General features: G+C 40.8%; 9 protein-coding genes across 13 annotated transcripts; 4 read left to right on the forward strand and 5 right to left on the reverse strand.

Annotated features, from left to right (window-relative positions):
• Positions 1–94,257: 94,257 nt before the first annotated feature.
• hmx2 (H6 family homeobox 2) lies at positions 94,258–96,622 on the reverse strand. Its single transcript, XM_012863969.3, has 2 exons — positions 95,845–96,622; positions 94,258–95,269 (listed from the first exon to the last, which is right to left on the reverse strand). The coding sequence occupies exons 1-2, from the start codon at positions 96,113–96,115 to the stop codon at positions 94,722–94,724; spliced, it is 819 nt and encodes a 272-aa protein (XP_012719423.1). The 5' UTR covers positions 96,116–96,622; the 3' UTR covers positions 94,258–94,721.
• An 11,985-nt stretch (positions 96,623–108,607) lies between these two features.
• On the reverse strand, positions 108,608–111,568 carry hmx3a (H6 family homeobox 3a). The gene is made up of 2 exons (XM_012863966.3): positions 110,804–111,568; positions 108,608–110,116 (listed from the first exon to the last, which is right to left on the reverse strand). The coding sequence occupies exons 1-2, from the start codon at positions 111,093–111,095 to the stop codon at positions 109,485–109,487; spliced, it is 924 nt and encodes a 307-aa protein (XP_012719420.1). The 5' UTR covers positions 111,096–111,568; the 3' UTR covers positions 108,608–109,484.
• A 31,329-nt stretch (positions 111,569–142,897) lies between these two features.
• On the forward strand, positions 142,898–150,565 carry ikzf5 (IKAROS family zinc finger 5). The gene is made up of 4 exons (XM_021317228.2): positions 142,898–143,367; positions 143,547–143,714; positions 145,974–146,147; positions 146,354–150,565. The coding sequence occupies exons 2-4, from the start codon at positions 143,582–143,584 to the stop codon at positions 147,316–147,318; spliced, it is 1,272 nt and encodes a 423-aa protein (XP_021172903.2). The 5' UTR covers positions 142,898–143,367; positions 143,547–143,581; the 3' UTR covers positions 147,319–150,565.
• Positions 150,566–152,066: 1,501 nt separating this feature from the next.
• On the reverse strand, positions 152,067–163,042 carry cuzd1.2 (CUB and zona pellucida-like domains 1, tandem duplicate 2). Of its 5 annotated transcripts, none has more exons than XM_036126812.1 (25): positions 162,936–163,042; positions 162,700–162,741; positions 162,464–162,608; positions 162,196–162,380; positions 162,016–162,114; positions 161,134–161,187; positions 160,628–160,726; positions 160,474–160,509; positions 160,293–160,391; positions 160,144–160,179; positions 159,119–159,217; positions 158,895–158,930; positions 157,840–157,938; positions 157,629–157,664; positions 156,090–156,188; positions 155,883–155,912; positions 155,316–155,414; positions 155,189–155,218; positions 154,971–155,112; positions 154,614–154,819; positions 153,287–153,462; positions 152,932–153,162; positions 152,684–152,844; positions 152,345–152,589; positions 152,067–152,231 (listed from the first exon to the last, which is right to left on the reverse strand). In XM_036126812.1, the coding sequence occupies exons 1-25, from the start codon at positions 162,985–162,987 to the stop codon at positions 152,185–152,187; spliced, it is 2,583 nt and encodes an 860-aa protein (XP_035982705.1). In that variant the 5' UTR covers positions 162,988–163,042; the 3' UTR covers positions 152,067–152,184. The 5 variants fall into 5 exon arrangements, with proteins under 5 accessions (XP_035982705.1, XP_035982704.1, XP_035982707.1 ...); XM_036126811.1 differs by having other exon boundaries at positions 154,971–155,115; XM_036126814.1 differs by lacking the exons at positions 157,840–157,938; positions 158,895–158,930 and having other exon boundaries at positions 154,971–155,115.
• Positions 163,043–175,026: 11,984 nt separating this feature from the next.
• Positions 175,027–180,456, forward strand: agt (angiotensinogen). Its single transcript, XM_012864032.3, has 7 exons — positions 175,027–175,139; positions 176,297–176,736; positions 176,850–177,216; positions 177,306–177,430; positions 177,533–177,681; positions 179,650–179,806; positions 179,881–180,456. Exons 1-7 carry the CDS (start codon positions 175,043–175,045, stop codon positions 180,055–180,057), a joined length of 1,512 nt encoding a protein of 503 aa, XP_012719486.3. The 5' UTR covers positions 175,027–175,042; the 3' UTR covers positions 180,058–180,456.
• Positions 180,457–183,568: 3,112 nt separating this feature from the next.
• Positions 183,569–199,244, reverse strand: cog2 (component of oligomeric golgi complex 2). The gene is made up of 18 exons (XM_012864013.3): positions 199,129–199,244; positions 197,767–197,928; positions 196,117–196,182; positions 195,929–196,009; positions 195,596–195,699; positions 195,246–195,354; positions 194,847–195,026; positions 193,425–193,549; positions 193,084–193,210; positions 192,845–192,984; positions 190,273–190,334; positions 190,030–190,181; positions 189,648–189,833; positions 187,863–187,935; positions 185,428–185,570; positions 184,578–184,717; positions 184,277–184,460; positions 183,569–184,181 (listed from the first exon to the last, which is right to left on the reverse strand). Exons 1-18 carry the CDS (start codon positions 199,183–199,185, stop codon positions 184,083–184,085), a joined length of 2,190 nt encoding a protein of 729 aa, XP_012719467.2. The 5' UTR covers positions 199,186–199,244; the 3' UTR covers positions 183,569–184,082.
• A 315-nt stretch (positions 199,245–199,559) lies between these two features.
• Positions 199,560–204,423, forward strand: LOC105927318 (THAP domain-containing protein 6). Its single transcript, XM_012864014.3, has 5 exons — positions 199,560–199,686; positions 199,880–200,075; positions 200,182–200,289; positions 200,511–200,715; positions 203,970–204,423. Exons 1-5 carry the CDS (start codon positions 199,607–199,609, stop codon positions 203,993–203,995), a joined length of 615 nt encoding a protein of 204 aa, XP_012719468.2. The 5' UTR covers positions 199,560–199,606; the 3' UTR covers positions 203,996–204,423.
• Positions 204,424–206,665: 2,242 nt separating this feature from the next.
• pgbd5 (piggyBac transposable element derived 5) lies at positions 206,666–237,758 on the forward strand. Its single transcript, XM_012864035.3, has 7 exons — positions 206,666–207,416; positions 217,168–217,598; positions 226,086–226,220; positions 230,157–230,337; positions 233,166–233,363; positions 234,473–234,578; positions 236,532–237,758. Exons 1-7 carry the CDS (start codon positions 207,041–207,043, stop codon positions 236,725–236,727), a joined length of 1,623 nt encoding a protein of 540 aa, XP_012719489.3. The 5' UTR covers positions 206,666–207,040; the 3' UTR covers positions 236,728–237,758.
• Positions 237,759–269,741: 31,983 nt separating this feature from the next.
• Positions 269,742–280,874, reverse strand: klf5a (Kruppel-like factor 5a). Its single transcript, XM_036126529.1, has 4 exons — positions 280,376–280,874; positions 278,367–279,462; positions 277,201–277,260; positions 269,742–273,406 (listed from the first exon to the last, which is right to left on the reverse strand). The coding sequence occupies exons 1-4, from the start codon at positions 280,535–280,537 to the stop codon at positions 273,228–273,230; spliced, it is 1,497 nt and encodes a 498-aa protein (XP_035982422.1). The 5' UTR covers positions 280,538–280,874; the 3' UTR covers positions 269,742–273,227.
• Between the last annotated feature and the right edge of the window lie 2,221 nt (positions 280,875–283,095).

Raw genomic sequence — 283,095 nt, forward strand, 5'->3', positions numbered from 1 at the left:
ATGCAGTTTAGTGATAACAATCCCACTTCTTTGCGTAACTAGTGTCCTGATGAAACGTATTTCAAATTTTGTTTTAATATGTTATATGTTAAATTATTAAATACGTTTTTTTAAGGACAGTATTTGTGTTTTTTGGGCTATAATTGACATGCGGTCACAACCACACAGTTACTTAAAAGACTGCAAGAAGCTTTGAACAGTCTTTTATCATCATTATCACAACAGTGCTACAGTATATCGGGATATAATTTAAAGTCCATATCGTCCAACACTATGTTAATTGATTCACATTCCTAAATATATATATAAAAAAAAAAAAAACAGTGACAGTAACGCCACACAGTGAGATGCACTGGCTCACACATTTACAAACTCTTCCTTCTCTGCCTCCCTTTCCTCCCTCCTCCCCTGGAGTCTCTTCCTCCTTTACTTGAATGTCACCACTCTCCAGGAGGATTTAACGTTGCTTTTAACCCTCACCGCCTCATAATTACCTTGACATTTACCCTGCGCTCAATCAAGGTTTTAACAGCAGATTTATTGCAATGACTTTTTTGTATTGCAGCAGGCAGCACTAATTATACAGGTTAGTAGAAGTCTTCATGGTAATGTTGTCTTACATCTGTAATATTTTCTGTACCTGCTTTTCCTGTGTGGATGAGCGCCCCAGCAGCTGCTTTAAGACAGAGTGACACAGGAAAGGACAGAAATACTATTAGATGAAGTATCAGATGTCTCGGGGTGTACGCAGTAGAACAGAGTAGCACTGCCTATCCCTCCTTTATTGCTCAGGTTATTATCACAACTGCTGGGGAATTGTCGAGACGGGGAGATAGGAGTGGCAACGATCCATCCGGGACTCGTTCATCACCTCGCGCCGCAGCCCCCCAACTAGAAATTACATCTGCATCTGAATTAGTAACATTATTCGCCAATTTGGCTCAGAGTGAACATTGTTCCATTGAAGGTGGAATTAAATTAGAAAATGAGTGAGTCTTTAATTTTCAGATTATAAATCAGGGAATATAATTCACCCCCTTGTACCTTAAGGGCAATCACATTATCCTAAGCGACATTTTATCCTCCCGCCCTCCAAGTAATCTCATCACCATATACAGCCTCACACACCAATCACGCTTCCTGGGGAGGCAGGAAATACATCTTCCTCCAGAATTAGACGTAAAATATGAGTGTCTCATCCTGCATGAGAGCTTATTTTACATGAAATTTGATGGTCGCTCTAACTCACAAACAGTAAGGAGAATTACTTATTTAAAGGCATTTTGCTTTTATTTTACCCTCATAAAAAGACAAATCTTGCTGGTTGAACATCGGGTTAACTCCCTGAATGCTCTACCTTCGTGGAGTATATGCTACAGTGAGAGATTTAGAAATGAGAAATGTCTTGCAACTGCTGAGGTCACCAAAAGGTTTTGACTATCGTGGAATACATTTAAAACCACTCAGTCATATAATCGGTGTATATTCTATTTTGGTTTATTATAGGTGCTTTGTTATGAGTGCATTTCTAAACAGCGTTGTAATAATACAGTGATTGCAGTAAACAAGTTACAACTTTAGCATAACCTGGCAGAATCAGAAAGAATGGATTGACCTTTCACTGCAAGTCTTTCTTTAGTCTGTTTCCCAAAAACTCTGCCTGTTCATTTCATTCTGGCCAATGCCCAGACCTCATTAAAAATGAATGCGCTCCTTAAACCCCAACACTAGGCCTTTTCCATTAGGGAGAGAGATATGAGGGTGATAAACATTATTTGTGATCGGATATGAATTGTGCGAGGATTGGCTGCAATATTGGAAGCCACATTGAAAAGTGATTGTGCTTGAATTCCCCCATGCAGTCTTGTGCCATATCAAGGCTCTTGTAATTTGATTCCTATTCATTTTGGCCATTGTTGTGTATTATAATGAAAAGCCATATCAAGCTGATCTAGACCAACCAATTTGGATTTTTCTTTTTTATTTTGTCCCACTTGGTTGATTTTAAGCTGATCAGGATATTTGCTTGGCACAGTCTTGGGCATTCTGAAAGGCCTTATCTTACATTTAATTACCATACAGCCTTTGTTGAAGCAAAATTCATCTATTTTGGTGTGTAGGGGCGGGGTATCCCTCTGCCTGTGTGAATAAAAGACAGCAGGAGTAGGGGAAAAAACCTTGTTTGGTTGTCTTCACTTTGTCCGTCTGCCTATGTGATGTACCATACAGATGTATTTTCATGAAAATGGGGCGTCGGTGCATCCCCCCATAAAAGCCAATAAAAGCCAGGCTATCAGAGATTCACCCTTGAGCGCTTCACTAACAACCTTCAAGACATATACATTTAATATTCCATTGATTTAATGATTTTTAAGAGTCACAGTTAACATTATCATCAATACTGCCCTCAAGACCAAGACATAATGTTGAGGACTAGACTCAAATGCTGAATATGGCAAGAAGGCAATTGTCAGTATTTTGCTCTTTTAAAATGACTGACAATTGCCACTATACCAGAAGCATATACCAACTGCAGTTTTGCAATGATGACTTTGTTTCAAGCAAACCAAAACACCTTCGCCCTTTGTGGAAATGTAGATTCGGGACAGAACTCCTACTGAGATGTTTTCTTTTTTTTTTTTTTTTTTTTGCATGGTCTTAAACAAGCTGTTTATGGTGAAAAACACTCCAGTTGGTCTAAAATAAAAGTATTCTGTAACACAAAGTTGAGCCAAAGCTGGAAGAATGATTGGCAATATTCCCAAAAGCTTAAAAGCAGTATTTGTTGCTGCCAAGGATGGAAAAAAGCAATTATTAGATTTAGAGGACAATTACCTTTTTACAGAGCCAGGTTGATTTGGATAGCTTTTTTAATTTAATAAAAAAAAAAAATCCTTTTTACAGTTAATCAATCTATGTGGTATTTAATAGATATACTATATCCGACACTAAAATTTGTTTATTGATCTGAAACTTTTAAGTGTGACAAAAAAGTGACAACAGAGCAAATCATTAAGGGGCCAGATACTGTATTTTTCCAGCACAGTGTGCAGTCAATTTTTTTTTTATTTCCTCATTTAATGTAAGTGTGTTAATGTGTAGGATTTAGGCCATTAAGGGATGCATTTCATACAGAATTGCACGACAGATAGATGCATGACATCCAAGCGTATTGCTCAATATGAGGTGGTTTGAGCTGTATTAGCCTGACTGTTTGACCCCACCACGCTAGTCAATGTGCCTGTTTTACTTCCCTCCAGGTTCACCGACAGTCAGCACAGGATGATAATGGTGACCCTTGGACACTCTGCTCCAGGGGGCAGGGATGCAGTGGGCTACAGCTCACGCACATATTAATATTAATACGTATAAAAGCCGTCCAACTGGCTCAGAGTCATCAAACACACACACACACACACGCAGACAGAGACATGCAAAAGCGTATGGAGACCGACAGTTTCAAACACACATCTGCGTGGTTCCAGGGACACACATATATATATACAAAAGTAAGTAAAAGGCCCATTATGGATGAAACAGCACAGCATTTGTGGCTGGACCGTTTCCCGAGGTCAGTTTGAAACATTTGCCAGCCGGAAACCTACACAGAGTGCCGGTTGTTCACACCGTTTGGGGAAAACACACATTATGTAAATGATTCTTCTTTTGGAATGAAACACAGACAAACTAGAAGCTGTGTGTTAATGGCTATCATGTCAGCCAAAGCTAATGGTTGTTGTGCGTGTTTGCTCATGCGTATGCTGTGTCGCACGCTTTTCGCCGCTCATTATACATGTATATTTGTGATATCCTGATTTGCTTTCACATAAAACCCCCTCCTTAGATGTTTGCGTATCGGAATTTCAGCCTGGATGTGTCTGTAAAACCAAGCAAGGAGGAAATCTTTTTTTTTTATTTCATTTTTTTTCCCACTTTGCATGTTTTTGGGAATCCACAAAAGCAGTTTGTTAACGCGACCTGCAAAGAGAGCCAGTCCTCTCGCAGAGGAAATAACACAGCTTTCATTCAGGGACTACAGGACAGTGACAAAGGTACACAATGTCACCCCTGTCACTCAACCAACCCAAGGCACTGTAAATATTAAAACTCTATTTGCATACCTTTACACCGGCTGATAGTTCTGTATCAGCACCATCTACAAACAGTCTGGAGTAATGGTGCATACAGGCAGTTCATTTGGCCTGAATCGAATGGAATATATCCTTGTAAACAGTGAGCATTGGGGGGTTCTCTATATTCGTGTGGAGCCCATGACGTTTCCACACAAGGGCGACGAGGAAATAAAAGTTGAATGACTCGGAATTGAAAGTGCTGAGGGGCGTGTGAGTCACTGACTTGGACGGTGATCTAAAGAGCACATCTCAATGTCAATACGCAAATCAAGGAGACAGGGTCTTGTTTTCCCTGTAGATTGCAACAGGAGATGTAACTGGTGAAAAGGAAAATTAAACTGGAGAATATGAAAGCCCATCTGTGGGTTCTCTGGGTTGCCTCTGTACGGTTCATCAGATGTCACCGCTCTGCTGCTTGAGCTCACTGCATTCTCGGCGGCGCACTCTCTGACGTTTAGCGACACGTTGTTGAATCAAGTAATGGTTTATGTTTTAAAACCGATGGATGTTCTTGACAGAAGAAAATAAAAGGAGAATTGGTGTAAAAGTTCAACAACAGAGAGGCTTTTTGAATTTGATCCCACTCGGATCTTCTTATGCCCAAACTGTATTTTCTGTATCAGCATGTGGTAGGACACCATTACAGGACTGTCTCAGAAAAATAGAATATTGTGATAAAGTTCTTTATTTTCTGTAATGCAATTAAAAAACATGAAATGTCATACATTCTGGATTCATTACAAATCAACTGAAATATCGCAAGACTTTTATTGTTTTAATATCGCTGATTATGGCTTACAGCTTAAGAAACCCAAATATCCTATCTCAAAATATTAGAATATCGTGAAAATGTATACTAGTAGGCTATTCAACTAATCACTTGAATCGTCTAATTAACTCGAAACACTGCAGGATTTCCTGAGCCTTGAAAAACACTCAGCTTGGTTCAGTAAACTAAATCACAAGTATGGTAGTGGTTAAGAGACGACATAAGATTCTCACAGTAACTGGTGTACTGACCATGGCATTACTGTCCTTGATTGGCCTGCCAATTCCCCTGACCTGAACCCCATAGAGAATTTGTGGGGTATTGTGAAGAAGAAGCTGAAAGACACCAGAGCCAACAATGCAAATGAGCTAAAGGCCGCTATTGAAGCATTCTGGGCATCCATAACACCTCAGCAATGCCACAGGCTGATTGCCTCCATGCCACGCCGCATTGATGCAGTGATCTGTGCAAAAGGATTCCCAACCAAGTAATGAGTGCATTAATGGACATTTTCAAATGTTTGATTTTGTTTTGCTGTTATAATTTTATTTTTTTTACTTGGTCTGAGGAAATATTCTAATATTTTGAGATAGGATTTTTGAGTTTTCTTCAGCTGTACACCATAATCAGCGATATTAAAACAATAAAAGGCTTGCAATATTTCAGTTGATTTGTAATGAACCCAGAATGTATGACATTTCATGTTTTTTAATTGCATTACAGAAAATAAAGAACTTTATCACAATATTCAAATTTTCTGAGACAGTCCTGTATTTCTAAAATCCTTGTCTAAAAGGAGGCACAATATGGGCACATATAAAGTTTATAAAAATCTCTCAAGTTTTCACAGTAGTCGCTGAACTGTTCAGTCCAGCATCTCAAAATGGAAACCCTAAAGTATATCACAATTGCAAACCTAACAATACAATGTCATCTATCTATACCAACAGGCCGAGCTAGAACAGCATTAATCAGAGAGCCAAGAAGTCCCAGGGAACTCTGGAGGAGCTACAGAGGTATACAGCTCAGGTGAGCAAATCTTTAGTAAAGGATTTCTACAACAAAGCTGGCCTTTATAGAAGAACAGGCAAGAGGAAAGCCATCCTGTCTTTGTCAGAAAATGTTGTGTTACAAAGAAAAAGAAATCCATTGTCAAAAAAAAATTGTCCCCTTTGCAGTTTGCCACAAGCCATATTGGGGACATAGCCAACATGCAGAAAACGGTGCTCTGGTCAGATTTTGGGTTGAGATGCAAAACACTGTGGTGGGAAACTCGCATTGTGCATCTCCTTGAACTCACCATCCCTACAGCCAAACATGGTGGTTGTAGTATCATGCTGTGGGAATGGAGAGCGCTAAGGGCTACAAAAGACTACAGTAGAGACGGCAATATGCTTTTTATATATAAAGGTATCAAATTGCAATTTGATACCCAGTTCAAGGGTTGAGAATATTTTTGTTAGGTACTGTAGATATGATTTGTCAATAGGAAATACCACCAATAAGGGGACAGCTGACATATCATCTTAGTGTAAATAATTTTAAAACTGAATGTTTTAGACCAAACGCAGCATGAATGCGTTCTTCTAAACAAGTGGGACAACAGACGTAAACAGTTGCTTCTAGTTTTACCAAGAAAACTCTAGTACACTCCAAAGCTGGGGGTTGGAAACGGGACAGCTCATATTTCACCGTCAGCCTGACTTGCCCCGACATTGTGACAGCATGTGACAAATAACCTGGCTCATGATTGAAATCTGACAAAATAACGCTGTGTTTTATAATAGCGTCCTCAAGCAGAAATATGGAAGCCGCAAACTAAACAGTGCTTCATCACCTCCATGCCAGTCCCAGCGGTTCTCCATTAAGGGCCAGATCATTGTGTTATGCCTCCCCCCCGTCCCAGCTGACCGCCAAAGTGACAGCCCCGGCTAGCCGCCATGACATTGAAAAATATTTGTACTGACAAGGCCACAAATCACACGCCGACAAGTTTTAAAACTCAATGTTCACTCGATGTGCATCTGCTATATTCTCGTTAAAAGTGTAATATGGTAGTCTCTCCCCTCCACGTTCTTTTATTATTACGGTATTGACAGCGACTATAATAAAGTTGTGCTGTTTTGATGCCAGGGAGGGAAGCTTGGGAGATGGAGAGATTGAAGGAAAAGGGTGTATGTGGGGTGATACGAAGAGAATAGCTGCGATGGTTGAATGCTCGCGCGGCGCCCGTAACAAAAGCGGTCCATTTTCATGACAGAACTTCATCTGACATGTTTAGTTTGATAGTCTACCTGTGGCCTTCCCAATAAGTCCAAATCCCGCATAACGCTGCATGTTGAAACCGATTTTTTTGAGGCATGAAATGTAATCTCTTGCCTGATATTCATATCTAAATTATTTTTAACCCTATATTTTCAACGCCGTTTCCCTGCTCTCTGCACACTGTGGAGGGAGTAGAATCGGTATGCTCCTAGTGCTTTGGAGCCTGCGGTGGCTCCAGCATCCCCCTGTTTAAAACCTCGCCGACCATGTAGGCCCTAATGTGTGCCCAGTGCACACGAGCAAGTGTGCTTTAGGCTCATTGTTAACATAAGGCCAAATCTGTAATATAGCACGGACAATTAAGTGCACAATTTTTGTATAAATGCAAAATCCCTCACTGTGAATTATTTAATCCCCTCTCTACAGTTCATTTAAAAGAGCCCTTTTGGCGGCTGGTTGGAGTCACAGAAAACTAATTTGATTCTGTTCCTTGATTTAATTAGATCTTATGATGTATGGTATTGCTAATTCGGTGGCTCACCATGCGTTGTCGGCGCCTGTCCCTTACACTGGCGGTGAGCTGTCAGAGACCCATTTTTAACAGTATTGAAAAATTCAAGCTTTATTATTGCCCCCTCACTCATTTTCTCCCATCAGAGGAAAGTAATGAGCTTTTAGTCTCTCCTCTCTAGCTCGCCCCTCTCCTCTTGTCTCTCCATTTTCGGCGCTCTGTGGCGCCTTCTCTCCTTTTTTGTGTGTACTTTCTCCTTCCTTTCATTCCCTTTGAAAACAGTAAGAGTGGATAAAGAGTCGGGGAGAGCACAAGGAAGAGAACCATGAAAGCAGAGAGGCGGAAAGTAGAAATGATGGCCCCGATGAGTGCAATGCACTGCGGAGAATGAAAAGAACAGGGAGCGAAATGAACAGGTGAGATAGCAGAGAGCAGGGAAGGATGATCAGCTGAGAGAATGAATTTGTCAGAGAGAAGTGGAAGGTGAGCATAACTGTGTTAGTGAATATGAGTGATAAGTAGGAGTTAGAGGGAAAGAAGAAAGAAAGAAAGAAAGAAAGAACGAAAGAAAGAAAGAAAGAAAGAAAGAAAGAAAGAAAGAAAGAAAGACAGAAAGAAAGAAAGAAAGAAAGAAAGAAAGAAAGAAAGGAAGGATGGGTGGAGAGGTGGAGATTGTGCCGTACGCTTACAGAGCTCCAGGCTTACTGCTCTGGCATTAGCACACTGATTCATGAGTTAAGTTTCCCCAACTGCCCATGGCTATTAGCTTTCAGTTTCTTCGGCTGTCATTTAGACTCTAAAGAGTCTTTTGGTTAATGCACTGTTTTAATGAGAGTGCACCACTCGCTAATATATTTGACTGTATGAAAGGTCACAACAGGAAGCTAAACAGATTGAAAGAGTGGGGGCACAATGGCAGCAGGGCTGTCAAGAGGCAGGACGGCTTTTCGAGCAAACTGATTGGATTGGGAGGTGGAACGTGAGAGCTGGGCGGCGGGGTTAACGTTAACTTGTAAGGCAGGCTGCTATGTGGCGTCGCTGTTCACTGCCAACACCTACTCCCTCTACCCAGCACCCAATGATCCATAACAGGCTGAGAAACTGATGGGTTACCGCTCCCTCTTAGAGATACGCTCCATCTATTAGCTGCTATTGCGGAGGGGGAGAAAAATTAGGGAAAGAGATGAAGAGCGACAAGCAAAAGAAGGACCGTACACAAGGAAGTGGGACATGTTTCATTACTGCCGTTGTAAAGGTGCACCTAGCTCACGAGACAACACAATGTTGGGTTCATAAGAGCACAATTTCATATATATATATATATATATATATATATATATATATATATATATATATATATATATATATCTTTTGGAAAACTAGGGGGTCCCTGTTTTTTGTGTTCACAGACGAAGAAAGGTCTACATAGTAGTGCTTTAAAGAATCTCTGTTCACCGAAGCAACTGTGCAAATTCTCAGTCATCTACGTCATGTCAACAGCTGTAGAAATATGTTAGTTGTCCCTGTCACAACCTGATTTTAACCGGTAGTACGATCCGTACAATTAGCTCTTTTGCGCATGCACAAACCGAATAACTTCACCATTAAATGCGCTTTATTAGTATAAACAGGACCTACAACATGCTATACTTTTCTACAACATGCTATACTTCCCTTGATAACGAATATCATCATTAAAAATATATTGTAGTAGAAAATTGTTTATTAAACCCATTAAGCTGTTATGTGTTTTTACTGTCAATGCGCCCTATGGTGAACCCATCAAAGATGAGAGAAGACCTTGTTGTTATGGTGGCCACGACGTCTTTTTCTCACAAAAACATAACTGTAGGTGACAAAAGATCAATTTCATGATCAACACTGTTGGAGTGCAAAGTTAAGTACAGAGAAAATCAAATATTGAAATGAATTAAAATTGTCGCTGTGACGCATGCATTGCACATGCTCAGAGCAGTCGAAAGTCGAAAGCAGTCGAAATGCGATTTAACCATTTTTTTTCTGTATTTGTGTTATTGCCTTTAAATCATGCAATATTCACACAATATCAACAAAATACTAAAAGAAACACCCCGTCCAAAATAAGATAAAAGAAGAAAAAAGTATGTAAAATAAAAAAAAAATTGCCTTCCCAGAAGTTATTTTAGTTCGCGTATGCGCAAATAAGCCGACAGTATGGATCGGGTAGTGAAGGTCCCATTTTGATTTTTCCACCAAATGGGTAAATATCAAGAAACAAAACCTATTATCAGAGTAATGAATCAATCATGGCTTGATAAAAATGAACCTTTAGAGACTATTCAACACAATAATTATTTCAGAACACTGCTTTAGTGAGCAGTCCTTTTTTTGGGTTTCCTCAATGTTACTCATTCCACTTTCGTTATTTGACTTTTTCGAGTTAAAATAATTTCCAATATTTTTTTTATCAGCACAATTATATTCGACTCAGTTCAATCTATATCAGTTCATTTCCAGAGCAACAATCCAGTTTAAATCAGCTCTATTCAAACCAGTTTGAATCACTTTATTTAAATAGCACCAATTCAATTCAATCCAGTTCAATCCAAAGCAGTTAATGTGTATGGTGCCTGTTCCCTAAACGATGCCATCTTAAGGCACGTCAACAACTTCAGCTGATTATATTGAGTTCAGGTCAGTGAAAATTATATTCAAACAGATTCAGTTCATTCCAGTAGAATGGGATCTATTTCAATTTAATCCAAATTACAGAATGTTTTAACATTAACTTGCCGACCATCGAAAGAGGGCAATACAAAACATTTTCAAGGCATTCAATGTGCTGAGACTTTTTCAGCACACCTGAACATTTATGTCACAGGACACCCATAAGGGACTGTCTCCAAACTGCAGAGCCGTTTTCAGGTTTTGGCCCACAAACCTGATAATCTAGCAGTAATCCATTCAAAACTAATCAAACATTTACAAAGGTGCCATGATGTGGAGAGAGCTCTATTCGTCAAGCGTCCTCCATCACCAACACGCCGGCTGACCTCGTTATGCTCGCGGCATCTCAATCTAACTATGTAAATGAGACAGCGGCACACGGGGGTGTGGGCAGGGAACTGGCAACTAGACTCGTGTATAGAAATTATAAACAAATAGCCATCCATTATGGGTGGAGCCGCATGGGCTGGGCAGTGCCTGGCAGTGAGGCTGAGACAAACTCTTCTCCTGTTGGACAATCTATCACTGAGCAGGAAGTGACAGTGTTGTCAAGGTGAATTAGCAGCATATGCCAAGCTTTTGTTATAAATCCTGGCCTACTGTAACCCTTATTTTCCCCACTGTGCGATGTATGAACTCAGCTGATGATATATCAACAGTGTTTGGAGATTTATTATTCGGGGAGGGGTGATTCCGCAGGGGGAGTTGTGGTACGATATGGGACAGGTCTTGTGGCGAGGGCTGAGGGGGTTTGGGGGGGCATGAAAAGTGGGCTCCCTTTCCCTGTAATCCTCTCCCGCTGCCTGTAGGCCCCACATCCCTTTTTTTTTTTTTTCTTCCACCCTCGCCATTACCCAAACCATTTGTTTATTGTGCAGTAATTACAAACCCTCAAGGCTAGAGGCAAAAAGGGCGATGAGGTACTGTAATGATGCAGACGTTTATGACAATGTATCATAAGACAATGAATTCATGTCATAGGATTTAACGTCCAGGTGGGTCACGGTGAGTCTGTAGGAAATCTGCAGGTAGAGTGTTATCGATTTGTAAGAAACTCCGTCCCTCTACAAGGCTCAAGTTAAGCAGGTTAATATGTTGCATTTCCTTCAGCGTTTCCATGCATGTTTGCTTCACAAGCTTAAAAACCACAATCTGTTCTGAGACAGGGCTGAAAAGGAAGAAAAAAAAAAAGGAGAGAAAATGTTCTCATTTTCAGCACTCCAGAAGCCATTTAGTGCTCCCTGTGTTAGAGTGGCAATCCCTATTACCGCTGGATAAAGTGTACCCTTTTTTATTTGAAATGAAAATGTCAGTAATTTCTTTTGAGATTGATGGCTCCTTACACACAGGCCCAATAAATGAAAAATTGATGAGGCTCAGTTCTCTCTTTTAATATTTAAGGCAATATTAAAGCCTCTCTTACACCTCATGGAAATAGTTTTATTTAAAAGGAATAAGACCATGGGGCATTGTTTACTGAACACCCCATGCATGTTTTATAAAACCGGCGCCTCTTGAAGGAATTCAAAGGCCCTTGAAATCGTTACTGTTTTGCAGTAAGTATAAAACGACTTAAGAGGAAGTCGAATGGCCTCGCCGCTGTTGTGTCGCCGCTCTCCTGTTGTTGGATGTGGGCTGCTTTGATGAGGGTTCTGGTGGTAGATAGCGCTGCCAGGAATGGGGAGTGGAGGGGGGGGGTGGGGGGGTTGCGCAATAAATGGGTGAGATTTTATTTCTTCTATTGGCCGTAATGTGTGCTCGGTGAGAAAATTGATGTTTAACGTGCCTGAGCGGACGAGCGGGATGTATTGCCATTTAAAAACAAAGACCCATGGGTTCGGAGGAGGGAAAGAGGAGAGAAAAGAGGAGAATGCAGAAGTAGGACAAGGAGAGGAAACTACTTGGAGCTGCACAGGCCAGGGGCAAGGAGAGTCCCGTGCAAAGGCTGAAACTAATACCCAGGTATTACCGCCACATTTGTTTGAAGGGTTGAAACCGTGAGCTCACAGTGGACTAAATCTAGCCAAGTAGTTCACACCTCTAAACAAAGCTTGACCTGTGATGAATCCCATGGCTCATTTTTAGACTCAAGGCTAAATGATGCAGAATACGATTGTGGCCTGCAGTCAAACAACTAAGCCCAAAGTATTTTAATGGTAGATAATGGAAACACCAGGATGTTGATGTAGGTCTACACAGTTGGGCAAGTCTCGGTGTGTTACCAACTTAACCAGCCTTTCAAACCAATGGAGGGTCAACCTGATTTGCACACGTCAGTTTGTGGCTTTAACACACGATGGAGAGTTACTGTACTTTGACCGAGACTAGTTTAATCAGAAGTGTTGAGACTTTTGAAAAGAAACAGGAATGTTTGATGTCCTACATTGGATGGGCAGCAGCCAATGATCTATTTCCGCTGCAGATTTTCCTTGAGAGACTAATTTAAACACGTGCCTAATTAGGGGTGGGCAATATGGACTTTAAATTTGATCACAATATATTGTGGTACTATTGTGGTAATGATAGAAGTGATAATATGAGACTTTTACCAGCTTCTTGTAGACTTTTAAGGTGACTGTGTGGCTGTGGCTTAATGTCAATTATAGCCCCATAAATACAAATGCAACCCTTAAAAACACATTTAATAATACAGCATATATTAAAACAACATTTGAAATATTTATCAGGACACAAGTTGCATAAAGAAATGGGATTTTATCACTAAACGGCACACAGTAATGGCATTTGATTGATATATTTGAATTTATTTACATTTAATGATGCTTTGAAGAAACCCACAGTGGAGCAAATAGCTAAGATAATGATCCTGGCAACGCTGGCAATTTAGTTTTTTTTTAGACATCACTAATTGGAATTTATCGTTGTCAAGATAAACCCAAATTCTTATCATGGTTAGAAATGTTTCCGTATAATGATAAAACGATACGAAAAAGGCCCAGCCCTATGCCTAATCTATGATTGCTACTTTCTGGCCTTTTGAACTTCTTGCACCAGAAATAACAGCACAGACCCACGGGGTGTGGGACGTCTATGAGGCATGTTCTCTAACTTCAGCCTTTTGTGCACATTCCCATTTCCCAAAACAAGTGGACATCTGACAACATTCCAGTTAGCAACTGGGAAGCCTATTCAACCTTGACTATGACCTCAGAGGGATTATTTTTTTAATCACTAAATGCTTAAAACAAAAATGCATTTCCTATTTGAAATGAGAACTGCGAGTGTAGGGTACCTGACGCAGCAGTATAGAGGCAACGCCTTTAATACTTATGCTAGAAACTAGCTCCAAAAAGCTCCAAATTGCTGGATTTCACTTGAGAAAACTATTAGCAGAAGCGTTTAACTTGTTATTTTGAAACGCCTCAAAGGTTCTGATAAAACTACCCTTAGCTGAAGTCAAACAATTTGTTCTGTCTCTTTGCACATTAACATGATGCAACTAAATCCAAATCAATTTGTGGCACTCCCAATATGCTTTCCCCTTAACCCCGGGGTTCCACTGAATGTGGAAGTGGGGAATGCAGTGGAAACACTGGGAGTGTTTCAGAGCGGAGCGCTTCTGAGCGGTTGGACCGTCATTGCGTGATCGTAGTGTACTTGTGGGCTTTAAATAAAATTAAAATTGTCGTTCATGGTGTCAAGTATCCAGTGAGATCCTTCGTGTCTTGGTGCCGCAGGTAATGACGTATTGTAGTCTCAATACGTCATTATGTAAAATGCGATCCTAAGACCACATGTGTAGACTTTGGTTACTGCTGAAGCGCTTTGCTCCAGATTGATGTGGAGTCGTCATCCATGTTCAGTGGAACCACGGAGGTAAGGATTGAAAACATCAAGAGTAAAATCCCTCTAAAAAAAACAAAAACATTTAAGACTACTGTCTTTGACTTCATTCTGGTATAACGTTTTATACCAATATTTTACCCTGTCAGACATTGCAGCAGTATTATTGACTGCAGATCTATTATTTTTTGTGTGTCCCCATGCACATTAACTTAGATGTAGGACCAGGAAGGAAAGGCATCATATATAGTGAAAAACCTTCTATACCAGCAGGACTCAATCCAAGTTGAGGAGCCCATTATATTGTAGTGGTGGTTAACAGGGACATTCAAACAGAGAACCAAGATACTCCAGCTCCCATTTAGACAAATTAAATCAAGTCCCATGATGCTTTATGTATCTGTTGCCTGGGTTACACATCCTAGCACACTGGGGCCTTTGATGGAGGGTGGAATGAAGCTCTTTTTATCGGATGCTTCGACAACAGGGGGTGACTACAACCTGCCAACCTATTATCAAAGGCACTGGTTTCATAGCCCTGCCATATTTTTTGATTGATCTAAATTACACGTCAGTGAGTGCTGCAGTAACATGATCTATAAAGAGATAGCGACTACTTGTACATTATTAAACTCCCTGAGCGGCTGCTCTGCTTTTGGATTGCTGTAATTATCTGTGCTGGAGGCACAACAAGTGGCCCAAACACAGCTGTTATCCTGCCTGCGCGCCCGAACGCTGGCTGGCATTAATTGTTTCTGAACAGAAGCTCCATTTGGCTGAGGTTAACATTAAAAGACGGGGAGGGAACATGCCTTTATATCTTTCCATGAAGAGGAAACACATGCGCACAACGTGGAGCTAAATCTTTTAGTCCCAGCCACTGTTGCAGTGTTGACAATGCTGCAACGCAAAAAAAATAATGTAAAGTTTGTCAGTGGGCGCACGATAAGCAAAGCTCTCTTTTTCTCCAATATCCCATAAACAGAGAGCAATCAGCCATTTGTGCTTCTTATGTTATAAAAGTAGAAATTCCTATAAATCTCAGAGCTAACAGTAAATGTCTTTGACATCCTGACACCCCATATATCCCATCCTGTGAGAGAGAGAGAGAGAGAGAGAGAGAGAGCAAGGGGGATGGCTCTCTGGGAGACCTAAGGGACCTCTGTGGGACGTTAGTGTGGGTCATGTGACCCATGGTGTCCGACACTGTGGCACCAGTCGGGTTTTGTGGACAAGCGCTGGTGTTGTGGTGACACAGACGGTAAACAGGACATATCAGTTTTACCACAGTTTCTTTCTTTACCACAGCGCAGATCACTGCACAGTGATTATATTTAATCCATCCATATGTCCGTACAGAGCAAGGAAAGAGTGCCGCAAAGCAAAACCTACTGTTCAATCCATGGGACAGGTGCATCACCATAATTTAGAACGTCATTTCAGGAACCCAATAAGAACATCACTGATCCCTCTGAAAATGTTAATATTACACAGGACAAAAACAAGAGTTTTCAGTACAGAGATGTTATGATAAGGCCCGCACAATCATGGCGAACACTGCTGACTCGACAGTTGTCCAGCTGAACATTGTTACGCCCTCCACAAGATGGCAAAGCCGGAAAAGGTCATTACTAGCTGGCTGTTTACAGCATGCTATATCCAGGCTTATTAATGGAAAGTTAAGGGGAAGGAAAAAGTTTGTTAAAAAGGAAAAGGTCTGTATCCAATACTTGCACCTTATATAACTCAATATATGAGTTTTACTTTTTCAATTGAGTTGCTGTATTACTGTAAATAACCTTTTCAATGATATTGCAATTCATCAAAATGCACCTGCAGTTCCGTATTATACTTTCAAACAGATTTCCCTGTTTCCTGTTTTATTTAAACATATATGAACAAGTATTTCTTGACAAGAAAATCCATACAACAGCCTCCGTAATGTGCTTGTCTTACATCACCACATCATCAGCGTGCTTTCCTGCCAAGCCCTATTTCATACGGTCCACCGTTTTACGAGGACTGCTTAGGAGTGTAACAGCAGATGCAGACATTGAGTTCAAATTCATACACGGCAGACATAATATCAGGCAATATAGAAGCAGACAGAGAGGCTATTGAAATGCAAATAGACTGCTGGGGCCGCAGCGGCAGGGAAAAGAAATTGGCCAGGATGACAATGCAAGTAAACCACTCCAGTTTGTCAAGAAGGCCGCTCTTTGTCACAAAACGGGGAATGGATTTCTGTACAAGTGCTGCTACAGCACTAAAAAATATAATTTTCAAAAATAGGAGGAAAAGGAGACATAAACTAGTTGCGCGATGCAAAACTCTCAGGCTAAGATAGAGAAATGCCTGCAAATTTATCGCTTTCCATTTATTGCTGCGCGTTTTCCAGGGGAACCCTATTCTTGGATCACGAAAGGTGAGCGATGTCAGGTATGAGAGAGGATGCAGAGAGGATGCATGTAGGTGCTGGTGCCATTATGCGCGCACACTTCCTTCATGCCTCATTCTCATCATGAGTGGCCTTTCAGTCCACGGTGTGTTTTGTTAGTCAGGTAGGCACGCTCCATCAGGAGGAGGAACACAGAACTGGGAGGCCTCACCGGACCCTCAGCCATAATAAATTACCTACAAGTGCTGCAGAACAATAACACAAAAAAGTGTGAGCCATCCATTTTGCCACCATTTACAAGAAATCAATATCAATACTTAATGCAGTGGGGATGAAAAATGAGCAGAGATACAGAGGCATAATGCAGGCTCAAATGAAAGAGCTCGGAGTGCTGCTTCCCAAGGGTTAGGGGGATGAGGAGGGAAGCAAGACATGCAAAAAAAAAAAAAGGAACTGTAAGAAAAATGGCATTATAGCTTTGTGCTTTTGTCCCTCATCCATTTGAGTTTCATAATAGTCTTTTCTCAGTTTGGTTCCTTAATTGTTAATCAATGCACAATTTTGGCACGCCAGCAGCCCAGGACAGAGAATTCACAAACATCTATTTAAGGTAAATGATTAGGTAAAAGCTACCACTGGATGCTAAATTTTGCCGTGCTTATCTTATTTTTTTTTTTGCTTAGAACAACAGACGCAGTGATGTAGGCCTACCAAGCATCAGCTAAGTAGATCAGCTAATATTTGCGCTGCAGTCGGTGGAGATCTCTTTGCCATGTCACAAATGAATTGTCTGTTAAAGATAAACATGATCCATATTTGTCCTTGGGGCATGATGTCATGATGTCAGCCTTAATGTCCCATTTCATTGCGGTGAACCCTGATGTATTACAGATCATGAATGCTGTTTATAAAACTCCTGGGACTTTTAAACTGAATTGGGATGAAAGATAATACAGTGAGGTGAAAACCAGAATGTAAAATTACTGGACACAGCTACAAGCCTGTTTGATTTTTCATATTTCATAAATATGTTTTCCGGGGTGCCATGTGATTTAAATCCAGTTCTCTTTTATTGGCAAGTGCATCAATAACCTCATTAGGATGTGCCATCCACCATAAAAAGCCCAGATAAGCACTATCTGAAAAGGATCATTTAAAGTAAGATTCTGTTGAAAGGTCATAAGCAGTGAAAATATCCTCAATAAACAGCTTTCTTGGTGTCTTCATTTTGTATAAATGCAGATTAGTTGGAGCCTTGAGTTAATGGCTAGTCTGGGAGCGGTCGAGACCAAAGTGGACCTCCATCATTTTAAAGCAACTCTAGTCTCAAAAACGGATATTTACTAAGGAATAAAGGGTAAAAGTTGTCCATCAGCAATGAGCTTCCAGTGTGAAACAGGTACTGAGAAACAAATAAGTAATGCTTTTCTAGTGATACATCACTAAAAAGTAAGGCAGTTTAAAGGTCAATGAATTGGTGTGTTTGTGTATAGCCCATAGTCAATAATTTTACTTTTTACATATCTTTACGATATCAGGAAGATAGTTTGATTGGAAAAATGTCTCTTTTTGTTTTCAGAATGTGTTCAACACAGTGGGCTCGTTGGTGGCGCATCGTCTCCTACCACCGTTTTCCATGTAAATAAAAACTGGCTTTGGTCTAAAAGCAGGTGATGAGGGTTCATAAAATTGCCTACGTAGAAAACTGTTGTGAGGTTTTTGAGATGAGAATTGATTTGATCCATCCATCCATCCATCCATCCATCCATCCATCCATCCATCCATCCATCCATCCATCCATCCAACCATTGTCTTCTGCCTATCCGACACTGGGTTGTGGGTGCAAGAGGTCCAGGAAGGAAACCCATCCCTCCTCATCCCTCTCCCCAGAGACATTTAAGACGGCAGAACTCCATTTGGATTTTTACTTCCTCTCAAGCTAGCTGTAGCTTTAGCCTCTGGATCTAACTAATGTGGATTTATTCTAAATTAAGAAACCCAGAAATGTATGCACTGTAGGTAATATACCAACTGCTTAAAACCTATATTTACAGAACCTCACATTAAAAACGTACTAACCATACCTTCAAGTAGTGCTTTTTTTCTTAAGGTTGTGAATTTTTGTGGAGTAAAAGTTTATTTTTTACTTTTTTTCTCCCCTTTGTGGGGTCTAGCCACCAGCAAAGTGTAAGTTTTTCTCTTTTTTTTTTCCTTACCTCTTTAGGCCTTGAAATCATAATGCAGCCCTCATCATCTGAACTATATGTTGGTGTATTATTTTCTAACCTACCTTTTCTAAGCCGGAACATGCAAGTGGGTTGACACATTTGAATACAGAAGGGAAGATTTCAATCATTTTAGCATGAAAGAAAACCTTTCTCGCTAAACCTTGTGTTTCCCTCTACCTCCTGCTTCACATAGACGTGCCTGTCTCAGCCCCAGGGTAAGTCACCAGTAGATGGCACTGCAGCCAAGTTGTCCAGCTATGGAGTCACCACTTTCACCTGCCAGCTCTGGCTGCCAAAGAAAAAAGTGCAAATGTATTTGTTACAGTCCGGCTCCAAGGGCTTTTTTTAGCCCTTGTGTTCGCAGGGCCAGATGTAGTGTGTGACACACAGAGAGAATATCAATAACCAATATGCTCATAGGCCGGTGGTTCCAAGTTCTTTAAGAACACAAAGGTGATTCCCCCTTTTAAGGTCTGTCTTTATTCAAATTATGCTCTCATTGCCCTGAAAACAAATGATAGCAGCTTATGCAACCAGCAACTGGAAACTTTGCAGCTTCGCAATTTTTTGGTTTCTTTGTACTCCTTTTACTCATGTTACATACGTTCAAAACCCAAGCATATATTGTACCCATTACACCTGGCCAACCTCTGACTTATCAAAAGGCAAATAACATCAATTAGTCTTTGGAGGATAGAGCATTTCTGTATTGTTAAAGCTGTGGTGTCAAGTTCTGAAGGGACCCATTGTCCTTTCTTGAGCTTGAGTCCTTTAGAGTAAGTGTTTATTGAACTCAACAGAAAGCACCAGGACAATGGGACCTGATATTCCTTACTTACTGCGTAGTTTGTTTCACAATTTCACCACAAGCTGCTGCGATCAGGTCTTTGTGGGGGATTTTGGCAGCCTTTCAGAGTGGCTCTTTGAACTGGTGTCAGACGGGTTTTTATTAGCAGATTCACCCGGTTACTCTTGAAGACCAAAACTAACCAATTGAGCTGAACTTAAAATTAATTCATCTTTTTGTGACCGTGTCAGGTTCTGAAGAGAAGGCAAGCACAACCGGCAAGCGTGTGAGCTGAGATGACGTGAAGGCTAATTGTACTTGTCGCACGGAGATGCGATTTCAGAACAGCGCCAATGTCAGCATTTCTTTAAAAAAAAATCTTAAATGTGGTATTCATTGGATTGTCTAAAATATCAAGCTAAAGCAGACCAATACGTTTTCCTGTATGCTCTGTTACAGTAAGTGGTTGTTCCCATTAGTAACCAGTAATCTAAAACAAAAATACAACAACTGGTCAATTAATTTACATACAAATACCAGCAATTAGCTTTTTTGTTGTAAAAAATTAATGAAATTTAGATTTTTTTTTTGTTTAAAATAAAAAAAGCACAGGCAAATTAAGGTGCCAAGTTTCACACATTCGTAGGGTTTGACCTTGAGTCCATCGTATAGTTTGACCATGATCTATTTATCGATCTATTGATAGATAGATAGATAGATAGATAGATAAGGCCCGTTTACACTACACCTAAAAACCAAGCCATGCCGAGACCGGTCCGAGCTTGGTCCAGTTAACTGAGATAAAAGCAGCCGTTTACACACAAGAGTTATCTCGGTTATGGTTCCTTGGTTGCTCCTCGCCTCCTAGTGGCGATCTGCGGTACTGCAGCTCTCTGGGATTGAAGGCGGGACGGAGCAAATCAAAATGGCGGCACCCGCAACATTCAGCATGTTATTGTTTGACAGAGTCGGCTTTTGGGACGTGGATAAGACAAATGAACGTCTAATAAGGATTTACAGACGCAGGAAACAACAACAGACGCCGAGGTTCATAAGCAGAGTCATCACTGGAAACCGTGTGGCACGGTAAGGAAGCTAGTATTATTATGAATGTCTGAAATTTGTCTGAATGGAGTGTGAATCGGGACGTGCAGCAGCCAGACACGCCGGGAAACCCGCTGACAGCTGACTGTAAGGGCATGACGCGGTCTGCTCATGCGCTCCTCGTTATCAGGGAACCGGGCCAAAAAAAAACAGTCCGAGACCTGCTCAGGAACTGGTCTGCAGTTAGCGCGGTCCGGTTATCGTTAGCGCGGTCTGGTTCAGTCTGCTGACCGTTTACACACAAGAGTTATCTCGGTTACCGAGCTCGGACTGGTCTTGGCTCGGTTAAAAAAGTGTAGTGTAAACGGGCCTAAAGATAGATAGATAGATAGATAGATAGATAGATAGATAGATAGATAGATAGATAGATAGATAGATGTGATCAAACATTTCTGTCTGAAAATGCCAGACACAAAAGTAATTGATATTGCAAAGCATGCTCTAATAAAGTTCACTTTGTTGTCGCCCTGCTGCCGCAGGCTGCATGAGCTCATGGGTGTGCAGTACAGAATCAAAGGAATGTGCTTTGTTGAGCAGAGGGTGGACCTTGGTGTCATGGTGTCAGTGCTAACACCAGTGGAGCACACTCACTATTGTTTACTGAATGACTGTATCACTGTAACAGGTCATGTAAAACACACCATTTCTCGCACACATGCCACGGACTGCAGTCTGCAGCACAACACGCTTTCACAGCAACTTAGAAAGCTGCTACAAGACTTTTCATAAAGCTACTGATGTGTGTTCTTCTACCGAACTTATTTCTGCTCATCATTGTGTTTTGACTGCAGATGCAACAATAGCTGTTTTTTTGTAAAGCTTTGAGCTAAAACCTATTATTTCCGCTGATTTAAATGTTTCTTATATAACTTCAATGGATTTCTTTAGAAAAATGTATGTTCACAGCTTTAAACTTGTTGGAGTAAAACAATCTCTTTTTAACTGTTGACTGTGGGGATGCAGCCATATCTGAGCTGTTAGACCCTAGTGCTTCCTTTAACATAGTGGAGACGCAACAGCTGGTCTCCACTACAGCTTTTTTGTATATTTAACATAGTTTAGTTTGTCTATCCAGGTAAAAAGATTTTTTTTTTCTGCTGCAGCTCCCCTTGCCTGTGAGATTCCTCAAGGATTTACCCTGGGCTCATCATGTTTTCATGGTGTATGCTTTTGGAACCATCATTAAACACATGTTCTATGTTATTATGTATATGACATAAATCTGGCCTTAAAATCTGAAGGTTCCTTGCAACCTGTTTTGATGACAACAAAGTATGGTTGAACTTAAACTTTCATAATGTAAATAAGAACCAAATTGAAACACTTTTACTGGCCCAACGTAATTACCCAGATCTTTTTCTTAGGCCCTTGGCTCTCTGTAATAAATCATTTGTAAGGAACCCTGCTGTGGCTATTCACTTAAATCTTGAAAGTTCCAGCTGAGATTTTAAAGCTAAGCCTCACATATCACCCAAAGATTTCAAAAACATGTTAACACTTTTATTTCTGCTTGCCCAGATGCTGCAATACCTTGTACGTATCATTTATACAATTCAAAAGAAATCTAACAGTACCATGTTGTAATCTTTTCTATAAAATATCTAAGAACATAAAAGCCTAATTACAGTTCTAAAGGCCCTATTAGTCCAAATATTACATTTGATACATTTTCAAAATAGCATAAATCAGCAGGTAAAGCACAGGTCATGAGTAGGTATGAGGACAGTGGTGCAGGAGCTAGGGAGGTCGTTCTGTAACCGCTGCTGGTTGCTGGTTTGACGCCCTGAGCTGACCGTCTCAATAGTTGTGTACCTGGGCAAGACACTTCAGCCGCTGTTCCTGTTGCCGGTGGTCAGAAGGACTGGTGTCCACGAAAGACTGAATGTAGTGTAAAGCGCTTTGGAGTCCTGAATGTTGATAAAGCGCTGTACAAATACAGGCCATTTACCATTTTACCATCAATAGAAAGCTATACCTTGGGTTTATAAAGTTACGTCCCTTTTATAACATCCTGGGGAAAGTTCCTAGGGATTTTTCTCCCCTGTCTTTATGGACTATAGAGTCAGCCCTTCCCCTTTTCTACCAATGCTACGCACTGCTGGTCAGCAGGCTAAACAAAGGGCTTTGTTTTCTTGTTGACAACAAAGATAAATTTGGCCATTTGGATGCATTTGTGTTGGTAATGGGAACTAAAGAACTATCCCCCAATTCTATATTACATTTATCTTAAAGAGTGTCGCGTAAATACCTTGATTCAGCAAAACCATGATATGCACTCAAGATTACTATTCCATTTAATTCTCTGGCTCATCTATAGTTGTAAGATCATGTTTTTGTTTTGCAATCCAAAACTATTTCTAACATTCTGGAATCTAATTAAGATCCATATTAGTGAGATGCCATATTTTATTTTCCTTTCATCCATCTTTCTTTATGGCAACGCCTACATTGGATATGGACTGTTGGTAGATGTATTAGTTGGTTTATTGCAATGTCAAATTAAATGTTAAGGTTCCGAGTCTGTTCGCTTTAAAGACATTATAGCAGCACATCCTAATGTAATTGCAAAGATTTATTGTGACATTGGGAACAAGGGCAGCAATTCCATTTCATTGTTGCGGGAGATAATAAACAGTAAGATTCCTCGAGAGCAATTTTTGAGGGGGACACACCAAAGAAAAACGGTAATTATTGTCATCTAAATCTGAATTGGTAAATCTCTGATGGAGTAATTCAGGCGTAGTCAAAAATTGCTCCGACATTTTGTGTCACCTACTGCCTTTCTCTATCTCCTGCCGGCTCTGCGCTCTTTTACAATCCTCTCAGTGTCAGCTCTCTCACACACAACACAGGTATACCCCCCCCCCCCCCATTTCAAACTCTTCTCAAAAAGGCCAGAGTTTTTGACAACAAAACAGCCAAGATATGTCAGAATCATCTAGCTAGTCTTGATTTACACGCAGTCTGTTGTGATATTCAACCAAAGTAAATGAGTTAAAAAAAATGCTAATGTGTTTCATTCTATTGAGAAGTGGAAATAATTCAATAAATGCATCGTTTTGCCAAGATGAATGGCAGATTTTCTTTTTTGCACTCTAATATTCTTTAGACAAACAGGTTTCTCCAATAATTGCCCTCTGTGATTTGGAGACAATGATCTCACTGAATGCTAAAAATGTAAAGTTTAAATCCATATTTCCTTATTTTCTGAATTTTGATTCTTTCTTTCTTTATCATTTGCAATAGTTTCCTTATCCGCTTCCATTCCTGCTTCCCAGCCTCCTACATCCATTCTGTGTGATTTTTTTTTTCTCTCCCCCTTCCATTAACACTGGCATGCTGGGCTCTAATTACTCAGTCACTCAACATTCTGGGCTGCCCGCCCCTCATTTGGGTAAGCATTGTCGCCTGTTAGCAAGATGCTTGTTAACTGATTTCATTTAATTATATAAGAAGATAATTGCATGTAAATGTTGCATCTAAAAGCAGTCATCCAGCCACGCTTGCCGATTTAATAGGTGCATGTTTAGGATCCCCCTGTTTTGTTTATTTTAGAGTGAGGTTATTAATTGCTCGCTCTGATGAATCTCCTGGATATTGTCTCCATGGTGGCACAGGCCTTTTGACGGATAAATGGAAAAGAGTGTATTATCTGACTTGATTTCTGCTACATGGATTGTTTCTAAGTGAGATGCTGCTGATTTAAGCACAGAGAACATGTAGCAAAAAAAAAAAAAAAAAAAATCCAGTAAGAAGATGAAGCAAAATGGTATAGTGGTTAACACGATCTGCTCAGAACAACCTGCATGTCCTTCCCTCTGGATGTACAAAAAGAATAGCATGGCTCATTTATCAATATTCTATTGTTCGGGGCAAATGATGCTGCTCTAAGCTAAATTTCATTCAAGCTCCTGTCAAGTGAAGGATTATTTAGTGTGTTTTAAGAAGTGCAGGGTGGAGATAGAGGTCAGAGTTGGAGGGTTCCCTGGGGAGGTCCTCGGGGTCTTTGGGACATCAGTCGTCCATTATGAGCTAATCAGTAGGAGTTAGCAAGCAGCTGTGTGTGTGTGTGTGTGTGTATGTGTGTGTGTGTGTGTGTGTGTGTGTGTGTGTGTGTGTGTGTGTGTGCGCACTGAGAAAGAAAAAAAGGGGCAGAGAATGAGATCCAACACATATTGCATGGGAAATGTGTATGTGCATACTGTGGCAGGTGTCTGTGAGGACGGTGAGGCATTACATGTGTCTTTTAATCTCCCACAGCAGCAAAAAAAAAAGAAAAAAATGGATACCCCTCAGGACTTTATCCAAGGTGGCCTTTTTTCTTCCCAAACATGGACTCGTCCGACCTCCAGATGCTCTCAGTTCGATACAAGCCCCGAGACTGACATCCAGCCATTCTCTCACAGGCCTCTTTGCACGACCCAGGGGACTTGCTGTGTTAAGAACATGATATAGTATTTACAAAAAAATATTTGTAAATGGAAGCCATCGGGCCGTCTGCAGCGGATCCCGGCATGCTTCTGTTTCCCACCCTTCTGTCTTTGGGAAAAGAGATGAATGTCAGGAGATGTATGGTCCAGATGCTCGACCCGGACAGCTTCTGTCTCAACCAACATGTCTAACTTTAAATCATTTTCACCAATAGAAAAAAAAAACTTCACTGGCTCAGAAAAAAACCCACATGACCACACAAAGTCATGTTATTTCAAACCCTGCACACATACGGTGCCTTGCATGCGTAATCATACCATGAAATACTTTTTCACATTTTGCCTCATTCCAATCACAAACTGCAATATTTAAATTGGATTTAGTTTTTAGGTGATACAGAACACATAGTTTTGAAGCAGAAGATACATGATAAATGGTTTAAACAATACTTTAGAAATTAAATTCTGAAAATTGGAAAAACAAATTGCAAAAACTAAAAACCTCCAAGCCTGTTAGGAAGTGAATTCATAAGCCAAATTAGATGTTACAGGCCGGTGTTGACGGCACAGGTTGGAGAGCTTTTGAAGCTTCAGCCATCCCCCTCACTTCCTCCACTCACCATCCTTAACAACACTGTCAGCTGTGGATAACTTTCCTTTTTCAGGATCTGAGCTGGTTCTCACACACAGATGCTGTTCGGACGAAGGTCCAGCAGAGACTGTACTTCCAGGAGCAGCTGCTCATCTTCTATCATTCAGCCTGTCCTGTGTTCGTCCATCTCTGTGCAGTTCGACTCATCCACAAAACAGGACAGGTCCAGACTGCAACAAGCATTTAGGTCTGCAGAGAGGCTTAGCAGGGCTGACCTTGCCTTCATCCAGGTCTAGGGTCAGGAAAACCGCTGCGAGCATCTCTGCAGAAACCCACACATTCAGCACACAAACTGTTCGGACTTTTACCTTCAGGTTGGAGCTGTAGCACCCTATTTGCAAAAAAACAGCCACCGTAGAGACGGTTTCATCCCTCAGGCTGTCTCCCTGAAGAACACAATGGACACTTCAGAGCCAGAGTAGCAAGCTACTCTGCTGGAAAACAAAAATAAGCATATTTAAGCAACCATAACCTCCCTTTCATTCCACTTTCCTTATGTATTCAAAAAGCAAACAAAAAATATACATACTGCTGCTTATATGATATTCTAAATATCTACACACTGTCCTCTCTGCGACCACAGTCAAACGCGTTGAATTTGCACACAACCACAGCCAACAACGCTTGTTCTGTTTATGAGATTTCCAGTAAAAATGCATCCCTCTTTTGTTGAACAAGCACTTTCTGATTATAAATTGACGTTTCAATGAAGTAGGCTTTATCTGTGACCACCGAGGAAACAAATACACCACAAGAAACAAAATATTGAAAGACAAAACTCAACACAAAACCTCAATTGATTATTTTTCTCCCCCCTTAAATGATAGGACAAAAATCCCATAGCTAAGTGTGCTAAAAGCACTATTAGAGCTGTGTACGATAAGCTGATACACCCTGTTTGTGTTACTGTTACAGTGGAGAGTTAAAAGTGTCATAGCTGGTAAACTCGCAAGTCTTCCTGTTTCAGCTGATGGTCATTTTTGCAGCTTTGAAACTTTATATTAGAAAAAAAAACTAAACAGCACAGCTTATTTCAATATGGAAGAAACTCCTAATTATTTAAGCAAGTACAAATAGCTTTGATGACAGTGAAACCTTTTTTTTTTTTAGACTGCTTGATAAGATAACACAGTTCATTCCAAGATCATTTAATTATACTGCTTGTACGCAGTGTTCATTTAGAAGATTCATGGATTGGTAGCCTGTAAGTAGAGGCTGCTCGGGGAGGATTGGGTGTATCAGGGACACCTGATCCATCCCCAGGCGCACTTTTACAGCCTCTGAAACTAGACGCATCTTTGATTTGCTTGCCCTGTAAACAGACAGAGACATGAAGCAGCTCTGGTCTCAGCTCTATACAAAGAGCTGCCAAAGATTCACGGCCTGAAAAATGGAGGCAGTCAGCTTCTGGACTCTGACACATTTTTTTTTTACACCATTCTGACATATTAGATGGCTGTCGCAATAGCTGGGATCCAGCCAGCGCTCATGCCGGGATTTGCAAAAGTATTCGTGCCCGTTGAACCTTTTCACATTTTTCTCACATTTGCGATCACTAGGCTGGATGTATTTTATTGGCATTTTATGTGATAGGCCAGCAAAAAGAATGGCATCAGAGGAAGGAGAAATATGCATCGTTTTAAGGGTCTTTGACTAATAAATCCCTAAACATGTGAAATGCACATGGATCCAAACCTTTTCTGTCTGATACTCTTAAATAAAATCCAGTGACTTTAAGTTAACCTCAACACTGCGAAAATTAAATTAAAAGTAAGTAAAATTTTCTTGAAATTAGTGTATTTGTCCTTGATTTTGGCAGGTAAATAAGATGATCTGCCAATGAAATTAGCATTTTGACCCCTAAAATAAGATTATTAGATATGCTGCACTTGGAATAAGATGGTGGAGATGAGTTGTTCCAGGTGCAAAGATCTTATTTCATTGGCAGATCATTTAAACTTGTCTGTTCAAATCAAGAACAAATATACTAATTTCAAAAAACATTTGCTTGCTTATACTTCTCTTAAATAGAGCAGCTGGCTGAAGGCCTCAGAGGTTTGTTGACGAACATTTTCAAACACACAGCACCATGAAAGTCCAAGGAACATGCCAGAAAGGTGAGTGATAAACTTGGAAATAGCTTTAGAGCAGGTTAGATAGCAAAACAAGATCCCAAGCTTTGAACATCTTACAGAGCACTGCTCAAATCCATCATTTATATAATAAATGGAGTAAAAAATGGAGTTAGTATGGCACAACTACCAAGATATGGCCATCTCCCTAAAGAGACAAGCTGGGCAAAGAGAGCATTAATCAGTGAAGCAGCCAGGAGGACCACAGACTCTGGAGGAGCTGCAGGTATCTATAGCACAGGTGGGAAAATCTTTCGACAGGAAGGTATTTATTCTGGACTCCACCAATCTGGCATTTAAGAAAGAATGGCTTTGTTAAAGAAAACCTTAAGACAGCCTTTTTTCTATTCAAGTCTATTAGCTATTTAGGTAACAAAGCAAATGATTGGAGTTTAGAAGTTGTTCTTGTGAGATGAGACCATGTAAGTCCATGGGTGGACCTCCAGCTGTAATTGGAGTGAAAGGAGGTTCCACAGAGATTTGACTGGGGAGAGTTGAATACAAATGCGCACCACAAACCTGCGATTTTTGTTTGTAAAAACAACAAAGACATGTATGACTACCTACCACTTGACAGCTGTTTATTTTTATCTGATCATGGTCCAACACATGCAATCCCAATAAAATGTTGACAAGTAACATATTAAGACACTGCTGGTGTTAAAAAGATGGGAAACGGTGACCAACGATTGGAGATCCGATCAAATTATTGCTCTGATAGTTTCTCTTTAAAGCTTTTTTATTTTTTTTTATTTTTTTGCACTCATATGACCACTTCTACGCATAAAGACCCGAAAGACGTTACTCGGCGTTGTTTGGGTTAGCTCATGCCTTGGGGCCTCTTCTTATCTCCTCATCCATGACGAACACGACAGCTCCACAAACTCTATGACATCTAATATTGTTCTTAGGACACCAGTAAGATGAGGAAACAATGGGAAAATTATTAGCTTCAGTTGAGACAATCATTTTTCTACAAAACAGGTTTATTGTCGGCGTCTACAACACCTTTTCCCGTTGAGACGCTGAGCAAACTGAACAGGTTTACCCACGGCAGAGACAATGAGGCTTTGTTAGAGCCTTTAAGCGGAAATGTTAGAATTTACATCACAAAGAATCAAACGAAATTCCTCAGCGAAGTCAATTATTAAGATCATTGATTACTCCATTATGTTTCTACATGATTTGTATGTAAATTTATTATTAACCACTAATAACCTAAGGATAATAAATAGCAACATATAAGTAGAGTTTAAATGAGATTAATATTGCAGTTAATTAATAACAAAGAAATAAGCTAGCTGCAGTTAATTAATATTAATTAACCTAATTAATATTAAATTAATGCATTAACTATATTTAAGGACACCTCTTTTGTAAAATGTAGAGACTACTCCTTGGACAAGTACAGTGTAGAACCAAGTTGGAATGTATGAATATCAAATTAACTTGGGAAATAAATGTGTTTATCGCTTCAAAATAATTTGGACTGGATAGAGCAACTTTTGTTGGTTATAAAACTGAATTAAACCTTCCAATAAAAATATTCATAAAGCCCATTTCAAAAAGAGCTGATGGTAGTCAACTGTTTTTCTACTAAGGTTATACAGACTTACTGCTGTCTTCCTGTCTGTGTCAGTTAACATTCATGCATTGTACAGTTTGAAAAGGCTGCTCACCATGTTAATGTCATTTATACAGATGAATCATGACTTAATTGGATGTAATTAGCTCAGTTGTTTTTCAATAAACTATCCCTGGCAAAGTGAAGTAGAGTAGTGGGAGGTTCAGGGCAGAGTAAAAAAAAAATATGTTAATGTTTTAATTAAACACATCTTTTCTCTCTCTGTTTTTTTATTTATTTTTTGTCGATAGAAGCTAGACCTGGAATGTCATTACTGTGTTTGACTGTGTCACCTTCCTGGAGGAAGTCATCGGTTCAGCCGTTTCTGCCAATAATACCACGTTCTCTCTTTTTTGGCCACTGCACCATGGCCTGTCTATCTGTGTTTGACCTTGTCTCTCCCCTGGACAAAGCCACAGAAAGATTTAAGGCTGCCTTTTTTAGTTTTAATTCTGGATTAGAGCTTATTTTTAGTGACTGTCTCTATTAGATGAAGCCACTGCCATTATAGATAACAGGTAAATATTATATATTTGCCTTTTTTCTAACTGTACCTGGGCCGATTTAAATGTCGACTAAAACCAGCACTTGTTATAGCTGCTAACACTGAGTCAGGTTCTACTTGTTGTTTATTTATATTAAAAACTGTGTTGTTGTTTTTTACGCGGCCGCTACATGCACACTTAGGACCAGGGATTGCTGCGAAGTTAACAGATTAAGGCAATCAACAATGTACTGTTGCCACATGCTCTCTCAGAATGAGGGTTTGAAGCAATGCTTAAGACTTCATATGACTAACAAAAAAAAAAAAAAAAACTTCACGGCTGTCTTGTGCAGGTGACAAAGCATAGCTAGAGAAGTTGGCTATCCATCTTTTGACCACTAGGAACAATAAAATAAACTTGACTCCTTTGTATTATAAGGATTAACAACAGTTTGGTCCTGTTGGTTCAGTATGCTTGTATACTGAAGTAATAAAGTGTTATATGTAATTGACTACATGTCTCTTAAATCTAAAGGTTTAGATTTAAAGAGACCGCACCAAAACGAGTTCCTCTAAGACTCACCTCAGATAAGGGGTAAAAAAAAAGGAGAATGAGGGAATAACTTAACAAAGAATCTAAACTTAAGCCTTGCAGTTCCACAACTGAAAGATTTTGATATGAAAAGAAATAACTGAAAAGCATGATATGTACGTTTTAAATTGAAAGTATTGAAAAAAAGTATTGAAAAAAAAATAGTTCACTGCTAATAAAGTAACATCCATTTATTTATTTTTCCTTGACCAAAGCGTGCCGAACCATAACTTTTAATAGGGATATTTACCAAAATGGGATTTTTGTGTATCGCTACACCCCTTACTATAACGCAGGTCAGTATGATTGGATTAATTTGCTTAAGTACTTCTTTATATAAACTTGATCTGTGTCTCTTACAAAGGGCCTTGTGATGACATTTATTTAGAGTTTGCACTTTATAAATAAACAAAACTGAAATTTAAATAAATCTTCTCTGTGGCAGAAGGACAAATGCACAGTTGAAAATAAGTCCAGTAAGATTGTGTATCGTTGCCGGTACAACCAAAGCAGAAACTCCTAAGAGGTATTTTATTCATTTTTTTATTTTTTTGTCTGCTGTGACCTTTCTTGTTGTCCCCTCCGCTGTGGGCTGAGAGTCAGCAGTGATGAGTCAGGAAGGAGGATGGAGGGATGGTGAGTGTTGCTCCTCCTCCAGACAGTCTGCCTCCACTCTGTGAACATGAAGCGGTGCGGTTTGCTAATGTGGCTGGGGAGAGAGCGGCAGGGCTAAGATGTCATGTCTGTCTGTTGGCTAACAATTAAATGTGGCACCTCAAGCAGATCAATTTGACTTTGAGGCTTCAGGTTTTATCTCTTCACTCATATCCCCCCCCCCCCATCACTCCCTAACCCTCTTCCTCAATCCTGCATTTTTCATGCCCTCCTTTTGGTACATTAGCACCTCTAATTTCCTCTACTGTCCAATGAGCTTAAGGACCAAACAGTGACTTATTCTCGTTTCAAGCCAGAAGTCAAAATTAAGCCAAAAGGTCTGAATTTAAGATTAGAATAAAAATAGTACTTAGGAAAAAAAAAAAACAACAGCAACCACGCCAGACAGGCTCCTACTTCAGGACGGAGACGAGCGATGCTGCAGGGAAACACAATACCGCCACAAACCAGCACTTGAAATATCAACGCTCCAGCCTTCTAATTAAAGCCAAGACTAATGGGCCCTAATTGCGCCGCTAAAATGTACCAGTTTTCTTCTCTCTAGTGTAACTTGACTACAGCTCCTCACATACAGTATGGATTAATGGGGACCGGAGCTGCAAACAAAAAAGGCAGTTAATTCATTGGGAGATCTGTGAAGGGAGGATGTAAAGGGGGAAAGGAGGAAGAGGAAAAAAAAACAACAACACTGTACGATGATGGAGAGGAGAGAGATGCATACATACCGTCAGGCTCGGGCTGATGATGCCTTTTTCATCTGTCTCCTGCGGTTGCTCTTATTAGGCTTGTTAGTTTTACTTAGCGTTGGTATTCATCTCGTTGGCCACAGCCCAAATGTGACAACAGGACGACAGTGGTATTAAACTACTTGTGCTTTTAATTATGTAAGTTGAGGGGCTGGGGAAAATGTGGTATTTCAAGCTGGTTGATGGTGTTTCTTTTGTGAATAAATGTTATATACACCTGTTCTTTTGTGTGCTTTCTTTTGTTTAAAAAAAGTCAGAACAAGAGGGATCGGGTCATTTTAACAGACTACATGTTGAGAATAAGGGTAAAATAACAATGGTTAAGATACTCTTTGCAGTAGATGGAAACTCATTAAACTTGGTACCCTCGTTCGGTTTTCTCCTGATCTCTCAAATTATGGGTTGATATGTGGTGTTTATCTGTATTATTCTGACATCAAATTTTAATTTCTCATGGTTAGGTTTCAACGGTCGGGTCAGAAATATGCATATACAGTAACCCTGAAACATGTTTATGTGATAGACAACAGGGCACATAATTGTGAAGTGGAAGGAAAAAAATGATATGGTTACTAATTTAAATGATAAAAGTGTGGCACATGTTTGCATTCAGTACTGTTTGGTCACGTTCGCTGTAATTACAAATCAGGATTTTCAATTGGATTCAGGTTTTTAACCATGAATATGATTCAATTTAAACCATCCCATTGTAGCTCTGGCTGTATTGCTAGGGTTGTTGTTGGAAGTTGAACCTAGGCTACAGCCTTAAGTCTCTTCCAGCCTCTAACAAGTTTTCTTCCAGGGTTGCCCAGTATTTATTTCCATCACTATCTCCATCCACTCTGACAACGTTCCATGTCCCTCTTGAAGAAAAGCATCCCCTCATCATGATGCTGCCACCACCACACTCCCCTACGACCAAGTCGAGCTAAGGGTGATTTGCAGTGTTAGTTTTCCACACAAAATATATGTATATAGGCTAATTTTGGTCTTGCGTTAACAAAAAACCCAAAAAAAAAACAAGATCTACAGGTATGCTGTGTCCCCTGGACTTTGTGTCGAATCTAAATAAAAAATACTTAGAAGTTAGCGACTGTAATTGGGCAAAATCTGAAAAGGTTTAATGGGCATGGATTTTTTTTTTTTTTTACAAAGCGCAGCGTCTTTGTGATCCTTCTACAATAACATGAATTCATAAAACGTTTATGCCGGTGCCATAAAAACATTCAGGACTGGTCTATGAGTCACACAGTCAACTTTCTGTCTCTAAAATATTTGTGGCTTGATGACGACATCATAACACTTCCTCCTTTGCCCTCCAATGACAACAACTGTTGTCATTGTCACATAAATGTTCTAATGCCGTTTTAGGGGCTTTTTCCTTCAACTTTATACTGAGCGTTTTATTGAGTGGAGAACAAGTAAGTCCAGTCCTGTAGCGCTGATCGGTACCGCCCACACTAATTAAATCGACAGCCTACGATACACGGCAATAGCACGCAACCAGAGAAACAGAAAGTTGCAACATGTGGCGCTCATTTGCATGAATATATGAGGAATTTGTGTACCCAAATAGGGACTGCAGGAAGAATTCCTCATTTAGAGCCACACCGGCAATATATACAGTCAAAGCATTCACTGACATGATTTTTCTCTATTAGGTGCTTTGTCCCACTTACTGATAAATTTACGACTGCATCGGCCAGTATGAAAATTAGGCGTATACTGGTTGAAAGTCATGCAAACAAAGTACTATTTTCATATTCACACTTAAAGCAAATGCCTTTTAAAAGAAGTGAAAGCATTTAGAAGTTTAATTTGTGCTGTTTATTACATAATAAAAGGCAGGTGGGTATGTGGTTCAAAGAAGAACATACAACATGTGATAGTATACAGATTGTACATCTACCTGTCATCCAGTTTGGGTGACACAGTGCTCACAACTAATCATAAATAAGGATAATATAAAATCTTAATATAACTTTGGCAGCACAAAGACCATCATGGGGAAATAATTTAATGCACAGAGTAAAGAAAGGGTGTGATATCATGCATATTTGCATGCTAGATTATATTAGGTCTTCCCTGCAAGTGCAAAAAGAGCTTTGCCATAAATTGTTAAACTGTCAGAAGTAAGAAGATTAAAAGCATTCAGACTTTTTTTTCTTTTTGGTTTTGACCTTCTGATTCCGAATGAAGTTACATTTTGAATTGGAGTCCTGTTTGTTTAATTGTTTAGTATCCCGGAAATCGTATCATGTAGATTTTCTTTAATAAAGATTAGATTTTTTATTGTTTTGTGGGGAAAAGGGTTTGAATCAAATGTTTAATTAAACATGAATTTACAGGGATGTTGACCGTCTCATCCATAATTCTTCCATACCTCAGTGTTGCTGCAGGCCTGCATGGGCTGTCGGTTACACAGCGTTGCATCCATCCACATCCTGCAGGAAGAAAACTTTCATGAGAGAAGAGGGAAAAACTTTAGTAAAACAGATATCAAAAACAATTTGACTATATAATATTGCTTCAACAGTGTAAAAAGATCAATATTTAACTTGATTAGGTTGACATTTTTTGGCATGGTTGAAAAAGTAAAGGTTTTTGTTTAAATCCACGGGAGAAGTTTCTTCACATCCTCCTATGAGTTGCTGTTGAGCTCCATTTCTATGGATTCAGTTATGCCGCAATGGGAAATCTGTTTGAGTTGCATTAACGAATGAAAAAAATAAAAAAACTCCAGCTTAAGTTCACTGTGACACTTGTCTTACTGCTGTTTCGAGTCAAGTTGACACCAGTACAAACTACGGCTATCAGCTTTGAGCTGGAACTAAGCCAGTAATGGGAAAATACTTTTTGTCGTTGTTGTTGAAAGGGAAAGAGGAAATGGCAAATCAACAATTATTCTGCAAGAAAACCATTTTATCATTAGATTTTATAGAGAAAATCAACTCTCACCCAAAAGTAGCTTTAATGACTTTTCCTGTTAACCTGTGAAGACATACATTAACTGTAGCCACATAGATGCCTCTTTTATGTTGAAATTATTTATTTACCTTGCACCTATAAAGATTTGAAGAATGTGTGCACATTTTGTCAATATAACTTGCTGTCTTATTTACAGATTTTAAGTTTAGGCAACCAGTCGTATATAAATGACCATGTTCGGCAGAAGTAATATTTGCCCTTGTCAAGTGATATTAGGTGTAGTAGAGTAAGAGAAAGCCAACAGACTCAACAGTCATCCACGAGGGCCAGTGTCCTGTAACTTCACCATACCTGAATCAAATAATTAGGTCATTCATCCATAGTGAAGAGGTTATTTGGTGATTTGATTCAGGGACACATCTCAGGGTTGCAGGACACCGGTCCTGAAGAACTGGAGCTTGAAAGCCTGCGAGAACAAATGTTGTAGTGCGTTATTCCCTGATAATCTCAACAAAGGAGTTGTTTCACACATTGTTTGGAACAGCGTGGTACTTAAAATAGTGATTGGAAACTGGAAAACATATACACACAACAGAACATTTTAGATGACTGAGCTTGCCAGATCTCAACAGAAATGTAAACCAAAACCAGGAAAGAACACGCAAAAGATGTCATCCAAGTCAATAAGAGAATGGGCGAAAATTCAGGCAAGGATCATCCAGGCTGATTAAATAAGTTCTACAGTTACATGTAAATCCTGTGACAAATTAGAAAGCACCTGTGATAAGATCACCTACTTGTCAAAAGTCCCCAAAAAGTCCTAATGTTGAAAAGCAACACGTGCTGAGGAGCCTACAGTTTGCCACAGAGCTCAGTGGCTGGCATACAGACTAATGGCAATAACTTCTATGGACTGGTGTGACCACGGAACATTGCATATAAACCAAAGTACACTGTGAAGCATGTCAGCTCAGGCACGGGGTTTCTCATGCTATTGTTGGGGACCTCCTTATAACATACCATGGATCACTCTGAATGGGTAAAAAAAACTTCAAGAGGTCATATTGTCTCATGGCAAAGAGGAAGCCCCCTTAAAAAATGACTGTTTTAACAAAGCAACAATGAATTCAGAAATGTTTCTCAGACAAAACCACAAAAAGCAGAGAAAGTGGAATGGAAAGGCCGACGGTCTTTCCATTAGTCCATGCAAGAGAGATGTGATGCATTTTGAAGACAGTGGTGATGCCAATTAATATCAGTTCACTGATTCATAAGACAGCTAAATCTTTAGGCAATGTTTTGCTTGTGCGGTAAATGTTTGAGGTTTTAAACAAAAATGCAGAAATTTATATTTCTTAAACAATACTATATCTCAAGATTATTTTCTTCTCACTCTCTGCAGAGAAATAACAAATTTTCCTGATTGTGTCCTCATGTTTTCATTTGAAATGGACTTAGCAGTGTTCCTAGGGTGTATGGAATTAAAAGCCATGTCTTACTCAGTATAAGAGAATAAAAAAATAAAAAAACCTTCTGCTGTTATTTTGAGCAAACCTGCAGTGAAGTGTATTAGAAGTGATGTCCCATTCTGATTTTGGTTGCATTCAATACTTCATTCCCAGCGTGTAATACAGTGATATAGTACTGAGAGCACTGTGCTTATCATTAATCGGCAGTTTAACTCCACCCCAGTGCCTGACCAAACCTTTTATATTTAATTGTGTTCACATTAGACTTCCAATCGGACCAATTTTGCCTTTAGCGATAGCTCAATCTGGCTAATTGGTTTCCTCTCTTTTTTAAATTGTAAAGTATTGATTACTCGAGGTCAGCCCTGTTTCACAAATAAGAGACTGTGCTTTGCTTTTGTTTGGAAACTTTTAAATCTCTCGTCTTTACAGTCTTACGGAGAGGAAACAGTAGCCAACGGACCAGCTGGGTCATAAATTGCCACACACACAAGCAGAGAGAGAGAGAGAGAGAGAGAGAGAGAGAGAGGCATAATGCACACATGCAAAAGAGTTAATGACACAAACTTAGAGTAGCGGTACTATCCCTGTGCATGCTTAGAGCAATCGTTTACTTTAATTAAACAGGCCAGTACAATGCAGGCCCCTGGATGAGAAGACTGCACTTTTTAACTTGCATTTCTTTCAGGCCTGTGGATGTTATAGGGAGACCAATAGCAAATAAAGGCAGAATCAATGGGGCTTCATTAAAAGCAGCAGGCAGTCTTTAGCCCGGACACAGCTTAATTACAGTTTCACTGACGTTTGCTTTAATTGTGGGAAATAAAGGGATTGAAGTGGAGTGAATAGAGGGTATTAGCATATCTATCACTGGAAGAGGCCACTGGGGTCTGCCTGCGGCTGTACACCTCACCTCTAGCCCCTTAGATCCACACAACATTTAGTCTGCTTGTCTTTTTTTTCCCCCCTCTTTCTCTGAAACCTTACGGTAAGTGCACTGAAATGCCCATTTACCTCTTTTTCTGCCTTGTGTCTGGCACGTAGTCTTATTGGAATCAGGTAGTGTTTCAGTAAATAGAACTAAATGCATGACATTTTAAAGGTATTTACAGGCAACCACTGTCTAATATGATGATATGTAGCAGTGCATTTCACTTGACAAATGAGAAAAGAGGCAGCAAGAAGAGTAATGGGAGGCAGTGCAGGGATATCTATGAAAGGGATGAAGCAGCTGATAATAATGGAGCCACAGACCCTGTTTATAAAACTGAGTTTTACTTCTAGAGCTGCCAAATACAGCAGAATCAACATGTAATATTACAACATCTGCATTTCTACATGTCTGGCTTGTGAAACAAGTATATTGATAAATTGCATTGATGGCACTGGAATTTAGCATTTTTGCTCATAGAATATATGTGCATTAGGGATCTCTGTTGTTCAGGAAATGCAGTTTGATACACCATTCAAATGCATTCTATCAATACTATGTATATGCTTAAAATGACCTTTGATTAAAATACCATTCCATATTTCATCATTGTATAGATTGGATATTGACCATTAACTACGTAATTTGGTCACTAAAAGCTTCAGGATATTGCAGTCTTTTGTTTATTTTTCTTGATAGACATTTTGACCATATCTGTATCTTTTTTTTTTCTTTAAATCAGGTTCAATAACAGAGTATAACCTATGGAGATGCACATTGTGTTGAATTACAGTCGTAATGGTAATATCATTGTGTGCCAAAGTTCAGTTGCAAAGGAGTGCTCGGACACAGCATTTGGTTGAATATTATATTTAAAGTTTCAGGCATTCACATCACACTGTCAGTTTGATAATACATTTGGCCAGTTGCATGGCTCCTTGGCGCTTAGTACTTAAGCCTAACAGTATATTTTTAGTGGTTGAGATACTAAAACTCGACATAAAGTCAAATTCCTGGTTTGTACCCTCAGATAAAGCTGATTCTGGTAAGTGGTGGGGACATTTTGTAATGGCAAAAAGAGAGTCAGGACAAATTGTTTAATGAAATCTTCATTATAATTTTAAGCTATAAATTACAAGAAGCTACATATGTTCCTGTTACTCCACAGTCCTAGTTTAAAAGGTAATAAAAAGCTAACATAAAGTCCTAACAGCATGTCTTCAATATAGAAACTATTTTGTTGAAATGCTAGATTAACGTAAGCTGTTTTCTGTTTATTTGTTTTGTTTTTTAAGAGACCTGTGGATATTTAAGTTTTCAGATTCAAATTCTTCAAAAAGGTTGTGCTATTACACATGTTTTTAAATTGTCTAATGTTCATTAAATAACTCTCAGTCTGTTAGGTATTGTCCACTGACTATCAGCCCAAACAGCTGATGTTAAGACAATAGGTGAATGGGTGATTTGAGCAGACTCTGCACACATTAATGTCCCATTGATGTATAAAACATTCATTGATATATAAAAACATCAAGGGGACATTGATGGGAGGGAGCGTGATAGAGGAGCCATAGAGGAACATTATAGATAGAGGAACAATCAAAAGTTAGCACACAGCTTCACTTGCTTCGGCTAGGAACCACCGATCAGGCCCAAAATCTGGGTATAGTGATGGACTCAGACCTGAACCTCCAGCATCCAAACACAAAGTCGGCCTTCTATCACCTGAAGAACATTTCCAGGATTAAAGGACTTTTGTCTCCAGCCTACTCTGCATACCCAGAACCAGAACCAAACACGGAGAAGCAGCATTTAGTTCTTATGCTCGACTCACCTGGAACAAACTTCCAAAAATCTGTAAAAGTGCTGAAAGAATGAGTTATTTTAAATCAAGATTAAAAACACATTTGTTAAGGATTAGCTTTGACTGTTCCAGTTATACTGTTAACTGAAACATCATTAGTTTAGGTTTGTAGTCCAACTGCTTTTAAAATCATATATTTGCTTTTAGTTTCCATTTTCCCATGTTTACTTTTGTTTATATGTTTCTACATTTTATTCCAACTTGCTTTTATTCTGTTTTTTTTTTCTTTTCCTACAGTATAATCATGTAAAGCACTTTGTGTTGACCTTATACTGAAATGTACTACACAAATAAATTTGCCCTGCCTTATACCGTAAAAACACATTGAAAACATATCAGCATAGCATTGTTTCAAAGGTCGCTAACGGGTACCTTGGCCTGTAAGCTTCAGGTCTGTTTATCTCGGTCAAACCTTTAAACAAAACAGTAAAACACATTAAGAGTAAACAATTTTAAGCTTCCCCTTCTTAGTCTCTGCCAAATTTGTGCCTCTGTGTAAGCTTGGTTGACTTTGGGCCATCCGATTGGAAGAAGTTGCTTCAGGGTGAAGCTTATTGCCTGGTTGTGGCAACAGGGCAGCCGGGGTGAAAGCTGTTCTGTGTTTATTCTTGTGTTCTGTTCTTTGTACATTTGGATTTGCTTTTCTTAAATATGTGTAATTTTTCCCTTGTTTTGTAGTTTCTTTACGACTGTTCAGCTCCTTTTCGGTTAATTAGTCTCCTTCTATCAGCTCCCTGCTTTCTGTCTGCCTCAGCTGTCCTACATTTCCCCTGATTACTCTAACCTGCTTTCAATGTCTTCTTCCACCTCTGCCTCTGTTTTTGCCTCACTGCTCATTGCTGGATTCTTGTTTGAATGCCATTCCATGCTGGGTCGATTTCCATTACTTCATTTCTGTTCTCTATGTGCTTAATAAGTGTGTAAGTCTGCTTTTGTTTATTTTTTGCAAATAAAGTACTCAGCTTCACCTCAGTTTATCTCTGGTTTTGAGTCATTCACAAAACTGAAGTATGATGTCATCGGTTTTGAAATATGCTAGTATGCACCATTTTGTAATCACTATTTAATTTGTTAATGTGTCATTATATAATGGATTTCAAAAAGGGAATGTCGCATCATCTCCACTTTAATGCAAATACACTCTCTAACAGCCTTATGTGCCAAATGCCTGAAGTCACACAAACTATAAGTTAAAAAAGCAAAGAAAATAACTAATATAGATGAATGGTGTATTATTAATGCAACACTTTTCTGTGGGTGGTGGTCCCTTTCCTTCCCAGCCCTAAATCTGACAATGACTGATAGCTGGCCAGGATCAAACTGTCCTCAGTGGGACTCTGGTGACAGGTGAGCGGAGATAGTCTAAGTCCCCTTCTATCCCCCAGCGGTTAATAACAATTTGAGAAAGGGTTTGGGGTTAATAACACAATCATTACCTGGATGAGGGCAGGAGACAGCTGTAAGCATCTATGCAGATGGACGGCCATCATTAGTCCTTGTCAAACAAGCCAATCTAAGAGAGCACTTCAACAGCTGAGAAAAGCCAAGCATGAAAGAGTGTTTAGCCCTACAGCTTCATCATACAAGGATTGTAGGTTTATTTTTCACATTTATTTACACAAAGTCAAATAGGGTACAGTTTTCATAGAATATTTTAGTCATATTCGGGTCATTTTAGGGTAAAACATCTCTTCAAAATCTGCACATGTCGTTTTTCTTTATGCCTGAGTAGATGTGACTGAAAAAGCACACAAGAAGGTCCTTCATTATAAAAAAAAAAAAAGATTGATCTGTAATTTGTAGTGTTCCCATCTGTCCTGGTTACGCAAAATTATGGCTAAACCAGTTAGTAAACACTTTGCCCCATTGTCTGTTGTTTTGATAATCACCCATAATAGCATCCAGCGTCAGTATGGTCTTTAAACTTGATTTAGGAGTTAATGGAATAAGAGGGAGAGGCAGTCAGTATATGCACTGGGCCTAATGTCATTAGAAATGTTTGCGGAGGCTAAATTAAATCAGTCGTAAATTGTATTCTCAAGTAAGCCAGAAAAACCCTGCCTCTTTGACAAGAAGAGGGGGCGGCTTTGGTTCATATTTAAACTTTGCGCAGAAAATGCACTTAAACAGATTAAAATAAAATAGGGAATAGCGTGCGGATGGATGGAAATGGTAAATGCATGTGCTTTAATGGTTCCCTGTTAACCAAGCTGGACTAAAGGCAGAGCCATTTTTAAGCTAGAATCTGCAATTGAGGCCGTAACTTTGCAGATCTGGTTATTAAGTCACCCTAACAGCATGCTACACATCTAATGGAGCTTTTGCTGAAAACAGATGTTTGTCGAGAGGATTATTTTTCTCCTTTTTATTGAGCTGCTGCGCAGGTGCTTGTTGGAGTGGATGGCTTTTGACCAAACTATGCAGCAGAATGTGCATCGAGATTGATATAGCTTGCCAAAAGTCTAAAAATCTCAATGTGTGTGCTGGTGTGCAAATCATGTGTGTGCCTCATTCATTTCCCTTATTGCTGTCAGTGCAGGCATACTGTTTGTCTGGTTGCATCAGGTAGCTCATCACACAATGCAGCCCAGACAGTAATGATAGCCATAAATACTCCGGGAATTCCCGAATGTGGATTATATCAAGACGATGTCTTTCCAAAAAACCTCCAAACAAAATGGTTGGAAACAAAGTAGCATCTATTCAATGCACTGTGACACGGACATAAATCACGTATTATAATAACAAAGCACTGTGGGTAACCACTAACTATTAGTAGTTGCTGATGCATGTCATTTCTCTTTTTCCTGTTTATTTCAGGCCTTTATTTTATTTTAGTTTATTTACTGCGGCACTGCAAATCCTGATATTCTACATCACAAATTGGGTCAGATTTATTCTCGTTAGCCGAGGGCTTCCCAAACAACAGCTCTATGTTTTTTCTAACCCTGCTGCTCTGGGTTGTTTGTATCTCGGCAGGTTTTGCTCGGGGTAAAACTGTGGTCCATGTGCATGCTCATGCTCATCTACTGAGTGAATCAACTAGTAAATGGCTCCAGATTGAATGTGAAATATGAAGGTGACACATTGTCAGTAGATAAAAAAGAAGTATACACCTATGCTTACTGAGACCTATGCACACGGCTTGGGTTTCAGGTCTTGACCTCTTATCACCATACATCCAGAGACCATTGTGTAAGCCTTTGGTATAACTGAAACTAAGTTCACAGAAGAAGAAACTGATACCAGTCATTAAAATAGAAAGCATCTCCCCAATAATGATTTTCCCCACAGACGGCACGATTCCCAATGTGATGCAGTAACTATTAATAGTATTTACTCTGATCACGGTCAGTGGAACAATACCTATAGAAGGTTGGGATTATCTCTTAGATACTCACTGTCTCTCTGTAAAGTGAAACCAGGCTGTCAGGATGCCAGAAGTTGATGTCACAAAGTAGCACAGGGTGATTGAGAGTGAGAGTACAAGTGTTGAAAAAAGCAGGACAGGAGCATGTGTAGAATCACCTGCGTTGTACCCTTTGTGTTGCACGCCGCAGGGCACATAGCTCACTGGGTCACAAGTGTGAACTAAAACTCTTTTGTCCGATGTCTGCAGCCGGAGGGTCCAGGTCTGATCGCTTTCGGAATGTGACTTTCTTGCCGCTTTATTTTACCTGAACGACACCTTTGGCTACCTTGCAATAGTAACGTCTTTAAACTATTAACTTATGACATAATGCTGTTCACGTTGAACGTTTGCCTTATTGTTAGCAAGGATTTTTTTTAACATTAACATAAAGCAGCTGTGTTGATAATATTTGGCAAACTTACAGTTTATTGATCATATTTGAGTAACAAAATGGAACTGTGATCCTTTATTAAATGAAGTATTTTATTAAGGACACTTTGGAAGAAACAAAATAAGAAGCGAGATAAAGCACACGTAGCAAAACATGTAACCAAAGATCCTCAAGATGGCCCATCGGTCTGTTGTGCTTGAATTCCAAGTCCAAAAGGGAGTAGGTCAAAGCAAACACACACTGTATGAAATCCCTCCCCCTCACCATTTTACATTCTTGGTCATTCAGTTTCTTTTACTTATCTATTATGCGTCTATTATCAACCTGGGCTTCCATTACACGACAGCAGTACCACAGGCTAATCATCTTCATGCCATGCTGCACTGATGCCGTAATTCATGCACAAAGAAGGTCCAACTGAGTATTCAGTGCATAGAAAGAAACAAGGTTTTTCAGAGGTCTGCAATTTCGGTTCAACATTCTGTTTAAATATATATATATATATATATATATATATATATATATATATATATATATATATATATATAAATGCACTGATTCTGCTAAAAACAAACAAACAAATCAAACAAAAAAACTATCTAGGAAATAGTCAGACACAAACCTAGGTTGATAATGGTTCTTTTGGAAAATGCATGACCTAAGGCAAAAATAACTGGTTTCCCATAATAAATACGACGAGGAAACCAAGGAGTACTGAATTTAGATAATAAAGGGTGGTTATCAAACTCCAGTCCTCAAGGTTTGGCAACTTTAAGATGTCCTACGAATGTACTGTGGATACTGTTCTGTTTCTTTAAGTAAAATATTTTAATATGAGACGCAGGAATGCATTGATGTATAACCTCTTTTCTAAAAACTGAAAGGACAAGCCTAGAAATAAAGTAGGTTGTCAGGGTAATGCATTAAATCCCACTTTAACATAATATTAATCTAATATTAAAGCAACAAACAGTAGGTAATTATACAAAAATAATTTGTCAAATGGAAAGGATAAAAACAAACTGTATTGGATGCATTGCAGAAGAGTTGCACGTACATAAAGATGATTTTTTTTTTTTAGTTAGAGGACAGTATTTCTCCAGACCAGCACAAAATAAACTTGGCTTCACAACATGTACAGCTATATCTGCACAGACAAAGACATCGCTTGCTTGTTTATAAAGATGGCTATGTTGATTTCTAATCACGGCCCATGTCCCAAATCCACCATCTCTGGTGACTGCACTTTCTTCTTTCCCCTTTTCCACATTATACCACTAGATGTTTGCAAGAAATCTGTGCACTGTAACTGCTACAGCTGTGATTGAAGGCATGGGGAAACCCACAGGTAAGACTAGTCATCTCTTGGAACCAACCCAGACATTGTTTAAGCACATTTTCGACAACTCCCACCCTTGCTTATCTTGAGAATGTAAACCTTTATAAGCTATTGCTTCATCTGTAATTCTATTTAGAGTTGGCCAGTTGTCTCAAAGTGTCTGGGTAGTCCAATGTAACATAAAACCGGTTTTGTCTGCGACACCAAATATGCAACTCAGCAGAGGCGTCTCAACTCTTGGCCGGTACTGTATGGTATTCTCTGGCAGACATGATGGCTAGACCACACCAAAACCTGCCAGTTACATTCTTTGCGTGATTCAGACATATCTCTTTCTCCCACTGGGACTGAGTTAAGAGGTCTGATCAAAAGACCCATCATGCCAAGAAGGCTGAGATTGGATGCAAGGTTTTGGGAAGAAAAAAAATGCGGGTAGGGCGAGCCGTTGGTTGTTGTGTTGTTTTGTGTTATTATTTCCATTTACTGGGGAAAAGGAGAGATGAATGGAGGAATAAATGGATGATGGTTGGGTGGTGGGGAGGAGGAAATTCCCTTGTCTGGATGGAATTGGATGGCGAGATTGGGGATGGGGGAGGTATGAGGGCCACCTGATGTAGAGGGTGCTGTCAGCTCCAAGACAGCGGGGTCTTTGTCTTCTCAATAATCACTTGCTGAAACCTCTTCTTTTCGTTTCTTCTCTCTGACCAGCACTCTACTTTTTACTTTTTCAATTCGTATTGCAACATTGGCTCATAGTTCGACCTGCAGGAGCTCTGAAATAGAAAGACAATTTAAATGCAAATCATAAAAGGTTTTCTTAAAAATGCTGTTTATAATCTAATGGCAGTAAAAAAAAAAAAAAACTAACTTTCATATATTTTGAAAGAGCTCTTTATGCTCACATAAATTAACTCCCACCCAATATTTCTGTTTCACCTAATAAATCAACATGGGCACGACTCAATATTATATGCTTACCTGGTCTCAACAGAATTAAATAAACTCTTTCACACGGGATCGTATTAATGTGGTGGCCCCAGACAATTTATTACGCACACTTCTTTAATAGCTTGTTAATATAAACAGCAAATCATCCGGTCGCATGGCTGTAACTCTGCGTTCAGGCATCTAAAGGTGGTGAAGAGGACCTGCTAAAATTCTGAGTTAGCATCAGAATGATGAAGGAATGGAGTTTTAATTACTTTAAACATGCCATGGTATTTCAAAAACTGCTGCTCTGCTTGCTTTTACATGAACAACCATCTCTCAGGGTAACAGCGAATGTTCGAAAAATACAAAATATCCATCTGGTTGTATGGGTGAAGCCAGAGGTCATTAAAGATTGGGCAGACTGGTTCAATGTCTTAGAAAGATGATAGTAGTGCAAACAAACCTTCTTTATAACCAAGGTATGCGGAAAGCCATCTCTGAATCCAAATACCTTTTAAAAAATGAGTAGTTGTTCTTTGTTGAAACGTTTCGTGTGTTCTCCAAGACACTTCACCAGCCTGATGACTTATAGGTGAACTCAGCCTTATAAGCAGTTCCTTTGGCGAATGGATCGACAAGTTTAACTGTGATATCAAAACAGGTTGTTCACATGCAAAAGGGAACCATCAGCCTAACAACAGATCATTAGTGGTCTGATGGCCATTTGTTGCCAGTGCCACTGGCCAAAAGGATGGCAGAGCACATAAAAGCAACATCATCAGGCCAGTGGTCAGTCTTTCAGGAATGAAGATGTTCTCATTCTGGATAGGTAGTAATGTTGGTCTGAAAGTGGAGTAAAGAAAACCATTTTTGTTTAGAGAAATTGCCCGTCGTTAAATAGGGGAGATGACCTCCAGGTCCAATTGTCCCTCTCTTACATTGCTGTTATTGTGAGTATGATTAAGCCTCTCTTTTGTATAGGCAGTTTTGATTGTCACCATTTAACCTATTGATCCACCATGCAAAGGCACTGCTTATAAGTCTGAGTTTACCTACAACTCTTCAGACTTCGCCAACATTTCAACAAAGAAAAACATGTCCAGAGGAACTGCTCATTTATTTTGTTCTACCTGTGTTATTGAGATGCATCAGGACGTCTCTCAATGCATCACACAGGATATCTTGAAGCATGCAGCCTAGAGAGGCAGAAGATTACGCACCAACTCCACTCTTTTCTGCTATGAACAGGAAACTGAGGCAAGGACTGGAAAACGTTGGATCTCAAATTCAGCTCTGATATTTGGACAGTAGTGTAAGAATTTGGTGTAAATAACGTGATAGCGTGAACCCATCCTGCCTTGAATCAATAGTTCAGCTGCTGCGGCTGCTGGTGGTGTCGGGAGATATATTCCTGGCACCGTTTGGGTCTCAGAACATTGTTTGAATGTCTCATCCTAGCTTAATATAGTTGCTAACCATGTATATCTCTTTATCGCAATATCCTCGGATGGGCTTGTTCCAGCAGGATAATGTACAATCATATACAACTGCTTGATTCAAGCATGTCTATATAGTAAATCTCAACCCAACTTGAAACATGCTGCTTTCTTGTTTTTTTGTTTGTTTTTTGTCCTGGTGACTTTGGGAATTATGTGTCATATTCTTGATGTTTCTGTAGTATTGTGATAAAAGATTTGTAAATTAATTATAATCTCGGTGTTTACAGCTTCAAAGGAAGATGTGTGGAGAATTAAAAGCTGTGGCCACCCCACCCTTCAAGGTCTTGTTCTTTTTGGCATATTAGAGCAAAAAGGATACATCCTGTATCAGATCACTTAACCAAGCGAGTTCAGAGCTAGAAGACGGGATTTTCTTATTCAACACGTCTTGCATTACTCCTCAGACATGCTCTGTACTTTTCCATCAGACACAATGTTAGAATATCTGTTTATAGCACTTCTTAGAAGGCATGTACAAGTGGTCCATGTTCTCCCTTTTGATAATAACAATGTTTCTGTCACATGTCATAATGATTCTTTTTAGTGCCTTTTTATTTTGTTCTCATCATTCAGGCCAAAGAACGAATATATAATTTGATCTTGCTGTGATTTTCAAGCCACTCAAAGAAATCTGTTGCATTTTTGCAGGTATGACAGGAATGTGAGCGGGGGTGAGAGGTTTATGGAAAACAGTACTTAAAGTAATCAGGATAACATCGTTGCACAGCCCACAGGAGCCTTAAAGACATGATCCACAACACACAAGCAGTGTGGATGTGCCATCTCTCTGCGTCTGCCTTCTCAGTCTGAAGACTTGTTGGATTCATTTGGGGTGTTGGCAGGCCCAGACAGCGCCTCGTTTCGATATAAATGGAAATGGTGAGCTTTTTCTGCTAAAAATGTAGATTTAGGAGGCTATAGTTCTTTAGTTTCTTTACATTATTTGGACTTTTAATATTAAAACAGCTCATACCACAGTTTAAATTTTTTACTATGGTTTATTGCTCCTAAACGATTTCACTAAAGGTTTTTTTGGCATTTTGATTCTGCTTGTCTCACCTATCCATATCTTAGTTTCACATAAGGGCTGGCTCTGCACTGCTTCCACACCAAGACCAATCAAGCTGACCTAATCAATTCACTCCTAGTCTCCATCTGCGTCAGTCATAAATCATGGAGAAAAAAAATGCTGAAATGACAACAATGACAGTAAATAAATGTTTGTTGTTTCTTTTCCTTCCTTGGTCCTCACTCTGTTTCTTTACTTCGCTGGGGTAATAGATGGGATATTGTTGGCGCTGCCCTCTGGGCAAGGAGAGTTGTTTACTTGGGTGTAAAGCCCCCATCCACCAAAGGTCTCTGTAGGGGATGTTCCCGCAGCAGCCTCCCTCCTTACCTCCCTAAAGCTCCAAAAGGTAATGGCATGGAGAAGACATGATTTATATCCACCCAGGCACCCCCACCGACAGACTGACTCCTTTATGCTCATAGCCTCTGTTCATCAATAAAGATCACATTTAGAATTCAGCCCAAACCCAGTAGATGGTGATTTAACTTCAGCAGAGTTTTTCTAAATAAGTAGTCGCCCATGGTTTGTGGTCAGCTTCCGGCAAAATGACTGAATTTTTCACGGCTCCGGGTGTAAACCCTACACAGGGTTTCAACACAAAGTAGTAAAATATCAGTCTATATCAGTTGAAAGTAGAATGAAAGTATGTAAATCATCCTACAAGGAAATCAAGCATAAACTTTTGAAATTGTGGGAATAAATATATTCTGGGTTGCATCCTGAATAAACGTTAGGTCAGATTTTTGTACGGTTCAAATTACACTCAAACAGTGTAGAGCGAATGTATTCACACCCCATGTGATGTGTCACATTTTAATGACACGCTTCACATTTTAAAGGTATAGTGGAAGATCTTTTTTTCAGCTTTGAGTTCCCGGAGTATCGCCTCATCTATTGGTTGTCCCACATGCCGATCATTATGACAAGCTCACGTAACAGCAGTTACCAAGGAAAAAAAATGGAAATTGTAAAGCTTGGTTTCTGTTTGACGCTCCTTCTTGGTCCACACGGCGCTGTGCAGCCATATTACGTGATTTTACCAACCGTGCCCCTCCACACGGCCACACACCAGATTTTCTGCACCATGCACATGGGAAATTTTCTAACCATGCAGACATTCCTGTGCGGAAAAACATTGTGGACAGCAAACTTTTAGGAGCTACTGGTGGAGATCCTCCATTATGATTTGGCCCATAAAGGTCACCACAATCAACATATTGTGAACAATTTTTGGAAAGAAACTCCTCTCACTCATGGAAGACAAAAGGAGGAATTCAAATTGTTTGAAACAACTGGTTGTGGTGTTGTACTCTTGCTGTAGGACACCTACACTGCCCCCTCAAGTCTAGGAGAATACTGGCCATAGTGGGAAAAAGCCACACAGAGTATAAATGCTGCAAAAAGTTTTGTAGGTTGAGTCAGTGTTTTTCATTTCCACGTGAAATATACATGCATCAAACATAAACCAGCCTACTTATCACAACATCGGCATCGACGTAAACTGAAAGGCGGGGCATCAATTAATCCAAGAAGCTACTTAGAGGCCCAGGGTAACTCTGCGGGAATGAACACATCCAGAGCTCAGGTAGAAAAATCTGTCAATAAGTCAACTCTTAGATGTCAATTCTGAAAATATAGCAGGAAGAAAGCCATTTTACAAAGAAAGCTGTAACATGCCCTATTTATAAGAACTTACCTCAAGTCAAGCAGGGGAAAGAGCAAACATTTAAAGGAAGGAGCCCTGGCCGAATAAGAGCAAACCTTTGCTCTTGGGCTTAAATACAAAAGACTGCTTTTGAAGGAAAATTATGACCACACATCAACCTGATCACAACATCCCGATGGTGAAAAAAATGGCACTGGCAGCGTCTTACTGTGGAGATTCTTATTTTCAATAGGGGCAGGAAAAAAAGAAAATAGTGCATGGGATTTGGGAAAATGCTGGAAGAAAACCTGTAAAGGCTGCAAAGGATTTGAGACAGAGGTAGAAGCTCAACTTCCAGCTGGATAATGATCCTAAACATACAGCCAGATTTGTATTTTGGGTCAAAGCTTATTCACGTGTTAGAATAGTCAAAGCCCAGATCTAAATCCAATAGTCTGTGACAAGACCTGAAAATGGCCAGCCAGAGTGATAATATGTAGTACTCCACCTTCTACTCATGATGAATCTGGGACCGCTCCTATCGAATCCATTTGGGGAAAGGAGCAGAACTCTCCGAGCTGATTGGGTGAAACAACACCTAGCAAAGGTTGAGTTTAGCCAATCACGGTATCAGATTAAAACAATTAATACAGAACCGTCAAGGTAAGCTAGCCAAGGCACTTCTTGCTGTTCATCTTTCAAAGATGAAATCATGGATTCTTACTAAACATGTAATAGCAGCAGATACACATGTATCCTCCTGTGCTTCCATGTTTATATTGGTTCATCTGTCGGCTCGGCAGCTCTTGCTTTTGTCTGACCGGTATGTCCCGCTTTAAACCACAATACTGCGATGTGATTGGCTCGACCCTTGTGGTTCAGACACAAACAGCTGAAGCCGGAGCGGTACAAGATGGATTTTTGTCGGTTTGTAAATGCACAAATGGTACGAGAATTAATCTTGCAGGCAGGGTTATGAAAATGTATGTTTACAACACAATTTCAGTGAGTCTGAGCAATTATTCAAAGAATTGAAAAAAAAAAAAACAAGTCTAAAGATGAGCACAGGAAGATGGTTGTTCCAAGTGTTGACTCGTGACTGAACGCAAACGCAATTGAATTCCGTAAAGAAAGCCTGAAAACCATTTGTCACTTTTCCTCCACAGCATTCATTCACTCTTTCTGTTGTTTTAGCTCCTAAGATATATTGATATGTGTGGGTTTTATGTTGGAAAATGTGAATAAGTTCAGATACGTCGGCATCGCGCTTTACCTATGGTGTATGTTACAGTAGAAAGGTTACATTCTTACTTCAATTTCTTAATATTTTACTCATTGGCCATAGGAATATCTGAACAATGAGATATTTTGTACCATATCGTCTTTCATATCATGGTTACCCCTGAATGGAGTAAACAAATTAGCACATCATATTTCTCACAGGAAAAAAAAAAAGTGTCACTTGCTTATCTATTATGACTGCACTTTACTTGTTCCAACAGGCCTTTTAACTGGATATCTCAAGTTGAGATTACAAGATGTCTTGTTGGGAATGAAAAAAAAAAGGGGGAGTTCATTTTCCGTGGCGGCGAGAGTTTTCATATTAGTTTTTTTTTTTTCTCCCTCCTGAAGAAAGACCTTAACACTGACACTAATCCCTGTTGTGTCAGCCTGTGGTTGCCAAATGATAGAATATCATCTGCCTGTCTGCCAGTGTGTGGATGTGCGTGTGCGCCGGTGTGAATTTTTTCTCATTTTATAATGCTCCAGCCCATTTTGTCACTGTAACATAAGCTTCACCAGCGAGAGCCACGGCGGGCTGCTTCAAGATTCAATTTACCCACAACTGTTTACAGCTGTCAATATAAGGACTCACAGCACAATAAATGCATTAAATTGCATCTGGCCTCCTGTCACTGAATATAAGGTGAGGGGACAGGCTTGCGCGTTGGTGTCGCTGGCTCTCACTGTTATTACGCGGCTGTGTCTTAAGGGTTGTCTGGGCTGCTGTCCATTGGATTTAATCAGCCACTATTACCTGCTACCCTTTTCACGGTTAAAATAATCACCCTCAATTACTGACATAAAGGGGAGAGCTGACAGGGGAGACCGAGCCAGAGAAATCACACAAAGTAATTTCTCCCCACCTTGGTTGCTTACATGGCTTTTGATGTTTTTGAGGCATATAATAAAAGGATTGAGGGGTGTCTGACACAACACTCCTCTAGATATGGAAATGACCTTTAAAACACACACAGATCCACACCCGGGTGAGTTAATGCCCGAGATCGAAGGAGAAAGACATGCATCGTACAGATATACGGTGCACGAATATAGCTAATAACTCGTTTTTTTTGTAGAGTATATAAAACAGGTTGATACGCAGTAAACTGCTTGCGCAAATAGATACACCCGCCGTGCATGCTCACCCGCGTAAGTGCGGCGCGCACACACCAAAACGCACCGCCATTACCTAAAGAGGACGGCACAATTTATTGCACGTTGCAGATGAAAGAAAAAGTGAAAATAATTTTATAATTGGCCACCTCTAAAATGAAGAAAATACAATACTTTAATCCTCGCTGGGCTGCCGAAAAATAAGAGACACCATTAAATGTACCTTTGAAAATAAATGGGCCCAATTTGGCATGGCTGGGACTCTCTAATGAGGCTTTTGTCAAAGCACACAAACATGGTGGATGGTGTTCCAAACGGAGCGAGGAGCAGGAGCCGTTCGGAGCCCTTGCTGTTTTGTGCAGAAGTTAAATTTGTTGTTTTTTTGTTCTTTTTAAATAAAAAAAAATAATAATAAATGGCAGTTGGGATGCAGGGTACAAAAGATAAGAGAACTAGATTGTTTCCATCTAAATAACGAATAATCACAAGCATGGCGAAGAGAGAGAGAGAGAGCTGTGATAACATGAATAAATTAAATAAATATAAATGACCCACACAATTAAACACAACATGCTAAATGCAGACAATATGAACATTAGCAGCAATCATCGTGACAAGGGTTGCTCAGTTACATTAGCCGTTGTGTGTTCGGCAAGTAAGTCCTGTTAAATGGGTTTAAGAGAGTTGTTTTGATAATGGCGTTTTGTGGAATCTCTCCTTTTTTTAATTATCCGGTCAGAGGGTAGCAGCTCAAACTCCCCCTCTTTCATCCCTCTTCACAGCAGTGAGTGCAGCTGACCCTTTCCACAGCACCGGAGAACGCTTGGTGCCTCCGCTGGAAAACGCAGCCTCAATTAGTTTTGACGAAGCCCTTCACTGGGAGCATTTAAAAAAAATAAAAATAAAATGCTAACTGCATGAAACAGAATGTAAACATCATGAAATTGTATATAGTAGTTGCTTTTTGTCTGCTGTGCAAAGAGCCCGCTTATTATTGTCGTTAATGATAAGTTTCTTCAAAGAGCAATGAACTCGTAATAACAACTAAAGCTGGTGGTCATCTGATGATGTCCTTGGCTTGATGCCCCCCCTTTTCTGCTGACCATGAGTCGGATCGATCCAGAATAGAACCAGATCCTAAACAGGGACATTGTGTAGGATTTTAAAGCAACAGCTTGTCGAAGGGTAAAGGTTAAGGCCATGAGTGTCTGCAGAGGGACAGGCAGAGGTCAGAGTGTCTCCGTCAGGGTCAGCCGTCCAGGTGACCCCAAGTCTGTGCTTCCAGTTGCATTCATGTTTCGCTGCATCAGCCACAACTTTCTCTCTCCTTCTCTGTTGCGTGCAGAATAAAAAAAGGTCAGACAGACATCATGCGGTCAACAATAAAGGGTCTTTGACCAACTGTTGCAATGGGACTTGCTTATAAGTATCCTTATAAACTAATTAGGGATTTGAGAAAACTGCTCCAGGAAATGATGCTCCTGGTCTGAAACATACATCTGTAAAACGCAACATGTCTCAGTGTACTTTCTTATGTTTTGTCAAAACGTATGTAAAGCAAATGCTGTCGGTACTACATTTACCCAATTTCCGAAGCCGACATTAAACTCTATACTGATTCAGTTTGTTATGAATTTTGAAAAAAACAACTGAAAGAGACCATTAAAATGCCCACTTTAGCTTTTCTACCCTGGCCTAATCAAATAAAAAAATATATATATATATCAATAGTTTATAAATCTGGACCTTTCTAAAAACTGCTTTAATTGTCACATATTAAAGCAACAGCATCTGCAAAACTTTCAGATATTACAACTCCTTTTAAAATATGAACAATTTCACAATACCGGATCCAAAATTGCTCCATTTTCGCTGCCACCAGAGCAGTCAGTGCCTTCTTACTTTAATTAGAGTTAGGATTAAAGCACAAAGTGTTCTGTGAATATTTTTCCCTGCGGCAAGCAAAAGAAATGTTTATTATATGTTACATTTCAGGTTCTTACTCCTCACAAATAGCACAAAAATAACTTAAGACCAGAGCTGTAAGTGGTGACTTGACATCTGTTTGTATTCTGCGAATGGAGAATTCGGAAATCATCTTAAGTCACTGTCAACAAAGCACTGAAGTTCAAATATTTCCATAAAATCCTTATTTCAAAATGGGAAACACATCAAAGCAAACCGAACTAGAGGAAATGAGACATCAGCCGAGCACTTTGTCCGTAAAGCAGCCATTTCAGACCTAGCTGTTGCGTTAAACACAACAGTCTAATGTGCTCTGCCATCCTAAAGCACAATTCATTTCGTCATTACTATTTTATATATGTGTATGATTAACACTCATTGCACGGCTCGGCTCACAATCTCTCTGTCGGAGGCCCCCACTAAAGACAGCTCGAGCTTGAGAGATATTTTTTCTCAGTCATTTAAATTTTTACACTTCCATTTGCTCGCCTTTTAATTTAGCGTATAATGATGCCATTAGAACAAAAATCCATCTGGAAGTTCTGTTGGGAGCGGTTAATGTTCCATGGCATTTTGCTGCTAATGCCATTGCGCCTGCATTGGCAACAGATGCTCTGAAAGCAACAGATACATTCTTTTCCAACATCATTACAATTATGCCCGTGTCCAGGATAAATGTTGCTGCTTGTTCGGGGCTAAAGATACACAGCAGACTGCATCACCTCCAGTGAATTGGATACTTTTATGCCTTTTTATGCAATAGCTTCTGTAAAAGCTTATCACTCATCACACTCAGAGGAAAGTTAAGAAAAGAGTGAGGAAGAACAGGAAAAAAGAAAAGAAAAGACAAGGCTAAAACATGACGTCTTTGGATCCAGTGCTACACACGTACGTTCCCACCCACTTGAACTTTCCCAAATTTTGACCCTTTATAATCACAAAATTAGATGTCTTTCTGTGGGATTTTATGTAGTAGACCAACACAAAGCAGTGCATAATTGTAGAAGCAAAATAATGACTACATTTAAATGTGTCTTTCAAAGAAGACCAAGTGTTTTGTGGTTGTATTCAACCCTCTAAGTGATTCATTTGTAGACCCCGCAAACACAGTTGGCTGTTCACAAGGTCCAATCTATGCAGAATATCTCAAGCTCAGTCAAATTGGATGAAGAGGATCTTTAAGGAGCAATTTTTAAGTCTTGACACAGATTTTGATTTTGATTTCTTTCCGACCTTTAACGTGGCCATTGAATACCCTTTTTATCCAAATCATTCTATTGGAGCACCCGCTGTATGTATGAGGCTTGTTGTCCTGCTTAAAGTTGCAGCTCTGGACCACTCTCAAGCTCCATCTACGTGCTAAATAAAAACATTCCCACAGCACAATGCTGCCACCAACATGCTCCTTCATGGGGATGGTGTGTTCAGGGTGAAATGTTTTCCACAGCCCGCAGCCGTTTTGCATATAGTTCAGTTTTGGTCTCATCTGAGCAGAACACCTATGTCCACATTTCATTTGCCATGTCACAAATTTCAAACTAGATTTTTTTTACGGTTTCTTTTTAAACAAATAGTTTCGTTCTTGCCACATTTCTGTGAAGGCCAGATTTTCTACCTTTGGATAGACTTCCCCACCGGAGCTGGAAATCTTTTTTGCATCTCCTGCAGGGTTCTTGTGAGCCTCCTATCTGCCCTCTGCTTCATGCTCTCGTTGTCCAGTTGACGTGGGTGACCGTAACTTGGTAGGTTTGCAGTTGAGCCAAATTATTTCTATTCGTAGATGATGGGTTGAAAAGTGTGCAATTGTTGAAACAAAGTTTTCTATCTTACCCTGCTTTTACCTTTGGACAGCTTTATCCCCGACCAGTCTGATGCGTTACGGGCTCTTTAGGATGCTGCGTGTTCACTAATCCTCTCTGCCAAACCTCTTTAGCCTTCAGAGATGAGCTGAATTCACACTCAAATTACACACAGGTGGATTCTGTTTACTGGTTAGGTGTCTACTGGAAAGTTTTTTTCTGGACTTATTTGGGTGTATGATAGTTCAGGGAGTTGAATACAAATGCTTTATTTGCCAAAGAAAAACAAAAAAAAACGCATGAAAAATCGGGGCTGCACAGGAGCACATCATTGTTGCCTTGAAGCAAGAAGACCCTGGGTTCAAACCTGGACTCTTTCTGCGTGGAGTGTGCATGTTCTCCCTGTGGGTGGGTGCATGGGTTCTCTCCAAGTACTCCAGCTTCCTCCCACAGTCCAAAAAAATTAACTGTTAGAGGAATCGGTTACTCTAAATTGGCCTCGGGTGAGAGCGTGTTGCTGTAGATCCCCCCAAAAACACATCCAGTGGGTGAGAGCATTCAGTGGGTATGAATACTTTTGAACAGTAGTGTCTATATGAAGGTTTGTTTGTTTGTTACAGTAAATCTGCACTCGTGCTGCGGCCGTTCTGCTGACCCCCTTTCCCACCCACCAGTGAGCACACTTGGACAGTCCGTCCTCTGTGATATGAAAGCTAAAGCAAAAGGCAAATCATTATTTTCACTCGCAATTTGGGTGATTAAGTATAGTGGATAATTAATTGCAATAACAAACAATTTCCTCGGTGGAAGATTACTGGTGAGTTGTGCTCTGCTTGCGCTGCCATGGCCTTTTTATTCTCTCTGCCTCAATTATGTTAATGTTAACTTTCTCTCCCGCAAATTGTTGTGATTAATTTTGTCTTGTTTTGAATTACAATTGCACTGGCTTCTGGCACTTTAAAGCATTCATTAATTCCCAATTAGATTGGTGGGCTCATTTGCTCCAGTGCTGCTCGGTTCTGTAGCGCTTTGTGTTAATGTGTTAATTGGGCAAGATTAAAAACTGCTAACCTCTTATGAGAGGAGAAAAGTTATTCAACTGCTACATTAGCATAATTTATCGTAGGATGCTTAATTAGGCTAGATATTACCACGATAATCATGACTACTGTCTAACAACTGCTCTTAGAAGTCGAATACTAAAAGTGAAGCAAGTTCAGTTGAAGCACATGTTGCTTTCTCCGGTTCTAAGCATCTTGCTAATGTGCTGCTTGTGCTTATCTCCGATCATCCAGCATGTCTTAGACAGTGTTGTGATTTTTTTTTTTCCTTTTTCTTTTCTTTCGATTTCTGTGTTTTATGTCTCTTCAGTGCTTTGTTACAACCACTCGAGCAGCATTAACAGCTCACTACTCCATTTACCCAAGACTTGGATTGTCTCTAACTCATTTACCACCATCAGAGGATCAACGCTTCAGGCCAACATGAGTGGGGTCGAACACAAGGAAGAAAAAAAAAAGAAAAGAGTGCTTTCATGTCCCGATGTGATCTCTTCAAATGAGACCTGGAACCTGGAAGTGAAATATTGTTTAGCTGTGTGTACAGCACAAGCTTTTTTCATCACAAGATGAGAGATAGTGATGCGTGTCGGCCGGGATTCTGGTTCCTAAAAGGTTTAGTGAAGTACTGGAGTTGGGCAGATAAAAGAAATATAAACCTTGATCATTTCACCTTGATCAGAACTCTATATGTTTGTAAGCTAAAACTTTTTTTTCCCCCTCTGGTCACAGAGAATTATTAATATGAGCATTTGGACCAGCTTTATTATTTAAGGCAAGGCTAGTGCATGAGCATAGTACCATTCATATACATGGGAATTCAAAATGCATTACAGAGAGTTACATTAAAATTACATAATATAAAAAATAATGTAAAAAATTTGTGTATCACATAAGATTTAAATGCAATTTTCTAACAAGTATGCCACTGTTAGAAATAAACTCAGAAAGCAACTGTTGACCTTTCTGGAAAAGCTGCAATAAACAATGTTTTCACTCATGAGACTGAAGACTAAACAGGTTTTGCACATTTCAGTCAGCAAAATATTTACTATTGTTTTGTTTTTGTTTTTTTGTTTTTTTGGGGGGGGGGCTTACGTATTATGTGTTCTAAATATAATTCTCTGTAAATTCTCTGTAAGTTCACATATTGCATATTTGTTGTTTTTGTTGTTGTTTGTCGTCGTTTTGGTATCTTTAAGAGGAAATGATGAATGCAGGTGTCAAGGCAGCTTAAACCATCACCCAGACCATGATTTCTTTGAATTCTGCCTATTTCACAACAAATAAGCTATGTTGAACCACATTGTAGACATATTGCAGCTCAGTTCCTGTGTTAAATACCTGCCCTGGGCCACTCATTTGGCACGCTATGTATGTATGTATGTATGTATGTATGTATGTATGTATGTATGTATGTATGTATGTATGTATGTATGTATGTATGTAATAGGAAGGCAATTAATGATTAAAAAAAAAATCAATTAGTTGTTAGTTCAGAAATGCTTGGTCAGTTGCTAAAAGGAAGAACATAGTTTAAAGAGCCTCTGTCTCAGTTTCTATAAAGTGTTCTTAGCATCTAAGCCAGAAATGTTTGGAAGCAGTTAGAAATAAACCTTTATGATTAGGTGAAATGGATGATTTCACAATGCATTTAAGGCTAATTTAAAAACTTATATAACTTTATATTCCACAAATGTCATATAAACGGAAATCAAACGATGTCTCGTTTGCTTATTTGTGCCTCCAAGAGGGGGGAAAGACAGAAACATAAGACCGACCTGTGTGGCGAGGACATTTATAGAAAAGCTCTCACTGTGTTGTTCTGCAACGAGAGGAGCAGAGAAATGAATAAAACAGATGTCCAGTGTCACAAGCAGCCCAGGTAGATTTGTACTATGATGACCGGGGCATCTTAATAAATCTGAATATAATCAGAATTTCAGTAATTCTAATCAAGATATATATCTTAGATTCATTACAAACAGAGTTATGAATTTAAGCATTTATTCCAGTTAATTCTGATGACGCTTTCAGCTCTCAAAAACCCAACACTCAAAAATAAAAACATTAAATAAGACCAATTAAAAATCTAATACAAGGGGCGCTTGTGGTGCAGCGGGTAGTGCGACCCACATACGGAGGCCTTAGTCCTCGACGCGATCGACCTGGGTTCAGATCTGACCCACGGTCCTCTGCCGGATGTCTCTGCCCCTCTTCCACCCCTCTTCCTGTCAGCCTACTTTCAGAAACAGCAAGTCACTGGAGCTTCAAAAAATCCCAAAAAAATCTAATACAAAAATGTCTTCCAGCTACTTTATGGTACAGCATATGCCCTGAAATCTTAGTCAGGGTTCAGTTTGCATGATTGAATGCATCACTGAGCACCAGCTCAGTCCTTTTTCTCCTTAGCTCAAGCAAGATACTTCTGATGTTGAGTCTGGTTCATGAGTGGCTTAACCCAAGGAATGCAGCAGATGTAGCCCAGGTCAGAAGAGACCATCTGAAGCTGTGACTCCAGCCACAGTCCACATCTTGTGAACCTCTGACAGCCTCTAGAATGGGTTTTGCTTCACTATCCTCTAAGGGCTGGTCCTATCTATGTTGCTTTTGCAGCTTTTTAGCCACGTGTTTTCTTTCCACTTAACTTTCCATTCACGTCCTTGGATACAGCCCTCTGTGAACAGTCAGCCTCTTTTGAGATGACCTTTTGTGGTTTACACTCCGTCATGGACAACTGTCAATCCAGCAGTCTTCTCCATGTTAGAGGACATCAAACATAACATAAGGCGTCTGTTTTAAACATCCCAAACTGAAGTTTGGTTTTCCATTAGCAATAGTGGATCAATGGGAAGCATAGTTGTTTTGCAATCCAAAAGTTGTTGGTTTGTTTCCAGCTTCCTCCTGTCACATGGCACTTAACCACAAGTGGCCCACCGATCTGCGTGCTGCTGTATGAACGTGTGCGCCTTTGAGTGTGATTGGGCTGAATGTGGCTCTGGTGGAAAGAGCTTTGAGTCGTCTGTATGACTGGAAAAGTGCTACACAAATTCAGTGGATGAGGAAGAGTTATGACAGTTTTTAGGTCTTCGTTTATTTCAGTGGAGGGGAAAAACAAACAACTAACGAGGAAACATTGCACCGGTACCGTGACTGTACAAGCAATGTGTCTGCATGGATAGTTGTAGTCTTATTTGAATGAGACTTCAGTGGGGATTTCCAGGAGGCTCGAATTTTCAATGACACACAAATTAGTCACGTCTGATTTGACTCTGGATAACTGATGAACAAGTTTTTATACATTTGCATTTGCATAAGAAGAATTTACGCAACATGACAACATTTTTTTTCATGCCTAGTAATGGAAAATGAAACATTTCTTGTTTTGTTCCCCTCTCTGTCTCCTTCTTTTCCTTCCTCAAATGTAGAACAAAGAGACTCTTGTCTGCAGGTTGTGTTCACTGGCATCGGGAAGTTAAGGCGGAGAGAATTAGGAAGGGGCAGGAACAAGGCTCCGAACTACAAGGTAACAAGGGAAAACCAATCCCACCTGGAATTATCCTGATACTGGAGACACAGGCTTCAACAGGCAGTGGATCAATGGGCCTCTCTCGAAGGATAAAGGGAAGGAGGAGGGGGTCCTGTGCAGGATATGTTGCCCCCAATGAAAGTGTGCCACGGCGTGTCTAAATTACCCTCCAAAGTTGTAGAAGATCCGGTTACCTCTTCAGATGTTTTAGTTTGAATGTTCGCTTGTCTGTTTTGGCTATGCGCCCATGCTACACTGACCAAGGATCTGTCTTTGGGACTAGTATTACTGATTACAATGACACAGAATGGTCCAACAAGCTTCATTCTATTGAGGTCTACCACACAACGGCAGCAAAAGTCAACTGGACATGGTTGCAGGCTGCAGATAAAATACCTGCTGAAATGAATCTTTTAAGCATATATTTTAAACAGCAAATCAAATGGCGTTATGTATTTGCACCGGCGATTTAGTGCAGAAAGCATGCGGGATTTGACAACAGGAATGTGATTAAAAGAACTGAGCAGATTTTCAAAATTTGTCCGACATAAAGCGGTTCAAACTTTAAGTTACAGAGTTGGAGGAAAACATTTAGATTAGTATGATGCCGTGCTCGGATGTCAAAACTGACTTTCTCATTTTTGGACCAATGGAAGAGCGATCAAGAGTTAGCACACAGCTTCAGTAGCTTCAGCTAGTAACCAATGATCAGGCCTTCAATCTGGGAAGAACAGTTCCAATATTAAAGGACTAATGTCTCTGCAGGATCTTGAAAAATGAATCCCTGTGTTTATCTTTAGTAGAACTGAATACAGCAACAGTGTTTTCACGGGTCTGCCAAAAAGTCAACCAGGCAGTTGATCCAGAACGCTACTGGATCAACTCATTAAGACTAAGAAAGCAGAACACATCACTCCAGTTCTAAAGTCCTTACACTGGCTCCCTGTATAGAGAATAGACTTTAAAATACTTATGTCAATCTATAAATCACTGAATGGCTTGGCATCAAAATGCATGAACTTATTACCAGTGTTTCATTCCTATGTTCCACTTATCTGTAACAAAGGGCTGAAACTCTGAGTTCCTTTAAATCAAGGTTAAAAACCTATTTGTGTCGAGTTGCCTTTGAATGGTAATGTTGAAGTTTGTAGTCCAACCTGTCTTATATCTTGAGCTGCTACTATTCCACCGCATTGTACTTTCCTCTGCAAAGTTTTCTTTTCTTAGGTTCTGTTCATGTGCAACACTTTGAGTTGTCTTGTTACTGAAATGTGATGTACAAATTAACCTGCCTTGCCTAACTCACAGATCTGTGTGGTAAATGGCTTATACTTGTATAGACCTTTATCAAGTCCGACGACTCTAAAGCACTTTACACTGCAGTCTGTCACCCATTCACGCACGCATTCACACCCTGACGGTGGTGAGCTAAGTTAGTCGCCACAGCTGCCCTGGGGCAGGCTGACAGGCGAGGCTGCCATACATCTGTGCCCTCTGACCACCGCCAACAGGCAATTTGGGTGAAGGTACAAGAACTGAGACACACAACGACTGAGACGGCTAGAGCAGGAGATTGACTTGGTAACCTGCCGGCTGCAGGACAACTTTCTAACTCCTGCACCACAGGGGCGACAGTGGTGCAGGAGTTACGAACGCAGTTGGATCTGTGTGCAGGTTGGTGTTTGTTTGGTGGCCAATCTCTCTCACTTCCTCCTCTGCAGGATGTGATTGGCAGATGCAGCGGCACAGGGTGATCCTCATTCCCGCCTGATTGGAAGCGCTTCAAATAGGAGCAGGAGCCACAGTGAGGACGTCGGGTCATTCGCTCTTCAAGCGCAGTACTGACCGTGACAATCCTGCCTTGTGAGTTCTTGTGATTAGTTTGATTTACCTTGTTCCACGTATTCTCTTTCCAGGGTTGCTCCACAATCTGTGTTTTTCCAATCCTTAACCCTGCTAACCAGTCTTCTGGTAAACAGCGAATATCCTCCATGCACGCTAAACGTGAGTCTTCTTTCAGCTCTTAGTCCCATCCAGCCGATCCCACTGGGCCCACCTACCATCTGCCACTGCCTTCCACTTACCTACCTGTGCACCCTCAAACGGGAACCTCTCCTTTAACATCCTTCTGCTAGGATACTATCAAGAAGAGATTTAGCTCTTACAAACTAACCTCCTGCAGATGTGAGCTGTTTGTGGGTGGACTTATGGACCGTGGAACGCATTTAAAATTGGTCAAGGCAATGAGGCAAAACTCAAAATACCACCACCCAATACACAGACACATTCATAAAACACCAGCATCACCCTGATCACACAACTGATTTGCGTCACATGATGCAAGCTAAACTATTTTCAGACACTAGAATGTATTGCTTTATCATAGGTCTGTGGTCCCTGAGCATGATAAATGGAATTGCCACAGATATCTTAATTGAAAGTCGGCTACCAAATATTCGGTTGTGCTGAGTTCAAGGCACACACGTCCCGGAATTGTTTCCACTTGCTCTTGTGATGTTACAGCTAACACAATAGGTTATTAACACAACAAAAACAGTTTGAAAAGAAACATCAGACTCACCTCAGCTCTAAATATTCCCGATGAAGTGTCTCTGTTAATGTCAATGTCAAGGTTTTTGTCTGTTTCGTTTTGGACTTTTATTATCAACCTGTCATCTCTCAGCAACCAGTCATCATCCAATCAGCTCAGCCTCCCTCCAGCCACCACGCTACTCTAGATCAGCTCCACCTGTTACCACTAATTAGTCAACTCAGCTCACCTGTGCACCTGTCTACATATACCTGCGTCAGCCAACTCATCCCTACCAGAATGTCTCATCTCATCTTGTCTCGTCTCGTTTGATGTGCCCTGTTCAGCCAGCTGGACTCTTCAGTTAAAGGTTGCCTGCACCTTTAGCCAAAATTCATCTGCCTAGTCTAGTTCTGTTTGCCTGCCTTACCCGCCATTATTCATCATCTTCACAATAAACCTTTTAAACATAAATGTGTCCAGCTGAATATTTGGTTCACCAGCAGTAATCATTACAGTCAATCATTATTCTGGATGAAGACCCTGACTACCCTCAAAGCGTTCATTGTGGTCAAACCATACCTGTGTGCTTTACCATTAAAGTTTTACTGACAATGAAACGCTGTAAAATAATAATTTTTAATTTATTTTTTGGTACAATGCCAGTGAAAGTTAAGGGGACTGCAGCTGTTGTCACTTCACCCGGAAGGTCCTGCTGCTCCAACAAGCTGGTAGGCTGCTGTACCAGACACCAAAAGCCCTGGATGTATGGCTGCTGCCTCAGGTAACGATGCAGTGGTCATTAGCAGCGCCAGGTGGCTAGCATTGTATAAGAATAGTTTTGTTTACAAAACATGACAATCATTCAATACATTTTTAGATTAATAATAAGAATAATTGCTACTGCCATAGACTACTGCACTTATTTTTTTAAACTATTGAAGAATTCAATTTTATTTACATTATTTTTTAAGTTTTACACTTTAAATGTACTCTTTTGACCCCACTAGGCCTTTTTGATCTTGCATGGCCCTTGATGCAGTTTTAATGGTCGTGATCATTGTTGTTAAAAATGACCTTTAACTTCACATGGTGGTCAAATGCATAAACACTCATAATAAATGACAAAAAGCACAAAAAGGCTGTGAACAAACAAAGGAATGAAAAAGACCAATGGTTTTTGAGAATGTATGCTGAATATAGCATTCATTGAGAAGAAATATTCCTGGTTTTCTACTTCCTGTGTCACACACTCCTTTGATAAAGCACTGTCTTTTTTTCGTTTTTGCTTTTTTATTCACACTACAATGTTGCGGATAATCAAAGAAATGTTAATATCAGACAAAAATGTCTTAGAACTGCAAAATTAAGATGTTGAATAATTTCAACTATTGGGGTGAAAAGGCTGCCCAAACTAACCTGTAAAATATCAAAATGTAATCTTTTCTAACCCTAACAAAAGGTTTCACCTCCCTTGGCAGCAACAACTGCTATCAAATCTTTGAGATAACTTGCACCATGAACTGCCTTTAAGGTCATGTCACAGCATTTAAATCAGGCTAAAAGGAGCTTTGCACAAGTCCAAAGGCTTTTATTTTCATTCCCTCACAGTTGTCAATATATAAAATTAGTTTTCCTGTATTTACCACGGTTGTCTCCATAGGCTCCATTAGTCAGTTAATGATTCGGGCCGAATTCTCAGGGCGTGTGACGCGCTGCCCGCTCTCGTTCACCTGGCTCCTTTGTTGAGTTTTTGCTGCCATTGACACATTAGCGAGAGCGAACCTTAATATTTCTAGCTTTCTTTGCTCAGAAGACATTACGCCTCTAAACAAGAGACCTGTGCAGATGCTTCTCGTCTTCTTCCATGCACGTGCACCATACTGGTGTCATTTAAACCTGTCGTCAGAGGAGGCAAACTTCTGTAAAAACTCTTGCAAAAGCAATGCTTCTTCAAATCCAGGCTTCAGCTAGGCTGCTCTAAAACCTTCTGTTTGATGTCTCAACCTTTCAGAGGTTTACTTGCTGCTGTGCTTCAGGTCATTGTTCTCATGGATAACCCTGGTGAGTTTAAAGTCACAAACTGATGGCTGATCCATCTTGTCCAGGTCATCATGTAGCAAAAAGTTTATGAAAGTTTGAAAGGGTGCAAGTTCACTTGCTTGAATCAAGGATGGATTGCCGTTCTGGGTTCCTGAGCTAAGCCCGTGGCCCCAGAATGCTCCCTGGGTGCTGCAGAGTGGAAGCCCACTGTTCCCTAAAAGGGATAGGTTAAATGCAGAGGACAAATTTCATTGGAATGCATGTTGTAATGGCAAAATTATGAAAATGATTATTTACCCCTGTTCCATGTTTTCTTCATTTGCTACTAATGGCTTTTTGAGATATTTTTTAGAAAACTTTACGTTGTCAGAGAGAGTTTTTTTAAAGGTACATAGTGACGTTATATGCTTATAAAAAAGACCAAAAACCATCATGATAATCATGATAAAATTAAGTTATTTACGCCAAACCTCCATCCTGATAATGTTTTAATGGTCCTTTTTGTGGATAAAAATAGCCCCAAAACACAACTGTTAGGTTAATTCTAACCTAACAGTCATGCTTGAATGGTTGTTTGTCCTGTCTGTCTCTGTGTTGCCCTGCGACAGACTGGCGACCTGTCCAGGGTGTACCCCGCATCTCGCTCGGTGAACGCTGGAGATAGGCACCAGCAACCCCATGAGGGATTAAGCAGGTCAGAAAATGGATGGAAATCATGCTTTTTGTATCTCCTCACGTTATCCTACTCTGATAATCAGATTTCTTTGATGTAGGTATGACAAAAAGCAAAGAAAAGATAAATCCTATAGAGCTCTAAATCATGAGAGCTGGCAAGTCCAATTGGAGATCAGAGCTATGAAATGACATGTTTGGTACAAAGGTTCTCGGGGCAGATTTTTTGTTCTTGAATCTACAAAGATAGTGAAGAAATAAAATGACCAGCACCCAGTATTGACATGTGAATAGGGTTACGGACTGACCAACAAGTGCACTGACCCAAACCAGACATAGTTTGATTAATCCCTTATCAAAGCTCTCCTGAGCTATTTCTAAACGTTCTGGTTCTTAAGAAAAAAAATACTTTATTCATCTCCTGCACTTTCAGTCTCTTCACCCTTTTACTACCTGTTTACCTTCCCGTACAACCTGTTTCATTAAGACCGAAGCTCTATTGTCTTCCTTTATCCTTCAGCACACATTGCTCTTCCTTTTGCCTGTTGTCTGCCTTTTTGAAAGCATTAGGTATCCTCTTTAAGCCAATGCACATTAGAAATGAAAGAGCAGAACACTCCTGGTCCTCGCCCTCCCAATCACCACCACCATCCCAGTTGCACAATGGACTCTTGTCTAGTGCCATGTTCCAAGCGAATGTCATCATCCGGCATCTATGAATGACCAAAGCACGGCGCGTCACATATTGATCCACTCTCTTTGTGAGGCCTTCCAAGCTTGCGATAATTAGCATCGTCCATTAGCGACTTTGCCGCGCTAACATGCCCATTAAGAGTCAAAGCTTTGTGAACATTCATTTGGCCCGGATTTTCTTCTTGAAAGAGCATAATAAGGGAATGGTGAAATACCTTGTGGAAAGATGAAAAGTGGATAACATTAAGTGGGTGTTTAAATGCATTAAAAGGCATCTAGATTTAATTAACACCCTGGATAGCTGGCAGCTTTGTTCTTGCGGTGTAAATGATCATCTCGGCAAAGACGGGAGCTATAATTTTGAGTATGTTTTCAAAAGGTGGTTTGTAAAATCACTGTTTAGTCCTTCCTTTCACAGCCCAGAATTTATAACTTCTCTTTGTCTGCCTTAATACCAAAAGTAATCTGCGCAGCAAGGCTTCAATCATTCCTTGTGTTTGTAATGTGCCTTCATTTGGTGAGAAAGGGGTGTCAGACGTCAGTTACTTGTTAGCGATAGTCATGTCATCCATATTCAGGCAAATGATTTGCAGAAATTATGCAAAATATAAAGTTAAACCGCTCTCAAAAATATGATGTTCGGAGAACCTGCTCAGCAGAATGAGGTCTTGTCCACAGTAGCCCGGATTGTTACATATACTTGTGTGTTTTTCACGTTCTGTTAACTTGCAAATTAAGTTTTTAGATAAAACAAAAATGTAAAAAACTTTGTAGGTGTTTTTTAGGAGACTGGCACTCAGGGGATGATAAAAACGTTTATCTTTTCTTCCTTCTGTTGCAGTTTGTCCTGACTCTGTTTCCATTGAACTGAAGTGAATAACTAAAACGGAAAGATAAATAGCTTCAAATAATATATGAGCTACAGTTGTTTCTGGAGAAACATGAGCCTATCACAGCCATGCTCGGGGGCCTTATTTTGATTATTAATGTAGTCAGTGTCTGTAGTTAGTATGCTGGAGTAGCTTGGAGCCCACACGTTGTGTTAACACCGATTTTCTTTTATTTAAGAAAATATCTATTTTAATATAATATCCTAACTGTTAATGCCAGTTGCATAAAATCTGATGATAGATCACGTAGAAGCAGAGATATGATAGTATCATTTCAATATTAAACATTTGACCAAGTGTGACGATACAGTGGGATGACTTGGGCAAGCAAGAGATCGGGATCTGCAACCTTCACAAGCCAAAGAGCTATTTTTGCCCTCAGTCCAGCTAAATAAAATTAATTTAGAGCCACAAACATTACCTGACCTTTTGAAAAAAAGACAACTTATCACTTTTGATAAAAATGTACTGTAGGGAAATTGTTATCATTAAATAACTACCATTTAATTTCTATTTTGGAAATAAAGAACATGATTTTTTCTTTTTTTAACATTGTTGATATTTGTGGAAAATTAATGTAAAAATAAAAGTTGCTATGCTAATAAGACAATATTTGTGGAAAGAAAATATTACTGCCACTTTTAATGTCATTCTGTTGTGAAAATTAAATACAATTATTCCATGAAAACAACTCAAAAACAGCTCAAATCTGCAATAGTTGTTATTTATGTATTTAGAAACATTGGTTGGTTCTTTATCATTTTTGGCCAAAGTTATTACGAACTATTGAAGGAGGTCCAAAGAGTCACTTGTGGCTCCACAGCCACGGGTTGCAGACCACTGCTTTAGATGTATATGTCAATTAAATCAGCTGATACCCCTTTGTAGCCCCTTTCAGATCATCAAGCAGCAGAAAGAGCAGGCGTACTACATATTGCTGGGTCTTTTGCAAAGAAGAATCTGATGCACATAATAAAATGTTTGGAATAGGTTTAGAATGGTATGCAAAAATTCTGTTTTGGTTACATAAAATGAATGGATTTGTAAAGCCTGCATAATGAGCCCCACAGGAACCATTAGCCAGTCACTTCTTTAACTATATTGGATGGATGCTCTGAGTTGTATAAGTAGCACTCCTTTGGTTGTGCAATTTCAACAGCATGCTGTTAAAGCAGACAGGGCTTGTGACCTCTGTGGATCAACTTGTGCCATGTAAAAGATGATGAAATGTACAATAGGAGGTTTATGGTAATAGCAATGCTCTAACGTTATAGGGTCTTATGTGATAGATATACCAGGGAGCTCGGACCTGGATCAGGCCACTGAAAATTGACATATCAGAAGTCAACTTTTCCTGAGGATTTAACTCCCATACTGATTGCAAGGAGACTGATTTCTCTAGCTATGTGTCTTGTGTGTGTAGATAGATAGATAGATAGATAGATAGATAGACAGACAGACAGACAGACAGACAGACAGACAGACAGACAGACAGACAGACAGACAGACAGACAGACAGACAGACAGACAGACAGACAGACAGACAGACAGACTGGCGACCTGTCCAGGGTGTACTGCGCCTCTCGCCCATTGACACCTGGAGATAGGCACCAGCACCCCTCGCGACCCCACAAGTGATAGGCGTGTTAGAAAATGGATGGATAGATGTTTATGTGTTAATTACTTTGTCAAATTCCGAAACAGCTTATTAAGCATGTTTGTTTTGCATTTTAATAGATTTTTCTTCAGTTTGGATTCATCATTTTGGTGTATTTCTTGGCCTGGTATGCTAATAAACTTGGTTATTATATAAGTGAGGTTGTGCTGAATAAAGGATAATCAGCATAGATATGGTAACCATTTGTTATGTGGTAGCTACATAAAGAAAATACCCAGAATATCAGAAATATGGCCAAAACACATTCAGATGCCTGAGATTTAACTGTGTCAACACTGACACAGTTATTCAGCAAAATATCTTTTTCTGCATTGGAGGTTTTTGGGGAGAAGAAAGGAAAGATTCCAAATGGCTTTTTTTTAAAGTATATAGTGTACAGGTCTGGACTGGATATCTAGAGATTTTTTTTTTTTTTTTATAAACTATGGTGTCTAGTCTCCCTTTGGAGATGCCCACTATCCCTTTCTCTACTCTCACAGCCCACAAAAACAGTAAGGACATTTTAACACCTTTTTTTTTTTTTCCCAACGTCTGTCTGTCTGTCTGTCTGTCTGTCTTTGTAGTGGCTCTACTGGTGGGGATTGCTTTAGCCGTGGTCTGGGACTTCTTCTGTTGAATTTTCCCATGGATTAAATGTCCTCATCGCCTCTCGCTGGCGCACCATTGGTATGAAAATGAGGACTGGCGTCCCCCCTGGACCGTGTAGATGCAGATGTTTTCAAAAACTGTTTAAATAAAACATCTACAGCAATGCAGCTGGAGCCTGAAACTTGTTTCAAACATGTTGACACTTGGAATCGCTGCCCACAAACCACACCGAGTATTGATGGCATCACAAGAGGTTCACATCTACCTGTTTACTTTCTCTGTTTACTGTTTGTGTTGAACTGGCAGGCAAAGATATATATTTTTTTCCCCCCCCGCTGAGGACCCTAGAAAAGCATCCAGTGTTCGACCCCGGCACCCACTGTAGCGCTGCTGATATAATGAGAGCGCATGGAGAGAAAACCGCCGGCATCAATAGAGGATCTCGGTCGAGGCGTCCACGCGGCAGCCTCCGCTTCCGCGGACGCACGTGTGTCATGTTGACCTCACGGGGCCGCGAGCCGGCTAAGAGCAGAAATGAGCGCAGGGTACGGGAAAGAGGGGAGCGCCAAAGTAAAGTGCTCACCCTGGGCCATTATGATTAACCATCAGCAGTTTTTGTGTAATCATCGTCAATGTGCTCGCTGCAAAATTCTGTATGGAATGGGCTGCAGAGGAAAATCAATCACATTATATTACTGTGGACATGCTTTATTGACCTCTGTTGGTGTTCACACATTTCATACTTGATTTGTATCTACTGGCGGGCATTTAGAACAATGTGTGCAATTTGGGCGATGAAGAAAAACAGGGCCAGTGTTTTTGAGCCCCGGAGCCCATGCTTATAGATTAAGTGCTGCTTCAATACAAAAAAAAAAAAAAGTGGAAACCACTGAGATGTACTTCCTGCATACATTTCGTAAAATACCCGGGGGGGGGGGGCATCCGGATAGACGGATGGCGGGTAGATGTGCCTGCGTTGGTTCCAGACGGAGCGTACAAAGTGTGACATCTCTTCCTCAGACAGACAACAGTAAATAAGGGTTGGATGTCTCATTACCTGAATACCAAGCTCTGACAGCTACATTCATCCAAAATGCATTGTATCTAAAGGTTAAGAGTAGTTATGAGAAAAGTAATGTATTATTAAAATACCTTTCGGAATGAAGTACCTCCTGATATATTTTCCTTGGTAATGAAAGTAGGACTCGGTGGAAAATCTAATCATTCGAAAAGCCCATTTCTTCAACCTTTTATTCCCGCTACTCTCCATCTTTCACAATTTATCTGGGGGAGAGTGAGGAGCTCACAGCTCGCGGACAGACAGTAAACATTTTGTTATAGTCAGAACCATCTCTTATTACTGGTTTTTCATTAAAAAAAGAAAGCCTTTCGAAGCATTCAAAGCATTTCGGCGGATGAAGATGCTTCACAATTTTCTCCCTCTCACCTTCTTTCTCTCCTCACTATACCTGAATCCTTTTTCTTTTTGATGCTGTTAAGGGAGTAATTGAGTGCAGAAAATGGCTTGGCTTATTTGGACTGAGTCTGATCCAGAAATGATTAAAGCTAAAGGGTTTTGAGGTATTCAAAGGGAGAGAATGACAGAAAGAATATGGTTAATGCTTTTTTTTTTTTTTCCTTTTTTCCCATTTTGTGTGAAGAGAAGGACGGTGTGTGTGTGTGTGTGTGTGTGTGTGTGTGGGGGGGGGGGGGGGTGTTGTTGAGCACAGAGCAGCCAGACAGGTTGGTGTTCGAGGGGACTCAGCAGAGGGAGGGTGTGAGCGCACAGAATAGCCCCTACTCATACCCCTATTAAAAGCATCAGGGTTGTCAGAGACGGTAAAAAGACAGGAAATCACTGTAAGAAATGAAGCTTCTTTTACCAATTACTGAATACCGAGTGCACACCTTGGAGCTCTTTGTCCTTTGTCGCACCAGTTCCCCGTCTCCCAACCCCTTTCTCTCTTTCTTTCTGTCTCTCTCCCTCCGACTTCCAGCCTTTGAGTCGGATGCATTAGCACCGAGGCCCGGAGAAGAGGCAGGCTTTTTCAAAGCCCAGTTGGACTCACTTCTAGCCTGTTGTCGTGGCTCCTTTTCAGGCTTTTATTCACAGACAGCAGGGGCAGGTCTGAAAGAGACGCCCTCAACCTCTCCACTCAAACATTTATCTCTCCCTTTTTTTTTTTTCCTCCCCTTTGCTACAGCAGAGATGATTAGCAAAAGGAGACATTTACTGATCCGCGGCAGCTTTCCATGAAGCACATTCAGCACATCTGATTAACACACCCACACAGATGTGCACATTCAAACACGTACGAACGAAGCCGCCGCAGTTAAGCTCACATATGAGTCAGAGATATCGTCTGGTGGGGTTTGTGGATATATATATATATATATATAAGCTCACTTTAACAGTTCTGTGAAAGGAGTATTTACCCCAATAAACATTCCTTCTATTCCTGTGCTTTTCTGTCTCCTTTAAATGTTTCAGATCATAGTTTCAGACAAATTGCAGATATCATATAAAAAAATCCATTTATTGAGCGAAATAGCTATCAAAAATAAATAAGCCCCCTAAACCTACCGGCCAAACCACTCTTGGCATCAACGACAGCCCTCAAGTCTACTTTGTAGTAAAGCGCCTGTTTAAGTTCATACCACAGCTTCTATGCATTTATTAAGACTTTAATTAGACAATTATAGGATCTGAACTTTGTTTGTTTGGGTTTTTTTTGACCATTTGGAGGTGGCTTTGCTGCTGCGCTTTGGATCATCATCCAGCTACACAACCCAAGTATGCTAGAGCTTCAGATCACGAACTGAAGAGCGGACGTTCTCCTGCAGGATTTTTTTTGTTAGAGGGCAAAATTAATGCTTCAATCAATGACATCTAGTTGTAACGGTCTTTAAGAAGAAAAGCTGCCCAGGATCACCACCGCCATGGCGGTAGTATGACCATCAAGAACCAGGTTTCCTTCTGTTCTGTGTTTTCTTCAGACTGACAAATGTTAATCAATATTTTTACTTATTTTGCTTTTTGTTGTGTTTTGTTTTTTTGTTGTTATCAGAGGCTTTTTACAGTAGATACGGGCATGCTGGATTGCTTTTAATCCTTTTTAATTGATTTCATGGGTCTGGCAGTAGTCAAAACTGGGTGTGGCTAGCAAAACTGAACCAACAAATGTGGTTAATCATATATATATATATCTTGTGATTTAGCATATAATTTCACAGGGGGACTAGTTGGTTTGGATTGCTGTTTTTCTTACTCAGTGAAATCATCATTTAAAAACTGCTTTTTTATCTTTAGGTGTCTGTAAAACGTGTTTAATGATCTAAAACATTACATAGCGAAATAAAAAAAAATTAAAACAGGAGAGATCTGTAACGGGGGCAATACTTTTTCAGACACGCCGACATCAATGTGAGCATCTGTCAGGTCATCGAGCTTAAATAGATCGACTCCGCCATGCCCTCTCACCTCATCTGAGACTCTCGGGACCCATAAACAGCATGCAGACTGGCTTTCTATTCCATCTATTGACCAAGTCAGTAAATTACTTCCCAGTTAAAACAAAACCAGATAACTAATTCAGTCTTAAGAGACCATTTAATGCCTTTTGTTGAGCCGTTTCCTTGCAGCCTGCTTCCTTTGTGTGTGACGGTTGCGCCACACACAAGGTGGTTTCACACCAGAAATTTTGTAGGGCTTGTTGCTGCGGATGCTGTTCTGGTGATAGCCAGCGGTAATAGTGTCATTAAAGAAGATATAGCTTCCAAATTAGAGGTTCACTGAGCATATTCACCGTATATATAGCTGCCTTCTGGATCCATAACATTGTTAGTGAGTTTTCATAGACACCGCAGACAGACGCTGTCGGCTTGTTCAAGGTTTGCTCTTATCAAGACACATGAGTGCATTATTATGTAGGATTACTCATTCTGAAGGGATTTAACTCAGGGTCTGTTCCTGTGCAGCCACTTTAAACAGCCCAACCCCACCCTGGGCTCCACGCCATTCCCTTTTACGTCGTTCTCACCTCATCTGTCATCCCTGCTTGCAGACAGCACCAGACACTTTTTTTCAAATCACCCGTTGTTTCGCCACGAGCGCCGTTGTGATGTTAATAAGATTTCCCACATACTCAGAAATAGATTACGCCTGTTTAGCTCCCTGCATGGGTACAGGTGTTTTGAATGGTTAAAGAGAATTTTTGGCTGGGTGTTAATGTCAACAATCGGGAAGTTGCCAGCTCTGACAGTGAGAACGTGTGTGTGTGTGTGTGTGTGTGTGTGTGTGTGTGTGCTGCTTCTCTCTGGCAGCCATTTGCAAGGTTAATGTTGTAGAAAACAACATCCATCTCTACATTCCCACCTCTCAAAACAGTTTCATTAGTCCTAGCGCCGGGGCTCTTCATCTCGCTGTGTTGTTCTTATATCATATGCATCATGTTATTAGTGAGTGACACGATTAATAAAGTTGTTCTGTTAGTTGTTGGCTCGACGTGCGCATTTTAGCACACCGGGTAAAAGTGGTCTTGCGCGTGCGGCCTGGCTGTCCCCCCCTTCGCCCCCCCGGTAGGGTGATAAATAAGATGCTCTCAAGGCACCATCTATCAATAATGGTGGATAACATAATGGGTTAGTTTAAGACATCTGGATGAATAAATGTCATGTGTTTTCATGCAGCTTTATTTGCTGCTGACACAAAGAGTAGATCTGAGACAAACTGGTTTACAATTAGAACTTTGTTAGTTCAGTTTAAAGCCAGGTGAGTCAGATTTAATGTTGTGACTAAAACTGTATGTTCAGCCAAACATTCGCTGCAGATGACGTTCCCCCAACTTCAAGTGATACAGCTGTATCACTTGAAGTTGAAATGAGCTTGTTTTAATTTGTAATCCTATTTTGGCAATAGGGGTAATGGATGGATAGATGGACAGATGGATGGATGGGATCCTTGTCCTTAGGGCAAGAGCAAAGTAGTTTGTGATGATATACCATCAATATAGTATTTATTAAATGACAATGAAAGTTTCAGTTTCTTGTTGTCACTCATTAGCAGTGAGCTGTACGAATTAGAAATGAATTAAAACATTGCACCAAAGGCAGAGGGGATTCTGTTCACTGAATCATCATTTCTGGTCTAGAGGCTTTCAGAAATGCTGCAGTTTTCAGGAAGACGGTGTACAAGACAATAGTCTTTTGTTCGGTTCAGCTCAGAGACTGACACGTGCACAAAATGACCCCAAGAGAGTGTATGAGCAAAACATTCTAGTGCCTCAACCAACACAGATGGACCAAAAAAAAAAAAAAAAAAAAAAAAAGCTGGGATAAATTGCTTTGCTCATTGTGAATTCCATATTCAATTGTAGCATTTTCTGGGCTAAATGGGATTGTGCATTAAAGTCTGAATATGCCTGACTTTGGAGGAGTGATGCATTTTATTTTCCCTTTTTTTTTTCCCCCCCCGCACAGATGTGGCTTGTGGAAGCCACGGTATTGCAGTGCTTTCAGTGAAAAGGCCATCTTTAGGACCTCTTGATCAATCTGTGACCTTTAAGTACGTAGCCATCACGTAAATAGGAGGGTGCGCTTACATAGACTTCAAAAGCAAGGGGACCCGATAATTTCAAAATGGAGCGGTGTGGAGTGGCGCTGGTGGGGAGTCCATAAAAGCCTGCCTTGTTCTCCACACACCTCCTCTTTGCTCCACAACAGCCAGTTAGGGTAATAGCTCAAGGGAGAAAGGGGAAGAGAGAGGGAGAGGAGGAGGGGTGGAGGCATGGATGGAGGGAGGGAGGAAAAACAGGTAATTACTTGTAATCATTGGCTGAGGAAGAGCTGATGACCCCTACAGCATAACAGATTGTACTGTTCCTCGTTGAAAAAGGCAGAGGAGTCCGGATGTAGTCCTGTCAACAGGTAACAGCTCGGAAATTAATTGGTAACCTCAAACCTGCTTTCATAATACCGTTTTCCACTCACGCTCCGTTTTCTCTCTCTCTTTGAGAGGAAATTTAAAAAAACCTAAATGACGAGGCACGGCAAGTCCTCATTATCCTTCAATCTTTTTTTTTAATCCAGATCAGGCATCAAGTAGAGGTAAGCTTGGTTCAACAAGGAGGCGTCGCAAACAGATATGTCAAAGGAAGTGACAGCAGCGCTTCAAGCTGCACTTCAAACCTCAGATATTTTCACAGTCGCGGTTAAAAAGTCAATACAGGAGTTTGACTGTTTACCCAACGACAAGTACAAAATCTGTAACGGCCTATAACTAAACACTGTGAATTTTTTTTAAAGCTTGTGTCTAGTTAAAGTAATTCAGACTGGTTTTGCTTTAGGCTTGAGCATCCAGTGAAGCTTAAATGGTGTTTATCTAGCACCAAGCAATAAAAGCAAAATGTGATAGCTTTACATATACAAGAGATTCTCCACAAATTTGAGTCCCGTTGAAAACAAGTGAAACTCCTGGAATAGATTGTCATTGGTTGTTTAAATACAGAGCGACATATTTAATGTTTATTTCTGGTCACTTTGAAGATAAGGGCTTCCAGCTGATGAAAACCCACAATTCAGTTTCTCAGAAAATTACAATAATACATAAAACCAATAAAATGTGACTTTTATGAGAGAAGCCTGCTTGTCCATTTATTTTGCAGCTCTTACAATAAATTCTTGGTGAAGTTACTTGATGAAGTTACTTGACGTGATCAACCTGTGGCTCTGGTGTCACTCGTCCTCCTCCTGACAATACCAGCTTCCTGATGAGGATGAGGTAAGGTGAGTTAGCCGGACAATCAAACACAGAGACACCCCGGTCATTAAAGCAGCCGTTACCTTTGGCAGTGTGGACAGGAGTCAGGTCCTGCAGAAAAATGAGATCAGCATCTCCATACAGCTTGACAGCAGAGCGAAGAGTGAATTGATCTAAGATTTGCAGATAGACAGCTGGAATATCTTTGGATATGATAAACCCCAATGGACCAATGTCAGCAGGTAACATAGCTCCCCAAATCATCACTGACTGTGGAAACTTCAAACAGGAGACCTCAAACAACTTCCATTATGTGCCTCTCCATTCTTCCTTCCTGCAGACTCTGGCAGCTTCAATCCAAATGAAATGCAAAATTTACTTTCCCCCCACTTAGGATTAGTCCAGTAGTGTTTCTCCTCAGTGCAGGTGAGGCACTTTGGATTTTATTTTTTTGTCTGGTTAATGAGTGGCTTAACGTAAGTGAATCTCTCCTCGTGAATAGGCTGTGCTTCACAATCCTCTCAAGGCTTCAGTTATCCCTGTTGGTTGTGCACATTTTCTGTGCACACTTTTTCCCTCTTCTAAATGTTACGTTAATACATTCATATACTTGGCACAGCACTCTAGCCAGCTTCTATAGCTATGACGTTTCGTAGTTTACCCTCCTTGCTGACGGTGAGAATGCAGCCATATATTTATTTAAAAGAGTTTTTATTAGCCTTATGCAATAATCACATTTATTGGAAACTGATTTTTGGGTTTTTATTTTGTTTTAAACCTTGATCATCTAAACCTGAGGTGTCTGAAGTGAGGCCTGGGGTCCATTTGAGGCCCCTGGGCTGAGTTTGTGTGACCCCCAGACTGCAACTCAAAAATAATACAAACTTTGCTTGTTAGCACAGGTGGATGCATTTTATTTTAATTTAGTGCAATATTACTACCGACCATTTAAAATCTTCTTACAAGGTAACATGTTAGCTACAATAAACACCATTTGCCTTTGAATGACCTCACCTTTTGGCACTTTATGTTCGTTGTAAATAGCACCATGTCAATCCGGCCACTTCCACAACTTTCACTCAAAAGCAGACCATGAATCACCCAAATCTGTCTCTAATGTATATATTAAACTTGGCTAAATACAGCAAATGTGTTATTTATTTATCTTTCAATCAAGTCCAAATTTGCAAACTAGATACCTTTGTTATAGTAAGAAAACATGCAAAACCCTTTTTAAGTTTTGGATCTACAATGGCTTACACATCTCTTTACTATTTTCTGTTATTAAAATATTTTCTGCTTACTTCATTGTTGGGTTGGCAAAAAAAAAATCCAATTGAATTTTTAATGATTTTAGTTTTTTTGTATTATATGTCTTTTAATTGGAAGTACTTTAGACATGAGTTTGACCCAAGTGTCAAAATGCTTGAACAACCCTCATCAAAACTAACAGCATTAATACTATATCGCTCTGTGCAATAAATCTATCATCATATCATATCATCATATAATCGATACATTTTAACTGAGCTTTATGTTTCCACTGAATATTTCACATAAACTCTTCAGTCATTAGCAATCATTATCAATTTTTTTGAGATGTACCTATAGAAAGCTACAAACTCCTTTTTAATTCTTTTGTGTATTTCTGCTACTTAAATACCTTAAACTACAAAATAAATTCTGAATTAAACCACAGTGCCTCTAATCATTACTTTCTTTTTCAATAAATAGGGTATGTTTGAGTTGTCAAAAACATGGTATTTATATAGCAGGGGAGATACTTTTGAGTGAGATTGTACCTATTTATTACATAGGTGGGTCAAATTGCTTGCAAACAATTGTTGCCGTTAATATCGATACAGCACAATTTGTATTTAAAGGCTTTCCTACACCGTCTCACACATTCTCAATGAAAGGGTATTGGAAGTGTGGACTTTAGCAGAGGCGGTGACACAGGAGGACATATTGATTTGGAGCAGTGGCTCCCTTCTTGGGCTCCGTGCGACTAGACAGTGGCCTCCTGACGGTGGGAGTCTGTAGTAGATCAATTGGGAACACTTGTGCCGCTTGTACCTGTTTGTAACTGATAAGACAACACTTCAGACAATTGGTAATGATTAGCTGGAGATATACATAGCACATCAACATACTAAGGGGAAAACTGTTTTTAAATGAACTGTGCAACATGAAACTGTTTTTTTCTTCTGTTAATAATTTATTTAGATGTAAGTAGTTTGAAATAAACCAAAATGTGTAATATTAGGCTTCATTAAACTGTAATAAAGTTCATAAATGAGTCTTATGATTAGTCAGAATTAGTCTGAAGAACAACTTTTTAATTGAGCGATATTCACCACAGAAAAGGAGAATCAGAAGACTATTGTACATTTCTCTGGATTTCATATTTAATTACAATCAACAAAATGATCTGAAATCATTGATGTCACATATTCAATCTGATCTGTGTTCGCTGGTCAAACTGAGAAAAGAAACACCCAAGCAACCATCTAACCATAGCAATCACCGATGAGGTTTCAGCAAACTAATATTAAAGATGGCATTTAAACTGGGAAATGCTGAAAATATAATTATCTAAACGGATCAAGTGTCTGATGATAATCAAGAGGTTATCAGTATAAAGATATGGGTTTCAAAGCCCATATCTGAGTTCTAGTACCCATTTAAATATAAGAGGTAGCAAAAAACAACATTCAGTATCAGTCCTGGTCAGTCAGGGTTCAGCATCAGAACCATGATTATGGGCCGGGATAAGTCCCGTGCTTGGTTCAGAGTCGAAGTGTCATAACACATCTGGAATCATCTGGACCTCTCCTGATGCGCAGCAGACCTGACCCCCTGCCTCTTCTTTTGACTATCAGAGCCATTTTGTCACAAACAGCTGATTGAATTTGATGGGATTTCACTCTGTCCCAGGGAGGCAGTCAGTTCTGGCACAGGATGTTGGATCTCAGGAGGTTTCTCATTTAGAATTTGGAACCGGGAAAGATATGAGGGGAAACCCATTTTAAATAGTTACAAAGATTTAGACAAAATATTAGAAAAGAAATACCTTTATTATCCCACGACGGAGACATATCCCCAGTATAAACAATGTTGGTCAAGCAGCTCAATGGGTGAAACATAAAGAAATATAATAAAGGCAAGGTGATGAAATTATAAATGACGTCAGAAATGTATAAAAGATTTTTCATCTGCAGACATGTGACTTGTGATTGGGAGTTTATCCCTTTAAATGGGTCAGATCAAATTGCCCTTGCTTGGAGTTATACCTTCATTAGGTTGTGTTTACTCGGCATCGCTGACACGTCATCCTCAGCCACAAGGTATCCTGTTTATCTGCCTGCTGCTTTGGCCGATGCATAGTTTTTGTCATGGCCATTCAAAAGGAGTTAGCAATAACACGGTTTGTGATAAAAGGCTTGTAACGGATACAGGAGCCAGTTGTTGTCTCGTTACACTTTAATCTGGCCGGCAGGTATCCCGGCAGTGGTGAGCAGGTAACGTGAGACCGAAAGATTCGCCGCATTAGTTCTGCTTAGCTAACCGTGAATGCTAATTGCAGGAAGAACAAACTGCTACTTTTCCTTCCTTTTCCTCTCTCCGCCCCCCTTTGCCCTGAGAGCTCCATACAAACTTTGGAGAAGGGTTCTCTGCACCTGATCACCTTTGGTAAGATGCTATGTGTTCCCTTTTTTTCAACGGTTTGTGTTATACCCAGTCAAAGAACAGGAACATCTGAACTTTTATTGAATAAAAAGGACAACAAAGTTACCAAGCATAAATGAATAAAGCCGTAATGATCTTTGAAAGTCATAAGATGAGATGATACACTATACTGGGTTTTTAAGATGAGATGACATGAGAGGAGATTTTTCAGACAGCTTTCAAAACACTTAAAATACTTTTTTTTGTTTTGTTTTGTTCTGTTTTCAGAAAGAAAGAAAGTAACAGGTCAACGAATCACAAAGTGTTCTCTTAAAGAATTGCTTAATGGTGTAAGATATTCCAGCCCATGTTTAAACAAAATGTGAGATTTCTTAAGCTCGTACAAGTCTTAGGATGGTCCCTGTGCCAGTAAAGCATTGATAAAACTTCCTTTGAGCTTTTTCACGAAAGGACAAGGTTTCATAAATGTTAATTGAATTATCCAGTTTCAAGTATTACACATTTTGAACTAGAGATTGTCATATAAGGTAGCACTGTTTTCTTCCAGCGGAAAAGGTTCTGGGTTCAAATCCTAGCCAAGGGTCATTCTGATACATGTTCTATATGTGCATCAGTTCTCTCCATGAACTCCATCTTCTTCTCACAGTCCAAAAACCTGAATGTTAGATCATTTGGTGTAACATGCCAGATTATCAGGAAACCTGATATTTAGCCAGACACAGTATTGTGTTTTAATAGGTTTATGTAAAATAACTAACCAATCCCTAGTGCATGGATGCAGGCAGAACTTCTGCAGGAATCTGGTGAGGCTGACAGCGGACAGACAGGACTGAAGCTTGAAGCAGGTCTGCAAGGCGGGCTTGATGGCTGACAGGCAGACAGGTCGGAAGAGCTTGGCAAAGGTTTGTGGTTGTAAAACAGTCCAGACTGATGTCCAGAAAGCCAGAAGGCCAACGAGGAGTCCGACAACAGCAAGGGGAGACAAGGAAATCCAGAAACTTGAATTTGATTATAAGGCAGACAAGGCAAGCAAGGAACGCTGAGCATCCACTCAAGAAAGGTTTTCAATTATCCGGCACCAGTGTACTGTGGAAACCAGTAAATAAAGCCAGAGGATCAGGTGATCTGAGTGAGACTGACTGTGCTGTGGCAGAGGTGCGCAGGGGCAGCTGATGGTCCTTACTGGGTGCTGAGGTGGATACACAGACAGCCAGGCCAAAACATGACATTTGCTGTATCCAACTTTCACTCAGGTGTGTGTGTTTGTGTGCATGGTTGTTTGTGTTGCCCTGTGATGGACTAATGACCTGTTCAGGGTGCACCCCGCTTATCGCTTAATGACCACTGGAGATAGTTAAAAATAAGATATTCCTTAATTTTAGCTTGCATATGAAGCTACTCATCAGATGCTAATTTAAGTGTCTCAGCAGCTAATGATTAGCCAATTGTTTACATTTTGTCGGTGCTCATTTATTTTTCCTACCCAAAATGCTACGACAATAATGGCTTAAAGCGATATGGTATTTCTTCTACGCTTCTGTAACTCAGAGCTGTTTACAACCCAGAGCAGCTCAACAATTACTTCATTCCATGCGACAATATAAGAGCTCAAACATTGATACAGTACATCAGTGTCAAAACTAAAGTATTCCCCTTGAATTCTGTGCTCACAGTAACAGCTTATGCTATTTCTCCAGACCAAGGCACACGCTGGCAGCAACTGTATGGTGCCTCCTGCTTTAATATCATAAGATATCATGACACAACATCTCTACACCCCTATGAATAACCAAACTCTTACATTCTGACAAATAAAAGGTAGTTAGATAACGTCTTACAAATATTAGTTGTTGAGGACAAAGGTTTTCCCCAGCCTGACGTACTCTCACGAGAAAACAAGACAAAAACAGAAAGCATCTGAAGAACACGAGAGCTTAAGCCACTCTCCACACTGATATCGATACTAATCTGTGTACAAGGTCAAAGACCCAGTTACTCACCAGAGGCTGTAAAGGCTCAGAGGTGCTGGTCATTCTTCGCCCTCAAACCTGTGATCACACTCGGAGGCTCTGACCTGGGCAAATGAGAGGCCACAACCCTACTGGCAACTACTATCTCCAATCAGTCTTCAACCCAGACATCTATAGTCTAGCTGCAGGGCCTCAGGACAGAGCTATCATATAGCCACTGTACCAAGCACTCCTTTTTTTTTAGCTTGCAGTGGAGATTCATTGTAATTAGAAGATTCCTTTACAAACGCTTGGGATCAGCGTTTCTCCAAGGATCTCTGTGCCGTCCCAAGGGGGACACCCTTTGATCCCGACCTTCGAACCCCGAGGGTTAAGCCTTCCCTTTGCAAATTAGTTTGGCATGATGGGCCACTTCCTAATTGGTCAATTGCTCAGTTTCACTGTTGGTCCTACTAGTGTCACATGTGTGGGTTTTTCCCTAACAGCCTCTATTGTCACCTTATCAGTCAGAGGCCGTAACACGGGTTTTATCTATTGGTGTGCAAAAACAGAGAGAAAAAAGTGAATGCACCGTCTCAAAGTACATTGGTTCTGATATTCTATGAAAAATCTATGTTTTATGGTGCACACCTGGATGTCTGTTTGGTTGTCAGTCTATTGGACCTTTCACTCTTTCCCCTTCTCTGTGGTGGGTTGCAAATGCTATAGGCTATGATCGTTCTTTAGCCGTCAGAGGCGATGGAAAAGAAGACGTCTCAAGTCCCACCCTGCAGCATGCGGTCTGCAAGCTCCTGCCCCTCCCCGTTTCCATCTTTTTCTCAATCAGATTAGATTGTCTAATTGTGGTTGTGGCCACCGGGCCCTGCAGGCCTCAAAGAACAGGTGACAACGAGTTGAAATGCAGTTTCTGTGTTAATCGAAGAAAAAACAAAAGAAGATGTTAGTAGAAATCTGTACTCATCTTCTATTTCTATTTATTTTAACTCAAGTTTTCTGACGTGCATCTTTCTGATCTATCCGTTGACTGATTGAAATGAGTCGCACCGCCCGTTTCTCGATGACCTGTACACGGTCTGTTCACCTGCCGGACCATGGGAATCTCCTCGGCAGAGAGCGTGCCTCACCAGCCGCCTGCCCGCTGAGACGGATTGTTGAGGAGTGCAGCATTAGTCAGGGGAAGGGGATCCTAGGCCTCGGGCTTGGCTAATTCTTTTCTAATGTGACAACTGCTCTTTTGAAGAACTGTTTTCTCACTGACCAAATCTCTTTAAAAGCATCTTGGGGGTGCAAACAGGGCTTGGAGGGAGTGTGCTGTGGCAGGCCACACCAGAGCCGGTGGGGGGGGGGCTCAGGTTACACCCTGCCTGCCGTGATGCATTGTTGGTGGGACTCCCAGGCTCCAGTACTCGCTCCCTCCTCCTCCTCCTCCTCCTCCTCCTCTTCCTCAACCTCCCCGATCACCGTGTCCGTCCTCCTCCTCTCAGCGCTGTCCCTTCGCAGGAGGCTGCCGCAGAGCATCGCAGAAACTCTGACACCGGTCCAGAGGATGCACTCTGCACATGAAACCTTACACTCAACTAATGGTTACAAATGTGTTTTCAAAGAAATCCCAGGTCTCTGGAATAAACCCGCTAAACGCGCGTATGTGTATAGACTCAGGTGCTGCAAATGTAATGACAGCAGCAGAGAAAGCTGGGAGCAATTTTAAAGTGAGGGACTCAAGTAAGATTATTTATACTGAGGTTTGCATTTGATTTTAATGCAGTGGTGCAAAAGTAGAAAACATACATGAAGCAACTAGTATTTGTTTTTTTTTACTACCATTATTATGAGCTTAACAAGTTAGAAAAGTGATAACCAAGCATGCTCTCCTCAAGAAGCCGTCTTTAGAAATCGCAGGTGGCTTGTGGCTTTGACTGACACTTCACACGGATTTCACTGACCTCTTGCTTTCTTCCTCTCATTCCGTCAAAGACAATGTATTCCCTTCCAGCGGAGTGATCCCTAATTAGCTGTCAGGTGATATCGTGCTGCTCTCATTGTGTTCCCTGCTGCTGCGCTGCAGGCTACGTGGTCAGCAGTCAGTCTCGGACTGAAGTGACAGATCATCTCTCTATACGCCAGACCCCTGCAGCCTGAAAAAAGACCACTTGGTCCCTTACAAAGAGAGCCCCGCTCTCTGCATTGAGAAGGCCTTAATATTGAATCTCATAACAAACAGATCACTGGCTCAGCAAAGACAAAAGAATCACTTGAGAATCTGTGTTCTTACAAACAAAAATAAAAGATGTTTTTTCTTTCTCTTGCTTAAAGGTATTGGCAAGTGAGAAAGTCTCTCAGGAGGGTAAAAAGAAAACACAGTCTCATGGTACAGACATAAAGATTAAGAACTGAAACGTTTATCTTGATCTTACCACCTTGAGTTCATTCAATTACGCTAAATGTATCATTTTTGATACAACTATTCTTAAGACCTCCACCTCTTGACCAAAGTTGGAACGATCCGCAAAAACCTGCTGTCATAAATGTCGCTAGATATATCTAATGAATTAAAAATTATTTAAAAAATGAGAAAACTATGGGAGGTCTTCTGAATAATTTAGGTTTTACTTAGTTTGAAGTTTCAACAAAAAAAGTTAATTTTTTTAATCTAAATGATCTGACAATTATTTTGACAGCAGCAATGATTCCTCCTGCTCCATTGATAATATGAGATATGGATAATTAAAGTTACAATAATGTTACAAATAACAATTTACCTTAATCTAACCTTTGATACAAATACTAAAAGAGACACCTAATGATTTTAGTCATATATTAAAACTACTTATTACACAAAATATTGTATCTCTTTACCATTATGCTACCTCTATTGAGTAAAATAATCAGAGTCTCATATGAGCTGGTTAACTAGTTGGGCTATCTGCTCAGGTAGCCGTCTTGCAATCAGCTGCTTAACTGACATGCACCTTGTTGCTTGCTTTTCATTATTAATTGATGGCTGGCGCTCCTTTAGTTTCCATGCCTTGATTGTCTGTGTTTTTCATAACTAGAATTTTTTAACAGCTGGATTTTATTTTGTAAGTTTGGGAAAGGTTTAGCAGCCTCTTTTGCCTTCAGTGGACCAGCACTGGACAGGAAACAGTTGTGGGTGGGGGTTCCTGTGCGCCACTGCTCAATGTTTCATACAGACGGATAAAATTAAATACACTACAGCACTTTAGACCAAGGGACTGGTATAAATCTTCACCAGTTTTGAAACTCTAGCTTTTCTAAAAGATTGGTTTACCTCGACACCGATAACTGGCCAATGCCTATCTCCCAGCTGCAGCAGATCGCTGATAATAATAATTTTAGCGTTAGTCAGTTTGCTCAACATACTCATTTAAATGGAGACATAGTTGCCATGACTTTTCCCAACAGGGAGTAACTTCTACAAAAACCCCAAATGCATCACACAAGAGGATATTTCCATCATAAGTGCAGAAAATAACCGGATTTTCCAATAAACGTCATATCTTATTACTTTTCAGGATATCACAGGTCATTTCTGATACAAAGATATGACTTCTTTCCTGTCTGTCTGTTAGGTCCACTGCAGGTCTGCTCTCAGACACTTCCAGTATAGACCCGGGCAGCAGGCAGGGACCTTGTTTGAAGGTCATGTCAGCACCGGGGTGTAAACGTTAGAGCTTTTTGTGGTCAGGGTAAATGTACAAGGCCGCCCTGCGGGAGCACTCCTTCCCTCTCTTTAATCGGCATGTAACAGGCCCTTGTAGAGCCAAACTGTCTGCGACACATCAGCACTTAGAAATAAAAACCCTTCTGCCAACCCTGCAAACGGCTGCGGTTTAAGTACGGCAGCTGGATCATTTCAGAGGGACAACACGGACCGAGGAGAGACAGGAAAGGAAAAAAATATGTATGCTAAGGCTCTGGGCTTGAATCTCACAGTTTGTATACTGGAATATAAATTTTTATTGTCATTATCATTGTTACACCCATGATGGCTGAAGACTCGCTTATCGATATCATCACAGTTCTCGTTATGGAACTTCTAACCTCTAACAAAGCTTTGGATGCAAGTGTAGGGCTCACATGTGTAATTTTAGCATTAGATTGATTACAACAGCAATATACAACTTCAAACCCATTTTGTTTTTTACAAATATATGTGCCTTGGGCATATTGAGTAAGATCATTACTGTTCCAAAATATCATGGTATTTATATATATATATATATATATATATATATAAAAAACAGAATAAGAATGTATGACATGGTCAAATGCTTTTATGCAAGACAGAAAAGCAATACTGTTGTTGCTTTTCAAAATCTAAAATAAAAATTAACTAAATTTAATAGTGCTTTAAAACTGATCATGCTTGTGCAGAAAGTGAAACCTTTTGGATGTTCTGCTCTTTAAAGAGCATCCCTGGAAGTGTACCAAAAGCTATCTGGGTAATTAGCTCAGCTATTTGCTTTGGTAGAGCCAGCAGACAGTCTGGCAACTGTAGTTTTAAAACAATGTTACCTCAATAACAATGATTGGTGGCACCCTGAACAGAGTTCAGTTTGGGGGCCTGTGTCCATTTAAACCCAACATACACAACAGCATCACTGACCGCATCTTCCTTTTATATTGCCCTTCATTGATAATTTTCTGATTTTACATTTAATGCAACTTGGTTTCCAGTCAATTAGTGGGCTGAAAATGAATTATATTCAATGCACAATTTAATATTTTTGGACTGGAAGTAGCAGCAGTCTCTTCATGTTATTTAGTCCTTGAGATCAGGGGCTCATTATAAAGTATGTTTATTTTTTTTTATGTTTTATTCCCATATTAATTCTTTAAATCTGAAGCCAGATGATAATATAGGGGACTTGACATACAGGATAAAAATATTCTGCTTAGGATGTAAATGGCTCTGTATGTATATGTGTATGTTTTTAACTTGTTTATCTTCGATATGGGTTTTATGTATTTTGGATTTCCTTACAAGTTTTTTTTCTTAATATTGAAGAGAATTTTAAATTACCTGTTCATTGTTTAGACAATAAAGTAACTTATCTTTTTAGAAAATAGTGAATTCAATTGATTTTGAGACTTGGGGATAATCTTTATACCCAGTTGTTGATACAATTTTTTTACTTAATGATGAAGCGCCTTTAATATTATTATTTTATTTAAGCATTTCCAGACAATGAAGCCAGCAAAAGGGTATTTAGAAAAGATTAACCAACAGGTGAAACCAGATATTTAAATACACTGTGTAAAAAGATACATAACCTGTTTTTCTTATAGAATGGGATTAAAAAATAGCCAACAAAAATCAGGTTTAGGTTTGCTGGGATTTTAAAAAAAGCATTTATATTTGTAGAATCCAAGAATGAGAAAGAGCAGATTTGGAGATTAGGGTTATACTAACAATAACACGTTTTTATTACATTCTGTAAAATTTCAAAGTTTAAACATACTAGGATTACTGTCTTGTAAAAGCCCTAAATGATGATATCATGGCTTTTTCAGCTTCTGATTGGTTCATGAGGGTTAAATCCAGACGCAACTTTGGATTTATTTAAGACAACACCTTTAAGACATCGTTTCCCTGTGTGATACCATGTGGAAATCATAGTAAATCAGGCAAGATATCAGGAATAGATTGTGGACCTCCACATGTCTGGGTCTATCATTGGGTCTATCTGTTCAAACAATTAGAAGACAGTAGAAAACAGCACGGGAACGTCCAGCCAACACACTGTTTACGAAGATGACAGGTTTTGGGATAAACATGTTTTGGTGGAAATGCGTGACCATAACCATAGCGCCAATTAGTCACAAAGAAAAGTGTTTTGAAGAAGAAAATTACAAATCCTTGATCTGAAAAGGGTCAGAAAATGTGCATCTGAGCAGAGCAGCCGACGGTTGTGTCAGGAGGAATGGGCCAAAATTCCAGTAAACTGTAGTGAGGAGCTTTGTGGGGTTGCCCAAACTCTTTGGCCCTGTCATACAGGGGAAAAGTTGGAAAAAAAAAAGAATATTGAAAGAAATCGGCTATAATTATTTATGGTATTTAGTAAATATAAATTATATTGGTCTGACCTAAAGATAGAAAAGAGTATAAATGGTAACTTTTTTTAAACCTTGATACCAGTAACAGAACGATTCCAGTTTTCAGTTCATAGCGGAACAATTTTAAGCCTGGTGCGAAGATCTATTTACTTTTAATCATTTACAATTGCGTTGCCGCTATGTTTAATAAGTGTCCAGACAATATCAAAACCGTTCCTTTAACAGGTTGTCCTTAATGCCCCAACAGTCAGCACCCCTTTCTGCAAACTCCAAACATAAAAACCCACATCAAGAGAGAAAAAACAGAATAAACATTTTTCTTTTCCCCTCTCAGGGAAGCAGACCGTTTGAAGGAGCCAAGACAGCAAACTTAACAATTGTAATGCTCCAACCGAGAAACCTAATTTACCAATTTGCAGGAAGACAAGATGGCAGGAAACAAGCCAATTTGCCACGTGTGCAGCGCACAGCAAACCGCAGGCTCGCTCCCTGGCCTCATGAGAGGTAATTACCCCTAAAAAAGAATGCCAAGCCGTATTAAGATGTGGCCGCATCAAAACGAGGGAGACAGCCTCATTACAAGTAATTATGAGGGAATTAGAAACATCATTTAACTAAACGAGCAAATAATGTCCAGGATATTGAAGAAGCTGCCTGCACTTCTGCCGACCGCTGCAAGTCCCATTACAAAAATTGTAGGTCTTTAATAGAATAATGACATGCTTTATCTTCCCTGATTCCCTCTGAGGGGTTTGGAAGCAGAGGGGACGGACTGAGGGGGAGGATGTTAAAACAACTGTTGCAGAGCTCTCTGTCTCGGTGGTCTCACGCTTGAGTGTGTAGTGCGAGGCCTTCAAGATAATCCCCCCCCCCCTACCCCCCTATTATCCTTACAAATACAAAAATGGAGAGGAGAAAATTGTATGTCACAGCCATTATTGTGTCAAAGGTAATGCTAATGGACTTATCTCCTGAGTAATGGCTGCATTTTCTACACATACTGTAGTCCGTAATAGTCTGATGCATATTGTGCTGAGAGGAGCACTTCAGATAGACAGTTCAAGAAATGGTCGGTAATTTAACAATGAAGCGTGATTCAGTCTGCCAATGAAGGTCTGATCCACGTCTTTGGTTAAACAATGTTCTTGAGGACTTTAACTTGGAGACTGAAAGGTTTTTTTTTTCATTGTGGTTTAAATAAGCGCTCATTTTGTATTTTTATTCGACTTTTGGACACAGATAGCTGAGCTATTAGTCGCATTAGGCAGAGTTTAAGCAGACCAGATTTTACTCCAGGTATCAAATTGGGAAAGAAAACAGACAATGCTGTGAAAAATATTTCTGTTGTTGTTTTTTTTGTTTGTTCTTTTGGTTTTTTTGGAGGGGGGGGTTGTTGTCATCAAATATATTTTAATATGGAAAACCAGAGTAAATACAATATGAAGAATTAAAATTATTATTTAATCTATGTGGAAAAAAAGCTATATTTAATATATGCTGTACTGCAAAACATATCTTCTCACCTGCATTGACTCGCATATAAGCTTAAGTGTGATCTCAATTTTATCCATAGGTTTCAATGTGATGTGAGTCCACATTTTCCAGATGTAACAGCTTCAAGGAGAAGGTTGTTCACAAGGTTCTGAGACGTGTTTCTGGAAACATTTCTCCATTCTTCCAAAAGTGCATTTGTGAGGTCAAACACTGATGTTGGATGAGATGGCCTGGCTCTCAGTCTCCTTTCTAATTCATCCCAAAGGGGGTTGTATCGGGTTGAGCTCAAGGCTGTGTGCAGGCCAGTCAATGTCAACCACACCAAACTCCCCCATCTATGTCTTTATGGACCTTGTTATGCGCACTGATGCAGTCATCTCAAAAGAGGAAAGGGTCATCTCCAAACTGTTCCCACAATGTTGGGATCATGGTATTGTCCAAAATCTCTTGGTCTGCTGAAACATTCACTGCTCCTTTCAGTGGAACTAAGGGGCCAAGCCCAGCTCCTGAAAAACACACCAGAGACCCCCCCCCCCTCCACCGGACTTTACACTTGGTGCAATGCAGTCAGTCAAACACCGTTCTCCTGGCAACCACAAACCCCAGACTCATTCATCAGACTGCCAGATGGAGAAGCATGATTCACCTCTCCAGAAAATCTAAACCTGCTCTTCAGTCCAGTGGGGGTGTGCTTTACACCACTGCTGTCGATGCTTTGCATTGTAGTTAGTGATGTATGGTTTGAATGCAGCTTCTTGGCCATGGAAACCCATTCCACAAAGCTCTCTGAACACTATTGACTCTAATCTGTAGGCCCCAAGAACTTTAGAGGTCCATAGCAATTGACTCGGAAGTTGGCGACCTCTGCGCACTATGCACCTCAGTGCTCAGTGCAGTGTGTCAGATTACGTGGCCCACATCTTTGTAGCTAAGTTTCTGCCGTTCCTAATCACTTCCTCTTTGTTATAATACCACTCATAGTTGACTGGCAAATATCTAAGAGGGATTTCACGACTGGACTTGTTGCACAAATGGCATCCTATCACAGAACCACCCTTACTGAGCTCCTATGGGCGACCCTGTTTGATCCATATCCACAAACGGAGAAAGCACAGAACAATGGGGAGCTTTTCCCAGGTTAGTCAGACCTATGACATTTATTTAGAGCTCACATCAGTGACTCACGCAGGAGGTCATTAAAGAACCCAGACCAACATGCAGAGCTCTGGATACATATATCTTAATGATCTCCAAGACGTTTGAGGACATATTCTATTATATTCTGAGTGAAGACACAAATGTGGAACTGTTTCAGAAGGGGTGTCCCCTTGAATCTGGTGTAAAACTAAAACAGCATTTCACAGAAAAAAAAAAAAACAAGGTGGTAGTTGTATGGTGGTCTGAGGCTGCTTAGCTGCTCCATTGACTGGACGACTTGCTGTAACGAAACCAGAGGTTCTGCTTTCAAACTGGGCATCATGATGGAGAAAGCCAAGCCATTATTTCAGAACTTTAAGACAAAAGTTTACCATCCAGACACTGGTGTTGTGCAAAAGGACGATGTTCCAAAGCAAACCAGCTAGTCTAAATCTTAATGACGCTCAAAAAATGGTGTTGCAGGGGCCTAGTCAAAGTCTGGTGTGAAATCTAGTTTAGGTGCTGCGGCATGACCCTAACCTGAGCTTTGTCGATCAAAAAGACCTTCAATGTAACTGAATTCTGCAAAGAGGAGTTTGCCACAATTCCTCAACAGGGAAGTAAAAAAAATATGTCAGTCACCGCAAACAATAGCTACTGATGCAGCTGTTGCTGCTGACGGTGGAACAACAAGTTATTACGTTTAGTGGGGAAATGACCGTCTCACATGGGGCAAAGTCTAAGTCTACTCAAATTTATACTTAAAACTGCATTTTGTACCTACTGTATGCTACCTTTGATATTAAAATGTATGCATCTGTAACATGTAAGTGTGATAAAAAAATAAAAATAAAAAGAAAGGATATCTCTAAGCGGTATATAGTTTTTCACAGCACTCAGGTTTCTTCCCTTCCATTATCATGCAGATTTTCGCTTTCTTAAGTGATTTGTAATGAATCATATGTTTGACTGACCATCCCTGCTGCCTGGTCGCATGTTCCCTTTCTGTCTAGAGGAAGGGGCCGTGTGTGTGTTGGGGAGGGGGCTGGTGGGCAAACACAATTTCCCTTCAGCTCCTTCATTTCCAGTTGATATAAAACAGAATCATAAAAAATCGCTCCTGCTTGGAGCTCTCCTTTTTAACCATTAACCCATAAATACAGGGGCTGGTTAAAGCCGGGTGGATGACAGGGCCTGCCTTCAAAAACCTCGTTATGCTCCTCTCAAATTCATTTAGGGAGCAAAACAGGTCTTGAGAGTTGCCTGGCTTAATGCATTGCGATCGCTTTTACAACTCTTGCCTGCATCTGTTTCTGGTGTTATATCCCTTTATTCTAATATCAAGCCGCGAGTTCCCCTTTTATTTTATAAATCAAATGTCTGTAAACAAGTTGCGAGCTAGCTGAAAGGCCCTCGGCCCAACAAATGATGAAAAGATGGGATTTGTGTAGAAGAAGATCTTGAGGAGGGTTAGATAATAGTGTTGGGTTCTTAAACTCAATCATCTTGATTAAGTCCGATTAGATCTTGTCTGAAGATGTAAAGGGGCTGTGATATCTGGAAGTTTTCCTATGATTCATAATGATCCTGTAAATATGTTTTAAGAAAATTAGCCTGGGAATCAATTTGCCCCGTGCGCTCTCCCTCTTCGTGGAGCCCACAGTTCCCATTACTTGTGTCATAAATTATCTCCCAGAGTGAATTACACTTGCTTTTCACCTTACCAGGACCGTTTGATGAATCCTAAGGCAAAACATATCATCGCAACAAATCTTCATCGTCGCGCTAGTCTCCGTCTCTTTGCAGTTTAAGCCACTTCAAATCATTTTCATTGCTCTGCTATTAAAATTTGTAATTCACGCCTGCCATTGCGGTGATACATAGTTACATAGAGCGCTCTTCCCTTTGCCGCTGCGTGCCGCACATCTCTCTCTCTCTCTTTCTCTCCTTCCCTTGTCTTGTAAATCAAACACCTGAGGGTGACAGGTCATGCAGATTACCCACAAGTCAGTGGGGTGCAAACATCCATCCAAAAGTGCGGTGCATTGCCGTCACACATGATGACATAATGACCACTTGGAAACTAATAAACAGCTTCATTCAAGCAAAGCTATTGCTCCTTTTCGTAAGCGTTATCGCCCCCCCACCCCCACCCCCTCCTTTCTCTCCCCTATCTGTCACAAATTCATCCTCCTGCACCTCACCTCCTCCTCGCCATGTTGCCAGAGTTACCCATAAATCACATCTGTTGTTTAACGCTATCCATTTTCCCTGAAACGCGGGGCGGCTGCTGCAGAAATTGGGTCAGGCATAATCTGCGAGGCAGCAGAGCTCGGCTAGTCGTGATTTCTGCGAGGTAATGTAGCCATTAGCACATTGAAAGAGTGAGGTTGGTGGGACAGAGAGAGAGAGAGAGAGAGAGAGGTGGGGGGGGGGGGTCAGAGGGGCAGATAGGTCGCTCCCCTTGTAGCCTACAGGATGTGATACCCAAGAAAAGCTGGCAAATGGCACAATTTTTTCACCCTTCCATTAACCACCAGACACCCGAGAGCCTAAACGTGAGCTTGGCAAAGACTCCGCATGTGTGATAAGGTCCAGGTTTGTGTTTCATATTTGCATGAGTTGAAGTGTTCTAAAATCTGAGATCGCCTTTTTTTTTTTCTCTCTCTTTTGCTTTTATGTTTTCAGATTGTAAATTCTTGAAAATCTAGCAGGCCTTTAAAAGACGAGGACACACCACACAGGATTGAAAGCACGGCCTGTCTTGTAATCCATTACACAAATGGAGAATAGAGATGCAGCTCAATGACAGTCAGAGTCTTGAACTTTTACAACGTGCCTCCTTCTTAGGTTTCCCCCCCACCTCTCCTATACAAGGCCTGATGCTTCTAAGAGCCATTGGAGGCAAGACTTCAAATGAGAGAAGATCCCGCCCAGAGGCACGATTGGCTAATGATGCTGAGCATTTATAGCCTGAAAAAGTGCTTTATCTACCAGAATCCATCTCTACAGTTACCGCAGAGTTTTCTGGTCAGTCGTTATCTATATTAACATGAGACTAATAAAAATGAAGTCTTAAAAAAAATTAAGTTTGTCCTTTTTTTTTTTTTTTTTGCTAATCCTTAGACACAAATCTACAATAGATTTTAGCCAAAATTATCTTTTTTCTTTCACATATGATGTAGTGGAGGCTCACTGAATATTTTCATTTGAAAAAAAGTAGGATGAGACTTTCTTAGATTTACTTTATATATATATGTGTGTGTGTGTGTGTGTGTGTGTGTGTGTGTGTGTGTGTGTCTGTGTGTGTGTGTGTGTGTTAGCACCGAATACGACTTTTCACCTGATACTCTAAAAGAGATAATTATTTTTTTATATATATATATATATATATATATATATATATATATATATCATACTTTTTTCCTTTCTAATCTCAACATTTTGGTGGCGATTATCTCCACATTTTGATCATGAGAAGACAGTAAATTCCTCATTAAATATATTTTTGCTTGCATTTGCTTTGGGTGTTGAAAAACAAATTAGCTTATTAAATGTAAACAAAAATCCCATATAATAAAACCTTTCATAAGATTTTTATTTTATGATCTACTACTTTGTGATCATCAGAAAATATGATTTGTTTCTATTTGTTCTACTTTTTGCATTTGTTGTCAGTGTTTTCTTTGTTTGAGATTAAAATGGCCATGTTAAATTTCAAAAGGCAAAACAGAATTCAGAAACCCCATATAATGAAACCAAGCAACCCCGATTTTCACTGAAATAGAAAAATTTATTGAGTGCGGTTATAACTGAGGGTCTAAATTACAATAAAAAAAACAATGATATATTTCCTCATATGGAAGAATTGTCTTTTTTTTTTGTCCTTTGGTGAAATAAAATGATCCGTTATAAATAAAAGTGTAAAAGCAGCTCCTTTCAAATGGATTCATCCAGGTGTGGTTGGAAGTCTTAAATCCAATATTTTAACAGCAAGAGATAATAAAAATAAAAAAGGTACAAATCTGTTGTTATTAATAGTAATACACATGGTGTATTTCATATGTACGGGGAAGCTTGATTGCTTTCTCTTGTTACTTACAGATTTCTTTTTTTTCCCAACAAATAAAGTGATACAGTTAATATACATGGGGCTATGGAGACACTTATGTAAATGTATTGTTTGAAACTGGTCTTTTCACGTGGACTGCAGTGGTAAACATAGAGAACAGTCTATCAGTACTCTATCTTGTTGTACAGGTTGTATAAAGGTAACGCTGGCAGGTTGCTCCCCGGGTAATACAGGGGCGTCGGGAAGGCGATGGACCGGGGGACGGGGACGCGCAGGAGGTTGTTATCTCTGAAAACCAGCGGCATCCCCACTAGTGTCTGTGCGGAGGCGTGGGCCATGTTGGCCGCCTCCAGCTCGGCGGAGAGCTGCCTTTTCCACTTGTTCCTCCTGTTCTGAAACCAGGTCTTGACCTGGGTCTCCGTCAGCTGCAGGCTGGACGCCAAGCAGGCCCGCTCCGAGCTGCTCAGGTAGCGCTTCATGTCGAAGGTGGACTCCAGCTGGTACACCTGGCTCCGGGAGAAAACCGTGCGCGTCTTCTTCTTGGCCGAGTTGCCGTGCTTGTCCGCGGCGTCCGCCTGTCGCTCCTCCGACAGAGGCGACATCTGATGGCACGGTCTGTCCTGCTCCTTCTTGTAATCCTGCAGCAGAGGCTGGGACAGGTGCGGCCGCCGCGCGAAAGCCTCATTCCCGGACAGAAGACCTTTGGCGGCACCTAACCGCAAGCAAAAGAGGAGAGCGTAATGAGAAGCCGTTCGCGGAAGCTCCGGCAGTCGCTGCGAATGGCAATTACGTTTGCAGACACAATCAAATTGAGTCGGTTTGACTTAAACTAAACGAGAGCCACACATTAGCGACTTTTTTTTTTTTTTTTACAAATAAATAAATAAAACAAACACCACTGTTGAGTGTGCTTAGTGCAGCTACAGTAAGCTATTAATTCAATTGCGCTGTATTTAACGCTCAATTGACGATGTGTGCAGGGCCTGGTGCAGCCATTTTGGAAACATGTTTCATCAATTAGTGGGCTCAATTAAATGTGAAATGAGAGGATAGACATAGGGCTATTTTATCCGACCTTCCACTCTCACCCCCGCGCTGGTGCGCATGCATTATGGGAGGTGGATGGGCTGCATGCAATGCAAATGTTACAGTATTGAAATATAACTTAATACCATCTGAAGAGTAAATAACATATAATAATAATAATAATAATAATAATAATAATAATAATAATAATAATAATAATAATAATAATAATAATAATAATAATAATAAAATATTTCTGACCTAAACACGAAAAGTTGTGGGCTTGGTGCTGCGCGCACGGCTCGCTTTGACCCGTGTCGGAGCAGAAGCAGTCCGCTGAGTCCTCCCCTCCGCTGCACTCCTCTTCGGAGGACACCGACAGCGAGCGCTTCCGTGGCGGCGACGCGCCCTTGGACAGCTCCTTGGCTCCGGAGCGCGGCTCATCGGACGGCGTGCCCAAAATGGACTGGATGGTAAAGCTGGAAACGGGGCCCGACGAGCACTTGCTCCCGCTGTCGTCTGCGCTACTCATTCTCGCTTCATAACAGTATCGAAGTATTGACTGAATCGGTTTGTCCCGTTGGATTCCGTGATTGCTTTCTACCCGACTGGCGCGTAAAAAAATGCCAAAGCTTCTTTTGTCCGCTTTTTTTCCTCTTCTTCTTCTTCTTCTTTAAACCCCCCAGTCGGTTTAATTGTGGCGTTTTACCACTGGAGGAGTTGGAGGTGTTTTTTCTAGAGCTCGGGGAACATGAGTGTATTCCCGGTCCTCCTCCTTGCGCTCTGGATCCGAGGCAACAAAGTTGCGTTGCCTAATTTGCATGTAGGTAAGCTCCTACTGGGCCAATCGCAGGCCCCAGTATGAGCCCGGAAATTTCAAACTCCTGTCAAGGGTTTGAGGCGGTAAGTGGAGAGGGAGAGAGCTTTTTTTTATACCAAAAATTGCAGAGCTCCATAACTCGGGTAAAACTGTAAAGCGAAATATATGTGGTCACATCTTTATTTGTTTATGTATTATTGCGCATGCATAAACGTAAGTTAATTGTTTTCAGAATGCAAAGTGAAATTGAAGTCCATTAATTATTTTTTCTTTGGAATCACAGAGCAGTTGTAGCAGGAACACATGTTCTAAAAATGTTAGATTTGTATGTTAATATTTTCTGTGCAGTCAATACAATCGCTCATACATTTGTGCGTGACCCGAATTAAAACCCGTCAGTTTGACTCTTTTTGTGTGCATGCCAAATTGGCCACCGTGACAGTAAGACGCACAAAGCCTTCTGAACTAAGACAAAGACCCAAATGCCACCCCCCCCCCCCCCCCCCCCCCCGAAAATAATAAACTCATTCCACGTCCATTATCTGCGATTAAGAATTAATTTGATCATTACTGAACTACTCTGCCTCGCAATGACCGCGCGTGGAGTGGAGGCCGGCTAATTGATTGACTAATTGATCGAAGGTGGTGGGAGGCTGAGAGCGCGCACGCAGTGGCGAAAAGATAGTGAGCGCGCATTCTGAATGTGTATGTGTGCACGCCTCCCTCAGATTGTGTTTGCCTGCGGGGTTTAAAATCCAGGTTGGTTTAAATTAGCACCACTGAAATAGCAACCCAGAGCCAGTCCAAGGCATAAGCAAACCAAGCTGTTTCAGGCTCCAAGCCATCAGGGGGCCAAGAAGGGCACTGTGCTTCTCCCACAGGATGTAGGTCTCCAAACCTGAGACTTAGAGTTATCAAGAATTAAATTCAATAAAAAAAAAACTATTTATTCATCCCAAAGGGAAATGAAATGCCGTTGTCGCTCATATTACACAGGTTTCTTCAAAGATAGATACTGATGGTGGTGGGCAGGAATGATCTTCTTTAAGGGTCTGTTTTACAGGTCTGTAGAAACCTCTGACTGAACACAGTTTGTTGTTGTATGACAGTCTGATGAAGAGGGTGAGCAGGGTTAATGTTTTTCATTTTATGAAGATCCCTTCTTTGCCTGGTCATGTACATAGTTTCTAGAGGAGTCCCCAGTACAAAGCCAACCTTCTTTATTAGCTTAAGTCACTGGATTTGCTGCTACACCAACAGATAGCAGAAGAGATCATACTCTCCACAACAGACTTATAGAAGATAAGCAGAGCCATGCTGCAAACACTGCATGACCTAAAGACCTACAGTCTGCTCTGTCCCTTCTTGTAGACTGTTTCACAGTTGCATCTCCAGTCCAGTCTGTTGTCCATGTGAACACATAGGTGCTCCCCGACCACCTTCACTTATCATCCCATGATGAATGTGTTTCTGTACCTGTTCCTGTTTCCCTTGAAATCTAAGGTGGCGGCTGGCAGGGTGAAAGGGCGCCACCCCACCAGTCAACACTCACTACATTACTTTGAATAAGACAATAAAATAAAATAAATAAAACTAATTCAAAATATACTTCTGCATTTTTTGTGTAAGTTCAATATTTTAAAGTTAATGATGTGTAAAGTGTTTTAATTCATTGACAATGTCTGAATGGTGACACTGTCCACGCCCTGGGGTGCAAAGATCTCTTTCCTGCGCCCAGAGCTGAATGCAGCTTCATGCAGCATACCACCCCGTCCCGGACGTCACAGCTGTCTGTTACAAAGTTTGTCTGAATGACAGGTCGACAGAAATTAGAAATGGCGCAAGAAAAAAATTAAGTAGTTCAGTACAGTCACTCAAAAACACACCTTTAGAGAGAAGAACTTACAAGAAGTTAGAGGTTAAAGAGCTTGGACCTGATCAGCTGAATATTACAATTATTCAGCAGTCTACCGACAGGAAAACAATAAATTTGGTATTTTCTCCAGGACCTGGTTTAACAGCAAGGCTTGGCTAACGACATGTAGTGAGGCTAATGCTTTATTCTGCTTTCCCTGCTTCTTTTTTCAATCATCAGCATCTGAACAAGCATGGATCATACTTCTCTCAAAGATAAAAGGGCAAGATTTATGTATAAAAAGTAGAACACTTTCTTTTGCTGCTTTCATTCATGTAAATACACTTGTGTGATGTCTCGGTATACCTTTTGGTCTATATTGTGAATTGCCACCATATAAATAAACTATATTGAATCTGAATGTTTATTTTTAAATTATTGAGCACCCCGGAGAAAACTCCACCAGTCACCACTGATCATCTCCCTTGTTGTATTCACATTTAGGATGAGATGCCACAAATTGGTCCACCAGTTCCCTGTACTCAGCTTTTTGTCCATCTTTGATACACCCGACGACTGCAGAGTCATCTGAGTATTTTTGCAGATGACAAGAGTCTGACTTGAACTGGAATCCTGACGTGTGAAGCTAGGTTTATACTTGGCGCATTGAACAGGGCGTGCATGCCAAAAGTGTTGCAGTTGTGCCATCCACTCCCCTGTGAGCAGGCCCCACATGCTGTCCCTATGGGCTTTACAGTCAGACTGTATCCCCCATCTTCATGTCTTCATATCTTTCTGCATGCAACAGGTGAACATACCATCTTCTTTTACATCTCTAGCCCTTCATTTATTTCTGTTTAGCTGCTATGAACATACCAACTATTCTGCATAGTTTACCATACTGCTCGTGGCCGTTTTTGATGTGTGACATCAACTGTTTCTTCTCTTGTTTACCCCCAACCCAACCCCGTGTTTTAGGAGAAAACTGCACCTACGTCCGTGTCAAGTATAAACATCTATGGCGCTACTATGAGCTTGCACACAGTCTGCTCGGACCTGTGAGACAATCCAGAGTATAACTCAGCCTTGAAGTGTAACTCACCCTCACACCGGTGCCTTACTCTGCTCAATCTCATAATTAAAAAATGTGCTGAGAGGATGTGTTGCCTGGCAGACCAGGAAACGTACAGGGGTTTACGGCTGAGCCAGGCGTGGGCTGTTAGTAAAAGCTAAATAAATGCTAAATAAATGGAATGCTAAGACGATAAATCGCTAACCTGAAAATCAATAGAAGGACCGCAAAGCTCACTATTCAAACTCCTACTTGCTACGGAGGGGTATGAGATGAAGCCGTTTTATACCCCACAGTGACGTCACAAAAACGTTTGAACCTATAGCAAAACTGATCTGAAATTCAATGCAAGACACCCGCTAAGCCTTAGGAGGGCACCGCACTGATGGTTTTAGACGCAAAAGCAGGATTTCACAACAAATATGCAGTAATTAGTCAAAATAATGACCAGGATATCTAGACAGCACTATAACACAGACATATTAACCATTAGCACAAAAAAAATGTTGATTTAGGGACAAGTTACCCTTAAAGAGTGAAAAGGTGCGGTGAGAGGACGGTCCCCTGTGGTGCTCCTGAGCTGTTGACAACCGGGTTAGACACACAAATCTTGAGCCTCACAAACTATGATCTGTTTTTTATTTATTTTTTTTATCCAGGATGACCATAACTTTGAATTGGCACTAAAATTTAAATGTAAAATGATTTCAACTCTCATTATATTTAGATTTATTTTTTTAAACTGCCATATGTAGTTTTTCTCACACAGGTTTTTATTGTTATTTTGAAGTCGTCATTTAATGTCATTATTAATAATAGTTTTTCTCTGTGCTTGAGTCACATTTTATCTGAAAATAAATCTGGTAAATAACATAAATAAGTCATGTTTCCATCAACATTTTTTATGTGCATTTTGAAGTATCTCATTAGACAAGGTTGATGGAAATGTCAAAATTTTTATCAACTTACTACATTTTGCAAAACAAGTTTTGTATTTTTTCAAGAAAAGAGTAAATGTGCTAAAGAGGGGATGGAAACACATTTGTCGAATAAGTTCATGATGTAGTGAACGTTTACCTCACAGCTGTTTCTGCTGCCGGCGTCTTCCCGGATGTTCCCATGATGCTAAAAAGCATGTCTGGAAGTAACAACAGATATTTAGCAATTATTCACAGTTTGCTAAAAGTGTGCCTATGAGACCTTTGGGAGAAAACCTTGATTCAGAGATACCTTTTTATAATTACCTTTTCAAAAGAAAAACATATCGACATAAATATCGTATATCGGCATTAATACTAAAAATGTCAATATATTATTTTTGGTCCATATCGCCCAGCCCTACGTCAAGTTATGACAACTTTATGCTTAGCATCGCCTGGTTAATTCGCTACAAACCAGTAGATGGAAACATGCCTGATTTACATTTTCTTTTTGTGCAACAATTTAAAAGTTTGCTCAAAACTTGCATGAGAATTGGATGGAAACATGGCTGCCGTCTGCTGATGCCTGTAAACACCAGTGAGTTACCCAGTGAGCAAATCGAAGCTACACATAGACCCCAGGGTTTCCCCCAGAAAATGAGCTAATCCTGGCGGTAGGTGTCGTTGTTGTTGGCTCTGGGAAGTGCGTGCGCTACGGTGGATCAGGGGTGGGGGATGCGTCATGCGGCTTGAAGGAGGGGCGCAACGTGTATGTGCAGTGCGTCGAGCTAATAACAGCTAGTGTATTAGCAATTTAGACCGGGAGATTTTCTCCTGGAACTTTACTCACCCTCTTATGTCGCTCTCGAACATCAACGCATTCAAAAATAAACAGACGATGCCTAGCCTGGCGGCCGGCCAGACTTACAATACGCTGGAGGAGACCCTGGACCTGGACCATTTTTGTTATAAGTCAACATTACTTCTGTACATTCCTCAGATTCAGACAGAGATGTTTCATCTCATAATTTTGTCCTCATGTAAGCCAAAACTATTTTGGCTCTATAAACTCATTTACATATTTCACACAATCAATTAAATAGTCATAAGTATTATAAGTAGTGTTGCGGCGATGCCATTTTTTGGCCCCCGATACGATACCCGATAACTGGCTGTGCAGTATTGGCCGATACCGATATCATCTGTTTGAAAATGATGTGTGTGTGTATGTATGAAGAACTGCATACTACTTAGGGTAGTAGAACTTTTTATTGCCTATCTGGAATGGGTGACAATAGTTGAATAAACTTTTGGCTCTCAATGGCCAAAATAGTGCAACATTTGTGAAATCATAACACGTATAATAGTAGTGCAACAGTAAGACAGTAAAATTACATTAATAATTGAATAATCTCTTTTAAACCCTGAGTTTTGGCTCTCAAATGCCAAAATAGTGCAACATTTGTGAAATCATAACACGTATAATAGTAGTGCAACAGTAAGACAGTAAAATTACATTAATAATTGAATAATCTCTTTTAAACCCTGAGTTTTGGCTCTCAAATGCCAAAATAGTGCAACTTTCATGAACTTATATAACATTTATAATACTAGTCGGGAGAGAGAAGGCTGTGTTCAAGTGACATACAAACATCAAAATGGTATCGGTGCCTATTTGTTGGTACTTGCCGATACCGATACCACCATTTTAGTGCTGGATCGGAGCCCCGTCCGATACTGGTATCGGTATCGGTTCAAAACTAATTATAAGATCTATAAATTACACCAGAAATCCAGAGACCGCAGACCAAAACTCAACTAACTTCCATCTTGTTATGATAATTCAATAAACTTTGGAACAATAGTGGCAATTATGAAGATATATTTACATGGGCTGTTTTTGCCCTTGATGAGGCTCGTTATTTGGCCTCAAGTTGGCCATGATGCCACAAAAGCGATGAATACACTCTTTTTTTTGTTTTACTGTGCAAGCAGAACTCAGAAACTGTTTAATAAATATGTCTGTCCCGTGCAGTTTATGGTTGAGTGTTTTCTATTTTGAACAAAAGATGATCAAATGCAGTCCAGTGAATTTAACCCTTAAATTTAGCACTCAATCTGAAGATGAGAATTATTAATTGTATCTGACCCTGCTTCAGTGAAAATGCACCCTAGGGAACCTTATTCCCAGTATTAAAAACTGCTGCAGCATTTTTACACATTGATTTTGTGCTGATGAGAAACATGTGTTTTTATCTAAGTGTCAACGAACACTTAAGACAAAGCTGATTTTGATTTCATAAAACAAAATATCTGTGATTAAGCAAGAACCACAACTTCCAACATAAGAATACTATCCTCTCATTCAACAGCATGTCCTCTGCCTCTGCAGTCAACCCTCCAAGTTGTCCTCATAGTTAGATTAAGTATTGCTACAGAATATTTTTAATGCAAAATAATGTATTATCATTTATTACATCTTAACAATGCTGTAGTTGTGTAGCTCAGTTGATTAAGACAGTGTTTGTAATTGATCAGTTCTGAGTGTGAGCCCAGCACATGCTACTTTTGTTACTTGTCAATCCCAACTAAAACATGTCTGCATTTAGACTATGTATAAAAATCTATTTGCACGTTTAAGAAAGCTTAATCTTTCAAGTTAAATACACACAGTTTCAGTCTAGATGTCTGTTGGTGGTTTCAACATTGATTAAAGCAGTCCAAATGAGCAACATAGCATTACAAAATAGAAAGTCAAACAGTCTTTTAGTTTGGTCACCGAACAGTAATCAGCCATTTTTCACACCATGCACTATAAAGAGTGAAGCGCTCCGTACAGTAGACACTCAAATGAGCAACAGAATATTTTGGCCTGAAATGACAAATATTGTTTTTGTCCTGATCCCTCATGCCGTCTTTGTAGAACTGCGCCCTGGGCAGTGAGCCACATTGTTGCTCGTATCCACCCCAAAAAAACACCAATAGCTGCCAACTAAAGATCCGCTTTGGTCCCCACCTTGTGCCGACTCTGCGTGGCAGTGACCTTCTAACACAACCGGCACGTTGTTGTTTGGACAGCCTGGAAGGGAAAAAAAAAAGAGAAAAGAAGCTGGGTTAATTATGCAGTTGAGGTGACGCCGCTGATGCTGACATCAGATCCTGCGCTCGTCGGAGAGAGAGAGAGGCATCTGGAGCCGTGCGTAAATATTCTGAAGTGGCAGCGATGCCAGCAGCTGCTGAGCGGTCCTGCTGAAATGCGCGGGGGGGGGAGGGGGGGATTATATGAGGGCAGTCTAGGAGGATGCCGGATTTATGGTAGAAACATATTAGGCGTAAAATCTGCAGTGACACTTAAATGGTTCTTTTTCATATATATGTCGCTCTTTACATAGAAAGACCAATGTCCGTGTATAGCCGCGCCTCCCATTTTCAGACGACTTTAACAAAGTGTTGGTGAAAGTGGACGCAGCACGCTGCTGTTGTGTTAAAAGAGAATAAATTACGCATGCCGTCCTGATGGGGAAATCGGGCGCTTACAGGCCAGTGGTGGGAAAAGGGGCGAAATGTGGTTTGCTCTGGTATTATGGCAACAATCATCCCCTCCCTGCGTGTCTGCGCGTTTGAGGGCCCGAGCGGCAAGGAGCGCGCCTTAAGTTCGCGCTCTATCACAATGATAGGTGGTGTACGGCCGGCCTACCGCAATAACTGAACAAGATCTTTAGCAGGAGGGAGAGCTCTGAGAAAGACAGATGAAGTTATGAGGCGCTTTGATCTGAGAATCAAGCTCCGATAAATATTAAACAAAGAGCCTTTACACGTGTGTATTATGATATATGGCGTGTCCAAGTCTAGAATAAGGAAATTACCAGAGAAAATGATATCAATAAATTTTCTAAGTATAAACGTTGATTATGTTTCGATTTTCATTCAAGAAAGTGGTGCCTGCTCCCTTTTTTTTCCCCTCTGTGTGCGCCTTTCGTGCGTGCGTGTGCCTGTGAATGAAAGAGAGAGGAGGAGAGAGTTGTAAATGCAAGCAGAGCAGCCGAGCCCTGAAGGTGTACAATTTATGTAATCTGAGTGTGGAAATGAACTGGGTAATTTATTGGAAAACACAAAGTCAGGAAGATTGGATCAGCCGCAGCCTATCCAAGGGCTCCTATCCATCAAGTTCCAATTAACAACCCAACCATTGAGTTTTAATGGCTTTCCAATCTACTGCCCTGATAGACTCATCAATTCCTCGGGGAGAAATTAAGAAAATCGACCGCCCCCTCGGCGTTTTGGTGTCATTCCTCACAGCAACTATATGTCAAATTAAAAACACAATTAAAATTTAAACTGTTCCAATCAGACGCTGCTCTGCAACCTATGTTTCACTTAATAGAACTTTGATGAAAATCTGATGCCCGCGTTCAATCAGGAAAGCAAATGGCATCGGTAGAAAAACAAGATTTCCTCCTCAAACGCAGGAGATTTGACGCAGGAGCCCATGGTGAGGGCGTCACCACTTTTACGCCCGGTGATCACTGATTGGGATTTATCTGTAACGTGATAGTCTACACGTCATTGTAGAGTGTTAAGGATTTATTTTATTTCCCAATCAAGTTGGTTGATTTCACCAGAGGCGACGTCTAAGCATGTTGAATGATAAAGTTCTTGAAACCTGAATGATTGGTTGCAGTCATGCAGCCAAACCAACTTTTTAATTCATATTAAAACGTATTTTTAAAAATGTCAATATGGGTTTAAGCCTGGACAGGAAAAGCTTAAAGGAACTGCAGCATTTATTTATTTATCCAATTTATGATTCCCAGCGTGGTTATTGACACACTGTATTTAATAACTTGTTGAAATCAAACGTCCACTGTCGCCATGTGCATGCTCAGTAGGAGGGATTGCTGCAAAGTCTGACTCCGTGACCTGCCTTAGCTAGATAAACTTTCATTATAAACAAAACAAACTGAACTCAAGCTGTTTTTTTTTTCTTGTTTTAAGATGGCCTTAGTTGTGAACCAGCTTTATTTAAATAATATGAATCAATTAACCTAAGAGAATAGCTTGTCCGTTTCAAATGCCAACCAGTCACTCCTGGCCACACCGCATGTGACTGTCTAAAGAGACGATTTCTATTCTTTTCCACAGTTGTGAAATAATTCATAAAATGTCATAAATTACATTTTTTATTAATCATATCAGTAACCATTCTATACAGTGATTTCAAATTCACACATTACATCTGTCATTATGTACTTGTAAGATTTATTTGCCTCATATGACCAAAGTTCACTTTAATGCATGCACAGCTATATCAGGATCTTTTATCTCTTATAGACAGACATGTGATATGCAGCCAAAGAAAAACCCCACCTATCCTGGATGTGGTCCATGAGGTGCATTGTTTAGTTAATTGTTGTGCTGTGTATGTGGCATTGCTTTTGGAGTCTTTGGATCCCAGACTGAGCCCAAATGTCCTCCATTTTTAGAGTTTAGAGCATAACCGCGTTGAATGAAAAACGGAGTGACAATGAGAAAATAAAACTTCAAAACACATCGGTATGACGCTTAGTCATTATTGCATCGGGCTTGTGCAGTTACACCCTATTAGAAAAAAAGACACCATTTCACATTGGTAAATCTCATAAGCTCATACATGACTGTGATAACCATGTGAAACATCACATTAGAATTGTGTGTTAGATGGAGGGAACACGTCTTTTGCAAATGGCAAACGTGGTTTTGGAACGTTTTGACGGTATAAGGTATGAAAACATGTATGTTTGCCTGCCAAACCCATGTGATGAAAGGATGTACCCATAAATGGCATGCATGCGATGCCCATGGCAAACCTATAAACACACGTGGTGACCATGTGAAACCTATAAACTCTATATAAAACCCGCAAACTTTATAAGACGCCCATGTTAAACCCTAAACTTCACTTGATGCCAATGTGAAACCTATAAAGTTGAATTGATGCCCATGCGAAAGCTTTAAATCATGTGTGATACACATGTAAAAACCATAAATTACAGATGATTCACATATGAAATCTATAAGATCAATGCATTCTAAACGCTTGAGTTGCATGTGCTGCAAGCTCATGTAAACCATAAACGTTGTGATCATATTTAAACAATAAATTTTGTTTGATGCGATTTTTTTCAGGCAGTCATCCACTTCACTCGCCCTAAAAATTATTATCAGCAGCATGACAAGAGATTATTAAATTAAACTTGTGAAATTATCTGGGGTTTTTTTTGTTTTTGTTTTTTTTTTTTTTTGGGGGGGGGGGGGGGGGTTGCTTGTAGTGCCACACCAAGAACATGAATGGCACATGTGGTCACCCCTTTGAGAACCTTTTTGATGCACCCCTGCTTTGTGGTTTTGCTGTGACAGAATTCTAGACATGGACGCTTGAATTTCTGTACGTAACAGTCACCAGTGTAGAGAACAGGTGGGCATTGTGCAATAAACTACATAATGCTGAACATTACCCATTCAGATCTCCATTTTAATGCAATACAAGTCATGTCAGTTTGTCCCTGTTCGCGCAAATGCGTTTAATCTGATTTTGTTTTGGCCCCGCTCCCCCCTCCAGTCCTTTACATAAAGATGTCGCACAAATGGAAATTATCGAGTGGTAATTTTTTTTTTTTTTTTTTTCAATTTATGCGCGCAAATCAAGGTCATGAGCCGGGCCGAAGCCGCGTGAGAACGCTGCGGCTCTTTACTTGACGCAGCGTGCTGCAGACATTCACAGATCGATACGTGCCAGAGGAATAATACCATACTAATCTATTAATTTGCAGTAATGGGGCCGTGTTGAGTGTTCACGGTAAGGTGCGCGTCAATATACTGGGGTGATTTGATGATATTTGAATGAACCCTTTGTCTCTTGATGAGGTCATCATACGAGAGTTTATGTTGACTGATTAATTTCCAATAATGAAAATGATGTCTCAAAGGGGTGTTAAGACCTATATATATATATATATATATATATATATATATATATATATATATATATATATATATATATATATATATATATATATATATATATATATATAATACAGTAAATACTTTTATACCTTATATTTATAAGTGTGTGTAGTTGGAGTGTATAGGACACCCTGCCAACACAGGGTGAGCTGTTCGAGTGCTGAAGTTTTAATTAAACGGCAGAGAGCTGCTTAAATGCTTCAACAATAATAAATAAGGAAGTACATTATGCACACCACTATTTAAATATCACCGTCATGTGATCGTCTCTTCACTGGTAAGCTCCTCTCTTCAAGCTTCCTGGTCTAAGTTCCGTGTTTTTTTCTTCTTCCTATCGATATAAAATGTGCAACTTGAAAAAACAAAAACAGATAAAGATAAATTAAACAAAACGCAAAAGGTGTCTCGATGTCTTATATATATATATATATATATATATATATATATATATATATATATATATATATATGATACTGTAGAAGAGGACCTTTGTCAAAATGTCCCCCTTGCTGTCTTCTGTACCCTTAAATACAATGTATTAGTGTGACTAAAACTACCTTAAACCGAGCTAAAAAAAAAAAAAGAAAAAAATTGTGTTCATTGCGCTGCACGTTTAAAGTGTTCAAAAATATACTAACTTAACAAAATGCACTTTTTTGTAGGTGTTTTGGGTTTAAAACATATGATCGCCTTCATGATGCATGTTCCTGGTATGACATAGTCTTCTGGAGAACGTGACACCTGTAGAACCTTGTGAGACAAAGTACCTGTTAAATAATTCATCTCTAATTTGAAAATTTACATCTTCTTTTGCTCATGTTTGATATGGGCCTGTAATTTGGGCTACAGTAATGCGAGCTTTAATTGTTAACTATTGCTAGTATTACTATTGGATATTTATTCACACGTATTGTTAAAAGAAAAGTCCACGAAACCAATAATTTCGCCAAAATTTAGGCTCTTTGGTGCCGAAAATCTAAAAGAAAATAAAACGAATGAATAGCCAAGTAAAGCAAAAACAACTGGAAACCGATGGCTTCACATTGACATGACATAGGCAAACGTTAAAAAACACCGGTTCATGGTTTCCTCTTCTGAATACATTACCCGTAATTTTGGAAAGATGGTGCCAATTACGCACGTAATTGACCGAGCCGCTCTTTATGTAAAATAACGCTTTAAAGTGCGGAACCCTTGGATGATGGCAGAAAAGCCACCTGCTGTTGCACAAAGAGGGCGTGGATGAGGTCCTGCTTTAAAGCTTTAATTATATATACATGGTATTAAATATTTAAACCATAGTGGGAACACAAAATATCTGAAAAAGGCAAAAACAAGGGAATGAAAATAAAACGTATAAGGAATATTTTCGATTTATTTCACAACATGATCCAGCAATACAATATCAAAACGTTGTTGTTTTATTTTTATTATTTTTTTGTTTGTTTTGTTTTTTGCTGTACAAATGGGAAGCGTGGGGAATTTCCTTTTCCCGCGCCTCATTAAATATATACATTTACATTTTTTTACACCAGTGATTTTTTTTTCTCCCTCTTTATTTTCCATCTTTCTTTTCCAAAAAAAACACAAACTGTCTTTGGAGTCTTGTGCTTAAGAGATCTGTCTGTGAGGAAGGAGCGTCCGAAGGTAATAATGAAAAACAGAGAGCTACGTGGGTTTTTACAGCTAGAGTGTCTTGATTGTCCCCCGTCAAGCGCTTAGAAAATAAATATAATAATAATTATAATAATTAAAAAAGAAAAAAACAAATAAAACACTTGTATCACGTTTAGTGAATTAATTCACCTGACAGCATTAGCTCTGGAGAAGAAAATAAAAATCAGATGATAAGTAGTTCGCCACTTTTATGTAAACAAGTTTTTTTTTCATGTTTCTTTTTTTTCGTCTTTTTTAAATCATTCGTTTATTTATTTATTTCATCGCACAGATCTGGCGTGCCCAGCAACAGTCAGGTTGTAAAAAGAAGTAAAATAAAAATGCACTCATCATGCAGTGGGCAGACTCCTGAGATGTCAATAAGAATAAGGAATAAGAATTATCCGGACCCTTATGGGAAATGACACGATTAATTATTTTTGACAAAATAAGTCCATGTTTGCCTGACAGCGACAGTCTCTTCTTAGCCTTTTCTCAGTGTCTGACTTTGTATAAAAAAATATTGTCTTTTATTATTTCACGATACGCTGTGACATCAAAACTCTGCGGCGCCTTTCAAACCGGTCTGAGCAGCGGCACGGATGTCACGATGGGGTGGGAGTAGTAGACCCCCGGGTGCGGGAAGGTGAGCAGCGGCTGGCTCACGGGCACGCTGGCCGCCGCGCCCCCCGCGCCCTCCGAGGCCGAGTTCTCGTGGTAGAGGATGGGCACCCGGACTATCCTCTGCGCCGCGGCGTGGCTCAGGTTGGCCGCCTCCAGCTCGGCGGCCAGCTGCCGCTTCCACTTGTTCCTCCGGTTCTGAAACCAGATCTTCACCTGGGTTTCCGTCAGGTGCAGGGAGGCGGCCAGGCCGGCCCGCTCCGAGCTGCTCAGGTAGCGCTTCATGTCGAAGGTGGACTCCAGCTGGAACACCTGGCTCCGGGAGAAAACCGTGCGCGTCTTCTTCTTGCGGCACGGCTTCTTGTCTTCGTCGCGCTTCTTCCACTCCTCCAGCTCGTCCTTCTTGGCCTCCTCCGCGTCGCTCTCCTCCAGGACGATCTCGTCGCTGCTCTTGTTGTTGCTGTGCTCATCGTCCTCCTCGTCGTCGTCGTCTTTTGTGTCCGGCTCGGATTTGAGCACCAGGTCCGGGGAGTCTCTGTCCGTGCCAGAGGTGGGAGAGGAATCTCTGGCTCCGGCTTTCTCGATTGCTGGAATTTGGACATATACAGGAAGATGTCAAAATAGGGGCATTTGCTTTTTTATGCGTTTGCAGCATTTATCGCCGCCTGTTGATATCAGACATTCATTCAAGCAGAGTTTAGGGAAACTACAGTACCAGGGAGGTGGAAAAAAAGGCAGGCATCAAACTTTTTTCTATGCAAATAAACACACTTTGATAAATTATTAAATACTGAAAATGTTAAAATCGGATTTGGAAGGGTAGTTAATTTGCTTTAACGTCTAATGCGCACCCGTTTGTGTCAGCGCGATATGATCCCACATGTATAAATCATAAAAAAAAAAAACGGGGATGTATAAAAAGGCTGTCAGTGACGAAGCCTCGGGGGGTGAGATGTGCGCCATAAGCGCGGGGGACAAATCAAAAGCAAGCTGCGCATCGTCACCCTCGTCCAATGGTTTCATCATGTCTCGCTTCATTTTATGCACAGCGTGTTGCTTTATTCAACTATTATGCCAACGTCGTGCCATAACAAAGCAGGCCCTCGCGTTGGGGACAAGGTGATAAGTCTTTCAGGAAGACGCAAGAAAGGCACACTTTTTAGGGGAAATCTATCTTTGATGAATACGTTTTAAGTTGCAAAGCACATGTTTGGTGTAGTATTCTGTCAAATTTATAATAAAAAGCAGACCGAATAAGTATTGCACCTGCTTACCTTCAGTTCTGTGCAGATGAGCCGCTGAGCTAAGGGTGTAGGGGTACCACCACGCCGATGGGCGCTCCAGGTAGTGCGCCGGCAGAGTGAATCTCTGCGCGGGCACGTCAAAGCGTGGAAAGTTGAATTCCCCGACCTGGGAAAGGGAAAATCCCCCCTCTAAGGCCGCCTTAGCGGAGGCAACAAGCGGCGGTTTGGGTTTGGACGGCTTGCTGTCACAGTTCAGCAGGTTCTTGATGAAGAAAGGGGAATCCTTGGCCGGAGCGCACGTCTCTTGCGTCGTCTCTGGCATCGCTGCAGCTGCGGTCTGAACGCGGAGGTCCAGGAAATTTGATCAAAACCAGGGGAGGGTGGGGGGGAAGGAGGAAAAGAAACGCCGATTTACAGACTGTGGATATCCCAGGTGCTCGGAGTTCCTGTTTTTCTAACTCGACTTCACACCCGGAGAGCTTCGTCAAAACACACTTCCCTCTCGGCGAGCGAAATAATGAAATAAAGCGCTGATACGTGTCACAAAAAGACAAACATGGGCATGTCTCATCCCGGAGCGTTTCCGTCAAAAACGGGGGGGAGAGAAGTAAAAAAAAAAACCTTCTCGTCCCAGCGTGTCAGTCAGTCTGGTGTCTGATGCTAATGATGAAATAAAAATGTCATCCAAGTTAAATGCGGAAAGTATAGGCGATTGGGCATGTACAATGGCAAATGGGATTAAGGGAGAGACGGTGAGGGGAGGGAGGAGGAAAAAAAAGAGGGAGAGACCATCCTCCCCTCCTCTCCCCACTCCGTGCGCCCTGTGGCTGCAGGCTGTGCGCGCTCTTCTGTTATTGGTCTCATACAGTCCAATTAGTGGCAAATGAACGGCACCAAAGAGAAGGATTTGGACCCGTCTCACAAGGAACACAACTTGAGATCCGCATATAGGCTTCATCACCCATGACAACGGGCTTTTATTTCATCCAATATTAAGGCTCGCGTGCTTTAATTATCTTAAAATGCTTGGCTCTAGTTTGATATATTTTGATGTAATTAATTTCCTGCTAATTGAGCGAGCATTCCACAAAAAAAGGAAGAAAAATGCGTGAGGTCACCAAAGGTTCTCTCTTTTTTTTATTAATTTACTTTCAAAAATATATTATATATATATAAAAAAGATCTGTATTTATTCTTTTATGAAATAGTTGTCCTGAATTTTATGATTGCTTTTAATTAAATATTTTCTATCAGAGACAAATTAATTTCTAAAAGCGAATCCCGTGAGTGGGTGTTAGGTCTCATGTCAACAACCATCTTAGAGCCACCAACAGCACACGGGCCTGCTATCCACACTGTCATTTCACCAAATAAATAATGACTCCGAAGCGATATTAATTTAATAACAATTTGAATAAATCCATTTAAATTCTCCTTGCTTGTGGATAATTGTTCATTTGCTTCACTTTACTCGATCCAAACTACACACGCTGTCTGTATGTGTTTGGTGGCGTGTGTTAGCTCGTTGGGCCTTCATTTATCGTCATTTTCCGCCGCTCCTATAATGTGGAGAAGAAGAAAAAACGGTCTGCAGCTCTACAGCGCGTCACCAATGGGCGATTAGATTCATATTTCTAATTCATTGATTTCCAGCGAGGGCCACTTCCACAATGTCTGCTGGTCGCGCAGTCATTTATTTTTTTAATTCCTAATCGATTTTGTTAATTCATCCCTCAGATTGCGCTCTTTGTAAAATGCGCCATGTATATTCACTCATTGATATTAATTGACTTGTTAGAAAGCAGCAGCCGCGCTGCTCGGAAGCTGCTGAAGCTGACGTGGAGGGAGAAAAGCGGAGGGACAGCGCCCTCTGTGGAGAGCAGGGAGCCTGTGCGTCACCTGGCCACGTTTTTCACGGGCAACTCTTGTTTTTTCAGGGTGTGACACTGTGGGGAATCTCACAAACAGGTCCCCGTTTGACTAAGAACTAAAATCTGAGTTTTTAAAAAAGAAATCTCTGAGCCAGGCATATAGGAACATATTCTAATAATAAACAGGTTGATATTAGGATGGCCCCGCCACTGGTAGATTCAAAAAAGAGGGAGTAGACATGCATTTTCATCATTCATTATTTTTTATTTAGCCTATTGAAAACTGCGATGCCCCGATTGTTTTTAGGAGAATGAATCAGATAAATTCAAGCATGTAATGTCAAATCCAGTCATACAGTAACTGGTGTAATTTCATGGTGAGCTGCTCAAATGGAGACATCCTGTGGCTGCGGCAGCAGCTGTTTGCCATCGTTGCAGTTTTATGCATCCCTGTCAAGTTGAGGTGCAAACAAGCACATTTCTATAGAACAAATGTATCAAAACGTCAGGTTACTCTAATAAGCTTCAGCCTGCAACAGTATTATTTTTGTTTTATTGATTTATATTTGTATCTGTTATACAACTTAACGCCTTAATGTGATTATTATCAGTCCACCGTCACCAGATGCCTGTTCAGGTGAAGGGATTTCTGCCAAGCCTGGGTTTCCTTAAGCAGTTGGCATTATAAAGTGAGTTTGACTACTCAGTATTATTACTATAATGTGATCTGAATGCATGTAACTGAATGTGAATCTCTCTCTCTGTCTCTCTGTCTATCTATCTATCTATCTATCTATCTATCTATCTATCTATCTATCTATCTATCTATCTATCTATCTATCTATCTATCTATCTATCTATCTATCTATCTATCTATCTATCTATCTATCTATATCTATATATATATATATATATATATATATATATATATATATATATATACACACACACACACACACACTAATGTGTTGCGTTTCAGTAATAACTTTTTGTTTGTTTGTTTCTGTTGTGTTGTGATAATAAATAATGTGACTGGGGTCAATAATTCTTGTAAAGCATAAAAAATATCCCCAAAAAAATTGTCGAAAGTTTGGGGTCTATAAAAGCAAAGAATTTGAAAATTCAAACTATGCAGCAACAGAAACAACAGCATGCTTTTCGACTCTTACTGGACTCCATGCTGAAGCTCTATATCTTGAGAGCCTTTGATGGAAAAGAAGGATAAAAACTGGTATCCTGCAATCTGTTCGACCAAAGCACAGCTCTTATTATACATTGACTACAAACATGTTGTAGCCTTTGCCCACGCGCCATTTAGAGCCACTGAATGTTCCATAAGTCTATTTTTGTTGCTCCTCGGGTAGGTTACTATGGCCTTTATATTATTTATTTCAAAGCGCCCAGATATTGATTATTTCACAAGGAAAAATGACAAATGGCAGCAGGGAATGACACGGTCAGCAGGTTCTATTAGAGAAATGATAGTGTTGCTCGTGGTTTGTTAAAAGGTCCAGTTTAGATACTTTATAGGTTTACATCCATCATCCTCTAATGACCTATTTGATGAAAAACACGCGCTCTGGTGACAACAGCCCTGTGCAGCCAACTTTGCTTTGTAATTGCTCCCATATTAAATATAGATTTTTGTTTTGATATCTTGTGAGAATTCCTTTCTGCGGGTCAGAATTGTGATAAAAGACAACAGCAAAACCTCAGGGAGAGAAAGCCAGAAAGCGGGTCGGGGAGAACAGGCGACTAGGAGGTGGTGACAGTGAAGCCGTGAGTTTGTTGTGAGTTTTGGAGGAAAAAATGTCGACCTATTACTTGAGTGAAAACAATAAGTAACAACAAAGAATGCACCATAATCACCCAACGCTAAGAATGAGTAATTATTTCTAAAATCCATCAGAGAGTTAAGTTTCCCTATAAGATGCCAACTTCACTTAAAAATACCGATGCAGCATAAGGTTGCTGATGTAAACCTCATATTTTCAAGAATGCAACTTTTCAGGGCATAAAAAATCAAAATGTAAATTAAGACTGTTTGTTCACAGCCCCATGCTATTGTTCATGTTTTTCAATGGGTTTTTATCAATGAAACCACAGACAGACGTGAGCGGTGATCAATAGAGTTGATTTTCACAACAAAAAACAATTTCAATAAAAATGGAGATTTAAGGATATTTAGTGAGTTTTTTTGTCTGTTTGTTTGCATTGTTAGCGTTGTGTTGTAGTTGTAATTATTATTATTCTAATAATCCAATACATGACACAAACTGCATAAATGAAATCAGTTTAATGTTAGTAGTTTCTCAATACATAAGCTTTTGAAGAAGAACTTAGACTTATTTGACTTTCATTTAGTTCAGCTGTGTAAATGCTGTAGGAAATTGTAGAATTATATAGAAAATGGGTGAATGTCCACTTCTAAACGTAAGATGCAACTTCTGAAACAGTTGGATTGCTCGTCAAATTGTAGTAAAACAATTAATGCAGAGCTTATTTATGTGAAAATCCATATCAGGGACTGAAAGCAAGAGACATTTTTTTTCTTTCGGAATTTAAAACTACAAAGAGTCAGCAGAGAAAGCGTACCTGTAAGAATGAAAATCAATATTGATATAGTGTAGCTCTGAGCTGAGGCTAGACTGGGTGATGCACTGTGTTGCTTGGAGTCCAGACATGTTACCTACTGAAAACATTTTGCCCATCATGAAGCAAAACTGAACATCTCAGCAACTCTCAACCTGAACTAATACCTTCACAAACTGCTGTCAATATTATGTAGCATACACCTGGCTTATTTTTGAGAAGAGGCTATTCCAGGCTGTGCATTAAAATAGTGATTGGCGTTAAAAAGATGTAAAAAAAAGTTATTTTCACTGTTTCCTGTTATTATATTAGTACATGTTGCTTTCATTAATATGCGTTTACATGATCATATTATCCCAGCCCTTGAGCTTGGACCCGTTTTATTCAAGGCAACCTGTAGTTTTAATGAAAATTGATACATAGTAATTACTCAAAAAAAGGACATAAAATGCATACCAAAACTGTTAAATAAAGGGAAGGAGGTTACCATAAATCTCATAAGTATTTGTGCCCCTTTTTCTTTTCCATATTTTGTCCCGTTAAATTATATTTAAATGTATTTTAATGGTATTTCATGTGATAAACCAAGACAAAGTGAGTTATTGGGATGTGAACAGAAAAGGATAAATGGTTTTCTGAAAACCTACCGTAAAATAATCCAGTAATTGCAGTGTGCCCTTTACATCCGTCCCCCCTGTATACTGTGAAATGCATAAACAAACTTCTCTACAATCACCTGCTTTCAGAGGAGTCCAACCATGCATAGTTTGTTCTCAGTGTGAACTGTGAAAGTCTCTGAGATTTGTTAGAGGGCATTAGTGAACAAACAACATGATGAGGACGAAGGCACGCCAGATTAGAGCAGGTCAGGGAAAAAGTTGTGAAGACGTCTCCCAGAGCAACATTTAATCCATCCACTGAAAATAAGCATAACAGATAAGTAATGCAAACCTATCAAGGCATACACATCTACTAAATCTGACATGTCGATCAAAGAGTGTATTCATCTGAGACACAGGCAGGAGGCACATAGCAATACTGGAGGAGCTGCAGAGATCCACAGCTCAGGTGGAAGAATATGTGCACATGACAGCCATAAGTCGTCCATGCCACAAATCTGACCTACATTGAGGAATGGCAAGAGTGTTGAAAGAAAGTCACGATGAGCCACAGGAGACACGTGTGGAAGAAGGCGCTCTGGTCAGAAGAGAGCAAAGAGATATTTTAAGCCTTCATGCTAAATCTTTTGCAGCACAAAATCTAGAAAGGTTGGTTGGAGGTTCAGCTGCCAGCAGCTCAACAACCCTAAACCTACAGCCTGAGATTTGATGGAATGATTCGGATAAACCGTCCCATACCCTGGTCCTCAGGGCTCAGCATCCTGCATGTTTTAGGCATTTGCCTGCTGCCACGCACCAGAATCAAATAATTGTGCGATTAATTAGACTTCACGGCATGCCGAGGAGGTAGTGCAATCACTTCGACCAGGTGTGCTGGAGGAGGGACATATCCAAAACATGCAGGACATTAAATCCAGATGACTAGAGCCTACAGGTACTGGTTTAGATCATAGTATGTTCATGTGTCAGGATGGCCCAGTCAATAGTCGTATATCAATGATAGAAAAAATGGTCAAAAACAGTTCAATATAATAAAGGTTTTCCTTCCTTATGCATTTTAGCCATGTAGGTTAATATTACAGTCTCTACAGCCTCCCAACCAATCACAGACTCATATCCAGGAACCAAGCTCCGCCCCCTTCAAAGGGTTCAGAGAGCACATGCTCTATTTCCTTTTTTAAAAACTTGTAATTTTGGTAAAAAGTTTGTTAAATAAAGGGTTGAGTTTGAATTCATTGTTTGTGAGTACTGTATCTAAAAATAGGTTGCTAAGCAACAGCATAAAATGGCACTTAAAATATACATTTTGAATTTGTTGATAATTATCGATATCAATCTAATATGATGTCTATTTTATGATATGTTTTTTTTTCTATATCGTCCAGCACTAGTTGCACGTCTTCTCTAGTTGTACGAAATAGAAGAATAACCCTAATCTATAACTCTTCAGAGAATATCCATGTGCACTTATCATTGCATTATTAATGTTCATTTTGCAAGATTGTGTTCTTTCAGACCTCTATAATATGAACTGAAAGTGTGCAATGCAGTAAACTGGTGTTATCCAATAACTAATATCCGTTTAAATGTTATAAAGCATTTCGGTTCATTTAGGTTAACAAATTAAAAGAGAGTTTGCTCAGTTCTTGCCGTCAGATCATTTATCACCGAAACTGGTCCACTCTGTGTCCTTCTTGCACTCTTAACTCCCGATTTCAGGTTGAAACAAGCCATTGAACCAATGAAGGCCACACGGAGATTGCTTAGATTTAAGCATTGCATTTAAAGGAGTTAGTGGCTGTCCACTGACCCGGCAAGCTTTAATTGGGATTGTGCAGGCATTGATTGTAAGCGGCCCGTGTGGCTCTTGAATTACAGCCTGATTAACTTTTACTCGGCCCTTTGCACGAGCCAGTCGAAAGAAGCTCGACGTCATTCGGCTGAGCCTAACACAAGTTGCTTTCCGTGGAAACAGAAAACAGCACGGATTTAAAAGGAAGATGATTGCTCTGCTTAAAAATTCTAGTACATTATCGGTTTTCTCACTTTCAACTACCTTTCTCCTGTTAAATCTATAACTTTGGGTGGCTTAAAACAGTTTTATTGCCCCGTGATCTTTTCCCCATTTTGCTATGTAAAATATAACCATGAACTGCATGCATCTTATTGAAATTCCATGCAACAGACCAACATAAACTAGTGGACGATCGTGAAGTGGAAGCAGAATGATACAAGTTTTTGAAACTTTTCTGGAATAAATATGTGAAAGGTTTGGAGTGCATTTGTACTCGGCTATCTTTGGTTAGTAGTCAGTAGAAGTAGAAGCAATTGCAGCCGTAAAGCTTTTGGGTTGTTGTCTGCGCCGCATAGCTGGAGACTGACATTTTTGACCCAAAACTCTGCAAGATAACTGGAGCTCATTCTGGATGGAGAGCCTCTGTAAACATAAATATTCAATTCTTTAAACGCGTTTGGATTCAGGTCTGGACTTGAACTGGGTCATCCTCCCATATGAATATGCTTTCAGTTTTAGCTCTGTAGGAAAGTTCCAGTGTTTTAGTTTCATGCCTTTTAATGCTTCTAGTGCTTTCCTGTTGGACTGCACTGTATTTAGCGCCATCTATCTTCCCATTATCTATGCTGCTGAACCAAATCATGCCCCACATCATGATGCCCCCCCCCCCCCCCCCCCCCACACACACACACACACTTTCCATCCAGGGAGTGTTGTTTACATGGTATGTGTGTGGCTTTTTCCCCCACACACCGTGTCTTTTGCATGCTGGTTTAAAAGGTCCTTTTTGGTCTCATTTGAGAAATATATTTTTCAACATATCTTTTGTGTCGCCTTGTTGCAAACAGTAAGTGAGACTTTTCTGTGAAGTGCTTTCAACAATCTTTTTTTCCGTAAAGGCCAGATTTGTGGACAGAGAACCATGCTCATATGAATGAACCGCATCCTTTTAGAAATTGTATTTGTTAACACAAATTTGACACAAATAGTCATTTTCTTCAGTCTTCACATTGATGCAATGCTTTTTGTTGGTCTAACAGATAAAATTGTGGTAAAAATAAAAAATAAATATACTTGACTTCTGTTGTAACTTGAGAAAAATTTCAAGGGGTGTGAATACTTTTACCAGGCACTTTATTACCCTTTGTCTTTCTTTCTTGGTTCTCAGAGATGATGACCTCTGTATGGTGTATATGGGAACGGTCATGAGACCGATGTAACCCGTTTTTTCTCTATTATGCACAGTTTTATCTAATCCCTCCAACCACCTGCCCCAAATATCCATCCCCTGTACCGCCAGAAACTCTTCGCTGGATTGTCGCATTTTACCCAGCCGGCCTGCATGTGTCATTACAAGTCAGTAATCTGGAGAAGGTAGCAGAAAAGTTCTCATCAGCGTCAGCCTGAGATATAGATATGGGCCAGGTAACAAATGGCCAAATGCACAGGCAGCAGAGCACACCATCAATAAAGCAATTTCTTGTGTCATAACAGCTGCGCTTTTCCTAAAGCCAGCCTTTCAAAACTTTTCCCTCTGCAAATCGCTGCAGCCCCGCCATTACAGCCCTGCCTTGTGAATTTAATGGATTCCGTACAAATAATATTCCGCCATAATGGAAAAGGTTGGAGTCACTGAAGACAGATGAAGTCATAAACATGTATAATTGAGAATCAAAGACCGATAAATTTTAAACTGCTATCCATTTTCTCTTTTTAGATGATGATATATGTCAGTGCGGCTGCAGGAAAATGGAAGAGATTATGGGGGAAAATTATAACAATAAATTTTCTAAACATACACCTTGATTATGCTTCGATTTTTTGGAAGGGCTGAGGCCGAGGGGAGGGGGAGGAGGGGGGGTTTGAAGGAAAGCTGGGATTGCTGAATGCTTGCTGGCTAAATAGCACCATAAAATAGGTCCCCTGCTCTTTTGCCTGCATAGCGTAGGCATGCCTGGAGGTGTGATACCCCCCCCCCCTACCCACTCTTTCTCTAAATGGGGGAAATGAATTGTGTAATTTATTGCAAACGTGCACACAGTGAGATTAGATCAGCATATCCCATCAAAGGAACAACAATCAATCAGCCTCTAGTTAACAGCTTGAAACACATAAACCAGGGCACCTAATGGCTTTCCAATTTAACAGATTGATAGACTTATCCGGTCCTAAGGGATGAATTAAGAAAACCGGGTACTTCCACACAGGCACTGGCACTTCTGACAGGACCTTTGCCCCTTTTTGCAGCTCACTTTTTGTAATTTCATTCGAATATGAAGACAAGGTCAACTTTAAAATAAAGAGAAAGCCAATTTTGCCTCGTTTATTTACGATTCCACGCTCTCTGTTTGAGAAAGCATGCCGGAGCTTATTTGTTATTCAGATGAAGCATGAGTGTAAGTGTGTCAGATGTGGAGAATGGGCTGATTTTAATGACCTGATTATCGCGGGTCATTTGGAGCTGTGAATTCAGGGCAGCTATTCAAAGCCACTTAACAATGTCTAAATGTGACCCGAGTTATCCGTTCAGCAGATAATGCAAAAAAAAAAAAAAGAGCTTGTTGGTTTCATATCTTATTAATCACATAATTAACTCATGCAAATTCACACACATTAGATTTTTTTTATGTTTGGGAGAAATAACCTTATGTAGCGTTAAATGAGAAGATATCTTACTTGATTGTGAGCAAATAAATGTTTATTTAGAGGTAATAACTGAACTTTAACATGCGTGAACATTTTTGTTTGCATTTCACCATTTAGCATAAAGGGGTAATTATTTTCAGGTTGAAAATCTGTTTGCAGAGAAGCTGTTGTTAAGCTGAAAGTAATTTGAAACTGATCAGGACTCAGCACACGAGCATTGGCTTTAAAATAAATGCATATTTTATATATATATATATATATATATATATATATATATATATATATATATATATATATATATATATATATATATATATAAATGTAAAATCCCACCTTTAATTTGAACACATTTGTTCAGTAAGAAAATATATCCCTCTTTAAGAAATAATTATAAAATTACTGGTGCTGCAATTATTTGCAGTCCAAGCAGTCCATACACAATAAATGTAAGCCTTTTAGAATTTACAATTTGAAATTATTTTAGCTAATCATATTGTTGGGTAATATTTAATCATTCATCCATAATTCCTATTTATGTATTTCTGGTATTAATGAGTTGTGACATTGGTCCATTTCCTGTAGCCACTCTCCAAAATCGGAAAGACAAGAAAACATTTTATTTTGTCTATCGCCACAGTCAGAGTCAAAAACGATAAAACAACGTATACTGTGACAACGAGGCAGAACGATGCCTCGGGTTTTCAATCTTGCCACCATACACGGTGAGGAGGAAGGATGCCATGGTGAGATTTTTTAATATTGGTACTAAATGTCACAGTAACATCCACCTGAATGCATGAATGCATGCATTTTCTAAAAGCTTCCAAACTGCAGAGTAAATACTGTCATATTTGCCCAACAGCTTTGAGTTAAAGATGAAATCCATAGGAGGTAATGTGTTATTTTAACAGCCACAGTAGTGTCTGTTAAAAAATTGATTGCAAATGCTAAAGTGGCTGAAATTAAGTTTCTAATCTTCAAGGTTGTTACTGAATCTTTTTTTTTTTTTTTGTATCCTGTCTGGCAATGTAGCATTAAGAATTATTCTCTTAATGCCAAAGAGAGCCCAACAGATTTACTTCCACAAGTGGAGCGTTACTGCTTTCTCTATAGTGCTCTGCTTGACATAAATGCAAAAAACTTGATCGAAAATTATTATTCAATGGACACGGAAACGGAAAGGTAAAAGGAAAGGAGAAAGGAAGGGAGAAAGATGAGGCAAAATGATAAAAGGGAGAAAAGGTGACAAAAATAGAGAAGAGGAAAAAGAGAGTGCATGAAAATATCCTCAGAGTCTGCTTCTACACCTGCAGAAAGAAAGATAGGAAGAAAAACAAAAGCAACAAAAAAAATTAATCACAGGTAGAAACAACCAGAAGACATGACGTCACTGAAAATTACACAGTATTATTTAATACAAGGTGTATTTAGTGACAGCCATAGCTAACTATAGGGCTTATCTGTATTGTATCTATAAGCACCTGGATGCAAGCACCTGCTTGTGAGAGTGTTCTTGTATATGTAAGGTTTGTCCATAAGAGAAATGCTTAGTAGTGGTTGTGAGGAGCCAAAGACCAGCCCCCCAGAGCGCCGAGGCAGACACTGGAGAGACCAGAACCCCAGAGCCCCGAAAGGGCCCCCAGAGCACAGGAGACCACGGGCTCCGCTGGCAGCAGCTCCATCAGAGCAGATCCAGCCATGGGCCTAGAGCCAGCCAAGGGCTCACTGCCCCTCAGCAGGTCCCCGACAGGACCAAGGGGCTAAGGTTCTGTGAAGCAGCTGCCAGGAGTGAGCAAGCACACACCCGAGCACCCAAACCCCGGACACCGAGGACCCCCGATCAGCGGGTCAAAGTCCCAACTACCAGCAAGGAGCCGGATGGTGGGGGATGGGCTCCACACTTAGTGGAGACCTGAGATGTCCCAGGAGAGGGGGCAGCCCAAAACCTAACCTGATAAAGAGACAAGCACATATTCACCAGCACACGATCACAGTCACACGTTTCCACCATTATGCACGCACACATGCCAACACTCATAACCATACACCAGAATAGACGCTGTACACACACTTGCATTCACCACACACATCCTATACTACTAGGTCCAGGTACCAATACCCCAGAGGGGCCTCCACCCCTCAGACCCAGGAGGTCTGGATCTCACTGGATCTTATCAAATCTGCTGGATCTCCAGGCATTCTAAAAAAAATTATCATGAACCTAAAACAAGTCAAATCCCTGTGATGAATTTACAATTTTAGCTGCCATCAATGATTAATGAAGGGATCACAGTTATATGATTGGATTCGGGATCCGCTCCTTTTATTTGCAAAGCTCAGATTTGTAACAAAGCAAAGAGGTCTTCTTGAAATCCAGTTGAAGTCAAATTTCATGTTCCGGTGTAAAAGTCTTATTCAGATCAATAATAATCCAGTTTGATTTAATGCAGAGAGATAAAGACTAACATCCCGTTTAAAATGCCAGCGGCATCAAATCTTTACTGTGATCCAATCTCTCACCTTGAGTATGCACTTCACTGCAGGAGACAGAAAAAAGGAGATCTTCCCAGCAAAAGGACAAAACTTGAAGGGACCAGAGAGAAGGGCAGGGACCCAGACATATTTTTCATATATATTGTGTGCATGTATTGTACATGCACACAGAGAAAGGGGTAATAGGAATTAGAAAGTGAGGGGTGAATATACCAGGGTGTTCCCCAAACCTTTCACTAAAGGTAATCTCAGGTTCATCCGGACCAGAGCTAAATATAACCCTTTAGGATGGTCCCGTCTTTTTAAAAATCTACTAACCCAGAACCTTGACCCAGAAATCTTATGTAACACACACTGTATATTATCTTGTCCTCATCCATACAGACAACTGATCTTCCTGTGTCACTGCATAATTGAGGAGCTTTTGGTATCAAGGATGTGATCCTGAGAGAGATGGGGAAAGTGTTACCTTAAACCCACCAGAACCTGATCAGACTGGAATGAGCCAACAGACAAGGTCCATCTACAGGACAGAGCTTCGGTCTGAGCGAAAGCCTTTGAGCCTGGTGGTCCATGAATCTGTAAATAGTAAATAGCTAACTTAATGTGTCGGATTTCCACACCGTACAATGGATAGTTGTGGGAATAATGGTTAATTTTCTTTTATCCCAGGGTTTTTCCTCAGTTGACTGAAGTTTGTGCATATTTGAGCCCAGCTTCAGCTTTTGGACAGACAGATTCAAGAGTATTTTAGTGGACAGATGAGTTCATGGTCGACTCAATGACTGCAAGGATCTGTTGCTACAAAACAAGCCAAGATACGATACCCACCATCCACCAAGCTCTGCAGTATTGACAGAGATCTCGCTTCATGTCTCATCTGTTCAAAATATTTTTTTTTCCAGAAGTCTTTTATTCAAGCTTGAGTTGTGCTGTCTTATTTTCTAGGAAAACGAGGCGTTCTGCTGGCCATTCATCCATATAAGCCACATTTATTCAGCCTTTTTCTGATTTATTCATTCCTTTTAAGATGAAACATGCTAACTAAGCTCTGTAGAGTCTAAAGTTGAGCTTTTGGGGGTTTTGAAATTTCTCCCACCATTAATAATTATCTTTATTGTCATTGTAACATACATTCCAATTAAATGTATCCTCTGCATTTAACTCATCCTGTAGGGAGCACCGTGCAGCGCCCAGGTTGCATTCTGGGTCTAGGGGTCTTGCTCAGGGACTTAGAGGAGCAGTCTGTGGGAGTCAAACCAGTAACCTTGCAGGCCACTGCTCCCCCAAAGCAGGCCCGTAGAAATCAGCAAGACCTTCCCTTACTGAGAACAGACGCCGGGCTGCAGTGATGAGAGCACCGAATCCTGACCACCAAACCATCAGGGACAAGCTAGTAGATGAACATTGGTTTGAATTTACCAGGATGTCCACTGGTGGGGAAATTTGTAACCGTCATAAATGTTTTTCAGAGGTGAATAATCACTTTCTCCATATGCCCAGATTCTCCATAGAATGACAGTTTAAGAATGGCCTTATGACCCAGATTTTCAGATTGATGAGCAGCAATGATAAATTCTCCAAGGTCGTTGCTGATTTCTTTCAATTCCTGGCATTGTGCTCAAAAGAGCAAACTCCCAAAGGTTCCCGCTTTTATAGCGATAGTCACAGTTAGCTGAATATAAATGAATCCTGTGCTCGCTATTTATGTTCCTCTTAAATCCAATAAGCATCAAGAACGTGCTTGGTTCTTCGGATACAGGTTTCCATCATGGTGCTGTCTTTGTTTGATGAATAAGGACTTTGGGAACTGTTTTGTGTGTTTGTTTTCCCTCTGCTGTGTTGGATTGTGGCCCATTCCCTCTCACATGACACAGAAAATGGATTGAGATTCAGCTCACAGGTTAGAAATGAGCCACGATTGATTACGGATAGATCAATAAATTGGATAGCGAATGGGAGCCCATTACCAACCATTTAAAACTAATAGCACTTTAATTGCCTCTTTCTTCCTGCTTTTCACTCAGCTCAGTTGGAAAGCCTTTGCCATCTGACACATAGAAGGATCAATGCTCCAAAACGGAAAAGATCAGTGAGACCATGCAAACACAAAACAGGAACAAGGCTGTCAAACCCAACAATTATGTTCTGTCGGGTTTAGGATCAACTAACGTATTTTCCTACTTGAGACTAATATCCTCGCTGTTGACACAACTTCCGTGACCCTCGTGTTTGTCTGCTGAACAGAAAGAGGGGCACATGACAGCAAGGTAAGTTCAGACATAATTGCCCCTCCCTCCTCTCAGTCCTCGTGATGGACAGTAATGAGTGTTTGTTTGGTCTCTCGGCTCCCACTTTGTGTCACGGGGCTGTAAATGGTGCTATTGTCAGCTGCTTAGCGCGGCTCATCTTCCTCTTCTGGAAGCTGTGAAAGCTGCCAAATAGGAGGAAATCCGGGAAGAAAGTGGGTCTGAGAATTAGATTGATACAATGCCTTGGAAAAGTCTCTAAACCCACTGAACCTTTTCAACTTTTGTTATTGTCAGAAAACAATTTTAAAGGCATTTGTGTGATTATGCGTTGATTGACAAAGGATGTGTTCACAAAAGAAAAGTCCTTTGGTCCGCTTGTTTGGTCTGGCCCAATATATATATATATAAACCTCACCAGACAATACATACATACATATATCTATCTATCTATCTATCTATCTATCTATCTATCTATCTATCTATCTATATATATATATATATATATATATATATATATATATATATATATATATATATATATATATATATATATATATATATATATATATATATATAACAGGTGTTGCTGTCACTGTTTCCACTGGACAGAAATGACTAGGGCTGGACGAACCACAATGGAGGAAAACTGTCATTGAAACCCAGCGCGCAGCACCTTTGTTTTGTATATTTGTGCTGTTAAAGCTGCTACATTATTAAGAGTGTCAGGAGCAACTTATTCAATGCAGGTTTCAGGATGTTTTATTTGTTTTATTTCCTGCAAGCTGAACGAGTCCCACAGCATGCTGGCAGCAGTGTTGCTAAGTTCACCACTACGCTGGCTTGTTAAGTCCAAAGTGACGTGTGTTTTCTGTGGTTGGGTCGGACCGAGGTCGTTTCGTTTTCACACCAGAAGCAAACCGCACCAGAGTCCTTTTTAGGACCACCTCAAAAAGTGGGTCTCGGTTCCGTTAGTTGCTCCAGACCAGGGTTTGCTTGAATGCATTCACACCTTCACAAAAGGTTCGGACTAAGGCGGGAAAGCATCGCTGTTCATTTTAAAGCAGACCAGACGTGGCAGGTGAACACACTAAAAGATTCTGCATCTTTATGGTATTTAGCACATCATTTGTTCTGCAGCGACTTCTACAAACATTGACTTTGAAATGTGTTTCCAAAATGTAAGAACTAGCCATGTATCGTTTATGTGAATCCCATATTTCATTTTTTATATAAGATCTTAGATGTGAGATGTCACAGTATTACATCACCACAATATTTTTTGTCAAGGGCAAATCTGTTTCACGAACAGCTGTCTATTTTCTGGCTTCACCTGGTAAAGTAAGCGTGGACTACTATTACCAGCCATGGGGGTAAGTTCATGGAGCATGACATCCTGTTGTAGCTATGTTTTTGACTCTTATTTTGCATTAAAAAAGGAAGCAGTTCTTGACTTGCCCAAGCTGCTCGTCAGGCTGGCTGAAAACATTGGGTTGCAGAAGCATGTAACAAACTTCTGTCACTTCTAAATCATTTATCTGGCAACATTTTGCGTACTTTACAGATAGAAAAATAGGAAGCAGATCATAACAGTTCGCTACTTTTAGCATCAGAGCTTCATATAAGAAGAAAATGACCAAGTATACACTGGATTTTGTTTTCTCTTGTTCAAAGCCTGAGATTTTGCCTGCTTAGGTCAGTCAACCCAGAGCTAGAACGTTCTTCACTGATCCAAAATTTTTTAAACAAAAATGTGTGATGTCTGAAAACTTTATTTGTTTTTTTAGCATCGGAAAAGAAGTCGAGTTTTCTCCCGAATATACTTAAAATATTGTCTCGCTCTCATGAACTGGACATCATGCATGGTCTTGCCTCATGACTTGGATGCATATTTACACACCTAATAACGACTATGACTCATACTGTCTTAACACATCTGCCTGAGCAAATAAGTGTATGAACCTGCAACGGCATACTTTGTGTGGGGTACAATGTTTCGAATACTTGCTGGTCATAAAAAGAAAGAAAACTCACTGCAGACATTCTGTCTTTTTCCCCTCACGCTGAACAAAAATGTGATACATCAGGGGGCAGCATCAATCCCTAATGGGCCTCTTAAAATTGGACTCTTAATACATCAAGTATCCACAGTAACCCCTCGACAACTCTATCTTCCTCACATCTCAACGCAGCCCTGCAGTCCTCAGGGCACCCAGGAAAATTAACCATTTAATAGCAATAAATAACAGAGTCTGACTCAAGGGGACCTTAAATCACTCTTTCTCTTAGACACTCTCACACAAAATAAGGAGCAGCCACATATGGCAGCTTAACAGCAAACAGTCCAGTCAGATCAGTGTGACAGAGACGGCCCGCCATCTGCGACTGAGCTTGCTTTCTCATTCATGCGCCAATGAAAGGCGAAGGACATTTTTGCATTGCGTAATATAGGATGCTGAAATCTTCATTATTTAAACTCAGAATGTTATTTTAGAGATAATCGATAACAATTTCACTGCAGAAAAAGAGCAAAGGTAGAAAGAGTTAAAAACATATCAACATTTTAAAAATAAAACATGTTTAGGTAGAATTAAGTCTAAAAGGTGATTTTAAATTATTTCTATATATCCAAGAATTTTTTTCTAATTATAATTTTTTTTTTGTAAATAATTTATAACTAGGTATAAATAATTCATACCCTTGTAGAGAATGAATGAGAATAACTAAAGCTTACATGCGATGCATGGGTTGGCATCAGTGGGGATGAACTGGTAATCCTCATAAACAGTGGAACGGTGCAGCAATTAAGTAACTACTTAATTAAATATTCCTGTTTTAATAATTATAACATTCTTGTAAATTATATGTCTTATAATTGTGATTTTTTTTTCAGTTATAATTGATCAAAACATATATGTCTGAAGGGTAGATTCTCTTTGGCAGGGCACCCAAATGGCACACTTAATGAAAGGAATGAGAGAAATGTATTTCCTAAATATATTAACTCTCATGACATTGACACTTCTTTGGTAAATTGAATGATTACATTTATCTAGTCTCTCTGAAAGCACAAATAATTGACTTCTCTACTTATCACACATTAGACATAATTTGTCAGGTAATTAGAAAACAGGACATAAACGCACAGACATGAAATCTAAGTGAAAGGGAAATTCTGAGGGGAAGTGACAATGAGCATTCAGATTATCTTTAGCTGCTTAAAAGTTGAACTTTATCAAATGGTCTCTCACAATTTGGATTTTCTAAAAACCCCGTCTTAACTTTGAGGCGAACTTTGGAAGAATTCGGAAAAATGAATTCAAGGAGAGGGAAGCCTTTGGGGTCCAGCAGGTTCTGATGCCTGTAAATAGCCTGAGGTGATTTGATAGGACTCCTTACTCCCAGCTTTGGGTCTCATTGAGTCAGCTCACAATAACGGGGACTTGATCCCCTGACAGTGGCTTTAACTGTACCGTTCCTCACAGTAAACAGAGAATCTCACCATTTGTTTGACCTGGCCTTCATGTTGTCTTTTAAAGGAGGCACCGACTATTTTCATCTTGGTGCCAGTGTTTGGTGTTTGGTCATTCCTGTCCATTGAAATATTGAATTATTTAAAATAAAACTACATTGCTGAAAACCTTATTTTAACATTTTGATTGGGAAAAAAACTCATAACTTAGAAACTTTATTATCAGTTCAGGATTCTCACACTAAAGAGCCTTATTTGACTTGCATTTTAGAAACGGTCCATTACAACAGTTTCATACTCCATGCAGCAAGACCCCCGGCTGGGATCCACTCTGCAGCCAGAACAAAATATGTTGGAAAAATTAAGAGTACTTTAAAATTATCTGCCCTGGGAATGAACAAATCTGGGTTTAACTTGAACTCCATCCAGTTTCTACAAATCACTTAAAACTAGCTAGATCGCTCCCCGGGTGCTGTGATAGCTGCCCACTGCTCCCTAAGTGATGGGTTAAATGCAGAAGACAATTTTCATTGGAATAACAAATAAAAATTTCTTATTCGTCTTCAGTCTTCTCTATAACTCTATCTCTGACCAGCCTGGGGTTTTCTTTGATCTCCATGGTGCTGTTTGTTCACTAACATCTTTTAACCAAACTCTGAGGCCTTCCCCAATCAGCTCTATTTTTACTGAATTTTGTAAAAAAAAATAAAAATAAAAATAATAATAATAATAATAATAATAATAATAATAATAATAATAATAATAATAATAATAATAATAATAATAATAATAATAATAATAATACTATTGTTAAAAGCTATTTATTGTAATTTCTGCATTTCTTACACTTGACAATAAAATAATAAATCATAATACGAATCTTAATAAAATATTTTGACAATCAGAACAGCCAGTTTCTATCTGGTAGCCATATCCAAAGCAATGCTGAAGTTTTTTTTTTCCTCCAAATGTACTTAAGTTCTGATATTACAATTATCTGTGGAAAACTGCTACTAAGGTTTTGCCAATGAATGCTGTGGGACCAAGATTTTGTTTTCTGTAATGTATGATCCTATCGCTAATTCAGTCCACTTTCTACCACTCGGCTCGTTTTTCTGTCAGTGGAAACGTTGTGGCCCTTATAGTGCTGTTTGACGTCGCACATGTGGCGCTGGATTTCACATTTGTCCAGACGTAGCACCGAATACCTGTAAAAATCCCGAGCACAAATCAAATCAATACTTTGTACTCTGCGACAGAATAGAGCTGCCATACCTGTACCCACTCAGGGAAAGGGGACAGTTACTGACCAATTGATTTGATCGGAAGGAGGGAGCATTCATTTTCCCCGCAGCGGAAAGACCTTGAGTGTAAGTCTGGCAATCACTCCGGCATCTTACCTCCAACGACAACTGCCTCTAATACCCAGCTGTGTCCTCAATCTCCACTCCAACGGGCCCTGGCATGCAACTCTTCCGTCAGCGGCCTTATGTATTCGGCTTTCTATTTCACTTTAATAGGGGAGAAATTGCCAACATATTCTTTTACAGCCCCCTGGTACCATTAGAAAGCCACCTGTCATTTGGATTATTTATGAAAAACTATTTCATGCTTACTTACATTTGCTGCTTATTTTCCCCTAGCGTGACCTGTAGGAGATTTACTCCCATTTTGAAAGCCTTAAAGCCAATTCTTTATGTCTGCAGGTCAGCCTTCTCAATTGAGTTGAGATTGAAATACTAGTGTGTAGTGGGAAAAGTACGGCAAGAGGAAACCAATAGTCTTTTAGTGTGTAGAGGGACTGTAGTAAAAAAAAAAGCAAAGGGGGGATAGTGAATGAGGTGAAACAACAGAGAGGTGAAAGCAGGTGATTTTAGGTGGATATGGAACAGGATGTGAGGCGGCTGCAGGAAAAAAAAAAAAAAGCAGAAATGCAAATGCAGCAGTAAAAGCGGAAGAATGAATGGCACACAAACGTCCGGCTGCTCGTGAGCAGCAACGGCTACGAGGGCCGGAAAAATAAAAAATAAAAAATAAAAAAATACGCTTGAGTCAGCAAAGTTGGCTTTGAAAGTAAAAAACAGAGAGGACATAAAGCAAAAGTGGTCTTAAATCTGCAAGCTTTTATATTTCATCCAAAAACATGTCAAAAACCCGCTCATGCTCGGTGTTTCACGAGGACAACAATGATAAAATCAGCTGCTAGCTTTTCTACCTCCGAGTTGAAAGCTTTTGTACTCACCCACACCTGTCCGTGCAAAACTCCTGGAGATCTTTGCACTTTAAGAATAAAATAAAGCTTCTGACCAAAAGAGACCCACAAAATCAGGACCCAGCAGTCCAAATCTCTTTGAAAAACATGTCTGGTCCATTCCAGAACTGGAGGACATTTTCTGTCCCTGCCATAAAATCTCAACTGATTCAGGCACACAACACAGAAACAGGTATGTGTTGTGTGAATCAGAACAGCTGAAATTTGTATTTTTCTCTTATCCTACTTTCTTAATGCCAACATGCCTATCTAATATAACTGTTAACAATTTAAATTTGTTTTATAAAGGCTTTCTTGTACAATTTTTTTCATGGCACGTTGCCATTAAAACAATGACAATGCTGGTCAGGTCGGCCATTAGTGGCGGTGCGCTCAGTCGCAGCGGCTCAGGCTAACGCTCCATCTGATCTACGAAATGATATTGTATGTACCTTATATGTATAATGACAAATAAAAGCATCTTATCTTATCTTATTTAATTTGAAGCTCATTTTTAATAATAGTAATATGTGTGCATTCCTGTTATCAAAACCTATTTAGATAGAGGAAGGGGAAAGAAGTTATATTTTATGTTTAACATTATCAATGTGTCACTCTGACAAATGCAACTATGTTTCCAATATTATCAGAGTAAGACAAATGTATCCAAAGTTTTTAATATGCATTGATACATAAAATAAAATAAAAATCTGTCTTCAACATCATCAGGAACATCATACAGTCTATTACTGATTAAAGAGAATAAAACCATCAATTTTCAACGCTTATGATCTACAATCAGAAGGAATGTATCTATTCATTCCTTGCACCGTATCATTTTCAAATAAAAAAAAATAGTTTCTTAAATGAGTTTCTTAAAGCATACTGTTGACCTACTGTCCTTTTGATAGTTTAAACACTTGACTGAAGTAATTATTCGCAAATCAATAGTAAAAACACCAACAACAACCACCAGCCTAAAATACGCATTAACCAATCTTTTCTTAATATGTTTTCTTCAGTTTCCTCATGATTACAGGAGCGCACTTCGCAAAGTGCACACCGAATGAATCGTCTCGTTAAAAGTGTATCCTCCATGCTTCAGCTGAACGTTTCAAATTGTCTGGTGATGACAGGATATGGGGAAATAAATGGTAGAGTCTTCAAATGTATTTAATGCTTACCTTGTCCTCCAATTGTGGAATGACCCACCTGTGCTCATAAGCTCCTAATATATAAGATGGAGTCAACACTGAGCACACACACACACACACACACACACACACACACACACACACACACATGCTGGATATCTAGACTCGGCTGAGCTTTCATACAGTGACCTTAATAAACTGTGGCGTGGCCGCACAGGTTTGTCACTGTCACAGGTAAATTATGTAACTAATGAGGGTGTAGCAGAGTGGATGGGAGCCAGGGCGTTTTAGCTTTTAAACACCTCTCCAGCTGACTGGGTTTGGGGAGGCCCAGCTGGACACAGCCAGCGGATCAATGCCGGGGTCAAGGGTCAGTCCACCCTCCTATTATGGTCGAGGTTGGTCCCATCATCGTCTGGGTAACGATGCCCGCAGGAGAGCCGGGAACAACATAACAACCGCAAGCAGAAGGCTCCGATTTTGGAGCTAAGGGACAAAATCTGGATCGTCTCTGAGGATTTTAACTCCTGAAGGGAAGTTTATACAATCAACCTTTAGTCTAATAACTGATTCTGAATAAATATGATAAACCTGGCACATTGGTGGTGGGCATAATTCTATTTCTGTCTTATTCTACTAAATAAAATGTGTATGGGTTTGTTTTAGGAGGGATTTTGTTCCCAACTACTGTACTTTTCTTTTGTATTACAGTATAAAAACAGCAATTAGCTCATAATGACTGATAATCCAATTAATATACAAACAATTAATGAGAATGGTAAATCAAGCAGGGCTGAATAAAAGTTTACGACACAATAGTGCTATAGCTGTCTGCAAGGTTACAATTAATGTCAGTCTGAAATAAAATCGTCAGCTCACTGTACATCATGTACTTTAATACATATAGTCCAAAGGTTAGCTGGATTTAAAAAAAGAGAAAATGCTGAATACAGTTTATTTTTCTCACTCCTTACCACAGACAAATCTGTTAGGAAGTCCATATATGGATTATTTCTTCAAGCCTTTTTCAGATTATTTCCAAAACTTTGAAAATACTTCTTTTGAACATCTTCAGTATTCTTATTAGGTTTATTATACTTCTTTAAATTCATTTAGATATGATTTTATCTAGAATTAAGAATTGGGACAAAAAGTTTACTTTTCTAATTTTGTTTTATATACAGATCAGCAGAAATTTGGAAATAAATATGTGGAAGTTTGTTGAACCTGTCCTTGAAAAAGCTAAAGCCTAATTGGGCCTGGCAGTTTCTGACTAATTCACTTAGTCAAGCAGATTCATCTAGAGATCCAAACAGATATTTTAAAATGCCCCTCATGTTTCTAAGGACCCTGACCCTTCTTTTTTTATCTGCAGGTCCTCCAAGGAATACAGTTTGGTTCATGATGGTGATGCATTATTAACAATACAGCAGAGGAACATGGGAAATCGTTCCTGGCCAGATTGCATTAGATCAATATCCTCAAAGAAGGAAGAGCTCATTAATCTAAAACTTCCCTCCCATTAGCAACATTCACCAAGGCGGACCACTGACTCTTCTGTCAGACCCAACAGCAAATCAGATCTCAGAGTTTGTGTTATTATTATGACACACAAGTATAATTATAATGATTCTAAAGAAGTACACATAGAAAATATCTATGCTGTACATAGACATTTAGATTGATTTTTGGGTACTGTTATACAGAGTTTCTTACGGCAGAAAGTGATACGATTGCTGTTGTATGTATGGAGCTCAGTTTATTTTTTAATTATAAGGAAATTATTTTTTTTTAAATGGTGCCTTTTTTTCCCCCATAACCTATAAAAGTCTTCATAGCAAGACGGTCCGAGATTCGACCCCATGCAGCAAGACTGCATGGCTTACTGCATGGGGTTTGCATGTTCTCCCTGTGCATGCATAGTTTCTCCCCATGTACTCCGGCTTCCTCACATCTAAAAACATGGCTGTTAGGTTAATTAGGTGTGTGTTTCACCCAATGACTACTGGAGATGGGCACCAGGCCCCCATGATCCTTTGCAGATAAGGGGGTATAGATAGTGGATGGATGATGGGTATTTAAACACCGAATTTGTTGTTTACCTTTACTTACTAGTGATGTTTTATGAGAACAGAATAACACATTACAGAGTCTTTATTCTTTTTTTTTTCCTGCAAGACTAGGACACTGTGATTCAAATAATGTTTTGTTAAGGACCAGAACAGCAAAGCTGCTATAGTTTGATTATAAAATGAAATTTGGGTAAAGTACATAATAATACTTATTCCGGAAAATCCATTAAACAGTGGATACATTTTTACCTTTGCCCAGCCTGTCTTCTAAAAGTTAAATGGTCAAATATCATGTTCTTCAGATTTAAAGTAATATCAATCTATTGCCCATACCTGCTTATTCATGCAGGGTTGCAGTGGGGCTGGTGCCTATCTCCAGGGGTCATTGGGGTAGAGGCATGGTGCACGCTGGACATGTTGCCAGTCCATCACGTGGTAACACAGAGACACACAGGACAAACACACATCTAAGGGCTGTGAAAGACCAATTAATCTAACGCTCATGTTTTTAGGAAGCTGGAGTACCCAGGGAGAAGCCACGCATACACAGGGAGAACATGCAAACTCAATGCAGGCCAGGACTTTCTTGCTACGAGGCAACAGTGCCACCAACTATGCAGCCTGCAAATTATTTTCACTAAATAAATCAATATATAACACAAGTATTATTCTTCTTTCTATTTTTTTTTTTATCCAGGACTAAAACTGTGGCTTTCTGAAAATGACACAAGGTGCACAACATTGGGGTATTTTTGTTTTGATGGAATAACACAGCAAATTTGGGGGACGAACACAGATATACGTCAACACAAAGCTAGGTTATCAAAAATAATTTAAAGGCAAGGCAAATTTATTGATATAGCACAATTCAGTACAGAGACAATACAAAGTGCTTTACATGATTAAAATATAGGAATAAAAGCAAGTAGGGATAGAATGTAGAAACAAAAAAAAAACACTGATTTGTTACTCACCTTTACACACCACAAAATGTTTTTCATTGCAAATTCACATTTGTTTTCATTTGAGCTGTATCGATGACCATAACAAGGGTTGATACACAATTATCACATATTACTGCACGGTGTGTGAGGATGTGTCTGCGGATCCCCCATATATTATCTTCCAATAGACAGGCTGATCCATTACCAGCCCTCTCACGGCACAAGTGTAATGCTCGTATTAGTGCAACTGTGCGTTCAGAGGCATCATTCGGGACAATGAGCTATGGCTGGAAAGTGACACGGCAGAAAAATGTCCCCACTTTTCAGGCTGTACAAATGACGTTTGGCCACGATAACTCACGACCGGACACTTCATTTCAAGTTGGGAGCCGGCCGGGCCAGACACGAGCTATAATACCATCTTCTTTATTTGTGGGCCGTGGTTTTGGCAGTGGGGGCCATCAAATAAATACTGCTAAAAGGCCACTTCACTCAAAAATATTGGCCGGTTCTTTCTCCGCGGTGACTGGGCCCGGATAGCGACCTGTATCTGATGGCATAAACCTCGGAGAGTCAGGTGGTCAAGCAAGCGGCATTCATCAAGCCATGAAACCGCCACGAGTCGCTCCTGGATACATATGCAAGTGAATGCTGCTGCTGCTGCTGCTGCTGGTTGCTTGGAGCTATGCTGAGAGCTTAATAGTCAAATGAATCGATTACCAATAAATCACGGGGGAATTGCTTGCTTAGAGGAATAATCACTCATAGATGAAGATGAAATGGCCGCGAATAGATCTCAAGAATGACAATCTTTGAGGAGTAATAGTATAATTTGTCACTTGTGACAGTCTCTTTGATTGTTCCTGATATTTCAGCCTGTTGGGAATATTGGCGAGAATCTCGTCGGTTTGTCGCAGCCCAGTGTGTGTGTGTGTGTGTGTGTGTGTGTGTGGCTTAGTGGTGCTTCGGTATGAACATGAGGCAGTGACAGGAACCTGCTCAGACTTCCTAATGTGACAGCAGCTTTACTGCGTACCGCTTCATAAAATCCAGCCATATCTGTTCACCCCTGTTATTAAATGGCCATTTAGCACCCCGGCGTCTGCGAATGTGGGAAGCGGCGGCAAAGATGATGTGTGAATAACCTCATTTGTTTGTGTGTGAGTGAACTAATGACAGTATAGGGCAGAAAAAAGATCAGGTCAGGAAAATAAAAAAAATAAAAAAAGTGTGAAGGATACTGAACCAACACCATAAGACATATGAGCTGGAAAAGTGTAGTGTGTGTTCATACTCAGTCAGAATAAATACCACCCAAACAAAATCTAGTACTGCTTGACTTCAGAATTCCCTGAATTAAAAAAAAAAAACATAAATTGTAAATAGACTAAAGCTTTCAAGAAACCATAAACACGTGGAAGAAAGTGCTCTGGTCAGATGAGACCAAAGCTAAACATTTTGGCCTTTTTGGCCCTGAACGCTAGCCTCGTGAGACCATCCTGATCTCGCGAGCTTTCAAGGTTTCACTCGCAGATCAGTCTGGATACTCTCCGTTAAAGAAAATTTGGAGCCGTTCACCAAACGAACGTCCAATCAGCGTTGGCTTTGAGGCGGGTTGAGGTGTGACGCAACGAGAAGATCGACAGTTCAGTCTAAAGAACATGGCGGCTTCAGCCGATGAAACTAGCGTTAGCGTGGCTATCGAGCAAGTTTTATCGGAATTACAGAGTATTTCTTTGCTAAGCTAACGAGCCTTTACCTGCAGCAGCAAGAGTAGCTTGGCTTGTGGTTGTGACGAAGCATGTTGACGAGTACGTCATATGCTTCGTTGATCTGATTGGTTTATTTGGCTTGTCTATCACCAACATAGGCCAATCAGCTAACCAGTATTTTCGCCCCTTCCCAAAATTACTTCAACGGAAGGTTTCCAGATGGATATGCGAAGCAAATCTATCTGGCGGCGTCAGGTTACCTGAACGCACCATCCCACTGCTGAAACATGGCGGTGGCAGCATCATGGCTGCTTTTCTACACCGGGGCGAGATAGCTAACGTAAATGGGAAAATGGATGGAGCTAAATCCTAGCGTGAACCTAGAAGGAACCCTGTGAGAGGCAGCAACAGGCCCAAGACTGGGGTGAGGGATTTAACTTCCAGCAGGGCAACAGAATCTCAATAAAGTAGATTGGAAACAAGAAGACAAAAATATATATATCTTTTTTTTTTTTACTTTTGCAGTTCACTGTGGGCCAACAAGACGTCTTTCTGTCCACTGAGTTGACACATCTATCAAATGCTAAAACATTTGTCTTTAAAGGAGAGATAGAGTTCAGCTGGAAAGGAGAGAAACCTTTCCTATGAGCCCTGCAGGAAATTAATCAAGGAAATGGGGTTTTTGGTGCACCTATATCACATCTAATCTATCCTTTGTCCCCGTGTAGCCGCCTCCAAGCTTTGCCAATCGAGAGCGACACGCTGGTTATATGAAAAGCCACTTGTTCCCTGCATAATTGTGGGGTCTGACTGCTGAGTTAAATGGGAGGCGGAGGCGGAGGGAAGGCCAGTCTTGTTTGCCCATGTAAAGTGTGATCCAGATAATAGCATTCTCATCAAAGGCGGCAATTACATTCATTACACCGGAGCAAGGCGCGCCTGCAAGGAAATTAAGTGGTGAGAGGAAAGAAAAGCTTAATATATACCTCCTTTATCCTATCCCCCCCCACCTCTCAGTCCTTTTTCAAATGCTCCACGTGGAGCAGGAGACCTCAAGAAAAGAAACAGTCTCAGTCAAAGGAGAATAAATCTCCAAGTCTCCCCTTCACCCTTCTGCTTCCAAGAGGCTCCTGTCTGCTGTTACTATGGCTGCACTTGTCGGGGATTAAAAAGCTTTTCCAGAAGGGCGATCTCCGAGGCAGCTTTTTACGCAAGCATAACAAATGGCACGGAGTCTCGCCAAACTGCTAAAGACCTTCTTTAAATTAAATTCTAATTTCTTTCAGGGAAAGGAGGAGTAAATTAATTGTCCAGTGTAGTGTTAAACAACAAGAGGCCTTTAAATCAAGCGATTAAAAGGGAGAAGGGGAATCTTGGCAGAAAGGCCTTTTTAAATGCGAATCAGAGCAAGTGGATAACACTGCAAAGGCTCTCAAAGACAGGTGTTGTGCCTGGGTCGCTTCCACGTCATGCATCGTTATAACGACACGAATAAGACATAAGTAAGGTGGTATGGTGTCAGTCTGCTAATGTTTTACCTGTGTAGTCACCAGGGGCTAAAAGTTTGGGGACTCAGAATAGATTTCCTTTTTTTTTTAGGAATAAATGTTTTGCAAAGAGAGCTGTACAGTGAAAACAGTTGGTAGCACTATTACTTTGGACCAGGATCCTGGGTCTGAATCCTTGGTTCCTTCTGCATGAAGTTTGCCTGTTATTGCCTGTTATTACAACCCGTGCAATAATCATGATGTAGTGACTTCTGCTGCTATCAACACCTGAACATAAGTCAGTACACATGTATGTATGTATGTATGTATGTATGTATGTATGTATGTATGTATGTATGTATGTATGTATGTATGTATGTATGTATGTATGTATGTATGTATGTATGTACAAATGTATACACGAATATATATGCACAGATATATGTGTAGGTACGTATGTATGTAGGCGCATAGATATATGTATATATATAAGTATATATATATATATATATATATATGTTTATATATATAGACCACTATGAATGTAAATAAGACATCATATGCCCATTCCTATTTCTTTTTGTATTTTTTTGGTATTCTTTTTGATCCATTGTAGATATGAAGATTCACTGTATATAACTGAATGCACCTTCCCTACTCTGCAAATTCTTGTATGAGCCGATGTGACGAGTGAATTTCTCCATTGTGAGATCAATAAAGACTATCTTATCTTATCTTATCTTATTCCCGTGCATGTGTTTGTTCTCTCAGGGTACTCCAGCTTCCTCCCACAGTCCATAAAGATGACTTTTAGGTTAATTGCTCTCTTCAAATTGCCCTTTACTATGAGAGTACACGTGTACATAGTTGTTTTTGGCCTGTGAGCGTGTGGCAACCTGTCCAGGGTATGACCCGCCTCACCCGTCATATCGTCCTCCAGAACTTATTAGAACGATTCCAGAACTTTCTATTTTATCAATTTTTTAACCCCTATTTTTTTAGAGCTTTTGACAGACCCGTCACATTTTTAATTGGCCTGCAAACCTGAATGCAGGCCAAGGGTCCACATCCTCACAGGCGATCCCAGCCGACTGTGTAACTGACTGATTTTATTTTTTGAAACCGCGGCTTCAGTTTACGACCTTCTGAAAACTTTTCTGCGACTTCGAAGGCGTATTTCACATAAAAGAACAAACACGTACAACAGAGAGTCAAACGCTGGATGCATTAAGAGTGTAACCTGCTACCAGTCTCATTAGCAGATCGGCTGCCCTTTAGCGGAACAGCTTAACGTAGGCCTATCTGGGACTGAACAAGTCATGAATGCGAAATGAAGTTTGACCCAATGCTCCCCTTTTTTTGTATTTTTAAGCCTAATAAAGCCTTCCTTTACTCACATGGTTTCAAACCCCTGGAGATTCTTCGTTTTTCAATACGACACAAGATTAGTGGCTCGATCATTTCTGCAGCAAGTGTTTTTTTAAAAACAAAACTGTTGAAACAAATTAGACCACTGCGATGGGAAGTGTGCTCTTCTGTCTTCCCGTGGCCACAAATCACCATGGCTGCTTGTAAATTATTCAGGAGCTCCAGCCCTCACCAGAAACCTGAGCATAATTAAAATGCAATAAAATAACATTAGCGAGGACGGGCTGTTAGAGGGTGATGTAACTGGTTCCTCCTGTGGCCCGGGTGCAGCGGATGAGCTCGACTGTCCTCTGGTTCTGCGGGCGCGTGTTTCGACCTGGAGTCTCGGACAATGACGAGGGAATCATGGGACAGCCTCAATTAAGTCCAGTCTCACCTTATGCACCACACTTTTTACAGCTCCTTAAAAGCAGAGTGGGACAAGCCGGTTTCCACCCTGGTGCGTGTGCGCCATCTGGTGTCCATAGCCTTTACTGCATCAGTCCCACATGACCTGTGGAGAGTGACCTGAACTCGTGAAAGAATAGTCCAAACGGTAAAAATCTCACCCATTTCGTGTCTGAGTATCATGTACATATCGTCCCGCTGTAACGAATACAGTAGAGACAGGTAGACAAACTTGAAGATGAACTCTAAGTGAGCGGCTCACATTGCAAAGTAAAGATACCGGCAGGTTTACATTACTGCCGTGATATGCATGCGCTGACAGTAGCAGTTGTTGAGGGGTAAAAGGATACAGTGGTCTCCGTCTAATTGGCCGTTTATCATCTTCTCCTCAGTGGGTTTTTCCTACAAGTTTGACACAAATGGGGCAACATGATCTTCGCCGTGCACTTAACTTGTAAATTATTGATCGTGATCAAATTTGTATGAATCTGTCAGCAGCCTCTGGACGTATTGCTGTTGTCGTGCCTCATTTGCCACTTGAGTATAATTACAAACTGTAGATCTGAAAGTGTGTCACGTCCCGTGGTACGCGGATGACAGGCTGTCGGTTAATTTCATCAGCTGGGGACAAGGGACGGGTGTTTCCACTTATCTGTGAAAAATGACACCATAGGTGACGAGCAGAGGACGAGCATTAGGAAATAATTACACATGTATATATTTTAATAGTTAAAAAGGACACTTAAGTGAAAGAAGAACCTTGCTTGATTTGCTTGATATAAGTTGAACTTATTCACATTTTTGTCACATCAGAACCACAAACTTCATCTTGCTTTACTGAGACTGTAGACGATAGACCAAGACAAATTAAGTGAACATTTTAAAGGAGCATAGGAAAAGAACAGATATGTTTCCTTTTGTTTTTCTATCTGAAATGTGTAACCTGAATTAAGTATCCACCCACTTTTGGTCTGATATCCTAAACAGAGGTCACCAACCTTTATGAAACTGAGAGTTACTTGATTGTTACTGTGTCACATGACGGGCTACCTGTACTAATCTTTGAACTAGAACAGTTCAAGCTCACCTTAACTTTACATAATATAAATATGTTTTTATCGCTTTTGTCATTTTTAAATCTACAAGTATGATTAAAAAGGAAGAGCAACTGAATAAAATAGCATTTTACATGCAGCTCACTAGAGGGCTCTGCTATATTTTTAACAGGCATGTGGGCACCGCATATAGTAATTGGGGGCTACCTGGGGCCCGTGGGCACCCTGGTAGTGATCCCTGTCCTGAAATAATGTGCAATTCAACCAACTGCTTTCAGAGGCTACCTCAGCAATAAATACTCCAGTTGTGTGTAATTTAATCTCAGATGTTCTGTGAAAGCCACAAATGTTTTTTAGGGAACATTAGTGACAAAAACTGCATCATGAAGACAAATGAAAACGACACATAGGTAAGAGATTACGTGTTCAAAAAGTGGGTATCTCCGGAAGAGTTGCAGAGTTTAGGTTGGAAACGGCAACGATTCATTATGATGCAGCTCCAAATGTGGCCTTTATAGAATAGTGGCAAGAACAATTCAAATGATGTTGTGTTTTCAATTTATCGCAAGCCCTGAAGGGAAAACAGCAAGCATGTGGAATCGGGTGCTGCGGTGGGATGAAGCTGAAATGAAGATTTTTGGCTTGCATGTGTGGCCAAATACTAACCCTGCATGTAACCCTACACACCTCTCCCAAAATATGTCGGCAGCAGCATGCTGTGAGATTGTCTTCGTCTTCACATGGGACAAGGAAGCTGTTTAGAGCTGATTGGAAAATGGATGAAGATACATGAATACAGGGTACTTCTAAAAGAAAAAGTTTCGGAAAAAATTGGAAAAAGTGCAACACCTTTGCAAAACACTGTTTTGTTAATTATCTTTAAAATATTGGAAAATTTTTACTTCTTTTGAAGGTTTTCCACAGTTCTCAGTGTGAAGATGATATCTATATTATAGACAAAGATAAAGCAGATGTAATGCAACCTAACTTTGCTGCAAATTTACCCTGTGAAACACCATCGAGACTTTAACTTATTCCATATTTTTGCCAAAAAGAACAAAAATTACTCATAAAAAATAAATACAAACTATTCATAAGACATGCTAAGATATAACATACCTAAACAAAATGTGCAACAAATGTATGCTGTTAGCATTAAAACCATCATCTGTTAGAGAATGCTTGGTTACTCAAAATGCGGTAAAACAAAGCTTAAGCTAAACATGAAACAGCTTCATTTTTAAAGCCTTGTTAGAGTGAAACTGTAAAGGTGGAAAAATAAAAGTAAATTGGTTATGGTTTCTTGGCCAGTGGATATAATCGTAAGTGTATTTAATGTAATTTCTTTAGTACAAGGGCCATAACAAGGGGCCCGGACGATTTCTTCAGGGGCACTAGCCCCTGTTGGCCCCCTGCCAGGACTAGCTACTGTAAGTCATTGCTTCATTCATTTCAAACACCTTTTGATACAGAATATTTGGTTGGAAATTTTATTTTGTTACTTAAGAGAGTTTCTTTGTATTTGCTTTGTTCTCATTAATATTTTTGGAAATAAAATAATTAAAAAAAAATCCTCTTTGACCCTTTTTCTTTTTTACTGAAAGCAAGAACCCTCTCGCCACTTGCCGCTTCTTTTAACTGATAGGAACCTTTGTTGCAGGAGTTGTGGTTGTAGGGGGGACGGTTCTTAGCGGCGCAACACGGTGGACTTTAACTGGTTAAATGTTTTGATATAGCACACTAGCCTTCCTTGTAAATACTTGCGGTTAATCGGGGACTCGGCAGGGATGTGGCTGCTTTAGAGCACTGGGACATTGCGTCTGACGTAAACAGCGAGTTGTCGGTTGACGTTCGGCGCCGGCCTCGACAAAAGATGCTTTACGCTGAGGAGGCTAACGCTAGCTAGCCGGGGCTAACGCCGCTTTGGGAACAAACATGACGACGACGGTGACGCCAAGGATGATGATGATGATGAGGAGCTGCGTGTAGGAAACACATAGCAGACATTGGATCGCGCCGATTTCCTGCTTGTCAATCATTGTTCTCCGGGGTTCTCCTGTCTTTGTGTCTGGCTAGCCACTGAACGGCACTCCGGTTAAAAACAAATAATTCATCGGACTGCTTTCTCCCCCCTTAAACCTTCGGAGGTCGGTATACCTGTACAAATCCGCTATGTAACACTAAATGCACTGACAAATATGTTTTTTTTTTTTTCATAATGTAATGTTTTGGTTGCAGCTGACCAGACTTATTTTCTTCAAACATTGCTTCGGTATGTGCGTTCTCCTCACTGATAAGTGTCCAAATGTGCTGTGTTGCTGAGCAGCGCGGCGCGGCGTATCTCTCCGTCCCTCTCTTCCAATGGGGGAGGAAAAGCCGGACACGCTGGACTTTGTGAAGGATTTCCAGGAGTATCTCAGCCAGCAGACTCAACATGTCAACATGATATCCGGCTCTGTGAGCGGCGTCAAGGAGGTGGACGAGCTGCCTGCAGGTATCATGTCCCCGCATGTGTGTTTCCTGCTGTGTCGTTTGTAGCTTTATGGATAGATTTGATTTTTTTTTTTTTTTTTTTTGGATGGATCATGACCTGGAGGACTGAGAATCTTCACTAACATACTTTATGGATGTTAGTGAACAGTAGCCAACAGTAGCCGGAACATCCTGTGTAGTGTTTGTTTATAACTGGTAATAACCAATCAGACTGCTCGGTGCATCAATGATGCTGTATTTGTTGTTGTTTTTGCACATCACTCCCAAGTTAGTATGTTTGTGGTTCTGTTGAAATGGTTAGAATGCACGCAGCCCTGCGTGGACATGCAGCGGCTCTTAAAAAAAAAAAAAAAAGGTGTTTGCATCATTTTCAAATATTGTCATATTACAGCCATGAGCCTCAGTGCATTTGACTTGGGTTTAATGTGAAAGAGTCTCACGCAGTAGCCCACAGTAAAAGAATTGAAAATAAAATAAAAATTTTTCATTTAAATAAATTCAAATCTGCGTGTCCATCTGTGTTCTGCCCCCTTTACTGACCCACGTGCAGAAAGTCCAGTGCAACCAGACGCCTTCCCAGTTTACCTGTTTAGTAAATGGAGTCCACATGAGGGATGATGCACGACGGGGTGTCCATTATCAGAAGTTAACGGACGACGCGGAGGCGGGAACCGTCCGACGCAAAGCGAAGTCTGATGATGGACAACTCAAAGGGCATTATCCTGCTTATACCATGGTCACTTACGAAAGAAATAAACATTAAATCAATATTTAATACTCTGATGGGTTGTTGTTTTTTCACCGTTAAGTGTACGATTTTCACAAGAAGCGGCTGAGAGAACTATTCAGTGTCTCTCGTTGTGACGGTAACCAGCGCTGGCCACTGAACCTATAAGGTATCATGTCAGCTGCCTTGCCCTATGAGCCAGCACAATAATTTACAACAATCAGGATTTTTGACCTGAACTTTTTTTTTTTTTAAATGCAGCCAGAATCGAGTATTCACCCAGACCACAGTATAACTGCATGTAATTTATTCATAGGACAGCTGTTCTGCAATAACCCGACTAGCCCGATTGATCATGTGTAGCACTCTACGTTCTGCACATTATCAATCTGAGACTGCTCCTATCAAATCCGTTAGGGGAAAGGAGAGAAATCCAGCAGAACTTTCCGAGCCAATTAGGCAAAGCGACACCTAGAGCCTCTCTACCAAAGGTTGGTTTTAGCCACTCGCCGTATCAAATGAACATGTCATCAGCAGAAGGCGCCATGAGAAACCTCACCAAGCCACGCTGGTCAAGGCGCGCTTATTTGGATAGTGACACTCGTGGATTCCGACGAAACAGATGTGATGGCAGCAGCTACTCCTGCCAAGTTTATTTTGGTTTGGCTCTTGCTTTCATTGCAGCTGGTATGTCCCGCCTTAAACCATAATACTGAAACCTGATTGGGTATAGGAGCCTGATTGGAAATAAGTCCGTATCCATGCCGCACTAGCATCGGTGACCACAGTCATCTCCAGATGGGCTACAAATGTAGAGACCCTCCGACCCAGTCCCCACCCAACCACCCCCGTCTCAGTAGTTGTGTTGGTTTGATTGGTTGAATTGTGCGATTGAGAAATTGAGATAGGAATAACAGAAGTTTGGCCTCTCTGACTTAAACAACAAAACCCAAATAATAGCTTCCAGACCGGGGCGGGCACGGGCATCGGTGTAAATAATTATCACCTGCTATATGAGATTTCCTGTGTGAGGAATGTTTGTGATTCAGAGACTGGCACCGCGCTGCGCCATACCATACAGAGCGACTCCGCTCTGTCCGCCGCCACAACTTAATTCTCAACGTATGGGAGACACTTGAGTCTCATGCTGAAACATGGAGGGTGGCAGCATCATGCACACAGCAAACTTACATTTCAAGTATTAAAATACATTGAGGTTTGGGTTAAAATGACAGAAAATGTTCAGGAGGGATGAATGGTTTTACTTGGGGCTGTGTGAAGTCTCACATGTAGACTTTATTTGTTAATAGGATGTTCAGATCATTGGGAGTTTTAAATTATTGAATTACTAGTTCAAAGAAACGGCCCTTTTGATTGGAAAGTGCCAATTTGATACACAGATTGATCAAACGTGTTTTATTGGATCGGTAAGCCCACTTTTTAAACGCCAGGAAAGCTGCAACAGGACCGATGAGTACAAAACCTGCAATAATAATCTGTGTGCTGTTTCTGCGCATGGCGTTCTGCTCCCAGAATGCAGTCAGAATGGGCTGGAACATCCGTCGGTGGACATGTCGCTGGAGGACAGCTCAGGGATCCTGGTTGATGGTTTCGAGAGGACCTACGACGGCAAACTCAAGTGCCGCTACTGCAACTACGCCACAAGAGGCACAGCCCGGCTCATTGAACACATCCGAATTCACACAGGTATATTTTTTTAAGGGTTAATCCTAACAGAAGACCATGTTTTGCAAATCATTCGTTTATTTGACATTCAGATGTTTGCACTTGATTAAATTCCAAGCTAATCTCGGTCCTCTTATCTGTTTGCTCACTGTTTGTGCGCCTGTCCTCGGTCACTATCCCGCGTTCGACCGTATTTCACTCTGACTCCTTTTTCCTCCGACAAACAGGAGAGAAGCCCCACCGCTGCCACCTGTGCCCGTTCGCCTCGGCCTACGAGCGCCACCTGGAGGCTCACATGCGCTCCCACACGGGCGAGAAGCCGTACAAATGCGAGCTCTGCTCGTTCCGCTGCAGCGACCGCAGCAACCTGTCCCACCACCGGCGCCGGCGTCACAAACTCCTGCCGATGAAAGGCGCCCGCTCCCTCTCCCACAAGAAGATGCTAAGCGTCCTGCAGAAGAAGGCCAGCTCTCTGGGCTACGGCCGGCGGCTCCTCATCAACTTCAGCCCGCCGTCCATGGTGGTGCACAAGGCGGACGGCGTGAGCGACTTCTCCCACGAGCTGCCCCACCTGCGCCAGGAGACCTTCGACGGCCAGGGCCGGGCGGCTGAGGACGGGCTCTCCGCTAACCCGAGCCACAACCACCACGACATGGTTATGGAGAACCCTCTGAACCAGCTGTCCACCCTGGCGGGCCAGCTGGCCAGCCTTCCCTCAGAATCCCAGGCCCAGACCCAGGCTCCCATGTCTCCGGGGGCGGAGTCCGTAGTGGACGAGAAACCCTTCCTCATCCAGCAGCCGCACCCGGCCACCGCTCCCGTCGCCGTGGCTGCCAGCATGGCGCACGCCGCCGCGTCGTCCCCGATCACCCCGGAGCCCCGGGCCCCCCCGCACAGCGGCTGCAGTCCCGCGGGCGGACCGTGCAGCGAGCACAGCGGGCGCACCAGCACCCCCAGCATATCCAACAGCCAGCCCAGCACGCCGGCGCCAGGCCCGCCCGCGCCCGCGCAGGACCCCCACGTGCTGCACCACTGCCACCACTGTGACATCTACTTCCCGGACAACATCCTGTACACCATCCACATGGGTTGCCACGGCTACGAGAACCCGTTCCAGTGCAACATCTGCGGCCACAAGTGCAAGAGCAAGTACGACTTTGCCTGTCACTTCGCCCGCGGGCAGCACAAGTGATCGCGGGGACCGGGGAGCAAACTGTTTTTAGCCCACGACTTGTTTTTACGTGATAGGAATCTTTATTTATTGGTCTTTCACTCGGCCTGTATGTAGCACAGCCTTTAAAAGTTTTACTTGCACAGGGCCGCGTTGACCTTCGGAAGGATGTTTGTTGCCGTTCTCGCGAAAAGGGGGCCCGCTCTGGTGTATTACAAAGGAGAAATCAGTGTTTCCTACGGCTCGAGAAATGATTGGCGGTGGTGGCAGACGTCACGTTTCTTCTAAATTAACTTATGTAGAAATGCACTAAATTTAGTTCAAATGTACATATATGGATGAATTTCAGCATTTCCTAAACATTCAATCGGTTTTCCTATGTTGGATCTTAAGCAGTTCAGGTTTTAATTCAGTTCAATTGTTGAATACGGATAAGCACATCATGATGGATCGACGAGTCGGTCTGCTTATATTTTTAAAATTGGTCACAACACCCTTTCCTTATAGCGGCCATCACAGGTTTACATGCACTCAGCTTTGTTAGCGATATCTTTTGATTTTGAGTGTTGGAACGATGCATTTGAACTCTTTTTGTTTTCTTCCAGGGTGAAATTATCATAAAACACCACAATAATGCACCTGAAAAACAAGAATAGGGAAACAAAATTTGTAGACATCAACAAACTTTAGATCCAGTTCTGATTGAGAAAAAATGACCACTGTGCTAGAGTTAATTGAAGTTGGTTGGTCTTCTGGCATAAACGCTGCTTTTAAGCCAAGTCCACAAATTGCCTGTAGGGTTTAGGTCTTTCTTGCTTTGGGACGGCATTCCAGAAGAAACACGTTGGCCTGCTTTCTAGAGTCCAAAACTAGTTTTAATGAATGAATTTGAGATCGTAGTACAGCTGGAAAGCCCAGTTGTGTCAGAGTTTCGGCTGAGCCAAACCGTGTCCTCTAACGAACATCGGTTCGGATGATCCTGAGCGGTTCAGGAGACACTAGGGCTCAAGCCTGCGGTGAAATGGAAGTTGCGCTAACATCGGTATCGCTGCCAAAAATGAAGCGAGTTTAACATTGCCATGCACCGAAAGATGCTAAAAAAAACCAGTAATTGTTTTCTAGCGTGACAAAAATTCGAAAAACATCACATGGAAAAAGCCTAAAGCCTTCTGGAGGAAACGCAGCTCGCTGGCCACAGTGTTGAGAAGTGTGCAAGGTCGAGTCAACTTTATTTGCACGTCACATTTCAGCAGATTATTCAAAGTGCTTTATATCATGAAGACATAAAACCATCGTAAACACATCGAAACGGTCTGGTTGTGAGACCGGTAACAAACATTAAACCGTATCAGGTGAAAACATCAGTTCTCATCAGACGTTGGTCAACGTTCCTGTTATTATGGGCAGAAAGCAGCTCTAAACAGGCGGGTAGCATCATGGCTCTGTTTCACTGTCGCTGTGTGAGGAAGAAGGGAGAATACCTTCAGGTAGTTGAACCTAGGGGTTAGATTCTGGGTCTGAATCCTACAGACTGCCACTCTGAGACTTTTGAGCAATATTCTTATTCCCCGAATGCCCCAGGCGCTACACATAAGGCCGCCCACTGCTCCCTAAGGGATGGGTTAAATGAATTTCATCAGAATGTGTGTTGCATTGACAATACAGACAATTATTTTTATTATTCACCGTAAATGAGCAGCTAGATAGTTGAACGTCTGGACATTGAGCCCGTTTTATTGACTGGAGAAAGCAGTTTCGTTTAAAGCTTCTGGGATACCCCCTGCTTAACCCGGTTAAAAAGATGCCTGGAGATCAGCCAGCTTAAACAAACTATTGCAATTCTGCCAAGAAAAATTGTCAGTTTCTTTAACCAGAACTGGGCCTAAAGCTTGGTCATGAATGCAAATAGTATGCAGTCAAAGTATGACTGTAGTATGTACGGTACGTCTAATTTTGATCATGAGGAGATTTGAGAAAATCCTCCATAAAATGTCATTTGTGCATCAAATTATTTATTTTTTAAACTCACTGAAGTTCATATAACCTGGGAAAAACCATTCAAGTCAACCATCAAGAGCCTAAAAACCTATTTATAGGTAGATGGACTGATGTCTGCGTTTAGTGTGCGGAAAATTTCGGACTTGGCACTGAACAAAATAGGTGATCCCCTTGTTATATTCTTCCATCTGTGACGGCGCCAGGAAACTAAATCCTCAACACACCCAAAGCTACTCTTCTTATTTCTCAGATCTTTACAGTTGGCCTTATCGACGCCTTGTTGAAATTATGTCTGTGCTTGGTGCAGTTCTTACCATTTCTTTGCAGTGCCTGACATTATCGCCTTTCTTTGTGTCCAAGTTTGAGACGACTGTTATTTTAAAACACCATTTGCTCTTCTTATTTCAGCAGCTAGACCAAGAACCTTATTTGGGTGGAGGGGGTGGGTGATTGTGGTTGCCGTGATTGTATTTTTAACTTTTTACTGGCCAAATTTCTGCTCCATGAATGCTGCTAATTAACTTCAGAGTCCATGTCGGCTGTTCTGTAAAAGAAAACGAGCCGGCATCAGAAGTGAAACCTGGCCAAAGCAGGTATGCGATGGGTTCCTCGCCTGCTGTATAGTGTTCCTCCATCATGAAAGGTTGACTTGTTTCTTTTAAATCTTTTTTTTTTTTTTTATTACCTGCATCATGTCATTGTCTGACTTTCTGACGTTGTGTGAAATCGGTGTGTAACCAGCGTCTCTGTGTTTTAATACTAAATCAATCTTGTCTCATGTGAACACAGTTCCAGGATTGCCAAGTAGCACCACAGGTACCATGTTCTAGCCTTTTAGTAGTTCTCAATGAGATTTTCCATTAAATATAAGGATCCCAGTGCTTTTATTTTGAGCATTTATTGAATATTGTATCCTGAGTGGTTGGATAGATGTTTTTGTGTCCCCAAAAAAAAAAAAAAAAAAAAAAAGAAAAGCTAAACTGTGTTGCTGTAAGACTGCTACTTCAGCAAGGTTGTCCTTTGTCTTGGGAGCTGTTGTCTGTTGCTTACCAGCACATGTAGAGAGGGTGTTGTTGTTGTTTTTTAGAAGCCCCTCCTTGGTATTGTTCCCTACATTTAATGGAGACATTCGGTAAAAGGCTGCCTTATATTCCCCGTGTGTCGTAGAAAAATGAATGTTAAAACTTCTGGCCGGAGCCGAGATGGCAGAAGACTTTATTGTGACATGGATTACTAATTTATAAGTAAAGTGTTTTCTAACTGACTTTAACTATGCCTCAATTGTTATTATTGTCCATGTTTTTTCTTTTCTTTCAAAAAAAAGGGGGCTGAAGGTGTGCTCCAACGATGGAGGGATCACACTTCTCAGCCCCTCTGGCCAGCTTTACTGTAGGGTGTTGGGTATGAGGCTCTAACCAGGTCCTACCTTGGGTTTAGGAGGAATCGCCTGGGTTCTGTCCTGGCTACGGACCAGCAGTGGATCAGGTCTTGACCATCATAGAACTGGTGCCAAGGAAGTCTCCAAGGACTATCCGGTCCTTGTATATCCAAATTTAAAAGCTCCTGGAGGCACAAATCCAAGACTTCCTGAAGCAGGTCGGGCTCTTATCATGGTTGACGCTCGTGTCCGATCCAATTTTTGGCGTTCATTAACCGGAACTCGAGGCATAGTCCTACTGAGGAGGGTGTTTAGTTTAGGACCCCTCGGTCTCATTTAGTTTACAGTACATGGTGGAGTGTTAAGCAGCTAAAATGGGATGCCATGATTTTCAACAGGACATAGGTGGGCTGGTCCCTCTGGGTCAGTGGTCCGTCTCTACTCCATAGGATGAGTTTCAATATCTTAGTTAGGGCTGGGCTATATGGACCAAAAATAATATCTCGGTATTTTTAGGCTAAATGTCGATATACGATATTTATCGCAATACGTTTTTCTTTTTATGTAGTAATTATAACAAAGGCTCACAGGCACATATCAACGGCAGTAGATTAACTGGAGAAACAGCTGCAAAATAACCTACTGGAATACATAAAAGTATAATTATAATGCAACATAGACCATCCAGATATACACAATATAGTCTCATCTTATATGTCTTTAAAAAAAAAAGTCTGTTTAAAATCTCAATATATTACCCAGCCGTAACCTTAGTGTCTTGCTTACGTGTGATGGTAAGATGGGCAGCAGATGGAAAAAGGGATTTTAGGCTTGTCTGTAGGATTGTCTGACCAAAACCTAAAAAATGAAGTGCTAGATTTACCAGTCTGTGGACATTTCTAACCTCACCTATGGACTTGGGACAGGGATTATGCCCAGATGATGAGCTATTCATTGAAAGGAATCAGGTGGTTCCTGCATCTTGTTAGGTTGCCTCCCGACTGCCTCCCTTTGGAGGGTTTTTTTTGGTCAACTGTGATAGACTGGTGACCTGTCCCGGGTGTAGGCCGCCTCTCGCCCAATTACCACTGAAGATAGGCACCAGCCCTGCCGCGACCCAGCACAGATTATCGGGTTTAGATAATGGATGGCCTCACCGGGAGGAGACCTTGTGGCAAGCCCAGAACTCTCAGGAAGTAGCTTATAACCCTCCTGGATACCCCAGAACATCTGTGTTTCTCTCTGGAAACTGTTGCAACAAACCATATTTGGTTACAGGGAAGGTTATTGGTGGATGAAGGTTGAATTTTCCTTTTTTTACTTTTTGTTTTTATTGCAAAAGTCTATTTGCTTGAGTTTAGTGTTTGACAAAATAAGGCATGCAGACATAGACTTTCTTTTGATAATGCATTTAATCAAGTAATGAGACAGAAAAGTAATGCAGAGAAGGATTTAGCATCTCATTTAAAGGAGTAGAAAGTTTGATTGGAGGAGGTCTCTGCAGCATCAAGTTAGACCTTGCTTTGCTTTTCAGGCGCTTCCTTCTCTTTCTCAGACTCTGCCAAAAAGAAAAAATGCTTGACTTTAATATTTTCTTAAATCAATAACTTTTCTTTTAGCTTCCGGTCGTATTTAAGGCAACACAGGAAACGGATCGAGATGCACACTGACCTTTGAGCTGGATGGGACCCACGACCAGAGTTTGGCTCTCGTGTTCGGACTCCAGCTCCCTGGCCGCCCGCCCTCTGCATCCGCGGCGGCAGCGGGAATTGCTGTCCGAGGCGGGGCAGATCAGGACCTTGCACTGGAGGTACACAGATTCTGTGCCTCGCAGGAACTGGAAGGCCCTGAATGAAAACCGGGCTCTGTACACGGAGCCAGAAGAGATTGGCCGGTAGGTGTTATCCACGCTACACCTGCAGGTGAAACAGAGAAATAGCCTTTACTTACTGGTAAAAAAAAGACAAACCCAGACAGACAGCTCTGGTGAGCTACTTGTTCTCTTCTTACCCGTCTCGTACTAAATAGTAGGGTCTACTCTCGAAATCGAAGGGTGATGGGGAGGCCTTGCAGGTGTCCAGGAAGAGAACAAGGCCGCTGTCGGGTCTTCTCAAGTCCACTTGAACATACAGGTTTTGGTTGAGAACCACCATATACGGGACTTCAGTCACCTGAATGAAAAGAAAGCAAAAGATCAGCATCATACCGTCTGCAACAGCAGCTTTCTCCCCAGTCCCTTCTTCACCGCTCAGACATACCGGATAGTAGAAGCTGCTGGACGTGTAGAAAGCCATGCTGGTGTTGTATCGACCTGAACCCGTGATGCTGTTGTTACCCGTGTGTCTCACAACAAACGTGATCTGGGAGACAGAATCTGGCTCCATCAGACACGTGACGTTCATCTTCAGGTGAGAGTGACGCGTGATCTCGCCACTCGTGGCGAGCCATCCACGGACGTTGTTGGTGTACATAACTCGGCCCTTTTCAATCTGTCGACGGAGGAAGGGCATGGGAGATAAGAACCCGTCTGTGGTTCTCGAGAGTTGCACAAGAAGAATGATGGGAAATTGTCACACAATATTCATGTTTTCAGGATTGTGATAAGTCGTTTACCCGTCTGATGTTCCCACAAGAGTTCAGAGGGAAACTGAAGACCACGTCGTAACTGGAAATCCGCGGCCTGCAGTGTGGGTCGTTCAGGGACAGGTTGTGGCCGTCGTACCCCAGAGAGCTCAGGTAGGCTCTGTTGAGGATAATGTTCATGTTGTCTGAGGAGCACTCAGTACGACCTGAAAGAGGGTTATGTTCAATATTTAATAAACTTTCTTCAAAATAAAGGAATTAAAACAGAACGTCTTCAAAAACTCCTCATGTAGCCAAATTTAAATGTTTGTGGTCTTATTTACATTCAAGTAAAATGTAAAGGCAAAAGTGGCGTTATTGAGAGATGAATAAGTTTGCTTCCCATTCTAGGAAGATTTTAATTGAATGTTTTTTTAAAAGGTCTGGCCTCAGTAAAAATACTTACTCCACTTTTTTTTTTTTTATAAAAGAAATACAGTTAATGCAGATACACTTTTTTATTAGAAAAGACTGCCTGGGCTGAGGAACTGAATTTGTGTTATTCTCAAATTGCTGAGATCCTTTTTGGAGGCCCCTTGTTAGACCAACACAAACTAGAGCATCATTAAGAAAAAAAAAGAAAGGCAAAGTTATACATGTTTTAAACCATTTTTTTAAATAAATAATAAAGGAAGTATGCCATGCATTTGTATTCAGACACCCTTACTCTGGTGCCCATAAATAAATTAGGAACTGAAATCCACTTGGGTGCGTTATTCACTCTTTGCCTAAATCGGCAAGACAAGAAAACCAATGTTTACATTCTCCGTCCAATCTGACTGCGTTTGAGCCATTTTATTAATATTAAAGTCAGTCTCAGGAAGACCTGCAATTGTAACTGTGGTAAAAGTTGGCACTACATAGCAGAAAGCATGACCCATGTACCAAGGATTCAGTCCTCAACATGGTTGTCAGGGGTTCAAGCCCCGACCCAGAAACCTTTGAGTCATTCTACTTCTCCCCTCACCATTCCATGTCTAGAAACTGCTCAATAAAGGCATCAAATTCACAAAATAGGAAATTAAAAGATACAAAGTATTTAAATAGGGGTGAAGATGAATACAAATGGTTTGGTGGCAACCATCTCTATTGACAAAGACTAAAGTGTAACATTCAGTATCCCCAGCTGACCCTGAGGTCATCAGCCGGATGTATTGTTATATTTATTCAGAACGCCATGTGGACCAGTTTTACCTTGTGTGACTGATGTTTAACAAGAGAAAAGTCCACAAGACTAAATCCTGACTTTTATTCCCAAAGACACAACTAGCTGAAGGTAAAGCTAAATGCCAAACGGCCACAGAAAGCCCAGCTTTACCTGAGCTGGGTTTCAGAGAGCTCGTAAAATCGGCGCTGAATCCTCGGCCGACCACAGAGCTGTCCGTCCGGAAGAGCACAGTCATGTAGCTGGAAGTGGAGTGGAAAGTGTTCTGGGTGTTGTTGCACACTTTGCCCAAAAATGCTGAGTTGACAGACGGTCCGTCGTAGATGGAAATGTAGTCACAGTTGCAGCAGTTCTCCAGTCTGTCAAAATGAGGGGAAATGGTAAATAAACGTAAACACTCTATAAAAAAGATTTGTAGCCATGTTGAATCAGATTTGACGGTATTTTCCCGCAGCTCTAGTTATATTTTCCATTCTCACAATGCCTGCAGATGTAATTTTTTTTACTTACTGTAAGTAAGAAAATTCCAGGAAGATCCTCTGGTCGTACGCAGCCCTGAGCTGCCACACGCAGTAGGAGTTGTCGTTGTAGTGGCCGGGGTGGTTGGGGCTTGTGAAGGTGCCAGAGCCATACAGGGAGCCTCCACATGAGCCTGCTGAAGAAGACTGTTTAATTCTGTGGTATGATGGTGATTTTGCCCAAAAAAAAAATAAATAAAAAAATCCTACCTGATGGCGTTGTTTCAACATAACAGTAGGCTGTTTGAACAACAAATGTAGATTTTTTTGTTTTAGTTCATTGGTGAGTAACTATAAGTATAAATGTTTTTAAACGGATGCATGATGTGATGCTTACAGTGGAAGTCATGACAGCAGGTCCCGTTGTACCGACAGGAGCTATGGCAGGAGCAGCTCCCCATGTGGCGACCGCAGTTGTATCGGCAGGATGGCTGAGCTGTGACCAAGGAGAGGGTAGAAGAAGGGGAGTAATGGATTATTTCAGCTTTTTTTGCTCAGCGCAAGATGTTTAAACAGAGCTGTTTTCCTTTAAGTTTTGTAAAGACATTATGAGATTACGAAGACGATCCAATTGTTTATCTAGGTTTTACTGTAATTTTTTTAAGTTACCTGCATCTCCAAATATATCTTATGGGCTACAGCAAACTGAAAAACATTGTTTAATGTTTACAATTGAATTGTATTTGTTTTTTTCCCCTTTTTAAAATTTTTATCAAAAAAGAGCCGCTAAAGATAAAATATGCGTGTCATTCAATTAAATCTTATTTTTATAGCGGCAATTCACAACACATATCATTTAAACTTTACGAGTCAAATTCATTATAATTGCATAATAAAATCTAATAAAATATTTTATGTTATGAGAAAATATATCTGCGTTAACATTGTTTAAAAACTGTCTTACCTGGAGTGGGAGTGGCGAATCCACAATAATCTGCATGAATCAGAAAGCAAAGTGGGGATTTGTTTTTCATATATCTCACACTTTTATCACTGTATGCCTGACTAATGATGCAGAACCAGTTGATTTGATTCAGTTCACTACGTCACGTGATCCCTATCTGAGAATGGTGGATGCAAAAGTCATCGTGGCCTTAGATTTGGTACCCACAGTGGTAGTCATGGCAGCAGTTTCCGTTCCACTGACAGGAACTTTGGCAGGAGCAACTTCCCAGGTGATAACCACAGTTGTAGCGACAGGAAGGCCGAGCTGGGAGAGAGGTGAGGTGAATGCGGTCAAAAAAATCCATCACTTCCACTTTTTTTTTTTAGCTAAGCTTGTGTTTAAATGATTAAAAAGACTTGCGTCTCGATTTTTCTTTGGGTTGCAGCAAATCTGAGCTGCTTAAACAAGTAAAATCAAATCTTTTTATTCATCAAAAAAATCTACTCAAAGGTTTTACGTCTGTTTTTTTGTTTGTTATTTTTCTATGCCTTTATTTATGCCTTTTATTGCCAATATTGCCTAAATTTGATGTATCTTGTTCCAGAATCCTGCATCGAGGCTGGACGCTCGCAATTCTTTAATAGCAGAAAGTCATTTTTCTCCTACTTTTGTTCCTTTTATTGTGCTACTATTAACCTCAGAATATAATTTAAAGAATAACTGCCATCATACTGTATATCAGAAATTTGATTGATCCATATGTTCTTAACTGAGCCCTTTGCTGTCAGGCTGCAGGTTCACTGGTGAATCCTAGAGTCCCTGGGAGGCAGATCTTTTAGTTATCAGACTCCTCTTCTGTGCAACCGTCTCCTAGACTTTCTACAACTTTCTCAGTCCCTGCTGCTGAACAACATCCCCACAGCATGATGCTGCCGCCACCATGTTTCACTGTGGGGATGGCGTTCTTAGGGTGATGGGATGTGTTGGGTTTGCACCAGATGCAGCAGTTTTCTTTGTGACCTAAAAGATGAATTATAGTCTCATCTGACCAGAGCACCTTCCACCATACATTTAGGGAGTTGTCCACGCCCCTTCTTGTTTTTAACACTAAGTTATGGCTTTTTTCTGGGAACTCGTCCATAAACTCAACTCTGTGGAGTGTACTGCTTATTGGCGACCTGTGGACAGATAATCCAGTCTCTGCTGGGGAGCTCTGCAACTCCTTCAGGTTTACCTTCAGTCTCTGTGCTGCCTCCCTGATTAAAGACCCTCCTGGCCCGATCTGTGAACTCTGGTGGGCGGCCCTTTTCTGGGCAGGTTAGCTGTAGTATAATATGCTTTTCATTTGAAGATGATGGATGAGAAAAGATTTTACCCATTCAAATAGTAAACTGAACTTCAGTGGATTGTTTTTCACCTAGGATGGAAGTGACTGTATTGAATCTGGCCATGAAGCGATCTATATTATTTGATGAAGTAGATTCTATATTTCAGTATATAAGCTGGCTGTGTTTGTTTGGTAAAGTGCGTTGAGATTGCATTTAGGATTATATAAATAAACTGAAATAAAGTGATTGTTGTCCAAAGTTTTTAGTTTTTCTCTGAATAGACCCCACCCCAAAGACAGATATAGCATGTTTCCTGCAAACACCATGACAAATGCATTAGAGAGGTGTGTTTTCTTAATAATCATATTACTATAAAATCCCTGTAAAATAAATCCAAACAAAATAAAAATATTTCTTCACTTAAAGGTTGTCCTACCTGTGGCGGGAACCTCAGTGGTCCGATCACAGTATGCTGCATGAATCAGAAAATAAAGTGTTTTTTTTATATATTTCCCAATAAAAAATGATTTTGTCAACACATGTCTGAATATGAATGCAGAACCAGTTTATGCCATTCAAATCACTACGTCATATGGTGTCTATCTGAGGATGTTGGATGCAGCAATGGTTGTTGATTTGGTACCCACAGTGGTAGTCATGGCAGCAGTTCCCGTTCCACTGACAGGAACTTGTGCAGGAGCAGCTTCCCAGGTGATAACCACAGTTGTACCGACAGGAAGGCCAAGCTGGGAGAGAGGTGAGGTGAATGCGGTCAAAAAAATCCATCAGTTCCACCTTTTTCTTAGTTAAGCTTGTGTTTAGATGATTAAAAAGACTCGCGTCTCGATTTTTCTTTGGTTGCAGCAAATCTGAACTGCTTCAACAAGTAAAATCTACATTTTCTTATTCATAAAAAAAAATCTACTAAAAGGTTTCACATCTGTTTTTTGTTTGTTTTTGTTTTTTTACTTTATTCATGCTTTTTATTGCCAAGATTGCCTAAATTTGAAGTATCTCGTTCCAGAATCCTGCAGGATTTCTAGCATCGAGGCAGGACGCTCGCAATTCTTTGATTGCAGAAAGTCATTTTTCTCCTATTTCAGTTCCTTTTATTGTGTTACTAATAAACTCAGAATATAATTTAAAGAATGAAGTTATCAGACTCCTCTCCAGTGCAACCATCTCCTAGACTTTGTACAACTTTCCTTTTTAAAGTTTTAATGTTTGACCAGCTTTGGTTACCCTGAGCTTTCTCTGCAGCCGTAGACATGCTTTTATACTGTGCCTTACAAAAGCATTGAAGTCTCAACTTTGACCAGGCCATTCCAACACATTTAAATGTTCCCCTTAAACCACTCCAGTGTTGCCTTAGCAGTGTGCTTCGGGTTATTTTCCTGCTGTACGCTGAACTGTGTCCCAGTCTCAGATCACAGGCAGTCTGACGGATTTTGTTTCAGAATATCCCAATATTTATCACATCCATTTTTCCCAATAAACTGATTGTTGTCCAAAGATTTTTTTCTTTCTCTTGATTTTCTCTAAAAAAGACTCCACCCCAGACAGAGGTATGGCATGTTTTCTGCAAACACCATGACAAATATGTCAGAGACGTGTGTTTTCTTAATAATCCTATTATTATAAAATTCCTGTAAAATAAATCCAAACAAAAGTAATACATTTCTTCACTTAAAGGTTGTCCTACCTGTGGCGGGAACGTCAGTGGTCCGATCACAGTATGCTGCATGAATCAAAAAATAAAGTGGGTTTTTTTTTTCATATATTTCACAATTTAAAAAAATTATTTTGTCAACATGTCATGAATATGAATGCAGAACCAGTTGATGCCATTCAGTTCACTACGTCACATGGTGTCTATCTGAGGATGGTGGATGCAAAAGTCATCGTGGCCTTAGATTTGGTACCCACAGTGGTAGTCATGGCAGCAGTTTCCATTCCACTGACAGGAACTTTGGCAGGAGCAGCTTCCCAGGTGATAACCACAGTTGTAGCGACAGGAAGGCTGACCTGTGGCACGGGACAGAGTCAAAGCAATCAAATAATTCACAAACGCATCCCAAAGTTAAAATTCGGTTTGACCTGACCACAGCCCTTCGCTCCACATGTTTGCTTTGTCTAGGGCACAGCTAGTGGCAAACTGCAAACGGGACTTTCTGTTGCTTTCCTTCACCTTTCTTCCTACCACCATGAAGCCCAGATTTGTGGAGTGAACAGATACATGTCCTGACAATCGGTTCTACCAGCTCTGTAGCTCCTCCACGGTTCCCCCTTGCTCTCTTTATCCAGCCCATTGCTTTAGGCGGGTCGCCATGTCTTGGTGAGTTTAAAGACGTGCCATACTATTTTTGCTTACAATGGTTTAAGCAGAGGATGCTTATCTTTTATTATATAATCCTTCCCTTTACATTTTTGTTTCCACCCTATGTGCCATGCTTCATGCCCTCCATGAGGCTGTTGTTCACTAATGTTCTCCAGCAAATCACCGAAGCCTTCACAGAGCAGCTGGATTTCTGCTCACATTAAATTACATGTGGATTACATTCAGGAAGAGTCATCTAAAGGAAATGGATTCCAATAGATTTTGCTCAAGAGCCTGACAGGAGAGAGGCAGACAAATGTCTACCACACATTGATTTATTTATTGTTTAAAAAAAAAAAAAGAACACAATAACACACAACTTTGTCCTAATCCAGTAAAGATTAGGACAAAGTCCAAACAAAATATTTCGGAGTTTGCGGCAGTAACCTGAAAAATGTGGAAACGTTTAAGGGGTGTGAATATTTTTTTCCAAGCCACCATAGAACTGCCTGTTTTGCTTGCTTTAATTGTTTTTTTGTTTTTTTTTTTAACCATGCCAGTTTTTTGTAACATGTAAAAATCTGAAAAAAAAAGTTGATACAATTTCTTCATTTTCTTCATTTGATTGTCTTACTTGTGGTGGGATAGACGGTGTTGTATCCGCAGTATGCTGCATGAGAAGAAAACAAAAGATATTTTTTTTGTACTGGTGTTTCACAGCAGAGTTTCTGAGACCCTTTATAAACGCCATCATTACAGAACCGGCCGGGTGTGACTTCTTACAGTAGTAGTCATGGCAACAGTTTCCGTTGTATCGACAGGAGCTGGAGCAGGAGCAGCTTCCCATGTGCCTTCCACAGTTGTTGCGGCATGACGGTCGAGCTGGAAAAACGCAGGGTGTTAAAGCATTATCGTTTGATTCATTCATTTTATGCGTCGTTTTCTGTGCTAAGGGTCTTCCTACCTGTGACGGGATGTTGTGTGGTTGACCCGCAGTACGCTGTGGAATAAAGTTTTTTTTTTTATTAAAACACACAGCTTCTTACTTTGAGGGAAATCCCACTGTTGCCATAGTTTTTCAGTACAATAAACACTAGTGCTGCTGATTCAATGCTTACAGTGGAAGTCGGGACAGCAGTTTCCATAGTACTGACAGGAGTAGGAACAGCTGCAGCTTCCATGGTCGTAGCCGCAGTTGTATCGACAAGTAGGATGAGCTGAAAGAGACAGGTCCACACCGAGGTTATGCAAGGCCAAACAGCTGTAGGGAGGACAAACCGCTCACCAAGCTAGAAAAGAAAAGTGAGTCTCGTCGTTTTAAAAACCTTGGATGTCTCATGAAAGAAATACGTAACATCTACACAGAGAATTTCTAGCCATATAAGCACATAAAATGCTTTCACATATACACCGAGCTGGAGATCAGGGCTACATGGAGTAATCTAGCACAAGGTCAGTGCACAGTGGGGGTGGTTGAAGCTGGAATCAAACAGACAACCTCTTATCAGACAACTGCCCTGACATCTCGTACCCGGATGTAACAAAAAAAAAAAAAAAAAAAAAAGCAAAACAAGAAAAAAAAAACCTGCGTCTGGTCACTCAGACATTAAGCAGCTTGTCAGACCTGTTGGTTGTGGTGACGTGAGTTCCGGTTGTGCGGTTGTGTTTCCACAGTGCGCTGAAAGAGAGGACAGGAGAACATTTCACAGTCATTCACTCCAGTTATGCAACGTCGCTTTTTGAGTTGCAACCACAAAGCTGTAGTCACAGGGGGATACTGAGACTGCAGCACACTTTGACCTGTTGAACACCAACAGCAGAGACGTACGCAAATCCTTTCACCCCAAGTCCAACTCAGGTATGACTGAAATAAACATTTGTGCTGCTTATCTAATAGTTTGACTTGAAATTATGACTTTTTTTATCATTGGTATTTAACAATTGTCTTTATTCAGACCATTTCATTAAACAAAAAAATATTATAACTGCCTTGAAAAAAAATTCATTATCAAACTTTATATTTACCCAATTGGGCATAAAATATGCATTTATGTAACCTTAACCCAAGAAATATGATTGACATCATTGGGAATTAATTAAACAGTGAGTGTTTTTTATTTATTTTGAAGGAACAAAAGGTTTTTTGTTACGATGTCGTTATCACCTAATACTAAAGTTCATATGGTCCACTTCTTCACTATATAGTGCACGAGTTGGGCTCATAAGGAAGGCTAAGGTCATGAATCAACAAAAAAAAAAAAACATGCAAGCAAACAGATAAAGACAAAAGTCATCTGTTGATGCTTTTTGTGTGGTCATTAATAAACCTTTAATTCATTGCATTCTGAAAGATATGTGCTGTATAAAAACAAAGGAGGAGCTCCATCTTAAAAAGTTGACGACTTCATGGAAAACAATAGCAGTTTTGTTAGTTCTCGTTCAGCATGAAGAAGTTTCTGTGAGGTAAGGCACACCGCTCTGGACGTTACGTCACATCACGGCTTACCCGTGTAATCTGCACAGCAGGTCCCTCTGTATTCACAGCCTGAGAGGCAAGAGCAGTTTCCAGCCTGGTAGCCACAGTTGAACCTGCAGGAACTCTCAGCTGGAAGAGAACACAGGAATTATGGGTAAATAGGCAACATCGGGCCTTTATCCCAAATGGACCGTAACCACGGCGTCTTACCCACAACTCTGTAGCTGGCACGAAACCCTTGTTTGGTCACACTACCATCAGTCCTGAACTGCACGGTTAAATAGCTGCCGGTGGAGTGGTAGGCCATGTAATGTGTGCTGCAGAGACGCTGCACCACCCTGCTGCTGGTGTCGTAGCCATCGTAGATTGTTACCCAGTCATAGTTGCACTCGGTGCTGAGACCAAACAGGCAGTATAGCAAATTAAACAATCAAGCCAGTCCAGGCAAAAACAATTGTTTAACAGACCACTCACTTACTCGAGATTGAAGAACTCCAAACGGATAACCTGGCCGCCGGGTCTAATGTACCATATGCAGTTTAAGTTGTTTGGGTAGGCGTTTGGATAGTTGGGGCTCTGGAAGGTGTCATTATAGTTGTACATGTACCCACCACAGGAGGTCACTGATGAAAATAGAAACAACAAAAGCAGCAGTTTGTGAACACACACTACGGAAACATTTTAAAACTCAGTGATGTTGTTCAAACCCCGTACCTTGATCCGTTCCTGTATGGTCATATTGCCAAGTTGTCCAACCTGGAGGATTTAAAGAGACGCCGCGTCAGTCCGAGCAACGGTAATAATATGCAAATATGTTGTTTTAAATTACACTAAATGGGGCTCATTTCTCAAGACGTAAACATTTCTTTCCCAAAATAGAAAATGATGTCTTAAATGTAAAAAAAAAAAAAAATGAAATTGCATTCAGTAAACAAAACAGAGATTGGTACCTTGCACTCCTTGAGTAAAGAGCACACTGCAAAGCAACACGAGAGCCCACATGGTGAATCTGCTTCTCCAGCTTCCAACCTGCTCCACGTTCTGATCGCCGCAGCTTATATGCTCAGCCGCTGATGGTTACACCGCCCATAAAGCTCCTGATGTCACCGAACGCTTGAGTGAAATACGACCCAGCGCCGACAGGGTATGAGAAACACACACTTGGTTAAACATAATAAATGATGATTATTCACCTGATGCGTTCGGAGGTGCATGCCTTTACTGGATTTCATGTGAGGTTTGTGAACTTTACTGGTGGGCAGATAAGAAAACCATAAAGTAGCAATGGTGAGTGAGCTCAGACATGGCATCTGCAGCATGAATGGATATGTCAATAAGGCTGAAAGTACGTACACCTGCGGTTTAAGCGAACAAAAATATGTCGAATGGAGTTTGAAACAGTTTGAAGGCGGATGCATCCGGATGCAAAATACTCTTCATAAACATTTGTGATCTGGTCCATACCATAGATACAGTCCTATGAAACAAAAAACACTCACTCAGATAGTTTCTTTGTCATTCTTATACGTCCCAAACCATCAAACGTCTATTATCATAAAAAAAGCTGGAAGGCGTCATTATAGTGACACAGAGTCTCTTAAAATACAAAATGCAGTTATTATTGTGGGCAACGGTGGTGCAGAGGTTAGGGAGTTCTTCCTTCAATTTGGGGGGGTCGCCAGTTTGATCCACTGCTCTGTTGTTGTGTCCTTGGGTAAGACACTTGTTGTGAAAATTTTTATTGATACATGTAACGCTGATCATATGTTCTCTGGGTGCCCCTGCATATTTCCCGTGTGAAAGAAACTCTCATGCTCACAGATTCACTATTGTGTTTCCACATCCAAGGACACAGAGGGGAGTTGAGTTAGATAGGAACTGGATCGTACCAGTGGCTGCACTCCTCTGACGATAACTCCCACTTTCTTTGTTAACCCAGAATGTATAAAAGTTAGTGTGTTCTTTTTTCTCATTGCTCTGTTTCCTGACTGCGTTGGGGGACAGAGACATTCAAACGCTCATGCCTTTGAATTAAATAACTTAATTTTCATAAGTGGTGTGCTCACTTAATTGATAATTATTAATATCCATAACAATTTGGCGTTGTCGGCAGGATCCGACATGCCAGGAGGACTGCATGGTGAGGGATAAGGATGCTTGGCCAGCCTGAAGACCTATCTTCAGTCCACCTACATTGAAAAAAAGGGGAGTCCTGGAACCTGCCTGCAGCTCCTGGCTGATCGGATCCGAATCAAAGAAAATTCTGTGATGATTTCTGAGTGAGACACTACTCTAAACCATTTTATTGTACATTAACCATCATCTCCTAATACTTGTTTAATTTTGCAGAGTTGGTGGAGTGGGAACATCAGCGCGAGGGCCTGACCCTGTCTGGAGAACAGGGCTGGTCTATTGGCAACAATAGGACCCGGTCTATTGGTAACAATAGGACCAAGCAAGACAAAGGGTTTTGTGGGTGGTCTTAGCATTGTTTGCTGGCTTTATGATCAGCAGCTCCTGAACCCATCCATTCGTAAACTGCACATGAGACTCCAAGGACTTGTAGCTTTGGAACTGTTATGAAGTATAGGCGCTCACACCACAATCAAGGTAGCCGAAGACGTCTGATATGCAAAACAGTGGCAACAAGTCGGCGGCGGCGCTCCATAATAATGCTGATTTTGTCAACATACCGGTCCCTGGCTTATCTATTTAATGTGTCCCGGTAAATTTCAGATCCTTTTCGGGATTTTAACATATTTTTTCTATCTATTCTTTCTCAACTCTACTTCTACGTTTCTTCGTTCAACAACGTTATGTCAGTGGTATTTTAACGTTGCGTTGCCATCAACATGGCCGCCACGTCCCACAATGCAACGCGGATCCCAAGCCCTATAATAATAATAATACATATTATTAATATACATGTTGGGTCTGCCGGCCCAAACAGCATGTCGGCCCACCGAGAAAATGCCCGGTACGCCCGATTACCAGTCCATGCCTGGTCACAACTGTGGACAATTGGGACATTGGAAGAACGATTGCCCGCTGGAACCGCAGCAGCCTGGTGCCGGCAACTGACAGGTGGGGGATCGGACCCTGGATCCGGAGGCCAACCTCGTTGAGAAGGGACCTGCCAAGGGGCGTGAGGCTTCACACACACACACCGCTACACCTGTGTTTGAATGCTGAAATGGTACCTGCTTCTACTGATACACATAGTTTGCTCACAGAGGCCATCACACACTTAGAATGTGCCACAGCTGCTACAACAGGCACACATCTCCATACAGAGACCCCTCCTTTTTAAAAAAAAAATGCCTTTAAAAATGTTTTCTACGCTAGTAGTAGGTGAAGAAATTTATTTTGTTGTTGACTCAGGTGCAACTCACTCTTATGTGCTAAATGTATGAAGGAACAGCCAAAGCTCAGTGGTTGTTATGTTTATTATGTCTCAGCTTTCAGTTAGGGAAAGTTTTTCTGTTTCTTTTAAAGTGTTTCACTCCGCAGGGAGTGAAGCTGAAGCATTTTTTTTTGGTGTCTCGTCTGTGTCCTTTAAATCTTATGGATAGAGCTTTGATGTGTAGATTGGACATTATCATTTCAACCTCTGACGGACTGACGGTTCACACTCAGTACTCTGACTCTGACTTTACTGCAGTACTTTGGGCCCTAGATAAATCTTTGTATGCATACGAATGGAAGCTTCCAGCTGCTCCTGTGCCTTAACATTTTGTCTCAGCAGTAAATGCTGTGACACCTGACAGTGACATTGTTACGACCCCAAAGGTCTAGGGGTACCGGGGAGGTAACATAAAAAGCCAACACAAAAGAGTATGAGAAAAAATGTAACAATTTATTGATAAGTGGCTGAAGGTGAACTAGGAGGAGGGGACTTCAGGAGGTCTGCAAGTTTCCACAGTAGCACCAGCTGGCAGGAAGATGCAACTACACCTGCAAACATTAGAAGGAAAAACAAAACAGACAAAAAGGCCACTGGCCGTAACAGACATAATGATTCAGATGACTTACATTGTACTTCCCTTGTGTCTGACAGACCTGACTTTGACTTGTGGAAACTTTCTCATTTAATTCATTGATGATTTGTTAATGTGTATAGAATCAGCTGATCATTGCAGGACAGACATGTTAAAATAGCTTTAACATCTCTATAAAAAAGGCCATAAAGTCTCAAAATCTAAATGCAGCTTATGCAGGAGGAAGTCACATTTTTGGGCCATCTTCTTTAACATAAAAGCTAAAAGTTTTCACCTCAGCGGATCAAATCAGTTCTAAAAATCCTAAAACAAATCACAAAGAAACAAATTATTTCATTTCTGGGTATGACGGGTTACTGCAGAGCTCACATTCCAAACTACTCAAGCTTGAATCTCCGTTGGCTACTTTAATACAGGGACAGGGACTAGCAGCTGCTGGTAAAATCACATAGATGTCTGAGGCATCACTGGCTTTCTCTCTTTGAAAGCAGCCTTGTCCTCTGCACCGGTGCTGGCTTTGCCAAACTCTGACAAACCATTTATTTAAATGATGGATAAAAAATCTGATTTCATGTCATCTGTTTTGTTGCAATCTCATGGTGACAAATTGCGAGCTGTGGCCTATTATTCCAGTAAACTTGACGCTGTTTGCAGCTGGTTTACCTGGTTGTTTGCGCGCTATTGCTATTGCTGAGAAAGCAGTGTTAGCGTCACGCGACATTGTTGGCTACAACTCTGACAGTTTTTGTTCCACATTCTCTTTCCATCATCCTCCTGGAACAAAAGACTTCTTATTTATCAGCAGCAAGGTGGCTTAAACTTTCCTAAATTTTATTGGACGTGCCTAACATCACTGTAAAACGATGCAGTATTTTAAACCCAGCCACACTTCTGCCTACAGAGGAGGATGAGTAAAGTCATGACTGCGCAGCTGTCTTAAATGTTTTTTGTACCCCTCGTCCTGACTTACAATACATTCCTTTGTCTAACACCGACCTCGAATATATGTTGACGGCTCCTCCTCCCGTTCTGCTCCAGGTTTAAACTGAGATGGGTTTGCTGTGTGTTCTGACTCAGGTGTTTTACGCTCAGGTCCTTTACAGCACTCCTATTCTGCTCAAACAGCTCAACTCATCGCCTTAAGTGAGGCTTGTAAGTTGGTGGAAGGAAAAACTGTGGTATGGACACATGAATTGGATCATGCGTCCAGAGAGGCGATGCTGGATATGGTTAAAAAATATTGGTACACAAATGGGTTTTCAGTGGTAGCTGAAAATTACTGCAAAAAGTATTTGATCTGTGCTTCTTACAACCCGTCTAGGGTTCCTGCACAGCCACAAACTGCACATACGCCTCTACAATTTCCATTCCAACATCTGATAATGGATTTCATTAAGCTGACACCTGTTGAATGAAAGAAATATTGTCTAGTGGTCGTGGACATGTTTTCCATGTATGTTGAAGCTTTTCCAATGAAACACGCAGACACCAGAGCCGTCGCTAAAGCCTTATTAATGGAGATCTTTTCCACGCTGGGGGGTGGGGTCCAGGAGTTAATTTCCAGTGATAATGGGACACATTTAGTAAACAAATCTCTGCAGGAAATCAGCAAACTTCTGAGTTTCTAATAATAATAATAACTGAACTTTATTGATCTCACAATGGCGAAATTCACTTCTGCATCTTAACCCATCCCCTTGGGGAGCAGTGGGCTGCCGCTGTGTGCTGCTTGGGGAACAATCTGGGGTTAAGGGTCTTGCTCAGGGACCAAGAGTGCAGGCACTGGGGATGAAACTTGCATCCTTCTCTGGGTGCAAGCTCACTGCTCTAACTATTAGGCCACCACTCCTCCTTAATTAAAAACATATTCTGTTTATCATCCGAATCAGGAGTAGCTGTAGAAAAGGAAAAGTTCCCCATAAAAAGCAAACTGGCTAAATGTTGTGAAGAAACATATTTATCTTGGCCAAAAGCTCTCCCCCTGGTTATCTTGTACATGCAGATGAGAAATAGATCCAGAGCTAATCTAAGTCCTTTGAAATTCTTTATGCGAGCACAGGGGAGGAGGACCCAATACTAATTTATCTTTTTTTTCATTATTTTACATTAATAACTGTTAAAAATGTTAGAATATTGTAAGGTTCTCTTTCCCATCAGGCCGTGAGAGCTGCATTAACCCCTGGTGCAGGATAAAATCCTGCACCGGTTCCAGCCAGGACAGTGGGTGCTGATCCGAGACACCAGAAGGAGCCACCGGAGAGACAAGCGTTGGACTGGTCCGTTCCAGATCCTGCTGGTGACCCACACTGCTGTAAAGGTCCAAGGAAGGAACACCTGGATCCATGCCACACAGTGCAAAGCGTTCAAAGGAACACCACCTGAGCAGCGTCCGGATCCGAACCCTCTGCCTACAGAGGGTTCCAACGACCGCCCACCTGTGCCAGGCCGGTAACAGGGCAGCGTGACGCAAGAGTCAGCGGGACTCTTTTATTTAGTTTTTCGTTTCTGTTTAAAAAAAAAAAAAGTACTGAGTACCAGAAGAAAGGACAATCAACTCCGCAGCCAAGATCAACATGCAGCGGTATGGAAGACTAAAGTTTTTAAAACTAGTGACTAGCATCACACTCATTTTTATCACTCCTGTGCTCACTGGAGAAAAGGTACAGCACAAACAATTTGTGACTAAACTGAGTAATCACACCAATCACACCCATCGGCTGACTTGAAGAGAGCCCCATCACTTCAGTGACTTTCATGATCATGCTCATAATATCTAGTGACAACTAATGCATCAGACTGTACGGAAAACAAGAAATGACAGGTATGTTTGTTCTTTGATTCTACATGCTTTTGATAACCAACCATTGTTGTTACCTGTTTCTGTTGAAACGGCCTATATTCTAGACCATTTTACACCATAAGACCGAAAGGATACGTAAGTTTTCTGATGTGACTAATTTAACTTGTGCCGTAACAGGAACTCTTTACAGGTTTCAAGGTAGTAGGAATCCCATAAGAGATCCAGACATCTGTTTAGTGCAGTAAGAATCTGCACCTGATTTTCAGGGAATGACAGTAGATTGTAACGTAATCATACCTGCTTCATGTGCAATGACCCATAGAAATCACTCCTCCAAGTCATGTGTGGTTAGATCTGACCCTTATACAATTCCATGATCTTCATTTCCGGCACGCTATGTTTTAACCCTTAATCTTACAGCTTTGCCAGATGGAAGTAAACTGCATGGTACAGGTAACTTACATTTTTCCCAGCAGAGATGAATTTTCATGTCTTAAGAACATGGTTTGGATGTGTGGAATTAGATCATATTTGCATCTGCCTGCTGATTGGTCTGGAGTGTACTTTTTAGCTAATTTACTACCTGCCATTACTACATATGATTCAATTTACCCGTTATTGGAACAGAAGGCAAGGCTTAAACAGCAAAAGGGATCTTTGGTACTTTATTTCCTCATTATGGTGTTACTAATGCAGCACATAGAACCAATGACTTGTTTGTTGAGTTAGAAAATCTCACTGCTTTAACTGAAAAAGGTTTCTCCTCTCTGACAAAGGAACAACAGGCTATCAGAACAATGACCTTGCAAAACAGACTGGCTCTAGATTACCTACTGGCTAAGAAAGGTGGTGTTTGTCACATAATTGGGGAACAATGCTGCACTTTTATTCCTGATGTGTCTAACAACATGACCAATATCCATGATAAATTACAACAGTTGCTGACAATCCAGCAGGAAGAAAATACTGGTTCATCCTGGGATCCTGTGTCTTGGCTCGTTTCTGGCGGTTGGACCTCCTGGTTAATAAAGATTGGAGGAATTCTATTTTCTTTTTGATTTTTCTTTCATGTTGTATTATTCCAATGGTTAAGAGAATGGTAATGAAAATGACTTATGCCACTATGCTGAAGATCAATAATGATGCAGACGTGCTTTCTGTTTATACTGACCATAATTTGGACAAGTATGATGTTTCTGAATTAAAAGATGATGACAGTACTGATGAAGATGGATTTTACATTACCTAGAATGCTCTAATGATGTAATAACTCTAACCCAGATGGGGAGTTGATACTGTTGTTCAGAATTCTAGTTTTTTAAAATTCAGTAAGATGTATGTTTTAACATTTTCTTTCTAATTATTTTTTTTATTATTTTATTTTCTTTATCTTTCACTTTGCTTATTTTATTTTTTATACAATTTCCTATTTTTTTTTTTTTTTACTTACTATTACAGGCTCACAGTGTTTGAAAATTTTCTTTATTATTTGATGATTTCAGCATCAGAAGAGAGGATTGTTGTGAAAATTTTTATTGATACATGTAACGCTGATCATATCTTCTCTGGGTGCCCCTGCATATATCCTGTGTGAAAGAAACTCTCATGCTCACAGATTCACTATTGTGTTTCCACATCCAAGGACACAGAGGGGAGTTGAGTTAGATAGGAACTGGATCGTTAACCTGACAGAAGCCAGATGTATGTCGCTCCGCCTAGCTCCACTCACATACATCTGGGACACCGCCATAGGGATTGCCTTTATTGAAGGCTGGGCCTTATCAAAAATTCTTGCATATGATTGGATAAGCCACTTGTCTGTCATCTTTATCGACGTGCTATTTCAACCACTCACACCGAAGCTAACCCGTGACGCTGATGAGAGCAACGCAGGAAAAAAAAAAATTTTTTTTTTTTTTATGTGTTTGCGGCTCTAGTGGCACGCGTTTTATTGACAGTGAGCTGACAGGAAGAGGGGGGGAAGACAGGCAGCAAAGTGCCGCGAGTTGGAGTCGATCCCGGGCCGACCACGTTAGCTAACCGCTAACCGCTCCGGGGCGCGTCTGCAGCGGACATGCAGACGCGGACGCGCCCCTGAAAACAAAACTTGCCAAATGCGGACGGGAGAAGGGCGAAAACATGGTTTCCACCAACAAAAGCCTTCAGAGGCGTTCTCTGATGTTCTTTTAATGAAACAATATTAGGTAAATTGGACAACACGGAGGAAATAGCAGCATCAATGTTAGCGCTTGCTTCCTCGACGAGTCGCCATTGCTATCAAAACAGTCTCACGTCATGGTCGCGTCTCCACTACGTCACATCTATGAAATTCCAGCCCTGCGTCCTGATTGGCCAGACCATAAAATTGGTTGGAGAAATCACTTTCAATGGGCGATGTCCCAGATGTATGTGAGTGAAGCTAGGTGGAGCGACATGCGTCTGGCTTCTGTCAGGTTACTGGATCGTACCAGTGGCTGCACTCCTCTGACGATAACGCCCACTTTCTTTGTTAACCCAGAATGTATAAAAGTTAGTGTGTTCTTTTTTCTCATTGCTCTGTTTCCTGACTGCGTTGGGGGACAGAGACATTCAAACGCTCATGCCTTTGAATTAAATAACTTAAAGACAAACGATGCATCATTTGTTTTCATGAGTGGTGTGCTCACTTAATTGATAATTATTAATATCCATAATAACACACTTCACCCACATTGCCTGCTGGTGGTGGTCAGAGGACCTGGTGGCGCCGGTGTATGGCATCCTTGCCTCTGTCAGTCTGCCCCAGGGCAGCTGTAGCTGCTAACATAGCTCACCACTGTCAGGGTGTGAATGGGTGACTAAACTGTAGTGTGAAGTGCTTTGGAGGTTGTCAAGACTAGTTAAAGCGCTGTACAACCCATTTTATTAAAGAAAAAACATCAAAACCAGTCAAGCCCTGTAAAATTCCTTTTCACCTGAACCTAACACCCGATTGTTCCACCTTTCGTGGTGACAGCTGCGTTTTTTTTTTTACATTGCTTCCTTCAGCCACAGAAGAGTGTTGCCAAGCATGACCGTTCTGTTTCAGGCCATGACACAGCATCTCAATTGTATTCAAGTCTGGACTTTGACTAGGCCATTCCTAAGCCTTCATTTTTTTATTATTTTTTTTTGGTTTTATTTTTTATGAAGCCATTCAGAATTAGACTTGCTGGTTTGTCTTGGATCCTTTTTCTGCTGGATATAACCAGTGTGTTTGAATTTAATATCACAAACTCATGGCCACACATACTGTTTCAGGGTTTTTCTGGTGGAGGGGAGGATTCACGCACTTCCATCAACAACAGCAAGCCGTCCAGATCCTCGATGAGCAAAGCAGCCCCAGACCATCACACTATCACCACCATGTTTGACTTTCAATGTGGCGTTCTTTTCCTGCAAAGCTCTGTTAGTTTTATAACAGATATAACAAAATGCACACCTTCCAAAAATGTCCATATTTTTCTTGTCAGGCTACGGATCTTCAGGGCTTAACCTAAAAGTCTTGGCAATCACCAAAATGTTTTGAGCAAAAGTGAGAGGGGCCTTTTGTGTTCTTTTTGTTCAGTTTTTGCCTCGCAGCTCACCTGTAAGTCCAGCTGTTGTCTGGTTTATTTCTTATTGTTGAATCATGCAAACTAAACTTAACTGATGCAAGTGAGGCCTGCTGGGATTTAGATGTTCTGGGATTTTTGTGACCTTCTGGATGAGTGGTCAACCACTCACTGTGGTTCACTGGAACCACAAAACTTTAGAAATAGTTTGCCGACCTTTTCTCATACAAAGAAATATATTCATTGACAAACTCTGTTTTTTTATATCTTCTATTGAGGTTCTCTAAATTAGGTCAAGATGTGTTGTTTTTTTCAGATCTTTTCCTACTCCATCCTGTCAGAAAGTTTCTGATCCTATTTTAGTGAGTCTTGATGATACCACTGGTATCATCAAGACCTGCTCTGGTAGGTCAGGCCACGTTGTGGTTAGAGCTACCAGAAAATGGGTTTTTATTCGGGTAATCTTTTGTTTGTCAATCTTAAATGTTTAGGTTTGCAGTTAAGCATTGGACACGTGAATAATGAAAGAATGAATGAATTGATTAATACTTAACTGGCATTCTAAATATGACTTATCTTGAAATTAAATTGCACGTCTATTAATGAATGTGGGAGCAAAAAAACATAATGAAGGCAAAAAAATTTAACATAGAGGTAAAAAAATCGTCCATTCTCAATATGTGAGTAGAAAAATATTAGACGCCTACATAAAATACCTCACTATACATGGAGTTGGCATATTGTTTTAAAGTCAAATCAGGACCTTGCAGATGGAACAAAGCATCTCTTCTGGCAAAATTTATCAATGCAATTTAAAAGTTGCCAAGATTTATGAAAATAAATTCATTTTTCCATGTTTCTGACAGTTTTAACATTTTATTTCTTGAGAAATAACATTGCTTCTATTACTAAATTAGCATTCAAATTGTCACTATCCATTTTAAAAATAAACATTTATTTTAAATGTTTCAATTCAATTCAATTCAATTTTATTTATATAGCGCCAAATCATGAAACATGTCATCTCAAGGCACTTTACAAAGTGCCTTGATTAAAATATAATCACCATGATTGTTCTATAGCAATTCAATATGAATAATTAGATATAATTCTGTCAATGTCTTTTAGACTTAGAATAATCTTGTCTACAGTGATTTAAACAAAGCTACTTAAGGAAATTAGGTTATTTTACTATTAATCTGTTAAAAATGACCCAAGCACTCCTAAATAAGAGAAACTTAAAATCATAATGTAGAAAGACTAGAAAACATCCCCCATAATGCTCGATTCGTTAATAAAACTTCATCAACTTGCTATCAGTTTCGCATGAAATGAAAAGTCAAACAATGCTTTATTTTCTTTTCTTTATGGATTTCTTTCTATGATAGTTGTACTCATAGCAGTGAGAATGTTTGCAGGAGATTAAAGAAGGACTGGAGAACATCAGACAGGAGGATGTTTCTCCTCTTTATGAGGAAATAAAACCCTGCCTTGTTGAATCAGGTGCACCTTTTCCACCCTGACATCAGGAATGTGTCCTCTAATTGTACATTCTATCTTAATGTTGCAAATTACAAGCGGAACATATGGATATTATTGCCTTTGCTCCCAGGTAAGTTGTTTGCAGCTGACACAACTGGAAGAGCAAAAAGCAGAAGTCATTCAGATGTTTGCGGCCGTGCAATGACGCCGGAAGCTGGAGGAGAGTGAGACACGCCGGCCTACGTCTAAGCTTGACATACTTCTATAAATTATGTATACTTTTTAATCCTCTTATTACCTTCCCTTCGGCATAGACAGGATTTTGCGTGTGTTTTTGTGTTGATTTTTTTAAAGGTTTCATTCACAGGCAGAAACACACACTCACTCATTACTTATTGTTGTTTTGACTGCTGTACAGTCAGGAAAATCAAAATGATTTTAGGTGGCCTTTAAGGTTATGTTGAAAAAAGAATCTGTTGAGCTTGCCAATGCAAAACCTTTTTTTTTTTTTGTTCGACAAAAGGTCTTTAAGTTTTTGTTAAGGCTTTAAATAAGGAAAATTGAAAGGAAATTTTCAAACTATAGACTTGAAGGGAGAAAAAAAAGTAAAACCTTATTTTTCATTGAAAATCTAGATAACAATAAACAAAATTATCTACTTTTACAATCAGCTGCAACAAAATATTTCTGAGAAGCTGTTATTCCTAAATCTGCTCATGTCTACCCAGATCCTCTTGCTTAACTTATAATGTCAATCCAAAACAATGAATGTCTTTAAAAGCATCAATAAGAGCGACACCAGCCATGGAAAAAAACATCCTTAATTCATCAGAATTAAGGTCAAAAGGCGAATCAGCTTTTGTTTACATTTTTGTCATTGTTTGCACTTGAGGGTCAACACTTTGACGTTGATATGACTTGTTGACTTGTTGTTTGCCTGACCTCCCCCGCTGATGACAATTACTACATCCTGCCTACTGGAAATAAACATTTCCACTACAAAGTAATATTTCCACAGACTGTATTACAAAACAATAAAAGACAAACAGGTCCAGAGGTTCACGCTCCTCCTGGTAAACTTTTTTCCCGTAAAAATTAGCCCCTCTCTGTCAGACCGCCCTCTAAATCTATATTAGTTGTTCATCTGTACAAGGCGAACTGTGACTCATGACAGTAAAGCCCCTGACTCAGTGAATCTTTGGTTAATGTGTAACGCTGCTGCTGACCAGCTGGACTTAAGTAAAGGATCAGAGGACAGAGGACCTCATTCTGAACCTCACTCAGCCACTGTCGACACGCAAGGTAAGAGCCAGCTTTGTCTTTCTCTCAGATGAGTAGTAGGTAGCTTTGGGTCCTGTGAATAGCTGCATTAGAAACTGGAAAATGACAGAAAATCTTTATGAACTTCAAGTTTGTAACTGAGTTTTGTTTGATGGTCAAGTACGAAATAAACCCCAAGCGCCACAGGGTAGACATTTCCTTAAGTTCTTAATTTTGGTGGAAATCATTGCAGCTCAGATCTGTTCCCAAATACAGGCACCAGCTTTATTGATCAGGAGCCAAGGCCATGTTCTGTGTTGCCTGTCCAAACAGATAAAAACACATGTTTGCTTAAATCCCACAAGAGTCCATCAGTCCACACGTAAATCATAAGATTTACCACAAGATAAATCCTGTTTTCTTGAAACTTTTCATCATTCAAATGGCCTTAAGGATCCCAGAGAATCTGCTTCTGCTCGGTTTGAACATTTACTGATATTAATATACATTATATATGTTATATTGGTATTAAAACTTAACCTGGATGTCAAATAAATGCTAGGCCTTTCAATATGCCATTGAATTGTTCTTTTTGTGTGGAATGGCTACACAAAAAAAAACAACTTGAATAAATTTCCAAAATTGGACACACACATCTGAGTTTATTGTGGATTTTTTCCTAATCTACACACAAGTATAATCTACATACATCCTGGAACCTCTGTGTCTCAATTACCCATTTCTAAATGATTTGTGATGTGTATTTTAGCGTCTTGTCCCTGAACAGCCAATTGTATTCAACTTTCAAAACTATACTCTGACCCTCGGAACTTGAAATTTAGAGCTACCCACATGGACAAAGCCAGTGTCCCCTGGAGAAAGGTTTAACGGTCAGAGGTTGAAACTGAGACAAACTGGACCTTCAAACAGGGCAATGACCCCCGAAAGCAGGTCAAAACCTTGCAGCGTTGCAGAGGTGGGGGCCGGGGTGGGTGGCTGTCTGAATCGTACCTCTGCCTGTCATCCATCAGTCGGCCTTGCCAGCCTAACCAAAACCAGATGAAGCCAGATTTGTGAGGAAAGCCGTTTGAAGTTATCTCTGAATGTTACAGCATCAGACAAATAGTGGTTCATGAAATAAAACACTAAGTATTTTTTTTTACATAGAGTGAATAAAGTTTATTTGTGTTCACCAACAGAGAGTGAATCATCAAAAGGTAACATGCAGAATCTACGCTCGCATCTTCTAGTAGCCTTGGTGTGTTGCTGGATCTCTGGAGGCCATGCCAACCGTGTCTACATTCACCCCTTCCATCTTTTCGCTGTGGAGAACGTCAGCTGTGAGACTCTGCAGAGCTCAGCTGTGAAGCCCCTTGAAACCGTCCCCGTAGGGTCTCTTGACATCGGGGTTTTGACCCCGGACAGCAGGGACCAGTCAACTCTGGACGCCCAGAAGCAGAACATGTCAGAGAGGACAGCGGTCCTGGCTGGACTGCTGAACCCTCTCGGCCTGCGGTTGTACCACGCTCTCAGCAGCAAAGAGAACAGCACCAACACCCTCCTCTCTCCAGTCAACATGTTTGGGTCGCTCGTTGGCTTTTACTTGGGAGCTTCTAAGAAGACGGCACGCTCCTACCAGGTACATGCCTCTGATGCGGTCTTCACCAGCTTGGAGGCTTTTCTGTTATTTATTTTTTTCGGAAACTTGTCGTCCCAGATGTTCCAAATGTCAATCCTTTGCGTTCGTTCTAGGAATTGCTTGGCCTCAGCAGTGGTCACGACAGAGAGGACTGTGTATCTTTAGTAGATGGACACAAGGTCCTCAGTACACTGCAAGGCATCAACTCTCTGGTGGACGAAGGGCCTAGAGACGAAATCGCCACCCAGGTCTGGGCCTTCGCCCGCAGCGGCGCTCAGCTATCCAGGGACTTTGTCCAAGGAACGCAAGACTTCTCAGACTCGTCGTTTGTCCGAGGTGTGAACTTCTCGACGCCCGAGGAGGCAGAGACGCTGGTGAACAACTTTGTGGAGAAGACCTCTGACGGGAAGGTCAAGAGCGTCTTCAAAGGCTTGGACCCAACCAACAACCTTCTCTTCGTCTCGTCCTTCAGCTTCAAAGGTCTTTACTCTGGATTTCAAATGTAATGATAACACTATTAAGAACTGCTAAACAGAACTTGAGCATGCTCTCTGCTCGTGTTCGTTTAGGCAACTGGGTGACAGCTTTCCAACCAGACAAGACCTCCATGGAAGAGTTTCATGTGGATGAAACAACAAAAGTCATGACTTCAATGATGACACGCACGTATCGCTACCACTACCTGGACGATAAGGTAAACTTTCTTCTGAGTTTTTTCTTTCTTTCTTTCATGCCCCCAATAAGACGTTAGATGAGCAGGGAATTTGAAACCTGTCGTGTGCTTGTTTTATTTCAGGTGAAAAAGTGCACCGTTGTGAAGCTGCCACTCAGTAATCAGTCCCACATGCTGCTGATTCTACCTCACGATGGAGCTACCCTCGGTCAAATTGAGGCCAGGCTGCTCACTAACCTCATGGCAGACTGGCACAAGAACCTTCAGGAAGGGTGAGAGAGGGGTTTTGTCACCCTTTGTTTTCTTCTTCTCTTCTCCTGCTTGATGACGGCGATATCATATGCTGCACATTATTTTGTATTCAGGATCCAGATTTTACGGGTTCCGAGCTGAAAATGCAACAAGAATGGCCCCTGAACTCAAAATTGAAACTTCTATATTAAATATGGCTGCCGTGTAGAAATAAAATCATACAATAACGACATTATTTTAGCATTTTTTTAAAACATAATGATATAATTTGGGATGAATAGGCTTGTCTCGCTCCTCTATTCTGTTATTGCAATTATTTCTGTGACCTTTAAGATCCTGGACACCACCATCTTTATCTCTGAGTGGATCGTGGTTGTTCAGCTGAGTATGAGTTGGGGTGTGTGTCAGTTTGTCCATTAAGTCCAATCAGCTTTAATATATAGACACAGAAAGAGGTGCGGTCCCTTAATGCCTTAAGAATCCCTTGCACATACTGAATATATATTTTTGTCATGCACATCAAGAGTTTGACAGGTGGAATGAGAGTAGCAAAGAGTTATTGTATTTTAACCAGTCCTTTCCATTTCCATCATCAATCATATTCCCATTTATTGTCTTACGCTTATATAAGATTGGTTCATGGGGGCAACAGGCCAAGGAGAGAAAACCAAACATCCCTCTCCCCAGCGGCATCCTCCATCTCAGTCTGGGGTTCTGGGTCTTCCCCGGGGTCTCCTTCCAGTGGGCTGCGCCCGCACAAGGGAATGCCCTTCTGATCAGATGCCCAAAGCACCTCAACTGAATGTTTCAATGAAGCAGCGGCTCTACTTTGAGCTTTCCCCCTCATTCCATCCTACCATCATTCGTGAACAAGACACCAAGATTTTTAAACGCCTCCGCTTGAGGCAGGGACTGACCCCCAACCCGGAGGGGGCAATCCATTGTTTGTTTGGTCGAACAATGATAACGTGATGACTATATATTTGTGATACACTGTGCAGGCCTGCTGACATGCATGTAGAGCATACTGAAAGTTGCAGGTATAAACTCATTATTAGGCATCGCTGACAGTTTGCATCCCATTACACCAGACCAACATGACACCGTACTGTGGAAGCTCAGTCTGTGAAAACATTTTCCTCAGAAGTTAGAGCTCAGAGCTGGGGTTGATTTCACACCCAGGTGTGCGTATTTGCGCTGCAAGCTGGAAAACCAGGTGAATTTGCTATTTGCAATACAATAGAGCAATGTATTTCTTCCTGCGTTATGCATTCAAACACTAAAAGGAACATGTTCACAAACCTGGAGGCTGAAGAGCGTCGAGTGCCACTGCTTTACTCAGACACCCACCGTCAGAAGTGCTGATAAATAGTTTAGAAGCGCACATTTTTGCACGGCAGTCTTATTGCATACGAAACGGAGGTTTGCTCGACAACATCTAACTTTCTCAGGTGGATTTCTGATTTAGACACCTCTCTTGTTGTGTTTGGAATAATACAAATCTAACTTCAGCAAATAGAATAGACCGTAGTTCCAAGTGTGGAAACAAGGGAGATTTTCTAGTTGTTGAGAGTAACTACTATACAGGATTATCATTGTTTTCCTCCCATTTTTTGGATTTAAATAATAAGGAACATCTCCATAAACAGGTTGTTCAGCACCTTGTTTCATGGGTTTAAGACAATTAAACCATCACTAGTGCAAACAAATAGTTTCTACCAGCTATTTCCTGTGTTCTGTACGCTCAGCAGCCATATTGGGTACCAGGCCTGGAACTGCTCATAGCCCTCTGACTTTGCAAGCTATAATTCTGAGTTCTGTGAGCATTTGTTGTATTTACAGCTAGGAAATACAGAAGGTAGCCTCACTGCCATCATACAGTTTTAATGGCCTCGGCGTGTCACTGAAAAGATCTGGACTGTAAAATGAAAAGTGGGACAACTCCCACTTTGGTTTGAGAATTGCTAATTTTCTTTTTTCCTTCTCAGTTTGTTGGAGCTTTCACTGCCCAAGTTCTCCGTGTCTTCAGTGATCGACATCCGTGAGCTGCTGTCCACCATGAACCCTCCACTCGAGCCCACACTGCTGGGCTCCCAGGCTGAGTTCAGCCAGCTCAGCAACATCAAACCTTTCTCCATAGACAAGGTAAACCAGGTGGACGGTCATCTTGGCGTCATATAAAAACCACTCTGTGTAATAACAGCTCTGTCTTTGGTCAGGCCATCAACAGTGTGATGTTTGAGATGTCAGGGGACGGAGCAGAACCTCAGGACAGGACCCCAGAAGCAGGCGTCCCTCTGAAGCTGTCCATCAACAGGCCCTTCTTTTTCGCCGTTATAGAAAACAATTACGAATCCATCCTGCTGCTGGGCAAGGTCACCAACCCTACAGTCTAAAGGAGAGAAACCTTGGATAACAGATGTCCAGACAAAGAAACTGCTGCTGCGTCTGAAAACGATATTTTACCAAACGGTATAGATGAGAGATGGAGCCAAAGCTAAATAAATCTACAGTATTCAACAGTGTTTTGTTTTTTAAAGGTCAGCACACAGACTCACTGGAGATCCCATTTTATTATTTATAGACTGTTTTACTCTTACTTTTTACAGCAACAAGTTTAAAACCTATTAGCCTTTTTTTCCCTAATATTTACTTTGATGATGTAGTCTGCAACACGTTTCAGTATGTATAATAAGGGCAGTTGTCTATTTGAAATGAAAAAAACTACTTGAAATATTGTAATAGAGTTTATTTTTGTTTAATTGTTATTGCCTCAATAAAACATTGCCAAAGAACAACTGGCGTGCAGCTGCTTCTCCATAGCATTTAAAATCAACCAAAATGGACTTGATCAACAGTCCTAAGATACACTAAAGGCTGTTTACAGAGTTATCGTGATTTTGCTTTCTTTTGTCACACAAATATTTCAGATCAAACAAAATTTTTATATCAGACAAAGGTTACCTGAAAAAATACTAAATGCAGCATCCAAATTAGAATTTAATGAAAAGAAAATCTAAACCTAATAACCGGTACTGCCACCGATGCAGTCAACAATAATCAAGACGCTTTATTGTCATTGTGTGTTACTGTAAATACATTTTTGGTGAGGCAGACACCGGCTCAGAATAAGAGACGAGGCAAGATCTGTCCACTCATTTATTTTTTTAAGTTTGATTGCACAGGCCAACTTGCATGCATATACTATTAAGCAGCTGATTTTGAGTCGAAGTCAGAGAGCAGACTGTGATGCTGTGCAGTAAATGTAGTTGCAGGATTGTGCTTGGATGTCCTAACAGATCGTCCCTGAGAAATTGAAGTGTGTGAATACAATATATGCAGGTGAGAGACAGTCTAAAGGATTTTCATCAGATCAGAACCCTGGTTGACCAGTAGGGTAACAGGTAACAGATTATGAACTGGGTTGATGGTTTTGTTGATTTTCAACAGGAGGCGACAGTCCTTACAGCTTTGGAAAAGAAGCTGGTTTTAAGTCTGTTAGTTTTGATTTAACGTTTCTGAATCGTTTCCCTGGTGGAAGAGAGACTAAAAGTTGGGTGAGATCTGTGGCGATGTGGCTGGCCCCATTCTGGACTATGCAGCAGATGCTGAATCTAGATCCTGTAGACAGCATCCTACAATCTCCTGTGCTAACCTCACCACCTGTGCTTAAGCCTTCCTGTGTAGTTCCCATACAACGCCGTCACACTGAGACACAAAACACTTTCTATTGTAGCGAAAAGAGCAGCCATCAGGCAGTTTATTTGATCTTACACATCTCATTGGAAGAGTTTGGACCCATTCTTCTTACAAATAGTTTCATCTACATTGGAGTATTTTTGTGCAAAAATGGCTAGTTTGAAAACACATTTTTTTTTAGCTATTCAAGAGGACTTGATGATGTACTTTGGATTATTGTTCAGCTGCAAAACCCAAGTGACATTCACCTTAAAATTTAGGTTACTTTAAAACCCATCCCAGAAGAACAGATGGCAATATTGGGTTTCTTTACAGCTCTGCATGATATGTTGCCTGTGGCCTACTTCATGTCGCCAAACAGGTTCCATTTAACAGATTTTATGATTTGTCAGATCCAGCAGTATTCAGTCTTCGGTGTGGTTCATGAAACTGAAACAAGCTTTCAAAAAAGATGTAAATTGCAATCTATTCTTTGTTTCATAAGGGTGATAGTTACTTTCCCCAGATTTAATTCTGGTACCTTTTTTTCTCTAAACAATTAAGCAATTTGAAAACTGCATTTTGTTTTTGCTATAGTTTTCTTTGATATTAAAATTTGTTTGAGCATCTTAAACATACTAAATGTAAATGTAACAAAAAAAATAAAAGCAAAGCCAAAAACAAATCTGTAGGAGGAGCAAATACTTTTTCACAGCTCTGGAAAAACTTCTAAACACAAAAAGAAAGAAATGTGCTCTGGTTAAACAATCTGTGTTGATAATGATAAGCCGAAAAGGGCTTATCATTTTGCAGTAATCTGAGCCAAGATGAAGTTAAATGTAAACAACAAAAGGTTCAAAGGATAATTGAAATTTTTTAAAAACCATCATTCTATCATTCCCCAAACAATCTCTAATTTCTAATTTCTAATAGGTAATCATCTTTGTAAACATACATTCACAGCTAAATAAGTTAATTCCTCATTTAAGTGAAGACTGTATCAATCATCTTGTTAGAAGTGGAAATCTAAGGCAAAGGATTCATAATGGCTGGTGGGCAGCAGCAGCAAACAGCAAAATATGAAGCGTTTACATGTACCAATAATAAAATGTAAAAACGTCTTAGCTAAACATAACGGGGAAATAAATGTCTACTATTATAGTAAACCTTAGATTTCAAAAGTTTACATTTTACATTCAGCTCCATCCATAGTATTGCCTGCATTGCTAAAGATGTGTATAAAGCCTAAAAATATGTTATTACAGTTGTGAAATCCCCCATCAATATACCTTTAGTTGATTTTTTTCTAAACGATTGTTTGACAAAAAATATGTTTAAAAATTATTTAGTGTTAAATGCACTAATAAATTAAGTAAAATAAGTCTAACTGAATTATTTTTGTAAGAAAAAAACTTTCCTGAGTATCTAGGAACTTTTAGTCAGTCCACTTTCTTTTTCTATGGGGTTTAAATAAGACGGGACACAGGATCAATTTCTCTTGGCCACATATTAAAATGGGAAAGACAAAAGAGCATGCCATTCAAGAAAGGCAGCAGAGTGTAAAAAAAAGTCAGGAAATCTACAGCCAGCCAATTAAAAAGCTTACAACAACTAAACCGTGACAAACCAGGCGGCCAGAGGAGCCCAGTTTAATTTTTCTCCTACTCACAGTGACGAAGATGTTCCAGGAGCAGTATAAACAAGAGTAAAGTTTAATTTAACTATTAGACATCTAATCTACATCCCAGGAAAGGTTTTTGTTTTTTTAACTCTACTATTCCAAATGCAAACATGCAGAGTTTGCTAAAAACTACTGAACCTTGAACAGGATCAGCAGAAACACAATTGATCATGTGGCTTCGGCACAAAGCAAATAACTCCTCTGTGGAAAAGTACTCCATAGCCCCAGTAAAGTATGGCAGAGGACGCATGATGCTGTGGGCCCGTTTCACATTAAAACACCGCAGAGACTTTGAAAGGGTGCAGGGCCTCATGGATTATTAAAAACAGCCAAAGATTTGTCATAAATATCCTGCAGTCTCTGCTGTGAAATTGAACATGGGGAGATCTTGGATTATGATTTGCAGCGTTGCCAGATAATAATAGGTGAGACCAAAAGCCAACCTTCTGTCATGGCCACCTCAGTCCCAAGACACGTCTTTACCAGGGATGAATGTAAGTGACACTGTAACTTAATCGCTTTGTTAAATGAGACAGTGGAAAATAGGATCCTAGAGCCACCCTTTTTTAATATATATTTAGAGAAAAACATCATAAGTAAATGACTTACATACAACCACGTGTAGCCTTTCACTTCATCCCCAAATTCTTCATTTGGATACAACAACCGGAATATAAAATCTGTATATTTTCCACACTAACGCCATTATCAATATATTTGGGTTTAAAAAGAAATTAAATAAACACGCCGTTACAGACTTCCCCCGTTACAAATAAAATTTGATTCCTTTAGAAACATTAGAACCCCAGAGTTTATCATACAGAGGAGACACACTACACAGTAGTATAAGATCCGGCAGTGACGCGCCGTCCCTGCTGTTCCCGTCATCCACAGTAGGGCCGGCTGCACAGCGAAGGCTCAAAGATTTGGACAAGGATTTTATTAGTCTGTTGTTTTTCTCCTTCTTCGTGGTGCCACGGATGTCGCTTCCGCCCAAACCAGAAGAAAACTTTTTGTTTTGAGCTGTGCAGAACGTTCCTTAGTGTTTTTAGGGCGGACGTTCTACTGGTTTTGTTCCGCCAGCTCTCGAGCCTCTTTCACCAGCTCCATCAGGGAGGAGAGCATGGAGATGCTGCTCGGCTGGAGGCCCATTTTCTGGATCTGAGACACACAGAGACAAAGGAGGGGCATGACAGTCACTTACAAGCTAAAAAAAGACTTGTCATCTCCATCTGTAAATTAAAATCTACACGTACCTGTTCGCCCAAATATTCCACATCCAGGGCCAGCTGAAGGCGAATCTTGCTGTCGTCTGTCGGTCCGCCGTTGGCTCCCGTTGTGACAGCCGCGGTCGCTCCCTTTCTGGCCTGCTTAAGACGTTTCAGGCTGTCCTCCATCTTTTTCACCGAGCTGAGCACTTCTGAGATGGTCTCGTAGTACCTGGACAAAAGTTGGTGAACAGTTCTTCTACTCTTCTGCTTGAACCAAAATAGCTACTTCAGTGTACAGGACATCTCTGGGTTGTTGTAGTTTTACGGACGTGTATTTTAGACTTACTTCTGCGTGCAGTCAGACAGCGTAACCCGGAGCCATTCTTGTGCCGTCTGGGGGTTGACCAGCCCTGTGGAGTCTGTTAACAGCTGGTGCAACGGCCGTAAAGCGTTGTCCATATAAGCTGATGGGCGTACTGGCAGATCCTTCACACGGACACATTTAAATAGGTTAGAAAAGGGATAGTTTTCATATCCACGTCAGGATATAACCTTTATATAGAGATGCACCGATCCAGTTTATTTCTGATCCAATCCGATACCTGGGCTAAGCATATCGGCCGATACCCGATACCAACCTGATAATACTGTTGAATGAATAAACCGTATGCCTAGCCATCTGAGTGAAGATATCAGGCTTGAAATAAAAAGAATCTGCATGGTGCTCCATGTAACCGGTGTTGTAAACGTAAAACAGAAGTGACAAGATTGCTGTAACTGTACTGCTGTGTATGTTATTAATTAAAAAAAAAAAATGACTGGATAAGAATGCTGGATTGGCATCAATCTAATTAGTCAATATCAGAGCTGATAGCCGATTTGAATATCGGATCAGTGCATCTCTACCTTTATATCGCTTGTGCTGGGTTTGTTTTCAGAGATGGACCTCGCCTTTGCAGCTTCCCACATTTTGTTAAAGGAGCGATAAGCATGACTAAGATTATTTTCCCTGTTCATCAAAGAAGTGACATGTGTTTTTTTTTTCCTTCCAAGAAAACAGGACATCTTCAAGCCTAAATATCTTTAGGCCTCTATTAAAAAGTACAGGGCTCCAAAGGAAATCTTTCCTTCAAGATATATTCTGATGAACTATGGAGAGAGGGGGTGGGGGGGATGTGGGGGGGGCATCCACCTACTTTATTGGTTCTGCGGTAGAGTCGAGGAACCTCAGAGGCGCTTTTCAGGAAGCGGCAGCAGCGTTCGGTCAGCTGCTGCGTCATCCTGGTGTTCAGGGAGGGAATACTGCTGGACAGGCAAGCCTTGGAGTCTGCAAGAGCATCTGTCAGACAGAAAGCTTGTAAATATCCACAAACACTCAAGATAAATTCACGAAGACCAAACTAAATAGGGCGCTGGTCACATCGCCTCCTGGCGTTCAGGTCTCTTTGTACCCTTTTTCCAGGTATGAAAGGCAGCTGCTTGCCATTATTGAACAAATTAAAAAAAAGGAAAAACAAATTAATAAACAAAAACTAAATAACAAAAAACTAAAGAAAAACAGTAAAGTACAAATAATTTTTACTTGTTCAAAGGAGTGGCTTAATGTATAAACTTATTTTTAACCCATGCCATTTCAGGCGACAACATTGTGATCACTTCTTAGCTCAAACAAGATAGAACAGCTGCTGATTTAAAGCAACCTTGTTCAATCTAAGCTTACTCTATGGTTATGTAACTCTAATAAATCGTCTACTAGAGGAGTTCACTCAAAGATCCGCTATGTGAAAAACAATCACATCAAAAGAGTCGACTGGAAAGTGCGAAGGAAAATCTTCAGGAAAATTAGATATAAAGCATGTGAGATTTGAGGAATTGTACGATGATAGCAATTAATCAGCCTAATATCTACGTACATGGGTACCAAATCGTTTATTTATACTATGAGATGGAAGCAAAGTAACCGAAACCAAAGAAAATAATCAAGAAATGAAAACTATTTCACAACACATCATAAGGATGTCTGTATTATTTAAATGGAGCAATAAGAAATAGAACAACACAAAAGACATATAGCGTTCTCCACCCCATGTCTGGAGAGAGGAGGACGGAGCTCCGCAAAATTAACAATGACAAGTGAAGACGGTTCAGCCACAGTAAGTTGTTGTGCAAACATGTCAGTCATGTTTTTTTTGTACTGACTTCCATGTCTGCAGGTTGCTGCTCTGGCCAAGAGAAAATACCAAATGCTGCGCTCTGTTTTGGGAAGCCTGGGAACTCTGTCATGATTGGCTCAGTAACCAGGAAGTAAACACGGGCTGCACACTGAACCAAGTAGTTCCAGACTAGGGGTGGGTATTGCCAAAGAAGTCACGATTCGATTAGAATCACGATTCACATGCCACGATGCGATTCTATCACGGTGCATCACGATACTTGACTTATTGCGATGCATCGCAATGCATTGTGATATTTTCACTGAACACTGTTAGAAAAAAATACAGCCATTACCAGTGGCTGACAGGCTGTGTATGATCTGGATAGTGTCTTCAGTTGACACATAATTATTCATACATAGCTGTATATATTGAAACGACTTTTGGAGGTGTTGCCATGAAAATAAATATGACTGTTACTGGACACAAATATTAATATTACTGGAGTGGACACACTGACAAAAAGTGCTTAGGATTTATAAAACTTAAAATAACAAAATAAGGATAATCAGTGCCGTTTACATGGCCTCAGTGGTCCTTAAAACCAATGAAATGAAAACATTCAAATGTTTGCGCGTGTAGATGTTGGGGCTAGCTTACAATCGAATGTCGTTTGTTAAATCAGTGTTTGCGGCGCTCGCGGCTCTTGTTTTTCTGGATGGCGCCTCAGCATGTGTGCCTTTAAGTTTGTTGTGTTCCCACAGTATTTCATTACGATGTAACAGTGTTTGCAAATTGCATGCGTCATGTCAATTTGGTTTTGAAAAAGCCAAAATGTGTCCAAACATTTGACTTGAAATGTGAGGGAGCCGGGCAAACGTTCTCAATCTCTTCCCTGTGTTGTTTATGAATGACTCGTAGCAGTATCTCACGGCCAGAAATGCTTGTGACACAAGGCAGCGGGCGTCAACACATCCGCAGTGACATCTACTGGACAGGAAGTTGTATTCCACTTGTTTTTTCCCCAACCATTCATCCATTTTATTTATTCGTTTTTTTAATTAATAATCGATACTTGGCGTCAAGAATCCATTAATTGGATCGCGAATATTAGAATTGCGATGCATCGTCATGACGATTATTTTGCACACCCCTATTCCAGACTGTACCTGTAGGTTTGAAAGGAGGAAACCGTGACTAAGACGTTGTTGATGGAGAGGATCGATGGTTTAGAGGTAATGGTACTCTTCCATCCCAGGTGACAAACAAATCAAAGAATGATTTAGGTTCATTTTACAGTAAATTTCCAACTTATTGCTCCTTTGAGCAACAAGTTGGCCCAAAGTTCAAAATCATAAAAGTAAGCTAAATTTCCAAAAACTCAGTTGTTTTTTTTACACCTTTTTAAAAAATATTTACTGACAAATCTAAAAAATAACACAGAACTGCTCCTGGTATGTTCTGTCCAGCCAACTTACCTTCCACAACAGCAAAGTTCTTGATCCCGATGGCGTCTAACCGCTGTCTGACCATTTCTGATAACTCTGGTATCTAACAAAAAAAAAAGAAGACCGTCAGTATAAAAAAAGATAAAAGAAAAAAAGAGACAAGATAAACAATCTAAAAGAAAGAATGGTTCTGGAAATTTTCCTAAACTAATCCTAATTTACCAAAATGAAAACTACCAACTACAGGCCAGGTAGTATCAGCTAACACAGATCTTACTTGGCATGGTGCTGATGTTACCCTCCAACATGCTAATAGTTCTGCTTCCACATCATCACAACGAGTTTATCAGGTGTAAAATGTGCTAACCTGGTGGATTAGGCCTCGTTCTTCTTTCGTAAGCCATGTTCTGGATTTTAAACAGCTTCATAGAAAAGCAAAGCCTCTCAGTCAGGGATCGGCTGATAAAGATAAATTATTCCCAGGAGGTGTTGATCATCACTGACCAACTCAACATCACTATTGATTCTAGTATCGTCTTTTTTTTTTTACTAGAATCTGACATACAGCGCCTTACAAAAGTATTCACACCCTCCATAAACAGTGAGTTACGGTTAATGTATTTTATTTGGATTTTATTGAAAGGCACACAATTGTGATGACAAACAAAAGGGCTACATGTCAAAAAAACCCTACTGAAATAATTCAAAATAGGTCTGGCACACATCCCTAAAAAGCTACTTTTTATATGACAACCCAAAATAAAATCCACCAAAACCCATTTAGAAGTAATCCATTCAGAAAATAGAGTCCACCTGTGAGTAATTTAGCTTTAATATTAAGGCAGCCTTTAAATGAAAGTCTCATATAGCGTCATAAAGATCAGGGAACCCATCAGACAGGTCCGACAAAGAGAGCGTTGATCGGAGAAGCAGCCAAGAGGCCCATGGTAACTCTGGAGGAGCTGCAGAGATCCCCTGGGAATAGGAACACTCCGACTTGTGCTCTCTATAAACCTGGAAGAGTGGCATAAAGACGTCTTTGAACGTTTTAAAGCCAAGGCGTGTTTGTGACACAGCAAACGTGTGGGGGAAGGAGCTCTGGTCAGAGGAATAACTTTTCAGCCTACACGCTGAAAAGGATGATGGCAAAAGTGATGGAGAGAGTGTAAGCTCCCCTTCAAACAGGTCAGCATCCATAAACATACAGCCAGGGTAACAATGTTCTGACTCAAAGCACATTATGGTGCAGTTAAAAGTCCAGATCGCTAAGGAAATGGACAAAAAACAGCCGCCTGCAGGCAGACGTCACAGCGACTGTTTAACAAAGTCCTGAATCAGGGGGCTGAAAACTAATGCTCACAATTCTTTGTGTAGGTCCATCACATAAAGTCCCAACATAAAACACTGAGGCTGGGGTGGTAAAGTTAAAATGTGAAACACAGGCCAACCAGATAAAAGTATCAGAATAAGCTCGTGATAACAGTAATGGAAAGGCAAACACCACAAACAGAGATGCACCATATCGTGTAAAGGTCCATGATTTGAGCAGGTAAATAAGATGATCTGCCAATGGAAGGAGTAATTTTGCCCCTAAAATAAGATAATTAGATATAATGCACTTGAAATAAGTTGATGGACATGAGTTCTTCCTATTTTAAGTGCAAAAATCGTATTCCATTGGCAGATTATCTTATTTACCTACTGAAATAAAGTACAAATTCACTCATTTCAAGAAAATTTTTAACATATTTTTAGTTTAGTCTGTTTTTGCGGTGTGTAGAGTCATGTATTCAGATCACGTGTGTATGCAGGTACCTTCTCCTGCAGCTTCTGAATGTCGGCTGCGATATACACCAGCTGCTTGGTGGAGAGAGACGCCGGGCCGCCGCTCTCGCTGCCGCCTTCGTCCAGCGAGGCTCGGCTGGACGTGGAAGAGGCCGAGCTCGGCAGAGGCCTGCTCGGTTCCTTCGGCGCCTCGGGGGCGGGGCTTTTCGTCAACACCTGCGCAGGCAGGACTCAGCGTGAGAACAGGTAACCCAAACCGGTAACTCAGTTTATTACAAGCAGGATATGTAGCCTCCAGGGATAATCCAATTATATGTGACTTTATTGAGGCCGTTAACTCAATGCATTACGGAAAGCGCTGGCTTCGCTTGCTCCTCTCTTCTTTGTTTTTTTCTTTTGCGTTTAGCTTTACCTCATCCAGAAACTTGGCGTATCGTGAGTAGAGCTGCAGTGTCAGCTTCCAGAAGCGATGAGCCAGAGGTGACAGATACACCTGGTCTGACCAGCACCGCACCAAGCAGGACCACAGCACCTCAGACACCTGCAGGTGGAACGCACTACCGGCTGGAAACGAGCACACACACACACAGGGGCATTGTGGGTAAGGTACGCAGCAGACCCGGAGATTTAAGTCGAAGCAAAAACTACCTCCCACCTGGCGGTGCTTCTAATCCTTCGCCTATGGTGTTCTCCAGGCGCCCGGCTATCTCTCTGTACCTGAAAAGAAAGCGCAGGGAGGAATGCTGAGCGGACCGGGACGACGTGTTAGCAGCTCGGTGTTTGCTTCAGCGCCGACACAGACAAGCTCAACAACATGAGCAGGGCACATTTCTTTTTTTTTTACTTCCCGGAAAAGCTTAGCTGTGGAGGTCTGGGTTGTGAAACACGGGGGGGTGAGACGATCTTTGCTTTGACGTACAGAGATCAATCTGCATGTTGTCTTCTACAGTGTGTACCCATGGGGCAGGAGGACTCGTGTGGGTCCCCCCCCCCCCCCCACACGGATCAATGGCTGCTCTCTCAAGTTCTTGCGTCACATTCGTGAGCAACGATTAGCGAGATGGCATTTATTACACAATAAGACGTTTCCACGCATCCTTCTCTGCAAAATGCATTTGCCTCAAATATCCTTACGGGTTCTGCAAACATTAAACACAACTCCCCTGAAATAAACTATTTCACTCCGGTTTTCAGATGAGTAACGAAACAAGCCCTCTTAGTTTACGAGTTTATGTAATCGGTTTTAATATTTGATCATGTTATAACCATAAGCTTCAGGAGTCACCTTAACAACAAATAAAAGTCCACAGGTGTAGATCTCGCAATTGACTAAGCCTTTTGTGAAGAAAAAGAAAGAAAAGAGCAAAAATAGACTTACAAAGCTGGTGCAAACCAAAGGAGCTGCAGCTGTGATAACAGCGGAAGGAGAATCTTCAAATACTGGCCCATGGTGGCTGAATATATCTATATTCAATACATGCAATGCAGACTATTTTATCATTTGCAACCATAAATACATAACTATATATCCTTTTCTTTCCACGTCACAATTATGTGTTCCTTTAAGTTGATTGATCACATCTAATCCCGATTAAAAACCTTGATTGATTTGTGGTTGTAAAGCGACTAAACGAGAAAAAGATTAAGAAGACCACAACCTACAGTATATTTCACTGAGTTCATATTCAAAATTAAACCGAAGAAACCTGCAGAAGCTGTGTGTAGTGGCCTAGTGCCCTGAAACTGCTGCGATAGGTTCATAGAGGCTGAACAGCAGCAATATAATAGTAATAGTAATAGTAATATGCTGCAGATTAAAAAACACTTCCTTCAGGGAACGAGGAAGAGAGAGCAGCTCCTGAACAGCTCAAGAGGTTTTGAGAGCGTGAAACGTGGAGCCTTCATGAGTCTAACACATGGTTCAGGCCAATGAGGGTAAAGGCAGAAAAGGTCTGAATAAAAGTGTTTTATTTTTCAGTTTTATTTGTCATTTGTGTCAGGATAAAGCCCCTCCATAAGGACTAAGTAAAAATCTTCTTCTCGCATTGTGGAATTTTACGGAGCAAATGTTGATCCGGTTCACACGACGGCGCATTTGGAGAAACTAAAATCAACACACTGTAAAAAAACAATTTGCTGACTGAACTCGACTCTGTCTAGTTTCTGGCTCCGCTCAGTTCCTCAACAGAAAGAGAAAAAAAACAGGAACTTGGCAAAGGAATGGACCCAGCATCCTCGGTGAGCAGAACACGGTCGCTCCAAAATCAACCTAAGAGCTCGATGTCGTCAATAAAGCTGAAGCCTTTTCGCTGACACACATCTAATTCACTCAACGAGCAAAACAACTCCAGATCAATATAGCTCATTATACTAAAAAGTGGATCAGACAGCTGCAGCTGATCCAGAACGCTGCTGCCTGCGTCCTCACTAAGACTAAGAAAATAGAGCACATCACCCCAGTTCTAAAGTCCTTACACTGGCTCCCTGTATCTCAGAGAATAAACTTTAAAATACTTCTGTTACTCTATAAATCCTTGAATGGCTTAGTACCTAAATACATCACAGACTTGTTATCAGTGTATCAACCATCCAGACCATTAAGGTCTTCTGGCTCCAGCCTACTCTGCATACCTAGAACCAGAACCAAACACGGAGAAGCAGCATTTAGTTCCTATGCTCCACTTATCTGGAACAAACTTCCAGAAAACTGTAAAAGTGCGGAAAACCTGAGTTCCTTTAAATCAAGATTAAAAACACATTTGTTTAGGATTGCCTTCAACTGTTCTAGTTAACTGAATCACCACTTTTTTGTTCTTTGTTCTTTTTTTTCTATCTACATTTTATTCCTACTTGCTTTTATTCTGTTTTATTTTACTATATCTTAAATCATGTAAAGCACTTTGCATTGTCTTTGTACTGAATTGTGCTATATAAATAAATTTGCCTTGCCATTACAGATTTACAAGCAACGACATTTAGGATGGTGATTTTTTTTTTGGTAATGTAACAGGTACGTTTTTTTAGGAGATTAAAAAGTGCTGGCGCAGAACATTATGCACCGTTTTTGTTTCCTTTCACGTTGCAGAAATAGCACAGAAAGCGTATAATGTTTAGCAGGCTACCATCTACCACTCACCTTCAGGACTCTGAAATCTACTATTTTAGGCAAAGCTTACATTTTGAAGCTTCGTTAAATGAAGCACAAACCCGATCAGGGGCATATTTACCGCAGCTGGAAGTAGACGGGGAGGTTCCACTTGTTGTTGAAGCTGGTGTATTTGGGATGAAGCCGCAGCCTCTTGACGCTGGCCTGCGAACTGCACTGCTGCTCAAAGCGCCGCACGAAGTCCACGCTAACGCTGTAGCGCTAGAAGGCGGGAGAAAAGGTCGGAGGTTTACAAAGACGGCGTGGCGCTTTTGCTGGACGGCGTTTTATTGAAGCCACTTGCCAAAAATATGCGCGTACCTCATAGAATATCTCTGGGTTTCCGGGGTTGAAGATGTAGGCCAACCTTTCTTCTATTGCTTTGATCATCTCTGGCCACACAGAGTTCACCAGGAAGTCATAACCTGGCACCGTATCAGCCCTGTCACTGAGGAGAGGGGGGGGTTACAAAATGAAACCGGTTTAAACGGGTCTACAGAGTTACTTCTACAGACAGCAAGTTTGGTTTATTTCCTTAAAAAAAAAGCTGTAAACATTCAGGCCTGAAATAAGAGCAATAAGAAGGGCAGCTAATCGATAAAACATTGACAAACAGAATAAATGTTAGAGTAATCTGTCATTTCTGAGGATATTATCGATACCTGGAGATGGCTCCTCCGGTCACCTCTCGGAGCAGCCTGCAGTGGTGAGGAACAAAGTCCAGCAGCCTGGAGTACATCAGCTGAAGCCCGCTTGGACTGGACTTCACAGCTTCTTCCACTATAACCTGAAAAGATTAGAGATCCCATATTTAGCACTTAAAGACACAATATTCAATATTTAACTAACTATTTTTTACTACATTTACACAGTGCAGCCTCTTCCAATATTGAACATAAACTGATGCTGGATAAACTAAACGCGCCTCCTGAGCAAGCTGCGATCTCTCAAAAAAACTTATGTGTATCTAGATGTATGCGCTCCCTGTTTTCCCTGCTGTGCTCAGAATTACCCAGCTCTGATCAACCTGGGGCTGGAGGATAAGGAGAAACACGCGTATCGATACAACAGAGATCATATTGATCGATAATTATCAACTAGTTCAAAATATATTTTAAGTGCAGCCCTGGCCGTTTTATGCTGTTGTTTAGCGACCTATTTTTAGATACAGAACACACAAACACTGAATTCAAAACTCAACCTTTTATTTAACCAACTTTTTACCAAAACTACAAGTTTTTAAAAAAAAAGAAAAACACACGCTCTCTGAACTCTTTTAAAGGGGCGGAGCTTGGTTCCAGTGTCTGCGTTGTGATTGGTTGGGAGAATGTAAGGACCGTAATATTAACCTACATAACTATGAATGCAAAAGGAAGGAAAACTGTTATTCTGTTGAACTTTTTATCAATCCTTTTTTTTTTATCGTTGATATACATCTATCAATCAATAAATATTGTTATTGAATCAACGTCCAGCCCTAGATCGACCTCACGTAAAGCCTGGCGTTTGAAGTGGGCAGAGCGGCACCGGTGGAGCAGTTGCCGGCACTGCTGCCCTGCAGAAAAAAGGTTCTGGTTCTTTGCATGTTCTCCAAACACCTATAGGGGGTTTCTCAGGGTACCCTGGGATCCTCCCCCAGTTTCAGAAAAAGCAGTTCATGTCACTTGGTCTCTCTCTAAATTGCCCTTTGGTGTGAGTTTGTGTGAGAATGGCTGTTTGTCACGGCGTCCGGCCCCTTGCTCAATAACCACTGGAGACCAGGAACAACCTGAGATCCTGCAAGGATATGCAGGTAGAGACAGCTAAAGGATAGATGCCGCAGTTGGCTTTTGCTGACATTTTTTGGTCGCATAAAATGGGATATAACTGTGAAAGAACCCTGCAAAGATGATGAAAGATGCAAAAAAATAAATAAAAAAACTGACCAGAGAGGCTGCCAAGAAGCCTGCAGAAACATTACAGGAGCTGCAGGCTGTGTGGTGACAATAATTTGACGACAATCGCCCCGTATTCCTCATACGTCCAGGCTAAGGAGTCAATAATGAAAACAAGGTAGACACCATGGAAGATGACTGCATGTGTACCTGGTCCATGTAGGGTTTAACCAGCACTTGTCCCACTAAAGCTTCGGCGTCTCGGGTTTTGTCTATGGTGGCGTAGGTCCTCAGGCAGTGGCGCACCATGTCCACGTTGGACGTCTGCAGGCCCTCGATCAACAGGCCCTCCAGAGACTGCTGCAGCATGGAGGTGATCCCCGCAATACGCTGCCACAACACATCAAGGTTAAAGAAGGACGCCTCTGTTATTTTTATACAATAGCTTAAATAAAAAGAAATGTTTAAAAGAAAAAAAAAAAAGGACAGCACGGTCCACTGATAGCTTCTCTAGATAAGCAGGACAGATTTAAACAAAGAGCATCAGTGTCCTTTGACCAAATAAGAGCGAAGCTCTTCCTTTCTGAGCTGTGCCTGTGCGACACGTACCGGTCTGACTTTGTCGAGCAGGGGCATGCCTTTGCTTTGCACGGCGTGAAACTGAAGCTGGTTGAATTCTGTAGCGATCCTCTCCAGGATCTGACCTGCTAACAAAGGGCTGTTCACACAGAGAGATGTGATCAGTCAGGTCCAGCCACCAAGCTGAACAAATATTTACCTCAGACACTTATTTGCCTACAACCAGTGATATGCAAGTTGATCAGATAATACGTTACCCATAATATATCTGGGAGTTGAAGCTCGGTATAATTTTATATCTACTAAGTCGGCTTTTTTGGCCATGCTTGGACCATCCTTTGTAAGTGAAATTAAGAACAGCTAGTCGTCGTGTCTCCCACCTGCTGATTTCCAGAGAGCTGGAGTCCTTTGAGCTCTGGGAGTGAAGGATCTTCTCGATTTTCTCCACCGAGCGCACCACCTGAATCAGCCTCAGAACGCACACCTGGGGGGGCCAGAGCCAGGGTTGGCAAAGGATTTACGGAGAACATCGCACAAAGTAGAAGACGCTGCATTTTATCGCCTAATTAAATAACAAGGAAGCAGAATCCACACGATAAGTCTGACTACATCACCCAGTTTGGCACAGACATGCCGAGGTAGACTCCAGCACAGCCGGTGTGACTGTAATACAACGCAGGTGGAGAGCAAATGTTTTTGGAGCGCATCCAAACCTTTTTTTTGTGCAGGTCTTCCTGTTTGGACAGTTGGTTATCGATGCCCTGGATCACTTCACTCACGCAGGAGCGAAGACTCTGCCAGAAAAATGAAATAAAAATAATAAAAAACGTCTGAATTAGCACAAACAGCCAGATGAGGAAAAGATCCAAGCTTTCGTTGTATTTATTTAAGGATTTCATACCATAACCTCCTCTCGCAACTGTCCCAGTGGCACAGAAAGCCGATTCAGGGCTTTGTCCATCCCCACCTGGGATGAGGAAGGATATTTATAATTAGAATAATGATCAACTTAGAGAATCCAACATACAACACCTAAAACCTACGTGAGGCGGGCGACTTTATCCTCTAGTTATAACTAGTCTTTTTTTTTCCCCCACATGTAGGGTTTAGACCTCAGCTAGGGTTACGTCTGGAGGCTTAAATGCTTCTGATGCGCACAAGTCAGCCCTGACACTGACGATGCATTCAAGTCGTCGTGAAGAACTGAGCATCGTTTGCAGGAACTTTGATGAATGTCTTGAGAACAGAGAGGATTCTAAAGATTTTACCAAATCAAGACGTGTCTGAAATGTTCCGGCTGAATACGGACGAGTCGACCACAGTGGCGTGGTAGATGGAGGCCTGTGTTCTTGGACAGCAGCGGGTAGACGACGCCTCACAGAGCCTCTTGTTGCACATTAGCGACATCTGCTGGATTTCTAAAAGCACTACAGACAACCAGGATGAAGCTGACCTGGATTCACTCATTCTGACATTCAAGTCAAAAATACTTTATTAATCCCAAAGGGAGATTAAACGCTGGGGCTCTTCAACGAGTCGTTGTAGACGGTGAACGAACTCTGTATACTTAACTGGCTGAAGCTTAAGGGGTGACTACATGAAACAGTAGAGCACATATCAAAATGGATCTGATGTAAATAATGCACGACTTATGAAGTCCGTCACACGCAGAACGAGCGAAAACCTTATTTGGAGGGAAGTGAACAAAACAAATGAACTCAAAATGAAGGCTTTGTTCAAATCATTTAGGAAATATAGGATGTGTTTATCTATTTTATTTCATTTTCGTTTATTTCTGTTATCCTTTACAAATTTAAGTCTAATTTAATGTTCTGAACTCAGGACTGTTGTGTTAGTAGCACCGATGCTTTCATTTGTCGTTTCCCTTTACTTGGTGCAGTGAAGTATTTTACAGTGACTGTTTGTGGTTTAATGCAGTATTTTTCTGCCAATGGTCAGGATTGTTCTAATGTCTTTTAACCTCTAATAGTTGTTTGGTTTTGTGTACGGACCAACTTAAAAATGTCGTAGCTGCAATATTTAATGACATTTCCCTGCGGCCTGTGATCTTTGCTCCCTTTGAAGGTGTGATCAAGTGGTGTGGTTATTTTTTCTCTAACAAGTAAATACTTCTGAAGGGGGAACTTAATCATAAAAATGCGAATAAAGAGCAAAAGAATCATACAAATGGACCCACTGATCCGGTGCTGTCTGCATTTTGTGCTGTAAACAAAAGAATGTGAGCAGGAATGTTTGGTTTGAGACGGTACATAAAAAAATAGCTAAACAAACAGAAATAAAATGTAAAAACTTGCTTTTCTAGGTAACAAACTACATCTTAAGTGAGTTTGATTGATTTTACACAAAAAGTTTTACTAATAGCTCAAACTTTCTGTCATCCAAAGGGGGTGGCATAGTTACGATACATAAATGTAAGATATTTTCTTTTATTAACAGTAGTGGTGGTCACACAACTACGACTAAACTCCGTTTCCAACCACCTCTTTCCCTCCGTCAGCAGAAAAGTGGACGTCTAGTGAAGACAACTGACCAGGTTGGTGGAGAGGTTGACAAAGTCGGCGTAGTCCTTGTTGATGAGCTCCACCATGGCTGTTTTCAGCAGTTTGTAGTACAGCTCCAGGTCTTCTCTCATCTCCTCCAGCTGGACCTGCTTTCGACACTCGGCCACAAACTGGTCAACGTCGAAGTCATCCTGGAGGCGACGGCGGCAAATGTCAGCAGCGTTAACGTAAAGCCATAACTAGCACAAAAATTTAAACTCTCTGTTTTCCTTTCTTCATGCAACAACCACAGACCTCATGGTGTGTCACTGGAACTTTAGACAATTGACCGTAAGCAAGTAGCACATAATGTGCTGCGGAAAGAAACTGGTACACGCTTTAATTATTTCTTTTTACAAATAAAGTTCTGAAAAGTGTGAGCTTTGTTTTCAACCCCCATTAAATCAACGCTTTGCAGATGTATCGCAATTACAGCTGCAAGTCTTTTGTTGTAGCGTCTCTACCAGCTTTGCCAACATTTTTGCCTGTTCCTTTTTTACGAAAAAGCTGAAGCTCAGTCAGATTCTACGGAAAGAACTTCTGGCAACATCGATTTTTAAATTATGCCCCAGATTCAAAACGATTAAGCTTCTATATTGTTGATGAAAAATCACAATAGGGATGGTGCATTCACCCTTTACGTGTATGCTGAAAGTTTATTTTTGTTAATGGACCCTTTGCTGCTTCTCTAAATACGTTTAGTTGGATGGGCATGTCTTGGTAATTTTGCAGCTGTATTATACTCTGTTTTTAGATGAAGGATTAAATAGTGTGCCTTGAAATGTCCAAAGTCTGGGCTATTGTTGCATGACCTAGCCCTGTTTTTAATTTCTTCGCAGAGCATCATCTTTAACCATGTGTTCCTCGGGCCTTGTTCACCAATTAAATCTTATAAACCCTTATGGTCTTCACAGAATGGATCCACTTACTGATGTAGGCGACTTCTTAAGGCATCTGAGGTTTGATTACTGGTATCAGAATAATCGGGGTCAAATACAAATACCCATTAAACCTTTTGAGATATATATTTGTAAGCAATTTATTTTATTTGGACAGTCAATCACTACACAATGACAAAACGTGTAAGGGGTGTTTAAAAGGCTGAGATCCTGAGAACATCAACATTGAGGTCATTACTTAAGACAAAGTTGTAGAAATGGAAAAAATATATATATTAGGCATTGTATAAACACGTCTTCACCTCCAGTAAATGTGTACGCGCTTTCAAAAACAAACGTTTAAACACAAACAGCTTCAAATATCGATTCATATCCAGTTAAATGCTAACCTGCTTGACAAGGGCTGATCGTGACTATTAAAAAAAAAACAACGCAAGTTTGACAAACTCTCACCTTCATAAAAACGTCTTTATCGAAGCACAGAGAGTCTGGTCCTTTCGGCAGATTCATTTTTGGATCACAAACGACAGCTCAGCCCAACATTCACGGTTAAAGATAACAAGACTGCCAGGTTAGCTGCTACAGCCAAGCTTCCGCAAACATGGCACTTCCCGCAACACCACAGCGCCCCCTGCAGGCTGGCGGGTCTCGCTCGCCCGTTGAGGGACGGCGGGGAGGATTGTTCTGTCGCTTTACGGAGCGTTAACCCGATATTTACTTTGTTCAGCTGATTTTCTTCACCTTTAATTGATCATAGGAATACAGCTGTGCTCCCACAGTACTATAAAACTACCCGGTTTTAGATAAAAACCGGCTAGATAACGCGTTTGCCACTGTTGAGACGTACGTCTTCGTGTCCGCCATGTTAGGTAGGTCAACGTGGAGAGCAAGCGATTAGAGGAGCTTTTCTTAAATGTGAGCACAGACAAAAATGCCGGTGTCGTGTTCGGCTTACGGCTGTAAAAACAGACGAACCAGTCTGAGTAGACGTCGAGGGATAACTTTTCACCAGTGAGTCGATATTTGTTGTGTTTTGACGTTGTCTGCAATTGTGAATGCCATTAAACTATCATGGACATAAACAGGGATCCTTTGGTTGTAGTTACCAAGCAAACCCTACTTTCGTGTTGTTAACTTTATACATATTCACTGAACCGGTGCTCCAGTTAGAAGTAAATCTGACATGAATTTGTTTGTTTTGAAGGTTTCCCAAAAATCCCGGACTCAGAAAAGCCTGGGTCGCAGCTTTCAGACGGCTGGACTTCAAGCCATCTAATAAAACAGTCCTCTGCAGCGATCACTTTACTGAAGCTGATTTTGACAGAACTGGACAGACTGTTCGACTAAGAGAAGGTGTTATCCCTTCTATTTTTGCATCTTTTCCAAACCACCTAAAGAAGGTGCCTACACAAAGGATTTTTTTTCTTTTTACAGATTTACCCAGATTACCACATAATATTGTACTTTTTGTACTAACACTGTACTGACTTCTTATTTAATCTGTAGCGGCCCGTTAAAACTAGATCATCAAGGACATCAAGCCGCGCTTTGGAACCAATCCCAGATCTTGTCCATGTTCCCAAATGCACTGTCCTTCCAAAGCCTTCCTTCTCTGTAAGTACAGGGTGCTAGATATGCTCGTACACCTCAGACTTTTTCACGTGACAACTACTGAATTCAACGTACGTTACTCAGATGATGCGATACATAAGAGTACATAAATGTGGAATATGATACACAGTTTTAAAAGTGCTCCTTTTTCCTAAAAACTACCTACTGCACTATTTACAAGAACGTTTTTGTCCTGCTTACTCAACAAGTCTTTCTTTCTGTAGGATCATCATTATGCCCTCGATCCGGATCAAGTAAAAAAAAAGCTTTTTGAGGCTCAAGCTCGGATTGAGGAGCTGCAGCGGCAACTCAGGAATGCGAAGGATCGCGAAAGAAGACAGAAACTCATCTTAAGGTCGCTTCTGGAACAATTACAGCACACGGGGATGGTTTCAGAGGAAATGTACAACCAGCTGCGCCAGGATTCTGGTAGGTTCATTTATCAGCTGCAAAGTTTTGTCAGCTCCAAGACAAAAACAAAACAAACAAAAACATCAGCTATTATAGAATGTTTTGAATGAAGTGAATGAGAGGATTGGTTCCACATTTTTATCTCCTTTTAAAAATTGGTCCCTTGAATTATGAAAAAAAAAAACTGAAAGAAAATGAAACCAAAACGTGGACTGCATCCTGACGCTAAGAAGCTGAAGACCTATCGGTACCAAATGTCAAGCTAAAAGGAAGGTAAACTTGAAGACTGTTCAGTTGCCGATCGCAACTGTGACTTAAGTCACTTTCATGATGGTCAGTTTTTGGCGACTTAGGCTACGTTCACACTGCAGCCTGAAGTGACCCAATTCTGATTTTTTTTTTTTTTGCCCATATGTGACCTGTATCTGATCTTTTAATGACAGTCTAAACAACACAGATCGGATTTTTTCAAATGCGACCCAGGCCACTTGGATCTGTGGTCCTGAATCCGATACGCATCTGATCTTTTCAAATGTGACCTGTGTCTGTACGGCCGGGTCGCATTTATCTGACCTGTACGTCACCGATACTCGACAAACGTCACTATTCTGCGTCCTGCTATGCAGAAGCGGGAAGAGAAACAACACCCATAGCGGAGTACAGTGAGAAGAGCAGTCAATGGACGGAAAGCTCCGGTTAGAAAATAAATTAAAGATCGCAAAATGCGCCCCAGGATTATACTTCCGCAAACGCTGAGGACGCTTGCTACGTGTGACGTCATCGCGTCCTCGAGTGCACATGCGGGACACTTGAGTTGAATGCATTCAGTTCACACAGGAGATCACATACAAGTCCCATATATTTGGAAATGTGAACGACCTCGCAAAAAAAAAATCTGATTTCAGAAAAAAATCAGAATTGAGCATTAAGACCTGCAGTGTGAAGTAGGGGTGTGCAAAATAATCGTCATGACGATGCATCGCGATTCTAATATTCGCGATCCAATGCATCGATTCTTGACGCCAAGAATCGATTATTAATTTTAAAAAAACGAATAAATAAAATTTCATGAATGGTTGGCGAACATCAGCCAAAAACAAGTGGAATACAACTTCCAGTCCAGTAGATGTCGTTGCGGATGTGTTGACGCCCGCTGCCTTGTGTCACAAGCATTTCCGGCCGCGGGATACTGCGACGAGCCATTCATAAACAAAACATGGAGGAGTCTGAGAACATTCGCCCGGCTCCATCACATGTCAAGTCAGATGTTTGGACGCATCTTGGCTTTAAAAACAAAGAAGGTAAAAACAAAATTGATATGACGCACGTAATTTGCAAACACTGTTACATCGTAATGAAATACTGTGGGAACACAATAAACTTAAAGGCACACATGCTGAGGCGCCATCCAGAAAAACAAGAGCCGCGAGCGCCGCAAGCACTGATTAAACAAACATTTGATTGCAAGCTAGCCCCAATTTCTACACGCGCAAACATTTGAATGTTTTCATTTCATTGGTTTAAAGGACCACTGAGGCCATGTAAACGGCACTGATTATCCATATTTTGTTATTTTTAAGTTTTATAAATCCTAAGCACTTTTCGTCAGTGTGTCCACTCCAGTAATAGTAATATTTGTGTCCAGTTACAGTAATGTTTATTTTCACGGCAGTACCTCCAAAAGGCATTTCAATAAATACAGCTATGTATGAATTCAGTTGCTTTTAGTTACAGTATGTATCAATTGAAGACACTATCCAGATCATACACAGCCAGTCAGCCACTGGTGTACAGTGTTCAGTGAAAATATCACAATGCATTGCGATGCATCGCAATAATTCAAGTATCGTGATGTATCGTGATAGAATCGCATCGTGACTTCTTTGGCAATACCCACCACTAGTGTGAAAGTAGCCTAAGTGCTTTGGCTCCTCTTGGCATTTCAAAAGTTTGGTCATTACAGAAGTCTTCCTTGTCAGTTTCCAAGTGTTTTTAAAACAAAAGAGATTTTTAAAATATGAGAGATAATGTATTCTGAGAAGAAGATGACTCCGTTAACTCCAGTTACCACCAATCCAACTTTGATTGTTTTTCTTTGTGTCCTGCTGGACGAAAGTGTATCGATAAAATAGAAATCACATTGATCGATATTGATAATTATCAACAAATGCAAAACTTATATCTTAAGTACAGCCCTGGCCATTTTATGCTGTTGCTTGGCACCTTTTTTTTTTAGATACAGACACAAACACTGAATTCAAACTTTTTATTCAACCAACTTTTTACCAAAACCACAGAGTTCAGTGAGCAAGCGTTCTTTTTTTAAAACTTGTAAAGGGGGCGGAGCTTGATGACGGAGCGTTCCTGGATGTGTTTGTGATTGGTTGGGAGGATGTAATGACTGTAATATTAACCTACATGGCTAGAATGCAAAAGGAAGGAAAACTGTTATTCTATTGAACTTTTTATTCACCCTTTTTATCTATCATCGATATGCGTCTAACGATCTATATACATTGTTATTGAATTATCGTCCAGCCCTATGCTACATCAGCGTTGATACCTAGAACACACATCTCATACTTGGCCGTATTGCTCACAGAGCTTTAGATGTGTGGGTTTCAGCTACTGTTTTCCCTCTTGGCATTCAGTTACTATCCACCTGGATGCTCCAGAGCAGCAAAGTACCAAAGCTGCCTATGCAAAGGTGGTCACAGTAATTTTGATTCATATCTGCTGCTACTGTCCCTTTTTTAAACCTTGGGCAAACAGCAAAGGGTATTTAGTTTTTTCCTGTGACTGTATCGACACTGGTGCAAACTGTCTTTTTCTCATTAACTGTTAGAGCCCTTAAAAGTATCCGTGAGGACTTTAAGTTATTGCAAGCCGATCGAGTTATAATAAACCTGCATGATACTAGCTAAAACGGAGTAAGGGACAGGAAGTAACTCTGTTTGGTGAAATAAATGTCTGGTGGTTAGAGCTTTGTGCTTGCGTTCTGGGTTCGAATCCCACAGACTGCCATTCTGGTTCCCTGAGCAAGACCCTTAGCCCCAGAATGCTCCCCTGGCGCCGCACATTGGCAGCCCACTGCTCCCTAAGGGAGGGGTTAAACCCAGAGGACATGTTTCATTGGAATGTATGTCGCAATGACAAATAAAGATAATCGGTATTGTAAAGTTTGACATTTTGCTTTGTTCTGCACCTTCTTTTAATTTAAAATTCTTCAGATTTAACCCACGGTTATTATTATTATTTTTTTCTTATTTCAGAGTGCTGGGAGGATGAGCCATCATGAAGGCTTGTTTAGAGGCTTCAAGCGTTGGCCGGGATCCCTCATCTGGACAAAAGCTGCAGAGTTCTTGAAATTCCAGCTGTGCTCCCCCCACTAGGTTTATATAAATGTGTTCACCATTCGCCCACAGAAAGGTTATTACTTACTTATAACTCATCCACTAGAAAGTCTGAATAAAGAGTGATTGGAAATTAAAAAATGTATTGACTGTGGAAAATTGTTGTATGGAAAATTTAATTTTTGATAGATCCATTGTTCTGTTGCCCCAAGATTCTTGTTTTGAGTAGTTCATAATAAAGGGTTTTTTTTTTTTGGGGGGGGGGGGGGGGCTGAGGTTATCTGAAGGTACAATGTAAGTCATGAGAATGTTTTTACATGTTCATCAACTTTCTTTTTTATTTTTATACAATAAAATGTCCTTCTAGACTTACGTTTTTCAGTGTCCAGGTTCATCCATCCGTCATCTTCCACTTATATAAGATCGGGTCGGGTCGTAGGGGCAACAGGTTCAGGAGAGAAACCCAGACGTCCCTCTCCGCAGTTCTGTCTCTTTCCTGGGGTCTCCTCCCAGTGAGACGTGCCTAGAAAACCTCCTGATCAGATGTCCAGGCCACCTCAACTGGCTGCTTTTGTTGCAGAGAAGCAGCGACTCTACTTTGAGCTCCCCTCCTACCCTACAGGTGACGGTCTGGACGGAGATGAAGCCCCAGACCATCTCTCCTACCATCACTCGTGAACTTAAGCACCTTTTCCTGGTTGACTGACATGGCCTCAGACCATGGGTGGTTCTAGACAGGGGCCCCTGTGGAACTGATCCTGGCCACTGTACTGAAGACGGTACTAAATCCATTGCTTATGATATGCGTTTACACATAAACCATAACCTATAGGTCCTTTGGACCAGTTACCGTTTTGACACTGTTTTACTTTAACAATAATTAAAAAAATTAAGGTGTTGCACTTTTAGCTTCAGTCGTATTTAGGTAGGATCAGAGTTCTCATCTGCTACATCAGGGGTTTTCAACCTGCAGTTCCAGAGTGGCTCTGTGGCTTACTTAATATATAAAATGATGAAATATTGCCATTTTTTGTGTCATTATTGTGTACTGTGCCCCCATTGGAGAGAAAAAAAAAAAACACTGGCCCCCGTGGTAAATATGTTCTAGAACCGCCACTACCTCAGACTGTTTTTGTCCAGGTGATCATACAAATTGAAATGAAGACTCTTTGTTTGGTACAAATTGTACTTTGAGGAAACTTGTTGCTTCTCAAAATTTGTTAGGCTTAATTTAGTTCCCCCATGAAATAAATTACAAGATTGTTGAAAATGGCCTTCATTAAGCCATAATGCTCCACTTGAAAGTAAATCTGTCGGACTTCACCTTTGCACTCGCGTAACAAATTTGAATGCTACACAGTCAGACAGGACATGCTAAATAATAAATAATTTCCTCATTTTCAGTAACTCAATGCACTGAGTAAAACACATTATATAGATTTATTACACACAAAATGATGTTGCCAAGCTTTTGATTCTGATGATTTTCCGCATACAATTTATGAAAACATGACATTCAAGATCCAAATACTACTTCAGAAAAATAGAAACATTTTTAATACAGACATTTGGGCTTAATGAAAAGTATGTTTAATATCTACTTAAAGGTTATTTTTCAAAAAATGCTTTTAATCTGTCAAACACACCTCAATGGAATACTACTTTATTGAACGTGACTGTAGTTATGGATGCATTTAGATAATTAGGGATATATTTTATACACCTATTTTTGAATATTTTTTCCCGTTCCATACATAAAAGCTTACATGCACTAATGCAATTTTGGACTTTGGTTTGTTTGTTAATTTAATTTAGTTAGGAAGGCTAGGACTTCTGACTTGACTCGCATTTGTCTGGTTTTTATTGATTTTGAATAAACGTGTGTTTTCAGTCATTTATTTAATATAAATAGCTGACGAATACAAATGTGTTTTAACACATTAATTTATGTAATAGTATAATTATTATATTATTTAACATTTTTCATGTATGTTAGTATTTTTTCAAGACATTGTTTAGTGATTGAATTATGGCATGTTTTGTTTTTACCATTAATAACAAGCAGCCAACAGGTATCATGGCAACGTTTCTAAATCTGGGCCACATTTATTTTCTGGATTTTAAACAGACAGGTAATTACATAAGACAATACCGACGCATCTAAATTGTATATAGGTGGGCTATATTTTATGGTAGTCTCTACATGAATGGATTCATTTTTCACATATTTACATATTCCAGAAAACCATGTTTAACGGACAGTATTTGCTGTTTTTCTTATTTTGTTTTTACGAATAGGAAATCTTGGCCACTTGTACTGACTGGAACCTCGGATTCCGTCATTATATTATTTATTCATGTATTTTTTATATATTATTTCTTAATTATATATCTATAGATAGATAGATAGATAGATAGATAGATAGATAGATAGATAGATATATTACACATTCATCGCCTTCCCTTTTATTGTTTTTTTTTGGTTGGTTTTTTTGTATCATTATTTCTATGGATCGTGAGCGTAGATCCCATGCCGGATCCTCCCTTCTTTTTGGACCAGGAAACTGGATCTGGGCTCTTATTGGAGGACGCTGGCCTCAGGGTCAGGTGATGCAGCGGCAGACTGCCACTACTACTGCACCTCTGTGGAGAGCACAAATCGCTGCTCCGTCAACCCGGATGCTGTGAGCTGCCCAGTGCGCAGCCCTGTCGGCACAGCGAGGGGCGGAATTATTTCCCAGCTTTCCCCGGTGGCTCAGTCGTCTGGCCGCCGCCAGGCTCCGCGTCCGAGCCGGGAGAGGCCAGCGGATTTGAACGTGCAGAGGGAAGGTGCTGCTGTCACAGACAAGCACGTTACACCCTAGTTCCTGCAAGATCGTGACTACCTGCACGCCAGGAGAGACGTAGCGACAGAGAGAGACAGAGAGAGGGAGGAAGGAAAGAAGGAAGGAAGGAAGCAGGGAAGAGGAGCATCACTGCTGAGGAGAGAGATGGCCGAGTGCGGGCGGAAGGCGCTGTCCCTCCTGGAAGCGGCCCGCTCCCGGTATGAGAGCCTGCAGATATCCGACGACGTGTTCGGCGAGTCCGGGGACGACAGCAGCGACAACCCCTTCTACAGCACCTCCGGGGACTCCGACTCCGACAACTACATAGCCGAGGCGGGCGAGGAGGAGCAGCAGCACCACCACCACCACCACCATCCGAAGCGGGGGGATAAGGATTGCGGCCACAGCGGGAGATCTGGCGGCGGGGCCACCGGCGGCGGCAGCGGTCCCCCGGGCTCTCTCACCCGTAATCAGGCGGAGGAGGAGGGCTGGACGGAGACGCTGCAGGATGTCTCGGTGCCGCCGTACAAAGAGACATACGGTGAGACGCGATGGACGAATGATTTGTGCGGTAGAAAAACCCGGGGCTTTAAGGTGAATGGACATAGTACATTTATTTATTTATAATTTTTTTTGTAAGTCGGGTAGACAATTTATCTGAAATGTAGGGCAGTAATGCAACTGATCGCCCCCTCCATCCTGAGCAAGTGTAGTAACTGATGGAGAGGAGCACTGCCCTGTTGAGTTAATGACACATCCTCCTCAGCCTTTGATACTTCTCCGCTTGGTGCTGTGATGCACATGCTGTTGTGTTCATGCTTGATTGCAGGGCTGAGGGACATGCTGTGTAATTTAGAGAAACAGCGGGATACCTTATGCTCATGCAAACTCCTTTATTTCCATCGGAAATTCTGATAACCCAGGCTAGCCGTAAAACAAGACGCGTATCCATCCATCCTTTTAAATAAGTAAAATGGGATTATTTTGCATGTAAACCATCGCCACCCATCAGTCAGTGGGCGGGGCCACTGCTGAAGTCGGTTTTGAACAGCGTTGGCGGAAGTAATAGTTGTATTTTGCTAAAAATCCGTCCTTTTATGATATGTCAGCTAACCCCCTATTCGTATACAGCAAGTGATTTGTATACTTCTAGCTTTTCTGCGATATTTTAGCAGAAAAGTTTGCCCTACCATACTTTGAGCAGCCTCAGCTAGCCGCCATACTTCCGTTGCCAGGCTGCGCACGCAGATGGTCTGAACTTTACAAGCTTTGCATGTTGACCAATCAGGTGTCAGGGTCTTACAGCGACTGATGGCAGCAAATAAATCATGAATCAATTTTAAAAGTGTTTTTAATTCATACATTTAAGATTTGAATAAATAAACAAATGCATTTCTGAATAATTATTTTATGGGTTATTATATTTATTCTACTTTTTTAAAAAAAAAATGATTCTTATGATTTGTTAAATTCCGTTTAGCACTTGATAAAAGCATGGCTCAGTTTTGTAAAAAAAAAAAAAAAAAAAAAAAAAAAAGCAGACATTAATGTGGGTGATTCAGATCCCATTTAAGTGCTATGTCCATCCCTTTCAGTTTCTATATGTTTATCCAAGGCAGCAGGGAAGGCCATTCTGGATCCACAGTGATAATGTACTGTTGCAGCCTTGGATGCGTCTGCAGCATGTGGCTGAGGCAGATATGAACCAAGCACGGCTCTTTTCAAAAACCTGTTAACTGACTTTTACAAACGAAAACTCACACAAGCACAAAGTGCAATAGGAAAAAAATGCCAGGAAACCACTGCAGCATCACGACGAATTTGTTTGCAAAAATCCTCCCGCTATGATTAGAAATGTAAAAGAAACAAATTTGTTTTTTACATATTTGTGCTGAACCAGCTTGAAAGACGCTGCAGTAATCAGAGCTTCCTTGGAGATAAGGAAAGTTACAGGATGCTCTGCGTTCCCACATCCTGGAGTTGCCCTGCTCTGTTTAGCTGTGGTGTTGCTATTGACTAAATCTAGGGTAGCAGCAGGTGTGTCTGTTTGCTGTGGTGCAGTATGATGTGGATTTGTAAAAATAAATAAAGCATTTAGTTTCTGGTTGCAAAAAACACAAAAAGTATTGGTTTTGGCCACTATCCTGTAGAGATAAAAACTGCTGAACTGTTCTCAGATTTTATCTTGAAATCCTCAGCCTGCACGTTGGTCCATGAATATGCATCTTCTCTGACTTTAAAGTTAACAGAAGCTTCTTAGGTAGACTAATGCTGCAGTAAAGAAGGATATTAATATGTCTGGACTGCTTTGCCTGTCTGTGCACCTGTCTGACTGTATATTTGTCACTTGCCTGTCTGCCTTCCTACCTGTAGCTCTGTCAAGTTGCGCTGTCTGTCACACGAGCACAGTGCGGCTGTGACAGCTCCACTCTTTGGACTTGCGTTGTGCTACGTGTTCATAAAACATCAGCTGGGTTGGGTGTTTTTGACCTGCGACTTGATTTTTGCCTTCATCATAGCATGGGAACATTTTTTTTTTTTTTTTTTTGCAGTGTAAGGCATTAAAAAAAACATATCTAGATCTTTAGATTATATCTTCCATTTATGATGATAAAGGAATTAGGAGCTCACTCACCCTGCTGACATGCTGAGCGTGTCCGTTACACAGCTGCTACTCACCATATGCCAGGTTAAATGTTTTGACCTGGTCTTTCTAAATGTCAGTCTCTCCACATTTTGATGCACAGACATAAACGATAGTGGATGCTTCTCAACCTTAACGGGGTATTAAGGAGAGACGGTCTGTAATGGAGCCTGACGAAATCTGAGGAATTTATATATCTAGTTTTAAATAGACCTTCAGGCCTTTATTGAGGCACATCACATATTTTCTCCCCTTGTTTTTATAATATTAGATGTTAAAGGTGATATGAGGACTCTAATGTAATTAATTGAGCGGAATCTTTCTAAATCTAAATTGATTTTTGTACATATTTCATTGAAATAAAACAGTTTTACAATGAAGTAAAGGTATTATGTAAAAAAAAAAAAAAAGGTAGCTTAATCCCCTTTCAGATTTCTTCTTCTATTGCTTTTATTTTACCACATTTGAAAATTTCAGGTCATCAAACAAAATTTAAGATCAGAAAAACACACCCCTGTAAATACAAAAAGCTGTTTTTAAATAATTTTGTTTATTAAAAGAAAAGATGTAAGTCATCCTGAGATGAAAATTAAAAATGCTCAAGAGTATGCGTACCTGACACGCATACTTTTAATGATTTTACATTAAAAAGATTTAATGCAAAAACAAACAAAAAAAGTTTGCCTGATTTTAAAATTTGAAATATTTTAAAAGGTCATCAATAATGCGAAAGGAGTATCAATGTGGAAAATTAAGATTTAAATTTGTACATTTTCTTAAGTGGTATGTCAAAAAAATATTTATATCATTCTAAACAGTTAAAAGAAAGATCAGCTTTACAGCATGCCAACCCTTTCTATAGTTGCCAAGGTGCTTTTTTTCAGGCTTTCTCAGTTACTTTGTTCATTACTCTTTGGAGATGGAGGGTGTCCCTACCACCACCTTAATCTTTAGTTTTAGATTTTCAGTCAGATTCTGTTGTGGACTCTGAGTGAACCACTTCAAAATGTTATTACTTCCAGTCACAAGAAACATATTGGTAAAATGAAAAGATGATTTTTAAAGCTAAATATGCCAAGGGTTAGAATAATTGTAGAATTAACCATAAATGTGATTAACCACATTTCTCAGTTTAGCTCAGTTTAACTCACCACACCCAGGCCTGAAAATTCACAAGAAACCCTTAAAGGAGCAATAAGCAAAATGTCACCACTAGGTGCGCTGTTGAGCTGTTGATGTGTGGCAAACCACGCCTCTCTCTTTATTCCAAAATCTAAGCAACAGACCAGTTATTTGCAGTTGTAGCATTACATTGACTAGAATTTTTTTTTTTTTTTCTTCTTTTTTTGTGATAATAATGGGTCCTGGTCATCTTCAGGTGAACGCAGTTTAAGGGAATGGAGGGGCTAAGCCCTGAGTGACAACTGTTCACATGGACAAACATGCACTCGCCAGCCCAGCTTTGTAAGCAAACACAGAGAGATGGTGTGTGATGTCATGCCATATTCCATCTAAAAAATATTTTTAGTTCTTCACAAAACAATTTTTAGTTCTTTCTATCCTTTTTAAATAAAACCTGTCTGACAGCAGGAAGTAGGCTAAAAGATCTTAAACAGCAACACGTCATGCCCAGATCTAAAGAAATCCAAAAACAGATGAGAAACAAAGTATGTTTCAGTCTTGAAAGGGTTATAAGGCCCTTTCTTAGGTTTTTGGACTCAAGCAAATCACAGTGAGAGCCACCATGACTTTGGCAAAAAGCTTTCCAGGAGTGCCTGGCCTTCCACAGTGTTATGCCATAAGCTGGTTGAATATGCTTATTATTATTATTAATTATAATTTGGTATTATAATTTAAATAATAAATCATTCAACTCAAAATTCCGCTATAACAAATATAGTTCAAATGGTGGTGATGTTAGCTATAAGCTTATAAGTATTTATACCACTAATGTATTAGTTAATTTGCTGTTATGAACTCATTTATGCTGGAATAAATGATCAGGTCGGACTGTTAACCGACGAGGTTTATCCAGCAGGCTGTGAGAACCCCAATGTAACTGCAATTAGAGTTTAAATCCTTATTCCTTATCACCATCCAATGATATTGTCTCTGTATTAATGTCAGATGTTAACTCCAAAGGAGGTTAGCTCTGATTTCTGAATACCCAGGCAACTGTGAATTGGATTGAACACAAAACAATGTCTATTCCGCAGTTGTTGGTTTTATTGAACCAAAAGCAATTCCCTGTTACAGTAATTCTCTGATTCAACAACTTTGGAATTCTTACTCATTACTAAACTAAAACATGCAAAAATATATGTGGAAATAAAGAACAAAACAAAAATAAACAATGGATTAAAATGAGCGGTTAGCAGATCTTAACTCAACTCACAGTTGTTTAACACCGCCCTCGAAACACCGGCATTTGACGAATCAGCATTGACCGACAGAACAGCTTCGGGAATCTCACTGGACGCTTTGATGTCTTACGAAAGCTAGTTCAGCTAAGCTACCTACAGTTCAGATATACGTCACCCTCCCAAGATGGCTGCTACGATGACGTATGAGGGGAGGTCCTAATGACGTAACCACGCTTACGCTGATGGGATAATGCCTCGCTTCGAGAGGGGGCAGCTAACTGGGAGTTTAAAGCAAAGCCCGCGACTTGAGCTCGGACAAAAAAGATTAAATTGATAAGAAGAGCGGAAATAGAGAGGGGGGGAAATCAGGGAAAAAGATGAAAAGAAATAAAGCGGTAACCCACGGCGGGGTTCTTGATGGATCACAAATCAACACAGCAAATCAATTGTAAAATGCATGCACATACAAAGAAAATGTTCAGCAAAATAATTCCAACTTCGTCGTGGAATAAAAGCATTAACCAACACCTACAAAGTTCTAACACCTGCCCAGGCACTTCTAAACACCCTGTTGGTGAGACAGAAATAAAAGGGGAGACCCCCGTTACTTTGAGGTGCCTCGGGGCTGGTCCGAAGCGCTCCGAGTGTGGCTTTCTGGACGCGCCTTGACGAGCGCAGTTGTCCACAGGCTGCAGCGGGACGGGGAAGAAGCTGCTTCGTTTCTTCCTCCGGGTTCGGTCGCTTTGTTGGCCAGACAAAGCGGGGTCCTCTTCGATCACTGGGAAATCCGGCGTCTCTCAGTCTTTTGATCAGAGGGAATTTAAAAGTACTTATTTAAGTCGACCTCCTGTTATAAAAAGCAGGGAATAACCGTTGCGTCGAAAAATCTCGGTCCAGCGAGTAATCGAACACGTGGCGTGGGAATCACCCCAACGGAATCAGCTGTGCGTGTCTTCTCGGGTTGGCTAAAGCCAGGGAAGAAGAAAGATTTTCGTGGGTGATCGGCTTTTATAGCCATCACCATAGCAACCTTATCTTGATCGGCGGCCATTTTGCCGTGTTGCGTGATGGGAGTTGGTGGCCATTTTGACCACATGAGTTGGTGGCCATTTTGACCACATTGCATCATGGGTAACGCAGTCCGTTACGTCCCGAATTGATGCAGCTTTTGTCACGTATGAACTACATGAGTTGGTGGCCATTTTGACCACATTGCATCATGGGTAACGCAGTCCGTTACGTCCCGAATTGATGCAGCCTTTGTCACGTATGAACTGGCACAACAACAGTGACTCCAGGAGTGCATGAACAACTCATCCAAGAGGCCACAAAATAATGCAGGACAACATCTAAAGCATTTCAAACCTCACTTAGCTCAGTTAAGGTCATCAGTGTTTATGATTTAACAGAGACTGGGCAAACAGAGTTTCAAGAAAAACACAGCTAAATACAAAGGCCCATCTCACATCTGCCTAAATGCAGCTGGATGATCAGACTTCTGAGAAAATATTCTGTGGATTAATTAGATACGTATGGAGCTTTTTGAAAAGTTTGCATCCGTTGTCAAACTGATGTAGCATTTCAGAAGGACAGCATCAAAATGTCAGTCAAACATGGTGGTGGTAGTGTGATGGTCTGGGGCTACGTTGGTGCTTGGATAATTTTCTGAATTGAACCATGAATTAAGTCCACCTCTGAATCAGCAAAATAATAGAGTAAGGTGTTGAATTGGCTTAGTCATTCACCAGACTTAAATGCTTTTAAATTACTGTACTTAGACTTCTGAGCATCTGAGGTATGCTCAGAAGTCTAACATTGCCGATTAAAGCTATTTCGCAAAGAAGAATGGGCCTAAACTCCTTCACAGCGACGTAAAAGACTCATTGCCAGTTATCACAAATGCTCGATGATAGGTGTTTCTGCCTAGGTTGGAACAACCAGACAGGTTAAGGGCAATTATTTTAACACATGGGGCCAGGTTGGCCTAAATATAATTTTTTTCCCTTAGTAAATAAAAGCATGGTTTGAAAACTGTATTTTGTATTTACTCTGTTTGTCTTTAACTTTATTTGATAAAAAGAAACATGGAAGTGTGACCAAAAGAAGTCTGTATGGGGCGAATACTTTTTCATTCTGGGTTCTGTTTATGACCTTCTGAATGTTAAAATCAGATTATTTCATTTCAGAAAAGCCTCTTAGTGAAGATGAGTGAAAATTACTCTGCAATCTTGCTCTTCAACTTCCACTAGGAGCTGAGCCAAAACCATGTTCGGTCCACTGCAGCCATGGGAAGGCTTTACGTGTTGCTAATCTAGTGTAATCTCTGACTCTGTAATCCCTGGATGTAAAAGCTCTACCAGGCAGATGTTTGTCCTCCAGCTTCCGCAATAACATATCAGCTGATCATCAGGTAGGATTTCTTTCTTTCCGGGATTCAAGTGGATTTCATAATGAATCGTTTGGAAAATGTGTATTTCCAATCCCCCGTTGACTAATATGAGCGAATGGTGGCAGACAGAATATCTGAAAACCAAGTTGGCAGGGATTTATGAGAAAACAGATCTCTGAGGGCAAAGATGTATCCAACCAGCAGCACACACTATAATTCTGTCACAGTAACTTGCAGAAGCATTAAAACCCTTTAAATATTTTTGTCAGTTTACAGACAAAAATTACAGTATGATATATACTACAATATAGTAATATACTGGCATTTTATGTGATGGGCCATCACAAACTGGTGTATAATCATATATGAGAAATTACAAATAAACCACCAGATTCATATTTGTAATTCGGTCTTGCATTGGTTGCCGTTCTAAAGCATACAAAGTTCCAGTTATATGTTTAGGGTCACCCTCTTTCTCAGTTTCAAGACTTTTGAATTGTCTAACATGGTGTTTCCTGTTGGAAAAATTTGAAAGCATGTAAAATCTTCCCTCCCACTTCTCAATTAGGTGCCACTATGTGTTGGTCTGTCATATGAAGTCCAAATAAATTGCATAGGTTTGTGGTTGTAACATAAGATGTGGAAAAGTACAAGAGGGTTGAATATTTTTTTAAGGCAATATAACAAATCCCTTCCTGCAGACTTAGTCTTTGCTTCATTCTGAAATATTTGTAATTTTTCTCATCTCCAAGCATCAGACATCTTCTCGTGATTGTCCATCATTCTCTCTTGTCCTGAAGGTTGTCTTTGATTCTACATTAAGACTAAACCAGCTGTTGCGAACCACTCAGAGAGCCAGAGAAGCGTTCTGCGGAGAAGTGTTGCACTCTGCTGTTCACAGATAATGAGACATTGGAGTTCAATTGAGCTCGAAGTTGTTCCACTCAATTTCCAATTTTTTCCAAAGCGGTCAACAAACTCGGATGGCATCTCTCATTGACAAAAGCCAATAAATGCCGGTCTGAGAGCGGTGCAGGATGTTAATGCATCAGCTGAAAGCTACAGGAGAGTTTACTTGTAGTTCCTAGGCTTCACTCTAACATATTAAATCCTTTCCATGCTGTGGAAAGGATTTAACTCCATTTATTTAGATTTTGCTTCAAAGAACCCAGATATTGCTGGAAAGGGGTTTGAGCAATAGTTCTGCAGGTTTTTGGTGAACTTCATTGGCTTTTAACCTCCACTTTCTTCATCCGTCTGTAATGACCTGTGAGCCATTAAGCCTGCCTTCTCCTACACATGAACTTGAGTGGCATCCCATTTCTAATCCATATGGTTAGAATGATGTTGGCTCACATTCGCAGCTGCAACGGCTTCAACTCTTTGGGGGAAGGCTTTCCACAAGGTTAAGGAGGATGTTTGATAATGTTTGTTCAGCCCATGGCTTTTCAAAGCCTTCAAAAATTTAACTTTTTTTTTACTTTTACAATTGATTCTATGAAATATCACAGATTACGCAGCTCCACGGTCATATAAATCTTTTATTCCCTTCATGGTGATTAGCAAAGAGCCAGCCGGCTTGAAATGTGGGATACAGACAATAATCAACTGTAGGTTGATTCATGTCTAAGGTCCTGTAGAGGAAATTTTACACATTTTTAAAGGAATGAGTTTCAGATACAGTTCATCCACTCTATATATATATATATATATATATATATATATATATATATATATATATATATATATATATATATATATATATATATATATATATATATATATATATATATAAAAATTGCCTGATTGGATGCATACCATGCCTTCACGCGTCAGGTTGGAACCACCGTATCTTCAGGCGTTTGTGTAATCAGTTAGACTCAAGTTAAGATGAAGGAAATGCATGCAACAACCAGAGCAGACTTCAAATGTGAGCCGTACAAGGCTGTGAAAGTTCATCTAATTTCAAAGCTGTGGTCGTTTATTTATTTTGAATACATTCGATTTAACCTCCCCTGTCGTTTTTGCTTTTAACAATGGCAAATAGTGTTAGAGCCTATTTTGAAGAAAATATCCTATAAAGTATTTGAACTTTAAACTATATTCCTTTATCTTTTCATTTACAAAGAACAACCTTTTATAATATTTAAATAAAGTTATTTTAACTCATTATTAATTAAGGAACATTTCATCTGTATGTCCTCTGAGATAAGCTTTCTATTTTACAGCACCTGTAGGGTTTGAAGCACCCCCCCCCCCCCCTCTCTCTTTATAGATCGACCAATCAGTGGGCCTGTTTGTTTACTTTGGCTGTTTGCTTAACTAAATCATAAATGCTGCTGTTCCAGCGCCACTGTCTTTTATCAGGAGAGTGACAGGTGTCAGAGGTCTGATTCAGCTACATGGGGACATGATTCATTTCCTGCCACAGCAATAAAGTCACAAGACTCTGAGACGTTCTGCAAGCAGTGAAACGGCACCCTCAGACGCTCGCCACAACGCAGCGGCTGTCAGGTCTTCTTAACGCTCCAGCCACGGCCCGGGGCCTCTGACATTCATACCAAACGCTGCCACGGTTCATTCATGGGAGAAAAAAAAAAAGACTTGACTGTTGTGATGCTGTTTTTTTTCTTTTCTTTTGAGTACTTTGTCAGCAAGAAACATTTGCATGCGCTCTGCTCCGCTTTAAGAATGTCAAATCAACAAAATGTCACTTTATCCTGTCAGCGTGTCAAAAAGAGAGACGTTTCACCAAGCAAGGTCAGCCGAAGACTTTTACTGAACTTTAAAAGCCGGGATTAAGTGGTGATAGCTGATGTGAGACTTTCTGTCGATCCAGTCAGTTTCCTTTGCTGCAGCATTTCACAAACTTTACTTCCCCGGTGTCTCCATCCAGGCCCCGCTCAGAAGATGCCGGCCAGCGCCACCGCCTTGGACTTCTTCCAGCTCTTTGTTCCGGACAACTGCATCCACAACATGGTCACCCAGACCAACATGTACGCCAAGAAGTTTCAGGAGCGCTTCGGCTCCGAAGAAGGCTGGTGTCCCGTCACGGCCCAGGAGATGAAGGCGTTCCTGGGCTTCGTCATCTCCACCAGCGTGCAACGCTGCGAGTCGGTGCTCAGCATCTGGAGCTCGGGCTTCTTCAGCAACAGGAGCATCGCCTTGAAGATGAGCCAGTCGCGCTTCGAGAAGATCCTCAAGTACTTTCACATCGTGGCTTTCCGCCCGTCCCAGGGAAGCAATCAGGGCCTTTACAAGATCCAGCCGTTCCTGGATTCGCTGCAGCAGTCGTTCAGCTGCACCTTCAGACCCTCGCAGACACAGGTTGGTACGAGACTCCCGTTTTCTGTTTTCTCAAAGAATCTTATGATGTTTGCATATTAACAGATTCCTTATGCAGTTACACACAGGTCCAAATTACAGTGCAAACATATTTAGACACCTTGAGCTTTTTCACATTTTGTTGCTATAGAACCACAAACAATATATTGTGTGAGTGATCTCTGTATGACAGGTGTCAGAGTCTGGTCCGCATTGCCGGCAGTAAGTCGGACTCGTTTCCGGTGAGAGTTGGACTCCGCCAAGGCTGCCCTTTGTCACCGATTCTGTTCATAACTTTTATGGACAGAATTTCTAGGCGCAGCCAAGGTGTTGAGGGGATCCGCTTTGGTGGCCTTAGGATTGCGTCTCTGCTATTCGCGGATGACGTGGTCCTATTGGCTTCATCAGGGCGTGATCTACAGCTCTCACTGGAGCGGTTCGCAGCCGAGTGCGAAGCGGCCGGGATGAAAATCAGTGCCTCCAAATCCGAGACCATGGTCTTGAACCGGAAAAGGATAGAGTGCCTTCTCCGGGTTGGGGGGGAAGTGCTGTCCCTAGTGGAGGAGTTCAAGTATCTTGGGGTCTTGTTCACGAATGAGGGGAGGATGGAGCGGGAGATCGACAGGCGGATTGGTGCAGCGTCTGCTGTGAAGCTGGCGCTGTACCGATCCGTTGTGGTGAAGAGAGAGCTGAGCCAAAAGGCTCTCGATTTACCGGTCGATCTATGTTCCTACTCTCATCTATGGTCACGAGCTTTGGGTCGTGACCGAAAGAACGAGATCCCGGATACAAGCGGCTGAAATTAGTTTTCTCCGTAGTGTGTCTGGGCTCTCCCTTAGAGATAGGGTGAGGAGCTCAGTCATCCGGGGAGGACTCAGAGTAGAGCCGCTGCTCCTCCACGTCGAGAGGAGCCAGTTGAGGTGGCTCGGGCATCTGGTCAGGAAGCCTCTTGGACGTCTCCCTGGTGAGGTGTTCCGGGCACGTCCCACCGGGAGGAGGCCCAGGGGAAGACCCAGGACACGCTGGAGGGACTATGTCTCCCGGCTGGCCTGGGAACGCCTTGGGATTCCTCCTGAGGAGCTGGCCCAAGTGACTGGGGAGAGGGACGTCTGGGCCTCCCTACTGAAGCTGCCACCCCCGCGACCCGACCCCGGATAAACGGAAGAAAATGGATGGATGGAAGGATGGAACTTCAAATTGGTTTATATTCTATTTAAATCTAAAGCAATAGTTATTGAAGGATTTAAATCTGACTGTTAGCAGCTCTGCAGTTTAGACACCGCTTAACCTTTTATGAGCAATCCAGTGCACGTATACATTAGGCAAGGAATGACTCATATTTAAAATAAAACAATGGAAGGCTTTTGCTTAAAGAAATGTGAACAGTCTAAAAACCTGTCGCATATTAATTATGTACGAAAGCTCCCATCTTTTAACAGGCTTTTCCTCCTAAATTTGTTTTTCTGGTCTTCAGTTTAGACTCAGAATTGCAACTGGGTCAGTAGAGAACTATTTTTACTTTCTATTTTGGGTTGCCCGGACATTTGTATAAAACCTCCAGTTACTGATGAGCAGCGCTGCTGTATGCTGACTGCGAACATTTTAAATATATTTTTTTATTTCTTATTTTTTGCTTGAGATGAAAAAAAAAAACCATGATCACTGGATCATGGTTTTTACAGGTGCTTAAAATGCTTCCAACTAATTTTTAATGCTATGTTTTAAAAATGCTTGGATGTTAAAGTGCTTAAAAACTGTAACTCAACTAGATTTATCCTGCTCTCCTGATCCGCTGAGCCATATGCATTTTGTAAAGCAGACACGTTTTGGGAAAGTAAGGTCGAAAGTTGATCTTTCTAATGCAGCCAGAAAATGCTGCAGGTTACGTAACAGTTGTTTCAAATGCTTGAAATAAAACATATGCTCAAATTTAATGTTATAAATAAACACCTTTTTATTTCTAGTTTGCTTTCGATACTCAGATTTAATCAAAAAAATTTTAAGTTACAACCCCATGATTTAGTGGTAGCTTCCAAGTGGTTGGTGCTGTAGCCTTCTTCCCAGTCTGTTCTTTGTAGACTAACTCGAAAATATCAAGCAGGTATTAAATGCTAAATCGGTCAAGCTATCTGCTCAAGTAGCCAAACGTGCTTTTCATAGCTTGTCAGCTGTAGTTTTAAATTAGTGGTAAACTTAATAAATGTGACAGAAAGCGACTCTGTAGTTTCCACACAATAACAATCTGTGTCTTTTTCAGCCAAAAAAATATTTCCAAAGAACCAAATTTGTCTCCCTCATAAGCCACGAAAACTGGAACCGGCCTTCTTTCAGTCAGTTTACAGATGGCGTGCAGCAACATTTACAGCCGTATACATTTGTGGGTCATTCCAGCCCTTTTTTTGGCATCTAAATAAAAGAACTATAAACCATCAGAAAAGTATGCCGGAAAATTGTAGAGGTTTTGAAAAATGAAACTTTTAAGTTTTATTTTATTCTTGGGGAGAGGGAACCAGCTGATGTATACGGCAACGTTGCTCTGCTGTATCCTTTGGAGCGTTTGACCTCTTTCTATCATGAAGCTCGCTGGATATGGAAACGTTGGCTGCATTTAGAAAATCTCAGGATTTACACGCTTTAAAGACTGATGCTAACAATCACTGATATAAGACATCATGGACAATTTCAAATGTCAACTCCTTCACTACTTTGTCATTGTTTTAAGATAACAGTAAAACCCTGCTTCACAGTGATTTTTCCCTCTCACACATACAGTCTGCCACTAATATAAATCATCAATATTTACTCTTAAAGCTATTGGCAGATCAAAGCTTAACTCGAAGGCCTATTGGTGGTCACACTAAAATATTCATCCCCTCGCAAATTATTTTCTACTACTCCCAGAGGAGATTTCAACTGTTTTTCAGCCTAATGAACTGAAGACATCTTTATATATTTCTTACGTTTTTATGTTAGTTTCCTTTAAAAAGGTAAAAGAAAAAAAAAACATATATTGGTTAAAAACGATTTTATTTTTGTCACTTAATACATATAAAGTTAATTGAGACAGCATGTTTTTTTTGTTTTGTTTTTTACTCAGTTTGGTAGTGTCACAGTGAGAAGCTGCATGTAAAAGACATCCTCTAATTTTTCACAGGACATGTTGCAATAAATGGAGTGTTTCAGATTTGTACCCGATAGATGCAGATGTCTGACCCAAAAGCATTTAAACTGCCCTTTTTTTCAAACTTGCTGTCTTCCGCCATGTGCTACTTTTTAATGCAGATGAGGCATTTTGCAGAACATTTGCAAATGTGGTCATGCAAGCTTAGACTGAAATCACACCTTCTGCACAGTGTGCAACACTGCTAACCTCAGAGACAAAGGGCAGAATAAAAGCCTCTGTGGGACAGATTTATGAAAAAGTTATGTTAAAAGATCTTTTAAAACCCAGATTAGGTTAAAACATGTTTTATCATATAATCTTGTTTTATTCCTTACTTTTGAACACACGTCTGTAGCACAAACACTTTAAAAGGGCCAGGAGAAGACACTTTGCATACTAGTAGGTCATTGGGTTTGAAATAGTCCCTGCAGGGGTTGAATATAAGGAAGAAGACAATTCAGAATTTTTTAGTCTAAGCATAAATACAATAATTCAAATACCACAAAACAGTCTTTATTCTTATTTGGAAATTACCATCAACTTCAGTGGGAAGTAAAATGAGCATAATCCACAGAAACAAGCCATTACTACAGTGCCGTGCAGAGGATTTTACAGTTAGTGCCTGCTCAACTTTTGCACATTTTGTCACGTTAAAACATTCTTTAATTTATTTTCGCATTTCTCTACATGCTAATCATTTTATGTGATAGACCACACAACGTGGGGTAAACTGAAAGGAAACTGGAACATGGTTTTCACATTTTTAAATAAGTAAAATGATAAAGTGTGCCACATGTTCAACTCTATTTTCTCTGGTATCCCTGAATAAGATTCACTGCAGCCAACTGCTGTCAGACGTTTACTAATTAGCAGATAATGCACTTGTGCATGATTTAATTTCAGGATCAAACCAGCTGTTCTACAAAGACCACAGAGGTTTGTTGGCTAACATTAATGAACAAACGAATGTCCCCATTGTGGGACAATAAAGTAATTTATTTTCTTATCTTAAATAGTATCATAAAGACCAAGGAACAGAGTAGACAGGCAAGAGAAAAAGCTGTGAGGAGTTTTTGAGTAAGGTTAGGTTATAAAAACAGTATCTTAAGGTTTGAATACTATCATCTGCAAATGGAAAAGGTTTAAGTCCAACTTAGGGCTGCAGGATATTAGGAAATGTTAGGATATAGCTTGCAATAAATACAGAAAAAAATTCAAGCGTTGATGTTTTTCTGGTTTAGGTTCATACGAAACATAGACCCCAGATAATGAGTAGTCTATTCAGCAACTAAAAAGCAAAAATCATTTCCATCTCAAACACACAAGGTTTAAATGAAAAGGTTGCCTCTGTCCGACTTCTGATGTTCTGGCAATGAAACGACTTAGCTGTAGCTTCTTATCAACTTCTCAAACGTTTTGTGTTGCATTAACCAACAAAGGTCGCCTAACATATTAGGGGGACTGAGAACCTGAATGCAAGGGGCTTAAATATCAGCTAATACGTATTGCACTCCAGGGGGTTCTCTGCGATATATGCATTGATACTGCAATAACGATAAATTTACTATATATTGTGCGGCCTAATCCAAGCGCAAATGCAAACCTACTTAGAAAAGCAGCCAAGAGGCCCATATTTACTCTGGAGGAGCTGCAGAGATTGACAGCTCACCTGGAGGATGCTGTTGAGTAGACAACTATTAGCAGTGCACTCCAGAAATTTGACCTTTTTTTTTTTTTTTGTGTAGAGGAGTTTCAAAAAGAGACCAACTGTTGAAATGTCACAAGAAGTCATTTTGGCAGTTTGCCCCAAGCCATAAAGAGGAAAAATGTGCATCGTGGCTGCATCCGAAGCGTTCTAATCATAGCGCCTAACTCCTGCTCCTAGCTCCTGTTCCTTGACTTTTCATGAGGACAACAGTAAACTCTACCATGGGGAGGAAAGGAGCTTTGGACTGCTGTGTTGATCTCAGACACCCTTTAACTCTGACGTCATCACGCCACAGAAACGCACACGGATGATTCTAGTCAAATCCGGGCCTACAGCCTTCTGAGAAAGAACTACACAGTCCGTGCTTCCTTCTCTCCGGACATTTTCATTAATTTCCGTGAGGTGGGCTGTCATGCAAAGGATTGTGGGATTTCATATAGCTCCTTAGCGCGGGTAAGGGACATCGCAAGCTCCCTGTGATAAAGGAGCTATGATAGGAAACATGCCGTCTCCTTTTCCTTCCTCCTTCTTTACTGAACGCACTATATGGACACCACTTATAATGCCGAATGCTGACGCACTTCCGCTTTGGCTGAAGAGTCCTGACCAATTAGACCTATTGGGATGCAGCCCGTGTGGGAGTGAAAACTAACACTGGACATCACAGTTAACCCACAGTTTGTGGTTTAAAACATGTTGGTTTCTTCAGCACACCCCTGGGTCTTTCTGCATGGAGTTTGCATGTTCTCCCTGTGCATGTGTGGGTTCTCTCCGGGTACTCCGGCTTCCTCCCACAGACCAAAAACATGAATGTTAGGTTAATTGGCTTCTCCAAATTGTCCTTAGGTGTGAATGTGTGCGTGAATGGTTGTTTGTCCTGTTTGTCTCTGTGTTGCCCTGCGACAGACTGGCGACCTGTCCAGGGTGTACCCCGCCTCTCGCCCAGTGAACGCTGGAGATAGGCACCAGCACCCCCCGTGACCCCATGAGGGATAAAGCGGTTTGGAAAATGGATGGATGGATGGATGGTTTCTTCAGCAGGGACAATGGACTCTGGTCAGAGCTGATAAAAAGATGGACGGGTGGGTAAAAGAGACTGAGCTAGAGGTTAAGTCAGCAGCCGATCACCAACCCTGAGCATACAGCCAGAACCACAGTGGTGTGCTTTATATACATGCTCAGTCATTTGTATGAATGGTCCAGACCAAAATCCAGTTGAAGCAAAAATCATGTCTTTTCTTTCTTCCAGGTCACGATTCACAACTTTATTTTTGTTTATTACATTCCAGCTCATAAATTCTCTACCAAAGGATTCTGAGGTTTTTGGCTGTGGCATGACAAGGGGTGTGAAATATGAATACTTTTGTAAGCCACTCTTTAGATAACCTTTAATTACTATTAGGTGCTGGAAAAATCTTATTTAAAGTGCTTCAACGGTTTCTCGACAAAGTTGTATTAATCTGAAGCGGTTACTTGGTGAAAACCATTATTATAAAGAAAAAGAGCTCCGCGTTGTCCAATACTAATTACCAGCACACACTTTACTTCACATTCGGTGTTTGCTCATGAAGGGTCTCCGGGGATAAATCATCGTATTTCAAGAGCATCAATTTTCATGCCAGCATCAAAAAGAAGTAATGAAAGCCGTGGAAATTAGCCGATTCGTTTGCTCTCAGTTTGAGCGCCGTTAATGCCTCTCGGATCAGCATGACTGTGAAAGATGACTCCTATGCCACGACTTCATCTGAGAATTATATCACACCCAAATCTAATTCAGCGTTGCAAATTTAAAGGAAAACAGTTTAAATGTCATTATTTGATTGCCATGTAGACCCGAGTTGTGCAACAGCGTTTTTACACTAATCATCTCAATCTGCTCGCATCTAAAAAGGACAGAATTGAAATAATGAGGGCAGGATGGCTGCCATGGTGTGTGTGTGTGTGTGTGTGTGTGTGTGTGTGTGTGTGTGTGTGTGTGTGTGTGTGTGTGTGTGTGTGTGTGTGTGTGTGTGTGTGTGTTTATTTTATGTTGACTGTGCCAGGGACAGAGTGGGTGCCCACGCTGAGAGAAGCACAGACTGAAACGGTTGCTTGGTCAAACAATAGTTCACTCATTCAATGAGCATCTACCTGCTCGCATTTCCCTCTTTTCCTTTTGTTGTTTTGCTTTTAAGGGACGTATTATGAGAAAAGAAGAGAAAGGCAATGACCTTTTTATGTAATTTTTAATCTCGGAGATATTTTATTTTATTGTGGTTCCGTGTGAGGCTGAGCAGGAAAGAAACTAAGGACTTGTTTCGGTGAAACAAAGCCTCAGGTCATTATGGGTTGGACTCTAACCCACGGGGAGAACTGTGGTTTGGTTGAAGTCATTTGGCAAGAAAGCTAGAAAGCCTTATTATTTTTTCATGACACAACAACTCCATATTTGACTGGGAAATGTCCTCTCTTTGTATTGATGCTAGACAAGCGAAGCTTTTTCTCACCGCTCCTTTTGGTCAGATTTTAACTTACAGAAGATGCATCAGAATCCAGATATTTACACACATGGCATAAAAAGCTACAGCCTGTTTTTTGCTATTAGCATTAGACGTAAACTTTTTCAGTTTTACATGTTTTCCCCGTGCATGCGTGGTTTCACTCCAGATACTCCAGCTTCCTCCCACCATCCACGTTAGCTTTAACAGACCACTGAATCTGAATATATCTAATTGAATCTAAAACTTTCTAAGTGATGGGACTGATATGAACATAGCTTTCCATGTGAATTGGTGCTAAATAAATACATTTATCAAGCTGGGAAGACTGCTGTCATACAGCTTTCATTTAATGGCCTCACAAGTTTTTATTTTTATTTTTTGTAAAAGGTACCTCAAAATTTGTAATACATAGTTTAAGCCTAAGCTGTACTTACACTACAGCCCAAAAATACATTAATTGCTTATTATTATTATTATTATTATTATTATTATTATTATTATTATTATTATTATTATTATTATCTTTGAAAGCCTGAACTCTCTCCACTACTACCTTCTGCACTACTGTGTTTTTAGTCATTCTCCAGATAAAGATGTCACCTTTTCAAGACTGCCTAGATTTGGTGCAGTTTTTTTTTTTTTTTAAATAACATTAATATTTACCTTGATTTCTTTGTGAAATTGAAAGCTACTTTTATTGAAGGTTTTCTTTGGCATCTGGGCTTGCTAAGACCAGCTCTATGTCACAATCTATAACCCTTGGAGTCAAATCTGGACACATTTATCCCATACTGAATATGGATTTCTTTTAGAAGCACAGTTTGTGATTTCTGATGCTTTATTCTGCTTGGGTAAAATCTAGTGGTGGTCTGTTAGACCACAAAGAAAAAAAATGGCTGTCATTCGTAAAAACAAATGAAAAAAAAAAATCACATTTTCTTTCTTTTTCAGATTTAGATTTTAGATTCTCTTCAGATAATAGAATACAATTTTCCCTTTTCCATACTCGACCTTGAAAATGACGAGTAGATTTTCTGCTCTTCCAGACTTTTGAAGCCCTGCGTAACAACCTTGGTTGTAGTTTGATTGAAATGTTTCCGTGCACGCTAACGTGAAGGCCGTCATCTGCGTGTTTCCAGGTCCTTCACGAGCCTCTGATAGACGAGGACCCCGTCTTCATCACCACCTGTACAGAGAGGGATCTGAGGAAGAGGAAGAAGAGGAAGTTCAGCCTCTGGGTTCGACAGTGCACCTCCACCGGATTCATCTGCCAGGTAGAGGAGGCGAGCGACGGAGCGGAAACGCCAGCCGATAAATAAAAATCGCAGCACTTTTCGATAGCGGCGAGGCGGGGACGTGCGCCTGCTTTGATTCTGTTTTGATTTCCTGCTTTAAAACCCGACGCTGAAAGTTGCTTCCAATATGAGGGAGTAAAGTTTCCATTCAGCCCCAAGTCAAAGAGGCTTTCATGGAAACATCAGAGGCTTTGATCCACAGCCCATTTTAGATCTCTATCTCAACCTATTACTTGTGTATGCCAGATAGAGGGAAACAGCTTTAATGCAAATTTTATTTTGTGGGATTGATGTTCTGAAACTGCAAACTTCACTTTCAGACTTGGATGTGAGGATGAGAAATGGCTTCTGGCTAAATCGCTGGTTGTTAGGGCTTCCTTTTGATGCTACAGAGGGGAGTATTCTCTGGCTTCAGATTACAATCATGGAGCCGCTGTGCTGACTGACGGCGTCACTCTCAACGCAACCTTCCACTCCCACGCTCGTCTCTTATGTAACGCCACGGGTCCTCTGAGGACCAGACCCGACGGGACTCCGTCAAACCCTCCCAAACGCAAAACGTTGCATAAACTAAGGATTTTTATACCAAATGTTCTTCACCACAACTGTAGACTGTGTGCTTTAAGTATTTGACTTGAGAGAACATGAGTCAACAGTGATTTAGGTGTCGGCCTCCGAGTCTTCTTGCTCAGAATGAGGAATCTTTTTTTTCTTTTTTTGCTTTTATAAAAAAAAAAAAAAAAAAAAAAAATCACATCAACAGGTTTCCTTGAAACAGCTTTTTAGTTACTTTTCAGTTTTGTGCTCAGAAAATAGATGGCATCATGAGGAAAAAAACATCATGTAAGGCCCAAGCACCAAACATTGACGCTAACATACCCCCAAATGGGGTCAAAAGTGGGTTTAAGTCAGCAAAGCAAATTTTTTATTTTTTTGTCAAGCATGGATTTTCACACTTATAGAACATTTGTGGACAGAACTGAACAGAATGGGTGCGATTTAAGCTTTTGCAAAATCATTTGTCTGGAGAGGAAGAGGTGAACACCACGAGTTCTTTGTGGTGCCAGAAGTGAAGCATCCTGAAACAATCAATATGTGGAGCAGCTTCTCATGCTTCAGTACAGGTCTGCTGAAAGCTCTGCCATGAGTGACAATTGGAGCCAAAATATCCTGAGAAAATTTGGTGATGATCTGCATGATGGAGCGGCATGTTTTAAGGCAAACGTGATGGGAACGTTGCTGAAAGATCATAAAACTGTTATTTTGGCAACGCTGCTGTGAAATGAAGTAATTAAGCAAGGAAAGGGGCGGTAGGACAAAATCTTGCTACCCTTCTGCTAAATAAACCATTGCAGCCTGCCTAAGCCATTCCTTTTTTAAGTCACACTTTGAGTTTAGGGCCGCTGTCCTGTTGGAGGATGAAGCTCCGCTCCAAACCCAGAATGCAGCCGCCACAGTATTTCACTGGGGATAGCGTGTCCAGGATGGTTTGTGGTGTTAGTTTTGTGAATGTAGGCCATAAAAATCAGTTTCAGGTCTCATCTGAGCAGAGCAGAGCATCTTCTTCCACATGTTTGCTGTTTCTCCACCATGGCTTGTGGCAAGCTGTAAAGGGAAAGACTTCTGGCTTGTTTTAGCAATGGCTTTCTTCCAGCTGCTGTTCGATGAACGCAAAATTGTGTTGTACATGACTGATAGTTGTCCTGTCCTGTTATGTCCCCTCTACTAAAGACAGGATATTAAATACATTTCTTTATGATGATATATGCTGACAAAGATACCATAACTGATTGGTCACTTGGACCAAGTGTATTTTTTACCTGCACAGTTTTACTCTAACAGTAATTTAAAAATGAAGCTGTGTCACGTTTAGCTCCAGCCGTACTGAGGTAAAATCAGGGGTCTGCAACCTGCAGCTTGTTTTTTTTTCCACAATCTTTTGTTCTGTGCCCCCAAGAAAAAACACTGGCCCCACCCTGCCCCTCCTAATTTGGTGTAAAACCACCACTGTTGATCCACCAGTCAGAAACAGACTTAGGGACTACTGTGTATATATGATATTGAATGACAAATATAAAATGGGTTCTTTAGAATGGAAAAGACTAAATGCAACATAAATATTCAACAATTAACAACATTGAGGATGGTCAACATTTAAAATGCTGACAAATTATTGCCCTTTTTAAAGCTTTCTAAATTTCCAAGTTAACAAAGTAAAATCAGTCATACATATGTAGATCCATGTCCTGTTTAGCGGTATAATTGCATTGCCCGGTGTATGCAATGAAGTAGTTTCTTGATAATTTCTATTTTAGTTCTATTTTAGGAACAATAGAATATTAAACAGGTTTTACCACCACTTTTATACTTTATCGTAATAAATAGCCCAAAATATTGTGGTAAAGTGTTTGGTCTAATTCACCATCTGCATGGAGTCAGAGGTTGTTGTTTTTTACCAGACGTATGGGCTGGCAGGGACACTCTGAAGTGACCTGGAGAAATGAAGCTCATAGAAAATAACATTTCATTTGTACTTTTATCATATAAAAAAACACAACCTGCCACTTTTGTTTTTAGATTTATTTTAGAATGGGTTCACATGTGTCCATGAACTCAATATAGAATGTCTTTAGTTGGGGAGATTCAAGAGACCCATGTTATGGAAAGCAAAAAGACTCTGTCTCCAATGAAAGACCTGAAACATGAGACAGAAACACCGTCAGAAAGAAGATTAAAGAGTGTGGTGTCACAGAGATGTCAGAGACCATAACCTGATAGCCCCACCTTGAAAAGTCTAGTAAAGACATGTGAACAATATTTTATCTGTGGGTCTCTAAAAGCAAACCACCTTTATCTGAGAATGACCCACCCAAGTACAAACGGAATAAAACCTACAGAGCAATTAGAGAGGTACAAGAATACCACATTGTAAATGTAAGACCTTTTACTACACAGACCCCATAAATAGATTAAATTGGGCAATTTAATTATAAAGACTAGATGTGGAATGTTTCCTCATTTAACCTGGAAACAAGCCAGGGGGGAATAAGAAGCAACAGCAAACAGTTTAAAATCGTTAATTTTTCCATTTCCTTTTTCACAAACTTTCAAAAGGAAAAACATTATACATTTTTATTAGTTTTTTTTAAGACCCCACTTTACGTCCAAATAATAATAATAATAATAAAAAAATTAAAGTTTAATGTGCTGTGCTTTATATGCTGAAGCCCCATTCCATTATCTCATCCATTTAGGAGAAAAACCATTAGCATTCACACCGACTGCAGCCATTTGGCAGCCGCTCCTCCTTTACCAGTTTGCTGCCCGCCAGCTTAAGTCTCCACTGACGTCTCCTTCGTCTGGATCAGGCCTGTCAAGGGACAGAAGAACAATAAAAGTAGAGAAAAAAAATGACTCAGGGCGTTGTGAATCAATGGGACTGCATTAGTCTGTGCACCACGTAAGAATAGCCAAGCAGGTTTATGCACCATCTCGCAGGAGCATGGACTGCCCACTCAGTCTATGGGATACAGATCTAATATAGACGTGGGATAATCAGAACAATGCCTTTTCACTTAGTGCAGGGTAGAAAAATGTAGCTGCTCGCAAACTAGGGCTGCAGGATATTTGGAAACGCTACGATATGCGTAAATATCGGTAAATGCTGCGATAACGATATAGCTGATGATAAATAAGAAGGAAATAAAGCATTGATTGACGTCTTTCTGCTTCAGGATCATAGCAAATGCAGGACCTCAGATAATGAGTAGTCTATTCAGCTACAAAGAAGAAGAAGAAAAAAAATCCTCATTTCCATCTCAAACACAAGGTTTAAATGAAAGGTTTAAAACAATCTGCAACGATGTCTGGCCGTGCTGTAGCCTGATGTTCTGTCTGCTTCCGCCCACTGTGCAGATCTCTGTCCATCTGAAGGAGGGACAGGGCGCAGATGGACTGGCCGCCTTGAAGAACAAGCCCCAGCTCCACAGCCTCGTGGCCAAGCAGCTCTGTCAGAACATCTCCGGCAAGAACACCATCATCTTCACCGGGCCGTCCATCACCAGCCTGGGCCTCTTCACTGAATTCAGCAAGCAGGGTACTAGAGCGCGATGTTGCCGCCGACTTCTTCTTCGTTGCCTCTGGAGGGCAGATTGTAATCTTGCCGCTTATCTCAGCCTCGTGTCCGTTTTTTGCAACCCTGATTCGTTTATTTATCCTTTAAGTAGGTTTGATGACCTCGTGCTGATCAGCTCAGGCAGGACAGTCTTCTCTAGTTGCTCTGCGTAAGACGAGACCAAACAGCATAGAAGATTTCAGCCTGAATCTTCATCAAATTGCAGCCTTTGCCTGTCGTGCACGAACATTTTGACATTTATGACTGCGAATGAGGTTGTTTTTTTTGGTGCAACCTTTGAGCCCCTTTTTTGCAGTCTTAACCTAGAGAGAGTCTCCTTTTTTCCTTAATTTCAAATCTTCACTTTGAAGACCGCAAAACATTTTCATTGAAGGAGAAACTGCAGTTAAAAAGCACGAGTCTCATCGTGACTATCGCTTTCACCGATCCACTCATCAGTAGGGACGCCTTCCACACACGTTAACCGTTTGATAGGCTGTAAATGGAAAGATAACAGTTAATAGTTAGATAATAGTTAGTGGTTTTGAGTTCAGCAAAGAAAAATAATGAATTGCAAGATTTTCCCCATGTATAAGTTAAAGGAAAATGTCCCTCACTGTCCTTCCCCCTCACTCCTATCTAAAAACAAACTAGCTCACACATCTAAGCACATATTGCCGACCCATGGACTGAATCAGGAGAGAATTCTCAATTTTGATGCATTTAATGAAGAAGGAAAAAAAAGATCAAGAGAAAAGGGAAAATGTATTAAACCTGATTGCTTGCTGCCTCTCTACAATAATAATAATAATAGTAACAACGATAATGTAATGATATTCCTCATCTAATATTGTCCCACTAATGAAAATGGGTTTCATTGGGACTTTGCACTTTATCCCAGAGATAACAGAGTGTACATTTAGTTTTATTGTAAACAAAATAACAATAATCACTCCTTCAAGCCTTTGCTTTCACACTAATGACAAATTTGTAGCATGAAAAAAATAGAAGCCTGTATTGCTTGGCCGTGGCTGCTTCGGTTTTTCCGTGTTTTTGTGAAGCCAGTGGGACAGAAAAGTCGGACACTGGGAGCGAGAACAAAGAAGGCTTTTGTTTCTTCTAAACTGCTGTTGGAAAGCTGACCTGCATGAGTGCTTTGCAAAAGCACAGATGGCGACTCTGTAGAGTGAGGCAGGCTTAGACGAATGGGACCGAACCAAGCATTTAGATTAAGAGCCTGTCTTTTCTCTCACCTGGCACCGCTACTTTATTCAAGACAATAAAAAAATGAATAAAACAGAGAAAGGGAGGAGGATGCCGCAAAAAGTGGAGTTACGGTCCTTTCATTCTGTGTTTTATCAAAGTTCCTATTCTAAGGAAAACTGAGCTTGAGTTTGCCAGCACCATAAGGACTAAAAGATCCCAGATATGATCAACATTGTTTCATCACAATCAGCAGCGGCTAGAAACCTCTCCCTCCCCCACAATAAATGGTCATGTGAACTCATTCTCCAACATTTTCCTCTCAATTTTATCTCTCGTGTTTAATTAGCAGACTTAATTGGTCCGCGTTATTCCGCAGCACTCGCGCACACTCGTGAGTATAGAAGGAAGCTGTTTTATGAACACACCGACAGCGCTTTCCCCACATGTTTGCTTTGCCTGCGCTCATCTGAGGAAGGAATAAAGAGATTCGACTTTGCATTGATTTTACAGAGAGGAACAGCTTCAACGGTTCTGTTGTTTTTTTTGTTTTTTTGTTCCCACACTGAAGCGAGGCAGGACTGTATGTTAAGTTTTTCTCACTGTTCCCTTTTCTTCTGGGTTAATACAATAGTGTTTCGTTTTTTGTTCATCGCATTTCTTTGTTTTTTTTTTTTTTGTTTTTTTTGCCAAGTCTAAACTGAGAAAGCGGCCAAGAAGTGCAGTGCCTTGCTAAATTATTCCCACATTCGGGGTCACTTTGCTACCACGAATTTCTTTACATTTTCTTGAGATTGAATGCGATAATACCAACACAAGTAGCACATGATTGTGAAATGAGAGGAAAATGACAAGTGGGTTTGTAAAACAAATAATCTGAAAAGTGTGGCTTGTGTCTGTATTTGGTCCCCGTGAGTCAGTAATTCGAAAAACCACGTCTTGGTGCAACTACAGCTTTACAGGTTTGTCTCTTCCATCTATCAGAGACTGAGGGGTTTTACCATTTTCTTTTACATGCAAAATAGCTCCGGCTCACTCAGATTGCACGGAAAGTGCCTGTGAACATTAGTTTTCGAGTGTTCCCATTGTTTTCCAATTGTATTTTAGGTTTGCACTTTGGGCTGTTCTAACATATGCTTTGGTCCTCAACCTTGGAGGTTTTCCAGCTTTTCCTGTCCCTGTAGAAGAAAGCCTCCCCACACCATGATACTGCCACCATTTCTGCACTAATGTTTTCTAACAAACCTCTGAGGCCTTAACCAAACAGCTGGAATTACACTGGAGTTACATTAAACACAGACGGACTCTCTTTATTAACAGGGTAAAGAGGGCTGAGTATGAATGTAAACCGGATTTTTAAGCAATGTGTTATTTTCCAAGATCTTCAAAAAGTTTGTGGTTTTAACGTGACTAAACCTGACAAAGTTCAAAAGGAAAGAACAGGGAAGATCTTGCAAGGGACTTTAAAATGTATCATCCACTGTATTAAAACCAGCTGTCCTAATAATAACATTGATGTTCTTGTTTGAAATATGCACATTTGTAAGAGAGAAATAATCTGGATGTTCGAATAAAATCCATTTTTTAATTTGTGTTTGTTTGTTCAGAAATCTACTGCTGTGGTTTGCTGAGCACCAGGAAGAGCGACTGTACGGGTCTGCCACAAAGCATGCTGGTCTGCAGCTCCACGCCGGCGCAGCGCGGCCAGTCGCGTGTGATGATGAAAGGCAGCATGTCCCTGATCAGCTGGTACAATAAGGGACACTTCAGGTTTCTTACCAACGCCTACTCACCAACAAAAGAAGGTATATAAGAAAACAAACATCCTCTTTAAAGCCTCTTTTTTTTACAGCTCTAGTAGGGCTGGGCGATATGGATCAAAAATAATAGATTGACATTGTCTGAATCCCGATACACAATATTTATCTCAACGTGTTTTCCTTTTCATGAAGTAATTATAAAAAGGCATGGCTGAATCAAAGATTTATCCCAAATGTTTCACAGATAGCTGTAGTTAAACATGAGAAACAGGTTGTGGAATACATAAATGTATAACTTTAGCGCATCATAGACTATTTCAATGTATGAATGATATAGCCTCATCTGATATCCCTTTTTTTAAATCTGGACATTTTTAAAATCACGATATACTGCTCAGCCCTATGCTCTAGGAAAGCATTGTAATGAGCCTTTTTATCTGTTTTTAGCACACACCAAAAACATTTACTTATGTTCTTAGTGAAAATAAGATTCAATGCTTTTCTCAGATGCGAGCTTGTAGTCAATAGATAATTGCCCAATATCAAGCATTCCTGACTTTAAGAAACAATCCCATTTTTTTAATCCGTGATAATCCGTCTTTAGGAGGGGACAGGATCATGATATTGCATAAACACCCTCATCTTGCCTATTCGGCTCTGCTTTAAGTTTTTGATCTAGAGTTTGTGCTGGATGAGCGTGGAAGTGAGGCCCCAGATCATTTAAACGGCTGCTTACTATCCAGCATTGATTTTCTTCGGCTCGTGTGAATGTGTGGGCGTCTGTGTGGGAACGTTTCGTAATCTCGCATGAAGAACAAATCAGCTTTCAATCCTGTCATTTCTCTGGAAACGGCTTGTGTCGATAGTGATGAAATTACTTTTAAATTTCAGTGTTTCTGCAAAGCGAAAATGTATAGCATCTATATTGATACAAATATATGTTTATATGAATTTTTCCCTTTCTTCTTTCCCCAGTCACTCCTTCTCTATACTCACATTTACAATGCAAGCAGAGCAGCCCTCAAAGCGTGAAAAAACAATAAACTGCAACTGTTCTCTTTTTAGCCGAGTGACCAAAAAGTCCTTTTCAACACTCTTGGTCATCCATCTTCTGTGTGTGTTGTTTTTTTTTTTTGTTTGTTTGTTTTTGGCAGGTATAATTATTAAGAGGAAAAGTGGAGAAATCCCGTGCCCCCTTGCTGTAGAGGCCTTCGCGGCGCACCTTAGCTACATCTGCAAATACGACGACAAGTACAGCAAGTATGTGAAGTGCCGAATGGTGCCTGAATCATCACAATACGGTTATTTTATATTCTTTGGTTTCATAGTAACTAGAATCCTTCATTTTCCATCATTAAATCACCGAGGCTCCACAATTACAATTTATTTCAAGGCTTGTTTGCTCATGTTTACCAGGGGTGCCAACAACTGAGGAGGATTCTAATCATGAGATAAAATATTCTGTTTTCAGCTGAGAAACGATTCCCCTACTAGCAATCAAGATCTAATTTTTTTTTTTTTTTTTTTGGGGGGGGGGGGGGGGGGGGGTACTTATTTTGTTACAGGTTTTACTTTACAAGTAACAATCTGGGAAATAGTAATTTACCTGACTGTTAGACTTCCTGATTTTTACTCTTAGGATTTTAGAACATTAAAAAGAGAAAAAAATACACAGCTAAAAGTTAAGTTTGCGTTTTACTTTTTTAAATGTATTTACTTATTTGTGTTTGCTGGGGGGGTTGTACACACATCTTTGTTAATGTTTGTAACGATAGGGCTGCATGGTTGCTTGTTCTCCCTGAACATGTGTGTATCTTGGGTTTCCCCCCACCGTACAAAAATATGATTGTAAGGCTAATCGCTAGCTAGATAGCTCTTCAGCAAGCTAGCTACAGTTAAGCCCAAAATGATTCATACCCATGGCAGATTTAAGTTAAAAGTCCTCTTAATTGTACCAGTTTCTGCTGACTGGAAGTAATATTAATATTTTGAAGTAGCCTAGACAGAGTCCCGACTTGATTCTTATAGAGAATCTGTGGAGGGAGCAAAAGATTAGGGCGATGGCTAGGAGGCTCTTTTTGAGCTCGTTGCAGAGTATGAATGATCAAGATATTAGTGGAAACATGCAAAAAGCTGGTCAGCCATCATATATAGGGTTTTATTGCTTTAATGAAAATCAATATTTTTCCTTGATTGTTTAGAAAGATATAAGTTAATAGTTAACTAAATGTAAATTAAGAATCAATTAAGAATTAAAAAATCATATTTAACATTGAATTTGCTTTAGGAGATACTTGTCTCATTTCCTATCAGAAACAAAAACTTCTTAGTTTGAATGTTAAATAATTTTAAATCCACCCACCATAGGTAAGAATAAATTAAGGGCACTGTTTCACTCGTCTGTGTTTTTAAATATTACCAGAATCATAAAAGAATATTTTTAGAGCAATATTGGTCAGTTGATTCAGCTGCTACACTCCAACTACTGCATTTCCGTCCTTCATTTCACAGGTGTAGAAATACATGATGCCATAGGAAAGTAGCACTCACACATTAACTTACAAAGCATTTGACACTTAATATAGATGTTGTTACTCATATAAGACATCCTTTTGACGGAACTGCAATTCAAATATTGCAGCCATGACCAAACAACATTATTTGATCTCATACTGTGTAGATGCTTTACTCACCTCAGGATGCTAGATGCTTGAAACTGAACGGGAAAATAATAGGGAAAATAAATGCATCACTTTCTGTTTTTGATTAATTCGGCTAACAATCTGACCACTTAGGGGGACACTCATGGAGCGTTCATTTTCCATTCCCAGTTGATAATTTGCTCCTTTAGTATGAAAAGGCGATGAAACAAGATGGTGAGTTCACAAAAAAGTAACATACTTCAAAACATTGGAAAATTCTCTATCCTAGATTCCAATGTATACGAATAATTCATAACGGGAACAGATCAAAAGATATGCATGTTTTAATGACGCAAACAAAATCCTATTGTTTAGTCCTAATAGATCTGCCTAAAAGGTGCGTTGCAAAACCTCAACCTACAAGATTTAAAAAAAAAAAAGCAATGTAAACAGCAGCTCCATGCAAAAGCAACTAAACAATATGTACATAGAAACAATTAACTGTATCTATAATTTTTCAGTGTTTGGGGTGAACTTTCTTGTGTTTTTTTCATGTATCTCTGTCTTATAGATATTTTATCTTCCATAAGCCCAACAAGACTTGGCAGCAGGTGTTCTGGTTAAGCATCAGCATCGCCATCAACAACGCGTACATCCTTTACAAGATGTCCGACGCCTACGCCGTCAAGCGCTACAGCCGAGCGCAGTTCGGAGAGAGACTGGTCAGGGAGCTGCTGGATCTGGACGACTGCTCCCCCACGCAGTGAGAAGAAAGCAGGAGGAGGAGGAGGAGGATGAAGACAGAAATACAATCTCTCCCACGTGTTAATCTCCACTTGGTTGTACAGACCTCCTGGGTCTGTGTCAGTGTGCCAAGCTCCCGTCTTTCTCCCCGGTAGTTCATTTCAGCCCCTGTAAATATTCACTAACACACAACTGCACTGTATGCATAATTAAGAGCCACCTGGGGCAGTTCCCCTGCCTCAGCTGCTACTGTTAAACCACACATATCTGTGTCAGCAGGTATCAGTCACTTATGTGTCAGCAGAAGCAGTGATGAAGCAAGAAACAGCCAAATGAGTAGGATTTCACTCAGAAATGATGTCACCTTAAAGTTTTTAGTCATATCAAAGAGGTATACTGTATAACAATTTATTAAGCCTGAATCAAACTAAAGATATCTTTAAAAAAAAAAAAAAAAACTTGTTTTAAAAAAACAAAAAACACCTGACACCTTGTACCAGAATCCGAGTAAACACGACACACTGCATGCTTCGAGAACGTAGATTGTAACGTTTGTGTTGTTAAGTGTGAAAAAGATTTTAGCTCCAGGTGAGCTGTGAACTAATTGTGTGTGTGTGTGTGTGCGCGTGTGTGTAAGTAGAACTGCCATTTGCGTGTCTGATGTTGAGCCTGAGGATGGAAACGTGTGACGCCAGTGACTCAAACGTGCCGTGCCGCTGCACACCATGTTCGCCAGAGGAGCACCGTCAGTACAAAGCCGTGCCTCGCGCAGCACTTTGCCCATCTCCCCGTCTCAACTGCCCGCTTAAAAAAAAATATTAAAAAAAGTCCAGACAATAAAGCCATAAAGTTCCCTCTGAACTTTTTCTCTTTTTTTTATTCTCTTCACGGCAAAAAAACAAAACAAAAAATAATATAACAAAAGATAAATTCATACAGTGCCTTGCAAAAGAGTTAATACTGCATGAACTTTCCCTCCAGTATCACCTGTTGCTTAGATGTCACGATTCACGATTGATCCAAAAGCATCTTGAAGACTATTCTGATCACGGCACCCCCACTGTATAAAAAAAAACAAAAAAAAAACATGGTGGCAGCAGCAACATGCTGTGTGGAGGCGGGTTTTTTCTTTTCAGAATGGGAAGGTGGAAAATGTAAATGAAGAGAAAACCTGTTAGAGGCTCCAAAAGCCTTGACACTGGGGGGCAGGGGGTTGACCCTCCACCAAACCCGAGTTGCACCGGAACGGATCAGATCGAAGCATATTCTTGACAAAGCTCAGCCATTAATCCAACAGAGAATCTGTGGCATGACTTGGTACCGACGCTCGCAGGCGCTCTCCATCCATGCTGACTGAGCGTGATCCATTTTCCTGAGAAGGAGCGAAAGATTTTCTGTCTCTGTCTTTTGCACAAGCATAGCCCAAACGTGCTAACTCTGTAGAGCTGCATATAAATCGGTCCCATTTTTCATTTTTTGTTTCTTTTATTATTGAAAACCGTATACCCTTTGCTTCACAGTTTATACGTTTGTGTTGGTTTACTGCAGTAAAACCTCAGTAAAGCGGCCTTGAGATGTGATGACGTGAAAAGACGCAAGCGATAGGGATACTTTTGCAGGGCACTGTATGCTTTTATTTTAGAGGTTAACTGAGTAATTAAATTAAGGGATAGCTGCTACAGTTGCTTTTCTTGGCTGTTCCTATTCCTTTACGTGTCTTTTTCTTCTTCATCAATCCCTTTATTACATCGATTCCAATTATGTTGTTCATCCAACTAAACATTAGACCCCGCCCCACCCTTCTTTTTGGGAGGAGTGGATTGCTCCATCTGCATCACAGTGAAGCGTAACTGAGTTTTAGAGGGCAGGAAACGTCCGAGTGCTCCAGCGTTGCCAGGCACTGAGTACAGACTTGGCCGCCGTTCAGGGCTCTGTTTGGATAGTGATGTCGGGATTTACTGTGAAAGCAGGTGGGTAGAAATAAGTCTAGAAGCAATCAGGTTAGAGCCGGGATGACGAGAGACGAGGTTTGACATTGATGTGGCATAACAAAAATTATGTAAGTATAACGGCAGCTTATATAAATAAAAAAATGCTCTGATAATTCATGAAATCCCCTTTTTTTTATAAGTCAAATCTGTCGTTGTGCGCATCCTGTGGCATCATTTCTCTTTGGAGAAGTCACCTTCTCTTCGTCCGAGCTTAAACCGCTCCGCGCCGCTGTCCGGGGAACGGCTCATCTTGCCCCGGCTAAACATGGTGGGGCTTTGTTCCTGTTGTTATGCTGGAAAACCTTCTGACGACTTTTTATATGTGTGAAAAGTTGTGTCGTGAGCATGGTTTGGTGTGTGAATACGTGTTACAGTGATACGACAGCATTCGTCGGGTGATTCACCGCCAGGGCTCATGCACTCTGAAAGCTGTACAGTAAGTACAAAACAAAAAAAAATCAAAAAATACATTGTGTAGGTCAGAAATGTGTATATATAGGTAGAGAAATGAAATGAGTAATATATATGTGAAAATACCCAAATGACTAAAGAGTGAAAAGGAATTACAGCCCTGTCTGTCCGTCTTTTGGTTCCATGTCAAAGATCACTCTGTCCACTCAGACTTTTGTTTTTATTCTTTCACTAATCCAAGTCATTGCTGTTGTTCCTCTTGTGCGTGTGAACTGCTGAACTTTGTCAATGACTGTGTTTGACCACTGTTCACCACCAACTAACACTGTTGATCCGAGGGTGCACATCCCTCCTGCCACATGTCTGTCACCTCCTGATTTTAATACAATGTTTGATATCACGTCATGGCGACTGTTTTCACTCGACTGCAGAAAAACGTGGATCTGATATAAAGCCGAAAGGTTCGGTATACCCCCATGTCTGCACATGAAAGGGATGGAAGAAACACACTCCTGTCTGCAAAAGTATTTGGACCCCTTGAACTGGATCATTTGCCACGTTGCCACCTCAACCTTCAGTGTATTTTACAGTGATAAAATGGGATGGGCCGACTCAAAGTAGTGCATAATTGAGAAGTGAAAGGAAAATGGTGAATGATTATTATATATATATATATATATATATATATATATATATATATATATATATATATATATATATATATATATATATATATATATATATATATATATATATATATATAAATAAATAAATAAAAAAAAATCTGGCATGCATTTTAATTCATCCATTGAGTCAATCCAGCTGCAATCACCTGCTGCAATTACAGCTGCAAAAATTCTTCGTCACTGCTTTGCAAATCTAGAGATGGACATTTTTGCCCATTCTTCTTTGCAAACAAGTTGTAATTCTGTCAGACTGGATGCCGGGCATCTTTGAAGATTCACTTTTCACGTTCTGCTACAGATTCCTGCTTAGATTTAGTGCTGGACCGTGTTGTTGAAAGTTGAATCTCTGCCCCAGTCTCCAGAGTCATGACCTTGACCAGAGTTTGTTCCAGGAGTGCCCTGCGTTGAGGCTCTTTCACCTTGCCATCAATTCTGATCAGCTTCCCTGTCTCTAGCCAAAGAAATAAAGCATCCCCACAGCGTGATGTGGCCAGCAACGTGTTTTTTCTTATTGGGTTAGTCTACCATAAAGGCCAGATGTGCAGCACTAATAGCTGTTCGGTTAACATATTTTTACCAATGAGCTCTAGATCTATGCAGCTCCTCCAGAGTCCTTTTAGGCCTCATGGGAACTTCCCTGACTAATGCTCTCCATTCCCTGCCTGTAAGTTTATTCCAGGGGTCTGGATCTCCAGTCCTCAGTTTGCAGGTGTCTTGCACGTTTGAGGTGTTCCACCTTCTCAGCATGCCATGAAGTTCTGCAGAGGTCAGGTAATGAACCATTCATTTGAAGGTATGTTTAACCAGAGAAGCATCTAAAACAGGACAGCGGTCCCTGAGGTCTTACATGAGACTGCAGTGGTTTAAGGTGGATAGTCAAGTTTTTGTAGGTTGGCAGCTGTGCAATACCCATCCCCTTTCCAGATGCTGAATTAAGCGTCGGTCCATGAGATTTTCAAAGCGTATGATACTGTTTTATAAACTAGCCCTGCATTAAACTTCTCCACAACTTTATCCCTGGCCGTTGTGCTGTGTCTTCTGGTCTTTCTGATGCTGTTCGCTAATGTTCTGTATTTTGATTAATCATTAATCTTTTTTTTTTTTTTTTTTTTGCCTTGGCTACACAATTATGCACTACTTCATAATGGTTTATTTCAATAAAATAAAATTTTGTGGTTGGAACACGATTAAAAATAGAAAATTTAAATTGTTTCATGGGACTGAAAAGTTTTGCAAGGCACTGTCTATGAACACTTTAAATCTGCTAATGAGACCTGTATATCTCAATAGAAGCCTTAACCTGTTCTAATAGAAGCATGTTAGGTTTGACTGAATGTTACAAAGGTTTGGTTCCATTTGACTCATGATAAAGTTACTATGGGGGAGTTGGGGGTTTAATTTCCCTGCAATACTCCTGTATAAAATTAAAATGTCGTATTTTTCTGTGCACCGTTGCACTCCAGAGCAGTGCTTCCCAAACTGTTCCAGCTTCAGACCCGTGGAGTGAAACCACATGGGTTAGGGCAGCATCAGCAACATTAATATGCGTCTGTGACTGATGTATAAAATATAATATAGCAGGCCTAAGATATAATTAAACAATAATTCAAATTCAATAAAAAATTCAATAGAGTATTTTTTAATTGAATTTTTCTATTTATTTATTTATTTGCTCTTAAAATATATTCTGTGTTGCCAAGGATTTTACCATGCGACATCTGGAGATCATCCCCCTCAGCGTTTTACTATCCACTCATCCCACCTTTGGCATTTACTGCCGCTAGAGGAAACCTGATGTCTGTGCAGTTTGAGGAAAAGTTGATTAGTGGAAGAAGCAACTAAAGACCAAACCGTTTCCCACTTTTGGACTTTCTCTGGTACTAAGTTCCTGAATATTAAATTTAGGGGAAAGTAACAAAAATTTTTAGGGTAAAAAACAAAATAAAGTCTGAATCCCCCTGTTTATTATACAACGCCTTTCCGACATGCATAATAAAAATCATGGATGCTTTGTGAATTTCTACCAATAAACTGAAGCGCCTGCTAGAAGGCATCATGTCAGAAGGACCTTGTTTCTTCATTGAACTCCACTTTAGTGATCCTCACTGCCATCATGAGTTTACCAAGAAAGATTGAGCGGTAAATATAAATGAATAGGACAGATGCGTAAAATGGGCACCTAATCTGCATCTGATGTGGATGTCACTGAGTTTATTTTATCAATCTACTTATCTGGTCCAGCATTCAATACTCTGTCCAAAGCTAATTCACAGGGGGCTTTGTAAACCACGGTTGCTTAGCGACAATATTCATGAGGCTGAACAAAGGTCAGTTTTTAAAGTTTTGCTTTCATTAAATGAAATATCACCCCTGCTGCAAAAAGAGAGCAGAGCAGCATCATGTTGCCTCCTATTCATCATGATCCAGAAGAGATCCTGCTAATAATAGTATCGCAGCCATGTGGACAAAAACCATGAAGTCTTTACATTTCTGGAGTTATTTACAGTGTTGTGGTAAGTTTTAAAAGCAGAAATATCTTTCTGTATTTTTTCTTTCTTTTTATTCTTACTTTAGGATTCATTCTATATAACAGCATTCAAACGTCTCTTCTGTTGATTATGTTTTTGCAGTAGTTAAGCACAAGTTCATGTAAATGAATAAAAACGGAAATGTTCTATACAAAAATAAAAAAATATATGATGCCAGAGGAGATCACGCTCTCCACAACAGACTTCTAGAAGACCTGCAGCATCTTTCTGCAAACCCTAAAGGACCTGAGGAAGCACAGTTTGCTCTGCCTCTTCCTGTAGACAGCTTCACGGTAGCGTCTCCAGTCCACCTGTAAGGCAGACACCGGCTTAGGATGTACAGAAAAAAATAAGTGACGTGAAACATGAGCACACCAGACTTTTTTATTTACAGGTTTTTGTTTGTTTTCTTTTGGGGGCGGGGGGGTTAATGCATAAGAGCATGCAAAAGATGAAAGTAAATAGCAGAAGTAAGGAGATATTTTTTTGTGCAGTGATCTTCAGGCTTCATTTACGGACAAGTGCTATCTGATGTTCCTGTGAATAAAAGTGTGCAAATAGGCAATAACAGTAGTGTGATTGTAACATGTGATGGTGCGCAAACTTCTCAGCAGGGGGCGCTAGCCCTCGCAGCTCTTGGAAAGAAGCTGTTCCTGACTTCTACGTCTTGATTTGATGCTTCTGAAGCGTTTACCTGATGTGACAGGGGCTAACAGCGAGGTATTTCTACTCCTTCACCGCCTCCACTTCTTCTCCCATAATAGTGTTGGACCTCATCCTATTTCTCCTGAAATCTACAATCATCCCCCTTCATTTATTCACAGAGTACGGTCCCCTGCGGTGCTCCTGTGCTGCTGACCACCTGGTTAGACAAACAACCCTTCACTCTCTCAAACGGTGGTCTGTTTGTCAGGTAGTCTCTGATCCAGGTGATTGTTGAGGCCTCCACCTGAGTCTTCTGGAGATTCGGACAAATCAAATCAGACTGAATTGTGTTAAATGTGCTAAATCAATGAACATGATCCTCATAGAGCTGTCTGTCTTGTCTGAATGAGAGTGGGTTTCTTGAAGCAAGTGTGTAACTCCACGGCGATAAGAAAACTGCAAGGGGTCCTGAGAGCTGCCTGTCTGTTTACTCCGGTGGGTCAACAGGAGCCTCTCTAGGACCTTCAGGGTGTGGATGTCAGGGCAACAGGTGTAAAGACATTAAGGACGGATGGGTGAGTTTTCATCAGTACCGTAACAATGCAGGAGGTCTGGAGCCTTCTCCTGGGTCAGAATAAGGTTAAAGAGGAGCTGTAGAATCCCAGAGAGCCTCGTTCTTCCTCTTCACCCAACTGCTACAGATGAAGAAATGGAAGGGGCAGGCAAACGGAGCATCAGCATCTTCTGATTTGGTTAAAAACAAACGTGCAGAAGCAGAAAGGGCGAATGGCTGAGATGGAAGCTAAAACATTTAAAGTGTGACAGGGAAGCTTTGTGTCCAAGGAAGGTGGGATATCTGTTTGGCTGTGGCTAGCAGAGGAGGACGCTGAGCTTGTTCCTGGACAGAACCTGTTGAAGAATGTGTCCAGACTCCTATCTGTCCTCCTGCTTGAAGCCGGTGGTCTTCTTCATCCCTGACCACTCGTCTCTTATGTTCTTCACCTGGAGCTCGCTCTCCATCGTCCTCCTATCTGCCTCCTTGTCTCTTATCTTGACTTTAGATTGCTTCTGTATACTCCTCAGTAATTCTTTCTCTCCCTCCCTGAAGGCTCTTCTTTTCTTTTCTTGTTCAAGAGCCTCTTCAGGTCTCAGCTGTTCCAGGGTTTGTTGTTGGGGAAGCATCTCACTGTTCTGGTGGGGATGGTGTTGTCCACGCCGAGGTTTAAGTAGTCGTTCCCACATTCAGTCAGGCATTGATGTCCTGTCCATGCGGCTGGCGCAGTGCATCCCAGGCTGTTCCCTTAAACGGCCCTGCGGGGCTTCTTTAGCTCCCTGTGACGATCTCCTCGCAGCTCTCTGCATTACAGGTTGCCTCTGGACAAGGGGTTTATATTCCAAGCAGAGAAAAACAAGCTTGTGATCTGGTTTGCCTAAAGGAGGAATTGCTTTAGAGAAGTATGAATCTTGGACACGCGCATAAAGCAAATCCATCAGTTTTCCTTTCTCTTGTAGAACAGCTACTGCGTCCACTGCGCCTCCTTTTCAAAACACCAGCTGAAATATTATTTTAGCTTTTGAGATGGTACTCAGCTCCCAGTTGCTAAAGAAAAACACCTTGTTGCTGTGGTTTTGCATCATAACAAATGTTATATCAGCTTCACAGCTTCCAATACCAGAGGGAATAATTGTCCAACTGAGCTATTTTCATCCACAAAAGAAGGAATTAAAGCTTATGAAAATAATATATTAGAATGAAAGTAGCTGCTACATTGAGCGCCATCATTCTTATATAAGATAACAGAAGATACTATTAGACCTAAGTGATATAACTCTCTGTATGGCTTAAGGTTGCAAAATAGTTCTGTCTATATTAAAACAGAATAATTAGTTTTTTTATTTTGACCTTGACATTTATTTGTGAATGGTCAACAACATTTTCCTCAAAAGGATGCCATAAATGCACCTGGTTTACAATACCTGCAAAGCCGTGTGGCAATTTGTTTTCAGGTGCGTACGACACACAGTCGTACACAAACTACCATCAGCTACACAAATAGTTCGCAACAATGCGAGATTCACAGCCAACACTAAAGACTTTTCACTGCTGGTTCATTTACAGCACTGTGAAAGAGTGTGTCACAAATGGGTTTTTTTTTTACGTCACAAATAAACACAAAGACATCTTAAGTACGTAAGTATGAAAGTAAGGACGTACGTAATTATGTAAGTATGCATGTATGTATATTTATATGGCACCATTCAAAATCACAAAGTGCTTCACAAAAGTCAGCAAAAGAAACTAATACAAAGCTCATTTAAATATATATATATATATATATATATATATATATATATATATATATATATATATATATATATATATATATATTAACTAGATTTTGAAAGAGAGCAGAGAGTCCACTGATCTCAAGTCCAAAGGAGGAGAGTTTCATAGACATATTTTTAAATAGACTGATAGTTTTTCTTTTTTTAGAGACAGATTTGAGACACATTCTATATTTTATCTGTAAATGTTTAGAATGCAATAATTTGCAGTGCTGTGAGAAAGCATTTACAGTTTCACAGATTTCCTTCTGTTGGTTTTATTCACATTTGAACGTTTCAGATCATCAAACAATTGATAAAAAAGGCTATCCAAACAAAATCAAATCTAAATCATGAATCAACCCTTTTTTTTGGTTCAGGCTCACCAGCCACTCTAAGAATCAGAAAATCTCTTAAATCCAACCTGTCTGGCAAGGTGAAGCAGGGTAAGTAATTTTTGAAGCCAACATATCATGCCCTTAATACAACAATTAAACAGGTGACAGATGAAGTCAATGACATCTGTGAGCCTGGAAGGGTCATTATTAACGCTCGTGACTCCCGTGAACAACAGATCAATAATTTATAAATGAAAAAAAAAAAAAGCTGGAACAGTGTGGCACGTTCGTGAGATTGGCCAGCCAACTAAAATCCCTCCCAAAATGCATCACCGGCTCATCTGTGGGGTCACAATAAACACAGAACAGCATCTTAAGCACTTTGGTAAAATACTAATCATTAGAGAGAGTGAGGGAAAAAAGGGAAACTGTCAGCTATGATTTAGCTCAAAGCAGTGGGGCAGGATTATTTAAACTTCTGGAAACTGCAGCTCTAATGAATTTTCCTTAAATCTAGCCAATAACAGGAGACGTAAAGACTTTAAATGATTCTCTGTCAATGATGTGTTTGCAGCATCTGCTCTGTCTGTGCTCTAAAACAGCCGTGCTGTTACGTGTAATGTGAAAGTGGCCCAGCAGAGGGCAGCAAATCGCCATTTCTCTTCCTCCTCCCCAGTCAGTCTATTGATCCCGACTGAGGTTAAACTGATTATAACTGGCCTGAGCATTACAGTGAGACTGTAACTGAATTATTTCCCTGCCTTATTGATGACATGCTCAATAACAGACTGTCCAGCTAAGCTCCTACGACTGGAGGTAACTTGACCTCTAGAAAAAAAAAGCAGTTTGGCAAAAAAAAAAAAAAAAAAAAGGCTTGTTTTTCCATCTTCAAAAGCTGAAGAAGCTTTCAAGGAAAATATTTTTCCTGCCTCCAACTGAGAGTGGTAGAGAAAGAGTGGGTGAGATAGAGAGAGGCGAGCGCTGAGGAGTGAAGCAGGTCTGATTCTCCCATGCCTTAAAGCAAGAATCACAAGGATTTGTAAAGAACAGGGAGGCCTGTGGTGAAGTTGCACAATGAGAAAGATCAGAGGAGCCGAGCGGCAGCTTGTTTCTGGGGTTCAAACAACCAATAACAGTTCCTGGGAACTGACACACAGGAGAAGTTGAATTAGAGGAGGTCACTTTGGGGGGGGGGAAAAAAGGGACTGCAGCAGCACCCAGACCTGCAGCAACAAGCTTTATTGATCTGAAGCACCGGCTGCATCACCTGAACCTCCTTAAGGAACGATCTCGTTTGTGCAGAGGTTGATTGGTGTTAGTTTTAAACGCAAAAAACAAGCAATTGGGACACCGCTACTGAGGGACGGCGACTGTTGCTGAAAGAAATAAACCAAAGCTGTGCTGGAATGAGGATGGACACACATGTGTAGTCTCACAGTTATGGTCATAGTTAACTGTCTCCTCTATGTTTAATATTATGAATTTAATTGGTTTACTATCAGTGTTATTTTTTTTTCCATCTGTCTACAATTAAGACCTAAAAGCACGCGGAAACAAAAGGAGGTCTTGATTTAATAAAGTGAGAGCTGAACAAATAATGGAATAAATTCAACTTTGTCGTGGCAAAGCAAGAGTAAAGAAGACATATTTAGCTGAACGTGTGCTGCTCTAGTTTTACACTGGCTCTTGAAGGTTTTCAGGGTACTGTTGCAGAGACAGCAGCAGAACAAAGGAGATATCGTCATGTGTTGGACAGGTGGACTGTCAAAGAAAGGGTTATCCTGAAAACTCTGCCAAACATGTCTTCGGAAACAAGAATGTGAGAACACAGGATATAAGATGGGCGAAAACCCCATTTTAAAGGTGCGACCCTCCATTCTGAATTATAGTCGGGTCATTATATTCAGATGAAAAAAAGCAGAACATTCAGAACCAGAGATCGGAGCCCTTTTTAGTTGGCTCTGAGTTTTAACTAATTTAAGGTCTGTGCTTGATTTCTAGGGTCTAAGAAAAGTCATCAGCCAACAACCAGATGCAGATGTGTTGTGACCCAAATTGCATTTCGGATTAACTGTCTGCTGTCTGTCTGTCTTTGAATCTGCTCATCTTTGACAAGACAAAGTCAAAGAATCCTGACTGGTATCAGAACACGCTGCAGACGGGCCCAACCTTTATTTTCTGCATCGTTAGAAGAGATGAAACAAGAGAAACTGAAAGTGTCTCGTTGAAAAACCATTAAATACTGAACATTTGAACTGCTATGATTATGAATTATTAAAATAAAATAGACTATGATGCACATATGTATGTAGTGAGAATTGATTAAATGTCCCACTTTTGAACATCCATGGGGCAAGAAAGAAGAAAGCTCAAAATGTCCACTTACACCCCTTTGAACCTTACGTTAGTCACCACAATAAGTGGAACTTTTCTCTTTTAAGTCACCTCTTATTTTCTGTTTATTTCTGTCTTTTTTTCGTCGTCTTGACATTCCTGTCACATGTTCTTTGTTTCGTGGAAACTGTTCACTTCAGGGGCTTTTTAACCTCTCGTTTTTCTTCATTCCTACTCAGATTTGATGTTCTTCTTAGGCATTGCCACGGCGGCTGAGCTAGTCTGTCTGCCTTTGTTCTTTCTGGCTTGAGACTTGAACATGTCAAATAAATGTAAGCTTTTCAGGACTGTAGCGTTGGTATGTTTTAGATCTTGACCGTAACCACCTAATTTGTCATTTTAGTGTAAAAACGGGAGGAGACAAATGATGAATTTAGTTGAAAAACCTGCTTGAAGACGTGTTTCGTTGCACAGGTATGTGGTCTCTCTCAAATACTTGGTCTCGTTTGTCCCATCTTTGAGAACACCTTGTAATTTTGGACTTTGGATATACTTTAGTTTTTGTGTCAACAAATCGTTGGATACCAACAAGAAATTGCAGTTGTTATGATTTTTTTAACCGCTTTGCTCAAAATTGTGTGCTTATTTTCTGATTCTCTTTCGCTGTGACAGCCAGTATTTGGCTGTTATGTTTATAGAGTAAAAGGTCTTCAAATAAATATACAAAGTGTGTAGGAGCACCATCTAATGCTAAAATTGCTAATTGAATTGCTTGTCGTCATTTCAGCTTTTAACTTTCTGTTCTCTCTCTTTTTCTCTTCATAGTAGGTACACCTGGTCTGGAATACTGTTAGCTGTGAAATCATCCAGGGAAGACAGATTACCCGCTATTACCATTTAATGTAGAACAGATTCTTGGATCAATGTGTGCTTCTTTACTTGTTTGTCTCTCTTATTGTGTCTCTGCTCTGTCTTCTGTAACCCGGTCGAGGGTTAGAGAAGACAGAGGCAGATAGAGGTAGATGACCGTTCACACTAAGCCTGATGACCGTTCACACTGAGCCTGGTTCTGATGGAGAGTTTTCCTTCCTGTTAAAGGGGAGTTTTTCTTTCCACTGTCGCTTTATGCTTGCTCAGTATGAGGGATTGCAGCAAAGCCGTGTACAATGGAGACGACTCTCCCTGTAGCTCTACGCTCTTTCAGGAGGAGTGAATGCTGCTTGTCAAGACTTGATGCAATCTACAGTATTGGGTTTTCTTAGATAGGAAACTTTTTTGACCAATCTGTATAATCTCACCCAATATGTATAATCTGATTGAATTTGATTTGAGATGACATGTTTCATGAATCGGCGCTATATAAATAAAATTGAATTGAATTGAATTAAACTTGTACTTAAGCACATTTGTTCTAAATGCAGGCAAAATATCCCACGCTCATAAAGATAGTTTTAGAGCGAACTCACTGGAGCCACAGCCTGAAATGTTCTGTCAGAAAATGTAGCAGACGCATTTTAATTCTCATTTAACTTATAAAGTTGATCAGACTGTATAGGAGCTGTCGACTGGTGACTTCCTGCTGTTTCCTGGGGGTATGAACACAGAGGCTCGTTTCTCTTAGAGACTCTTTGAAAAGGGGAAAAAAACAAGAAAACAGGCCATCTATTTAAAGCCAGTGTGTAATGATCTTAAGAAGCCATGAAATTGCTAGCTGCTCAATTAAATGTGCACATCTTTACAGTAAGAGCAATAATAAATAAATAAATATGTTTCTTGTGTGAGACTGTAGTGCTGCAATTATTGATTAATTTGTTTTACAAATCTTTTTCCAGGCCTACCAATAAATGTGAAGGTTGCTGTAAAACATACTTGTGTGAACAAGTTTTGCATGTATTAAATAAAAAAGAAAATGGTGCAATTCTTTTATTGGACTTTTTGTGTGCTTACCTCATATTAAGTGGCACGCCAAGTGACAAATGTAACTACATTTTTGAATGCTTCAGATTAATTTTATATACACACAAACATACAGTTTATGTGTCATTGGACAGATGTTACGTCATTAAAACGTAATTGTAAAACAAAAGGATTTTTTTTATTTATTTTTTTTGTAAATAAAGATCTAAATGTTAAGCCCCCTTTTACTTAACATCCCCAAATAAAACCCCAATGCACCTGATTGCAATCAGAAGGCACAGCAAACATGGAGAAAGAAGATGCTATGGTCATCCATTTTTGTGGAGGAAAAATCACCCCTGATCAAACGGTCCCAACGCTGAAACGTGGCGATGGCAGAATCATGCTGTGGGGACGCTTTCATGGTAAATGGACTGAAATTATGCGATGCCCTTCTACACACACTGACAAGTCCCCGATGCTGTTCTCTGCGGACCTAATTGTTTGTTGCAGTTTGGGCCTGTCCTATTTTGTGGATGAGCAAAACCACACAGTGATGGAAGAACACAGGAAAGACTGAATGATGGCAGCAGAGAAGATAGCCAGCCGCTCCTGCTTCTGCTTGAGTTCCCTCAGTAAGTACAGTCTCTGCTGGACCTTCTTCAGAACAGTGTCCGTGTGTGAGGACCATCTCAGGTCCCAACAAAGGGTGGTTCCTAAAACCTGATGTGATCCACAGTGGATAGTGTTGTTGAGTGTGGGGCTGTTTTCTGGATGTCCACTGTCATCTCCACAGTTTTGAGTTGGGTAAGCTGCATGTGATTCTGACCACACTGGTGGACCGGCTGATCCACTTCCTGTCTATATGTGGTCAATGTCCTGGATCTGACCACTGACAGTGGTGTCATCTGCAAACTTCTGGAGTTTCACAGACAGGTATGATGAGGTGCAAGCATTTGTGTACAGGGAGACGAGGAGTGGGGTGAGAACACATCCAAGGGGCGCGCCAGTCCTGATGTTTCTTAAGGCTGAAAAAGACATGTAACTTTGGTTGGAGGTTCATCTTCCAGTGAGACAATGACTCTAAACACAGTCAGCGCTACGATGGATGAGTTGATCCTGGTAAATTGATGCGTTAGAATGGACCAGTCAAAGTCCAGACCCCTGTCCATTTAACAATCGGTGTCAAGACCTTTTATGTTCACAGATGTTCTCTGTCCTATCCAACTGAGTTTGAGCTTTTTTGCATTTCCAAAAGCCTTGAGGATGTAAAAGGTGAGTTTTCAATTTTTATTTGTAATTTGTTCCTTCCACTTTCACATGTGTGCACTAATTTGCTCAGTCATTTATGTGAAATATTTAATAAAATACACGGTAGCCTGTGATTGTAATAAGGAAAAAAAAAAGAACATTTACTAAGGGTATGATTATCTTTTAAGGAGACTGTATTTAATTAAGAAGACCCTGCACACTGTAAAAATTTTTCTCCAGTGTAAATATATATCAAAGAGAAAATCTTAATCAGCTCCAAACAGCAAACTACTTGTTTGGGGAACCAAACGTACCAATTCATCGCATTCAGCCGAAGCTATTGAGACGGGCTATAAATCTAAGTTCTATTGTAAGTCGTGAAGGCTTATGAAACATTAGTCATCTGAAATGTAAAAGTGGCCTAACAATGGAGTTTCGTGAGAGAATGCTTTGCCAAGTTTATAACCTCTGTCTCCACAATGTCTGGAGTCTCCACCCTTCTTATGTGCAACGTTTGACACACTCTTTTAATCAAGCACTTAACCTTCACACTCACGCACACGTGCATGCACAAACACACACCTTCACTGTATGTTGTTGCCATGTAATCATTGGTCTAATGATCATATTTATAGTTTTCTTTGATATGGAGGGTTGTGACTGGATATATCTGGAGGGTTGTGTCTTGTCTTTGCCTGTGAAGGGTTGAGGCACAGTGCTAAGGGATTTGGTTGTAGAAGGAGCCAAGCAACACAAAAACATTTTCCATTACTGTGACTCGTTTTTTTTGTCCTGTTGGTTATATATTTATCTGTCAAAGAAAGGGCTGGATCCCAGACGATGTGGAATGATTAACCAGAGTCGTCGTGTTTTTTTTTTCTTTCTTTCTTTCTTTTTTCACACCCCTGCCGCGACAAGTTTGTAAAATGTCAACCACTCATATTATTTCACCAACAAGGCCTGTGGGCTGGGAGGGAGGCCCGTCCAGATAAGGGTGGACTTTTGACATAGACTAATTAGGCTCTTCTTATAAGTTGTTCTTTGCACAAAGGTGCGGAGAAACTCTCGGCAGGAGTCATGCAGTCGTTTTCCAGTCACATGGCATGAGTGAGTGTTAGAGACGGGATCTAACACTGAGCTGACATCTTTCCTGGTTGCCCCACCGTGACTCACAAGCTGGTTCTTAAAGATAGTGCCTTGCAAAAGTTGTCATAAGCCTTTCACTGAAGTTGAAGCTGCAAGTCAAGTTCGGAGTAGGACCAAAGTGCAGACAGGAACATGGGATGTGAATAGTGATGGTTTTATTAGTAAAATAGAACATTTACAGAGGTTGTACGGAGAATAGGACATGGGCGGAATAACAGGTACAGTAACAGGCAGCGTAATGGGAGGATCCAGCGAAGCATAATGGCTCAGTGAACTTAGCCGCTCAGGGAAGAGAAGAGAAGTGATACTGAATGCAGGTGAGATAACCAGGGGATCATTTGGAGCAACTGACACTGAAGGTAAGCAGGGAGAAGGAGAGGTGGAGACTAATTGACACATTAGAGCCCAACTCACAGAGAGAGAAACTACTAAACAAAGGAGGAAAGACTAACATAGATCTGTGAGAAATAAATCGAATAGCACAAATAATAAAACAAGAATGAGATTAGAAAAATACACACACAGAGAGATAAAAACTAAAATGGCAACAACCTTCTAGCAATAATGGACACAGGGAAATGAGCTATATATTTAGAACATAAATAGATAAGAAATAGACAACTTTTGCATCATCTTCTCTCACACTAACTACCATCATGTCCTCTTTAACTCCGTCCATTGAATCTCATCTTTTCTTTCCCAGTTCCAGCCTCAACATCCTTCTACCAATGTTCTCACTATCCCTCTTCTATACATGTCCAAACCATCTAATTCTGGCCTCTCTGGCTTTGTCTCCAAAACATCTAACATTAGCTGTCCCTCTGATGTGTTAATTCCTGATCCTATCCATCCTCGTCACTCCCAAAGAGAACCCCAACATCTTCATCACTGCTACCTCCAGCTCTGTATCCTCTCTCTTCCTCAGTGCCACTGTCTCTAAACCATACAACATTGCCGGTCTCATCACTGTCTTGTTCCCCTTTCCTTTGATCAGTACTCTCTGATAGCGTTAGCTGTAGTTGTCCAGTCATCTGAAAGCATTCCCTTGTCACAGAGAGCCTATCTTAACCCCTCCCTGAAACGTTCTTCCTTTTTTAGCTTCCACCACATAGTGGTTTGCTCCACCTTTGTCTTCTTCATCTTCCTCACCATCAGAATCATTCTGTGCTACACCATCCTGTACTGTCTGGCAACACTTTCACCAATCACCATCTTCCAGTCACTGAGTTCCTCCAGGTTTCATCATCTACACAGGATGTAACCCACCTGTGTGGGTTATAAACTCATCTCTTGTAAGTCACCCTGTGTTCCTGCGGTTCCTGTGGTTCTGGATACCAACCCTGCCCATCCCTTCCTCATCACCTGTTTCCGGCTCCAACATGCCCATTGAAATTGCAGCAATCACCACTTTCTCCTCTCTGGGGATGTTCGGCATCACTTGTTCTAACCCCAGAATATCTCCTTCTCTAATTCACACACTACCTTTGGGGCATAGCCACTAACAACATTGAACATTACACCTTCATTGTATAGCTTCAGACTCCCTATCGGACTCTCTTTGTACCTCCAGAACATTCCTGACAAGCTCAGACTTCAAGATAACTCTTACACTATTTCTCTTCCCATCGACACCATGGTGGAAGAGCTGGGACCCTTCTCCTAAGCTTCTATCCTTGCTCCCTTTCCACTTGGTCTCCTAAACACACAGTATGTCCACTTTCCACCTCTGGTTAATGTCAGCCAACTCTCTAGCTGTTCCTGCCAGAGTCCCTACATTAAAAATTCTTACTCTCAGTCTTAGATTCTTGCCTTTCCTCATCCCTCTCTGCCTACGGACATGTCTTCCTCTTTTTCTTCTTCTTCTTTCTCTTCTTTGCTGACCAACAGTAGCCCAGTTTCTACCCATAACCCTTCAGTCATCAGAACAAATGCCGGTTGTTGTTACTTGATCATTCTAAAACATGAGAATGCTTTGATCCAAACCATTCTATCGCAGCTCGGGCTACAAATTCAGGGACAACCTCCTGCTGGAAGACAAACCTACAACCCTGTCACGTGGCTTTGGGGAGTCTTACAGGTTTTCTTTATGGGTTGAACTGTAAGTAGCTCCATCCATCTTCTCACCATCTCTGAGCAGCTTACCTTTCCCTGCTTAAGAAAATAACTCCTATGCTGCTGCCACCACCGTGTTTCACTGTGCGGCTGGTGTGTTTAGTGTGACAAAGATTTTAATAAATACTATCTTTTTGCCACATCTTACATAAAGACCAGATTTGTGAAAGGAAAACTAATATAATTGTGCTGTGGACAGATTATCTCACTTGAGCTGTGGGTTTCTGCATTTCCTCCAGAGGAACCATGGGCCTTATGGCAGCTTCTCTGATGAATTTACATGGAAAACCATGTATTGTCAGGTCTGTAATGCCATGCTCTTTCCATTTTGGGATTTTGGATTGAACCATGCTCTGTGAGGCGTTCAATGTGATACAATTTATCTGGTTGGACTTAGATAGATAGATAGATAGATAGATAGATAGATAGATAGATAGATAGATAGATAGATAGATAGATAGATAGATAGATAGATAGATAGATAGATAGATAGATAGATAGATAGATAGATAGATAGATAGATAGATAGATAGATAGATAGATAGATAGATAGATAGATAGATAGATAGATAGATAGATAGATAGATAGATAGATAGATAGATAGATAGATAGATAGATAGATAGATAGATAGAATGGCTCCCAGATGCTGTGTGTGCTAAAGGAGCCTCTTCTCTCCCACTCAGGTCAAATCTGAACAGCAGAACAGGTCAGGACCGTGCAGATTAAACCATTATGATGTTAGTAGGACTCCAGGGTGGAATCATAGCCAGCAGTTATGAATACCAGGTTTCATACAATTTACTTCAAATGATGCACAGCTGCAAAAAATCAAAAAACAACAGCAGAGAAAAAACGTGGGGAAGAAAGGAGCTTATAGGATACGTGACCCTAAGCTTTTCTATGTGTTTGTCTGAGCATATGTGTGTGCTTGAGCAGTGTGTTCAGTGACTTTGTGTAGGTGTTAGGGGATATTTTGGCTGCAGCAAGGGGATTCAAGCATTACAGAGGCCCTCATCATATAATAGGATAATATGAAGGAAGGAGGAGTGGAAGAGGAGTAATGAGAAACACTGGATATCCAACTCAAGAATTTGAAAACCTGCCGGACATGTTTAGCTTTTCAAACTCACTTGTTAGGATTATGTAGTGGATAGTATCTGGTCAGACAGGTTAGGACAAGCTTTTAATTATGCAACAGTCAAAGAGAATTATGGGTTTATAATTTAGTTGCAAGACCACGTGTGTGTGTGTTTGTGCACGCACATGCTGCAGTACTTCCTGTGTCAATCAATACATTTTTTTGCTTGTTAATGTGCCTTCAAAAGAACCGGAGCTATATTTATACCGATTTGTACCAGTACGTTGTTTTCTTAAACGTTGTGTACTCTGAGTCAACTAGCTAACCGGGTAATACAAGACTTTAGAAAGTATGTTTTTGGGTTGGAAATCTATCAATTTAAAAATATCTAAAAAGTGTGGAGGGCACATTGTGGATTTAAAACTTTCTTCAAAGCAATGTGTAGCGATGAGTAGGTTACCATGATTAACAAAGGTTCAGTGCTAAAAGTCTTTATACAGCCCAGAGTTTGTTTCAACACAACCTTTCAACAACTTCATCACAACAAGGATTTTACAGGTGGAGAGGAGATTGGACATTGGTCTGTAATTTGATCAAACATTGGGAAAGGAGAGAGTATTTTGAAAACAGGGCTTTAATTACAACTAATCTAAAAGGCTTTATGAAATCAGTGATATCTTTGATCTGCTTGACTACAGAAACATAAATAAAAGGTAAAACATCATGAAAACATCAGGACCTACATTCACAAAGAATCCTACGACTAAAAGTATCTCTTGATGATGTCATTTTAGGCAAAATCTTACAATTTTAATATTTTAAGATTTTTCATAAAATTTTACAGCACAGCTATCTACGGTGTTTTCGGTGGAGCCATGACTGCTACTGCTGTGTGGAGAAGTCTGTGTGCATGTGTATTGTGTAGTGATAGCCAGGAGAGTGACGTAAATGGCGGATGTGCATCTTGAACGCTGTTATGATACTTACAGATATTTAAGCCCAATAAAAGTCTGTAAACAGTCTCTAAATTTAGCGGGAACAATAAGGTGATGAACAAAAAGTTAGTCCACAGTTACCTATTTGCGGTTTAGCATAATAGCGTCTACCACTGGGTACAACCGTACATCTTTGGCCCTGAGTCAGACCCAGAAGCAAAAGAAGTGGTGCCTCCCGCAAAACCAGCACAGGGCTACCAGTAGCCTATTGTTAGCGTTAGTGTTAGCGTGTGCTAAATGACAAATCATGTTCAGGCCAGACAGTAATACAAAACACACACACACATAAGAGACATCATTAAATACTTAAACTCTGCAGCTTTGCCACAAACAGTAGGAATCAAACTTTCCTTCAGCCAAAGTCTTTTGGCAGTCTTTGGCTGCTAGGTTTTTGAAACGGCTCGTTTGCCAGGCACCAAGATACACTTATTGCCAAAAATGTCTGGATGATTAGCGCTTGGACTGTTTGTAGAAGCAGTAGAAACCCAAATTGGAGTACCAAAACATGCAAAAGGGGAATTTTTGCACAATAGATCCCCTTTAAATAAAAAAATAAACAAAAAAACAAAACAAAAAGTAAAATACACTTTCGGTTTTACAAGTCAGAAACCACAAGTGAAGTCTTTGCTATCAGACTAACCATCTCAACCGTCATCCCTGAAGGTGAATGTGAGTTGTCAGTAAGAACATTTTTTTCCCCTTCGCCTATGAGTTTGAACAGGCAGGTATGAGGATGTAAGGTGCACAGATAAATGCCAGTTTGTGTTAGATACAGGCTACACAAAGAGAGAAGATCCAGAGGATATGGAGATGTACAAACGGACAAATGTTTTGTCATGATGAAACTACATTGTGGCCAAATGTTTACACACACTCATCATCAGCAATGAATCTCAAGGTCATTTTGGGCTTTCAATTATGAATTGGAACAGCTCGTTGTTCAGGTTAGCATAACCATAGAACAAAAATGGTTAAATTAATTACAAAACCAGAGTTGGCTCCACAAGGCATAAAAACATCCCCACTAATTTTTAGATGAACCCCCATTAGGACAAATGTATTACAGAAAAGTTAAAATCTAACAATTGAAAATGTTAGGTACAACACAAAGTATTCATCTTTCAATAAACACACTTTTGACATTCTGTTTAGTTTAACAGTAACATCTATCCAATGACATGTAATAACTCAAATGCAGCCGTATAGGAGCAATAAAATCTGCTTTGACTTCAATTATTAAAATTGACTAATTACAGCAAGTGTTTTCAAAGAACAACTGACCCAAATGCTGTTCTTATATTGCTAGACCAAAAACTGTTCAGTTTATCATTGTTAAATAACATTTTTCAAAATAATTTGCAAACTGGATGGGCATCTTTTAATACGACAAATGAGCAAAACCCTTTTTTAAATTTTAGATCTACTTTGATCTACACATTCCTTTCCACAACAAATCTGACAAATTTATTTATTTAAATGCATATTTAATGTAGATCAGGTAAAAAAAAAAAAAAAAAAATTTGGTTTAAAAAAATTTGTGTTAATTTTTTGGCCCTCGAGTTCCTTTGACTTGACAATTTTGGCCCTTGTACCGAAAACCCTGCCTTAAACCAAGGTCTGTACCAGGAATCCAATTACTTTAAGTAAGCTCTACCATTCCTGCTAAGAGTGGTCAAATATCCAACCAGAAATCAATCTTACTAAGGGACATTTAACCAAACAATAGTACAGGAGTATGTACAGTATATATTTGAGCCTGTATGTATAGATTTGACCTGAGGAGAGACATTCCACAAGAAATTGAAGCTTAGTCCTGAAACATCAGTGAAGTTTTATTTTTTTTTAGAATCACTATTCCATCCTTAAAAGGATTATTTAAATACACTATTAACCATTTCTGTCCATAAGTAGAACAAGTAATTCTTTATCATATCTGTACTTGATTTGTGAGCATAAATACTTCAATACTCAAATTGCCTCCAATGCATTTCTGTTATCTATGCCAGGTAAAATAAAATAAAAAGTTTTAAATGCAGAATAAGAGATGTAGCAATAAACACTAAGTTTTGGAGCTGTCGGACAGAAACCTCTGCAAATATCTGCCTTTTCAAGAAATGAATCAACATCCTGTTTCTGTAAAATAAATCTGCACTATTTAGTTAAATTTTCATGCTTTTATTTAGACCTTTTCACTAGATTGTCATGTTCTGGCCTGTCTGTCTGCTCGCTGCCACTCATCCTGCACCTCTGCAGTCCAGATCATCTAAGGCACCTGTGAGCCACCTCCCACGGCAGCTCAGTCAAGCTGTTCATCTCCTTCACCTGTTCATCTGCTTATATATACACCGTACCATCACAAGCAGACAGTACCCAGATTATTGAAAGCCTTCAGCAAGTAGCTGTCCAGTAGTTTTTCACGTCTGATCTCGTGTTTTGTCTTCAACCACATATTTTTCTTGTCTTGCCTTACGCTTGAGGGACATCTACTCTGAGCCTTCTGTCTTCTGGACCTGGCCTGATCTCACAATTACAGGCCTTGCCTAGCCTACAAATCAGTCTGCCTGTGTCTGCACACCCTTGCATGACCCAAGCCTGCCCTGTGGAGCTGATATCAGCCTCTGCCAGTCTGCCTGTCGTCTCCTGCTGTGAGCAGCCTGCTCTCAGCATCACCAGAGGCTTTCCCTGCCTGCACCAGGGGTCTGGTTTCTTTAATGAACCTTTTAAAGGGCCACGCCTCGAATATAGGCTTCTCTGTTTTGTCTGAATATTTACATGGATATTATTTGTGGATCCATACAGAGATATGAAGGGTGAGCAATAGTGTTGATTCTCACAAGAAAACTAAAGTATCTAAAGTATTCTCCCGGACTGCGACTATATGCAGGTTTTTATATATATATATATATATATATATATATATATATATATATATATATATATATATATATATATATATATATATATATATATATATATATATATATATAGAGAGAGAGAGAGAGAGAGAGGTAAAAAAGGAGGATAGCGACAGTTAAATTCGTGAAATTACTTCTGGTCAGTGTCTATGTATCAAAACAATATTCTCATCAGAAATAGCAGACTATTTCTGATGAGACTCCAAAGTATCAAAAACTCTCTCTCTGTTATTTATATAATCTTTTAGGTGCAACATTTATTTTCTGTCTCTGTATGGGTTTTAATAAATCACATCCAATTACAAATGTTATGTAGAATCAACAGCTCTGCTTCAATGGAAATTTAAACGTTAATATGAATATTTTAGATTTTTCAAACCTTGATAAAGATATTATTGTGTTCTGTGTGGATTTATTATTTATTTATTTTTGCTCCCTCTTTGAGATTATGAAAGGCCACACACAGGTCAATTTCATTTGCACAATAAGGGAAATTCTTTTCACATGTTCTGTGTGCCCAATAAGGGATTTAAAGCAGAAGTTCATCTTCCAATAAATGTGTTCACACTGAGAAGTTGCTGACCAATTCCTGCATATCCCGTGTGTTCAGCCCATTGATATTCAGTGAAGCCATTTTCCATCCTCAGATACATTCACACGGTGCTATCAGTTGTCGGTAGCATCATTATTTTATCACTAAGATACCACTAATAACTACAAAACAGACACACAGTTAGAGTGTTTATTAACTGCACAATCACGTAAAGGTCCTGCTGTTCTAATTTGAATCACTATGAAGTAAATGTAGTTCTGAAGACCATACAGTAAGAACTTGGTGCAACACAAGAGCATCAAGTAATAGCGAAATTAAGAATAACCTGAGCCCTACCAGGTCTTAAAGTTAGATAACCTAAAAATCGGAGTATTGAAAACCAAATGCATATCGTAAATGTAATGGCTTGAGCTGTGGAACAACCTAACAATAATCTTTACTTTGATGCGTCGGACATTATCTGTCATTGTTCCGAAGGGACTTTGAACCACTCTTGAAAATTGTTTTAGTTCATTAAGATCTTTCCGTTTTGCTCTCCTAAAGTCCATCCACACAACCTCCATCAATGTGTCTGAGTTTGAAAGGAGCAATGCGATGTTAAATGTTTTTTTTATTTGATTTTACTTGTTATTTATTTCTTTTCCAGCCTCTCTAGAGAACAGTCCCGTTCTTTATTAGCTGCACCTTCGATTCTGCAGGTGTGCATCTAAGAAAACAAAATGATCAAAATCATTTCTTGATTTCCAAAACTGAATATAAGAAGTGAAACTCATTAATTAAATAGCCATAACACCCAATTGGATACATTTCAAGTGCTTACAGTGGATCAAAAAATTTTAATATTACAAAATCAGTAAAAAGCATGTCCATGTACTAACTTGGGGCTCATTTAGCAATAATCTCTGCACCAATGCAGCGTGGCATGGAGGTGATCAGTCGGTGGTGATGCTGGGGTGTAATAGAAGCCCGGGCTGCTTTAGTAGTGACCCTATGGACAGATATGCCATAGATTTATCTCTGAGGCTCTGGTCAGACGAACTTGCAGATCAAGACGACAGGTAGACAGCTGGCCTGACCTACTTGATGAAGCACTAGTGGACCAACACCAGCAGATAGCTTGGCTCCCCCAATCGTCACTGACTGTGGAAACTTTACTCTTGGCCTCCAGACTCTTAGACCTTTCTCCAAATTTAATGCTTTGGTCCACTGAGCTACAGTCTCTTTTCTTTTTAGCCTACGTAACACGCATCTGACGTTACCGCCGCCTACTAGGTGAGCCACAATGAGTCATTTTACGTTTCTGGTATAAAAATCCATTTTCATGGGTCTTTTTTTTTAAACTTTAATTGTTTAAGAATTTAAATCTAGCATTCATCAGCTGTAAGTCAAAATTATCAATGTTAACAAAATAACTTAAAGGAGCAATCATTATAGTAGATAGAAAGAACTAAAAAAAAAAAAAAAGGTACTGTGAAGAACTAAAGGTATCTTTTTAGATTGTCTATGGTTAATCGTTGCACACCATCTCTCTATGTTGTTCTCCAATATCTTGTTTACAAAGCCGGGCCGGCCGTGCGTGAACAGCAGCCACTCAGGGCTTACCCACTCCCTGCCCATTGAAATCCCACCGCCAGACACAAAATGGAAATACATTATCTTGCTAACAGCATTATTATAAGTTACGAGTTACTTACTTCTTCACTAGACAGGTTCCTCTGAAAGGTGATGCTGTTCTGCTGTATGTTTGTCTCCATCTACCTCGCTCCAGCCGAGTGCTGGAGCGAGGTAGATGGAGGCGTGGCTTAATACACATCTTGTTTTGGTCTACAGACGGTGCTCAAGCTCTACCTAGAGGTGAAATATTGCTTATTCCTCCTTTAAATAGCTCACTCTGTGTGCCATCATTCTTAATATGAGACTTGTTTTTAAATTGTGCCACTGGATCAAATTATAGGACCACATAATTGCACCACAGCCATGCATGGTTGAAGGTATAAAGAGTTTTAACGCTGTGTTGGGGTTTCTCTAAACGTGTTGCCATTTTTTATGGCCAAGCATCTCCCCTTTGGCCTCACTTAAAAAGGCCTAATTTGTGATTTTTTTTTTTTATTGTACTGTTTTAAACTGAAGCCATGCTGCCGTTTTTTTCTTTTTCCCCTCCCTCTCTCTTTGGATCCTTTCCAAACAAGCCATAACCGCTCGGTCTTTTCCCAAACGTCCTGCGATAAACTTTAACCTGTTGCTCACCGGGGGCTGTAAAGTCAGATCTCTTTGGTGCTGTTTGCATGACTTCACTGGGACGTCCACTTCCTGAAACATCAACGAAATGAGCGCTGGTGAAAACTGTTTCATGCTGTGGAATGACTGACTCAAAATGATCTAGAAAAAGCCTTGTGACTAAGCGAAGACTTCCTCACAGATAGAGTTGATTATTAGTTTGATTAGCAACACCCAGCTGCTACTTGTGCACTTGTTTTCTGCTGAAGCAGGAAGGATCTACTTTCCCAGTATTCTGGGCTTGATTCTGTTAAATACATAATGCACCTTGTCTAACTTGTCCAGCGGCGGATTTCTTTCAGATTGCCTTCAGCTAATTACTTTTTTTGAAGAAGAAGAAGAAGAAGAAACAAAAAGTAATTGTTGCCTTATCTCAGATTAATTAAATTTAAAGCTTATATTTTGACCTTATCTGGATATTTTACATGATAGTATGTACTACTACAAGAAAAATGGAGGAAAATAAGAAAAAGCAAAAAAAAAAGGTGAAACGGAAAGAGAGAGAAAGCACTAATTGTTGAATCATTTTTATCTTTTTGCTTTTTTGCAGCATTTTTATCTGAATTTCGACCCCTTGCTCCTAAGAGTTGTTTTGTTTGTCTCTGCTGTCTCCTCACCATCGTGAATACACCTTTCTGTTCATTCACATTGTTTTCACCCATGTTTAACCTAGTTTATTCAATCTTTCTATAGTTTTAGTTTTTGTTTGTGACGCCTCCTGACTCACGTTGCTTTGCCTTTGCTGTGTACGCATGGTGCTGTGTATTTAAACACTGTATTTTAACATAATATCAATTATCAGGTTTTGGTGTGTAAAATTCAGAAAATTAAAGAAAGCTAATTTAACATCTAGTTCAGTAAATAACAACCATGATGATGATGTTTTGTCATAGCGAAGATTTTTCTTTTTACCTCCACTGAGACACTTTCAGAGAGAATGAATCTCTGAGCCAAATATCTAAATGAGTTCATTTTAAATCTTCTTAAGAAAGTCAAAATCACAGTTTTTATGCTGAACAATTAATCAGGATTTCTTCCTTTGAACACTGGAGATGCAGAAGCTGATCTTAAGCAGCGTCCTTCAGAACGTCTGAGCTGTCACACAAATTTAATTTCCATCGATAACCAGTGAGCCGTGTCTGAAGCAGCTGCCCGTCTGGTTTTCTGCGATAGAATGTGAAAGCGGGGAAGGGTGTGTGTGTGTGTGTGTGTGTGGGGGGGGGGGGGGGGGGGGGGGGGTACACTGCCGTACAACCTTGGCTTCTTTCATAACTCCTAATCAAAGCTACATACGATACAGCAATGAAGATGAGGATGGAAAAGCAAACGCTTTTCAGCCGCAAAGGTGAAATACCTACAAGATGTTTCAGTAGGAAAAGACTAAAAGTAAACAAAACTAAAAGGGCTCCATAAGGTTTTCGCTCACTGCTTTTCATAGAAACAGAGGCCATGATTGTAAAACTACTAGTAAATCTACATGTTACTCATATTTCTGGTGACTTTTGGTTTTACCCAATTCTTACAGTGAAATAAAACATTTGGTAATGCTGAACTATATGTTGTTGTTTTTTTTTTTTTACATATTTGACGAAGTGTACTTCTTTCCACTGAGATGATGTGAGATAAAGATAAAAAAAAAAATGTGTTAAAAACTTAAAGGGGGGCAAATCGTTCAAAATCAGCTTTTTTAGATACATTTTGTTTTGTACTTGGATTCTCGAGGAGTGCAGATAAGTTGAATGTACGTAATCTGTCAAGGAGCTACCTACACAGCAAAAATGCCAGTTTTAATTTAGCACCCACAGTGTTAACTTTAAAAGTGTCTATATGTATCCACACTAGCTAGTGTTAAAATAACATTTATTAAAGTGGTAATAGACTGACACCCAATCTTTAAAGCCGTTCAGTTTTCCATTTCCTTTATTACACTTATTTTTTAAATTACATCACAGTATTTGCTGCGGAGCTGCTAAACAAGGTCAAGGAGGCCTGACCTGTGAAACCTGCCATTTTTATTTCTTGGAGTGATTTTGTAGTCCACGGTGAAGGATGCTGAAGTGGATACGTCAAAAAGCGCAGTTCTTCATTAAACCGTCCCCCAGCATACCACAAAAATGGCCGAACGGGGTGGAGTGGGATGCGCTGTGACCAGGAGGGAGGCGAGCTGTGAAGCGACTCCTTTAGATTTAAAGAGACAGCACCAAAACGAGTTGCGCTCAGATGCTGCTCAGAACAGAGGTAAAATGGAGGAACGTGGGATAGATTAAAGAAGGATTCAGACCAAAGCGTTGAATAATAAACAACAACTGAATGATTTCAATATGAAAAGGATAGCTCAAAATTTTAGCAGGGCCGGCCCAAGGGACAAGCAATCTAAGCTGTTTTTGTTTCCAATAATGTGTCCTGTCCTAGACATATAAAACAGATGCCTATACTGCTTTTTACAGCCTTCAGGCCAACTAGGGGTAACAAAAAAATTTCTCACACAGTATGTAAATCCCAAAGCCTTTCCTTTATAATTATATAAATAAAATTGCTCCAAAATTGTTTGACAAAATTAAAAGAACGAAATACTTTTTGCAGTCTTACTTGTTGCGAGAACAATCAATTCAATCTGACCCGCACATTGGACACGGTTGTCAGACCAAACGAGTAAGTCTGACAAAAATCTTGAGTTGTTAAATAATTACTGCCATCTATTTAATACACAATGTGAAAAGCATTGCATTTTACAGTAAAGACAGTTCCATCCAAATGGTGGGGGTACTGTAATTGTTGCACAGTCAAGCTTTCACAATTTAAAAGTTGTATGACATTTGCCGTTGCTGGCAAGATGGCCTAAGATGGCCTAAACTCCAATTTATCCTACAAGTTGCATTGTCATAAGGGCCCCAAACAACTTTGGGTCTACTTTTGACTGAAACCTGCAAATGTATCAAATTCCATGACTGTAGCTCACAGATGAATTGAACAAACAAGCTTCAAGTTATGTAAAAGTATGACTAAATGATGACCACATGCTTCATCACCTCTGTTCTCTTAAAGCATGAAGAATGTGAGAAAACAAGGGGCAGACATTCACTGTTTGGTCAGGGAGTTGTTCACCACAGTCCAGCTGGTTACAGTGAACAGACCGCTGTGATTAGCTGTGTGGAGGCTTTAGGACCTGGAGATGTTTCTTTCCCTTCCCATGAATCATAATAAGAACCCCACAGGGAAGCTTTTGCCTCCACACTTCATGTATGAAAGCAAATGTTTTTGGTGATATTCTCTGAAGGCCGACTCAGGGTGTCAGCCAACCTGATTCACGGGTTCAAAGGTATTCGACCGACGTAGAAGAAAGTCTGATGGTTCTTCTTTCAGTCTATTTCTACGCAGTGAGGAGTATCCGTAACGTAATCTACAGTGACTCACCGTCAGGATGAGAGGTTTATATCTAGATAAATAAATCATTTCCAGAATTTTCGCTTCAACTGTCATTTACCAGGAACACTCCTGATTCACGACTATCATGCTGGTTTATAGTACTTGGTATTTGTCATTTTGACATTAGTCATTGTGAATGTGGCTTTAACTCCCTGACAACTGATAGTACACTTGTGTTTATGCTTCCAGAATAATAATAATAAAAAAAAACAATGAGAAGAATGGGGAGTGAAACAAACACACAATGCTGTGCGAAAGTTATGAACCCTTCCTGATTTTTTTTTCTTTTTTTTTTTTTGCTCCTACACCAATGTGCCCAACTTTTGGGAAATCTATCAAACTGGTCTTAATAATTGCTTATAAAAAATGTTTTCACTCATTTCCTCCATTAATGGAGTCATAAATAAACAGCAAATTGTGCAATGTGTCGTTAAGGATCTGGCAGGAGACATAAGAATCGCATCATCATTTAGCCGATCAGCAACTGTATGCCAAGGTTAAGGCTGAAAATATTCTAATAATATTCTATTACTGTCCAACTTTGAAATAAACAGCACATGTTCTATTGAGTCAATCAAAGAAATTAAAAAAGAAAGCAGTGTATTGAACATGCTTGAACATTTCATTGATTATAAACTGCTCTTTTAAAAATGATCCGGTACAAGAATGGAAGTGATTTGCATGCATACAGAACGAAAACAGTATATTTAAACCCCTTTAGTCTGCTATGCCTGAATAAAATCCTGTGAAACCCATTTATCTCAAATGTCACCAAATAAGCAAACACAGCCCACCTGTGTGTAAACTGATCCCAGTTTTATTCCTGGCTTTTCTGTGTAGGTCTCAGAGCTTTGAAGGTCTCATAGAGCACTTGTCAATCCATCACCTGAAAATGAAGAGGGTGGTGCACAGCTATCCACCAAAAACTAACAGATCTAATCACAGGAACAGTCAAGAGTCCCATGGGAACTATGAAGGAGCTGCAGAGATCTCCAGCTCCGGTGGAGGAATTTGTTTACGGGACAACAAAATAGTGCATGCACACTAAAGCTTAGGTCTTTGTGGCCTTTTGATGAAATAAAGCCATAAGAAGGAAACAGCAGAGATTAGGAAGAACTCCCTCTGGTCATTTGAGACCAAAATTCTACTTTCTGGCCTACGTTCAAACCGCTATGTAACACCACGCATCAAGCCGATCAAATCATGTCAAGATAAAACATGGTGGGGGCAGCACTGTGCGGCGGAGTGCTTTCATTCAGTAGGAACATAAAGCAAAACACAAGGCAGTACTTGAAGAACATCTAGTAGAAGCTGTATCCCTGCACCTCATACCTGTGCTAAGGTTTGTTTAACTCGGGTAATTTTTTGCTAAAAGGTAAAGCTAGTCTGATTAGACACAGGCTGTGTGGAGTTTTTACTGGAACAACTCTCCCTGTGATTTAGATGCATGTTTACACTTAGCCAGCTCAAGACACCCACAGAGTAACACGTGCCTTTTTAAAAAAAAGATACCGTCTCCATGACGGCACATTCTTTCTGCTCACATCACGAGAGGAGATCCCCTTTAGGGGTGTGTCTAAAGTTTAGAAAAAGCACATGTGGCCATGGTTCGGGGCTCTTCTTCTTCTTCTTTTGGAGGAGGCCCGCGTTGTTTTGCTGTAAGAGCCTCAGCGCTGAAACTTGTAATAATTTCTCTGCAGTATTTAGATTAGAGTTAAGGTCTAACGTTGAGGTTGAGTCGTCCTTAGAGGGTGTTTTACACTAACCTGACACCACCAGATGGATTTGCTCCGCATATCCATCTGGAAACCTTCTGTTGAAGTAATTTTGGGAAGGGGCGAAAATACTGGTTAGCTGATTGGCCTATGTTGGTGATAGACGGGCCAAATAAACCAATCAGATCAACGAAGCATATGACGTACTAACAGCGACAACGAAAACACAACCACAAGCTCTTGCCGAAACCAGTCGGGAGAAGAGCAAAAACATGTTTTCCTCTGAGAAAAGCCTCCAGAGCAGTGTTTTGCTCTTCTTTCAGTGAAGAAAAACTTGCCCGATAGCCGCGCTAACGCTAGTTTCATCAGCTGAAGCCGCCATGTTCTTTAGACTGAACTGTCGCGCTTCTCGTTGCGTCACACCTCAACCCGCCTCAAAGCCAACGCTGATTGGACGTTCGTTTGGTCAACTGCTCCAAATTTTCTTTAACGGAAAGTAGCCAGACTGATCTGCGAGTCAAACCTTGAAAGCTTGCGAGATCAGGATGGTCTCACGAGGCTAGTTTTACACTGGTAAGCTGCATAGAGGAAACATTCGTGGGCCATTGGGCGTACTGGAATGAAGACCTGCACCTAAAATCTTGCAGGACAAGAAACTTCTGGGGTTGAAGTTTGAGACTTTGGTTGAGAGCAAACCATGTGCACAGAGTTAGATCCAAGTCCAACTGAGATTCTGTAGCAAGACTCATCTTACAAAGAAGAATTTTAGTTCCCTGCATGAGCAAACCTTCAAAGACCACCATATAAATCCCTTACGAAATACATTTCAATGTATTTCACTGTAGGATCCAGAATTTTTTCATGTATTTTGTGAAATAACAACCAGTTGAGCAGCATAAAGACCAGTGGCAGTCGGTTGCAGTGCAGGATGCTGGTCCGGGCCTTAATTTCCAGAAGAGGTGACGCTCCAGCTGGGAAGATGCATGGATGTTGAACCTCGCCGTTTACGGAAACCTCGTCAGTTCACCTGAGGCAACATCGCAAGTGAACCCTCCACCTCCCTCCATGTTTCATATTATCTCTCACTGTAAGCTAGCCCGTCAGCTGCTGCGCTATCTCTCCCCCCCACCCCTGACAACAACATGTTCTATTCTGAGAAATTTTTTGGGGGAAGAGTTGATCTTGGACGGAGGCGCACATGCGAGTGCGCGTCAGCGTCTATCCGCTCTCCCCGCGGTCCCTCTGTTGGTCTTCTGGGTGGGTGGTCCGTTTTCAAGAGAGGTGCACTGGAAACTTTATACCGGGCCATGCGCACTCACAAACACGCTCGCACAAAGGGAGGAAACTGGGAATCACACCAACGCAGCACAGCGGAGGGTGGAGCAGGCAGAAGCCTTCTTCCAGATGTGCGACATTAATTTTGGCTGATCCGAAAACATGAACCGGTAGCTCCCACTCACTCATCACCGCAGAGCGTGTGTGTGTGTGAGAGACAGTATTACTGCTTCTTCCTTCTACATCACAGCTTTACACAAATACCTGCAAGTCTTTCCTGAATGAGGACCTGAGCAGGTTATGAGAACAGCTTCCTCTCTGACCCATACGGAGCGGCGCACGGGACAGACCGGGCGAATCAGGGGGGCGAAACAAATGAAACGAAGAGCAGAGGAGGAGATGGAGAGAAGATGTAGGAGGACGGAAGTGGTTGATTGGGTCCCTCCAGAGATCCTTTTGTTTGGATTGTTCTGCGTTTCGCTTCTTTTTTTTTTTTTCTCCCCGTCTTCCTCCCCTCTCCCTCTCTCCGCCTTCCTCCTCGCAGACATCTGAGGTAGATTACAACGGAGACCCCGGGTCACATTTATGACTTAAACCAGGAACATATGGTGCCGAGAGCGTGTTTGAACGTCCAGTTCAATGCAGTGGGACCAGTCCCAAGTGGTGGTCGGATTTATTTTCTTGTCCATTGTCTCTTGCTGGGATATCAAAGGGCCATTGTTTGTTGATCGGCAACAGTACCGCAGGTTACTGACAGGTCCTGGATCAGGGGGCTCTGCCTCTCCTCTTTGTTTTCCTACTTGTTCTCCAATCACACACACACATATAAAAAAAATAATGAAATTAAAAAAGTCAACCTGATCATTGTTTCCACACATAAAAACTTGATTGGATTTTAAGAGGTAAATTATGTGTGGTTTTTTGTATGATTTGTTTTATTCGAGGCTTGAGAAGCCTTGTTTCTAATCCGCGCCTCAGGCAGCTGGCTTTCTGGCTGCACAGCATGCCCCGCAGCTTTAATCCAAAGCTGATGCAGGAAGCACCCACTGTAGCTCACGGCTGCATCATTTCCACATGGTAGCAAGGTTAAGAGAAGGAAAATTGCCATGTCTCAATAATCTCATCCCGACAACACAGCTGTAAAAGTGTCATTTGACTTTATTAGCATTGATTTCACTCAGTTGAAGAAAAAAAAAACAACTTTTGTCTTTGGAACGTTTTCCATGGAAGGAAACAACAAAAAAGAACAAACAAACATAAAAGCTACAAAAAAAAAATAAAAATAGTTGTTACACAATGGCATCAAAATAGTTTGGACAAGAGAACAAAACTAAAGAGAAAGGCTCAAATAGTTTTTGGATGCTGGGCATTTTCCCCATTTTCCTGCCTGATTGTTTACAAATAATAATAAAAAAAAATGATGCAACAAAAACGTATTTACAGTGCATTTATTTACATTAAGGCATTTTTTGCTGGGGTAAAAACACAGTGGATCTGGTATGTCCCAGCTTCTACACACTTAAATAAATAGAGAGATTTCCCTTGTTAGATTACAGTGCTATATTATCTTTATGCTACCTGCAGTGGATGAACAAGTACAGTTATACATACAGGCTGAATCACACAATCAAACGGACACCCGGGTGCATGTTAGAGGACAGGTTCACTTGGTTTCCCTATTGATTCTCAGGTTTAATACATTAAATAATCCATTAAGACATGATGTGCTAAAGCACATTTTTCCCTGTGCCATCTATAAACAAAAACGATCAAAACTGGTTTTATTAAAGGCTTCGGTTTTATTTTAGTGGCTTAAAATAAAGACGGTACATTACGTCTTAATGGATTCATGGCGTTATTGACAAGATCAGCTCAAACTAGTTTAGATATTGTTGAAACAGAACAGAAGCAGAGATGCACCTAGAAATCGGCTATTTGCTAATACAGGCAGACTTTTGGTTTGATCGGAAACTAAAAAAAAAAAAAACAAATCTGATCTTTCTCTGATTGTAAGCTGTGCCAGGCTGCGCTGACGAATGTACTTTCTGTTGGGGTTGCAGTAACTCCATGAAGAAGACTCAGAAAGCTTAGTCGATGATCTGTATCAGAGAGGAATTTAAAAGTTAAGTCAGAGGAGAAAGATGCAAGAAGCTATTTCGTGCTGCGAGGGTGTGAGAGAGAGCAAGACTTTCTGAAGATACCAGAAAGGCTGACTGGAGAACAGCAAATTTACTTTGTGCTTTACTGCATCAGGGGTCTGCAACCTGTGGCCTTTCACAATGGCTCTTAATAACTTTGGCTAAACTTGATAAAGAAAAATACAGCGATAATATAAATGCAGTTTTTCAGTTGTTTACTGAAATGACTGCATTGAATTTTCACAACAGAACGATTCTAAAAGTACCATTAATTTTATTTTTATTTTTAAATCAATCCTTTGATCCAATTTTCTTGTCAATAGGCTGTAAACCATTTGCTTTTCTTGCATTACTTTCCGCAAATAACATCCCGCAGTATCAAGTATCCATTCTCTTTTTGCAAACATTTTGTTTTCTTCTTTATTTTAAAATCTAAAACAGGGGGGTGGGGGAACTGCAGTTCTTTAAAAGATGACATCAGATTTCCTATAGTTATCTAAAATGATAAAGTTGTCATGCGGCTCTACACAACTTTTAATGAGGTGGACTGAGGGGAAACTGTTTCTTTGGATTGTAAAGGTTGCAGACCGCTGTGCAACATAATGGATTTGGAAACATTAAAAGACTCTCTGAGTAAAGTTAAGGATGTATATAATCAGGGAAAAGACACAGAGCTGCGGTTTCGTAACGCTATACTTGCTAACCTAACTGGAATAATTTGGTTATGACGGTGCATCTGCACCCAATATGAGAAATGAATGGCCGGTCACAGAAAGTAGGATAGAAAAAAAAAAATACGATTTTGAATGCTGTTTCTATATCTTCTTATTTTATAGTCCCTAAAAGAGAAACTGCATTCAGGACAAATTTAGTATTGACAGGTTACAAAAACAATGGATTGAAAACTGGCCAAAAAAAAAAAATGCTGACTGGTGCATCTATAAGGAAATGTACTTGCAGGGCAGTAATAATAGTGATATAAAGACATTTCTCTAAAAAGGAAACTGTAAAATATTCAGGTTCACAATAAAAATTCCCAAGTCAAAAAACAGTAAATCTGTCCTCTAACTGAGCATGTGTCCAAGCTGGAAGGCCTGATAGAGCCCAGTTGCTAGTAATCTGTTTACAGAGTAAAAAAAAGAAAAAAAAAAAAAAAAGAGGCTAAAATCTCCTTGGAGAAAAAGACAGACTGTCACTTTAGTACAAAAGCTCCACACAATGTCAAGATGTCTGAAGTGCTCAGAGCTGAGCTGCTATATTACAATGGAGATGGTCAGCTTTAGGTTATTAAAATTGTGTTAATTTTTTTGTTTGTTTGTTTGTTTTGTTTCCCTCTCCCCATACTGAGTTCAGAGATTTGAATAGAACAGGAACCAAAAAAACAGCACCAAGTGTGTTTAAAAGAACCGCCTACACTAACCACAGCTCTGGAAGGACAGGAACACATTAACCAGAGAAAGAGGCACTTCATAAGGTGTTGATGATGAAGATTAAACTTTGGTTAAAATGTACACAAAAAAAAAATGTTTTTATAAAGATAAATTTGGATGGCACAATCTGCACAGAAATCTAATTCTGAAGATGCTTAATTCAAAGCTTGTGCATAAATCCAGCTGCCTCTGTTTTAACAGAGCCAGGTCTGCTTACGTTTCTCCGCCAGGACGTCCACTGAAAACGCATCCTAAATAATTGATGGCCTAATGGCTGCTCTTTACAATCCATCCATGTCCCTATGTTACTCAGCCATCTGCTGATCTCCTCCCTATAAAAACGCAAAAGCAATCCAGTCTGACCATCGCTACCTTCCTCTCTTGTTTTTTTTTCCCCTCTGCCTCATCTTCTTCGTCTCAGGAGGAGGAGGAGGAAAAAAAAAAAAAATGCTTTCAATTTTTAAATATCCAGACGGCGATGACTGGCGTCGCATGTACGGCTGTGATAAGGATCGCTTTGGTGGTGCGTGAGATACGTGACCAGTTCTAGTGCAAACCGAAAGATTTGGTTAAAAAAAACAAAAAAACAATAAAAAATAAAACCTGGACTTTCCAGCTATTTTAAACAAACATACCAACGAGTAAACAAAGATGTTTTCCCAATTAGGAAGTTCTACGTTACTACAAAGACAGACAGACAACGTTGTTTTTAGCGGCGCCGTTCCAGTCGCACAAAGTCCAAGCGGACTGGAAACACCAAGGAGCTACCATTTTCTTTATGGTAGGGGGGCGTTTCCTCTTTGTTCTTGTCCAAAGACATTTCGTCATACCTTGCGATGGCGGGGGAAACCAAGACTTTGGCCGCCACGTCATTCCTAAGCTATTGTACTATAAGTGTCGAGTGGTGGCAGCACCAGGAGGGGGGCTGTGATGTCAGCAAAAAGCTGCTTGGCGTCACGCAGCTTTTTTAACACTGTAGCCGTTGGGAGAGTTTATGCGAGTTTTCGAGACAAGGGGCTTGCACAGTACGACTCTGGCCCGGGTGCAAAGACGTGGCTAGTTCTGGTGTCTCTTCATGTGCAGGGCGAGGTGGTCAGATCTGGAGAAGGAGCGGGAGCAGACGGTGCACTGGAAGGGCTTGGCGCCCGTGTGTTTCCGGTAGTGGCGCGTGAGCTCGTCAGAACGAGCGAAGCGCCAGTCGCAGCTGTCCCACGTGCACCGGTACGGCTTCTCGCCTGCAAAGAAGAAGAAGAAGAAGAAGAAGAAGAGCGTCAGTGAGTGCAGCTCTGGCTCTGATGAGGCTGAGTTAATGGCAGCGCTGAGCCGAATGTCCTAACATTTCCACATCCTGCTCAGTAACCGAGCAGAGTCCTGTCGAGGTGCACGTACCGGTGGCAGGTCCTTTTTATAAAAAACACAAACTAATTCCTTTAAGTGATTAATAGTCAGGCGGAGAAACTGGGGAAACAGGCTTCACTGAAAATTCCAGTTGTCTGACAGCATATACAGTCATAACGCTGTCACTCACAGGCGTTTATCAAGCGCTCCGACAGCAGTCCTGTGCAACTTTCCCACACATACTCCTCGGTACTATCAACCACTGCTTCTGGCATGTCTTTGATGCGTTTAGGCTGTTTGTCACTTCTTCATTCCACGCCTCTGGCTGCAGGCGCTTGGCAGACGCCTGTGAGGCCTCAACCCTTTCTACAACCACCCGCTTTGGTCTATTGGACAAAACATCTGTAAGAGCTTGTGCTAACTTACAAACCATGAATGTGCCCTTTTAAATACTTTTTTTTTTTTTTCACGTTTTGAGACACAAACCTCCACTTAACATGAAACCAAATATGCTGGAAATCAGCTGGAAATTTATTTCTAAAGATGCTAATTTTTCTAGCCAAGACTCTTTTGAGATGTCTGTTTTAGATCTGATCAACTGATTGTGATTTTAAAATATATATAAAAAAAAAAAAAATCCACGTTAAACACAGGTGATGTGGGTTATTTGATAGTTAATTACAAAATTATCCCAGTTTATGCACCACGGCTCCTTTCTCTAACCTTAGAGTTCGGCCTAACCCGGTTTGACATCATATTAGTATATTTAAATGAAAAGGAAGTGAAAGAAAATAGGTCAGATTATTCAGGAAGGATGAAGTGAAACAACAAAAACAAAAAAAAAAAAAAACAAGTGTTCAGCTCAGATGTCATCCTCAATATTTCTCATGCCAGACCAATAGAAATGTGCTGAAAAGCAAAGCACAGAGATAGGAGTGTCATGATAGGGAACAGCTGACCCATATACAGATAGGGCAAACCCGGATGATCCTGTTTACGTGCAACTACTGTGAAAAGATTAATCTCACCAAGTCTGATGTGAGTTCAGTAAAAAAAAAAAATTAAAAAAAATTAGGGAGGCATTTTCTAACAAGAATGCAAGCGGTCGCTAAAAATAAAAGGCATTTCTTCATACGTTTTCACCACCGCTGTCCTCCAGGCGAAAGGGGAGGGGCTTAAAAAAGGTTTAAATCTTAGTAATTAAAGCTGTCCCGACTCAACGGCCCCACTGAGTTTGAAGCGTGAAGTCTTTACGTCTGAGCGTCGAGCCCAAATTGATTTAACCTAGCAGTTGAGCAAGCGGCGCTAAGCGTCTCCAGGTTGCATCGACTCCCTGAAACCAGCACGGCGCTGCGAAGAGAGCAAATTAAGCTGCAGCACCGTGAATCACGGCGCCACACTGAAGGAACACGTGCACGCACACCTGAACGTGGACACAGACGCAAGAGAAAGAGAGAGAGAGAGAGAGAGATGCAGGGAAAAGGCGAAGGAACAAACCGGGTACTCTTTCAGACACATCCACCCACCCACGCACAAACACAGGCCGACACATTCACAATCACGGTAATGGACGTTGATGGAGATTAGAGTGGGAACTCCCACCGGGGCCCAAACGCATTAGGAATCATCTCATACAGATTACTGACAGGTGCGTGAGGAAGCGTGTGTGTGTGTCTGTGTGTGTGTGTGCATTCAAGCGGCTGAATAAGAGAAGCAGAACGAGTAACAGGCAGAGATAGAAACAAATCAGAGGGGGGAGGGGGGATTCAAAGGGTCGAAGGTGGGAGACATAGCAAAAAATGAAGAAAAAAAAAAATAGATAGGAGGATAATTGGGTGAATGAAAGGGACGGAGGGGAAAAAAAACAATGCACATGAAAGCAGAGGGGGGGGTATGACATATAGCTGCAGCTATACAACCGTTTACGTGTTGTTCTCTCGTCTTGCGGTCTATAATAACTGCAATAACCACAATCAGCCTGCAGCACGAATGACGCCAGATCTAATTGTCGTGTCATGTTCCTAATACTGAAATGCACTTCAGAGACACACACACACACACACACACACACACACACACACGGATTCATGAGTGGAACCGATTCTGGGCGAGAGCGAGCGTTTTTTTGTGTCTGCGTCCAGATGAGCGAGGAATGCGTAGATATCAACAGAAGCTTTGTTTTGTCAGCTGGAGCGAGGTGGGGCCCCAACACCTAAGCACTTGTTTGTTGACTCTGCTCGTCCAGGAGAACCAAATGGCTCGAGTCTGAACGTGAGGGGAGGAGACCGACGGCGGCCGAGATAGAGACGGAAGGAGTCGTAGATAAAGGGAAAGTCCGTCGGGCGACGATTGGTTGGGAGAGAAATTTAAGGCGGGAAGTGCGATCACGTTTTCTTTTGTCTTTTTTTTTGTTTTTTTTTGCCAGTTGCACGGAAGATGCCTTATGCATATTGAAGATACCGTGCAGTGCGATTTAATTTCACCCTAAGGCATATTAACAAGAAACAGCAGGAGTTCCCAGAATACAAAGCATTTAAGAAAAAGCTCCTCCAATAATTCTGCTTTGTTTTTTCTTGGGCTGATGACATCACAAGAGGCTTAGGACTCGAGCAGCTCCCCCGTCCTTTCGCCCCTATTTTCCCATTTTGTACCTGTGAACAAACCGTCACACCAGCGGCTATAAAAATGCTCAAACTTCACATTCAATTTGATTCACTTGTATTTCATAAGCTGCGGATGTAGCGTCGCACTCATCTCACGTTTATTTTCACCTTGTTAGGGCTAACACGAAAAATACGACAGACTGCAGGTGCATGAATGATAGGTTTAGCTTGTAGGATTGGGATTTTTAAACCTGTCTGGCACGTAATTGTTTTTTGGCAGAGGTGGGGAATGACACAACGTTTCTGAAGAAACATCCCACGCCGAGCAGCCCACGTATGTTTGCTTTATTATTTTTTTTAAACACAATGTGGTTCTAAATGATCGCCAGGGACCGTTCAAACCCAAATCTCGCCGTTCCAGTCTGCAGAGACCTCTTACAGATGGGTTTTGTCGTCGGCCTTCTCATGCACGGCCTCTCTGTAGGCGTACGAAGCGCGATGGATTGGAGTTGGATTAAAGACGCTGGCATAGAACAAACGCCGATCCTCAGAACCAATCAGCTCGGTTGCTTTGCGCCTCATGTGATGTCATCAGAAGCAGGATCGTTTGGGAGCTCGTCTTTGGGACGGTCGACTTTATCCTGAGTCAATAATCTACAAGGAACTAGCAAAACAAATAGGGGAAAAAAAATGACCACGGCACGTACACATCTAAATGTTTACCTGGTTCTACAGAAGTAGCTTTAATATTTGCAAAAAAAATAAATTAAAATAAAAAAACGGTAACACCAGCCTCAGGAAAGTGTGCTTTACCAACATTATCTTATCGAGTGACGCGATTCTGAGAAAGATGGCACCGCACGTCCAGCCCTGATCGCATGCTTTGAGAGTCATCCTCCTGGCAGAAGCGTGGCGCTTCCACCTGTTTTGATGGAATAGTATATCGGGGCTGCCGATGAGGGACGGGGATACATTTACAAACACGTGACGGGAGGACGGCGGTCTGCCTAGCAACACGGTGCCGGCGCGGACCCTGAAACCCGAGCGCGGCGGGCGAAGCGGAGCATCGATTAGAGGAAGGCCCTTACCCGTGTGAGTCCTGAGGTGGGCCTTCAGATGGGACGACTTGGTGTAGACCTTCTTGCAGCCTGAGGCACAGACATGGAGATAAACAAAAGCAGACAGCTCAGACCAAATAATCTGCTTGTGTCAGATATGCATTTACCCAATAAACCGAGCTGCGGTATGCAAGAAATTCGAACTAATGAAGAGCAGAAGCCGTGTGGAATGAAGCGCAGTCGACGCTTTGGGGATCCTCGGAATCGTGGCGCTCGGTTCAAAGCGCTTCTCGCAGCCTATGTGGGATTCTTACATTAAAGCTCGTCCTAATGAGCAAATAATCATAAGAGGAAATAAGAATCAGAATATTTCAAAACAGCCCCCCCTGCTGTGATTCAACTGCGCGGTCCCGAGTGGACGAAGAACAGATACTTGTGTGAAAGGTGGATTCGTGGAAATGATGGATTTTGCATCATCTCACTTTTAAAGAAGTTAAACGTGTACGGACAAGCTTCAGGGAGCTCGCCTAAATCCTTTTTTTTTTTTTTTTAACGTGCCACCACAGGCTGGTTAACATTTCATGTTCTACAAGTTGCTACACATCGCACGGCTTGAATGTGTATGTCTGTTTGTCGGGCAGTTTAAGAAAACACTTTAACCTGAGCGAGCAATGTCAAGCATGCATGCAAGTGTGTGTGTGTGTGTGTGTGTGTGTGTATATGTGTGTGTCTAGGGAGGAAAAAAAAAAGATCAAATGACTGCAGCAGAGCGTCTGTGTAATTAAAACAACCACAGACGCACAGGTTCATGCCGCAATCATTCCAGCGCTGATTCAGGCACGACAGTGTGTGGGATCTCCGGGCCGGGAGTGACACGATCCTTTAAGTCGGAATAATAAAACGCAGAATGCTCTTCAGCCCTAACAGTTAGAAGGGAAAAAAAAAAGACAGTTGTCGACGATTTACAGTACGACAACTGCTGCTGCGATTACAGCAGAGCCCGTCGTGGGCTTGGTGACCCGGAGGCGCTGCAAGAGAGGCTCAAAGAGCAACGTGTAATTTCAAAAAAATGCAGGGGGAGTCTTAAAATGAACGTGGTTGTCATAACGCTGACCTTTCTGGGTGACCGAGCGTCTCGGGCTGACCGAGAAACTAACAAGCGCGCCGCGCGGCGGGAACAGTGTCGCTCTCCTGACCTGGGTAATCACAGTGGTGGATCCGCCGCTTCTCCAAGTCCGGGTTGTTCCTCCGGTTGTAGCGGACGGGCGCGGAGCTCTGCGTCGGGGCCTGGCCTGCGGGGGCCTGAGGGAGGACCGGAGAGGGGCCCTGGACTGGCGCGGGGGCCCCGCCGATGGGCAGGGCGAAGCCGGCGGGTCCCGGGCCGCCTCCGAGCCCCGGCGTGGTCCCCGCCAGCTTGGAGGCGATGGTGGCCGCGTACGAAGGCGGAGGGGACAGGGTGTGGAGCATCTCCTTCTGCCTGTCAGGGCTGCCCGGCTCCGAGCTGGGCGGGGAGGGGGGCAGGTAGGGCACCTGCTGCTGCTGCTGCTGCTGCTGCTGCTGCAGGAAATGGGAGTGCACCTGAGCGCGGGGCTGCGCGTACACCCCCCCACCCAGGCCGCGGTAGCCCGCCTTGGTGCTCTGCTCCTGCTGGGAGGAAGCTGCGGCGACTGGCAAGTCTTGGAAATGTGCATGAATAGTGGAATTGTGCTGCATCTGCTGCTGCTGCTGCTGCTGGGCCTCCATGCCATCGCCGTGGTGATGATCCAAACCGGTGCTCAGGAGCTGAAAGAGCGAGCCGCTGTTGTCGTGGTGGATGCCGTGCTGCTCGAACTGCGACGGCATTTCCTGTTTGATGAACACCTCTCCCCCCGACTGGGTGAAAACACTGGTGAAGTCTGGCAACCCCGTTAGGGTCATGTTCACGGCGGAGGTCTCCAAGGCGGCGGTGCCGGGGTCGTGGCCGGATGCGCCGCAGCCGCTGGCGGGCGCGCCGCCGGGGCAGTGGGGCTGCAGGTTGGGGGCGAAACACGAGGAGGCGGTTTCCGTCTTGATTTGGCCGAGGCCGGCGCGGCTCTGGGACTGAGGGGCCCGCACCTGCTCGAACGAGCCCATCCTCAGGTAGGCCACGTCGGGCAGGTAAAGGTTCATGTTGAGGGTGTAGGGAGCCCCCGAGTGGTCGCCGCCGAAAAACTGGTCCACCGCAGACGCGCCGTCTCTGTGCGGCTTCTGCTGGCCGTCGGCGAGAGGCGGGAAGACGGGGGGCGAGAGATACCAGTCCATCTCGCACTTCACCTGCGGAGGGAATGATAAACGCTTAGAGACGAAACTTAAGCACGGCCCCGTCGAGCAAGCTTCCATGAAAACTATTTCGGAGACACAGGTTTGATAGACCAGTCACTGCTGAAGCATTTATCAAGTAGCCATCAATGGGCAGCTGCAACATTCCCTCACTGGCTGCAAGGCTGAACTCAAACACCTACCCTGAGCCGAGGACCCAACCACGTTCCGGCACAGATATAGGGGCCGGTGCCGTCATCGTGGTCGCCATCCACGGATCAAAACTAGCTCAGGTGAAAGCTTCACCTCAATACCCTGCCATGAAAGTTAGAGGAGCCTGGCAGCAGAGGATGAAACAGCACCATGAGAAGAGGGAATGGGGGGGGGAAACACCCATATCTCCCTGCCCGCTGCAGCAGCAGCAGCAGCAGTCTGGGGATGGGCTGCTATTTGAGGCTCCAGAACCAGACCAGCTGTTACACACTTCTCTCCTCTGCTGCACAAGTTTTTTTTTTCTTCCTCTCCCTTCAAACCGGGGGACGGACCCGGCCGGGACATTTCTGTCCGAGGCCGAGTCAGTTGTCGTCACTGTGGTATGGTGGTGTGAGTGGACACCAAAGGGAGACCAACAGCTGGTGGCCAACTGGCTGGCTGGCATACACAAGCATGCGCTGAATGCGTGTGTATGCTGCTTGTAGCCTGCGCGCTCAGGGCCGAAATTGTGCAAATAATAATAATAATAATAATAATAATAATAATAATAATAATAATAATAATAATAATTTAAACTAAACAAAAGGAATGCTGATTACAGTGAGTTAGCTGAGCCCGGGTTACATTTACAGGCCGGGGCCAGAAACAAATCTGCGATCGCTGCCCCATCAGCCACGCCCATTCAAAGAAACGTGAAGTTGCTTTGATTCCCTACCTGCGCGTTGTCACTCTGCCCTGCCTTGTCCGCCTCCGAGAGCTTGCAGTCCAGGCCGAACAGCGCCGAGTCCTCCAGAGAGAAGGCGGCGGCCAGAGCCGCTTTCTGCAGCGGGTAGAACGGGTCCTCCTGCGCGCCGCTCATCGTCAGCGCTGCGGCCATGAAGCTCCGACTCAGCCGCCCGGATGATCGCTCGACCTGTTCCGCAGAGAGGATGCTGCTGCTGCTGCTGCTCCTGCTGCTGCTGCTACAGCGCGACGGGGAGGGAGCGGAGCCTGGCGAGGTGCGGAGCGTGTGGCGGGGTAATTAATGTGTGCCTGTCGGCAACATCTCCTTCCACTTGTTCCATCCCTCCGGCCCGCAGACAGTTTTCTATCTCTCCGGTTAGGGCGGAGCTGGCCCAGTGTAAATACGGCGCCCGCACCGCCCACCGAAGCCGTCTGAAGCCTTTGATTATTCATCCGCCGGCCACCGCCCTCCGCTCCGCTCCGAAAACCTCGCAGCGGCGTCCCGGAGCGCGCAGGACCGGCCGGACAGCGTCAAGGTGGAGAACATTCAGTTCTTTTTTTTTTTTTTTTTCCTTTCGTTTTTTTTTTCTACTACAGAAAACGTTTTCCTCCCCCATCGCATTTTACATTTCCAGCTTCAGAATATATTTATTTTATTTTATTTTTTAAATATAAGCATACTTCAGTTAAAATATGCAGTTCTATTTTCTTCAAGCAGATTATTATTCTTTAAAAAAAAAACTATTTATTTAACCGAAAGTCATTTTTACACTTTATCATTATTTAAAAAAAAAAAAAAAACTATTTATTTAACCGAACAAGTCATTTTCATACAGAGAAGTCTTACGCTACATTTTGTTTTTTGTTGATTTTGATAATTGTGGCTCACAGCTCGAGCAATAAATCCAGAATTCACTTCCTTGGAAAGTTATTTTAAAAAGGAAGTTTGATACATGATCGTTGGGGGAAACTGCTTCTTTGACAGCCAGGCAAGTCGTCTGAAAGTCAACAAAAGTTGGGTCAGCCACAAAAAAGGCCTTCGCTAAAGAAGCCCTTTGTTCATTGAGCGTAAGTGGGAAGTTGAGTGGAAGGAAAAAGCGTGGCAGCAAAACGTGCCCAAGCGACACGGGCGACTGCATCCTTAAAAGGATTCTGAGGTAAAGCCCGGTCATGAGTCTGAGGCGTGGACTGAGGCTGAAGTTGTTGTCTCAAGAGGCACAGCCAACAGGTGTATCCACTATACAGGACACGTGTTCTTGGTGTTAGAAAGCTGTTTATATTCTATTTGTATTTATCTAAGTAATATTATAGTTTACAGCTGCAATAGCTATAATAATCCAATGTACTAAAAGTAAATGCCAAAATAAACATAAACAACATATAGCCAAAGGTATTTGATCCCCCCAGCCCCCATCCATCCATCCATATGAAATTCAGGTGATCGTATCACTTCCAGGGCTACAGCTGGATAAAATCAGCTCTGTTTCTACAAGCATTTGTGAAAGGATGGGTCGCTCTCAGGAGCTCGGTGAGCTCCAGCGTGGTTCTGTGATAGGACGCAACAAGTCCAGCCGTGAGATGTCCTCGCTCCTAAATATTCCACCGTCAACTCTCTGAGGTATTATAACAAAGTGGAAGCGACTGGGAATGACAGCGACAGGAAGTGGTAGGCCACCTGAACTGATGAGGTGGGGGAAACGGATGCTGAGGCGCATGGAGCACAGAGGTCACCAACTTTCTGCACAGTCCGTCGCTACAGACCTCCAGAACCTGATGTGGCCTTCAGATTAGCTCAAGAACGCTGCGTAGAGAGCTTCATGGGACGGGCTTCTGCAGATCACCATGTATAGGACGGTGAAACGTCAGATGAAATTCATCCTCAACCACGTTAAGTTCTCAAAACAAACACAAGCGTCGATACTCAGGAACCCGTTTGAATCTGCCCGCTTACACCGCCAGAGGAGCAGTAGCAGTTCTTTAACTGCGCACACAGAGACCTTCCTCATCTTTTCCTAATTAACTTTACAAATAACTCAGTTTGAAGCACGTCCAAGTTCAGGCTTCCAGCAAATTTCCTGGAACCACTGATCTCTACACTTCCTAATTAGTTTAGCCAAAAATATTCATGTAAATATCTCATTGCAAGCTCCTGATGAATATTCATATAATCTCTATCCATCTATCTATAACTCCCATACACTTTTTGTAAATAAATGTAAAGGAATTTACAGTATCTATTTCTTTCACAACAGAAACGTTTTACTACAGTGCCTTGCAAAAAGTTGTCATTCCCCTAGTTCAATTGGTTGCACTGGGTTTTATTTAAGGATAATGCAATGAATGGGGCTGTATGCAATTAACTTCTTGGTTTCTATTTGGAAAAAAAAATCTTGACAGCTATATTTTCTTTTCTGTCCATTTCACATGTATGCATTAATCTGTGTTGACCTATCACATAAAAATCACAATAAAAAAAAAAACACTGTCATTTGAGGAAATAAATGTAAAAGGTTCAAAGTAAGTTTTTGCAAGGCACTTTAATATTCCTAAGCATTAAGCGCAGGCTAAGATTTTCTCCTCCGTAGAAAGCAGGGCTTCTAATGATAAAAAAAAATCTGACAAAAATCCAAGTGGAATTGGTTCCAGATGACAGCTACGTAAAATACAGTGGTTTCTGCATGTTATGAAGTCACCTTAAATCTGCAAGATGAA

This window comes from Fundulus heteroclitus, chromosome 22 (genome assembly GCF_011125445.2).
Source record: "Fundulus heteroclitus isolate FHET01 chromosome 22, MU-UCD_Fhet_4.1, whole genome shotgun sequence".
NCBI classification, from domain to species: domain Eukaryota; kingdom Metazoa; phylum Chordata; class Actinopteri; order Cyprinodontiformes; family Fundulidae; genus Fundulus; species Fundulus heteroclitus.

What these genes read in the sequence shown, in the direction of transcription:
- hmx2 (XM_012863969.3), bottom strand. Translation starts at nt 96,115, where the DNA reads ATGAGTAGCGCAGACGACAGCGGGAGCAAGTGCTCGTCGGGCCCCGTT. An exon ending in CCACAACTTTTCGTGTTTAG is followed by an intron (nt 95,270 to 95,844) that starts GTCAGAAATATT and finishes GCTTGCGGTTAG; the next exon opens with GTGCCGCCAAAGGTCTTCTG.
- pgbd5 (XM_012864035.3), top strand. Translation starts at nt 207,041, where the DNA reads ATGGCCGAGTGCGGGCGGAAGGCGCTGTCCCTCCTGGAAGCGGCCCGC. An exon ending in CACTGAATTCAGCAAGCAGG is followed by an intron (nt 230,338 to 233,165) that starts GTACTAGAGCGC and finishes TTGTTTGTTCAG; the next exon opens with AAATCTACTGCTGTGGTTTG. An exon ending in TACGACGACAAGTACAGCAA is followed by an intron (nt 234,579 to 236,531) that starts GTATGTGAAGTG and finishes TCTGTCTTATAG; the next exon opens with ATATTTTATCTTCCATAAGC.
- cuzd1.2 (XM_036126811.1), bottom strand. Translation starts at nt 162,987, where the DNA reads ATGTGGGCTCTCGTGTTGCTTTGCAGTGTGCTCTTTACTCAAGGAGTG. An exon ending in TTGGAGTTCTTCAATCTCGA is followed by an intron (nt 162,381 to 162,463) that starts GTAAGTGAGTGG and finishes GTTTGGTCTCAG; the next exon opens with CACCGAGTGCAACTATGACT. An exon ending in CTCTCTGAAACCCAGCTCAG is followed by an intron (nt 153,463 to 154,613) that starts GTAAAGCTGGGC and finishes ACCCTCTTTCAG; the next exon opens with GTCGTACTGAGTGCTCCTCA.
- cog2 (XM_012864013.3), bottom strand. Translation starts at nt 199,185, where the DNA reads ATGAATCTGCCGAAAGGACCAGACTCTCTGTGCTTCGATAAAGACGTT. An exon ending in AGTTGCGAGAGGAGGTTATG is followed by an intron (nt 196,010 to 196,116) that starts GTATGAAATCCT and finishes TTTTTCTGGCAG; the next exon opens with AGTCTTCGCTCCTGCGTGAG. An exon ending in TTCAGAAGCTGCAGGAGAAG is followed by an intron (nt 187,936 to 189,647) that starts GTACCTGCATAC and finishes TTTTTTTGTTAG; the next exon opens with ATACCAGAGTTATCAGAAAT.
- agt (XM_012864032.3), top strand. Translation starts at nt 175,043, where the DNA reads ATGTGTAACGCTGCTGCTGACCAGCTGGACTTAAGTAAAGGATCAGAG. An exon ending in AGCCACTGTCGACACGCAAG is followed by an intron (nt 175,140 to 176,296) that starts GTAAGAGCCAGC and finishes GTTCACCAACAG; the next exon opens with AGAGTGAATCATCAAAAGGT. An exon ending in AACCTTTCTCCATAGACAAG is followed by an intron (nt 179,807 to 179,880) that starts GTAAACCAGGTG and finishes GTCTTTGGTCAG; the next exon opens with GCCATCAACAGTGTGATGTT.
- klf5a (XM_036126529.1), bottom strand. Translation starts at nt 280,537, where the DNA reads ATGGCCGCAGCGCTGACGATGAGCGGCGCGCAGGAGGACCCGTTCTAC. An exon ending in GGCAGAGTGACAACGCGCAG is followed by an intron (nt 279,463 to 280,375) that starts GTAGGGAATCAA and finishes TTCCCTCCGCAG; the next exon opens with GTGAAGTGCGAGATGGACTG. An exon ending in CCACCACTGTGATTACCCAG is followed by an intron (nt 277,261 to 278,366) that starts GTCAGGAGAGCG and finishes TCTGTGCCTCAG; the next exon opens with GCTGCAAGAAGGTCTACACC.
- hmx3a (XM_012863966.3), bottom strand. Translation starts at nt 111,095, where the DNA reads ATGCCAGAGACGACGCAAGAGACGTGCGCTCCGGCCAAGGATTCCCCT. An exon ending in TCATCTGCACAGAACTGAAG is followed by an intron (nt 110,117 to 110,803) that starts GTAAGCAGGTGC and finishes TCCAAATTCCAG; the next exon opens with CAATCGAGAAAGCCGGAGCC.
- LOC105927318 (XM_012864014.3), top strand. Translation starts at nt 199,607, where the DNA reads ATGCCGGTGTCGTGTTCGGCTTACGGCTGTAAAAACAGACGAACCAGT. An exon ending in TTCCAAAGCCTTCCTTCTCT is followed by an intron (nt 200,290 to 200,510) that starts GTAAGTACAGGG and finishes TTCTTTCTGTAG; the next exon opens with GATCATCATTATGCCCTCGA. An exon ending in CCAGCTGCGCCAGGATTCTG is followed by an intron (nt 200,716 to 203,969) that starts GTAGGTTCATTT and finishes TTCTTATTTCAG; the next exon opens with AGTGCTGGGAGGATGAGCCA.
- ikzf5 (XM_021317228.2), top strand. Translation starts at nt 143,582, where the DNA reads ATGGGGGAGGAAAAGCCGGACACGCTGGACTTTGTGAAGGATTTCCAG. An exon ending in GGTGGACGAGCTGCCTGCAG is followed by an intron (nt 143,715 to 145,973) that starts GTATCATGTCCC and finishes TTCTGCTCCCAG; the next exon opens with AATGCAGTCAGAATGGGCTG. An exon ending in ACACATCCGAATTCACACAG is followed by an intron (nt 146,148 to 146,353) that starts GTATATTTTTTT and finishes TCCGACAAACAG; the next exon opens with GAGAGAAGCCCCACCGCTGC.